The sequence below is a fragment of the Sturnus vulgaris genome, chromosome 1 (genome assembly GCF_052056855.1).
Source record: "Sturnus vulgaris isolate bStuVul1 chromosome 1, bStuVul1.hap1, whole genome shotgun sequence".
NCBI lineage: Eukaryota > Metazoa > Chordata > Aves > Passeriformes > Sturnidae > Sturnus > Sturnus vulgaris.
The window spans coordinates 24,291,933-24,501,747 of NC_142243.1; the positions used below are offsets into that span (position 1 = coordinate 24,291,933).

At 39.6% G+C, this 209,815-nt stretch overlaps 3 protein-coding genes across 8 annotated transcripts; 2 read left to right on the forward strand and 1 right to left on the reverse strand.

Moving 5' to 3' along the window:
- The first annotated feature begins 35,709 nt into the window (after window positions 1-35,709).
- PPP1R9A (protein phosphatase 1 regulatory subunit 9A) lies at window positions 35,710-160,619 on the forward strand. 5 transcript variants are annotated; one of them, XM_088161853.1, is made up of 19 exons: window positions 35,710-37,288; window positions 102,288-102,420; window positions 102,905-103,025; window positions 108,341-108,445; window positions 122,347-122,482; window positions 130,738-130,893; window positions 136,258-136,311; window positions 138,119-138,348; window positions 139,716-139,812; window positions 139,943-140,114; window positions 144,285-144,442; window positions 145,007-145,307; window positions 149,365-149,452; window positions 149,551-149,628; window positions 152,763-152,961; window positions 155,470-155,589; window positions 157,446-157,469; window positions 158,644-158,826; window positions 159,772-160,619. In XM_088161853.1, the coding sequence occupies exons 1-19, from the start codon at window positions 35,843-35,845 to the stop codon at window positions 159,982-159,984; spliced, it is 4,014 nt and encodes a 1,337-aa protein (XP_088017979.1). In that variant the 5' UTR covers window positions 35,710-35,842; the 3' UTR covers window positions 159,985-160,619. The 5 variants fall into 5 exon arrangements, with proteins under 5 accessions (XP_088017979.1, XP_088017981.1, XP_088017985.1 ...); XM_088161855.1 differs by lacking the exon at window positions 157,446-157,469; XM_088161859.1 differs by lacking the exon at window positions 130,738-130,893.
- An 8,606-nt stretch (window positions 160,620-169,225) lies between these two features.
- LOC106864407 (serum paraoxonase/arylesterase 2) lies at window positions 169,226-183,670 on the reverse strand. 2 transcript variants are annotated; one of them, XM_014878511.2, is made up of 9 exons: window positions 183,546-183,670; window positions 179,753-179,823; window positions 175,206-175,261; window positions 174,190-174,355; window positions 172,957-173,083; window positions 171,956-172,156; window positions 171,439-171,520; window positions 170,800-170,928; window positions 169,226-169,891 (listed from the first exon to the last, which is right to left on the reverse strand). In XM_014878511.2, exons 1-9 carry the CDS (start codon window positions 183,617-183,619, stop codon window positions 169,733-169,735), a joined length of 1,065 nt encoding a protein of 354 aa, XP_014733997.2. In that variant the 5' UTR covers window positions 183,620-183,670; the 3' UTR covers window positions 169,226-169,732. The 2 variants fall into 2 exon arrangements, with proteins under 2 accessions (XP_014733997.2, XP_088018009.1); XM_088161883.1 differs by lacking the exons at window positions 179,753-179,823; window positions 183,546-183,670 and adding an exon at window positions 175,785-175,885.
- A 15,820-nt stretch (window positions 183,671-199,490) lies between these two features.
- Window positions 199,491-208,466, forward strand: ASB4 (ankyrin repeat and SOCS box containing 4). The gene is made up of 5 exons (XM_014878483.2): window positions 199,491-199,704; window positions 203,046-203,345; window positions 205,451-205,941; window positions 207,555-207,668; window positions 208,278-208,466. Exons 1-5 carry the CDS (start codon window positions 199,491-199,493, stop codon window positions 208,464-208,466), a joined length of 1,308 nt encoding a protein of 435 aa, XP_014733969.1.
- The last annotated feature ends 1,349 nt before the right edge of the window (window positions 208,467-209,815 follow it).

Genomic DNA, 209,815 nt, shown 5'->3' on the forward strand with positions numbered 1-209,815 from the left:
AAATTTTGTAAGCATTTCCACTCTAGCAAGCCAAATATATTTGCAAAAAAGTGATAATAATTGTATGCTTTTGAGATTTAGAAGAAAGAAATATAATCTGTCTTACTCAAATTGTATTGACCTCATTGAACTCTTTATAAGCTGGGGAAAAAAGACAACTGTAGAAGACTTTACCCTGTCTGGCTTTAGTCTTGTTACAGCTCTAAATTTCCATTAATCTGCCTCATGAAGGGGAACTTTACATAGCAAGAGGCTTTTCAATATAAATATTCTGCCTGATATTAATATGCAAAAATACTCTGGTGTTTTAGTCAGCAAGCTCATTCTCCTGTATAAAGGACTTTTTTTCTTCTTGTTCCACAGAGACTTTCAGAATATATTTAAATTTTAATTTGACTACAAAGCTATTTAAGAGCACCCTTACCTGTGTCTAGAAGTACTCTTCTATTTCATAGCACTTTCTGATTTTGAGCAGGCCTATTTCCTCTCTGAAATTAATGTGATTTTTTTGCTCATTCCCTTATGTAAATATAGAAAGCCATACAGAGGTAGCTGTGCCATAAGAATCTCAGATAGCCAGCTCACCCTATGATGGAAATGTTTAGACTACCAAGTCCATATAAATATACTGGTAGCTTTCCTACAATAATTTTTATGCTAGCAACGTGTCTGATTTTTGTAAACATCTGTACTGTCATCAGCTTATTAATTACCATTTTCTTTCCAAGTACTGCATGCTGAAATGTTGCATGCTGTAAAACAGTCAACATCATTTTAATGTAGTAGCAGCACTGTAATAGTGTTCAGTGCTTTGCTGCCTTTGCATAGAAAGAAGACTCCGTTTATCTAAAACATTTTTGTGAGATGTCCTGCCTGAGAAGAAAAGGTTATGTGTCATGGACATGGAAAGAAGTGCTCCAAAAGCCTGCCTTGTCCCACTGCTTCCTTCCTGGCAGCACTTGTGTGTGGGTGGGTATCTCTGTCTTTTTGTTAAATGTATCCTGGGGCTGGCATTCCAAAGCACACAGCGCTGCCCCAGCCCTGCAAGTCAGACTGACTCACCTGGGAAACTCTGGCTAATGCAGTGCACTTAAGAATCCTACACTTATGTTCCTTAAATGAAGTGATATGGACAAAACAACTTGTTTAAATCAGCCATCAGTGATTTGGTATTGATTAGAAATACTCTCTCTTTAAGTATTTCTTTCTCCTGTAATTTAACTGGCTGCCTATATTGAAACTAATTAAAAGGGAACAGTAATGAGACGTTTTTGCAGAAATTGTTCTGTATTCCATATTTACTGAATTTACTTTGCAAAGGAGAAGAGCTGGCTTCTAGCACTACAGTAGTTTTTAGCTAAAACTTTTTAATTCCAGAGTATAAACCCCTCATTTTTCAGGGATGCAAAAGTGACAATTACTGTTTCCCCATTCATTCTGCAGACTTTGAAGGTTTATTTTGTTGTTCAGGCACATTAGGAGGCTGATTTCATGCAGAAGGAATAAAACCTGATCCATTTGTCTCTTTCTTTTAGAGCACAGGTTCTTCCAGCTTGATCTTTATAGGTACTGAATGCTTGCAAGTGTTTGGTGTTTCTGGAGATCAGCCCATCTAAACAAAAGAAGAAAGGGCAGTCTTTTTCTTTCCTTCCTTTTTTTTAGGCACTCTTGTGAGAAAAATATTTTTGTATTGTTGTATAGCTTTCAGTAAGGTTAGCAGCTAGTATACCAAGTCATTATGTATGACATAAACAGAACAACTGCAATTCCTGTTCCAGTTTGCAAGTCCTGAGGAGTTTTTATCACCACCTTTCATTACATTCCAAGGATTCTTATTTCTTTTGTACTTCTGTCTTTCTAATGTTTACTGCAAGCCTTTTGGCATGTTAATATAGTCATTTGTGACTACAGTACACTATTTGTTTTCATGCAGTGTTTAACTAAATGTTTTATATGCAGCACTGCTACAGGATACTATATACAACAAAAAATTCTTTAAAAAATAGGGGGTTAAGGATTTTGGTATCATGTCTACTGCACCCAACAGATGCCTATTGACACAAAGCCCATTGTTCAAAATTTCCAGAGTTTAACAGAAATAGATTTATGAACTGTGCTTTTAGCTGATTTAGCCCATGCATTTTATCTTTCATTAGAATTTTAAAGTGTAAAGAGGAACTCAAAAGATGAAATTGTATAATGTAGTAGTTATCTCTAGAATCTGGCATATATTTTGGAAAATACTATGTATTCAGAGAAAGAAGATTATAAATATCCAAATATAGGAGTGATAAAGAGGAACAAATTTACAAAAAAAAGAACTTGGAAGAAACAAGAAGTGCACTGTAAGTTAAAACAGCCCACAAGTGACTTCATTTTGCTGAAGAAGCACTTTCATAGCCAGCAGCCCTGTGTGACAGCAACTTTGGCCTTATTGTAGAGGTTGTGGTTTCATATGTCTGCATAGTTCTAGTGGCTTTTAAGACATGCTCTACTGCACCTAAGATACTGGCTCTTGTCAACATTATAGCAAGCTTTACAGCTTTATATGTACAAATTGCCCATATTTGCCCCTCTCTCTCTTTTCAGGGCACTGTCAGGTAGCAATGAGTAAAATAATATTGAGGTGTAAATTTCTTTTATGAAAAGCTTCAAGTTCAAACATATTTGCTGCTGGATGCTCACTGATGGCTCATGCTATAGTTAAAAAAAAAGGTATTGATTGTGGTTTCCTTCACAATTTTTCCTGTGGTCAAAGCTTTTAGGGAACATGTTGGTTTAAAGAATTAATATTGCTATCTGAAATTCAAACTGCTATTCTAGAAAAAAAAAAAAAACAAAAATAGCTAGACAATGGTAAGTTTGATTTTTCTTTCCTTGCTCTGTATTGGGAAAAGCTGCATCCTGTAAAATGGCACAGAGAATAAATACAGTACATATAAAGATTTATCATAGGGAGAAAAATAGTACCAGAATCATCATCTGAATCTCTTAAAATGTCTGTCTGTAGTACCCAGATTAGCGGGCTTCTTAGTCCAATATAAGTAGGACAAAATTAATATTTTCCTCATCTTTTCTGTGAGCTCTGCCATTCCTAAACTGCTAGGTTTTAAGTTGGCTTAATTTCTTCTAAATTCTCCATAGAAAAGTTAGTTTGATGTAAATTAGTTAAAAGTTCTGAACTGATTATTGTTTCTTCATTGTTCAACAGTTCTTACAAAAATTCCTTGTTTCAGCCTTTTTTGTAATCCTCAGCAAGATGAATCTCCCCCACCTGGGAAGGTGAGAGTGTGTTCAAAACCTTTTGTGAAATAAAATTATTGGAGTTAATGGCTGAAAAATGAGAGCTAAATTCTGCTAACGTGTCTTACCAAAGCTATGCACCTTTTGTGGATAATGTAACTAAGATCCTCTATACTTCAGAGATCCTCTGTGTGGAAACAGGATACTATTTATAGTTTGAATTAATTTGTTTGTTTGTTTGTTTGTTGTTTTCTTTTTTTAACAGAGCATAGGCCCTGGAATGCAGCTGCATGATGATACTCCTTGGCTGGACAGAAATAGCTCAAAAAGAATTATTAGAGAAAACAATGGGCTAGATGAGCACATTGGCGAATGCAGAGTGAGTAAATCCTAATCTCTGGCAAGAATGTTCATCTCTTCTCCCTTGACCAAATAATTTTTACAAAATTCACTGGAAAGGGCTAGCATTATCCTAGAACCAGTTTTTGTAGCGAAAGCAACTGTGTAAACAACTTACTGTCTGTATCTGTAGACTGAAAGTTACATGTTCTCGTTAGGGGTTTCTTGTGCATTGTCATAGGTGAGACTGTGTATATCTGTGAACTTAAGTCTTCTATTATGTTTGGTGCAATAAATCAGTGGTGTTTGGGAGAAATAGTTCCCATGTCAAGATAGAATCTATGAATAATTTGGGGAATGGAACACACCTAGCAAGAATTCTTGCAAATGCCAAACCTTGGATGTCAGTATCATGTTGGCCAGGTTACATAACACATAGATCCAGCTTCATTAGGGATTCTCAGCCCAAAGAAGGGGAGATCTGGGCCAACACTGAGCAAGGTGTAGTTCCTTCCAAGGGAGTAGTCAACACCCAGAGCTTAAGGCAACATCCTGGAAACAAACAAGTTAATCATACATCCTAGATGATGAATAAAGGAGGGTGTTGGATTTTTACTTAGAGTAAGCTCTTGCCAAGAGTGTGGGAGTTGCAGAAACACCTCAAAGGAGCAGAGTAAAAGTTTGTGACAGGTGTGTTACATGCATATTTAAGAAAACAGTTTGATGAAAAACAGAATATTTTCGGCCTGAAGGCATGAAATTTGAAAATGATGTTAGGAGGAAGGGCCAAGGTTCACACAGAACAAAGAACAAGTTTTCTCTCTGTTCCAGAACAAGCAAAGCTTGGAGGAACAGTGAAATACTTGTATGCTTTCTTTTAAATAAGTATCATGTATTCCCCAATGTGTTTGTGTGAGATATTGCCTAATATGGAGAAATCCAGGCTGAAAGTGGCTCTTTGAGGGTAGCAGTTAAGAAAGACTAAAAAAATAAAGAGCCTGCCACAGAGTACAATAATCATATTTACAACCAGGAGAACATGGAGGCTGGAAGGGTGGAATGCAGCTGTAGTTTCAGGATTGTTGAATGTGGTTCTGTCTCAACTAGGATCTGAAGGCGTGCCTTATCTAAACACATCAGAACTAGTCTTGAGTAGTGTGGAGTTCATACAAAGGATCTTAGCCTAGCTTTGTGTCTTGTATAGATGTGGTTTTGTGAGATGTGTATTGACTGAGAGAAGCAAACATTAATACTTTTTCCCCAGATAATAAATACCAAAGGAGACAGATGTTTTCAGTTTTCAGAAAAAATGCCACATATAAACAAGGTTGTGCTCAGGTGGCTGTTGTTGAACTGGCATATCTTCACACATGGACTGCTTATGTCTTTTGACAAGTAAGACTTGTTTTGTTTAGCTGAAACTAAGTCTGTATCACTGTGTTGTGGTGTTGTTTGGCTTTCAAATTAACTAACTAGTAGTTGCCAGATGTCTCAGTTTATGAAATATTACAGATCCTGAGGGGGAAAATGTAACAGAGAGTTGCTGAATTGCAGTGTTTCATCTGGAGAGGTAGGGTAGAGGTAGAGGTAGAGGTAGAGGTAGAGGTAGAGGTAGAGGTAGAGGTAGAGGTAGAGGTAGAGGTAGAGGTAGAGGTAGAGGTAGAGGTAGAGGTAGAGGTAGAGGTAGAGGTAGAGGTAGAGGTAGGTAGCTAGCTAAAGGCAAGTGATCAAAGAATCTAGAAATTAATCTGAGAAGGAACAGCCTAGACAGGGTCTTGCCCTTTGCAACTCTCATTGATTTCAGAAGGAATTGAGAATTTGGCACTCTGGAAAATTAGATCATTTAAAATTTGGGTGCCCAAAGTGTTGATGCATTAGTCTTTTTCTGAGTATTCATGTTTCAAGATTTTCACTTACCAGTTTTGGACAGGTTTTTAGTTTTCTCTGGGTAAGGTTTCTCTATCTGATGATAGTAAATCTTGTGAATGTTAAAATACCCAAGGTAGATGAAGAGTATAGTTATTGCAGTAGACTATAAATAGTGCTTTTATCTCATGAATGAAAGTGGGCAGTACCACTGTGAGCTGGGAATGCTGTTAAATGTAATCAGAGGGACAGCTCCCTATGAGAAGGAAGGGGCAATGTAGAAATCAGAAGTCCTGTGAGCCTCACCTTTTTCTAAAGGACTGAAAATTTGGCAAAGCTTTCTTAATTGTCAGATTTCTGCATCTAGTCCTTTCCATACATGCTGCTGGCATGTTCTGCTTCAGATCAGTAGGATTCAAAATTCTTCTTTCCAGCTTCTTCTGCAGCAGGAGAAGGAAGGTGATTTCTGACTTCTTCAAGGTTTGCTCCTCTGTTTGTCATGTGGAAATAAACTACAGCTTTGTGGCAGCTCACTGTTTTTGCCTTCATGCAAAGTGTTTGGATTATATGAACCTATATCATTATACACTGTTTTTCTGGATTTTTTTAATGCAAAAAGCTGAGTATTGTAAATTCTTACAAACACGTCAGGTTAATAAATCTGACCACAAAACATCATTAATACCTGACTGTTCTGGTTTCCCAAGTCTTGCAAAAAATGAGCCCCATAATGTTTCCTCAGGTTTTTATAAGATTTTTTTTAAGCATTCACATATTATCTCCCAATAAATCCTAGCTGTCTTTTGATTTGAAGTAGTTGGAAAGAGATGGAATTTAAGTGAAGCATTATTACAGATTTTTAAATCAAATTATGGTTGTGATCTGTCATTTCCACGGTTTTTGCATTGTTGGCAAATCTGCATTTTAAATGTAATTGAGATTCGTTGCTCTGATGTGTTTTTCTGCAGAATGAAAATCTTCATCTGTGCCATTTTCTCCTGCAAAGCAAATTCTCTGCCAAATACAGACCCTATATATAAAACTCCTTGATTTAATATTATAGATGGTATCTGCTAGCATTCTGAAAGTTTTCGTGTTTTAACCAGAATCAGACCTCTATTCCCCTCACCAGCTCTGAATTATTTTGAAGATTTGTTTCAAGTCTTTGTTTATCATGTGTATATCTTCCTATTTAATCTGATTATAATTTTTATCTTTAAATCTCTCGGTTGCTTTTCTTCAAATGTTTAAAATGCAAACTTAATCTATGTATACAATTTTACTACAGACAATTTTACAGGTTTAAAATAATTTTCCAGTTTTTAATTATGGGTCCTTTGTCAATCTCTTGCTGAGAGGAGTGAGTTGTATGCCCAGAATGATAGCAGGAGGGATCAGTGCCCAGGTTTTTTGGTTTTTTTAGCCTGACTTGTTTGCAACTTTTCTCCTTTCTATGATATATTCCTTTTCTGTATCTTCTTGTGAATACGTGTTGTCACTCTGGTTAGTTAAAAGGGGGGAACTAAGTGAAGAAAAGTCTCGAGCACTTTGTATACGCCAAGACAAAAGTGTTTATTCACCTTACTGAAGGTGATCATTCTGTTTAAGAGAAAAGATTTTTACCAGCAAACTTGTAATAGCTTTGCCAATGAAATAATGAGCTGTACATAGCCAGTGGAATATTCTAGAAGTTGAAGAAAGCAGGGATTGCAAAATAGTTTCCTTCAGTTGTTTACTAACTTTAGAAGTTAGTAAATGGAATCCTAAATAGAAGTGTACAGAGAGTAGATACTCTGAAGCAGATCAGTCAGTTCTGCAAAGCCCAGGATTTTGCTACCTATTGTAGCAACCACGTGTGTTAAAAACTACAGAGAAGTGATCCCACAGAGTATATGAAGGTAGAGCAGAGAGGTGTTCAGTCATTTGACTTGTAGGAAGTTGCACTACACTGTAAGGGTCCAGACAGAGAGTAGGACTGAAGTATTTTTACTCCAGTCAAGGTACAAAAAAGTAACTTTGTACACGGAAAATATATTTTTGCCATAGGACAGGGAAGCACTCCTGCCCTCCTTGTTTTCTCCTCTTGTTTTACTTGCCAGCCTTCCCAAACATGGGCATTTTAGGCCAGTGTCATATACAGAAGATTTTTGGTGGTTGGTTTGTTTTGGTTTGTTGGGGGTTTTTTCAGTAAGGCACAAGTAACTGAAGGTGAAACTACAAACTTAGTTAAAATACAAGATAAATTCATATTCTTATTATGAATACACAGTTTTAAAAAGGTTAAACCACTCCAAATTATCTATCTGGAGAATAAATTTGAGTATTTTCTCTGGAAAAGTAACATTCCATTTCCAGCGTGTGCTATCCATTGAATTGTAAAATTGTTGCCACCAGACCAGCTAATGATACAAGTCCTTTAGTTTAATTAGAGGTTTGTTGATTGGCTTTTATTTAAGGGAGAGAAAGGGAGGGTAGTTTGCATTTTTGGCAGGAAAGGAAAGGCAGGGAGTTATTTTGCTTTTACAGGGACCAGATATCCTATATTTTGTGAACTAAAGACGTGTGTTCTCAGCAAAGTGTCAGAACAAAGACAAAATCTCTGCATGAGAGAACTTACTGTGTAGGAGGATCTTCACGTAGCAGATCAGCTGCATTAAGATAGAAATTACAGTATTTAATTCCCCGTGAAGTTCTAATGTGAGCCTGTCGCATGGCCAGTGTAGAAAGCTGTGTGCAGAAGTTCTTGTTTGACTCAGGAATACTGAAACCCCACAGTCTTTGGGGGGAAAAATGCCCAAATGATGTATGTAGAATAATGATCTGTATGGTAGTGATATATTCTGGAAGGAGACAATGGAAATTAGTTGCAGGGGTAGGATGTGACTTTGCAGGAATGGAGTCTGGTTGGAAGTGCCAATTTAATTGAATGTAAGATTGAAATAAAGCTGTGAAAGATCGGAAAGCACAACTGGAAATATTTACTTGCTAGGATGGAGGAAACTAGAAAGGTTTGTAAGAGGGGACGCTTTTGTGAAAGGATTTGTGGCAATTGTGGGAGTACTAATTAGAAAAGGCAACAGAGGAGGTAGCAGTAGTTTAGGAACTTCAGAAGATAGGCAACCAGAACTCAGGCAAAGGTTTCCCCCACAGGAAGTCAGAGAAAGGACTTGCTTGTTTTTCAAAGACATATTATAAAGGGGGAATCAACAGGGCTTGGCAGAATACTCAGAGAGGTGGGAGAGAAGAATGACTACAAAATGATAGATGTGTTGTTCTGACAAACAGGAGGATGCTGGAGCTGTGAAAGCACAGAAGAGTGGTTTTGAATGGGGCAGCTGCTGTAAGACTATAAACACAGTCAGATATTAAGTATAGTTGAACAGAGCTGAATATTCCCATTGAAATTTCCAGACTGAAGATCCTAATATTTACGTAGGTGTGACAGCAATTTATGGCTTTTAATTGGCATTTCTGTACTTTTCCTGTTTATGCTTTTGAAAAAGGTACAAACAACCTTTGACAATCATGTAACAAAAGTTGTCTTGTACAGAACAAATACCTATTTTTTTCGTCCATGCAGGAAGTATAGCAGATAGGCTTAAGTGTGACAAGACAGGCCCTGGCTTGCAATAAGAGCTCACATGGTCAAATTACTGTTTGACTGACTTCAAATGTTGGTAGTGAGACTGTCACAGTATAGCTAAGCTTTGTCTTAAAGTTTTAAATATTGGGACAGGAACATTCATGGAACATAGCAGATTTTCTCTCTGTAAGATCTCACTGATTTACAGACTCCTGTAATTGCTAAAGAAGTGAAAACAAGGAAGTCGTTTCATTTTACTTCAACTGCCTACTTTGAGTTCAACTAGCCATTATTCATGAGAATATTTAGTATTATACACAGCACAACTCCTACAAGGAGCAGCCGAGGGAGCTGGGGGTGTTTAGCCTGGAGATGGCCTAGGGAGGAACTTACTGCTTTCTACAACTCCCTGGAAGGAGCTTTAGCCAGCTGAGGGTTGACCTCCTATCCTGAGAACAAGGGATAGGACAAGAGGAAATGGCCCCAGGTTGTACCAGAAGAGGTTTAGAATGGATATTGGGAAAAATTTCTTGACTGAAAGAGTTGCCAAGCACTGGAACAGGCTGCCCGGGAAAGTGGCTGAGTCACCATCCCTGTGGGTATTTAAAAGATGTGTAAATGTGGTGCCTGAAGACATAGTTTAGTGCTGGACATGGCAGTGCTGGGTTAAGGGTTAGACTTGATGAAGTTAAAGGTCTCTTCAAGCCTGAACAATTTTATGATTCTACAATTTTTGCCAGTGATGAAAGATTTTATATCACAATCTCCTTTTTAATGTCTGTAACTTGAACTCTGTCTTAAACATTTTAGCAAAGCTTTGACTTTGCGAGTTCATATCAAGAGAAGCAACATAAATTATATCCAAAATTAGATTCCATACAATAATCCTGAGAAGTGTGCTGCCAGCTAAGTTGTCCTTTGATTTTAAAATGCCATTAAATCTTGAATTGATATCTAGGTTCAAAAGCCTGTTTGATCTGGTTTTTTCTCCCTTCTACATCTTTTATGAGAAATTAGACTCTCTTGTAACTACTTAAATGTAAAGATAACTAAGACTATTTAATGAGTAAAATCATGCTTAGATATGAATTAAAGTGGCTGAAGCCAAACCTAAATCCTGCCTGCCTCTTTTCGCCTCCAGCACCCTTCCAAAAATAAGATCTAATGCTTGCCAATCCTGTAGTTTCATTTTTATAAACTTACAAAGCACAGCAAGGTCCAAAATTAATTCTGTCTCCTTTAAGTAGCCCTGCAGATGACTGCTATATGTGCATAAAGTAGTTTTTGCTCTGTTCCTTCTGAAATTCAAATGCAAAATAAAATATTTCCAGCCCATGACCAGGATTTTGTTATTAAATGATTGAGTTCTTCTTGGCAATCATCACAGATACTTCTTTTTTCTGAAAGGATAGTAAACACTTGTTCTCTCTCCACATGACTGAATTTCACAACAAAGGAAAAAAGTTCACTCAATCTCTTTTACTCAAAATTAGATTCAGATTGTGTAGGAGACTGTATAGCCTTGGTCAGCTTGTTGGGGGAATAAAATTTATTTTTCTCACTGGCATTTTGTAACTTAAGTTATATTGCAAAGGCAGGAATTAATTGCTTGGCTGTGTAAGTTGTTAATCAGAGACTGCTGGAGTTCAGCATTTTCTGTATCACAGCAGTCATCCATTGTTACTTCTAACAAGTCTTTTCCTCACCCTAACAGAAGTGTCAGAATACTGAATGCCATTTACAGGAGCACTTAATTACCAGAACTTGCAGTTAGTCTAGCACTACTTTCAGATTCCTCAACACAATTTTAGGTTATTGGTGCTACTTCAATTTTTTCTAAGTTGTAAAGCATTGAAGGATATTTTAGAAATGCCTAATCCAGATTTTAAGCAAGTTTAACTGAAACTGGAACAACTCAGTTGAGTGGCTTTTTGTGTTCCATAGCAGGTTTACAGACTGTGATGAGAAAAATAGTTGTTTTCTCAAAAAGCAGTGTCAGTGCACAAAGAAGTAGATGCACACTGGAGTCTCCTCTCAGCTGCTATGAAGAAAGATAGCAACTAGTAAAGCATAATACTATGACTAAATCATATGAATGATGTGTTATAAGAGATCTTGTATTACTCTCTGACATTTTGGGGGAGATGAGATTTTGTTCAGGCCATCTAAATAAACATTTTCAAAGCTAGATTTTTACTGATGAGTATGTAGATTTATATCTAGTCAAAAGGATGCCTTTTTGCATAAACTCAGCTGGCTGAATTTTATGACTCTATGCTCGCCTTCTAATAAATAAAGAGAGAGGCAGGATCACACCAGGCTGAGACAAGTCTCCTGAGGTGAGACAAATGCCTCTCTGATGGTGCTTATCTGTCTTTTCATGAGGTCTCTGACAGTTAAATGGCTAAACTTAAGTGAAATTAATGCTTTCCACAATGAAAACCTTCTTGAACAAGTATCTAAAAATGAAAGTGATAGATAATGTACACTCTTAAACTTACATCAACAGATCAATTTTTTACTGCTTGTTTTTATGATAGTATCTAGGAACACTAGGTATGCATAAGGTGCTTGAGGCTGTATAATCACAGAATAAAAAGCCAGTCCTAACTCTCAGAGTTTGCACACTATAAAACAACATGACAGAGAACACAGAAAAAGGGGTTAAAAGGGTAGTGAGAGTGCCTGGCTTAACAGTAATCACGACCCATCAACAACACAATAACTGAGAGTTTTGCAGACTTTGTAACAAGAGCTTTACCATGTGACTTGGAGGTTGATAGGATTGTAACTGTGGGAATGTTTCAGAGGAGAGCCTTTGAGGGAAAAGGATGGTGGAGACATATTTATGGGAAGTAAATACATGGTCATTGGGAACTGATGGGAAGTTTAGACCCTAGTTTAGAGCAGGGTTCCAATGTTTGGCCACCCTCACTGTCAAAAAGTGTTTTCTTACATATAAGTGGAGTTTCTTATATTTTAATATGTGTCCATTGCTTTTATCCTGTTACTGGGAACTACTGAAGAGAGGCTGGCTCCATCTTCTTTACACACTCCCATCCAATATTTGTATGCACTGACAAGATGCCCTTGAGCTTTCTGTTCTCTGATCTGTTCTCCAAGAACAGCCCCAGCTCTCCCAGCCTCTTATGACAATTGTTTCAGTCACTCGGTCACCTTCATGGCACTTAATTGGAATTGTTCCAGTTTAATGTTTATGTCACACTGAGGGGGCCAGACCTTGACTCAGTAGTCTAGGAGTGTTTTACCAGTGCTGAGTGGAGGGAGAGGAACCTGTCAACCTGCTGGCAACATTTTGTTTAATATAGCCCAGAAGGATGCTGGCCATCTTTGCCAACACCCTACAACGTTTGGCTTGACAGAAGCCAGAGAGTTGAAATAAGAATATAGTGAACTTTTGATGGTATGGTTCCCATGTCATTCATTATCCAGTTTTCTCAGTCACCAGCTGCCATGAGGTGTTGATAAGAAAAGCTGCTTTATACAGATGCTTTTTCCATCACTAGAGTGGTGTGTATGACTTTTGTATAGTATGTTTAAATGAAAATTTCGTTAGGCTCAGGAGCAACTCCTGTTGAAGCTGAGGATACGAACTGAATCTCATGATTCTGGAAAACAGCTTAATCTGCTGACATTTTCTGGATTCTGAGCTGGAAAGGAGGCATCTTGGCCAGGAAAGGAATACAGGCTGCCTCTTGTCCCGTCTCCTGCATACTGGATGAAGAGAGCAAAGATGGCATCTTCTGGGAGAACAACACAAGTTGCATAATATGGAGAGGCCAGAGTGCAGTGGGATATGGAAGGGAAGGAGTAACTAACTCTGTATCAGAAGGGAGATGGGAAAGCTCCTCAGTAAGCCCTGGGCCAGCTCTCATCCAGAATGAGGAGAAAGACACTTTACAGGAGCATAGGGACAAGGCAAGGAAACTGGGTGGAGGCTAAAATAGAAAGCCTTTCCATTTGTTCCCTTCAAATGTAGATTCGGTGTCATTTCCACACAGGATGGAGGTGGATTTGGGGTCCTCACACTGACCTGTATAGAACCATTATTAAACTTACGTAGGTGAGGTGAGAACTGATGACAAGCATGGAAATTTCTTCTGAAGTTGGATGCTACTAGTGATTATAACACTTTGATGTAAAGACTTTTTAGCAGTATAGACAATTTGTCTGATCCAAAATTTTGTTCACTAAGCTACTGTTGTTTCCTGACCTCATGAAATGGCAGCGTGTCAGAGCTACACAATTCACATGCAATTCCAAAAGATGGCAACCTTAGGCTTCCAAACTGGGGCCTCTGTTAAACAGCTCTACAGCTCCTAGCAGTTCACAGTGGTGAATGTTTGAAAATTGTGTTGTCCCAGACTGAGCTTATTTTTATCCATCTATTCTATTTTTCATATATTTCTACATTAAGACAGAATATATGTTATTCAGTTGAAAAATTGACAACTTCTCAAATGAATTTCTGTGCCTGAAGGAAGGGGAGGTTAGGAAACCTTAGATCCTCAATCTCTGTGATTTTGATTATATACAGGACTGAGGCTCTGCTATAAATCTGTGCTGAAGCTCCTGTACCACAATGATAAAGCAAATTGGCCAAAAATGAGAAAGGAGCTATATAATTTTATAATTTTGGTAAACGTGTTCTTGTTTTATGGAATTATTAAGGCTTTATTCACACAGTCCACTAGTCTTGCCCATATCACTGTACTTTTAATGGCAATCACTACCATTGTGAAACTGCATAACTCTGGATAGATAAACTCTTGAGACAAGACAAGGTAAATAGCCTTCATGCTGCATTTTTTCTTATGCCTTAAAAGATGCATCTTTTCTCTTGGTTAGTACTTATTCTCTGACTTGATCTTTGTGTCCAGTTCCTGCTTTTTTGTGGTTTTGTGTTCACCATGAATCTTACTTGTGAATAATTAATGACGGAAACTTCACGGAGAAATTCATCAAGAAATGCAGTTATTTTAGAAATTTTTGTTAAATCATGTAGTTACAACTGAAGCCCATTGACAAAACCAAAAAATTCTGATGCTGAAGCCTAAATGCTGTGGTTTTATGACAAATGCTACTTTTGCATTACAGGATCATTGCTGGATGGAAAATCAAGCATCTTGCTTATTTTCCAAAAGTCATGTTTGGAAACCATCAGCTTGGAAATATCGATCTTGGTTTGGCTTAAAGTCAGATTTTGAAATTTCATCTTTCATGAAGCAGAAATGTCTTTCTTCAAGCAGCCCTAGCAGCAGGGTCAAAATCTGAGCCCCACTCCATTTTATGCAAAGCTTTTCAATTCTGCAGTCGTTCATCCCACCCCAGTTCAGGGATAAAAAATTCTATCTCTTTTTGGTTGCGCCAGTTCCTTATGATTTGCCTTTCCTTCCTTACATTGTGCTGCTGTGAAGGATTAAGTATTGGCCTAAGCTATTACTGTCGTTCCTTCACATATGTAGCAGAACTGGGAGAGAATTTTGAAGACAATTTTGCTGCTTTTGTGCAGAAAGCTTGTGATTTAGCATTGCCCCCAGGGGTATTTTCCTCCCACAATATTTGTTGATAATTCTGTTTTAACCACTCGATATTCCAATAGTTTTGTATCACATTCATATTACTCTTCTTGGTTATATTTATTGCTTGCATAGGTAAGATTTCAGACAGGGATCTTATTTCTACAAGATTTATCCTGTGCTAAAACTCTCATTACTGAATGCCTGAGCTCCTCAATGTTCGATACATTTATCCTTGCCAACCCAGTGGAATATAAAGCTGATATTTTACGTGTTTTTAACAAAGGGAAAACAGTAGCTCATAGAGGCTAGAATTTCATCTTTCCTCTTTCAGAGGGAAGAAATGGCAGCTCCTGTGCATAATTTCCGGGTATTTGGCACCCTAATTACCTCTCTTAAACAGTTGGGGTGATGGATGTTGCATATGGGGAAGAGTGAGCAGAAAGCATCGGCATTCTCAGCAGGAAGCTGCTCTGAGCCAATTAGTAAGAGCAGGGATGTTTCAGGACCTCTGCCTCCTTCTGCAGCTTTGGCATTTAGCTCTCTGTGGGCTGGAGCACCTCCTTCCTTTGGCACACTGCCTCTCCTGCCAGTGCATGCAAGCTCTGAGCTTTGGTACATGTTCTTATCCTTCAATGTCTTTTATTTAAAAGAAAAAACCAAACCAACACACAAAACCCCACCAAACCCATGGTGGTTCCCCTCTTCCTCACATCTGCTATATGCAAATCAGTAGCTTAAGCATTGACTGAGGAGGCTTACTGTTCACTTGGGCATGTTGAAGTTGCATCTCCCAGATCCTGGGGGGATGCCCAAGTTAGCAGGCTGCCTGGGAGGTTGGAGCTAGGGGAGGGAGCTGCAAGGCTGTGTGAGTAAGGTGGGAGTCCTGGGGCCTGGAGGAGGATGACTCGTGACTTGGCTCTTCTGGCAGGGAGGGGAACAGAGTCCCATCTTCCAGACTTGTTTGTACATTTTAAACACAACTCCAAAACAAGTCCAAGGGGTCCAATCTGTATTTTTGTTACTCAGTTGACAGCCCAAACTACTCAGTGGTAAACATGTACTTTTTCATGTCTTCTGCTTCCCTCCCTCTCTGCTGTGTCTACCCTCCATTAAAGCATGTAAGGCAGCAGAAAGAGAGGAGGTGAGAGGAACCTCCTCATGTTGAAGAGGTCTTTAACCCAGGTGTCTCCTGCTTTTTTCCAGTGAGTACTGTAGCCAGCAGGATACTGTATGAAAATAAACGCTTGTAACAATTTTGTTCTCTCTGGCTGTGTTTTAAAAGAAAATATTTACCTGTTCATTTTGTGAGCTCCAGCCGTAGGCTGGGTATGTTTTGAGTACAGGTATTGGCTCCTTAGGGGCCAGTGTCACCCGGGATTTTGGAGTCTTCAGTTAGAATAGGCAAATGACACAATTCCCAAGATGTTTCATTTTTGGATTGTACCAAATTTTGGCTTGAAGCAAATTTTTAGAAAACATCCAGGTTTAAGTGAGAGGTGCCCTTTGGAGTAGGTACTTGTAGATGCCTGGTTTATGGTTTTGGAATTGCTATACTATTATATAGGTATTTAAATTCTCTGTTGAATGTGGTCTTAACTGAGTAGGGCCCCATGTTCGTGTCCTTGCTCCTTTTCCTGTCTCTTTCTCCTCTATTCTATTTCCGAATCTTTTTTAAAAAGGTATAGAATAGATACTAATCATAATTTCTGTAATACTTTACCTGTTAGTCATGTCTCTGTAAGATTGTTCGTCATCACAACTCTTTCTTTCTAACATCCATCTTGTTTTAAATCTGTATAATTTCTTTCTACACATAATTAGATTCAATTATAAGTATAGGGTTTTTTATTAAATATTGTCATTATTTAATCTACTGCTTTTCATTCATCAAGGACCAGAATTTAAAACAGTGCTCATACATCTTATTAAATTTTGTATTTAAGTCAATCCTTTCTTTCCTCCCATTTTTTTACTGTAACATCTTGCCTCTTGCAACTGTTGATGATGGAGGACCATTTTACTTCTTGCTCCATCAAATTAATTTATAGTAGAGGTGAAACGATCTCACTGTTTCAAGGGAGATGGTAGATAAACCTTCTCACAACAGAAATTTATCCATAAATTTAGATACAGCTTCTCTCAGAAAACACTGTTGGACTAATTTCAGCCTAACAGTGTACTCTTTATTTTATGCTGATCACATTGGTTTCTGTTCAGATAAAATATACTTCTTTATTTCAGTACATTTTTTCCCTAAGAAACATCATGAACTGAAAATCAACGTGGCAAAACACTCATTAATACTTTATTATTTGGCAAAAGTGAAACTAGTGGATGATTTTCTGTCTAAGGTCTGGACAAAATTTGAAAATTACTTAAGATTTTCCCCTGCAGAAACCTAATTCTCTCCATAATTATTGTCATTTCTGCTGCACACAAAGCCCCTCTCAAACTTCACTGGGGATAGTTTCCATGGGAACCAGAGAGTGAGAACTGATGAGTCTTGAAACAGTCAAGTAATAATTTCCCTTTTCACCAGTGGGCAAAGATTTACTTCCCCACTATTTAATGGAAGGTACTAGAGCTATGTTTTGAACGAGGGGGGAAACTAAAACATCTGGAAGGAGATCAAATCTGCTTTTATACCTGAAAAGTTCATTCTTACTGTATTAAAGGGGAAATCCACTATGTTCTCCTTGCAGGGTTGTATTCCTTGCATTCTGCTTGTAGACTCCTGAATGATAGAAAGGGAAACTCTCTGTTAAATCTAAGTGTTCATCGTCCAGGGAAGGTGAGGAGGGAGTAGTGGTCATGAGAAGGTGAGTTAATTATATGTGTGGCAGAGATACAGTCACATGATGAATGCAAAATTTTAGAGGCTATTGAATGATCGTGCAGAAAGCATCCCTGAGGAAGGCTTTCCAAGGGCTGGCATTGACCTGTCTCCAGAACTGAACTGTGCTGGTTTCTGCACTCTGTTGAGTGCCCTCTTACCATGCCTGATTATTAGCTACAATGAGGGTTGTTTACTGCAATTCATGGGAGGGAGAAGAATCCTTCAAGACTGATGTGAGGCAATGAATAAAGTCACTCTGAAGTCTAATGAGGTGCTCTGCTAAACTGGCCATTATTTGGTTGCTATAATCATAGTAATTGGGATTATTTTCCTGAAATACTGAGAACACTTCATTTCATTCCTGTGAGAAAAAATTATGGAAAAGATAGAGAAATGTCTGCCTTCTTTTAGATCTGTGACATTGTTATGAAAGATGACCTCCAAAAGGAGAAGAAAGCAGGTTCCACAAATCTTGCAGCCAGGTTGCAGTTCTCCAAAGTTACTGACGCACAGAAAAGACCAGAAGTGTTTCCTGACAGAGAATGAAATTTGGCCAATAAGCTGAGTTTTCATATAGTACAATTTAAACTTGATTTATAGAAGGGTAAATGTCAAGGTAGGTTTTTTAAAATCTGTTTTATCTTAAACTAATTTTTGTATTCTTTACCATCATTTGTTTTTCCAATGGTTTTGGGTTTGAGTATTTAATATATGCCTTTGTGTAATTATTTTGATCTTCATTTCACAAACATAAAGAGAGAAAAAGGAAAAGTGCACATAAATTCTTATCACAGTGTTTGGAATTTTTTTTTCTGTTTTGCAATTAGTTGAAATAATAGAACCTGAGGGTGAATATTGTTATTTTTGTATTGTGTAATATATCAGATCTAGAAGTGAATAATGATCTAATCCAACGATTATATTAAGAAATCTCATTTCTGTTTCTTACCAGTAATTACTGTGTTGTAAACACTGATGGCAGTTACTGAATTGAAAGATGAGGACTTGAATTCTAAAATATTTTTTCTTAGCTTGTGCATAAAGCTAAAATAAAACAAGATGCTTGCATTTAAAAAAAAAGCATGAAGTGATTTTTCTACATTAAATATGTATTTTGGTGGGCTTCTGAGAAAAAACCCCAGGTATATTACTGATAATATTGAAGAATACAGGAAGAGGAGGGGTTGGAAGATGAAGCACAGTTATGCTCTGTCTTTGGGTCACTTTATTTTGGCCCCCTTAGCCATGCACAAAGAGACTCTGCAAGCAAGAGCTGTGCAAAGTAGTGTTTAATTTGTCCTTGAATTCTAATATCAGATTTCCTACTGCATGTTTTATAATGTCTTCATGTTAAATTATTGCCCTGTACAGCTCTGGTGATCAAAGGTAAACACAAATAAAGACTATTTCATGTTTTTAATGCCTAGAATGCTTAGAAGAGTTTATTCACTTCTTACTGCTTATGTTTACCTAGTTCTATGCCTTCCTCAGCTTCGAGGAGAGAACATCATTCTTCATTCGTGTGACTAGGTGACCTAATTGAAGTTATTCTGGGAAAGAGACTCTCCTTTCCTCCAGTCTGTAAAACAGGTGTGTTGTGGATGAGGTGTGTAACAGGCCACTAAATGCTAGTATTGGTAGCCTGCTTAATGCTGTTCCCTACTGTTCTCTGAGCTGGATCCCCAGCTGCTGTCCACAGACAGTAGGCAAGACGATTATTAGAGGAGAAACTGAAGACTATTACTACTGATGAATCATACATTTCAATCACTTATTCTTCTAGAGAAAAAGGCATCAGGGCTGCTGCTTATTCTGAAGGTCTGGGTGCTGTGGTGAGGAAGAATGTGATGATATTCATATGGGAGCAGCAGAAATGGTGGTGGTTCCCAAATATCTGATAAGAGACAGTGGAACAAAGGACAGGGCTGACATGAGTGCCGTTTCATCACAGCATGCCCCAATCCAACAGCACCGTTTCCTGGGAGATGGAACAACACTGCGTGCCTATTAATCACGAGAGAAGCTCTCTGCTGTTCTCACAAGTCCTCCAAAACCTGTCTAACTCGAGTGGGCGAGGATCAGCCCACCCATGACAAACTACTGCAGCTTTATCCTACATACTGCATATTATCAAAAATGTTATGTCTGCTCTGAACAAAATGTCCAAGTGTGATAAATGTGGGCAATGTTCCAAGAAAGTGGGCTTGTCTTCATGAGAAAATTGTACTTAAAATCAAACTTCAAGTTAATTCATTGTGATCAGCCTAATCTACAGACCTGCATGAGACACTCATTTTTTTGGTAAATATTGCTGTCACACTCACTGAAATGAATGTTTCGTGCAGATTACTGTGCTGCTAACTAAATTGCCTTGAAATCTCATCAAATTTACTGTGACTTTCTCCTGTAGCTATGGTTATATGCTGTGGTCTTCTTTATATTGAACCCATTCAGTTCCCTCTGTTATTATAAAAATGTGGGTGCTTTAGGAAAGCTTTCAGTGAAGCAACAGGCATCTTCTCCCCTCCCAGGAGAGCCTATATTTCTAGAGATTAGAGAAGGAATTGTATAGTCCTAACTGTGGAATGCACAGCCATACTCTCCTCAAACTGCATAAGGTAGGCCTCACTGCTGGAATTAATCCAAGTTTGATATGGTACAAGCCAGAGTTCATGATATAGCTCTTCTCATTGTTGAGAGTCTTGGTAGAACAACGCTAATACACAATTCACTCTTTTGTAAAGTGTAGAATTCTAGCAGAAGGCAAAACTATCAGATCTACAATTTTTTTCTTACACATCCAAGGAAAGAATGAATGTTTTCTCAATAAGTAGGCTTTTCATTGAAGAAATACAAGCATCAAATGCTTTAGAATCACTAAAAATCTGTCCACTGTGTATTTATTCTCTGATATTATGCTTGATCATCAGTGATCTATGTTTTATTGTGTTTTAGTATTTGAACTGCATTATGAGATGAAAAGCTTGAAAGCACTTTTAAAATGTAGGTTAGGTTAGAAAAAGCACTGTTCAGAATATCACAAGAGTAATTTAAAAGAAGCTTGGTACTGTGACATTCATGTCTAACACCAGTATGCTGGGGTAAGTTTTTATCTGCAAGGATAACGGTAGTAATTTTAAATTTAAAAATGAAAGAAAAATCTGATTCCCAGGAAACGGCAGAAGCATGAAAGCAGAATTATTTTAATGACCCACCCAGTGAGAAAATTCTGCCAGCAAAGTCTGTTACTCGTTTATGTAGTCTTGTGTAAACCAACCATATTTTAATTATTTATTTAAAAGACGCAATGTATGTTTTATGTTGTCTCTTCCAATTATGTATGTTTCTGTTTTACAGAAAACTTTGAGGCTATTATTCGATAATTTGACAAGAAGTAACTTCATGACTAGTAGCAGTCCTCCAAACAAGATGTCTCTTTTTCTGCAAGTTGTTACATTTATGGAAAGTAAGCCTAAAAGTGTAAGTAAGTAAAGTTAAGTAAGAGACAAAAAGAGTGTGGTAAGTGTCAAAACAGCTTCACTGCTACTTTTACAATAGTGAGGAGCAGCTCAAGAATTACAATCCATTTATCCTTATTTTCAGCTACTGCTTGAACTGCTACATTACTTTTCATTTCATAGGCAGATATTACAGTGTGTATGATATAGCCTCTAGGATTATTTTTACTACATAACCATCATACTGTTTGTGTCTGAAACAATATCAGGTATTCCCTTTACCATACCACTTCTTGAGTTAAACTTACTGAAGTCACAAAAGAAAGGGCTGCTAGATAGGAAGATCCTAGAGCTATAATTCAGTATGTTGGAAGCATAACCTTCCCCAGGACTGATGTGTTCCTGATTTCACTGAAATTAAAGGCTGAATTCTGCTCAGTTTTTGTAGCAGAGGAGTTAGGCTCACAAGAACTTGATAAATGCCCTGATGATACATGAGTTAGGCTGTTGCAGCATGACTCAAGCAATGCTGTCTTAGGCTAAAAGAGGATCTACTCTAATAAGCAGGGTTATGCTTTTGTCCTTGGAAACATGACTGTGACTTACACAGCAATTTGACAGGGATTTACACTGTGCTCTTTTCAAGAGGCAAAATGTTCCCACAATGTATTTGGTTTGTGTGGCAGGGTTTTGGTAGCAGAGGGCTACAATTGTGACTTCAATGTGCAGCTGATAGAAGCTTCTCCTGTATCTGACAGAGACAGTGCCAGCTGGATCCAGGATGGACTCAGCACTGGCCAAGGCTGAGTCCATCACTTGTGGTGGTAGAGCCTCTAGGAAAACATAGTTAAGAAAGGGGTGAAAATTATTGGTGGAAGCAATTGCAGGCAGATAACTCAGGAGTGAGAATGTATGAGAGAAAATCCCTGCAGACGGTAAGGCCAGAGAAGAAGGAGGGGGAGGAGGTGCATCAGGCACTGGGGCAGAGATTCATTCCCCTGCAGCCCATGGTGCAGACCATGGTGAGGCAGCTGTGCCCTGCAGCCCATGCAGATCCGCAGTGGAGCAGAGATTCACCTGCAGACTGTGGAGGACCCCAAGCTAGAGCAGATGGATGGCCAAAGAAGGCTGTGACCTTTTGGGAAGCCCATGCTGGTGCAGACTCCTGGCAGGACCTGTGGCCCCAGGAAGAGAGGAGCCCACGCTGGAGCAGTTTTGCTGTCAGGGAAACCCCATGGGGGACCCACACTGGAGAAGGCTGCATCCTGTGGAAGGGGTGCACACTGGAGCTGGGAAAGGGTGTGAGGAGTCCTTTCCCAGAGGAGGAAGGAGTGTCAGAGACAATGTGTGATTAAATGATCACAACCTCTGCTCCCCATCCCACTGTGCTGAGGAGAAAGGACATAGAGAATTCAGGAGTCAAGTTGAACCCAGGAAGAAAGGAGGGGCAGGGGTCGGTGTTTTAAGATTTCTTTTTGTATTTTTTCATTATCCTACTCTGATTAGTTTGATAATAAACATATTTAAGTTGAATCTGTTTTGCCCATGACCATAACTGCTGGGTGATCTCTCCCTGCCCTTATTTCGACCCACAAGCCTTCTGTTATATTGTCTCTTCTCTGTCCAGCTGAGGAGGGGAGTGATAGAGGGGCTTTGGGGGGGCAGCTGGTGTCCAGCCAGGGTCAATCACCAGCACTCCTATGCAAACTCTCAAAAGACTGAATTTGGGGCAGTATTTTGGGACACTTCTACCACTGTTTCAGGCCTTCCTGATGTCTCAAAACAATTGCTCCAGGGAACAATGCTCTGCTTGCTTACCCTCCCTCAGCGGCCCTATGTACCTATGTACTTAACCCTTGCCTCTGTGCATGGGTAAAGAGAAGAATACTGGGAGCTCTGCTCTGCCTTGTTTGGGCAAGCAAAGCTATAGACTCTGTAGTCAAGGGGGATGGACATGGCTTTCTCCTTGTTTGCTGTATCTAAACGTGGCAATCTAATGTGGGAGGTTCTGAAACCTTTTCTATGCTGCTCTCCACTCTGTCACCATGTAGAGAAAAGACCACAGCTTGTGTGGTAGGATAAGATTATACCACAGGAAGGGCTTAGTAGTTGTCTTTCCCCAGTGTTTTTATTATGAACTGTGATTGACTCAACTAAGAAGCAGGGGAAAAGCAGAGTTTCTACATCTACCTACTGTGAAGAAGGGTATGTCTTCTGTTTTTAATTGATGGTGGAGGTTTCAGTATACTGTAGCAATCTACATGGCCACAACCCTCCAGCAGAACTCTTGATTTTGTTCTATAACCTTTTCATTCAGTAAGTTTGAAAAGAGTTTTAAAAATATGTAGAATTTTGATCTGGACTTTGTTGAATTTATTTGTACAGGCTTGGCTAAACAATGAAATAAGAACATAAAAAGAAGCATCATCACAATAGTTTCCTACTGTCTGCTGTTGGTTAAATATACATAATCAGTTTTCAAAATGCACATAGAAATAATTATGGCATAGCTCAATTTTTAAGACTTCTGCTTTCTGCTTTTTTTTAGAAAATACTACCTCACATTACTTTGTTACTTTATACACGTAATTCTGCACATATTTGAAATAACTGAATCAGTTACACCTACATAAGATATGTAAAATAAATAACTAAACAGACCAACTCCCTTCTCAAAAAGCAACACAGAACAAGTGGTTCTTCATGAGACATGAACAACTTTCTAATTAACATGAATTGCTACTATTAGAATATTTTAATATAGCCTGCAACAATTACTCTTTAAAAACAGTCTGTTTTGTGATGAGTTATGTTCAGCTCTCAGAAGGCAAAAAGTTATATTAAACATTGTCATAATCATGTCCAAGATTAGCATGCTAATTTAAAAAATTGAGTTCTCTTCTGGAGCATCTATTTTTCTTCTCCAATTTTGAGCCTTCCATGAAAAAACAGACTGTTCTGTATGCCTCCTCTTTAAAATTTCTTGTGTTACAGATGAATCAGTTAGTGAAAAATTTATGATTCATTCCTAGAAAAAAACTTTTTGAACTTCCCCACCTATGTGGCCTGAGGGTCATACCCCTACTGACTTATGTCCTAGCAAGCTTTCTCATTTCATCAGCAAGAAGTTCTTAACTTCTTTTGATATTGCATTCTTATTGGGTTATTGCTGAAATGGAAGGCATGATCAAACTCAAGATTTCTGGCATTGCAGTCTGAGTACAAGCACAGCTGGTAAGTATCACGGGTAATCACATATTCTGTGGTACAAAGTATTACAGGGAGATTTAGTCTGAGAAATACTGTGTATCTTAGTAATGGTATTAATTGCAGATGGTTGGATATTTGATTTCAAGTTTATGCTTTTCGAGCTCACTAGAAATGAAAAGGAAAAGGCAAAATGTTATACAAGGCTACATGGTCAGTGATTTCCATCAGTGCTGAATCAGATGGTTTGCATCTACCAAGACAGTTTGACAAAGAAGGAGAAAAAATAGAAGTGGGCAGGAGGCTTATTTTCTCAAAGAGAAATGTAGCAGAAGTCATTCCTTGCAATTAGATGCTTTGATAGAGCAAAACCTTCAGTGAAAGAAGGCAGAAAAAATATAAAGGTCTCACTTTGAGATTCTGAATCCTTGAACTTCCTGCTAGCATTGGTTGCTTAGACTTCAGACCACAAGGGCAGAAAGAGTGCTACGTATAAATGGGGAAAATAGTATAGGCAAAATTTCTAAAACTTATCTGTATGAACAGGCCCATAAAAATTAAGGGGGTGAGGGGAGCTGATTAGTTGCACTGAGATACTAAAGTGACTTGTCCAGCCTGTCTTTTGATCATAATAGTTTTTTCCTTTTTCTTTAGTAACTTGAGATACATGTCCTTGGAAGGATGCTTTACTTTTTCTTTTGTATTACTACCACATCCCAGTTTTACTCAGCATATTAAAAGAAAAGTCTAAGTCATAATATATAAATTTATATTTCCCTAAAATATCTTTTACTTCTTTTGCCTTGCTCCCCCAACTGTTCAATATATTTCCCAATTTTTTTTGGTTCTATTCCCAACACAGTTCTACTGACTATTTAGTGAATTCACTATTATAGCAGCACTGAATGCAAGCTTCAGCAAATCCATTAAAAAGGTAAATAAGAAGTGTTTGGGGCATTTAAGAGTAGTAGGAAATGCTCTGGAAAACAAACAGAAGGCCTGCTTAAAAATAAGTATTTTAGCCTTATGCATGTATTGTCCATATTTCTATCTTTACAGTACAGGTTCAGAATCCTAAACTTAACTTTCAAACAAGCCAGTTCTTTCTGCAGCTTGGGAGGTTTGCAGACATTTCCTTTTCTAGTGATCGGAATAGTTCAGTATAGTCAGAAGGACACTTGCCATTCTCTTTAGTGAATCACAGTGTTACTGAGTGCCTCCAAATTTTTGAATATAATGAATCCAACAAAGCTGTGGCATAATTTGATGATTTAAGTATCTTCATCCTCATTAAAAACCCCAGGATTTGATACAAAATAAATTTGTAGTAGTTAATGCAGCAGAATTTCATTCAGTGTTTTCTCTTTGCAGTGGAAAAGAATTTTTTCCACATTTTTTCTGGTAAGTTGTCTCAGTTGTCCTTTTAAACTTAAAACAGGTAATACACTAGTGTGTCCTATGTTCCGATACTTAGATGATTTTTATATTGAGAAGGCATGAGAAGTTTCTTCTTAACAAATGATCCATTCATGATAATGCCACCATCTGCCGTCCTCCAGGGAGGATGGAGAGCAATAAAAACGAAAAATAGCAAAATCTCAAACTCACTCACTAGGTGCAGACTCCCTCCAGCAATCCACAAATCTTCAGGCATCTGGCACGGACTTGGCAGCTTTGTAATGGTGGGAAGTGAAAAATGATCGTAGTTAAACTTACGCCTAGCATTCTCTTATTTTTTAGAAAGATAGTAAAATAGTAATGTGGTACCTATTTGCAGGCATGCATCTATGTATAGCTTCAGATGGCCTCCCCAAAGCACTTAAACTGCTGAGAACACCATGCATGGGCGAACTGTAGTGTTAGTGAATTCGGGATTTATTAAACTCCCACTCTCTCAGCTGTTTTGGAAAATTTGGTGCACTGTGTTCTTTTTCCTTCTCTGAACAGCACTGAGCATAACCAGTAGTAGCACCATGAGTTACTACTACCTCATACTATATTAAATATCCACTTTCTTTCTTTCATTGCAGTGAAATAATGAAAGAATTTCTTTGTCTAATGAGATCGGTCTCTTCACTGCCTGTATATGCTCTTGTAGAACAGTTGTGCAAAGCTAATTGAGTAAGTTCTCAAGTATAGGACACAAGGGAAATGTTCTCTTGTCTTCCCCCTCTCCCAGCCCAGTTACTTGCCTGTTGTTTCTGGGTTCTTAGTCAGTCCTCTGTGCAGTCTGGGAGGAGCACTGCCATGCAAGCTAATCATTCCCTTGTTGCTTTGCCTGAGCTGCTTCCTTCCTTTTTTTTTTTTTTTTTTTTTTTTAAAAAAAAAAACAACACAACTTCTTTTCCTGTTCTAATTACAGGACAAGCTGGAGTTACTGAAATATAAAGCAAAACTGTTTACCTACAGCTGGGATTATTTGGGACTTATTAGATAGTGTCTCTGCCATACAACCTACATGAACCAAAGCCAGTGATTTCATGCCTGATAGGTATCACAGTCAAGGCACTAGTAGAACTCCCAAAAATGCCTATATAGAGGCATGGGCACATGAACTTAACTTTTCTTTTGTTTCTGTCATTTTATTCTCTATCTGAAAATTCCACTACATCCAAAATAGATAAATAATAAGGGTCAAGTACTTTTGCTCTTCATGCACTCTTTATGACTTCCCTCTCACATCTGACAGGTTGTTGGCACTTTTGTACCCACCTGTATTTCTCTTCTGCCTCTCCCTTCTCACCATCTATTCCCAAATGCGATTTTTCTTTCACACTGCCTGATGTGAAACTAATGCAGAGACTGCTGGGTAGGTCTAAACTAGTTTAGACCTCTGTAATCTCACTTCCCTTTATTCACCCTTCAGTCCAGTTCTCTCCCCACCTTCTTTACAGCCATTTTTCTTAGATGACAAGATAGTGCCTGGAAGAGAGGTTGGACATTTGTATAAGGCGTATTATGTACAGCAATGCCACACAATACAGAAGAAGGAGTAACATGACCTCATTGCACAGAACTTTCCCATAAATTGAATTTCTGTAAAGTTCTTGGTCAAGCAGTTAAAATTCATCCTATTTCTTCTTGATTCTGCATCCCCTCCCGTTCACTTGTTGTAGACCCTTGATTTTGGTATGTTTGCTCCTAATTAGCTATGAGGCAGCCTGTTTGCAGTACTTGCTTTTGCTGCCCAGACACCAGCATATAAAAATATTTAGGTCCTATCCTAAATAGGGATAGTTTTATACATATAAAACCCTACAATCATCTTATTTACTAAGTGATCTTGTTATTCTGCTAAAATGTGCATGACTCAATGCCTGAATAAATGAAAACACTCGCCCTTAACAGGGGGCAGTGGAATAATCCCTTTAAACCCGAGTGCCATTCAACAGATGCACCCTGGAGCTCTTTAGTGTCTTTGTCATTTCACAGTTAAAATACAAATGACCAAATCAGACATTATTTGTTAAGTGAAAATGGATGGGCAGGTTGTATGTAAATATCCCTTGCCGCGGTAGCAAGAGTGCTGTTTGCTTCTGGTTTCAGCAGAACCTTCTCCTGCCGGTGACCAGGATCCATTAACCAAAGCCCACCGTGCAGGTCAAACACAGATTACAGCTTCTCGCGTTCTTCTAGGGCCGCTTCCCATCTGAGAGAGTGTGCATCTACTTAGTTCTTACCAGCAATATGCGTTGCATCAGAGTATTCGTAACGTAGTGCTGCTTTCCAGAATGCAGCCCTTTTCTCGAAGGACAAGAAGTGGAGCTTCCAAAAGTAGAAGCTTTCATTTTCCAGCTATCGTGTGTGAATTTAGCCGTTGACTTGACAGTGAAATAACAAGAGTTTCCCTTGTCTAAAGATGCATAACGTACTTGCAGAGCTAAGGGAACATAACGCTGCAGAACGATAGAGAAACCCAGTACTTTTTCCGCCTTTTTCCCCCGCATTTTCCCCCCACGGTGTCTGCGGGAGGCTCGGACAGCGCTGTGCCGGGGGTGGCACCGCCCCTGGCAGCCGGCAGACGGCGCCAAAGAGCCGCTGGTCAGCGCCGCGTTTGGGCTCGGGTGAAAAACCTTTGGTTTTTGTAAAACATCCCCAAAGTTCAGTGTCAGACCCGATATTCAGCACCTGGGCTCCTGGCCTTGCTTTTCTGCTACCCTCTCGGCTTGATGGTTCTGCCTGTGCAAAACTGGCTACCTTATAGCAGCTATTGCTGGGTGGTTTTGTCCTGGGCAATGGCCCAGACCTTTCCAAAGCCTTTCTCTTCTGTATCATGCAATTGCTTGTTCTGTTTCATGCAAATATTTATGTAATGCTTTTCTTCTATAATGCTATACTGATTAATGGGAGTGTTTCTTCCTTTCTTAATCATGCCATAATTAAATTTGTAGACTTTGATTCATTCATTCTTGTGTTTTGTGTTTCAACCTGATGGCAGCGCTCTCATTTTTCCTTTAAACGGTGTGATCACTCTTGATTTCTCTTTCTCTTACTCCAGTGCTTTAGTGTAAGCACAGAACTAATGTAACCTGCATTTCTACAGTGACTGCAGCACTATGTTCTTGTTTCTATGCTTTGGCAAACAACATAGCTTTTGCAAAATAGTGGAATATTTTTGGCTGGCCTATGTTCATTATCTGATGCCATACAGTACACAATAATTAAGTATTTAATGCTGTTATGCACTAAATTAAATTGACTACCAAATCTAGCTTTAAGAGAGAACTTTCACTTGATGGTGTGTTAGCAAGACAGTACCTGTAAGGTAAGGGAAAAGAGAATCAAATGAATTCTCTCAAGAGAGAATCAATGACAGGTAACCAAGGTATGGGAAACAATATGTGGGGTTACATTCTATAAGTGACAGGTAGCTGTTTTGAGATAAATAGCTAGTTTCTCTTTATTATTTATTCAAGTTACTAGATTTTTGTAAAGGAAAAAAGAGAAACAAATTATACTAATGCAATAGTAACAAGCCTATATTCATGTTACCAAGAGGGTGTGGAACACAGACTACTAAAATGTGAACTCAAATAGAGGCATAAGCATCAGCTTCAGGGTGGAGCAATTCAGACAAATTTTTCCGACTTGGCAATGGATTGCACGCTGCAAGGCAGCAGTGGTGTGCTGTATTTTGTGAACTCTGGCCTCTGTTTCTCACTCCAAGAAGTCATCTTCTGCTCTTTCCAGAATGTCAGTATAGGCTCCAAAGTGTCACTGAATTTGAACAGTGAGTTGGAAAACTGAACTTGCTGTCTTCTCTTCTTCATGGCCCAAAATGTTACCTGATTTGCCAAGATAGCAATTCCTGAACTCTGTAATCATATTTGCTTGTGTGTTACTTATTGACAGTGCCAAGTACACTCATAAGCTCTGATCATCAAGTATATTTCTCCTTTCTAGTATACTTCTGTCTCTTCTCCCAGTTTAGCTCACTAAGTGAGCTTTAAGAGTAACAATGGTATCTACTGCACAAGAAATACTCTAAGATAATGCTTTTGCACAGACTGCCAAACCCCATTATTTTCTGTATTCTAGATTCAGATTGTAAAGAAAAACTGCATTTCCAATAGAAAATTAATGTTAAAATGAGAAAATATTTCCATGAAGAGATAATTATTGAATTATGATGAGCCTCTCAACTATCTCTTCTTTCTGCTCTTCCGGTGTGAAATAGCTGAAGTAGTAAAATTTTGAAATCTGAATCTTACCCAATGATGTTGGTGAGTTTTCTATACCATGTATCTACATATGATACTTACCTGATGAATCAAGGTATGTGACAGGTACCACTCACCTTGGTGGATCTTACTTTGTCAACTAATCTGTTTTATGGGATACTTCCTAACAGTTTTCCCACCCAAATAGTTTAACATGAAATGAGTTTTGCCAGGACAGATTCTTAGTAAATGCTAGTAGGTAAAACATTTTGTCTTTTCCTTTTCCACGAGACTATGTATTTTCTGCAACCAGCTACCATTGTTCTAGTTAGGCTGGTAACTAATAGTTGTCTGTGTTGTGGTATAAAGGCAGAGTTCAATATTGAGGGCTCATGAGGTAAAGCTGTGTGAAATCCAGCTCTTTTGACCATTCTTAAGATTTCTAGCTTTTAATGAAGGCACAACTGCCATTCAAAGTAAGCAGTTGTATGCAGTGTATAATTCATGTTTTCCCCTCTTGAAATTTTGATTTTATTCTAGCCATAGCTGTGCATTTCTTGAATAATTTAAAAGCAGAATGTTTAAGAATGGATGTTAAAATCTCCTCAGAGTAACTGAGAAAAGGCCTTGCTAGTCTTAGTTTAGGCCTTCATATGCTAATATTTGCCTTTCTGATAAACTGCTAGAATATGCAGTTTTGTTATCATTACAAGATTTTCTTCAGATCTTTCAGGACAAAGTTCTTTTTTTGATGCTATTCTTGATCTTTCAAGTAGTTTGACATGTTTTATGCTGTAAAAACAGCACAATCTTCAGAAGCTGCCAAATTAGTGATTATTAATGAGCTCCCATTTTTAACTATTAATGGCTTCCTATATAAAAGAATTACACTTATAGCAATCACAGACTGCTCATGTTTGAAACTACAGGTTTCAAACTACCAATTATTATAGCTGTTTGTTGTATATTTTAGTCTCTGCTACTCTGGTTCAGGGGAATCCTGACTTGAATGTACACTATCTGCCAAAATGTAAGTATTTCATTCAGACCACATCTTTTTCTTTAAGCTGGATAATAAGAATTCATGGGAACTTTGAAAAAATAGAACTCAATTCCGTTTGTGTTGTGATACATATAAGCAAGAAAGACCTCCTCCCCACCAATGGTTTGGCAAGATAGCAGAGGATTTCTTGGCCTCAGATCAGATTAAACAAATAGTTTCCATTTCTACTTGAACAGACAGATATTATCTTGTAAGACTTGAAAGACACTGACATGAGACAAATGATAGAATGACTTATTTCCTTTGCCTGAGCCATGTGGAAAAACTTGCATCGCTGCTCTGCTGAGCAAATAAATCGTTATCACAAAAAACGAGTGGCTTAAAAGCAGAGAAGTGATTTGAAACAACCCATCAGTGACATCCAAAGTAAATATAGCAAGTAAAATATTGTAAGTAAATATAATTCACACATATAGAGTAAACAGAAAATCAACTGTTTTCAGTGTTGTGGGACTGCACCAAACTGGTTTTAAAAGATACTGGGTATAATTTAAACTCATGCCAATATAGTTAAACAACATGGGTCTTTCCCTGCCAGATGTGAGAATTCAGAATAATTTGAATGGAGCTGTTACTGCATTGCAAGTAAAATGACAGTCATACTCTATCATATGTAAATACTAAACTGAACAGATTTTAATTTCCCATTGGTTGGGAAATGGAGTAATTATATAACTCCAGTGAAGTTACTCTGATTTTATACTAACATAGTAAGGAGGCCCTTGGTCTCTTAGCTTCTCTAAAGTATGCTGTGCAGCATTTTAACATTGCTCAGGAATTAACAGAAATATCAATCATACTTTAGCAAAGCCTAAAACTACTTTTTAGTCAAATGGAGTATCACAAAAGTACTGAAAATTTGAAAGGACACACAATTCTGATTTTTATAGTTAGATGCATGGCCATGTACATAGATGTAGAGATTGTCTTAAAAAGCAACATAAATAAAATACAATTTGTTATCCTAGACATTATAATAATAATATTGTTTCACATTGGCACTGTATAAATAAGGATGTAGATTGAAAAATTTTTGTAAGTGATTATAATGTAAGTTTAAATAACTTAGATGTCAGCGACCAAAGCTGAACATTTAAATAGGGTCCCAACTGTCTCTGATAAAGCAAACAACATTTCCAGTAGTTTCTGTACATCTTGGCTGTAATGAACGTGAGGTGGTAGTGAAGGAACATGACATTACTTAAAATAATTTGGCATTAGATTCTGTTTCAAAGCTGAACATTTATGTTGTCTACTTACAGCACATTTAAGGAAAACATAATATATCATTTCTCATTGTGGAAAACTTGAGATTTAATGTGCATTGCTTCTGTCAGCATCAGTGAGTTGTCTCATTTCCTTACTTTCTACTAAAGTATAATACAGAGGTAGCTTGCACTATTCTGCCATGAAATAATACAACTGTTGTCTTGGGTACATTATTTCACATGTATATTATGGGTAAGAAGTGACCATCTTGTTTGCACAACTTCTATTAAAAAATTAATTTGAAGATATTTGTGTCTTCACTTATGCAGATAAGGTAGCGGATATTTTTCTAATTATCTTTACATAGTTAGATGTGAATTGTCTCTTTGAGATTGTCTCAATTGTTTCATCGATTTTTTTAATGTTTGCTTGTGTCCTTTTTTTTGGTTGTGTGTGGAAATTACAAAACTCTTAAGGGTACATATCTGGAATATGCTAAGGTCTTCAACCACATCATATCCTTAGCCAAAAATCACAAAGGAAATAAAATGTTTAAATTTCTGCCTTGTCTCTATTCTTCTTCAATAACACCTGAAGTTCTGTTAATATATTTTTATCTCCAAAAGTCAAGTGGCTCTTTAGGTGTTCCTACAGCTTCATGTCCACAAAATCATACCACTGACAGAGAGGCTGGGCCTCAGATTTGTTGTAATATCTGATGTTTAGAATTCCATAGGTTATGTCCTGCTTAGTTGCAATATTTTCAGCCCTTGTGCAGTGAATCACCTGTAGGACTCCTTATGGCAAACAGCTGTGAAAAAGTAATTCCTTCATCCTTCTGCTTTGGAACACGGTGTTGGAAGGGGAGCTTTCTGTGACTGCTTTGGAAGCTTAGGGGCTGCCGATATCATTACATATTTCATCTGATCTCCTTCTCTCCCTGCTGTGTTGGCGTGCTTTGGCAGGGCCCTGCTCAGCAGCCTACAGGGCATCCAGAATCCCTCGCCTCCTCCCGTGCCTCCAGGAGCCTGAGCAGGGCGCTGCCAGCGGTGGGGAAAATTCTGGCACCACCTCGCTTCTGTTCCTGGCCTATGGTGCACACATTTATTAAAATGCTGGTTTTCTATCTATCTTATAAGTTTTGTTGTTTGCCTGTCAATATTCATGTTTGTTATTTAAACTTCATTGAGGCAAACAGTTTTGTGCTGCATCCCTTTGGTACAAATTAGCTAGAGATGAACACCTGTGCACGCTTCAATGGTATATAGTAGCTAGGCTTCAGTCTCATTAAAAGTAATGAATTAAGTTTGTGGATATATATACCTCTTTTTTTTTTTTTTTTTAATTTCCATTCACCACTGTCTTGCTTCTGTATACATAATAATTAGCTTTCAGACTTTGCAGTGTACATCCCTAGGCCATTTTCTGGATATTTATGCAGTTAGTTTAATGAACTTTGCTTAGGAGTTGCTATGTGATTAAGAGTCATTACCTTCCCGGATTGCCCATTTTACAAATTACCTAGAGATTTCATATTCCGGAGTTAAGTTTTCTTATTACCTTTATAAAGCCAAAACATTTTTGTGGTGAACTCGCCCAGTTAACAAACAACAAAGGCGCTGTGGTTTTGCTCCAAGGGTGATCCTCCGTCCCTGTCAGCAGCTGCCAGAACAAGCCATGCCCACGGAGCTGTGAGCGGCTTGCCGGGGTTTGTCACCAGCTCGTTCCTCGCTCGGGCAGCTCGACTGGGTGGCTTAACAGCGAGGGAAGGAACACGCGGGCTCCTGATCTGCAGGGAGCTCCCCGTGCGCCGGTGCCACCCGCGCCCCGCGGGTTTCCTGCGGCGGGAAGGAGCGGGGGCTTTCCCGGGACCCGGGACGCTGCCCCTCCCGCGCGGGGGCGGGCACGCTGCCTCCTCCGAAACGGGCGGGTGCCGGGCGGGCCCTGTCCGCGCGGGTCAGCCTGGAAACGAGCGTTGCAGAGGGAAGAACGGATAAACCGGGCCGAGGGCAGCCTGCGGGACTCGGCGCTGGCGGCGTGGCCACGGCCGGGCCCGTCCTCCGCCTCTCGGCAGTCACCGCCCGGGGCCGGACTGCAGCGGGCTGGCCGCCTCCCCCGCCCCGCCGGCGGAGCGAACCACTGCGGTTCGCCGAGGAGGTGAGGCACCTGTCACCCGCGGGCGGCGGCGGCGGGCGGCCCCGCGGCGGGCGGTGGCGGCGGCTCGGGGCGCGTCTGGCGGCGGGGGCGCGGCGGCCGCTCGGCGGCGGAGGGGCGGGCGGCGGGCGGGAGCGCGGCCGCGGCGGGCACGGCGCCTCATCCTCCCCCGCGCCGCCGCCGCGGGTGTGCGCGCGGAGCCGTGTCCGTGCCCCCGCCGCCGCCGCTGCCTGCAATGGCGTTGAGGCGACGCGGTGGCTGCTGCTGCCTCCTGTCAGGCGGGCGGCGGCAGCGGCCGCTGTGCGCAGAGGAGGCGCGGGGGCAGCGCTGAGCCGGGCGGCCGGGGGAGTCCGTCGCGGCTGTCGGCTGGGTAAGGCAGCGTGCGCGCTCGGCGGCAGAGGCGCCGGGCTCCGCGGGGAGCAGCGCTGGCACCGGGCTTTTGTTTGGCGGGGGCGGCGGGCGCCTGCCCGGGCACTGCCCCGCCGCAAGGTGCTGCCGCCCGAGGCCCCGCGGCTCCAGCTCGCCGGGGCGGCACGGCCGCCCGAGGAGAAGCTGCCGCGGGGGCTCCGGCGCTGCCCTCTCGGGTTGAGTTTATTGCCTTCTGCGAGGGCTGCACGGCTCGCCGAGGGTCTCTGCCGTGTGGTCTTTCCGTGGCGATCGGCGGGAGCGGAGCGGGAGGTGCGCGGGGCCAGGCACGGTGGCCGCGGGCTCCCGGTACCGGCGCCGTGTGTGCCGCGGCCAGAGTGAGGCGTCCCCGCCTCGGCGGCGCGGCAGGGCGAGGGCTGGGGGAGCAGGAACGGAGGGGAAGGGAAAGGGGCTTGGCTCGGGAGACCCCCGTGGTGCCCTTGGCTGGGCCGCGGGGAGCGGGGATGAGCCCCTGGGGCAGGGGCGTGTGAGCGGGCCAGCCCCTGGCTCCGGTTCTGCATCTCCTGGTTAGTACCTCCAGGATCTTCCAGCCGATAAAACCGCTGCCCGTGACAAGGGGCAACTTTCTCTAACGGGATTTCGCGTCCTTTACCCTGTCAGCTGAAGATGTTAACTTTGGGTGCAGTTTTTTGTATTCCCTCGAGCTAATGTTTAATTTGCCTTTCTAAGCGTATTCTTTTTGATAGTATTTCTACCATTATGTTTCTCTGAGAGAGCAAGGATTGTCTTGCAGTGCTTCATATTTCATGTCACATTGCCTTTCCTTTGCATGCGTATTTGTGCCATGATACTATGCTTGTGAATGGAAAGATATGATTATTTGTTCTTTCACTATGATTTTATAGATTGTAAATTATGCAAGTCAATTTCAAAAAGTTTGAAATGGCAAGTTTTCACATGTCTGTGCAGTGCTGCTTTGTATTTTTTTTTTTTCAATTTTTTTTGTAAATATATCAGAAAATGGTAAATGGAAATTGTGAGAGACTTGAAGTACCTGACATGGTTTCAGAAAACCCTCCTTTCTATTGCAGGTTAAATCAGCCCTTGTTCTTGGGAGTCCTCAGTCGTGCTGCTTTGTCAGAATTGACCGTGTGCATTTAGACATTTGCCTCCAGATCTGTCAAGTATGGCCCTGCTGAAGGGCAATGGCCCCTGAGGAAAATCACTCCTCAGGCAGAGAATCGCTGCTGTGACAACCTACTGAGAGTGATACCACAGAAACTATGCAAGCAGGTTTCACACTCCTGAAGTAAACATGATGAAAACAGAGTCTTCAGGAGAAAGATCCACCCTCCGAAGTGCCTCTCCTCACAGAAATGCTTACAGAACTGAGTTCCAGGCACTGAAAAGCACCTTTGACAAACCGAAATCAGATGGAGACCAAAAAGCGAAAGAGGAAGGAGAGACCTCACAGAGCAGAGGAAGGAAATATGGCTCAAATGTCAATAGGATCAAGAACTTATTTATGCAGATGGGCATGGAGCCCACTGAAAGTGCTGGAGTTGCCCCTAAAACCAGGGGAAAGGGTGGCCCTCCATCACCTCAAAGGCGAATTAGGCCCAAAGAATTTGTAGAAAAAGCGGATGGCTCAATCGTAAAGTTGGAATCATCCGTCTCTGAAAGGATTAGTAGATTTGACACTCTCCATGATGGTCCTTCCTATTCCAAGTTCACTGAAACTCGGAAGATGTTTGAGCGAAATGCTCATGAAATGGGACATTCAAATCGCTATTCCCCAAAGAAAGAAAAAATCATTTCTAATGAACTTCCGGATGAGTGGTGCAGCTCAAAGTCTCACAGAGGCAGCACTGATTCACTGGACAGTCTTAGCCCAAGGACAGAGACTGTCTCTCCAACTGTGAGTCAGCTCAGCGCAGTTTTTGAAAACACTGACTCACACAATGTAATAGTAGAAAAGTCGGAAAACAACGAAGAGTACTCTGTAACTGGTCACTATCCACTAAACCTCTCATCTACTGTCACAAATATCTCCTCCCCAGCTGCAAACCTTGAGGGTTTCAGTCCTTTGAAAGAGGCCAGCACGTGGTCTCCTCCAGCCAAGCAGGCTGAGAACTCTCAGCACACTAACACGCCTCTAACATCGAGACAGAAGGTGTCCACAGGCACTTCGGCAGGTTCAAAAACAACTGAAGAAATAAAAAAGAGCACAGAGGCAAGTGCTGATTCTGTTGAGAGTTCTGCAACAGGTCAACGGGATTTGGTTGGCGTGCTTGACAGCGAAAGATCTGTGGATAGCTGTGCTCGGAGTAAGTCAAAAACAGAGACAGGAGTTTTGGTGCAGCAGAAGGAACGGTCAGAACATACAGAAGGTATTTTTGATCAGCCTGAAGCTGCTGAGTTAACAAGAAATGTAGCTTCAGGTGGTGATTTTGCCACAGATGCAATTTCCGATGCTACAGAGTCCCATTACGATGAGGAAAGTGAAAAAGATGGACAGGAAGATGTGAATAATTTTCAGAGTTCCCATGTGTACATGCACTCTGACTACAATGTGTATCGGGTACGATCCAGGTATAATTCTGACTGGGGAGAGACAGGTACAGAACAGGATGATCTAGATGACAGTGATGAAAATAACTGTTATGAACCTGATATGGAATATTCTGAAATTAATGGATTGCCAGATGAAGATGAAATCCCAGCCAACAGAAAAATACAATTTAGCCGAGCTCCAATTAAGGTAAAGTTTTATATGTTCTTTTTTTTTTTTTTTTTTTACAGTTTAGTTTGTTTTCAAATGCCGCTTTATTTGAAGGAGATTGTGACATTTGATCTTGTCTTCAAGAAGATTTCAAAGGATCTTTTGATACATGTTTTTATTGCAGTCGGTGAACATAATCTTAAATGAAGTAAGGCAGCTGAGCTCTGATGAGCTTGTGTATTTTCCTAGATTTCTTGGTGACTGACTAAACCAGCAGAATTTGAGAATGACAGCTGGGCTTGTGAAGTTCAAGAATTTTACCATGCATGTTTTGACTTCTGTGGCTGCACTGTAACCACATTGTGAAACATCAGTGTGGGTATTTGGTGACTTTTGTGCTGCTTGTTTGATTTCATTTGAAGTCACAGCTGCTTGAGATTGAAGGGGTTTTCCTCAGCTCTCAGCAGATTGTTAAAGTACCTTTACTTAAAGATTGTGCCGTGAAGTACAGTGTGATTCTGTAGTAGAGGACTGTTAATATTCCACATCTCAGTTAGTATAATATTATGTAGTAGCACTGTCACTTATTTAAAACTTTTAAAGCATTTATGTGTATATAGAGAATGTATATATAGCGAATATATCTTAATTCTACACAAGGGTGAAGTCAGTTGACTGAAATACTTAGTGAAGGGTATGCTTTTTGTGGAGCTGTTTTGTTTTAAGTACCTTGAAATTACCACTAAGTATGTCGTTTCCAATACTTTTCAGTTCAGAAAGGAATAACTAGTAAATGGCTTGTAATGTTTTGTTGTACCAGCAGCTTTTCCTTGCTGAGTCTCAGGATTAAATATAAAAGTATTTTTCTTCCAAGTTTGTTTTAGTGCATGTGTGTGATAGTTTGACCCTGGCTGGAGATGCCACATCTCTAATGGACAATTCAAAGCCGTAGCAATTGTTGCAGAAATGAAGTTGACTCTTCCTTGTGTGATTTTAGCAGTGAAAAATACTAAGTCAATGAAGAGAAGTGCCAGTGTTCAACTCAAAGTAATGTGATTTACAAAATCTGCATTCCCACTGCCTGTGGTTTAAAGTAGGGTGGGATGTATATTGTATTATGAAGTTTTCATCTGAATAAAGCAACCAGATTTTCTTATCTGTTTTATCATGGAGTGGAGGGAAAAGAACTGTCTTGCCTCATGCTTTGAAAAGAACATTTTTACAGTGAAAGAAAATATTCAAAGACAAGATAATGTATTTTTCTTACAATTTTAGTTTGTTGGTGTTTTATTCAGGCTAGCATCATGAACTAAAAGTTCTAAGTATTTTTGGTCCCTCTTGATTGTTTCCATAATTAAAGTAACTGGTTTTCTTGAATTCTCAGGGGGAGGTGAAGTGAGGAAAACTTTGATTACGAAGGAAGTTTGTCTCCTCCACTGCTTTCCTGCTCTAGCTAATAGATAAGATGTACTAATAGACAAGATGATGTTCTCTCTTCTGAAAGACCTACCAGTTGTTTATGATGGTTCCAACAGATGAGAATCAGAAAGTGACTCCACTGATTTTATTCTTGAGATGGTCAGACTTTTCTGCTGTTTCCAAAAGAGTTAATAGTGACATTTTTATTTCAGTGTATTGCTGTTGTCTCTCTGAATCACGCTGTCATGCCAAGTGCTCTAAGAGTATTTTCTCATTTATTTGTATTTTTTCTTTTCAAGTTTTTCATGCTATGTTCATTTCAGATTACAAATTGTACAGTGATAATAACAGACCATCAGGAAAATGCTCTAAAAGTAATTTTTGTAAATAATTAAAAGAGCGCATTTGTCGTGGGTTTAAGCATAAAGCACTCTCAACAAGCTTATCCAAAGTAAAAGAATCATTGCTTTAATTATTCTAGCATCTTTATTGTAGATAGGAAGAAAGAAGAAAAAAAGCTGTGCTGGGAGAGAACAGTGTCGAAGGGTTTGGGATATTTGGGAGATCCCCTGCTTTTTGTCTTGGGTGCCTCCAGTGCAATCTGTTAGTCATGTGGGGAAGCAGAAGTGAGACCATGTGGAAGGCTGGCCTTAGCAGGAGGAAGTGCAGCAAAAGTTGTGGAAAATTGAAAGCTGCTTCTGGAGCAGTGCTGCCTTCTGGCCGCAGTTCCCTCGGCAGGGTGAAGCTGTGTGAGCCAGGGCAGGGCATCAGGTCACTGCTGGCCACGCTGCCAGGGCAGGGACCCCGGAGGGGCAGCTGGAGAATCCCCTGGAGGCTCCTTGTACCAGGCTCTGGGTCTCTGGCTCCTGCTCTCCTCTGACAGCACTGCCCATGGGGCATGCTGTTGGAGGCTGGGAATGGCTCTGGCAGGAGGGTTCTGTGCAGCACAGCTATCAGTGAGCAGTGCTGGCAGCAAGGGGGACTTGTGTTCTGTCCCCTCACTCAGTGCCAGCAGATGAATTTACCCTGTGCCCATCTGTTCCGCAGGGATGTTGCTTCTGACTAAACAGACAGGAAATGTGTAAGGATTTTCTGTTCTACACAATTTTGTGTGTTAGCATGACTGGTTTCATTAATACTTAGCTGAACATCATCTCATGCATGGTGTGATTGCAAGAAAGGAAAATACAAAGCAATATAGAAGTATTGGAAACTGGTTTGTCTTAATGAAAATGATGCAATTTGTTGTTAACTATTCTGCTAGATAGTGGTGTGCAAAGTCCAACCCAAACTTTAGATGTTTGGTGTTGATTTCAGCATTGTACCTTCACTCTCCTCCTACAGGAGAATTCTGACATAATTAACAAAGTTGGCATTTGAATGTGTGAACTAGAGTCAGTGGGTAGTTATTGCCATAAAGTTGTTACTTGAAGATCTCAACAGGTTTAGGTAAACATATTTGGACTATTTTTCTATGTGATCTCTTCAGGCAGACATGTGAGAGATTTTTTTGTTGCTTTAATGGAAATACTGAGGAATATGAGAAACAATAAAGTATAGGCAGAAGGATAAATAAATAAAATTTTACCAAAATGCTAGGGTCTGAATTCTGCTTGTCTCCCAGGCAGGAAAAAGATTTAGTTATTGAGAAACTCACTATCAAGAGGAAGACTCAAGTCAATGCATGCAGGAAATTCTACTGTGTTATAGTCTGTAATTTTGCTATCACAGATTCCATGCTCCATGGGCCATTTGCTCTCCTCTAGGATTATCGAAGGTATTTGCTGATTTCATCTCAGCTGAAAGTCCCTTTAGGAGTAGGTGACTGCCTGGAGGCCACTGCAGGCTTGGAGAGTTTCTAGATATTTGGAGTGTGGCTTTGCTGACGTGAGCAGTTGTGTGTGTCTGTGGGAGCTTAAATCAGCTTGGTGCTGTTCATAAAATGAAGCTCAAAAGGGCCCAAGAGTGGGCAGTGGACAGGAGTGTATTGCTAAACAAGGGATGTGAACATTTCTGTAGCTGTTCATATGACTGTTTATGTAGTGATACAGAGGCCTTTATCAGCACTGGCCTGCTCTTGTGTTGAGGTATTGTGTTTGTGCTCAGGGATAGAAGTGAAGCTCTCCAGGGCAAGTGTATGAGGTGAAAAAGTTAAGTAAATGGGATAAGAAAAAACATACTCTGGTTTTTCCAGGGATACTTTTCTACCAAAGAAACAAAACAATGCCCCTCAACCCACCACTTACTGATTTACTGGTCTTTCATTGGTTATGCAGGGTTTCCTGATGGTTGCGTTATATACTGCTTCTCAGACAGGGTGGGCTAATTGGGCAAGATTTGCCTGTAATGCAAAATTCATTAGTTCATGGCTTTCCACACCCCAGCAAATGGAAATGTATTGATTGTCCAAATCATAAGTCACTTTTTGAGCCGTGCTTCCCCTGTCCTGGTGTCCTTCTCCCCTGAAGAGTAATGTTCACAATTTCTGTTTCCAAGCCCATAGTTTCTGCTGCCCTGATAGCTGATGGCTGCATATTCAGTTAGTGCCTGATTTCTGGCACCGGCTACACCTTAAACCATTTAAAGCAGTTAACAGCAATTTGTGTCTCCTGCTGAGCCTCCTTTTGCTCCTTCTGCTCCACTGACTCTGTCCTGCCAGCCAAGGGGTTGGGTATTATCTGGTCAGACCTTATGGCAGACAGCAGGGGACTTGTGGTACTGTGAGAGGGTTTGGCCCAAGCTGCTGCTGCAGGTTTTTAGCATTCTGTAAAGCTTCTTTAGGGTGCAGTGGTGAAGGGACATCTCTGCAGACCTCTCTGGAGTTTTGGGAGTAGGTGGGAGTGAAGGTAACATGAAAGGAAGGTATATAGCCAATGGCTCTTTCATCCTTCAGCTAATTCCATATGAAGAGAATGTAATCACTAATGCTCATGCCTCCTATTGTGCTTCCTCTCTTTTGTCATGCAGCATGACTGAATTTTATACCCCACAACACTTCAGTTTTCCAGGTCATGTCTTGTTGAAATGGTCTTCAGGAACTGGAAATTGTACTTTATCTCTCTCTCTCACCTTTGAAGAAAATTTGCAAGTGCTGTGATTATAGTTTAGCACAGAACATAAATGAAATTTGTATTTAACAGTTGCTTTGAAATTTTTTTATGAACTCCATTTTTTACAAACTTCTAAAAATAATTTCAAGTAATGAGTCTTTCTTTCAGTTATTCCTCATTTCTGAGGGGATCTGAAAGATCCTTTAGTTCCAACCCCCCGGCCACAGGCAGAGACTCCTTCCACTAGACCAGGTTGCTCAGTTCCATCCAATCTAGCCTTGAACATTTCCAGGAATGGGTTATCTGCAGCTTTTCTGGGCAACACATTCCAGCGTCTCACCACCTTCACAGTGAAGAATCTTTTTCTAATATGTAATTTAAACTTACCCTCTTTCAGTTTGAAGCTATTTCCCCTTGTCCTGTCACTACAAGCCCTTGTAACATCTCTCTCCATCTTTCTTGTAGGCTCCCATCAGCTACTGAAAGGCTGCAAATTGGTCACCCCTAAACCTTCCCTTTTCCAGGCCGAACAATCCCGAGTATCTTTGTCTTTTTTTCATAGGAAAGGTGCTCCATCACTCAAATCAGCCTAGTGACTCTGCTCTGGATTTGTTCCAACAGGTCCATGTCCCTCCTGTGCCGGGACCCCAGAGCTGGGTGCTGTGTTCCAGGTGGGATCTGTCTCACCAGAGCAGAGCAGAGGGGCAAAACCTCCCTGCCCTGCTGGCCACGCTGCTTTTGGTGCAGCCCAGGACACGTTTGGCTCTCTGGGCTGTGAGTGCACAGCTGGGTCATGTCCAGCCTCTCATCCACCAGCACCCCAAAGTCCTTGGCAGGGCTGCTCCTGATCTCTTCATTCCCCCAGCCTATATTGATACCAGAGATTGCCCCAACAAAATGTATTCAAGAATGTAAATAGTGGTGGAAAAAGAATCTGAAACAATCTGGCGCTAATTATGTTGGAAATATTTAATTTAAAAATCATTATTCTTTATATAATAGGCATCATAATGAAGTATGGTGAAAACATTTTCAAGTCTTAGTGTGAAAAAGAAGTACTTCTTTGTCTGATGCAATGCTCAGTATTGTACTTACCTGTTGTTAAAGTGTTGATGAATTATTTTGGATCATAGGAATCATAAGAGAAGGTTACCCATCCACAAGCACTGTACAGTCCAAGCTTGTCACTTCTATGTATGTTTTAAATGAATACAGAGCTGGATTTCGATGATCTCCACATTTTCCACCCCTAGTGAGCCTGTGATTCTATAAATGAAGTCATCACAGTGCATGTTAGGACACTTGTTCAAGGCCAGTATGGAAGACAGGAGTTGCAGAAAGATCCTGAGGCTTTGCTAGATTTGAAATGGTTACAGAATCTGAGAAATTAATCCACTTTTTGCATGGGTTAATTATGAAAGCTTACAGATGTAAAAAAGATACGTGATTCTTTCTGAAATCCCTGAAAGAATATTTTCTTTTCCCTTAATTTGGTTCACTACTTCAGCTCCTGTGTCCATGTAGAAGCCTAGGAGATAAGAGAACTAATGCATATCCTCAAACACTGATAGCTAGATAGCTGTGGAGCCAACCAAGGATTGTTGGTAATAACATTCTGTTAAAAAGATAAGGATGTTTCTGAAGAAGGGGCCATACTCATTTTGCTGAGTTCTCGTTTGGGCTCCTGGAGATAAGCACAACACTGTCCAGCACAAATGCAGGAATGAGGCTGAGAATTGGGCCTGAAATGTTGACCAAAGGCCACCCCAGTCATCAAGACTGGTCATCATTTGGTGGTCATAAAGACCAGTAAAGCCCTCCAGTCCATTTTCAGGAAGGTCTAGAAGATCAGACTGCCCATGATAGCTAATTGGCATAGAAAGTGAGAAACTTATTTCCAGGGTGGGTGTAATTTACTAATAAAATTTTGTAAGCTCTTGCGGACCACCTGACATCTGTTGCTCCTTTGACCATGAGTATATCTGAATCCTGGGTGCTCCCTTCCCCATAAAGGTGGGATGCCATAGTCCGTGCTTTGTTTACAACGTTAGGAGTGGATGATAGTTTTGGCCAAAGCATGAAACTAGGTATTTGGTAAGCTTAGTCTCTGACTCCTGTAATGTTGAATGTATCACTGAACTTTTATGCTTATATTCAAATTTCGTAAAATGGGCAGCAAGCTGGTAATTAATTTCATTCATCTCGATGTGTGAAGTAGTTTGGCATGCAGAGCTATTGGCTGGGTAGCTCGAAACATGTTTATTCTGCCACAAAAAAATGAACTTACACTTTTTTCCAGGTATTGTCATGTATGGGGAATTCTACTGACTTTAATAATAGAATGTGTTGTACTGCAAGGATTGTCCTGCTAGCGTGGATCATTCATAAAACATAACAGTGTAAAAAAACCAGGTTCTTTGCTCTGGTTATATGCTCTTATGAAAGGTAGAACCTTTTATGTGTATTTGTCAAGAAAAGGAATGAGAAGTAAATATTAAGGATTCAAAGACTGGAAGCACTGAGTTAACAAATACTGTGGGGATAAAGCATTTCAGAAGTTACTATTTTGATTCAGTCACTGTGGTGAACAAAAATACCTCTTTATTGCTGTGGAACTTTATGCCTTCATTGATGAGTCTCTTGCATGCAATTTCAGGTGCAAAAAGGTTTTCCTTTATTAAGTGTACATGGAATTATTGGACTGCAAAAATGGAATAAAGTTATTTCCCTGTTACAATATACTGTGGCATCTTTAACTCTTATGTAAGTTATAATTTCACTACTGATTCTGGGGATCAGCAATTTCTGGGTGCAGTGTTCACATACATAGTTCTTGAACTAAAAACAAACATTGTTTAAAAAATGAGTTTCATAAGTATTGAGGCCATTCTAGAAGGACTGTGTGTAGAAACAGAATTTGGATTAATTTGCATCATGTGGTTTAGATTGAAAGGGGTTTCCAATTAAAGGTTTTTGATTTCAAAAATGCAGACTGAGAAACTGTAGGGAAATGGTTTGAAATTAGCTGAACCAAAGAGCAAAGGAAACTCTGATTCAGAATTAGAAAAGTGCATAGGATTTTCATCCTAAGAAAAAGCAGATTACACAAGCAGAATGATTGCAGACCTAATCAGAAGAGAAGCCAGCCAAAGAGAACATCATAAGTTAGCCAAGAACTTGGAAGGAGTGGCAAAAGTGGTTGTTGAAAAAATGAAGAATGTCATGGAGTTCAAAAGTCTTAAATGTGACTAAGAAGCTGCCAGAAATCAAGCTGAGTTTGACCTCTTAAAGGAAAATAGTCAACGTAGTAAAAAGCTATTCTATCTATTAAAAATCCAACAAGAAAGGAAAGTGGATGTTATGCAGTGAGTATGAAGTTATGGTCAGAGTTATCACCCCCAGTTTATTGTGGAAATTCATATGGTGAAATGAAGAAGAAACCTACAGGTTCCTAGTGCTCAGATTTGTATGGGGCTGGGTAAAAGAAGCTGTATTTTAGAAAGTCTTATAGCAAATATTTCAAAACTAAAAGAGCTCTGTCAAAGTAGACATAGTATTTAACTGCAGAAGGGCAAATTTAATAGCTGTTTTTCAGAGTGGAAAAAAGGTGGTTCTGGCTGCCTGAAAATTAAAATTTTTTCCCCATAGCAAAGCAATAGAGAACACTTTTTAAAGAATTAAAGGCAGAGATGCAAATGGAATATTGTAAATGGATTTATCAGAGGTAGTATATGCCAGACTAAATTAGGATCTTCCTTTGATAAGATAAAAGGCCTTGTTAAAATTTTCAGTAGTTCTGTCTCAGGAAGCTGGAGCACACTAATGACACTTGCTTTTGACAGAAAGTGGGGAAGCCTTAGCATTGCATAGGATTACAGTAAAATACGGGTGACTGGGAGGACTGGAGTAGTGGAGATGAATTTATGAGCTAAGGACTTCCACGGTAAACTCGTGACTCATTTGTAGGGGATGACAGCTAAGGAGGAAGCCACTCTGACTTGCTGCTGCCGAAGGACAGCAGCAACCCATGATGTGATGCAACTGTAAGGAAGGCAAATGGCATTCGAGATAACATGAAGCAAAATATTTTGGAACCAGTAGGGAATTATGGGTGTTATTTTATAATAGCTCACCAAGGAGACTTCATCTGGACTGTGTCTGATGGATTCTGCCTGAGGCAAGTGGGTTTGCAGGAAGAGCTGTAGCAACTTGATGCTCTTATGTGTCTTTTTTCTTGGTTAATTCTATCATAAAACAGAAAAATTAAGAAATTTATCTTGCTATTTGAATGATGCACAAGGCCTGAAAAGGACCATTATTGCATTTTTGTATTCAAAAGAAAAGGCACCTGAAAACTAAGGGGCAGCATTCCACTTTTAAAATGGAATTGAATCTTTTCCAACTAAGATTAAAGGATTTTAATAGCAGGCACTCTTTCTGCGTTCCTAATAGACTACTATGTTGTCTAGTAGTGTCTGTAAATTTTTTGAAGTGTTGTAATTACCTTTAGGTCTGTTGAACTTGAAGGCCACAAATAATCTATTGAAAAGAGTACCAGATGTTCCTGTAATTAAATGGTACAAAGCAATGGATGTTATTTCGTGGTGTCTATTTTATATAGAGAGTGTTCTATTGGGAGAAGCTAATTTTACTTGAGTTACTGACGAGAGTTGGTTCAAGAGACCCATCAGATCACTCAGATAATTCCATGGGATAAAGTTAGTGGAAGGTGTGAATGCAGAATTTATCTCCAAGACCCATTTGCCTTGTGCTATTATACATAAAGCTGCACTTCTTAGTCTGTGCACATCTGTGACTTCTGATGTTCCACTCTGCAGTTTCCATCTGCCTTAATATTCAGTGAATAATCTCAAGGGCATAAGATGCTGGTTCACATTTAAAGGATATCTTCTAGTGTTCAATCTGTGCTGCCTGTAGACCTAGGGACTTCCATTTGATAAAATCACTGTATTTTGCATTAGTTATTTGAAAGCAATAAACTGTAGAGGCTTTTAAAAGTTATACTATCAAACTCCTCTTTAATTCATCTAGATCGTGGCCTTTATCATAAAGTATTAGGATTTTTTTTAATCTAGCTTGTAATCATTGCATCTTTATAAGCTTACAGTCATCTTTAAGATGGATGGTGATACATTTATGTACTGACATATTCTAGATTCCTTAAATGTGTAGACCCTGACATACCTATTAACTCTACCTTCTTAAAAGCCCAAAGATATTTTCTCATTAGTGCTGGCTTGTGTGATTGCCCAGTAGATTTCATTGTGCATGGACTGTTTAAATAGAATACTCAAAATATGTTAGTATTGTATTTTTTTGCAAGGGCAAACCAGAGAGAACTCATTAATCTGGAGGTTTAGAGCACTCATGAAAAAAGCTGGTGATTTAACAGTGTGGCAAAGTTCACTAACACAAATGAGAATGTTTCAGTATGACATTTGATAGGAAGAGACTACCAGACCATGTAGCTCTTTATTCCCCTTTTCCCAGCCATTTTCTTCTGAAGTAGTTGCTCAGTTTTATCTTTCCTAATTTAGTAGGCTGACTAAAAAATGCTTCCTTGATGTTTTGCACATTTATTTGAAGTTAATATTTAAGTTGAGAGGAGGAAAGAAATAACATTAAACAGAGGGGCTCTTTTTTTCTTCTTTTTTTTTTTTCCTCGCTTTCTTTGTATATGGCCAGTGAAAAATTCTCAAAGCTTAACAACTGTAGATCCGAAATAACTGCTGAGACTTACTGTGGTTTACTGCAAGTGCATGACACAGTCATTACCAGTAAGTCTTGACCATTAAAAAGAGGAAGTTGTGCCTAATCAACCTCATAACCATCTACAAAGAAACGACTGGCTTAATAGGGGAGGGGAGAGCAGTTACTGTCTACATTCAGTTCAGGTCAGCAATTATTGTCTACATTCACTTCAGTAAGGCTTTTGACGTAGCATATTCATAGAGAGGCTTGTTAAATACGGGCTAGATGAGCAGACAGTGAGGTGGATTGGAAACTGGCTGAACAGCGAGGTGAGAAGCCACAAACCTCATGAAGTTCAGCAGAGAGAGGTGCAAAGTCTTGCACCTGGCCCATGCACCATTCTGTTCTGGGGACCATACAGAGGGTGGATCCTCTTCAGCATTGTGGAAGAGGCTCTGTCGTGCTGGACAGCATCGAGTGGAATGTGAGTGAGCCATGTGCTCGTGTAACAAGGAAGGCTGGTTGTCTTCTGGGCTGTGTTAGGATGAGTGCTGCCCTCAGGTCAAGGGAGGTGATCCCTCCTCTATACCACTGAGCCCACATGTGGAGTTCTGGGCCCTACTCCAGGCTCCCCAGCACTGGAGACTGGACAAAGTCCAGTGAAGGGCCATTCAGATGATTACAGGTCTGCAGCATCTCTCCTGTGAGGAAAGGCTGAGAGAACTTGGGGCTGCTGGCCTGGAGAAGTGAAGGCTCAATGGTGGTCTCATTAATGTATATAAATACTTGAAAGGAGAGTGCAAAGAAAACAGAGCCAGGCTCTTTCCAGTTATGCCCAGTGACAGGGTGGGCACCAGCTGAAACACAGGAGGTTCCCTGTGAACATCAGGAAACTTTCCCTGTGAGGGTGACTGAGCACTGATGCAGGTTACCAGAGAGGCTGTGGATATTCCATCTTTGGAGATACTCAAAAGCTGTCTGGATGTGGTCCTGGGCAAGGAGTGCTATGCTTGAGCTGGAGGGTTGGACCAGATGGCTTTTGTAGATCCCTTCCAGTTTGAGCCATCATGTTGTTCTGTTGCTTCATTTAGATCAGAGAAAAAAGTATTTTTCTAGTAGTGAACTTTGGTAAAGAATCAGCTAAATTGCATCCAAGATAAATTATCTTAATTTCATTATTTGTAAGATATACCAAGTGACTTCTTGTATTTTTGTCAGGTTTTAAGACTGCATGGTTTTGCAAATACAAAGGTGGTGCAGCAACTCCAGTAGGTTTGATTGCAATAGTTAAGGTTGTTTAAATCTATATGAATGTTTTAGTAAGAGTTCATTGCATGAGGCTTGAATTCTTACTTTGTAATTACAGGTAGTTAAATTTAAGGATTGATACTAGACTTTTAATGTTTCTTATTAATGAGAAGCTAGGCCCACTACTGGTAATTGAAACAGCTAAGAAAGGGTTTAAGGATTTTTTTGGGACATACTTTGTTGTACACATAAGCAGATTGACCTAACCTTTTAAGTAACATTTAATAAGGTGAAAGATTTTGGGGAAATATTTAAACAGATATTATGATTTTAATATTTATGATGTAGAGAAAAAATTTAAAACTGCCTATACAAAAGTAAAACTGTTGAGGAGTAGTGTTCATTTGCAGCAGAGTCAAAGCCCACCAACTTTTTGCATGTAGCAGTAGCTGAAGTCTAGATGGCTGTTGCTGGGGTAAGCCTTGATTGGAATGGGAATGTGATCAGAGTGCCCAGTGGAGTCCAAATACTCAAAAGCTGTGGTTAAACTGATAAGTAATCTCACCCTGGGCTGTACACCTTAAGTGAAATCTTTGAATTACTCACTTTGTAAAATGTACCAAGTTGCTGATGTTATTTAGTGTATCTCTGCAGTAGTGAAGGAGAGAGACATTTTGCTGATCTTGTAAAGCTTAAGAACTTCCAGAAGAGAGACCAATGTGTGTGTCTTGGGATGACCAGCAGCCATTTCTGAAACACAAACATGAGAGGGGTTAGTGAGAAGGTTTTGAATACTACTTTGAAAAAAGGTAATAAAAGATAGCTTATAACATAAATTGTTTTCACTCCTTTGGCTTAAAAGTGGTTCTGTTAAAGCAAACCTCTCATGCCCATGTATGATTTACTTTATTCATTTTATTTTCCTAGTGCAAAGGGTCACTTGTGTCTCTAAGCCCTGAAGAACCACTGTAGTTAATCCATTCCATTAAGAGCTCCAAGTTTCTGAGTTTGAGAATGCTGTGCTGCTGGAAGCTGAACCCAGCAGTGAGAAGCCGGGAGCTTGGTGGGGATGGTGGGGGAGCAGTGGTGGTCTCAGTGTGGTTGTCCCCTTGCCCAGTGCCCCAGCTGGGCCATAGGGTGGGAGCACAGGCTGGGTCGGGCAGGTCAGTACCCAGCACAGTGCCCCAGCAGGATCCTGCTCCAGCTTCCATGAGCCTGTGGTACTTGGCAGTGCTGCACTTGCAGCCTTTAGGACTCAGAGAAGCCACAGGGCACGTTTTTGGCCTTTCTGTAAGAGCTAACTGCTTCCTGCTGCATCAGTAGTCCTTCAGTATAGCATGATCCAAAATACACAGTTGAACTCTTTCTTCACCATTTTGCCTCACTTGACTGCCTGATGCCACCTGAGCATTGAAGTGATTTTTTTGGTTTTAAGATGTAGTTTTTTTCTCAGTATTTTTTTTTGCCTCATCTTCCTCCTCCTCCCCCACCCCCCATTGATTCTGGACGCTTCCAGGGCCGCAGATTTGTGATGGCCTAGGACATCCCCTTCCCCTTCCATCCTCATTTTGCTTGTTTTCTAGGACTACATACTTGACATTTTGCATTGCGTTAAAACATTGAAATGAAAACAAAGAAGCTTTTTTAATCATTTAGTTTATAATTTTTCATTATTTTACAGATCATGTTCATCACTCTAGTCAAGAATTTACTGTGGTACCGTCTCCATCGAGTTTTTGTTCCAGCATTATATGTAGATTTTTGTTTATTGTATTTTATTATTCATAATGAGTAAGTAATGTGTGAAATATATAGCTTCATATCCATAGAGGCTCTATGAATGCTATTCATTTTCTGGTTCTTGTACTCTCCACAGATTGTTCTGATCTCAGGCTTTGCTTTTGATAGCTTGCTTCTTTATTGTGTGAGAGACAACAAAATCTAGATGTGCCATATGTTCTATCACAGTTTTCCTTAAAACTGTGGCTGACATCTGAGAGGAGAAAAGTGTTTTCTCTGGTCTGTGTTGTGTGGAGGATCTGCTTCATCTGACCAACTTATAGGCAAATCTACTTTTAGAGGCTTTGCCACCACTTTTTAGAGGCTACACTTGTACACTTAGAAAAATAAGAATTAAAAGAACAAACTTATTTGTGCATGCAGATGCTCGACTAATAAAATGTTGTAGTGGTAATTCACCAAAATGTTTTGGAAGAGAAATTTTTGTCTTAAAAACTCTGTAATTTATTCTTACTTTACAAACATAATGTTCCCAAGGGCGTGGGGCTTGCTGTAGCTGCAAGAATTTTTGCAGTGCAGCATAAACCTGCCAGGAGGATGTAGCAAAAGACTGTTAAAGGTAAGCATGTCGTGACTACTCTCTGGTATTAGGTATTTTTTGTTCTCTTTTAAACAAGAGTGGTACTGTAATCATGAAATACTAGATGAAATTCTTTGTCTTTTATTAGCACTGGAATTCCAAGATACAACATCGCTGGGTGACTTGATGAATAATAGTTGTCATTTAATAACTGGCTAGGATTACTTTGAAAATAAAGGTCGAAATTTTATCTTTTGTCTCACTACTTGAAAAAAACACTAGCAGTAGATGAAAAGGAAGACTATCCCTCATACCCCTTTTGGACCTCAGATTTTTTTATGTTTCTAAAGTGAAAGAAAAAGCGATTGTGCAATAAATCACGTTTGAAACATCTTACTTTGAATTAACTGCTTCTGCTTACATCCGTATTTGTATATTTGGTGTGAATATCAGTGTCACCATCAGAAATAAGGTATTTTTGGAACTCTAGACATTGTGCAGCCCTTCATCATGCTGCTGTCAGGAGCATGATTAGTAAATTAGTTTAGTCGTACTGGTAAGGGATTTCTAGGAATTACGCCACCGACTCTGATTCAGAACACTGAGCTTGCATGCAGGAATTCCTGAGCGCCCCTATCCTGCAGAATACAAACTATACTGCATGAGAATGACAGGCAATGGTGCTGGAAACCCTCATTACAACATCACTGAGTCCTGTGTCATTTTCTGCACTGTTTGGAATAAAAAATAAGTGATCAGTGTGCATTTGTAACAGGGCACCTGGATAGACGTGATGATGGCAGTGATCTAAAGATATGCACAGCTACTAATTTTTTTGATCTTATGGTGCATGCAGCGGTGTTGAGTGGGCATTAGGGGAATTGCAAAACAGAAAGTGCTTCAAGGAGTGCAAGTAAACTTAACAGAATGGCAAAATTTGGAACAAACAGAACTTCAGGGTGGTGTAATAAAGCAAGATCAGGTGACAATGTTAAAAAGCTTCTCAAATTGAGATGGCTTAGGGGAATTTTTCTTAAAACTGGAAGTGTGATTATGATTATTAGACTGTGAGGCTGAACCTTTGCATGAATTGCCAGTGGACTTGCCACCTGTGCTAGAAGTCTAGCAGTGAGACTGTAGGATATTTTTTAGCTAAGATAATAACAACAATTGTGGGTCTTTATTCTGATCTTTGACTTTGTTTTCCCAAAGCAACCAGCCCTGGGAATTGTAGTCTGTTAGGCAAGGAGCCTAAAACAGTGCACTGAACATGTAGCCTGCACTAAGTACTGGTGGGATGGTCTCTTCATCTGCTTACAAGAATTGTGTCAGAAAATGTCTGCTTAAGGTAGATCTCTAATGAAAGCATGAACTGATGCTTTGCTGGAAATAGTTTCAATATCTGTTAATATTCAAAGAGATGCAAAGCTGTTTTATTAATAAAAGGAAATTACTTAAAATTCATAATTCTCAGTACATTGCATGTATAAATGGAAAAATCCTGTAGTTTTTGCTTGACAGTTTATAACAAGTGGCATGGATTTGTGGAAAAGGCTGTAGTGCCTTCCGTTGAAAGCAGTTTTTTAGTTTAATTACTAGCTAGTGAGTCTCCTCTGTGTGATCACATCACACCTCTAAGCTGATCAATATTATGTTTAGCTATTTGCTAGCACTTAATGAGATTTCCTATTGATCCTGGAGTGCAGTGTACATCATCTCATGAAGGCCAGCAACGTCTCAGGTGTGTTGGAAATCTGCAGTAACATCTTAGTAAAAACTTTGTCTGGTCCATACAATTAATAGAAGAGCGTGGAGAAGGGGTAACCATCTTTGGAAGATGTGAACAGGAAGGGGACTTGGACCTCCATAATTTTCTAGAAGAGCATCTACCTAAGCACTACACCATGGGTTACACTGTGTTCGTCCATCATTTCAGTTGAATGTGAGACCAAAAGAAGTGTCTGTACTGGATGATTTTGCAGATCCTAGCACTAGAAAGAACACAAGGGCAAACATGACTGTGAAGCATAATATTTAGACTGTTTCCTTTAGGCACTGAGGAGTCAGCTTTGGGATCTGAGATACACTGAAAGACTCATTAAAATGAAACGATAAGGAGCTGTTAGATTTAGGAAGAGATTCTTCTATGTAAGGGGAATTAAATTTTAACTCCCATGTAGTGGATGAGCGTTGCAGGCACTTGGCCTTTTATATGGTGAATCTTTCTATCAAGATCACTACTGTCATCTTCATCTCCTGGATAGGCTTTCACAAAGAGTCAGGTCTTTCTTGGGTTTTTGATCAAATGTGACAGTCACCTGCCTTTAGAAGGCAGTTGTAGGCTTTGAGCCCTGAGTGAAAGAGGCATCTTTTTGCTGCTTTTACTTGGGCTTTAAGCTGGAAGATGTGAGAGAGGCTGTAGTACTCAATAGATTGATTCCTGACCCTAGGCAGGGCCTTGGTCAAGTTTGTGCTTACTTTGTGTAGCACCACCCCATTGCAACTTCATTTCCCTTTGATTTTGTGGGGGGTTTAAGTGATCAGCCTCAGGTTTTTTATTTAGTCTGTGCATAAATATTGTGGTTTTCTTTGACCAACTGATAAGAACATACTGAATTGGAGTCTTCAGTTACTGATAACATATATTTGTGTCTCAAACCAGAATCCTCTTCTGGATGCCTTTTTTTTGTTTTTGGTTGTCTCTCCCATTATGCCCTTTGAAAGTGCTGGCTGGGAGGTGAGAAAGGCTAACATTTAACACCACTACTCTAAAGCAATTTCAGTGTAGAGCATTCCCCCAGGGCTAGGATTGGGGGAGAGATAAATAAAACATCAATGAGTAAAGAAGCTAGAATAGTGTTAAAACCAGGCTAACCAGGATAGGCTTTCTTATTTGTGTCTTGAAGACACAGTCAGGCCCTTATCGAGGTATTCACTTCCTGGCTAGAATGTCTCTTTGTCTGCATAATGAATATAAATGAGCACAACAGATAGTAGGGAGAGAAACAGAGCAAGATGAAATAGTACTCAGTTATGCAACAGGAATTAGTGGAAGAGGGAGAAGCAGAAACATTCAAGTTTTAATGGAAAATGAAAACTGTTAAACAACTTTGGGGAGTCTTACAATACTGATGAATTGATATTACCATACTGCAGTTGAGAAGGAAAATACTACTCACTGTTTACAACATGAGTTCACATATTTACAAATAGATGAAGTACAAGTGAAATCTTGGGAAAGAGCCTGGGCCTGCAGCCCCGTGTGCTGGAGCCCTTTCCTCCTGCCTGCACTGCTGCTCTCTCCTGCACCACTGTGATTTGAGAGAGCTTCTGTGCAGTCCTCAACATCTCCAAAACACACATCCCACTTTACCGTAGCTCTTTACTGCTTGTGAAACCAGGTTTCAGAAATGATGCAAAGGAAGAAAAGAATTGTACCTCACATGTAACTGGCTGACAAGAGTGGGCTTGTTGTCAATGGTATCTTCAGCAGAACTGAAACTGAAATTAATATAGGGGAAGTAAAAGAAAGTGGCTTCCACCCATGCTTTGAGTTCCTAGTGTTTTTATGGTAGTGCTTTCTTCTCTGCAGCAGTTCAATGTGACTCGATACTTCCTTGAAAAGACTTTCATGAATGTAATTATATGCTTGGCCAATAAAATTTGGCAACAAATTACAGTTCCCAGAATCTGTTCTCCTTTCATTGCTGTAACGCTCTCAAGTTATGATCTGGGAACAAGAGATTTAAGAGACTGTCATGGGGAGTATGTGTATATACTGCTGCAGGCAACAGTATAAATTAGGTGTACCTGGATTAAAATTAAATAAGACAGGTTGGTACCAAAAGCAGTCTAGTTGTAGCTGTTTGGTGCCCAATAAAAGACTAATTTACTTTACAAAGTAGTAATGTATTTTTTCTTATTTTATGTGTTAAATAAAATAAAGTAAATTTTCCTTACTGTGCCTACCTCTCCAAATGCTAATTGCTGATGGATGGTTACAGAATTTGCTTCTAATTGTATACTACTCAGAACAAGAGATTGTGAACGTATTTGATGGTTTACCAGAATTTTATTTATGGTAGTTCAAGGATGTGGTTTAGAAAGCTTCCAATTTGAAGGCAAAATTTCTTTCATGATTAGATTGAGTATCTAGGATTCGGCATGCAACTAAATAAATTCCTACTCTCTAGATATCACTGGATGCAAGTGTAGGTTTCTGGTAAGCTGTTTTTTCAGAATACAGCATTTGAAGAATCAGAGATTTTTCTCTTAAATTTGGAGGTGATGTCTGGTTCTATTTTATGTCCTTCTGTAGAAGCAGCTATATGTTGTTTTATGTCATTTACAGATAGTGGCTTTTCTTTTTCCTGTGGTGGTTTAAAGCACGTCTACACAGCCCGTGTGGTGACTCTTCCTGTGTTAACCTGAGACTGAGGGTGCTGGGAGGCTTGATGCAGACATGTTAAGCTGAGATAATTATTCCATCTCATCATGAAGCTCTTTGGACTGCCAGTCCTTTAAGTGCCTTATGGGATAATAAGACCTAGAGGAGTTTTTTGTGCTGCTATGTTCCACAGGCTTTGATTTTTATTTTTTTTTTTTTTTTGCTTTGTTTTGCTAAATTGTGGGCAGTTACAGGACAGTAGCATCCTGCTGTTAGTGAGTTACACAAATCACCAACTCTTTCCCAGTGCAGTGAATTCTCCTTAGTCAAGCTAAAAGTTTGGGGATTGTTGTTGCCATTTTTTCCTCTGTATGGATATCTTTAGAAAGCATATTCTGTATTTTGTTCCGTGAGTAGTTTTCAGAGGCATTATATAATGTGGAGGATTTTGTCTTTGAATCTGCACAAGATATTTTTGCTATTATGTGGAATTATCTTACTGCTCTATCAAACTTTTCTGGTACTGCAAATTAAGAAATTAGTGCACAAGAAGCATATGAGAACTTTGTGTGATCTAGGACTCTGCTCTGAGTGAAAATCTTTTTCAGTTTGTATTCTTACAGAAACTCCCAGGATTTTTGCAGTAGGTGATGGTGTTTCCAGCTGAGAAGCAGCTTACAGGGTTGAGCTCTGAAAAGTATTTCAGATGTTATGAGCTGGTCTTTTGTCTCTCAGATTTTTTCAAAAGACTTCAGAAATGCTATTTGGAGCACTGAAAAAGAAAACTAACAGTTTCCCACAGTATGGAGTAACAAAAGTGAATCCAAGTGAATCCATTGCATATAATATGTCACAGTGATGTATTTAACATAAGTGAAATTAATTACCCAGTCTAGGTCTCGACACAAACTCTCCCTCATGTGTCCACTCTGTTGTGTCCTTGGGCTCTGGCTGTACATCAGGAGTTTCTGCCCCATCTGGAAAACAGCAGATGCTTAGCAGCAACTCAGCATATTTTCCAGAAAGTCTCTCTTCCACCTTCGCAGAAGAAAATTGTCATCTCCTGCCTATGCAGACTGGGAGTGACTTGCCTGTTTTGCATACAAAATAATTTTTTCTCAGTCTTCTTGCATGCATATGTGAATGCACTCAGATAAAAACCTTGCCTACAAATATACATTGGTAGTGTTTTGACTTGAGTTCAAATTTCAGTGTGGATTGGTAATATAGATGGATGTATGTTGTGCAATTTGTGTAGGAGGAAAAAGCAAACAACACCTATAAGGCACCATGTAAGGCCAGCTACTTTTATTTCTCTATGTTATGTTTTAATTTGCTCTTAATTATGGGTTTGTCTGTGGCTGAAACATTCTCGCCTTCTAGTTTTACAGATTTGCTGAATCATGACATCCAGATTAAAATTTGCAAATGTCAAGTACTGTATTTAAGTACTGTATTTAGTGATAATAATGTTTGCATATAGTAAGAATAAACATAATTTAAATAATGGAAATGATAATAATAAATATAAACAATGTATAAATAAGAAATAACAACAACAATAATAAACATAAAACAAATAAAACATTTTCTCTGCATTGTTACCTAACTGTATTTCTAGAAATTGGATTGCCTAAAAAAAAACCCTTTAACAGGCTTCTTAAGTTCAATTTTGTTGAGCTTACCTATTTTCAGTGTAGTGGGCCTAAACTGGGGAGCCTATGGAGACCTAAAGCCCATACTTTGCCATCTGAGTTGTTTTAAACACTGTCCAGGTTTCCTGTTGCTGCTGGGATCCGTGTCCCTGGTTTCCTGTTCCCGATAGCCGTGCAGCAGAAGCTGGGGAGGCAGCCTGGGTTACATGGGCACTGAAGAGCTTGATCTGCTCATGCCTGTGGTGCTCAGGGAGATGGACCATCTCCTCTGCTCCCACAGCAGCCGTTCAGGCTCTGTTAATGACATTGCAGTTTAAACATTAGAAACACTGTTCTAATATATCCTATGTCACTTGTGTAAAATAAGTACATTTTAGGTTTATCTAAATAGGTGCAGTTCATCAGGTTCTCTTCTATTTCCATGTGGTGCCTCCTAAATGTTTTGAGTTCCTTATCACCCTGATGACTTCCCCATGGTTAGCCCAGTTACCTTGGAAACTGGTTCACCCGCACATCTAATCTCTGAACTGATGAAATAATATGTACTGCTTGCAAATGAATTTGAAGAAAGGTTTCTCCTTTCTTAACTGAAGAATGTTAATCTCTTTGTTCCAGAAGTATCAGAATTTCAGGGGTTTTTTTTCCAAGTAAAATGTTGTACTTGTTTTTATTTGTAGTCCTTGAAAACCTGGCAAAGAGAATTAACCTTATCCTGTGTTTTGAAGAAGTAGGTATCTCTTGAAACCAACTGCTTGCAAGTAAAAATTTTAAAAAATGAAGAGGCACACAGCTGTTTACTAATGGGTGAGGCTAATTTATGCAGCTGTTCAGTGTAGCAGCAACATTTAACTGCTTGATGATGGTTCAAAAATGTCTCCTTGTACAGTTGTGCATAGCTGCTGCTCAGTCACAAAGAGGAGATAAAAAGAGTAGCAAAAAGATAATGCTTTTTTTCCCCCTTTAGCTTCTTCTTTAGTTTTCCACATGTAATTGCTGATATTGTATTAATCTCCACACTATTAAAGTTTCAATTTTTAACTTATATAATAAACACTAAAAGTTGTATCCAGTTTTGTGGTCACAACATAAAACCACGGATTTTTCTCATTATCTTCTGAAAATTTTTTGTAATATCATCAAGATTTTTTTTAAAGTTTTATCTGGGATGTGGAAATTAAATAATTTTATTCTGAAAAAATAGAACAGTATTTTGTTGTCAGTGTAAACTTACTTATTAATTATTTCCGGGGACCTTTCCTGAAAATTAAACTATTCATTAGAGAAAGCCACTCTGACACCAGAGTTTGTTATGGTGTCATGTTTTCTAAGCAGAACTCAATGCTTTTGTTTTCCAGCGTATTTCAGATTTTGACAGATTTTATAGCACAATCATACAGAGTGTTTCATGAATGGTTCTTTAGAAAGTAATTTTAAGCATATACTGAACAGAAAATACTGAAAATACTCTCTTTGCAATGATACTGTAAATAGTTGATCTACTGTTTCTCATTCATGCATTTTTTGTCAGTATGGTCATCTGCTTCTCTCTCTTTTTGACACATTCAGGTCAGTGAAGAATTTCCTGAGGGTGCTGAGGGCTTTCATATATTGGTAGATAAGTTTATTCCAGAGTTCAGGTTACAAATTTTCATCCTGAAAATTTATGTAGACTCAATGAGTTCTAGAATTTTTAATAGGGTTTTTTTTCCCCAAAGCTTTATCAAGTTTACAAACTGCTTAATTGGGAGGAAAAACATGAGAGAGCAGGATTTATATACTTAGCTGAAAAGAAATGCAGTTTTTCTTGTTTAATTAGTCTACTTATGGTTACATGCTAAGATTCTAATAATTAGAGACAAAATATTTGAGGACAGGATTTTGGAGGGAATTTTGTTAAAAAATCTCTCAGAAACTTAGGATCTTGATGGCAAGTGTGCATGGATTCTTTTGTGATGAATCAGTTTCTTTTTCTCCACATACCTCTGGGAGAAAATGTGTGTGGATTGTAAGATTTGTACTTTTCTGTTGCTTGGGAAAAAAACAGGATGTATGAAATCAGAAGAAAACATGCTGTACATTGAAATGACAGATTTTCAGTACTGAATTATCATAGAATCATAGAATACCAGGTTTGAAGGAACCTCAAGGATTATCTGGTCCAGCCTTTCTTGGCAAAAGCACAGTCTAGACAAGATGGCCGGGCACCCTGTTCAGCTGGATCTTCAAGGTGTCCAGTATTGGGTAATCCACCACTTCCCTGGAGAGATTATTCCAATGACTGGGTTTTTTTATTGTGAAAAATTTTCCTCTTGTGTCCAGTCAAAATCTCCTAGGAGTAACTTCTACCAATTACCCTTTGGTTTATCCATTTGACTCTTTGTAGAAAGGGAATCTCTAATCTGCATCTTCTTGGTAGCCACCCTTTAAATACTGGAACATGGTGATAAGGCGTCCACCAAGCCCTGTTTTCTCCAGGCTGAACACACCCAGCTCTCTCAGCCATTTTCATAGAACAGGATTCCTGGTCCTTTGGTCATCTTTGTGAGCCCTCTCTAAACCCTCTCCAGCCTGTTCACATCCTTTTTGAATAACAAGGATCAAACCTGAACACAGTGTTCCAGGTGTGGGCTGGGAAGTGCTGAGTGGAGTGTAAAAATGACCTTTTTAGTTACAGGTGGCTCTCAACAGAGGTAGCACTGACAATGGAAGAAAAAGCTAGAATAAAAGATGTGTGAAAACGTAAAGCAAATTCAGTATAAATCTGTTAGTTTTGTGTGCCCCAAAAAACTAAAAATTCTGCTTCTTGAGGAATAAGAGCCATTAAAACTTTCCATTGTGTGACTGTTCATTCCAGCTCTTAATACCATCAGTCCTAGAGGCAGTCTGGAATGGTCTGTGAATTGATGTTTGTAACGTTTCTTCAGCTGTATCTTCTGGTGGACAACAGATTTCTCCTGAGAAAGACCATCTTTACTTATTGATAATCTTATTCAATGCTAGTTTTAAATTGATGGAGAATTAATCTTAGAAGGGTGAATCATTTTTGGATCACTTTTTAAAGTGTACTAGTCTACTTTCATGTGATGACATAAAAGCAACTATTTACTGTGTACCAAAGACTTAATAGGTTTGCTGTCTTAACTGTGCCTAATTATTTTTCTGATTAAATTATACATTGATATATTAAATGATACTAAATGATACCTTTAGTATCATTTTCTGTGTTACACAAAAAAGTAATCTGCAGTTAGTTTTTGTGAAAATAGTGTATAGCTGAAAAGAAATGTCCAGGAGATGGAAACATTCAGTCTTGATGTAAAATATCAGAATGTTGCATTAGTTCCAGTTAAAAATGTTTTGAATCAATTTAGAATTAAATCAGCCTTTTTAGTGTCCCACGGCAGCTTTAGTTAGATGGTTCGTGTCTTTCTCTTCCATTATGGCTTAGGCTACACAGCTGGACTATATGTATAATGCTTCACTGCTGCCAAGTGATTCCTTGTTTGTTGTAGCAAGTCACGAAGTAGGAAGACCAGAGTACCACAGGAGATCTTCTGCCAGGGAACTTTAAATTGCACATTATGTTTTTTGAATTTTACATATGAATTATTATGTTTAGGTGAAGACCATTTTTTATGGCTGTATTTTGCATAATCTTCACTAGGGAAATTTTGATATTTATTCCTTTTTCCAGTGTTTAAGATGCAAACACTGTCTAATAGTTAAAAATATTGTTTGTGCACCTCTGTTACTGATTAGGGTTAAACTAAGCTTGTGCTGGACATGCTACTATGCTGTCAGGAATGGACACTGAATGTACACTGGGGAAGACAAAATGTCAAGCACCAATTTAGATCTCTTTTGGGAGAGCTTCTTGGTGGTGCATCCTTGTCTGTAGTTTTGCATGTAATTTTTAAATTTCCCTGTGCAGAGTACTTCAACAAGCCATGTATCAGTGTTCAGTGTTCTTCAGTGCTTTTAATTTAAGGAGATATTCCTCAAGTTATCTTTCTGACTCCTGCTCTATGCTTAACATGCCTGTGGATGAAAATATTTGTGTCTTCCACTGGAAAGGTTTCTCTCCTCTTACAGTGCCAGTTTCGTAAGATTCTGGAGTTTTTAAACCATTAGTTTAAGTTGAATTCTTTCTGTATTTTGGCAGGTACTTTACATTGCACTGACAACATAAAAGACTCAGCAGAGCTGGCAGAAATGACCTGGCTTTGTAGACTGAGTGTGTCAGGTTCTTGCTGATGTAACTACATTTGCAGCAATTCAAATATGAACTTTTTATTGCTATGAGTGTTTTTTTTCTTCAGATTTAGCAATGGACACAGCTCTCAAATTCAAGTGCTAGCCTGGGGAAGGTCTTCAGTTCATCTGGTTAATATTATATATCTGAGCTGAACATAACCAGTTTTTCTTACCCTGTAATTTTACTTCATTCTTCATTGAGGCGTTTCACAGTAACTTTTCCTAACAAATTACCTCATTAAATTTAGTAAATAAGACCTGTTCCACTTGGCTGCTTGCACCATTGGTTGTATTGAATAACTAATTAGATGCACAAGCCATTTAATAAAAAAATTACACACTCTGTGTTCTATAACCCAAACAATCTGACAGTTTCTGTAGCAGCTGTGAAGTGGAAGTAGCTCCAATCACCAGAAAGGCACTATATTTGCTATATGGTAGATTTTAATGGCTTTGTCAATGAAATATTTTGAAGCTGGGAGTCCATCAGCATTTTAATGTCTGCAGTATTTTACCTCTCTGCAGTTATTATTGAAAACCACACTCTGTTTTTCATTTAATAAAAATTACCGCCTCAACATTTGAATTCTTGTTATTTTGCTCATTTAAGCTTTTGTTTGCATCATTTTTCTGATGAATTAAGGAAGCAGCTGCTCTTTGATCATAGCATCTGTGCCCCTTATTTTGACTTGAAATTTCAAAATATGCAGTTTGTGAAAGGTCTAAGGAAATGGATTTCTTTTGTTTGTCTTGTTCAAAAGAAAGCAGTTTTAAGACTATTAGGAGTATTACTGATCTTCTGTCAATGTTCTTACCATTTAAGATGTATCATTGCTTTTCCCTTTCCATACATGGATGCAGAATTCTTGGGAGCTGACAAGGAGTATGACTACTAGGAGAAACGATTATTTGGTTGTCCATTAATGAACGGGCTTTGGAGTAGTTTTGCTAGCTGAGATGCCATTATAGATTGGTCTGATCACCAGTTGAGAGTGACAGAAAATATAGGCAGATTGTGATGATTACATTCCTTTGATACTGACAGAAGAAACAAAATGAAGAAGAAAAATAGCAGCCATCAATAGCAGCAGCACAGTCAAGTTTTGAGGGTAATGAAAATGAAGAGTTTGTAGGCCAACTGTTATAAACATACATGCCATTACTTGTTTTATGTTTTTTAAATTGTTCTAGACTCATATCCCACATGGATGCAGTTTGTGGTTTGGCACATTAAATTGTACCCAAAAAACAGACAGAAGCAAATTTAGTTGCTGATGCTTAAATTACACAATACACAAGTCACTAGCTTTTAGACTAAGTGTTGTAGTTCTAACTACCTGTTAACATTTAGGGGTTTAGGTTTTCAAACTCCTGGGTTTGGTTTTATTTGCCATTTATTATTGACATAAGTTTTTTGGAAAAGCTGAATGTTGTAGCCTTCGTGTCTTTTCCAAAACTCTGTACCTCGTACACAGGGATAAATAAAAATCAATTATTCAGCAATGACTGAATTCTGCTGGTCTCAAAGTCAGCAAGAGCAGGATGGTGTCAGTGACCTCTCCACGCCCTTTTTTTTTTCCCTGAAAAGGGAAGAGGAAGGTCTGAAGTGACAAATAGAGGTTTCTGTTCCTCTTATGTACTTAGGAAGAAAATAATTGACAGGTATTAGGCAACCATTCAACCGCTACTAAGGGCAGAACTGGGGAAGACCCAGGATACCCTGGAGTTTGCTGGGACCAAGATGTCCCTCTGGGAAGAAAAGGGCGAGTCTAAAAAATCCTGATTTATTCTCTGCATATGTAAACCAAATGTTGCCATTCTCGTATTCACTGTTTGTCTCAGTGGTCACTCTTATTCCTTGAAACCCTTTGCTAACTGCTCAGCATATTTTTCTTATGTAGCATCATAATTCACTGTGTGGCATTTATTAGATATTTTCATTGACAAATAGAAATTGATTTATGTTTCTTATCTTGCATCTATTAAGAGAATGGTGCTGGTGAGGAAAAGGAGCAGGAAGCGTGGCTAACCACCCACAAAAGAGAGTATTTAGTTTTATAGTGAAGATTCACATTTGCCCTCTCCATTTATAACCTTGATGCCAGTTCAAGTCAAATCAAGCCTGCTCTTGTTGACTTGCCAGAGTTTCCTGATGGAAAACATTACTCTTGGCAAATTACAGAATGGCTAGGAGTATCAGACGAAATAATTGACGCTTCACTGCAGTAATACAAATGACCTAAATACCCAGTTCTAGTGGAGCCTTTGGGTGTGTTAAAATTGTAGACCTTGTGTAGAGTACAGACTGCACACAATGTAAAAATGTCACCGTAACAAAATATCTAACAGTCTTTTAAGGAACTCTATTAGTCAAAAATACTCTCAAGTAAACGTAAAGCCATTGTAATTACTGTTTTGTTGGTGGCTAATAGCATGTCATCTGTGTAACCCCTTTGGAAGAATGTTAACTTTCATCTTTTCAGCATGCTGGCACATCCCCAGGGCTATTAAAAATCCACAGTCTGGGGATGCAGGAATTAAATGCATTTTCAAATGCTGCATTTTTCACTATATTTTTTGGATTAATTTTTCTTTCTTTTTTTTTTCTACTTCCAATATCTTATTTTTTTTTGCTTGGTTTCTAAAATTGAATAGCACCTTCTAATTGTAGGTGATTCAGGTTTGACATTTTTCCTTTGCAAAAGTACTGCCATGGCTTGGTTGAAATGTTGAGCACCCACCTCACTTGCTAATTTCCATGGGAGCTGGAAGCGTTCAACATTCATGGAAATAGCAGTCAAGATGTCTGAAGCAGAGGACTTAAAAGCTGTTGCTCTAAAAATGGAAGGCTGCTTTTGGAAGCACAGTCCTATATTTGAAGTGGGTTTTTTTGATGCGTTAATTTGCTCCCTTCTGGTTTGATTCTGAATCAGCTTCACTGAGAGAAGTGGGGTGGGTATGCGGGGTGGGTTTCAGGCATGGATGCACCAAGGAGAAGAGAATGAGGAGGATGGGAGAGGAGTGCCAGGGCCATGACTGCTTGCTCTGGTGTCCCCTGCTGTGACTGAGTGCCCTGGCAGCACGCTGTGGCTCTGGATGTGCAGGCTGATCCATTGCAGACGGGTTTTAGCAGTGGCCTTACATACAGCAAATATAAATATAAATATGTATAAATATTTATATATAAATATAAATAACTGTTTAAAATGCCATATTTTAGTATGGTGATGTGTAGAGGTGATACACATTCACATTAGAGGCCGCTTTGGTTTTACTGGCGAATTGTAGCCATCAGAGCCCCTGTGTATGTAAGGACTCTGATTCTGGTAACTGCACTTACATGGAGCAATTACAAGGATGAGCTCCTTGGGCAGATTGACTTTGTCACTGCAAAGCAATGCACCAGAGTCTGGGAACGTTGCAAGAGAATAGCATTTCTTTAAAATCCTGCCTGGTGTTGCTGTAGCATGCCTACATGAGATGATCATTTGAGGTAGTTATCAAAAGGAGGATTTCAGTAATGGAGAAGAAAGGTTAGTAAGAAGCTGATGTCCAGAATTTCCTGCTTTTCCTTACCAGATTTTCAATTATTAATTGTACAGTAGAGCTACTAGGCAAGACCACGTGTCTGCTAATTTTGCTTTGGCACTTAAATAATGTATTTAGATGTCATTTGAAATAAAGCAAATTTTAAGTGCTGAGAAGAGAAGTAACAAAAGGTGAGTAGTGAATGTAGAATTGAGAAATGTGAGGTTAGTGAGCAAGTTGAGGCCAGGGCAGTTGGTGTGACGTAGTAGCCTTTTTCCTGCTTGAAGGTGCAGTGGAGAGGAGGTAATAGGACTAGTACAGCATCATCCTTAGAGCATTTCTGAGTTGCAAACTGTAATGCTAGCCATCTGTCATTTTTGAAGTAATGGAAAAGGAATTATTTTCCACAAAGGTTTCACATGGTTATTCTTTGATTCAGTTACTTCAAGTTTTTGGGTTTTTTCATTCAAACTTTCTGTTTTATTCCTGAAATTAATGTATGCATTTTAACTTGGATTTATAACCTCTCTTGATACTTGTTTAGCCATCGTGTGGAAATTCCTATCTCTCATTACTTGTATGAAGTCATATGTATGCCACTCTAATGGGATTTTTAATTTGTGTTTCCTCCTGCTCTGCTCAGCCAACCATAATACCTTGGAGAAATATTCTGCCTTGAGGGAAGGAATAAAATTTAGGAAATAAAATTGATATCTGAGATCTGTTCTTGAAGGTCATCTTCTCTTAAATCTGCCCTCTGTTTGCTGCCATGACAGGGATGTGTATAGATGAGAAGGAGGGTGAAACTCTCTTATTGCATCCTTTCCTCACACATCCTATTTAGCAGCCTGTGCCTGAACGTTTTACAGGCCTGCTGTGCTGCATTACTGAAACTACAGGTCACAACTAACAATTATGCAAGTTAATTACTCTTTCCTCAATTGTGAAAGGCTTATATAAGGGTTTCTTTTTAAAACATGTATAGTTGCCTTGAAGAAAAACCTGCTATTATTTGCAGGAGAGCACATTGTATAATAAAGTCAAAGCAAGGCTCTACCCTGAAGCTTGCTCTCAGAGATAGTTTAGCCCAGATCTGCTAAAAATAAAGTCCTTTAGGGCAGGTTCATGCATACTTTGAACTCAGCTGCATGACAAAGAACTGCGTTTTCAAACATCTACATTTTATTTCAGGGATCTATGGTATTTGATGTTTATATATTATTAAAAAAAAAAGTTCTTTAGATATCTTCAAGCACTCATCTTCAACCAAAAATAATATTACATGTGTAGAGCATTTGGGAATATTAGATCCAGAGTAACTTGGAAAATTAAAACCATTTTAATCTGGCTTCTGTGAAGCATCTATCCTAATGCAGCACAGATAATTTAAAATACAGTTGTTTCCAGGTTCAGTTTTAAAAATGTGAAGTGGTTAAAAAACCCACTAAATTCAGTACAAAACCAGTAATTCCATTCTCTCTGGAGCCGATCTGGTGTGTAACACAGCTCCTTTTGACTTCTACTATCTGTGGGTTTTAATGTAGGTGGACAACTTGCCACAAAATAATAATCTGATAGTACTCGGCATTTTTAAAAAATGTTTTTTTCCCCCACCAGATTTGCAGCCTACACAGTGAAGTTATGTACTTGAATAATGAGAAAATGTAATTTAGGAAAGCAGGAATTTACTGAGTATAAGGTCTCAAATAGCAGAGAGGAATATATTCTCAGTATTGGGCCTTTATATAAAAGGAAAAAAATGTTAGTAATCTCCTACTCAGTTATTTCTTGAATATTTGCAAATTCAAATAATACAGGATGGACTATGTGGATTTATTTTTCAGTAAAAATCAGTACATGAAGCAATATAGAAGTAGAAGCTTTGCTGATGTACCTAGAGAAAATTTATTTTTATGACTGATAATAAATGAGATCTAAAATAGCCAGTGGTACAAAACTGATGTAGTACTATTGGCACAAGAGAAAATGTTTTCACTCCCTTCTCTCTAATAACTGCAGTGCTCAAGATATTTTTTCAATGTAAAATAAAACAAAATAAGAGGAATCCGATTTAGAAAAATCCATATATATTTAAATGTAATGTCTTAAACCAGTATTTTGAGGTTTGGGGTTTTTTTTAACAAACAGTATTATTTTTAAAATAAACTATCAAGGCTTATTTCTTTGGAATATCCAGCTGGTTCTAGTTTGGGTTTGCATGTGTTTTATCTTCAGATTCTCCCTTCTTGACTGTTTATGTAAAAAGCTTCAGTTGTTTTATTAAACTTCAGGCTGACTATTCTGTGCATAGTGTGCTGGGGATATCCTTAAGCTTGTGCAAGGTAAATAGATTTACTGTAGCCATTATAAAGTTTCTTTAGGTGTAATAGGTAAGGAGTCCATGATGATGGTTACCGAATCTGCAAGCTTCTGCAGACTCAGTGTAATTGTACTTTGTCTCATTAGCCAGGGTGCTCACAAGTGGTCTGCATGGAATAGTAAATAGTTCTTGAATTACGAGTATGTGTAAATGAAAGACAGGGTATAAAATGTTATATCGTGACTTGGTTGCTTCAAGGAGTTCGAAGCAGCTGCTCTGCTGCAGACACTTTGGGGAGTGGAGTGTCACTGCATCTTGCTACTGTTTCAGCTTTGTCTTAAAGGTAACCTGGAGTAGAGTTCATTAAATTCATGATTGCTCAAAAACCCTGAAGTTTACCTCACGTCTTGTGGGACAAAATGCTGTGAAAAGCAACTATATAGCCTCAGGTTGCATGTGCCTCTAATTATTACCTGGCATATATAGCACACCATGAGAACTGGCTGCTCTCATAGCTCCAAAGTGCAGTGGCAGCAGCATTTTTTCCAGTTGCTGAAAACCAGGGATTTGTGTTAGCAGAAAGTGGGTGCATCTCCCACTACTGCTAGTAGCATAGTCTGGCCAAGTTGGATGAATTCAACTCCCAGATACTGCCAGAAAGAGCAGAATAGAAGTAAACTTTCATAATATTCTTGAGTTTATCTTGGGACCTGACTTGAAAATATTTCATTAAAACTCCTTTTAACATATCTGTTGGGATGTCCTCAGGTTTCTTTTCAATACAGGGTGTTCTTATACAATGAGTTTATTTGAGTTTCTGGGTTTTTGGGGATATTTCATTCTGTCTTGCAAGGACACCTTGCTAATTCCTTGGAATATTTTTAAGATATTATTTTAGACAGCAGAATGCTTTCTGGTTTATATTTCAACTGCCACATATGCCTAACATCTTTGCCTGTTCTTTGGTTTACTTGAACTGCATTGGTATCAGACTCAATAAAAGTTGCACGCAAGAACTGTAAGGCCATGTTTTCTGTCTTGAACCCTCCCTGGAGCTGAGATAGAGTACAGGTTTGCAGACAGATTGGTGACAGCTCTTGGTGTTAAACAGTGCAGCTGTCATTTGCCAGAAATGATAGCAGACAAGCTACTGGCACTTGCTCTTTTATCCTCTAGAAGTGTTAAAGCAAGCAGGCCTCCAAGAGAGAACTTTCTGGAAAACATGGGAAGAGTAACTAAGAAAAGGAGAAGTATATTCAGTATGTCCAGCTCCAAAGTTACAGCTCAGCAGGGGAAAGTAACTGGAGGCGCTAAAACCAGCTCAGCTTCCTGAACTGCAGTAGATCAGGACCTTGAAACAGAATTGGCTGTTTGTCAAGCACTGTAATTTCTCCCCTTGTAAAGTCATACTTCTTTCTGAATTTTGATAACTGATCACACAATTGCATGGTTGCCGCTCTGAATGCAGAGGAAGCAGCGAGAAAAATACAGCTTTGGGAAAGAGAACAGCATCCCATTGGCAGCAACCTGCAGGTCTTCATCAAGGTTACCTGGAAGCATCACACAAGCCTCAGCCTCACTCCTCTGCAGAAGGAGCTTGGGGAGTTTGTTGCATGTTGTTGCTTTGTTGTGTGCATCTTAAATTCTCAAGAAAGAATATTTCTCTGACAGGTAAGACAGTTTTGGAAAGAAGAATTTGCTGTCAGAAGTTCCTCGTTGAGTTTGTTGAAAAAAAGAGCAAAACAAAACGAAGTTGTTCTGCTCTTTTTTTTTTTCCTTCCCAAACTGCCTTTTACTAGCTATAGAGATATTATTGTTTGTTGGATTAAAAGAAATAAGATAGCTCTCAATCAAACTTTCCATTTAAAAAAAGAAGGCATTAGCAAACAATGAAAAATATGTGTAGCTTGGTGTCACCATGGTTTTTGTGAGATAAGGAAAACAAATAGATGCTAAGTCGAATGCAAAACTAATCCCAAAGAGTGCAGCTATTCATCATTCTTCAGGTTTTACAACTGGCTTAATAAGTGACAATTCAAATAAATTAAATGAGGTCTTCAGTATTCTTTAAACATTTGAGAAACACATCCTTTTCTTTTAGAATATCTATCCCTCCAGTAATTGAAAAAGCAAAAATGGATCTGGCTGTTTATTTTTGTCCAAAGTTGCTCTTTTAAATCAAGTGAAGTCACATCTGCTCTTTCTCTGGAAAAAATTTGTATGAATTCTTTAAAATGTATATCAGACGAAAGAAAAATTCTGAATTTCTTTAGAAGTTCACAAGCCAGTTTTAGTATACAAGAGTGACTTGATATGAATCAGATGTATTTCCCTGGATCTTGCTATTTGGCTGGTTCTTAATAGCTTCTAGTAGACACTAATGATGTACTACTACCTTGATATCTTAATTGTTTGAAATGGTAGAATGCTTCAAATGCTGTGGATGGCACAGTGGGAAGCAGAAAAAGCTCTTTCACTGGCATTTTTCTAAATAACATTTGGAAATTTCCAAATAACAGTACCATTTTTTTCCACATGCTGCGCTGAAAAGTATATAATGCTCTTCTAAACCTTCTCCTGCCAAAGAAAACCTTCAGGGAGATCTTTTGTGTTGTGAATTGGTGTTGAAGCTCCTTGGCGTCCGTGGATGTGGTGAGGCTGATCAGCAGGGAATGGTGCTGGGATCAGCCAGCATGCAAGAGCTGTGGCAGAGCTATCCTGTGATCCAGGTGTGCTCAGCTGCTGGGATCAAACAGGTACAGGTAAAACATTTCCTCCAAGCACAAAGAGGATTTGTTCTCTTCCCTGATACAGTTTATTTGGAGATGGAGAAATGAACACAAACAGCCTGTAGCAGAGAAAATAGTATCAAAGGAAAGTGATATTGCAGTCCTTGAAGAGAGGTAAGAGAAGTTTGTCGCTGGAAAACTTCCAGGAATATTGGGAAATAGTAATTTCAAGAAATAATTCTTACATATATGGGGGGGGAAAAGCGCTAAATAACTCTTTGAGGTCATTTGAAAAAATACTGCATGAAACAATATAAGTTTTTCTCTTAAAGACCTTAGTTGGAACGCTAAGAATTGCATTGCAAAATTAAGTATAGGAAGCATGTGCATGCTCATGCACATAGATAGCTGTGTATTATACATAAATACCTGGAAGGCACGGTAGGATAAGTGTAGATATATGGATTTATTGAAGCATTAAGTGAAACCTAAATAAGAACAATTTGTGATGGCATCCTTTGGGCAAATATATCTGCTAGTAGAGAACTTTATGCAATTTATGCTTTAAAACAGGTGGAAAAATCTCTGTATAGATCATATAGAATTCTTTGCATTAAACTCAAGCCTGAATGTTTAGTACTGTTTGTGGAATTCAACCATAATGAATACCTGACTGTTCTGTCTTTAAGGATTTTACATGGAAATGTATGGAGAGAAAATATCTTTGGGCAAACCCAATAGGCATTAATATTTAAATAATACTTAAATAAGATGATCTTGTTTAAATTAAAATTCTCCTATATACTCAAGACAAATAATTATATTCATCACAAAGTAAGATTTTATCAGTTTTTTGGGGAAGGGTGGACAGAGAAAGATTTCTCTCTAATAATTTTTTTTTAGTACAGGAGGGGGGCTGGTGGAAAGTATCAGTACAGGAGGAAAATATGTTTTTGTATCTTTGTGTTTTGATATCTAAAACTTGCAGTTTTTCTTGCAAAAAACTTGTCTGTGATTGTCAATGAAGACAAAAATAGCTGTGTGAAACAACGTGCTTTTTCTTTTCTGATTTTGAATTCAAGCAAATTTGCCTTTAAAAGTATCAGAAGATATTAGTGGCGGTAAGAAGAATGGTGATGTTAGTTTAAGAACAATTTTCATATGAGAATAACTGTCTAAAACTAGCATATGTGTACCAAACAGGCTTTAGAAATCACTGGACATTGAAAAAAATGGTCAAACCATTTGTGAGTAAAAACCTCTCTGAAAGGCTTAGATGCTGTTAGAATTTAACCTTGATATTTATGATGTAGCTCATGGTAGGTTTTTTTTTTATTTTAAGCTCTGTCCAGGAGCTATTAATTTAGTTGTGAGAAATTGCTTGAAGCTGCAAAGCTGTGATTTTATTTATTTAATATGGTATGTCAAAGTGAAAACCCAACAGAAATTGGTTCAGCAGGTTTTCAGTTTCAGGAATGTTACAAAAGCCGCTGACATCAGGAAATCTATAAAAGCCTGGTTGCAAGTCAATACAATCCACCATTAAAAAAATTTCAGTTCAGAACTGATTCAAATGAACAAATGATAATTATTTTAAACTGGAAAATCGGTAATATATTTTTTTAATATTTCGGCTAAGTTTGTGGAGCAAATGCTAAGCTGCAGAAAATATATTCTAAGGTCAAAGTGTGAGGTGCTGCACTGCTTGCTCAGCATGAGAGGGAAACAAGTAGGAAAGAAAATTAGCTCTACATTAGTAGTCCAAGAGTGCAGGTAAACTGTTCCAGTGTGCTTTACTTATGGTTTGGAGTGTCTTGCTATGGACTTGGAAGAGTATGAACTGATTTTTCTTGTGATTGCTTTATAATCAACTTGTTCTGAATCAATTTTCCACTGATGATTTACTATACAGACAGGTGAGTCTTGTAGGAGCATATGGGTTGATCAGAATTTTTTCCCCTCCTAAAAAAATAAATAATGTTTTACTTGGACTCATTTTCCATATCTGTACCTTTCACTGTGATCAGTAAATTTCTGCTTTCTTTAGCTGTGGTTTTCAGCAGTAGTGTATGCTTTTTATCCTGCCTTCTCGCCCTGTGGAAGAAACAGGAGCATGATCAGCACACAGTGTTCATGTCAGCATAGAAATCCCTCATCTTGGTTGTAGTTCCTACCAGCAGTACAGCCCCCTGCAGTTCCATACAGAGCTTTCCTTCTGTTAGCCCCACAGCTCTCCTTGCTGTTGCTCCAGGAGGATTTTCACATGTTGGCTTTAGTGCATCCAGTGGAGAATGGCATAATACCCTCCCTGTGTTCACTGCTATACAGTGCTCATACCATACGGAAAGCAAGTGCTTGTTCAGCCATTCTCCACTTCTAGGCAGTAGAAGTGAGTTCTTTGTTCAAGGGGTTATACAGTAGTTTAAAAAAATGCATATTTCAGCGGTATTTCCTTTTTTAGGTTTTATTTGTTCAAGAAGATTTTAATCCTGCTCAAAGAGTGGGCTTGAAGCGTGGGAGGTTGCCTTGCCTGCCTTCAGGTATCAGAAATCAGGCTCGTCTGCCTGCTGGGCTGGGGCTGCCTGGCAGCCTCCTCTGGGCCATGCGTGGGTTCCCTGTGCTGCTCCTCTGGAGGTGTCACTTCTCTGCTGTGGGGTGGAGATGCTACAGCCTTTTTTCAAATAGGAAAGTCAGCTTCCTACCTGAAATAATGTGCTGTGAACACTCCTCCCCTGTAATGTCATATAAGGAGAAGAGGAAAATCTAGAATAAAAGGAAGAGCCATGAGAAATTCAGCAAGGCGGCTGAGTGGTGGAGGATTGCAGGGTCAGTGCAGATAATGCAGATGAAAGCATATAAGAGAAGACAGGAGCAGAAGGGAAGCAAAACAGTTTTCACAAGGATCTCTCTTTCTCTGGTCCCACCACACTAACATCCAGAAACCATCATGATAATCTTACGTGCAACTTTAATTGTCAAAAATGGTTGTAATTCTGGTCCATAGCTGGGGTTTTGAAAGACCACCTGAGCTGGATATTGAGTTGTTTTTAACACCATGTTTAAACAGCTAAGGAAATGGATACCTTCCAAAGGATTGATATTTTAACTAGAGGTGAGGGGAGTAACCTGTGTGTGAACTCATGGATGCCACTCAATGCTGCAGTGTTTTGTCTTTTGAATGGTGCTGATTGTATCAAGTCATATAAGTCAGTTTAACATTGTTCTTCTAAATCCTGTTTACACAAGGGTTTGGATAAATCCATCATCATCTCTGTGTTGCTGTTGTCACTAATTTTTAGGCATCAGGTGCTGTGTTGACTCATGAACCATGAGTCCAGCTGTAGCATGGTCCCTTAAGGTTTGTGCTGTGCTATAAAAAGCATTTTCCCTGTTTCTCCAAGTGTACTGTAGTGCCCAGTGTTACAGTTTCTGAAGCAGATAACAGAACTGGTAAGAGGTGTTGTGTAAGACTTCAGTAAGTATTCCAGAAATAGCAATTCTTTTAATGCAGATAGGTCTCCCCAGTGGGACCCTGCATTTCTGGAGGCACTGCTTGGGTTGCTCTTGCAGATGCTGTTCAGCTGGCTGGAAGAAGCTGCTGCTTCTCTCTCTTCACTTTGACAGGCCTTTCAGTCTATCTTTTTAGAGCTGCAGCTGCATGCTTTTAGCCACCCAGGCAGACCTGAGCCACTGAACTCACCTGAATAAAAAGAACCTTGCAAAAAGAGGAGTTAGTTATTACAGACACTTGGAGTTCGGTTTACCCGGAGCAAAGCAGAAAATTCCTGCTCTCTTAGGCTTTTGGATGATCCTTAACATCCAGAGCACAACTGCAGAAATCAGGTGGTGTTTCTGCTCTATCTGCCGGAAACACACAGGATCAGATGCTGCCAATATTAAAATCACAGTCCCTTTTCAGGAAATCTGACTCGGTATCTTTCCAGACCACCAAATGCTATTTAAAGAACAAGCAGATAGGAAAAAGAAAAGACCAAAATACTACAGAAATTAACAATGTCCTGTGTTAAAAGTAAAGCTAGCAAACTTCAAGCTGTTTTGCATTAGAGTAAAACAGTGATTCTGAAACCTGTGCTAGAATTCATTCCCTCAGGATTTGTCTGTGGATTTCTTTCCACATTTTCTATGTAGTAGATACTTCTTCAGCATCACGTTTTTCTGTTAAGTCCTCAGAAGGTAGGAGTGATATCAGCATAACTCAAGATGTTAAGGGATTCCTCTGTAGAATTTCCTTTATCTAACCAAGCTCCCTCTACCTCAGAAGATGGCTTGGTAGCTTTAACTGTTCTTTACAACCGTTCCATGAGACCTGTGGATTTGACAAAACTATTAGAGGAGTGTTTAATGTATCCATTGATGTGTTATCTATATGAGAATTTTGTTTTGTTTTGCTTTTCTGCGGTAACTCTTTTCACAAACATCAGAGCAGGAGCCGCATACAGGATGTACAGGAAGCACAAAAAAATAGTTATTTTTGTTAGAGATTGCCTTTAGTAAATTGTCACAAGAAGTTTTCCTAGTTGCTTTTGCACTGAGGTTTAACTAATCAGTAAGATTCTTAAACTTCCAAACATGACATTTCAATGCATTGTACAGCAATTACCTTGCAAAAAATGCCTTTCAAGAACAGCAGCAGAGGTTATGGCATGCTCCTTTTCTGTGTATGTTAAGGAAAAACATCAAATATGTGTGAAATAAATTTAATATTTTCAAATAAGGAAAAAAGAATCCACTCTGCTTGGGAAAATACAGGACTCATTCACACAGCCAAAGCCAGATATACAAGATCTTGAAGGTACATTGTATAGGAAGTAAACCTTCCCAAATAAGATTGATTTTCTAAATTAGGTTTTAAGTATGTTACTGTTATTTCATTGACATAATGAGAGGTGTGAGATTTGCCTGCACTGAAGTATGCATAGCTCAGAATTGTAATTAATTTAGGAATGGACTTAAGCAGCTCCCAAAACTGGTATGTTAATTAAAACATTTGAAAAATGAAGGCCATTTTAGTGACTGTTTTCAGAGTTTTGCTTCCAAGTGCTAATGTGATTGCTATAATCTAGCGACAGCTGTCACAAAGAATTAATTATTATTTGTCTTTATTCAGTATTTCTAGTGTGTAAGTTGCATGTTAGTCTAATTACTCCGGTTTATAGATTCCATTTGCCTTCCTGCCAAGTGGCATATTTTATTTTGGCAATTTTATATCAATCTTTCACATCTTTACCTGATGTCTTGGTTGTCTTATTGTCTCCATAAATACACATACAGTTCATTGTTAAAGATTTTGAGATGCCTTTGCTGGTTTGTTTCCTTCTGTTGTGCGTTATGCTTCCTTGTTCTTTTTTTATCTACCTTAAAAGCCCAATTATATCCCTTATCCTTCTCTGGCATGTGTTTCTGGTTTTGTGATTTTTTTTTAATTGACTGACAATAGAAGGAAAGAAAATGTGGGGTGTGTAGCCTTGCCTCAGCCAGCCAACCCTTCAGCAGTTTTGCAGCACTTACAGTAGTACAAATGTGGGCTGCTTCTAGACATTTAGCATGTCTGTCAGCCTGGGTAGTGGGATGTTTACTGCATGACTATGCTGGCTTTAAACAACAAAGATTTTAGAAGAAAGGTGGGTAGCAGAGCTATGGCACTTGTCAGCTGCTTGAGGTTTACTGTGTTCATGGGAGTCATCAGGATTTTATAAATTGGAACACTCTGCTGGAAAATTAGAGCCAGTAACACAGCTTTAATGGAACAAAATTAACAGCTCTTCTGAGTTAAGGTATTCCTGATTGTGGAAATCTCTTTATGGTGGCATCACTGGCTTCCTGGGGTCTAGAGAAGGGTCAGGATTACCACCTTCATACAGGCCTTTGTTGCAACAGACACCTGCAAAATCTTCTTGTTCAACCTTACACGCTGCTGCTAGGACTGAATGGCACATTTAGATCTTTGATTTAAAACCAATTGCTTCCCATTGGAATATGGGTAAGTCTGGCCAGTATTCAAGGGACTGTAGTCAAGGTCCATCTCCAGGGTGGCAGCCAGCAGCGTGGCATCCAGATGTGTTCCTCAGCAGCATCCCTGACAAGGAGCTGCTCTCCCTGGATGGATAAAATCATTAAAAGAGAAAAAGTAGAAAGAAACTGGATGTGGGAAAAAGGGATGAGGAGAGGACAGAGTGTAAGGTGAAAGAATAAGAAGATTGTGAGTTGTCTTGCTGAAATTGCTCTTCATATTTGTGGTCCTTCCTATACTGGAGTGTGAGATCAGCAGGATGCTTGCAGTCTGTGAAACGATTTCTAGTTTGGGGGATACCACTCTTTGGTTGTTTTGATATTAAGTGAAATTATCAGTGAAGTGTGGTTAATGTATAGTGTTTATAGCAAGGTTTAGTGGTTCATTAGGTGAAAGAGGTTTCCTTTTAACTTTTTTTTTTGTAAATAACAAACTATCTTTCATTACATCTCTAAGATTGAGTATCTATTACTGCACTAGAAGGGGATCAATGGACTTCCTTCTCCATGCTCAAGGGAGAAAAACATTGTGAAGTTGAGGTCTAATTTAGAATAAACACATTAAAGCCAGAAAGAAATTAAGCAAGCTTTCTGTACTGGGAAGTCTCTCACTGACTTGGAACGGAAGCTGAATTAATTCTTAGCAGGGGAGAAAATGTACTTTACAGGTGTCCTGTCTGCCTGTCTTCCCAAATTCTCTTTCATAAGGAGTATTTCTGTCTCCTTTGGCCAGCAGCCATTCTTCTTCCACAGCCTCCCTGCCCAGGAGTGCAAGCCCTGTGATCACTCCACAGTTTGTAAGGATAGGCTTCCTTCTATGTGAAAGAGCTGGTAATGCATATGGGAAATTTGCAGTAAAGTTTTGCTGTCATTCATATGTATGTTATATGAAGTGCCAAGTGCCCTTATTTTTGTTGCTCATGGCTGTAATTATTCTGGAAGTCATAACTGTCTGTTGCTTTGGATTTAATTGTAATGTGATTTATCCGTTTAAAATACCTTGACTGCTGTTTACTTCTGTACTATGAATATTAATTCTGATGTGCAGAGCTCGCTACTGTCCCTTAAGAAGAGGAAATGAGACCATGCAGGCTCTCCTTTGCATTCCATACGTTCAAAGAATTTTGAAAGAGCTTGTGATGATTTTCCCACCACAGTGTACCAGCTCAAACTACCCTCCCTTGGCCCTGCCAGGAAGGATCTTTGCAAATTTACAAGTTATCCTATAAGTCCCTTTCATGTTTTTTTTTTTTTGTTGCAAATAACAACTACATTTTTCTGATCATGGCACAAGCTATGTAAATGGGTCTAGCAAGATTATCACAGAATTGACAGTTTGTGTTACACTTGCAGTTTTGCTTTCACGTTCATTTGTGTTTGTTGGTGCTCTTATAGCTGCTTTTATTTTGTCATGGGCAGTTCAGAGGCAGATCAGGCAGATGTTTTATTTCTCCGTAAATATAATTATGGCTGTGTCCATGCACACAGTTATGCCTATATTCGTCTTAGATTAATGTGTTATTTAGATGGTAACTCCAGTTGTAAGCCTTGAGCCAAGTCTTCAGCGTGGCTGTGCAGATGTCCCTTGGTGATGCTCTGCCAAGGTGATGTACACAGGATCTATTTCATTGCCTTTAATGAAAACTATGGGAAAGATTAATTGAATAAAACCACAGATGGCATTCCATTAAACTGGATGCCACTGATTTACAGTAATGTGGTTGGGGTTTTTTTGGTTTTGTAACCTTTTGATCTCTCAAGACTGTTTCATTTAAAATGAGAGTCCCAGGCTACCCTAAATGTTGAAGTAAAATCAGAGTAGCAATACTACAGGTACAGGAATGGGAAAGAAAATTAATCCTGCAGTGAACTATCATTTTCATTAAACATCCCTGGGAAAATACAGCCTTGGGACAACATTTCTCAAGTTTGCTCTAGTATTAGTCATCATTTATTTGGGTTTGAATTTAGAATAAATTAATTTAACATCTTAAGAATGTTTAAGAAAGTTACAAATACTGGCATTTTCATGCATTATTTAAATATGCATATAGCAATACAGATGTCAAAGCATACAGGCACTTTAGCCTGCTTGAAATGAATGTATCCATTCCTTTTTAATAACAGGGTGAACATCAGAATGTATATAGAATTATATAATAAATGAATAAATGAAATTTTATTATATTTGGGTTCTCCAGTAGATTTTAATTGTGATTTTAAAATGTAATTTAAGAAGTTTGATGAATAAAACATTTATAAAGCCAAAACATAAAAGCAGCGAAGCATTTCTGTGGCTTTTTTAGCAATAACTATCTCACATATCCACAAGGAATCTACATTAATAACCCATTCTTAAAAGCACATGATGAGTAAGTGTCAACATGATGTGAGTATGCCTTTGCTTGTTTTTTTGGCAGATTACCTGTGCTTAGGTTGTATTTGTGTATTGCACAAGATATTTATGTACTTGCCTGTAGCAGAAACTTCTGTAGTATTTTTATCGTGGTACCTAATAAGTTTGTTAGACGTCGACTTCAAGATCAGAATTATCTCATCTTGAAATGGGGGAAATAGAAGATGAATAAGATCAGAATCATTCCTCTTGTATTGCTTCTGAGAATTTGTTTTTATGGTTAGTCTATTTTAATAATTAAGGGAATCATGCTAGTTTGAGAATTTTATTTTCAATTACAATTCCCAGTAAGATTTTTTATGTAAGCTTGCTTTTCCTCTTACAGGTGAGTTCCTAAAGCTCTTCTCCATGTCCTGCAGGCAGCACCAACATTCAGCAGCAGCACAGACTTGGGTGAAGGAGAGGGAGTTCAAAGAACAGCTATTAATCTGTCGAATGAATAAAATCCTTTATAAGCACCATAACATTTTGAAAGAGAGTGAGTTCCTGCATACTCAACAGATCTGGTTACCCTGTGACAATTACAGTGGACTATTGTAGAGAGTGAAAAGTCCTTTAGAGACATTGAAGCATATAATAATGCAATGTTTCAGTTCAAGGTTAGGTTTTATGGCACCTCTTTCTTCTGCATATGTTCAGCTCTTCTCTTAATTTTATAGCGCTTTCCTAGAAGTTAATTACATTTGATCTGACTTTCTATCCTGCACGTCCCTTGTTATTACAAGTCTTAAGTAGATTTTTGGTATGTCTTTGTTTCCTTTAAATGGCTCTGATGTCTGTAGAAACATTTCTCCACAAAGCTCTATCTGCCCTGTGAAACTGAGCATGGTGTGAGTGCTGGGTTGCAGTCATTCCTACTGTTAAATTGCTAGGGTTAGTTATATACTGCTATAGATACAGCCTGAAATCTCAGCCCTTTTGTGAGTACCAGCTCTGGTAATGAACAGTGGCATCTCAGGTCACCACCCTATGTTTGCAGTGATTTTTGAGAACTGAGAAGTAGGGGAAGGGGCTCAGGTGTCCGGCCCAGAAAGGGGTATTGATAGAGAAGGATACAAAGGAAGCTTTTTGAGAGTTGTCTTAAAGAAGGTGGGGTTCACATGACAACTGATGAAGTGAAAATGAATGGAGGCTGTGCTCTGTCCCATCACTGCCTTTCCTGGCAGTCTCGTGTTTAGACAGGAGAGGGACCTCACAAATCTCTTCCTGTCTCCACCTTCTGTCTCTCGTCCTTGCCCTGGTGATGGTGTAGGAGCACAGCACCATCCGTGCTGGCTGCAGTTTCAGTGCTGGTTCCAGAACTGCAGCACCATGAGAAGCTTGCAGGAAGGCTGACAGGTTTGCTTCCAGTCTTCTGTTACTGCTTCAGCAAGGACAGAATACCATCATAAGTATACAGAATTTTGGATAAAGTGTGAAACTTCACTGATAGATCTGAATCTTAGTAGCAGCACAAGGACTTCCACTGCACTGTGGTTTAGCAATATGTCTGGGACAGAAGGTCAGAAGATCCAGAGTAGCAGCTTTAATTAACTCTAATCTAGGTTATTTTTGTTTCTTGGTATCTGCCCAGGACAGTAGATACTTTCTTACAAATTAAAAGAGGTTTCATTTATTCTTCTGAAATTAAGTTCAGTCGTACAATCAACTTTGTACAGTAACTTTTTCGAAATACACACTTTTTATAGCCTGGCAGAAAAAACTAGGAACACTGCAGATTGGAGAATTGACAGATACAGTGTGAGGACCTGGGTTTTTTTAAGAATCTAATGTTTTGTGCTCTTTCTGTGTATTTTGAGGGGAGTCTTTTCTGCACAAGGGGAGGATTTTCCCCAAGAAGTAGCATTGGAAAAAGCTGTGATAATGCAAGGAGCAGAAATGCTGTGCTGACGGGAGGTGTAAAGTGTACGAGCACTTAACCAGTCTGTGCTCTGCAAAGGACTTTTCATGCTGAAATGCATGAAAACACTGGAAAATTTGGAAAGGTTGCATTTGTACTTTTGTATATGTTTTAAGCAGAAAGATCAATCTGTAAAATATTGTATCTTTACCAATATGAGCTTGAAGGGATTATTTTAAATCTGTTTTAAATAATGCTGTATAGTGTTTTATTCTGTCCTTTGTTTCAATGTCCAATTTTAATTTTATAGTCTTCCATTTCTTTTGTACTTCCCTTCACACTTTATTCCACTATCCACAGTGGATATCCTGCTCAGGCTGGATAGGGTATTGCTAAGTTTATTTTTTTTTTTTGCTTCTGAGTCATTTTTGGATTAGACCATTGAAAGACGTTAAAGTTCATGGGTTTTTTATGTGTTCCTTGGGGAGAGTGCATCAGTGATGATGCAAAATAAATGCTTAAAATTTTATGCGCAACACTTGACTCCCCCACAAGTGTCTCTCGACATCCGGCTGGGATGGCAGTAGCCAGCCACAGTAACATTTGAAAAGGCACAGTGTTTTTCTGAGCAGTGATAATGTAAAATGCAGATTAGGAGACTGTAGAAGGGTAATCAAGAATACTGCCATCAGCCACAACCTCACATATCCCTGCTCTCCCAAACAGCAAGGGGAAAAAAGGAAGGAATACCTGCGCAGAATAACAGTGATCTGATTTCTTGGCTTTTGTCCTCTCTGTATGTAAAGACAGAAAAAATGTGAGAAACTCCTTCTTTCCATTTCTTGACAAAACTTGATCTATAGCTTCAACTTGTTACATGAATCTGTGATAAGAAATAGTGCTAATTAATTTTAAGCAATGTATTACTGCCCTGTGTTTAAGAAAGGAAGGTAAAACAGACAAACCTTTACTTAGTTACTGTCACTGAGCTTTCAATCTTTAACATTCCTGCAATCTACTCATCTGTTAATGTTTGGAGAGTACCTCCTAAAGAGATTATCCACTTCTTTCTGTTTATAGCTGGATTACAAATCATTAGCAAGCTTTAAATTCCTGAGTATAAGGAAGTACAATGTGTACACGATATTTGATTCTGTTTGTGGGAAGAACTAAGTTGCTAAGCCACTTAGGTACTCAGCAGATGGAGGGAGAGTAGGTTATACTGTTCCTGATATATCATAGCCTTTCACTGAACAAATAGGGTTCACTTTGAACTAAAGATAGGCTTTTCTTTATTATGAGTCTGATTAGATTACTGTAACCTACAGAACACAATTACAAATTTTTCTAGTGCTGGTCAGTCTGCTGATTTGGGCAATATGCTGTCTGTAATGTGAAATATTCTTTGCACGAATCCCTAATGTGTTTCTTTGAAACATAAAATTCCCACCGTTTCCCATGTTTTTCATTGTCATTTTCAGTACATTTAAATAATTACACCACTCATTGAAATTATATTTTCATTCCAGCAATATCTATACAAAACTTAAAAACATATTCCAAATACTGCTTTCTTAAATAGAATTTCCAGCAAAAGAAACCATACAAAAGAAAATCTAATGGAAGATTGTCTTTTTATTGCTAGTCCCATTTCTGTAACCTTCAACTTAGAGATGGCACACTGAATTTTTATGTGGGCTTCAGGTGTTTCAGAAATAAATCATAAAATCTTCCCTAAGACAGAGTTTCCTGATACATGTTGTTTAAGAGTTGTGCTTAACTCTTATGTTTCAGGAGCTACTTGAAGGATGCTGTTCAGAAAGAGACAAGGTTCTGTGATTAGGAATCCCTCATTACCTCTCATTAAATCTACCATATCACAATAAGGGATTGTCCAAGGACTCACAGGAGGAAAAGTGGGTCAAATAATAGTTGATGACTTCCATTCTTTACACCATTAAATGTTTTTGACAGATGTGCATTTTTAGTCACTTTAGGACATACTGTTTATCAGCAAATGTGGCACAGGAACTATGCATGGAAGTTGGTGCACAGTAGTGGGAAGAGAAAGTAAAATACATGTATAGGTATGAAGTTTCTTTAAGGAGAAGTAATAACAACATTTACTTTAATGAGAAACTGTTAGAGAGAATGACACTGTTCTGTGCAGAGAATGCATCTTTTCCCTTCCTTGCAGCCATTTATGAGCTTAAACTTTCTACTTATAGAAGGACTTCCAGCATTTACAGTATAAAGTTGATTTTCCAGTTGCACCAAAATGATATTTACAGCCTGCCTCATTTACCTCACGGTTAAAGTAAGTATATACCTAAAGTTGTCTGTGCTAGCAAATCTGTAACTAGCACTAAGGGTTAAAAACAAGCAGTTTCTGGAGAACCCCCTACTGCAGAACAAAGGCCAAAATGTCTGTGTGTTTTGAGGAACAGGGCAGGGGGTCGCTCTTTGTGTCAGACTTACCACCCTGATTGCAGGGGCGGGGAAGAAGCTGAAGGGACAGGGTAGTGGAGAGGTGAGAGGGGAGATAGGAACTGGTTGAAAAAAAACTTTCAGAATGTAATTCTCCTTTACTCCGAGGAAACACTTCAGAAAAGTGTTTTAAAATTGTCAATTGGGGATTTCTCTCAATCTTGATAACCAGTGTTTTACTAAATCCATATTATTTGATGCTTCAACACACAATTTTCTTGTGCCCATGCACAGGAGCATGGAATGGTGGCACAGCAGATGAGCTTAGAAGGGATGTGTGCACATTTTATCCAGCTCTCATTTGGAGTAGGTAGAGGCAGCCCACTTTTCTCAGGTCTCAGCCCATTCCAATTTTGCATCTTCCCAAAGCCAGGGAGATTGTGCAGTCTTTCTGGATGTCCTGTTCTCACTTTTGAGCATTGTCACGTTGAATCTTTCTTACTTCTAACAGAAATTTCTTACACACTGGCTTGTGTCTGTGGCTTCTTGTCCTTTCCCTTGGGAGCCCTGACCCCTCTCTAATCCCTGCTGTAAAGCACTGAGGGTGGTGTTGAGGTGTGCCCTTGCCTGCTGTCACCCATGGCATGGTTTGGAGGTAATCCCACGCGTGGGAGGGATGGGTGCAGGGAGACACCAGGCACGCACCTTGCACACAGCTGCTGGTCTGACCTGCTGGGAGTTCACTGTGCTGCTTGGTGACATCCTGCTTTTCCATCTTGGAATCCGTATGGACGTTCTGGGAAGCTCTTCAAATGATCACATTCTAAGTAAAAAAACCCATCCAAACAAAATAAAATAACAACAACAATGGAAAACTCCAACCAAAACTCAAAAAAACTCCCAAAGAAAATCTAATGAGTATAGCATCTTTTATTTTAGGTACATTACTGATTTATTTGTTTTTAATCCAAATTTTCCTTCACTTTTAGCTGTATTTATATGTGGCTTATTTAGATACTTAGTAATACATCGTATTATTTAGTAAATATTTAGTAAACATATTATATATTAATAGTAAATATCAATATAAAATGTTAAATATTTATACATAATGCATAAATATACAAAATTGAAGTTAAAGCACAAAAATAAACATACCTATACAATTTTGAACTATTCTAGAGATTAATGTGAGAAACCTATATTATATTTACATGGATTCAGTATGTGCTTTTTTTACAAAGGTTCATTTGTTGAGGGAGATTATTTTTTTAAGTTTAACATGATAAATGTAATTAATTGTCCTTCTCCCACTTAACGAATATGCTGCTTCATAGGTTATAATGTGAGATGACTGGTGAGCACAAAATCACAGCTAAAAATTGGTCAGTGCTGTGAGCAGTTACACAGATTGCCTTAGGTTCCTCCCTCGTAAGTAAAGGTGATATGGCATTTTTAACATGCCAAATAAATCAATCAGTGCATTTAGATTAGCTAATGTCTGATGCCTAAGAAAAGGATACAGAAAGTGCAATGTTAACTTAATCCTGCAGCCTTCTTTCTTCCATTCTTCTAAACATGTGTCAAGGGAGATTTATCCAGTTTTATCTTAGATAAGCATGTTGAGGAATGGATACTAGAGCTCTGAATTTTTTTCCCACATGAAGGCTAAATAACTTATCTATCCATAATAGGCAATGCTGAGGTTATTTTTACATAATGTATGAATGTTTGTCTTGAAAAAATGTTTTTATTGAAAGTTAGTAAAGATAGGTAATGTCATACTAGAAGTATATTTTGAAGAATATTTGTGTAATAGAGATCATCTTAATGTTCAGTTTGCTGTGCAGACACATGATGCTTTTTAATTAAAGGATTGCATCACGCCCTGGTTTTTGCCTCTGCTCTAGAAGAACTTGAATAAGGAATGGAAGTTTAGAACTCAGAATATGAGGATTATTTGCTGGTCAGCATTTAAGCTTTTGCTCTCTGAATGACTTTTGGGAATTAGCTTCCATTTATGACTGTGATAATACTACTGTTTAAATAATTGAGAAATTAAGTTTGTTTCACTTGTAATATATAAATGCATATACGACATATACAGAACGTACAAGCATAGTTGCTTAAATGATGATGTAAAACCCTTTTGTGTTTCGTTGGTTTTGAGAATCAGAACCTTTTGTATTTAAGTTATTCTTTGGTTGCTTGCATTATGGAATTTAGTCATGCAGGTTTTTTTACAGCTGTGTGCAGTAAATCCACTTGCCAGGGTAAGTAAGAGCGAAATAACAAAGGGAAGGAATGTGTGATTAAAATATAAATTAAATTCTCTGGATACTGTATGCAGCTATTTAATTAAGAGATTATCTGGATAACTGAAGAACAGAAATAGCATCTGTTCTAAATTGCATCAATGAATATTAACTTGTACTAAGAGAGAAGAGTTTAAAAAAAGAAAAATAGAAGAGGCAAGAGTATGTTCTTTTGTCAAACTGTAGATGAGGAAATCACATGGTTCTTTATAAAGGGCTAACTTTGTCCTCTTATTTATTTATTAAGAGAATGAGCAGTGGTATAGCCTTGTTTAATTTATCTTTGTGTTAAAAATACAGAAAGAATTCTTAATTAGCAGTCACTGATAATTTCAGGAGTATTTCATTTGTCATGGTCCCTTTGCATGCAAGACAGCAAAAAGGAGCTTGTTGAGGTCTTTGTACCTGTCCTCTTTGTATACCAACATTTTTTCCTTCCCTGAGCATCATTGCCTTTTCTTTGCAGTTCATATATTAGCAATTGGGAAATTCATGAGCCAGCAAAGCTCAATTACACTTCAGAAGAGACATTCCTTGGAAAGAGATACAGCTATACCTTATCTGGAGACCTTTAGGGTAGTTTTGGTGCTGGTGATGAACTTTTGGAAGAACCTCAGAAATTTCCAATTCAGTATTTACTCGTGGTTCCAAAATAAGAAAAAAAAAATCTGCTAGTTTAGCAGGAATTTTCAGCCTCTGAATATTGTCCTGATACTGATGGTGTTGGAATGAATTGTGGAAGTCTCTGTGACATGTTTGGAAAGCAGCTCTGAGTGCCTTTAAACTTGCCTTGATGTTAATGGGTTTTCAGAGGATTGAGCTTGTTTCAGTGTGCCTGCATGAGCACAGCATTACAAGAGTACTTTAGATGGAAAAAAATTATAGTCTGAATATCTCTTTACATTCTCATTGCTACATCTGGACTAGTTTCTGTATTTTACTCAGCTGTTGAGAACCCCAAGGGCTGTAAATAGCAGTGATTCAGTGATGTTCTTTCAAATACCTGATTCTCATTATAATTTTTTATGGAAAAGATGAGATAGGCCTGGAATTGTGTGGGTGGAAAATCCATATGGGCTTTTTTTTTAGGATTTTAGGAACAGCGTTTTTTAAAACAATTGCTTGGGAGTATCACATCTCCCTGATCTATTGTTTCTTCTCATTCAATTTGTTTCCTTAAAAGATTTGTCTAGGTTGGTTAATGAATACTCTCATTCATTTAGTTACACTCTTTTTTTATACTTTTTGCTGGGTAAGCAAAATGAATTGAGAAGCAGCAAAAAGGCAACAAAAGGAGGTGCATCAGATCTATGAATTCTTGCCTGTTTTACCCATTCCTACTAACTTTTTGTCCATTTCCATACTAATCAGAGTGCTGGTAACATCCTCTGGAGACGATTCTGGCCCCTTTGGCTAAGCCTGGAGCTCTCAAATATCTTCCAGAGTTTGGCTTTTGAGTTCTCCCTCAGCAAAAGCTTATTGATTCCAAATTCCTGTACATTTTTAAATGTAGTATGCGCCACTGAAAATTTGCTTTTAAATTTGCTTTTTAAATTTGGACTTTGTTTCTGTTAATTCATTCTTTTGCCTTGTGCCTCCAATGGTGTCTTCTTCATAGACATCTCACCTACGCCTTGCATCTTCAGGCTGCCTACATTTCTTAGAAGGGGATTGGAGGAACAGGTGAAGAGGTGTTCACTTTTCACAGTCTTTATTGATGTTTGTGAGGTCTCATAGACCAAAATGGGGTATTATGTGATTTGGGTGTATTTGCATATAGTTTAAGCAGTAATTTAGGTTATGCTGGAGCATAGTGGTTGAGTATCATCAAACCAAGAATCTCTCAGTGTGCTTTGGTGGCTTGCAAAATCCCTTATCTTTGTAGCTGATTTTCCTTCAATTGTCTTTATTTGAAAGACCTTTTTAGACTTTGTTCACACCAAAGCTTACATCACAGAGGTGTATGACACTTTTAATTTTGTTTTTATCAAAGCTGAACCTATATCAACTATATATCATATATGTGTATAATATATAACTATATTGCATTCTTTTTGAGTGTTTCTGATACCATTTTACCTACTTCAGTACTTACAGTCATGAAGTTGCAGAGGAATGGAGGTTCTTGGCATGCATGTCCACCAGCCTGCCTGCCTGCCTGGCTAACTTTCTGTGCAGCCAGAGGGACATTGAGTCCATGGTGTTCCTTGTGAGATGATGGAATGCTTCTTTCCAAAAGGGAAAGACACTGGACATTAAATTCTGATACATCTGAAGTGTAGCAACAAGGTCAGATTTGAGATCCATTTCTTTGAAAGCAGGAAAGCCTGAGCCTCAGCAGTAAGACCCTGCTTATAACATATAACTGCTTATAACACTAATAGCGTATATTATGTATTGCAGTTACTATTCTAATAGCTGTTAGGTCATAATGATCTGGCACAAATTTGTAACTGTGTCATTTTACTGCTGAAGTTTTGTAGAACTGGTGAACATCTACTTTTGGAGTTTACTGCCTGTATCAGAATCAGGGGTGAAAAAACAAAGTTTCTTCTGTTTTCCACTTCCTGTTTTTCCTAATTTCTCAAATTTGGTGTAAAATTTGTCTGAAATGTGAATTTTGGGCACTTAAAATAACTTCCAGGAGGCATGGGCAGCTCTGGGGAGCATTGCTTTCCTCCCCCTGCTCATGATCTGCCAGCCCTTTCCCTCAGGAAGGAGTGCTGTGGGTCTTCAGGTGAGTAGAGGAGTGTCCTTTGGCTTTGTATGTTCTTGATCTGTGCCTTAGTTAAACCATTGCTGTTTCTTGCACCTTGTGTAACCAGTGAATATATGGGTAAATAGCACATAGTACCTTGGATTTCAAGTAGTGAGGAATATAATTGAAATATACCCACTTTGGAAATAATATATTTATTTATTTATTTATACAATACTATTATTTTTCTAAAACTGCCTATTTTTATTTAGTCTATACAGCTTTGACCTAGAATCCAAAGTATGATTTTTCAGCTGTGTCAGGACATGTCTGGTTCTTTCAGTCATTTTGCTGTTAGATAATGTTCAGCATTTCCATCTGCCAGACTTTGCTAGACTTATATACTATTTTTCTCCAATTTAATTTCTCTTAGAAGTACTTCTGTATCTCACAAAAAACGCACCCACTGATTTTCTTCTTTTGAAGTTGTGATTTTGGCTTTCTGATTTTAAGCTTCATGCAGCAAATTGAGCTGCTACATCCCCTCTGGCCAAAACTGACTTCTGCAGCTGTGATCTTTGCTTTTCTCTGGTACTTAGCCATGCTGCAAAAGGTTTACCCTGTACTATCTGTCTCTCTTCAGGCTCAGTCTCGGCTGGTACCCTGATAGACATACTGCATCTGTCCTCACTGTAATTTGTGTGAGGTCAGGCAGAGTTTGGATGACTTACTGAGTGTTTCACAAAATCACATCGCTGGACTGCTGGGATATCTCATCCCACCTGAATAACTAAACTGTCATCCAAAAAAAAGATGTTAAAAACACAAAGTCATGCTGTAGGGCTCTGAGCATTTAGGAGAACAATTCCAGTAATGCTCTGGAGCAGATTAAATGTTCTTTTTTCTTATAAATATAATTTGACAGCTTATTGAAGAGAAGCAAATGGGACTGAATCTGTCGAGAATGCCAATATTCCTCTTACCTTATCAGTCAAATCTGCAATCTGCCAGATTTGAGGTTTCCACTTCTTTCACCATAATTTGGTGTATGTTTTATTTTACCATATTATTAGTAATATATTAAAAAGTAATGAAGAGTATAATTTATTGTAAAACTACTGGTTGTTTTTACTACTTACTATCTTGTTGGGTTTTTCATTGCCATTATTTGAGAAGGGATTTTTCCAGTCTTCCACATTGTTTCTAGCATGTGAGAACCCTGCACAGGGACTGTCCTGGGTGCATTACATGCACCACATTGGTTTGGCAACAAAGCCCTCTCAAACAAAACTTGAGCTCTTGGTTTTGTATGGTGGGATCATTAGCATTTAATGAAGCTCACAAGATTCATGTCTGAAGCCGGGAGGGGGTGGGATATTGTCATTGCTCTGGTGGCCTGCATTAAGGTTCTTACACATTAGCAGTGAGCCTTGGAGGTGGGTAGACAGATTTACTTCATGGTAGCTGTCAGTGGAAAGCTCTTCTGGTAGGAGGAGGACAGCACTTTGAGGTACCTTCCATAAGGGAGGGTTAACGTGGATTTAATTATTTTGCATTGCACTCAGATGGATTTCATCTAGATGGTTATCATGTAGCAGTAGTCTCTTGCTGACTAATTTCTGGTTCCTTAAATAAGTCCCCAGTTAATTAAGCATTTTTGAGAGGCAAACCACAACATTTACATTGTTCTTACTGCTTGGTAGAAGGACTTTTATCCTCATCTGTTTTAGCAGAAATCAGTATAGACTGTAAGACAAAGTTTTGGTAGAACAAAGAAAAAGCTTGAGTATGAAGAACCACTCTTGTATCTAAAACACATTTTATGTACATGTCAGGGAACCCATTTTGTGCATCTGGTTTTCAAGCACCTACCCCAGAAAAAGCTCAAAATAGTCTGCTGAAATAACAAAATGCAAGTTCTTTTCTAAACAGAGACATGATGGCTTTTCCATAAATTTGCATCTTCTTAGCTAGAAGTCATAACATTAAGACACAACAATTGCTGTTTGTATTTTTATTGTGCATTTTTTATTGAGTTACATTATGACATTTATCAGAAATAAAATTAAGCTTAGGGCATGGAAGATGGAGTATGTTCACTATTTTAAAAGCTTGTATTTAAGGCACATTTTGACAGTGACCCTTTTTGGCAAGTCAGGCTTTTAGCCTAAAGGTAAGTAAAGTAGGATTAATTTAATACTGTTTTTATGAGGCCTGCCTGATCAGATAAAATAATTTTTAAAACTTGAGTTGAAACAATGTCTTGTACCTTTCAGGGTAAATATGCAATAATATGCATGATATATTCAAGTTGCTTTTAATTCAAAGAACTGTCAGACAGTTTTGAGTTAACTGTCATAAGATTACCATTTCTCTGCATCCTTTTCTGTGACAATCACCTACTGTTGATGTTCTGTATGGTACTAAAACCATTTAGACATTAGGGTTAAATTGTCATTTGCAAAGTTAAGTTAAATGTTAAAAGCTCCATATTGTCCAGAGTTGCAGTTGCAATTTAAAGCTTGACTGCCTTTTTCTCCTCCAGTATTTTCTGCACTGTTCTCCTTTTTTCGTGGTAATTCTGTTCTTCTTGCAGTTGGAGTGGTGCTCATACTTCCAGAGATTTTTAAACTCTTAAGAGGCAAGATTTTCCTTTTTCTTCAGAACAAATAAGTGGAGGGAATCCGTTTTATATTTGCACAGTCCTTCTGCCGATATGCTGTGTTATTTGGTCGTGCCCCAGGAGATTTGCCTGCATGGCCCGTGTGTGGCTCTTAGGCTCAGCTTTCACACCTGAGGGTGGATGGACTCCTGTGCCCAAGCTGCAAGAATGCCTTCGTGCAGCTGCCTTGTGTCTGGGGCTGATGTGGTTGGTCATGAGCAATGAACATGTTTGGCTAATTCTTTACCTTCTGGCATGAACTTTTATTGGTTGTACTCTTGAAAAATCTGTGAAAACATTTCATGTCATCAAGACTAAAATGGTTGATAGAATCCTTTTGTGCAAGGAATTGAAAGGTAAAACTTTATCTGATTATAGGCAATACTGTGTTTGTGGTTATTTAGTTCACCAGCACCATAGAAAAGGCTTTTTAAAATTGTAATTTCATGCTATTTTCCAATTATTTTATTTGCAAGGAAAAGGTGCTCTTTTGTTAAGATTGTTTTTAGAATCTTAGCGTGTTTAATCAGTAACAGTAAGGTTAAAATTAGAGTCTGCAAGATTGAAGTTTTACCAGCTTGCTGTTTTGATGTCCAACCGTATGTTTATTTTCCCACACCACTTATAATCTGACTCCCTCATCCAAGACAGTGGTTTTATTCACCATTGGTTTTTTTTAGGGGTAAAAAGCAGCCAGGAGTTACATGTACTTTGTACTAATTGTCTGCCCTGCAGTTTTCCAGTGAATGTTAACATTATCATTTATGTTTTTCTTGACAGTGCTAGCCTTTTTTAATAATATTAAAGAAGGATTTGCAAGGGCTTTTTTGAATTGTTTTCTGTTTTTCCTTAAGTTTGATCTACAGAGAGTTGATTAAGAGCAATAGTCATACCCAAGAAAAGAAGCCTTTCAATATTGATGGGTATTCTTGAAACTGTAATTATAAAATCCTATTTTAGAAGATGGGCTTCTAAAACACTTGAGGATGTACATTGTTTTTTTTTTTACTTAGGGATTCATAAAAATAGCTAAGGTTGTATGTAAATATATTCCAGCAAAGTTTTGTAAGATTAGTTTGTCATCTTCCTCTAGTTTCTCATTCACAGATCTTATTTTAGGCAAGAGTCACAGCCTTGCCAGTTTCTTTAGATGATGAACACTAGCTGACTGAATAATATTTAAATGTCAGTATTTTATAGAGATATTGGGTATGTTCTCTTCATTCATTATACTAGAATGGAGTACCCATTAGAATCATGCTAAGATAACTGAAAGGCTTACTGTATTGGCTTTATAGCCTGTCATACACAGATTACACCCATTTTAATCTGCTATCTGGAGTATGTCCAGCTTCTGCTAAATGGTGTCTGTTTTAAAAGAAATGTGCAGCTGTTTGTAGCCAAAATACAGTTACTGTGAGTGACAGCGATACCAGCTGTGTGCTGCACACTTCAGCTGCTGGAGTAACTGAACTCAGAGATTCCCCTGCTCTCTTCCCTGCATTGACACCACCTATAGAGAAGTTCTTCTGTAGCTTTTGTAGCTGTGTTACTGCACAGGATAAACAGCACTTCCCCTCCTCTGCTTGAGCGAATCTGGACAGAAAGCTATGCCCCATATTTTAGTTTCCTTCACAAAGGTGAAATGTTTGTCTCGAGCTTCACTTTTCTGTCTGAAGCAAGTCAAGAAGTTGCATCTGGAGAACAGAAAGCTCAGAGGGCTCAAGTGAGTTCTAAAGGTCCGGGAGTTTGCCAGCTTCCACAGCCATCTCTGCTGCAGGCATGTGGCAGGAGCAGCACTGAGCTCGCATTTAATGCCGTGTGTGTCTTTGTACCCAGTAACAGAGGTCTGAGGACATGGTGCCCTACCTGCCACTGCCCAAATGCAGCGTGCAGGGACCATTATGGACTTGCACAGAGAGATGTTTGGTCAATCCCAGAATAGTAAAGAAAGGTGTTTCTGTGGGGAAAACACAGACCAAAACTGCTTGATCTCAGAAACCGGGAGTTTTTGAGCTTTCTGTGCTTTCTGGCACAGACCCCTTGGACAACACTGCTTTTGACCTGAGACCTCAGAGACAGCTTCTAAATTTGAGTGGTGAAGTAGAAATCACGAGTGTGTAGTGAATTAGAAGTGTGTGCTTTCACAGGGTGATGGGTATTAAATTTGAGGTTTTTTATAGTATAGTAATAAGTATAGGACAAAACAAAGGATTTTAGGTACTGTCTCGTTCTTTGTTCATCCTTCTTCTTCTTCTTCTTTCTTCATGGTTTTCAGGTAGTAGTTTCTGGTTGGTCAGTCAGTGTCAGTCTAAGGGTCATGGGAATCTAGTTATTGGGTCAAAAGTATAAATAATATAGATGTTAATTCTCTATTGGACTGTTTAGCCTTAAAAGACCTTGTAGCAGTTGCCTCTATAGCCATTTTTTCTTACTTGTAACAGGTAGCTGGAAGTGCTGTCGTACTCTCTGTACTTTCTAATAAGATATAATAAACATCCAAGCCCAAACACGAGAAAAACTGTTTTAATCGAGTTTCTGTTAATTTTGGTTCTGAAGGAAAACATACAAAACTAATGACAAACCACTAATGAAGTGGTGTAAAGCCCCTACACCTCTGGCTACACAAAACTCTTTTTAAAAAAACCCCAATCCCAAAATGCCCATCATCCCAATTTTCTACAGCACTGGGTGCTACACTTTGCATTTGGTTCTCCAAAATTTCAAATGCATCACAGATTTTTGTGTAGAAAATGTCTATAATAAACTTGAATTTATGTGGTAAATTTGGACACAAAGAGTAGAACTGCAAAATCTTCAGGTGAGCAAAACTCATTGTAGTTTATCTGCTCATTCAATTTTTCCACAGTACACAGGGTAGAGTGAAAACCTGCTGTAATAGAGACTTCCTTTGGGGTTGATGAAGTTAATTTTGCTATTGTTTTCAAGGGGGTAATATCTTTGTGTCTGATGTCATAGCAAATGTTGAAATTGAAAAACGTCCAAAAGTAGTGTTGAATTGAGTCACTTTAAAAGTGTTTATCTTGAATCCCCACTTTGTGGCATTATTACTGTAGTCTCATCCCAAGCTAGCATAATTCATTAATTCCAGCTTATCCCCGTGATCCATCGTTCTCTTTGTCTATTCGTTTGGATATACTTTGTGTGCACATTTGTAACCTTGTTTCTTGCTGCATTAATACCATATTTTAAATTGCACTTAGAGCTGATGTATTAGAACCAGTTATGCTGTCAGACCTGGGAACGCCTGTTCTTGGCTTGTGTTAGAGTCTGTTACCCCATCTGCCATATTAGGAGGCATTAGGAAGGCTAAATTCCTCTGGAAATACAGACTGTCTCGTTTTTGAAGCATTGGTGTGATTAACTGTAATGTAATACACTTGGTATGAATGCTTAATGGATAAACATTATTTTGCTTACTCTAGGCAGTTTTATATCTTACTAGGATGCAATTCATTGTACTAAACAGTGCGAATGTGAAACTATCATTAGCAGAAATGCAGTCAGCCAAAATGAATTCTGCCTGCAGGTGCAATTAAAGAATTGGTAAATCTACAACATAAAGTAATTGAGTAGTGGTCTGGCACTGCGAACGTGGCATTGCACTTTACATTTGAAAGATGTTTACAAAACACAGCAAACCTTTTGCTGTATTACAGAAGCTTTTCTGTTAATCCTCTTACACTCCTCCTGTTTGTCCATTTTTATACACAAGCAATGGCATTAACAGGCTGTACGGCTGCAACACTCCCACCAAATTAATGCTACACCCCACTAATGGGTCTCCTTTGCATCACTGCATGGTGATGTTGATGTGAATGTAGCACTAGGCTACTAAAGGCTTTAGATTCCGGAGAATCATAAGCGTTTTTGTTACTGTAGAAGAGTATCTGCTTGTACTAGAAACACAATAGATACCGTCTGTAACGTGCTATCTGAAATTGTAGAAATATGCTTACCCTGTACTGAAGACTGTTTGAAGGGCTGTCTGATACTGAATGTCATACTTAGCTATTCTTTGACTCATGAGCTGTATACTTATATGATTAATAGTATATGTTTTAAAAGAGTTTATTACATCTACTGAGTTTTTTCTTAGTAGAATATAATAGAATTTCCCCCACTCATCTTAAGACTGTAAGCACTGTGTTTAGTAATCTCATCACAGTTAAAGAATTCATTAAGAACTTCCCACTAAAAAAAAAACCAAAATCCAAGCCTGTCTTGAGATTTTTGTAAGAACTTAGTTATCGAGAAAAGTGATGGTGGGACACCTTTAGAGATTCATAAGGGCTACTGCTATGGTCTGGTGTTGGAAGTACATTAGCTTTTTATCCCTTGGTCTGAGGTGAGGCTGTGAAGTTTTCTGGTTTCTGTCACTGGAGATCCTTCTCTTGCCCATGCAGCCTTTGCTGTGTCTGCGGGAGTGTTAATAAGGTGAACAATTAGTACCAAATGCCGTAGCTCCTGGGAATTAGACAAGGTGTGTGAGAGAGTCAGAAAAAACCTTTGGGGAAATTGCAGTTCTGCGCCCTTTAAAAGCACAATAGGATTTGTATTGGTGATACTGGTGATATTGGTAATATTGAGAAAAGTCAAACACCAAGGCAGACTATTTCCACTCAGCTCTTTTCTTCCACTTCTGCTTTCTTCTCTGCTTTAAGTAATGTTTATAGCACATTTAAAGGATTTTTATATATAAATATATATAAGAGAATTGTATTAATTTTTGTTCCATTTATGAAATGGTATAATTTCACAATAAAACTCAGACTGGATGAATTACCTCTTTATAGTTTACACAGCAAGTGTTCTGAATCAATGCCTGTGATTACTTTTTTGTGTCCTTGTTTTTCCTTTGAATTATTTTCTTAACATATGTAGCATCTGTAAGGGAATAAAAGGAATTACTAATGAAATTTTTGCACAGTCATTTTTAGTGAATATGCAGATTACACAATTTATCCCTGCTGAGATTTATTTTAAATAGAATATTTTATGCATAGTCAATATTTTGCTTCAAGTGTTTGCCTCTGAGAACATTTGTGTCATTTTTACTCAAGACCTCTTGACTTGTAGGCTGAGGGAGAGTGAGATTGCTGGGAGAAGAAACACTGATTTGTTGATTCATGGTGACTTTGCTACTGTATGGCAGTCTGTACTAATTGGTACCAAAAGCAGCATTTACTCTTGGCTGCCTCATGTGTCACACTTAGAGGCAGAAGAAAAATAGCACCATCGGTTAGGATGTAGATTGGAAGCAGTGCAGGGATCTGGAAGAAATACTGCAGCAGATTCAGGAAAAAATGTCTAGAGACAGAAACTGGAACTTTACTTCATGCTCTCCTATCTTTTTAAAGTTCTTTGGACAACAGAATCCGGATTTTGAGGCTCCACTGCATTTTAATTAATTTGTCAGACTCTGTTCGCTTCAGACATTCTCCTTTGCGTGCTTATTTCAATGTTCAAAGATACAATGAATTCTTGAGCATGTTAGTTTGTTACCTTGGCAATAGAGGGAACTGCCAAAAGAGTGATAAAATGCATCTGCTGTCATATTGGAAATCCATGTTTTTCTTAAATACTCTGGTTCTTTTTTTTTTTTTTTTTTTGTATAGCATGGCTATTGGAGTGCTCTTGTTGCAACTGGTTCTTTGTTCTCCTGGACAGAGAGACTCTTAAGGTGTAGGCAAATGTTTTCACTTTTCCCTGAAGCAAGAAAAGTCAGGTAAAGACATTCAGATTTGTAGGTCAGTACCACACTGCTGTAAATACTAAGGTGTTAAATTGCTGTACCCACATCTCTAATCTCTCTAGGATCTGTGAAAGTCTGGCAGGAGGAACCCTGAGCTTAATGGGAATGCAGGATTGTCTCTGTGCTCTTTTCACTGCAATTGTCAAACTACTGCAGTGAAAAACACAAAGCTTTTTTTGTTCATTGATTGTTGATTTTTGTTCTCTGTATCTAAATAGTCGATAACTGACCAAAAATAGACAGCAGCAGTTGTTAAGTTGTTGGTACATTACAGTAGTGCAAAGCAGAGTGAAAAAAAAAGGCAATATCAGGCAAAGGGATGAATTACATATGAAGTGTACCTGTGAAGTACAGAACACTATATAAGTCTCCTTGGGATTCTTATATGATCAGTAAGACTCAGGGAAGCCTCCTCACTAATCATTTGTACCTCCCGTTACACTCTTGCATCCAAGCTGTTGCATTAGAAAAACCAAGCCACTATCAGAGAAGATTTAGACCCAGGTCTGCAAAACTCATCAAAGAGAATTGAGTGAAAATTGTTTAGCCTGTACCATTAATATAAAACAGGACAGTATTGTAATTTCCCATTTGTACTAATGATTATGACAAAAATAAATGTGAGAAAGAAAAATTTTCATGGAATTGCAACTCGTCACTGTATTGAAAAAAAAAAAGGCAGGAATATTCAGATAAGTCTGTGTATCTTTGTCAACTCCAGGATTCAGTGCACCTTGCTATTTTACTCACTTACTGAAACAAACACTCAGCAGCCCTAATAAAGGTACAAGTTCCATGTGAGCTGAGGTTTTACTCTTCAGTAATAGGGCTTACTTTTACTTGCTAATTACTCTGATCTGTTTTATCTAAGAGTAACAGTAATGAAGTTTTTACGTGGGATATGCATCTCATTTACAGCTACAGTGATTTTGTCTTTTTCTGCTATGTAGACAAGTAGCAATGTAAATTGTAATAAAACTAGTACATCAGCAATAAACAAGTACACATTGAATAAATAATGTGGATATAAACAATAATTTTCACTGATTCCACTAAACTACTTAATGGAAACAAGTGTTTTAAAAAATTTGGACCGAAAGTGAGCCAAGTAGCAGGAGCATGGAAGATGATTCGTGTGTAGTACCACCTAGGCAATTTTGGTTCTGTGTTTTGGCCCAATACTGCAGTGTATAAAATTTAAGGTACTAGTTTCAGTGAAAGAAGCCTAACAGAGGAGTCTGGCTGTTTTTTTAACTACTTATACCATGAAGCAAATGCACCCTCATGTCACAGGACTAATGAGTGTGTGTGGTCAGCCCATGCATTTTAATGCTTGTGTCCCACCAAGAAATGCCACTGTGGCATATTTTGGGTTTAGGGGGACATGCTGTAGTGCACAAAGGTGTATGGATCCAAACTGAGATGTGTTGGCATTGCTGCAGGACAGTGGCACTGTGGTTTTCTACTACAAATGGTCTTCATGATGTTCCAACAGGTAGAAAACTAGGTAACTTGTTCCACTTGTCTAAAACAAGAGTACATAAAGTTTTCCAGTTTGCCTCCACAAATTGAACAGTTTATCTGTGTGTCATGGCAGCTGCTCCTGGTTTGTTATATGTCTGAAGAGGTCTCTCTGGAATGGAGAAGTCCAGGGCCCAGATAATTTAGGATTTTAGAAATACAGATCTGCTGTGCAGGTCTCTTTGCCAGAGTTTCTGGACACTTAAAACATATCTGTCTCCTACAGAGCTTTCTGAGGGAAACCCCAGGCATAGATTTGATGTCAGACATGCAGTTTCTTTCAATATTGCTGATGTCTAATTCCCATCTGTGTCTCATTCCTGCTATTGCCTCTTGGGAAGATTTGTCTCTTGGACGCTTCCTTGCTGAAGCATTAGTGACGGCTGATGCCCACACAGGCTTTAGAGGAGCATGAAGCCAGGAAAGCTGGAGGAAGCCTCCTCACTGACTCACTGCCTTTGACTGTGACAAAGCAACCACTTTGCAGAGAAAAAAACTTTTTAAAAAAATAGTCACTGATTTCAGACATTGCCAGAGCTGCTTCTTCTCCCTGACGTTATGCTGGAGAAAGATTTCAAAGCAGAAGGTAATGGTTAAATTGTGATTTCCTCATTTAGCTTCTTCAGCAGAACCAGAGAGGTTATCCTTCATTATAGATAATCTAAATCTACTCCCTTGCAGTTTGAATGTATTACCCCCGTCCTGTCACTACATGCTCTTGTAAATAGTCTCTCTCCATCTTTTTTGTAGGCTCTCTTCAGGTGTTGTAAGCCTTCTTTTTCCAGGCTGAACAACCCAAATTCTCTCAGCCTTACATCAGATACGACAAATTTTATGTTGCACAGTTTATAGTATGCAACACTAATATTGTGGTTTATGTAGCACCAAGCTGGTATTACATGGGGTGATAGACCATGTGATTCTTTAAAGTTATCTCCGTTCTGACTTGTTTAAAAAAGTAAAATAAAATTTAAAAAACCCCACACCAAAATAAACAAAAAGAAAAAAAAAAAACACAGAAAAAACTTGTCACTAGCTACTGGTTACCGTTAGCTAAATTCTGTAAATCATGTAGTTAAGAGCTATGGGAAAAAACCCAAACTTAGGCAACTTTGGCTTTTTTCAGGGATAATCAGGGATAATTTCATCCTTCTGATCTTACTCCTAAAGACGAAGTACAAAAACAAAAATGTGGAGGTTTTTTTCTGAATTAGTTTGCACCATATTTTTATAGTTAGTGACATGTCCTCTCTAGCTTCTGCCCTACCTAAGAGAACCAAATGATCTGTGTGCATGTGTATGATTTCCCTGGGGATGCCACCCAGGGTGCCTAACAATTACACCTGCCTCTTTAGCATTACAGTTTGTTACTATATTGGTACTGGATGAATCACTGATGGCCCTTTTTCTGTCACTTTAGGGAACACAGATGTTCTGTTAACAGAAGTTCTTCAGGGTTTGTTTCAACACGTCACCACTGTTGGCTTTTTGTTTTGCACAAGTGCTGTTGTAAATCCTAGAAAATGTCACAAGTGAATTCTAGGAAAACTTTTTCTTCTTTCTAAATACTTGTAGTGGTAAAATCAGAGATTAAGATGCTATCTTGGATTTTCGTGAAAAAGACCTTGCTTTGTAAGTAATGGTTTATGATGTGACTCTTGGGGATGGTCCTGTACAGGGCCCAGAGCTGGGCTCTATGATGGGTCCTTTCTAACTCAGCATATTTTGTGATTGTGACTTTAGTGGACTGGATACTTGGCCAGAGTGGCAGTAAAACCAAGTCTGTCAAATGATGGGGAATGAGAGAATTCCCATGAGTCTGAAATCCCACACAAACTCTGGGAAACACAACAGCAACAGACTTGGTGAAATATTTCTACTTGAATAAAGTTAACCGTGCTTTGGGGAAGAAGTTATAAATGTTTATCTTATTTTTAATGCAGTAAAATCTTGAGTGACCGTTCTCATGACTGTACTGAGCAAGCAGTTCATTACTCTGGTGGATAGACTGTTTCACAAAGAAAGAAAATTTCCCAATTTTCTTCAGTTTAACACTCGGAGATTCATTTAATAGAATCAGTCAACCGTGAAATATGATTGCACAAAATGAGATAAATGGCATTCAAGAATATCCTTTTTCCCCCAGTCAGGGGGAAACAACTGCCTTGTTGAAGGCAGTGGACGAAGTTATGTGACCAGTGTACAAAAGACAGTGACTTAATGCCAGGTAGGAAACATGGAGCTTTGTGCAATCAGGGATCTGCAATCTCACAGTGAATGCTTAGGTGAGGTACTAGATAAGCGTGGTGTGATGTATTTGGAGACATAATGATAACTTTTCATCACCAACAGTGTATTTAGGGTTTTTTTTAGTGAGATTATCAAAATACTCCAAAACAGTGAGCACAATCCAGGAAGCCGTCTCTTCTGTCTAATCTGATTCAAGAAAAATCATCCCAATCCCAAATTCAGTATATGGTTTGATGCTTTCAAAGGAAAGTATCCTGAAGTATATCCATTCATTTTGTAACAAATCTAAAACTGCTTCCACAATATTCTCATGTCAGTCATTGAACACAAAGAAAAGAGTAGTGCCAGTTAACAGAAATCCAGAAATAAATATACTTATTTTGTTACATAATTTCCCCCTATACCTCTCTCTCAGCTGTTCTTTGTCTCCAGCAAGCAGTATCTCCCTTTACATTGATGCAATTCATCTCCATTTACATTTCAGGCATGGGTCTCTCTCATTGTGTTAATAAATGAGATGATTCAAGCTAAATTCACAGCTGTTGTTTTTAAGCTGTTCCTTGCATGTGTGCTGCATTTCAAACCTAAAGGTTTATGGTCAAACCTTAGCTCAGTAATGTTTTTGTTGGGTCTCACTCTATTGATTGATTCTTATTTTAGTTGATGTCAGTATGAATGAGGCTGAGCTTAAACATGGAACCCTTATTGGGTAAAAACCACTGCCTTTAAAGCCAAATCACGGAGAAGGGAAGCTGCCAGGGAGGTTGTAACACTTTTTCATTGCTGTTGAGTGGATTCTTCCAGCTGATTTTGTCTATTCTTTAGTCAGGCTAGAAATGGTAGCCTTGAATTGTATTTCTCCTCATTACTTGTCTCTGTATCAGTGTCTTTTCCCAAGTCTTACACATACTAAAGCAGCATAAAAAGTTCAGCAGCACTGGACAGCATTAAGTATGTGTCTTGTTTTACTTAGGCTTTGCGTGTATTTATGAAGGCTTTCTAGGAGCAGAATTTAGTTAAAGCAGCCTTTTCTTGAATCATGACTAAAAATCAATGTGAGAAAGGTCTTTGAATTCTTACAAGACATTTATCGTCTCAGTCTTCTTGGAAGAGGAAATTAATTGTTTCACATTGATGTGAAATACAAGAGTTAAAATTCCCACTGTGTGACTACTGTGTTTTCTGTTTCAATCACTACTTTATGTAAAACTGAGAGGGCTTTTTGGTAGCATTCTGATAGCCATAACATAGTTAATAGATTTGCAATAGTATTGAAAAGTATTTTTGTATTTCGGCTTCAATACATTTACTATTTAAAAGAAATGAAGTTTTCAGGTAGGTGAAGCCTCAGGTGGCAATGACCCAGCTCCTGTCACTGCACTGGGCAGCCAGCTGGCACGCGTGCTTCATCCAGGGACATCAGGACAGAGCCACCAAGCAGGGCTGTAAAAGAGCAAGCTTCTGGAGATTTTTAGAATATTTGTGTAGCTAGGTAGTAGGGTGCAGTGTTTTATATTGTAAGAGGAACAGTGAGAAAGGAAAATGTGGCTATGCAATGATGTCTTCTATAAGTTGTCTGTAAAAGAGGAAGAGGAAATGTGGAAAGCTGTTTTCCTTTATTTGAAGTGATGAATATGATGCATCCATGGGACTGAAGCTCTGTAAAATTATTACCACTAGTAATACATATTCTTTCCTTACTGCCAAGTGCAGACAGTTAAATGAATTAGGCTGGCAAACTCTGATGTCTAAAATTTGAAAATATGAAAATATGCTTTTCCTGACTAATGTTCCTGAAGGTCTGAATAACCACTGATTAAAGGCCGTGTTGAAAGTATGATAATAAGTGGCATAACTTTTTATATAATCAGGTTAATGCAGTCACTGTTAAATTACTGCTTTAGAGATTAAATAAACTTGTAAACCTGATTATTTTTAAAAAAGTACCTATGCCTGTGTTTATTGGTGTTCTAAAAAAGTTAATACATAATATGGAACATAATCTCTATGATATCCATGGGTAATATAAATGTAGATTAATAATCTTCAGGTTGAGCTTTGGATGATTGTGAACTGGGATATTGTAAGGCCTAAAGACTAATATAGAAACATTATACAGATTATAACTTCAATGTATTTGATTCTGTTAATGTTTATTAATAGTGCATTTTAATGAGTTAAATTAAGTATTTTAATTATTTATATGCATAGAAAAATGTAGACATTAAAGATCACCTTTTGAATTCATAATAAAAAACAGTAAAAACTTACGCTCAGTTGACTTTTGCAACCGTACTTGTGCTTCCTTGAATAAAAAGCACAAATTAAAAAAACCCGAAGTTTGAATAAACAGGAGAAATTTGTCTTTTAAAAGTCTTTTCAAACTTTGCAATATCAAAGGACAAAAATACTAGCTAATTTAATAATTTGGAAGTATTTTTGAAGTGGGTGGCTGAAAGATTTTTTTATCTGTTTCCACAGGTTTTCAATACATACTCTAATGAAGACTATGACAGGAGAAATGATGAAGTTGACCCAGTGGCTGCATCAGCTGAATATGAACTTGAGAAGCGTGTGGAAAAGCTGGAGCTCTTCCCAGTTGAGCTAGAAAAAGGTACTGTGTCTGTGTGCCACTTCCACTTCCTGTGACACTGACCTACAAGTTTGAGGAAGTCTACACATGCCTACAGAGCCTATCTTGAATTTCCACGAATTTGTTGTAGTCACCTTGGATTTTTGGATTTCAGGAATTGTTCAGAGAGGAATTAAAGAAGGAGCTTAGAGACAAGCAGATTTTACCATCTTAAGAGAATTGTTTTGTGACATTCCATTAACATGACTTTACACAGTGTTTGATGTGGTATGTTCATTCTTCACTGGAGGAGTAAAAATCTTTCCTAAACTCCTCCTAAGGCTGCAGATGATACTTTTTGTGTGTAATTAAAATGGTAGTCAAGTAGATTTTTTAAAAGGAAGCAAAATAATATTAGTGTTATTGACACAGGAAGCCAAGAGGGACCAAAGCATGAATGTTTACCTACCAAATAACTGTACAGATAAATGTAAGAAGTTTCTGCTTTCTCTTGCCTTTTTCACAGATGAAGATGGACTTGGCATAAGCATTATTGGAATGGGAGTTGGAGCTGATGCAGGCCTTGAAAAACTGGGAATATTTGTCAAAACAGTAACAGAGGGTGGGACAGCAGAAAGAGATGGCAGGTAAACTAGACTTTGTATTTGGAAATTCTATCAGCAATAGTTACTGTAAATTATGATTTTTATAGGGAATAGTTATTTGCTTAATGTATGTCATGGTAATCCAAGCTGTAAAGTTTGTAGACTTCATTGGTAAGGTTCAAATCCCTGATGTTATGAGAAGACACTAAATTGGTACCATGAGTTTAAAGAAGAACAAATTTGCCAAAAATATGTTTTAGGTTTTAGTGACTGCTGATTACCCAGATGCTTTAGCATGAGTAAGGCTGCTGATTCTAAACTCTGTAACACTTTTGAAGGTAGTTTAGATTCTGAAGGTGTTGAGCTCCCACTTGTTCTATTGGCTTCAAGCCAGCTTTAGATAGGCAATACTTTAAAAAAAGACTTCTGTTCAGCATTTGATTATTTGGGCTCTCTACATTTGATGTCCTTACAAAGAGATGTTGGCAGGCTGGGTCGATGGGCTGCATGAGGTTCTGTAAGGCAAAGGGCCAGGTCCTGCAATTGGGTCACAGCAGCCCCAGGCAGTTCCACGGGCTGGGGGAGGAGCTGCTTGGAAGCTGCTCAGCAGAAAAGGACTTGGGGTGCTGGTTGGCAGGCAGCTGGATATCAGCCAGTGTGTGCCCAGGTGGCCAAAAAGCCAAATGCATCCTGGCCTGGATCAGCAATAGCATGGCCAGCAGGACCAAGGCAGTGACTGTCCCCCTGTACTTGGCACTGGTGAGGCCACACCTTGAGTGCTGTGTCCAGCTCTGAGCCTTTTACTACAAGAAAGACATTAAGGGGCTGGAGTGTGACCAGGGAAGGGGAACAAAGCCGGGGAAGAGTCTGGAGCAAAGTCTTATGAGGAGCAGCTGAGGGAGCTGGGGGTGTTTAACCTGGAGAAAAGGAGGCTGGGGAAACCTTACCACAGTCTACAGCCATCAGGAAGGAGGGTGTAACCAGGTGGAGGTCGGTCTCTTCTGGCATGTCTCAAGTGAAAAGATAAGAAGAAATGGCCTTAAGTTGTGTCAAGTGAGATTAAATATTAGAGCTTTTTTTAAGTGAAAAAGTCATTGGAATAAGTTGCCCAGAAAGGTGCTGGAGTCACTGTCTCTGGAAGTGTTAAAGAGGCACCTGGATGTGTCACTTGGGATGTGCTTTAGGAGTGATTGAGTTGCTTAGTTGGTGGCTGAATTGGCTCGTCTAGGAAGATCTTTTTCAACCTTCATTATTCTATGATTAAGGAAATAATTCATGTATCTGAATTTTTAAACTTTTACTAAATATACTCTTTCAACTTTACTAACACAGACTGTTACTTTCTATTTTTTACTTTGGATAGTCTGCTCTGGAGTTCAGTTTTCACACCTACAGCACTGGAAGTACATTAACTAATTGGAATAGGAAGCTGTACCATTAATCTTGCCCTCTAAAGAAGTGAATTGGTGTGTGTAGTCTGACGTGATGCTCACATAAAACTTGCTTGCTTCTAGAATTGCTTATTTGGTATGTTCAGGCTAAAGAATTCCTTTTCAACATAAAATATTTCCTATCATATGGGGCACAGTTATCTATATATTATACAATACCTGCCAAAACCAAGCCATTCTCATTGGGAGATAGAAAATGACTTTACTGTGTAATCATTTAATAATGAAAGAGATTCTTAAAAATTTTCCAGCTCATAGAATTTTTCATTTTATCCCAGTGCTTAACTTTGTAAATTTTCATGTCAATAAAATATTACTTCTCTGATATGTAAGCAATTAAATCAACTTCTCTGCATTCTCATTTTCTGATTTTAATCATTAATGTTGCTATATTAGTTATAAACAATATGAAAATATTATTTATAAATAAGAGTGGGAATAAACTCTTAAGACTTTGATGTCTTGTGAAAAATACATTGCAGTAACATGTTCCTTGTTGAACACCTCTAACTTTTCTGCTGGGCAAAAACTTGTTCTGCTGTGGAAACCCCACAAAAATTTAAACAAAAGACTCTAGAAGGCAGGGGGTTGCAAAGCTCAGTAACATTGCTCTGAAACTACTGAAGTATATTGTCTTCTAGATTGGGCTTGGAGGTATCTTTACAGGTCTTGGCAATAAGATATCAAGTTGAAGGCCAAGTACTAATTTAGTTCAGGCTTAAAAATTATGAGGGGAAATGAAGAAGCTGACACCTCAGGATGTCATGACTTTATCCATTACTTTAAATTTAAGTGAATGTTTTTCTGAAAGATATGCTTGACCTCAGTTAGAAGGCATTAAGCTCACGACTGGTATTCTTTGTGAAATTCTCTGGTTGAAAATCAGTCACTCACTGCTGCTCTGTCATGATCTGTAATTTCTTTTCATCTCATTATTCACATGTTTGAGTGGGCTACAGAAGTTAATGTTCCATCACAAGTCTCTTCTTTCATTTCCCTAGATGGCATCTGAAAGGAACTTGTCAGCTGAGAAAAAATAATATCATTCTTTGACCGTTCTAATATTTGTGTTGGTTTTCAACTGGCAGAATGTTCAGTCAGCTGAGAAATAGGACTCTGATTTTCTCTTTGAGACCCTGACTGATCATTCACTTGGGAAAGGGATATATAATCCTCTCAGTCAGAACCAGACAGTTCTGCATAATAAAGTGCATCAACTGTGAAGGGTCCTGTTAAACTTCATCTTTATGAAAAACCTACTTAATCATTAACACTGATAGCCAAACAAAGTCTCCTACCAGAAAAATAAAACTGTTTTAACAGGTGCAGCAGATATTCTAAATAGTCGCATAGCGGTCTTCAACCATGTTCTTCTGAAGCTACATTTTAAAACGTTACAGTATCTATAGGATAGTTGTTCTATTTTTTACTGAAAGACGTATCAAATTAGGATATGAAGTACTTGTCTCCCATGGAAGTACAAATTCTGTGCAAAGGGGTTTCACAGTGATTTAACACCACAGGCTTGATTCGTTACTGTAGACAAACAGGTAGCATTTAGTTAACATATTTAAAGGTTTTGCGTGCAAGATTTTACCAAGGAGGGTGCTTCAAGATGAATCCAAAGGCAAGCATGTTGATAAGTATTAGGAGAGGTTATTAATAGTGAGAAAAATATGAAATCAGTCATTAGACTGAATATGAAAAATATAATCTTTTCCTGGATCAATCAGTCCACAGCTGCTTCTTTCAAATTGTTGTGGTGATGAGTCATTCACTTTTTAAAGTATTTTGATAGCACTGGGACAGTTTTGAAACATTACATAGTTCTTAACTTGAACTCGAGAAATTGTGTCTGCACAAATTTTTTTTTCAGTTCATCATACAGAGCAATTGTGCAAATAATGTATTCATCTTTAATTGGTTCACTTCTGTAGTTGCTACTTTATTGTAATCTGCAGGCAGAATTTAAAGTCATGGACATTAGAAAATAATTGTAGAAAAACTACCAGTTTATGAATGATAAAAGCAATAAAATGTCTGTAATTCAGGCTTTGTCAACCTGAGCCTAATTTTTCATTTGTGTTTGAAATTAGATTTGAGAGACAGAGGAGGCCTGGAGCTCCTGTTGGAGTGGGCTCTAAAGGGAAGGCTGCCCTTTGTGTGTTGATGTGTATGCATGTTCGTATACAATTAAAATATATGTATATAGAAAGGAGAGAGTTTTGAAGAACAGTGGCCATAAAAATAAGAGATGGAAGTTAATTTAGGAGCTCTACAAACAAGAAACAAGGAGATACAAAATATGCCTAAAGGACAAATTGACTTAGATGAAATCAAGTTAGAGCTGCTTATGAAGTTGCAGGCAGCAGTTCTCTAACATGATTTTTCATCACCTGAAATACAGCATCTATGTGTCTGTATGAACACTGCTAGTCCACTGGGTGATGGTGTGCAGTGTTGTTGCTTTCATCTCAAAGGAATCTGTTATTCCACCAAGAGGGTGACAGTTTCCCATTCAGTAGGCACCAGCTTCTTAAAAGTTACTTTCCAGGAACTCCTGTGTTTGCTAAAGTTAAAAAAAAAAAGTCAAAATTAAATAAGTATTAATGTGATTGCTGCATTTATCAAATATTTCAGTGAAGATTGAAATAAAATTCTGATATTAAAATGCCTACTATGATTTTCAAAATAGGAATTTATAGGCTGCCTTTTTCAAGGGAGATCCTGCCTAGAACACGGTGACATTCTGTAGTGTGAGACTGCCAAAGAATAAATACTGTATTTCTTACTCACCACTGGAATCCAAAGAATGGAAGATTCTGCTTGAATACATGTAAAACTGCAAAGTGTTTCCTCAGACTTGACAGAGAAAGTAGTGCTCCAAGTCCAGATGCTTCAGCATTCTGCTGAAGCCTCTGTTGGTTTTGAAAAGAAATCTTATCACTAATATATCATTAATATATATAATGTTAAATACATTAATTTCGGTTATTTTCATATAATTTAAATAGGATTTTTTCTTGGCTGTTTCTTGGCTGCTTTGTTAACTGTGTTGTTTGGATCAGTAGAATCCATGTAAAATTGCTCCCTTTGCATCTCTAGTTCTGGATGAGTTTGTTTGGTTTTTATTTTGAAACTATTAGAGATCATGCATTTCTGAAGAATAGTGTAGCGGTCATCTTCCAGGGATTTGTAATCCAGATGAGTCCAGTGCCTACTTTAGGGATTTTTGTAGCACTGCTTGCTTTAGATAAAAGCAGCATGGCTTTCATTCTGTCTTAACTTTTTCTGCATTAAACAGTGCATCAGCTGTAAATAGATGTTTGGTTTCAAAAAGAGAGTCCTCTTTAAAACAGTACAAAGTTTTATGATTGTGTGCAGCAAGATCACACTTAACACTGGGAATTCATCTTTTTGGAACAAGTTAGATGAAATATCTAAAGGAGGTATGTCACAATTGGATCTGATACATAAGTACTTTTCTCCACAGATGAGCAGGTTGTTTTAGTTAAATACTACATTTTTTTTCCATTAGCATGAAATGCCAGAGCTGTATCTTATGCTGTTTTTCAAAGATTGGCTTAGGAAAGAATGATATAAGAGCTGTTAAAGTATCTCATTTAATTTAATTCATATGACAAATTCAGGAGTTTGTGTTGCTGTATTTCTATACAAGGAAAGAGACTGGATAATAAATTGATGATATTAACTGTAATGGTAACTTTGAAGATTTATGAGATGTCTGTGTGCAAGGAATGATGCACTTTTCATATTTACCTCAATCATTTTATGACTGAGCTTTTGATTAAGGTCAAACTAGAAAGATCTCTCTGTGCTAAGTTTTGCTGAAAATTCACATGAATTCATACTATTATTTATGCATTTGTGTTTTTCCCCTGAAAGGATCCAAGTGAATGACCAAATTGTGGAAGTTGATGGCATCAGTCTGGTTGGTGTTACACAAAATTTTGCTGCAACTGTTCTTAGAAACACCAAAGAGAAAGTCAGGTGAGTATTTTAGAAGGAAAAAAGAAATTTTAATTTAATACTTATGATTAGTTGTCTTCCTTCACAGGCCTTTCAGTTTGCCCAGGTAGAATTAGACAGTTTTGGCCTCTGTGTCTTCTCTCCTTTGATCCCTAGAGAGGGATCAAATACAGTATTATAGTTTTGTTTTGGCTTAGATTTTTAAAATATTACCACCAAGACAAGCTGAAATAGCAGATAGATGATGACTGTGCTCTTGATCACTAATCTGATGTTCATGGGCTTCAAGGCGTTTGTATTAGTTGGGATGATGGTGTTGGTCAGATGGGAAGTGCTGCCAGTGATCACTGCCTTGCTCCGCCCCTGGGGACACTGACCGTGTTCATGCTGCAGGGTTGGGGCAGGAGGACGTGAGCACTCCAGTCTCTGCCAGCACAGAGAGAGTATTGGGTGCAGTAGTCACAACAGCTACCAAATTGAGGAAAGTAACCAGTATTGATTGACTGAGCTCCCAGCACCATCTGTGGGTTTCTCTCTGTGCCTCTACCGTGGTTCATTGAAAGGTGTCCTTTTAAAAATCCATAAAATAGTGAACAGACTAGGAAATGTAACATGTACTGCAAATATGCTTCTGAACTTGTGTGAGAGTGCAAAGCTATAAAAATGTCATTGTTAAGAACATTGTTTCACTGGAAATGAACTGGTTTTCCAGTTAAAACCCTGTGCAGTCACATCGTTTTTCAAGAGCTTGTTAATTTCTGTAAAGATTCAACTCTACAAAAATATCTTTGGCATATTGTAAAAGCAGCAGCCATTCTGTAGTCACCTTTTGGTTCTCTTTCAAAATCTTCTCTAGGGAGCACAACTGAATTCTTTAATTAATGAGTTCAGAGCTGACTTGTTTTGAACCATGACTAAACTATGTGTGGTAATACATGCAGACCCCCTCAGATGGTGGTGTTATATGTTGGTGTGCACACTTCCACTGTAATTCCTTAGCTGATCCTGCATGACATTGAGAAAAAATGCTGGGATGTGGATTCTGCAAAGAATCTCGGGGGTGGTTGATCAGTCTTTTATTTAAGAGAGGTTATTTAGGAAAAAAAAAATCAGAAACTGTAGTGTAATTATAGTTGAGTATATTTTTGTGTAACATTTACATTTAAAGTTACACCATTACTATTTCTGCAAAGACTCACACATGCTGTGAGAGTTCCTACTGACTAAACTATGAAACTGAGTATATACTTTATTAGGTTTTCTGCAGCTGAGACCTTCAAACATAAAATCCTTATGACAGAGAATAATGTGTTCCTGTGTTTTGGTACACAGAGCAAATGTTATGTATATTCTGTGTTTGATGTTCTAGTTCAGAAGGAAAAAGGAAAAAAGAATGCTCTCACATAAAACACATGTATTGTATACATTTAGAATCAGCTTAGTTTGTGTAATTATTGCTGCATAAGTTATGGAATGGAATACTTGCTTCCATGGAAAAAAAAAAAGGAGGAAGGAAAAATATTATTTTCACACAGAGTTCCTGCAGTCTTCTCTCAGGAAATAAATTACAGTGAGACTGGTTAAAATCTAGATGTTGTAACAAAATAGGTAGCTGAAAAAAGTATTTCTTGATTGTTGTTGAGCTGACATTGTCAAGTGTACTGTGTATCCTGTGCACTGGGATCATTGGCTTCTGACAGGTCTCGTTTGCCAAAGAGAGATATTTGAGTTTCTACGTTTTTCTTTGTAAGATTAAGATATCGAGTTTTCATGGAAAAAATGACCCAGTGTGTTAGTGTCAAAACTAGACAAGAAAAAAAGCCTGAAATAATACTCAGTTAACAATATATTTTAAATACTGTATGAGGTACAATATAAAATAATACTAAAATATAAATAACGTATACATAAAGAGCATACCGTGTGGTTGACAGTTTCTTACTAGTGTGTATTTCTAATTAGAGAAAAGAAATGGGTAGAATTTGGTGCAACTTCATTAATTTTTTTTTTCATTTTAAATTTCATGGCAAAAAGTGCTGAGAAAGGCTACTTTCTGCTTTATGCAAGCCAGCCGAGAAATGCATTATTTTTTCCCTGGTTTGTGGTAGGCTGGGAGTGAGACTTGACAAGGTAGCCAAGCCTTGTGTGGCACAGGCACCTGCTTAGCTTCTGCTCCAGTCCTGGACAGTTTTGTTGCCCAATGCTCTACGTTGGTTTTAGTTGCACAAAATGAAAAATGGTTCCAGAAAGCTGTTTTTTTGGAGACAGATATTTCAAGATGCTTGATGTTTTGTCTTCTATACAGATTTGAACATTTGCTTGTAAGGAAAGTGAGAGCTGATATTGATGAATTTAGATATGAAAGGAAATGAGGTATTTTTAACTTCCTGACTGTTTTTCTTTTGATATGTGACAAAAGAGCCCTGGCTGCTGTGTGTTTTGTGGAGAGAGCAATTGGTTTCTGGCAGATGCTCTTTCCTGCCGTGTTAGAGCTAGGATGGAGAATCCTTCATCTCCACCTTCTTTGACAGACAGTGCACTTGAACTGCTCCAGAACATTAGGGACAACATGGGAGAGTCTGCTGGGGCAAAACGCCTTTCTTGCCTCCAGCTGTCAGCTCCTGCCTGTTGGCAGTGCAGGGAGCAGAGCAGGGAGCAGCAGTGCAGGGAGCAGAGCAGGGAGCAGTGCAGGGAGCAGCAGTGCAGGGAGCAGCAGTGCAGGGAGCAGTGCTCCTGCCCTTTGAGTGCCCCATTGCCATGGCAGCTGCCATTAGTGATCCCTGTCACTGCAGGAGGCAGGAGCAGGGGAGGAGGTTGCTGCTCTCTGAAGCCCTCCTGCCTTTCCTGCAGAGCATGTCCCAGCTGAGCTGCCAGTGTGTAGGCAGTGTACAAGCACACCTCGCCTGATCAAGGCAAGGCAGCTTCACCAATCCTTCCTTCACAGGAGGAGTCACGTTCACACTTGCTCGTGAATCTGCTGTTCAGTAGTGTCAGCTTGATGGGGTTTATAGAACTGCTTTAATAAGCACAGTTATCTTTGTGACCGTGGCACACAAAATCTCTGCCTTTCTTCTGCCTGGTGTCTTGTACACACAGAGATTTGTGTGCCTTTCACTGGCATTACTTCTCATTTATATTCCACAGCATTATGTATCTGTAGTCACTTTGTCCTTAATCTAGTCAAAGTGCATGCTGGTTTTTATAGCAGGGTTTATTACATGAGATCAGTTGTAAAAAAAGGACACTCCTGAATTGAATGACATTAAAGCCACTTCTTAATTCTTTGCAATAAATGCAGTCAGTACCTCTTCAGAGAACTTGCACAATACCAACACTTACTAATTCATTTTTCTCCTTTGAGCCTTCTGAACACTTTGAATGATACTGACAGTGGAAGTCGTTGACCTAGAATAGATTTTTGCAATTTTTCTACCAGAAAAAATGTATCCAGACTGTCTGTAGCTGACACAGTAAAGAATTTGTGAAAATGAGGATATGGCTTTTACCTTTTGAACTGTTCTAGGTGAGGCTGAAAGGAGGTGAAAGAAGAACAAACGTAAGCATCTACGATTATTTTATCTATTGTTTGCAGTATTGGATTATCCAGCAGAGTCATCATACCATAATGAAAAATCATGGGCTCAACCAATTTGACTTCTACAGTGATAATAAATTAAATTATTTTTTCTTAAAATGTTTTCTAGAAAGATCATCAGCAGACGTACTCTGGTAGCTTGAGAGGCAAAGGAAAGAGATGGAATTCTTTCATAATCCCAGCTGGCAATCAGCTTCTGTTTTTCAGGATGAGAATTAGTGTCCTCGTGACTCTAATCAGGCAAATACAACTACGAATGCTATTTCAATTGATGTAAATATCAAGTCTTTTTTACAATTTTACATAATTGTTTAGTTTACTAATATCTCATATTAGTGCATTTCAGAATTTGATTATATACAGGAAGGATTTGAAATATGTGTTGTTTTCAATATTGTTGAGTGTTACCCCTGCTCTAAGATTAATGGCTCAGAGGGCAGTGCCACACTAATACCACTAATTGTTGTGTGCTTCTTTTGACCCCATTTAGGATGTAATCCATCAGCTTGAAGTTTGCAAGTGGTGCCTGCAGTCACAAAAGATAGATAAGGAGACAGCTTGACAGTGGGAATCCTATCCTGTCATGGAGTTTCTCCTGTGTTATTTTGCTTGCAATCTCCCCATGGACTGTGGTGTTGAGTATCAGACCTTTTCTTTGAAGCTGCCTGGGTGATGTTAAGCCTTTGTGACCACACTTTATTCCCTTGTTCATCACAGTGAGAGGGTTCTGGGAGACCCTACAGTCTCTGCCAAAGAAAGCTCACTCGAAGAGCTGTATGCCTCCAGGGATTTTTATTTCTTTTTCTTGAACATACTCACAAGAGAAAAAATCTAGTTCTTTCATAGAGAAAACGTTATCCTTTTATCATACTTACTAGATATGAAGATTTGTGCTCACACAGGTCTGGGAAAGACAGAGCGCCAGGAAAGGAGGACGTGTTTCTTGGAAGACTTACTGCATTGATAAGGAGAAAGAGTCTTGCATGAGAGAATCATCAGAAAATCCCAGTCCTTCATATGCTCCTTGTATCTTCTAGGATTATGACTTTCCTCTGAAAGGTTTCTTTTAAGGAAGTTAACCAAATTCAGTGTTTTACTGGAGAGGCAAATTTTAAATTCTGTGTCCTCCTTCCATATCCTGTTGTATGAATGTGACTAAACATTTTCTCAACTTCCCAAACTGTTGCTAGGCACTGAGTGGATGCTCTCATGGTGCTTTCTGAGTCAGTTCTTGACTTTTGTAGGGAACCACACAGAACCTGTGCAAAACCTGTTTGGTTTATCATGACTTGTACCACCGTGAAAGTTATTAATTGTTTTAATTCTAACCTGACAATGAGTTTACCTGCTTTTGTTTATTTAAATTCTGCTGAAATGCAAATCTTTCCATCTTAAATAATTGGTTAGCCAATTTAGCTGTGTCTAATTAATCTTCTAGATCATTAAAGATATGTTCTAACATCAGCAGTGCAACTATCCAACCCTCTGGCTTTTCACTATTAACTATTCTCTGTTCTGATAAAGAATAATTTATTGCCATTTTTTGGTTTTTCTTATCTGGAAAGTTTCAATTCAAACCAGGGTTCTATCTTAACTCCCTATTAGTTCACAGCCTAATTTTTTTTATCTTGTACTAAACTGAAAATGCAATCTTTCATACAAATTTTTACTTTTATGTAGCTCTTATACAAGGAGCAATTAAAGGGTGAAAAGTAAAAATAATTGATGTTCATTAACAACAATTTGAAATGTCATTTATTCCTTCCTCAGCTAATTCCTCACCCCCTCTTGAGCTGAATTTTTTCAGAAAAATACACTGTTTCCAAAAATAGTATTTTCATACCTGCTGTTAGTTTTATTTGCCACCACAGCATCTGGAAAGGCAGGTTATACAGTCAGGGCTTTGCAAGAACTAAGACTGTAGAGGACAGATGAAGTTTGCCTCAGGACCTAGCCAGCAGCAGTATGCCCCGATGGGAATGATGTTGGTGACAGTAACACTGAGCATGTGCCTTTATTGTGACTCCTTTGTCTAGGTAATGATCTTCTCTTCTCCCAAGTGTGTGCCTGTGCAGGTTTTCTTTTGCTCCTTCCGACTTTGCCTGCCTGTGCTCTTACTCTGGGGTAAGCAGGGTCCTTGAAAATTTGCAGGTATTCTCCATAGTGCAGATCCACATTGTGGTAAAGGCAGGACTGCTAATTACTGGGTAATGAGGCAGGACCCAAACCAAAAGATACCACTCTCCATGTCTGCTTCAGAGAGCTGGGTTATGTTGTCTGTTTTCTAACTGGGGGTTGTGGTTTTGTTCTTCCTTTCCTTGTCTATCTCTTCTTCCTTGAATCCAAGTGCCAGAGCTGAGGACCTAAAAAGAGAAGGAAAGAAAAGCCCTTTGCTCTGCAATGCTGATTGCTGATCTGGGACTTCACACTGAGCTGCTTCAGAAGCCATGTGTGCTTGATGCACTTTCTGCTTCTTAGATAAACCTGAATTGTGGATCCTGCAGAAACTAAACGTGTGGTGCTGTGTGCCAAAGTAGTGTAAATTTCTCCTGTTTAATCCACTATGGCTGAAGATTCCATAATACATTTTCTTTCTGGTTTCTGCAAAGTACCTCTACAAGCACTGGTAATTGTCCTATAAGTCTACCAGGAGTATTGTGCTGAACATGAAAAATTACACAAGAGTCCTCTGACACCTTAGCATGGGTGAGATAAGACTGCATTCATCTCTGCTTAGCTGGTTTATATTCCTTGGCTGTGCCTGTGTAGGAGACAAGCTGTGCCTTGGACTGTTCTTTGTGCTGAGGCCAGCTGGCACCAGAGTGGTCAGTGCTCCTGCCCTTAAAGAGTTGTACCTTTCTGAGCAGGGTGGCCATATCCAGATTGTCCATTGGAGACATCCAAGCTGACTCCTAGCCTTTGCTAATTTCTGGACTGTGTCTGAGTATTCTTTAGTGGAATATTAGTTAACTTGTGTCAAACTGTTGCCAAGACTGTTTCAGTGATGTAATACGATTTTAATATGATGACCAGTTACTAGTATTTGGAAGCATTCCCTGGCACTGTGTAATTTGCTGGCATAAGCATAGCCCCCGTGTCCTGAGTTCTTGCTAATTTTTATGGCAATTTTTTTCTCAAAATATTTGCACATTTGGACAGGAAATTACATGTTTGAGTGTGAAATATATAAAGAAGTCTTAATTTTAAATATTTTGTCTGAATTATAAACTATTTTTTATTTTTTTATTATTGGAGCTTTTAAAAGTAAGTATAGCATGAATGAGTAAGGTTCAGTGAGGCTGGATTTCATTAGGAGCAGCTTTGCTTGCTTTGCTTTTCTTTTCTTTTCCTGGAAAAAGGAACAAGTTGACAGGTTTTGAATCAGTTCATCCTCAACTTGGTTGGATTTAAACATAAACTACTAGCCCCACAACTGAAATATCATATTATATTTTATTTAGCTATTTTTTTTACTCCTTCATCCAAGATACTATTTTGTGGAAGCTCCCACACCGTTTTGGTGCACCTTGAATAATGGGATACAACATTGTGACAGCTAGACAGAAATACCTGCTGTTCATCCTTGCAGGATAACTCAGCAAACTATAGGGATGGTGCTGTAGGAGCATTTAGCTGGACTGTGCTATGAGGATGGTCTAGCTTGCCTAGAGTCTGGATCATGCAATCATCCAGATTAAGGACATGGTCTGAACTCAGAAGCTTATATGTGACCTGTCTGTATTTTCTTTCTGGATTTCTTCCCTGTGGATGCCAGCAAGGGTAAAGGAAGACAGAAAAGCAATCTGTTTTTTTTTATAAGCATGGCCTGCTAGCACTTGCACCTTCTGAACAGAGGTGGCTGCATTCAGGTATGTTAAAGCACAGATTTACAAATGTGTTTCTTTGAAGTGGCCATTCCCATACTAACTATGTGGTGCTGTAGCAAATGCTGATTAAATTATCACTCTGTATTCAAGGAAACCTTTTAAGCAAGGATTGTGTTGGAATACTGTCAGGCTGTCTGGAAAGAGATGGAGTTGATTCTTAACATGCACTCTCAGAAGAGCAGAGCAATGTAAGGACCAGAATCTGGAGAGGTGCCAAAACATTGAATCCCTTGGCTAATTTTGAAGTACTCTTGAGTAAAGCTAATTTGTCAGTGAGGCCCTAGACTAGAATTGATTTCTGGAGGAATAATTAATCTAAGTGCATTGATATTATTGTGTGGGTTTTTTACGTGACTTCCTAATTGTCTGACTCAATATCCATTTAGTGTTGATAGCAGCATAGTTTATCAGGGGCTTCTATCCAAGATGCTCTGGAGAGTCTGCTGAGGCTTTTCTGGTGCTTGATCTGTGATTGTGCTGCTCATCCACCAGTACCACTGATACCACAGTTTGCCCAGGAGCCAACCACATCCTGGGTCAGCACGAAAAGAGGAATGGCCATCAGGGTGAGGGAGGTGATTCTGCCTCTTTTCTCTGCCACGTGGGACCCCACCTGCAGTGCTGCATCCAGCTCTGGGATCCTCAGCACAGGAAAGACATGGACTTTGTCACCGTGGGTCCAGAGGAGGCCACAGAGTTGAACAGAGGGATGGAGCACCTCTCCTGGAGACAGGTTGAGAGTGCTGAAATTGTTCTGCCTGGAGAAGCAAAGACTCTGAGGAGACTTTTTAATACCTTCCAGTAATGAAAAGGGCTTTTACAAAAGAGGTAGAGTGACTTTTTACACAGATAGTGATAGGACAAAGGGGAGTGGTTTTAAACTAAAAGAAGAGAAGTTTGTGTTAGAGATTAGAAAGCTCTTTACTCACGGGGTAATGAGGCACTGGAACAGGAGGAAGTAATACAGAAAGGAACAGAAGGGGTAGTGAGGAACTGGAACAAATTTTTCTCAGAAAATTTGTGGATGCTCATCCGTGGAAATGTTCAAGGCCAGGTTGAATGGAGGGTCCTGAGCAACCTGATTTAGTGGAAGGTGTCCCTGTATGGTCCCTTCCAACCCAAAGTGGTAAATTGAAGTCCTGCCGTCTGTCTTTAAATTCAGGGTGCTTTACTTCATCCTGGGTCTGGGGACAAGGATAGAGGCTGCAGAACTTCTGCACAACAGTTCGTCTTACTGGCAACTCGATCTCCAGGGTCCTTGGAGGCTCTTCCTAAAATCTGCTTATCTGTACTGGCTTCACATAGCCAGCATCGTGCACTAGATATTACGCAGATTGCCCTCTTAGATGTTTCTTATGTGACCTTAAATAACTTCACTCAGTCGTTGCCAATTCATTCACGGATGGTCGTCACTTCATTATATTACTTTGGGTGCTGATCTCCAAGCAGTTTTTCGCTTGTTTCGGGTCATTTATCACTTATCTCCAGGCAAACATTTTTTATTTCCCTCTACCCGTCCTCTTGGTTCCAGCTGGTGTCTTTAAAGATTGCTGTGCACATGCCTGTCTCTGATACAGAGGCAGGCTGATGGATTTACTGACAGAAGTTTGCACATGATAGGGTAACACAGGGCTACAATCCCAGGATCTTCAACAGCCTGCAGGAATGGGCTGAGAGAAACCTTAGGAGGCAAGGGCTGATGTGAGTCTGGCATCTGGAGCAGCATCCCTGTGCAACACTGTGAGCTAGAGAGCAGAAGTGCAAGCAGCATCCTGGGAAAAGGTGGCAGGAGCATCTTCAGTCAAAAGAAAAGAATGGGATGTCAGGCATCTTATTGCTGTCTCAACTACCTTCCATGAGGTAGAGTGAATAAACCCAGATTCTTCTTACTCTTGGGACAAAGGGACAAAATAACAAGCAATGAACAGAAGTTGCAGCTAGGGTAGTTCTGATCAAGGCTGTGACAAAGTTGGCCATCTTTTCAAGTCAGGGGCTTAGGTTGGACTGGTTTCCTTCCAACTGAAATTATTCAAAGAGTGTTTATGAGTTTCAGATCATTTCATATCAAGAAGTGTAATGGAAGCTCATAGGTTGTGAATTCCTTATGTGCAGTGACTTCTGCATTTGAGAGTGCTGTTTGGGAGAGGTTGATCTTGTTCATTAAAACCACACAAATGCCATCTTGTGCTTCTGTGACTAACTAAAATTTCTTTCTTAACAGGGTTCACACCCCTTTTAGCACTTCGGGTTAATTAAGTAGCTGTTAACCTAATGGAAGCAGCCAGAGTAGGTAATTGAAGACATCTTGAAATAAATTAGATAAATAGTAGCTGAAGCAGCTTCAGGCTTTAAAGCACAGAGGAAAATCAGTTTAAAAATCGTAGAATGGTTTGAGTTAGAAGGGACTTTAAAGATCATTTAGCTCCAGCCCCTCTGCTGTTGTCACGGACACCTTCTACAAGAGCAGGTTACTCAAAGCCCCATCCACACTGACCTTGAGCAGTTCCAGGTATGAGGCTTCTGACTGCAAAACTCCCTGAATGTACATTTTTATGGACCAAACTGTATTTTAGGAAAGATTAGAAGAAAATATTTTGAATACTGTTGCAGCAAACCCCACACTCTTTCTTAGAATGTGTTTGCTGTATTCTTACTTGATTTCTGTTGGATTTATGGAAACCATGCTAATGTATTTTTAACTGAGCACATAATTCCTGAAGTATTTTCAGGAGAAATCATTAACTCATTTCACTAAAAGTGTATGCTGCAGTACTTCAGTTTTGCATCACAGATTTGGTGCCTTTGCAATTTTTTTTAGTACCACTTATTTTCAAAGTGGAGATATTTTTTTTAATTTAATCAATTTTTATAATAATATATCTGGTTTCCATAATTGATAAAAAAAATCAATAAGTTATTTCAAGCACAGGTCTGCAGATCCTCTTTTAATAAAAGCTGGGCATATGCAGAAGGCTGTATATCGAGTGAGCTGTAAAATATTTAAATCATGGATTGCAGGAGATGTAGTTGTTGCCAATTTCAGTAGACTGCTTTTCTTAACCACCACTAGTGTAGTTAATTTTCAATTTCTCAAGATACATAATTCTTTTAGATATTCTAAAATCCATTATAGAGTCAAATATTAATTATATTTCTAGCTCCATCCCTGTTCATTTTAACCGCAACCACAAAGAATATTTCTCAGCTGGTAATTTAGCTAAATTGCATGTAACTCTTGGATATCAAGGGCAGTTCATGCCCTGCCTCTCTCCTTCTCCGTCCTTCTTTTTTGCAGACTTCAGAAAAAATCAGTAATTACCTGAGATTTAGTACAGTGATGTCTGTGTCACAGATTTGCTGGGCTTTATTTTGCATTTTCTGGCTTTAATAAACTAGATGAAGATTGTCGTGATGTGGTTAAAGGCTGTAAAATGCCCATTTGTCTCATATCGAAAAATATGACCCACTTCTCAAATATGTTATTGCTGACAGAATATATAGTTCTTTATTATAATATTACTAGCTCTTGAGACTAATTAATGAAGTCTGAAATGCATGTGATTGATTTTGTTGAGCCAAATTGATTTGAAATATATAATTAGCCCCTTTGTTGAAATATGTGTATTATAGTTCCATGACTGATTTTTTGGTCAGTGAATCACAGCCTTATGTCTCTTCCTCATATTTAAACACTTCAGATTATGATAATTCTTGTATTTAAAGCTATTCTGAGAATAAATATCTAATTCATGCTTAGAGTTTTAATAACTGCGCCTGCTTTATGGTTTGCTAAGTTATTTTTATTCAGCTCTCTCTTTAAAATGTAACTTTATAATTTATGGTTTATCTCAATTACCAGTTAAGTAAAATTATATACATGGTATTCTTAAGATCATGGAATGCAAAATGACAAAAAGTTTGGTTTAGTTTGTAGAAGCTGTAATTGCTGGGAATACAGTATTCAATTTTACAAATTCACAATTCTTTCTCTAGAACTGACATCACTTGTAGATTGAATGCTTCTAAAAATTATTTTCAGACATTTTGGATATGTCTCACTCTAAAGCAATAAATTTTAGGAAGATAGAACATTACTAGTATATTTCTATTTTGGAAAACATTTGCTTTAAACTTTGTCATTACTTGGAGGCTTTTATTCATATGTCATCTCACAGCTTCAGGTATCACTGAGTAACTTCATTTTTACATGTGATTCAAGCCTTGAAAATCACATCACTGTGAACTGTAAGTGACTTAGGCATGAGAAGAAAAATTCAATTAATAAGACTTCATATTTCTACATCCTACCTAATTTTGTTTGTCTATATGAAAATATTACTGCATTACAGTCTAATGTGTCAAAAACCATTTCTAATTTATCAGGAATTACCAGGCTTCGGATGCATTATATGTTGTCTATTCTAAGTTTTCAGGGTAAAAACATGATGGTATGAAGTATTTTGAGTCTTGTATTTTCCAAGGAAGGTGAATTACAAGGCAGGGGGCCAGAGGGAATTCACTATTTGCATCACTTTGGTTTCATAACTTTACACATTGAGGATCTCCCTCACGTATTTACAAATGTGGTGCTCTCTCTACTAGGTGTAAGTAATACACTCATGCATATTTTTGATTAAAATGTTTTTTTTAAATACAATTTTTTTCAATATTTACTTTTAATTTGTTTTTATATTGGAGGAGACAAACAAGTTAGCAGATACGAGTTACATCCTTCTTTCTTCCTTCAGTAATTTCAAAAGTTCATTGTTCCTCCCAGTTGAGTCTGAAAACATGACTGGTTTAGTCTTTGTAATGCTTGGCTCTAAAATCAAAATTTAGAGGAAACAGGATCTGTCTGTGAGTCAGTATGCAGAACAGATGAAGTGTAGGGGCCATGAAGAAACAATCATTTTCTTTCAGCCCAAGGTCTTTATCATTACTGAGAACTAATGTCGTATTTTGCAATGGTGGGATATGAGTGCCAGACTGTGATCTGTTTTGATCAAGATTAAAATGTTGATGTTACTGCCTTGTTTCTCTTATAGTTTCTGGTGTATTTGCTATTGATATTTTTAAGCTAAGACACTTTCTTGCAGATTATTTTCAGAGTGCCTTGTGTCATTATTTCAAATGGAGTCACTCATTCTCACCTTTCTTACCCTTTTGGAAGTAATTAATAGTTTGGGTATTTTGATGATATTGAAATAATCTCCAAATTGCAGTCCTTTCTGCAGTGTCTGACTTCATAGAATCTGAAAAATTATTTGTCATTGGAAATGGACCCAGGGTCATCCACTGTTGGGAAGTTGGCTTACACATGGATGACAAATCCCAAGGGATTTTAACAGTGATAGGCAGTGTGAATGAAAAGAAATTTTTATTGCATGGGATATAATGCACATTTCTGCCTCTCATTCAAATAATAAATTAAATTCATCATTTGAGCCAAATGTTGTGGAAACAAGTAATTTACTATATCCAGTATCTCAGTGTCACCTTACTGTGCCTTTCAGCTCTACATAATACTTCTTTCATCTGTAATTACCTAATTATCTTTCTAGCCTTCTAAGAAAATAATTCTTCAGCTTGACATCTTTAAATTGTGCTTTTGTTCAGTAGTTCATAGTCTGTTGGTACTATATAATGGATGTTTATGATTAGTTCTGGAGATAGCAGCATATCTAAATATGGTTATGCCACTGTGCTAAAAAAAAAAAGGGGGGGGTTACAATCCAAACCAATTCTGAGTTCTAGCTGCTGAAAGCAAGACGGAGAAGCATTCTTGTAAGTCTCAGCCAAGAAAGAGGCACTTCCCTTGTGTTTTGTTAAGCCAAGGAAGTGTGCACCCAGTGTTCCACAGTAGCTAACAGTGGAGAAAATGTTCCTTAGCAACAGAAGTTCATGAAGTAAAAAGACAGATTTAAATGCAGCTTAAAATTAAGGAAATAGCGTCTGTCGGATTTTAAAATGTGGAAATAGATTCTGTTTTCTAGATGGGAGGAAGACAAAAATAAAGCTCAGAAATGGAAGATAACTTCTAAGTCAGGGTGGGAAGGAGTTACTCTGCTGCATGCTATAAGCTGCCATAAGTGTGCTGTGCTCTTACTGTGCATCCATAACAGTCTGGTCTTCTGTAGCCTTCTGGTGAATACATGGCTCTAAAGGGAATGGAAGTGATTATACTTTACTGAAACATGAAGGTTTGTAATGGTGCCTTCTATTTTGCTCCTCCTGTCATGTGACCAGACCTGTCATGGTCTGATCACTGCTACTCCTGCACACAGTGCCCTTGTGACAAATCTCATCCACAGAACACATCTGAAACAATCAAAACTACACATCTCTGGAGAAAAAGGCTACCCTCCTTACTAGAAATGGCTAAAACCCTGGAACTTCAGTAAACAGTAGGAGTAATGTTTTTTCACTGATGTTTTGTATAGGTTTGTAATTGGACGAGAAAAACCGGGACAAGTGAGTGAGGTTGCGCAGCTGATTAGCCAAACTCTAGAGCAAGAGCGACGCCAGAGAGAGCTGCTGGAGCAGCATTATGCACAGTATGATGCAGATGATGATGAGGTAACACACTGTCCAGTGTTTCACTATTTGGTGGTTTTTAATGTTCTGTTTTCTCTTCTTTTTACTTGCCACTCAGAGGTCAACTTTTGGATCTTTCCATTACCCTTGCTGATGATTTTTACAGATTTTGATGGTGACTCTTGATTGAAGAACAAATTTATAGAAAAACTTTTCATCATGGATTTAAAGTACTTGTTTTGTTCCAGAAGAGCAAATACCAAGTTGGTTGATGCTTCCGTAAGCATTTCTCTTCCTTGAAAGCATATACGTTTCTGAAATAAGAGGGTAAAGTTTGTTCGGTTGTGCACTGAAATGTTAAAGTTTCAGAAAACTGGTAAAAGTTGCCCTCTAATTTTTAGAGGGGTTGAGGAAATTGTTTGGGTTTTTTTTCTAGAAGAATTTATATTCTTCTTAAGTCAAAATGTTTTCTGAAATTCTGGATGAGACTCCTCCTTCCACACACTATGCTTTTGCTTCTGTGTGAACAGATATTCCTCAGTATAGAGAATTAGACTGCCTTGTCTGAAGTGTATATTGATGCTTACAATTAGTGCCTGATGTCCCAGTATAAAAGTTTTGAAAGTAACAACTTGGTGCAGTAAAATTTCCATAATTTCTTTCCATTCTCATAAAATTCCTAGTATGCCTAAATACCAAGATACTTGGAAAGATTACTTTGAGAGTTTTTTTAGAGACTACTGCTGTTTGTGTTACTCCCTAAATTAACTGCTGGGTTTTGTAACAAACTGCTTCCATATAGCCCAAGCACACTGTCATCATTTCACATCATCTTAAGTAATATTATTTTAAATGCTAAGACTTCATGTATTAGTGTGTTTTCATCCCAGACCAGCTTTTTTGTGTGTGTGTGTGAGGGAACAGTAGAGAAGGGGAGATAGAGAATTCATGGTACTCATTTATTTCAGGTTAGTTTTACTTTTTAGAGAAAAAATACTCTTGACATAAAATCAGGATATACTAAGATTTTGAAAAATGGTGTTAAAATACCAATATGTCAGAACAATCAGAAGTGTCCCAACAGACTAAGTAAAAATCCTGTCTAGCCCCAGTAATGCTCTCACTTGCTGTAATTTCCACTCATATTATGAATAAAAATATTTCAATGTCTTAGAATTATTCCTGTCACAGGGACATATGTAAGTCATAAATAAGCTATACATACATGCATATGTAGGTATGCCTGTGGGAGACCATGAAGGATGGAAAAACCCATATCCTCTCTGTTCCCTTCTCAAACTAGAGAAACATGCAAGTCTTCTAACTTCTCTTTAGTCTAGAATTAAATTCAAGAGAAGTTTCTTGAAGGAGCTGTCTTAAAAGCTCTTCAAAAACAAAATGGAGCAGCTGGCCTTTGGGAAAAGAGATTTCTCACAACTCGTCACAGTGTGCTGTAGATGTCAGGGTTCCAAGACCTTCAGTACTATTTGTGGTGAGCATAGTCTGATCACTTTCATATAGGCAAGAGAGCTGTGTCCTAAATGCCTGATGATCAAATCTTTCTCACTGCCTACTTGCATGTGTGGCTGACCTGTGTGAGTGATTGATGCATTGCACCTTTTATCTGTGGGACACATCCACCTGCAAAAAATATCAAATGTTTGTGTTTCTTACCTTCACACACCACACAAGTGGCATTACTCAAAGATCTGGCAATAAAAAAAATGTGGTTAAATTCATATTGATCAATACTGATCCTGGTAGTACTTCAGCCTTCAGTAGGGATTGTTGCTGTGAAGGTGCTGATGGTGACACTGTCACACTGATGGCCATGCAAGTGTTTCTCAGTACAGTACTGAAAGAGGACAGGCATGAGTAGGTATGAGTAGGTATCAGGTACTTTTTGTGATGTGTCTTGTCCTTGCAATTTGATGGTTACAAACTCTTAAGTCCTGTTCACTGCATAAATTCTTCACAAAAGATACTAAATTCCTAAAGTGTTTTTTCTTGGTAGTGCCTTTGGATCATGGAGAGAAAATAAAATGGAACAAGTTTTTCCCAGATTTTTCCATAATTAGGAGAGGTAAAGGTATCTTTTCTTATTCTAGCACTACACTGAGGATGGTGACCATCTCTGTGACTATGACATGATTTTTGGCAATGGCCTTTGGAGTGCAGAAGAGAGTTTTGTGTTGAATATGAGGAAAGGAGAAAGAAAGGAAAAGAGCTCCAGGGGAGATCCAGATGATCTCATCAGTTATATCTTTTGGAAGGAGAAGGAATTGGGCCTGAAAACAAATGCAGTTCTTAAAAACTACATTGGGATCATTGAAGGTCATACCTATTTCCTACTTGATGCCATATATATATTTGGGGCATGGATGGTAAACATTTTCAGAATAAATGCTGGGGTTTAGTTACTAAGGTATGCAGTGTAGTATGTTCCGTTTCTTAATTAAGAGACTTACCAGAAATAGATTTTATTGAATACCTGCAGTAATCTTGAACATTACTATTTTTTAGTCACCTGGCTGTGCCATCCAGGTCTAGTCACATAACTTGCACCATTCCGAGACAAGTGCCACAATGTAAACTGTGATCTAATGCACATTAGCCACAGTCCAAAGACATTTTTGGTCACCACAAGCACTTCTGCTCCATTTACTGTCGAATACTTCTTTGAGCTTACCTTGCCCTGTTGGACAAGTCTGGCTGGGTTTATGTTGTTGCCAGACACCACCACGAGTCCTGCATTCTTTGGCTCTGGTAAGCTGAGCACCTTTTGGGCAAGAAAATCGCAGTTTGCAGTGGCTGAATTGAGTATCTACAAGCGTACAAAAGCCACTACTACCCTTTCAAGTCCATTTCATCAAAGGAATAGTGACTGACAGCATGGAGTTCAGGAGTATTTGGATTTCCAGTGTAAGGAGTTTGGCATTGAAGCAGCACAGAATTATAGACAAGTTGCTCAGTCTCAGTGCTGTCAAGCCAAACTGCTCATTTTCCTACACCATTTAAAATACAGTAACATGGATCTCCAGGTAGAGTGCTGCATAAGTAAACAAGAAAATGGTCTTGAGACTGCCAAATTCTGAGGCTCAGAGGCTTTACCACAAGGACAGCAATAACATTTTAAGTTTTCCAGAGCAGGAAATTAGTGATCTTGTTGGAGTCCTGGAGTCATGGCACACGGCTTGTGTTTGTTAGAGCTGGTTAAATCACAGGAAGAGAACGTGTGCCAGACATGTGCAAGTTCTGGTTTTATCTTGCTGTGTCACCAGCTGGCTGGATTTCCTCTGTTTTGGAACTTCTGACAGTCTTCATAGCCCAAGGAGTATGTAGGTATTTTAGAAGGATCCAAGTTCTTTTAAAAAGCAGTATTCTGAGACAGTTTTGATTTCTGCCAGCTAGTGGGCAGTGGACTTGAGTTAGATACTAAATTTAGAGATGCAGTGTTAGCCTACTACCTTCTCATTCCATTGCCTTGCAGGAATGTTGCCTGACAGCTATTTGTTGGGGAAGATTTACACGAATACATAGTGTTTCTAAAACATATATCATTTACTGTGTAAGTAATACTGAAAACTCATCATTTACTATATAAATGCCCTGCATCTCTGCATTTCAGAATCTGCTTTTACCATGGGCTGCATCACAGGGTTGCAGGATGCTTTCAGATGCTCCTTCATTTAAGTTTTTGAGTGGAAACGTAAAGCCCTTGTGCAGAACTGATGAACATTAAAAGAAAATGGATGTTCACAGTGGAGCCCATGCAAAGACTAGCAGGATAAGTGTGCATCAGCTCACAGTTTGTTGTTAAGCTCCCACAAGCCAAGCACTTGAGCCAGTAGTATCAGCTGTTTCTCAAGTGTTACATACAATTGCAGCACTGGCATTTCCTAGTGAGTCTGCTAATCACAGTAAAGCTGGGAGAGTGTGTTGCCTCAAGATAGCCTGCTGCAGTTTGCTCATCACCAGTTTGTCTAGCTTCCTAAAATCCCACACCCTTTTAATTTGTAGCATTCAGTCAGAAAATAAAATTCAAAGGCTTTGAAGTAGGCACTGTGTTTGTATTTCCTACTTAGTGTGCCAAGTATGACCTGAATCTGTATCCTTGACTGAAACCTTTTGAATTCCCTGTGTTAACATAGTGTTCTGTGCACATGAGTCAGATTCTGACATTTCTTGGAATTTTGATTTGAACTTGGTATTATCTTCTTCATGTTCTATAGCAAATGACAAAAGTCACATAAAGCAGATGACCTGTTCCCCAGAAGGCTGCATGGGGTGATGCAAAATGTGAAATGAATAATATATTTCAGGATTCTGTTCACTCTGTGGCCGTAGAAAAGTAGCTTAACGCAAGTGATGTTTAATCTGTTTTAATATCACTGTCAAATGAATATTTTTTTTAATTTTAAATTCTCATTCATCAGGACGTGCTGAGAGCAAAGCAATATTTAATACCATTGAAGAAAATCTTGGCACACACACACAAAAAAAAAAAAGTGGCAATGTACTTGAATGTCTAACGCCCAAAGAGTGCATTTGCTAAAAAAAAAAAAATCTTTCAGAGAGTACATTTTTTCCAACATCATTAATATGATGCACTCCTGTAAGAGCAATGATTAATACTATACCATTGTGTTTTTCTTCAGTCTTTTGAAAGAATTAAATGTAAGCCATCAAAGAAAAAAATCACACGAAGACATGGGCTTGAGTTGTTTTTATAGTTCTTCAAATAGTGTTCCCTGATTGTAGGAGAGTTTCAACCAGAACAAAAGGTGTAGCTTGAAGCAGCCTTTGTTATGGTGATTTGAGGAAGGTCTGTCTGCATTATCCTTGCTGGTGCTTCAGCTCCTTCATTTTGGTGGGGAGTGTTAGTCACATTTCAGAAATTTATTGTTAAGGCAGTTAAACAGTGCAAATAACACATTTTCCCTTTAAAAGTGGAAAATTGCAGCTCATGTTGATAATCTCATGCTATTAACGGTGATAGCATAGAGCAAAATGGAATGGCTAATACCAGAAGCCATTGTTTTGGATGGGACAAGCTTAAGCCCTAGGTGCTATTGAAATGAGAAACAGGGCTTTTATGTGGATGAATTCTGCTCACCAACACAGAATGAAGAGTCTGAGATTTTCCTGCAAGAACATGTAAGTTTTCATTGACTGTGGAGTAAAAAATATTATTGCTGTTGCCAGCTAAGGAAACAAAATGTATTGCAGGGAACCTCCCTGAGTTACAATGACAACTCTTACCTCGCAGGGCTTTGTTATTTGACGTAATACAACTTTTTTTCTGTGCCTTGCTGCTCCTTGTAAAATAGTGACTTTCACATCCCAGCTAACTGGCACAGTGTATGAACAAATGCCTTCTGGTAGTTTCATGTGGTACAAAATTCAGCAGAGATAATTTTTTTCAGGGAATGTATGTTTCATGTAGTTCATGATGTATATTTCCTCAATATAAACATTGGTTCTTTTGAACCTGTAATTTGTTTTTCATGTGACTGTAAGATGAAATCCCTTTATTTTGAAGACAAAAGCAAAAATCTCATTTATTTCTGTGTTCTGTAATGTGTTCTTGTCTTCCTGGTGTCTTGTTTACTTGAGATACACTTTGCTTTGACAGCTGCTTTTTTTCATTAATTGAAACAAAAATGACTGTGCTCATTGACGCTCATTATGTACAATTTGAAGAAAGATTTTCCTTTGTGTTCATTTTTAGCTTCCTGATGTTCCTCTTCAAACACTGGCTCCTGAGGCCAGTGGAATATTGTCTGCTCTCGAATTTTTCCCCCATAATTTACTCCTTCATGTGTGTTCATTTTTGTTTTTGCATTCAGTACTTCTTCTTAGCTTAAGTCTTTGGAGAAATCAGTTTTAACTAAATTTATATGTTTTATTCCTTGACAAAATTGGTAAATGTAATTGGGATTTTGTGTTAAAATACTCCTTTCAAATGCACATGTAGCTGAGCCATATCTGTTTGGTTTTACATAAGCGAGGCATGAGTTTACTGCTTAATGATCCTGTTTCTGCTTCCTCTTTGCATGCTTCAGAGATTTCCTTGCCACTGCTGATGGACCTGCCAGGATTTTTTTTAATGCTGAAATTACGGTTGTGTATTACATTATTTGTTTCAGCGATAATGACTGCAAAATTGAAAGTACATGGACTGTTAGTATTTTGTCCCCACAAAAGTTAATTTCTCTGAAATCTCAGTGGGATTTTAAGAGTTAGTCTTTCTGCTTCTGATTGCTCTAGTGGTGTGTGAAGGGTGTGTTACATGCTCCTGGAAAGAGCCAGGAGAGTTAGTAGCCCCATTTTCAGTTCAGACAGCTACTGCACATAGCCAGGGACAATAAAATAGAAACAGAAGTTACTACAGGTGTAGCGTAACAGAAGATTTTTTGTGTGCATGCATGAAATCTAGACATACAGATTGACAATTTCAGGGGTTTAGTTTGGCTGTAATGCTTACATGCCTGAAAAATCCAATGAGATGGACTGTGTATTCTTTGCTTCTCTTAAATAAGGAAAGAAGAAGCAAAATCAGCTGTTAGCTTTTTTTATAGAAGACTATTGAGATTCTTAGGCATATATGCTTAGTAGGTATGAAGTATATAAAATAAATGGTTACTGTTTATTTCATTGGCAAGTATGTTACTACTTATAGAGGCAGCAATAACTCACCAAAAATGTGCCTTGCTTTACAGTGACTATTTTAAAGTATGGGTATGCATGTTGGTGACTTACCTTCGTTTTAGTTCTTTCAGCATCATAAAATTTTACAAACTATTTTATGCTTTCTATGTGTTTTGGCTTTGATTTTTAAAACTTTAGTGGTTTAAAAAAAAAGAAGAATGTAGGTTTTCATGATCTTTAAAGGTTCATTTTAACCCAGACCGTTCTGTGATTCTATGTCTGTGTGTACCTGTGCATCTAGAATCAGTATCTTGCATGCACTGCTTTTTAGTTGAAAGAGATCAGTCTAAACAACAGCTGAGAAACTGAATTAAGGTGGAAAGCTGAGGTTTTAACTGTTGTTCGTACATCTGAGTTCTTACCTCTTGTTTTGAGAAGTCCTTTTGTCAAAAAATGACATTAGTAAACAATTTTAGCACTATGAGGAATATACTTCTGATAATAATATGTGTTTCATCTCGGGAACTGAAAACTCGTGAAGAAGAACTTTGAATAGTTTTATCAAAATTTTGGTGGTGTTACTGTATAAGCATGAAAAACTGCACTGATTCCCCCGCCCTTCCTTTTCCATGTATTTATTTAGTCCCAAACCTTACAAATCCAGATGTGGTCCTGAGGGAAGTGTTGGCTTTGGAATGTTGTTTGCACAGTCATCTGCACAGCCAGCAGGCTGCTTGTGATCTGTACACGCTGTACTGCAGCTTCCAGAGGGAGCCCTGCAGAAGCAAGGTGGTACCATTCACCTTAGGGATGGGGAGAGATGAGCACAGATGTGTGCAAAACACTGAGTAGGCAGCCTGGCGTTCAATATTGCAAGCTTTTTCTTTTCAATATTATTGTTTTGTTTTATTTTGTTTGTTCTTGAGATACTGATTGCAGCTTATGATTTTTTCAAAATTCTGTTTTGTCAGCAAGTTGTTTGCATCTCATGGTTTACCAGCCCAAGAAACACCCACATTTTTCTGTTCAAAACTAGTTCAAAGCAGCTTTTCAGGGTGAAAATTGAGTAAACTCTGGTTTCAGAGTCTGAACTTGTCTCTGACACTCGGTTTCTTTTTCCTACTGTTGTCTTTCTGCGTGGGTGTGACTTTTCTATCGTTAATTTGTTTATAAAGAACAAACCAATGAATTTTCAAATTCAGCATGGAATATCACTGGAGAATTACTTCATCCAGATGACTTTACTAACGACTAATCAAGATCCTGTTGGTTATATTCTGCTTGTTTTTTTCTGTTTGGAAAAGATGCCTTGTTAAATCTGAAATATATTTGGAGACTTTTTCCAATGGAAAAGAGGTCTCACTTAGAAAAGGATGAAACCATCAAAATACAGAGCCAGTGATGCTTGAGAACTGAGTTATTAGTGCTTAAGACACTGTTTTGTCTTCTCTCTTAATGTACTGAAATACTACTGTGGAGTTGTATTTTGTCTGGTAGAATTCATCAGTACTGGGGTTATAGCTAAAGACAAAGGTAACCTTTTTTGTATGCAGAATGCTGTGGTAGCACAGTGTCTTAATTGCTCTTTGAATAGTCTCTGCATAATAAGAGGATAACTGGAGTTTCTTAAATGCTATAAAATTAAGACAGGGGAATATGCTACAGATGAAGAAGATGAAGACATGGGACCTGTCCTTCCAGGAGGTGACATGGCTATTGAAGTGTTCGATCTCCCTGAAAATGATGACATGTTCTCCCCCAGTGATGTGGACACCAGCAAACTTGCTCACAAATTCAAAGAAGTAAGTTAAATATCAGAAAATATCCACTGAACCCAGTTTTTATTTATCTCAGTGCTCAGTGCTTAGGGTTTTTCTCTTGAAAACTGGAGTGGTTTTTAGCTTTTTGTATGCTTTGTACTTTGGAATTATTTAAAAATTTTGAAAGAACTGTCCTTTGGAGATATTTTTGGCATCAGCTTTCAGGTGACTACTGTATTGATGAGGACAGTTTATAAATTAACTTTTTCAATATAGAAATTACTGTGCCTCAGCACTTAGTTTGACCACATAGACAAAGTGCAAGTTAATTCATCATTAGCAGAGTGCTGGGGTTTGGGATTGTTTTTTCATTGTTTGTTTGTTTGTTTGCTTGTTTTTGGTTTGCTTTGGTTTTGTAAGATTCCAATAAAAGATGATGGGGAAAAGCAAAACAACAAATGTTAAATTTCAGTGAAGAGAGACATGTGAAACTCATCCTGTACCCACTGCACAGTAACTCATCAGTGTACAGTGTACATGTGTTTGTCCATGTGTTTAGAAAGATGCTCTATTGGGGAAGCAGCCATACTTCAAGATGGCACTTTACCAAGGTTTTATCAAAAGGTTATGGCTGGGGAGTATAGCATCTACCTGTACTGTGATGTTCACTGTGGTCATTCAATTAATGTAATTTCACATACCGAAGTGCAGAGGTACATTTCTTCTGTATTTTAGGCTGTGTGTTTGATGTGGCTTCTTTTAAGGCTTTCCTGAATTCTCATGCAAATAAAAATATGAAACAATGGATGTACTTAAACTTACAGTAATGGGCTGAGTGATGGGAGTAAAGAACTTTTTTTTTAAACACGGGAAGATTTTCAACACAGGAAGTGTTGAAAGTAGCCAGAACCTCACAGGAGATCTAAGCAACAGAACCTAGGCCCAGATAGGAGTTTTAAAATACCAGGACTCCCTTTTTATTCTTCTCCACTTATCATCTTGCCTTCACTCAAACCAGATATTTTATCTTGTATAAGTATATTGTTACTACCCTTTAGTGAGAGTCATGTGTGGAAAGTAACCAATCTTTCCCTTTTCTGCTGATAGCCCTCACAGCCGTTGGGTGCCTACTGTTATTCATTGTTAGTTCCTGAAAATTTTTTACATTATTTAAGTTATCATTTTCTCACTCCATATCTTGAGTTTCGGGCTCTTATATGAATTAGCAGAACATTTTACTTGATTTTCTAATACTTTGCATCATACATAGAAATATAGTCTCAAAGCAGTGGGAAAATGCTACCATTCTCTCTGTGCCAGCAAGTTTTCCAAGGCTGTGCAAAACACAGATGCAGTGATGGGCAGGAAACTCACCTTTGAATAAATACTTTTAAATCTGTGCTTGAATACAGTTTCCATAAACTCAGGCTATTGCCATACTCGAGCTTGTCCAAACTAATTTGAAGTTATTTCCACACCTGTCTTCTGTCATGGCCTTAAAACGCTGTTTTAGAGACCAGATGAAGGTCCTTTGGGATCCTGGAGTGTAAGTGTAGATGAGAGCCTAAGGAGAAAACATGGAATGCTCCTCCTGCCTAAGAGTGGACTCTTTCAGCAGCCCACACAGTTACTGCTGATATGAGCACACCACTTTTGTTTCACTGATTGTCTTTAAGAGTACACAGCTGCATTTTGTTGGCTGATGCTGAGTGAGTACATGTATTTTTCTTGGTATTTGCCCTGAATTCTTTCAACACTAGAGGACTTGTTCATGGTCACACTGCACAAGCCCACACAGTGTTTTCTGGAATCGCATTTAAAGAATAACTGTTCTTTCTTGTTCTTACTCCAGAGATTAATGAAAGTATTAGGCAAGTGGGTAGGACATAATCTTTAAGCATAATAGTTTGACCTAATTAGTCGAATTCAGTCTTTGCAACAAAAAATGTGTTCCCGTACTCTGAGAGCACTCTTATTTAAAATGCCTTGCTTTTGGAATGAAAGTCAGACGAGAGATGGACATTGCTGGGTATTCACCACTGTAATTCTGAAAGTCTTGTTTTCCTGGCTGTAAAGCAGGAAAGATAGGACTGATTTTTCTTAACTGCTTTGAGAGAAAGAGCTAGGAACTTTATTTTAGCTGTGATGATTGAAGAGAGACAAGATCTGTAGGGAGAAGGGACGTTTATGTAAGAATTCATTACTTCATGTTATAATGAAATATATCAAGAATGGATGATTATTATATGCAAAAAATATATAATGATATTACGTAAAAACTGTCATGATGATTATTAGGTTCTATTGCATACTTTCCTTCCCAGTGTACTCCTGATATTTTAACATTTGCTAGACTTTCATCCCATTCTACCTTTTGCAGTCTTTTCTCTAAAAGTTACCTTTTTTAACAAGTTTTATTGTTTTATAGAAAATTAATCAGCTTTTCAAGACATACTTGAATAGGAAATATGCCAAAAATTACTCAAAATGTCTTTGTTAATGTGAAGCCTTCACAATTTTATATTACCCTAAAAACAAACAAAAAAAAGTACAAAACAGTATCTCCCAAGAATTTGCTTGGCATTAAACAGGACATGGAATAAAGATTTCTGATCCCCTGTTAGTAAACTTGCTTAAAAAATTTTAGCTATAGAGTCCAGAATTTCTTGCCAAATAGTTGACCTTGCCTGTTGTTTAGTCTAACCTATAAATGTGTTAGCATTTCTCATCTATTCTACAAACATAATTAGTTCTCTTTTTTTAAAAAAGTACATATCCAGCTACCTTTTTTTTTAAGCAGAAAAGTGTCTTCTTTCTTCTGCCTCAGTGGGATCTGCTGTACCATGTTCTGATTCAATGATCTGACTGGGTACTCAGTATTCATTTTTTTAAACTTAATAACAGAGAGCACAAAAATAACTGTTAAAAACCATCTGTACCTGAGCATATTGTCATTTATGCAACAATTTGGAGTTTATTTGTATATAATAATAAGCTCTTTAAGTGCACCGTATGGATTTGTGGGGTTTTAGAAGAGATGGGAGTGGACTGTTAGGAGGTAGCCCAAGGCTTTAAGTCTTGGCTTTTCAATGTCATTATAAAGTCTGAAAAGGGGAAAATCTAGCTCATCTATTATTCCCCTGATTTTATCTCATCCCAGAACAGTGTAGCAGATCTAAGCAAAGGGTTGGGCATTTTTATAAACACCATGATGTTTTGAGATAGTTCTTTAATAATTTTTCGCTATTAACAGGAATGCAGTGGGGAGAAAAAAACAGTTCTCAATCTCTGAAAAGTGTAGATCAGAGGCTGGAATGACTGAGCTCAAAAATTGCAAGTAGCCTCTTGCAAATGCTAATTAAAATGTCTCTTTTTTCCTCTAATATTTATATAAAAAGGTGTATGTCCTTCTCAGCTTCCTGGCGTACTAGGTGCAGCAGCTTCACTGACAGCTTCTTGCCATTTCAGCAGCTGCAGGGCTCCAAGTGCCTTGTTCCCAGCTGGACTGGCACCTCTCCATCCTGGAGCAGTAGCCCTGATCCCCTGTGGCACTTCCTCAGGAGCCCCACGGTCCGTGGGTTGGTTATGTGTGTTTCTGCAAGCTGCTGTAGTCAGTGCTGCTTTCGTTTGAAATGAAATCTTACATCTGCTCTCACTGAGCACATGAAGAGTCGTAACACTTTGCAGTGCAAAGTCAAAAAGGGAGTGTAAGTAGCAGATGATTGTGGGGACTAGGAGTTCTTACAGCCTTCTCTGGAGACCGTGACTGAGAAATGGGTGTTGGAAAGAGGATTCCTAAACAGAACTGGTGAATCAGTGTCCAGCATAAATTGAGAATTCTCCACCTTAGGGGACTAGATTTATTCAGTAGGTTAATTAAGGCTGATTTGTAAACCAAACTGTATCTGAGAGTGTGCATTTCCTGCACCACGAGAAGAGGCATTCAAGACACTTCATGAAAAGGGAATCTCTAAATTAGCTTAGAATTTTTCAGGTACTTGTGCTGGTCAGCTCAGTGATAGCTCCTGTTACTTTGAAAATTATTCCTTTCTTCCGGAAGAACTTCTCCTTTGATTCATTTGCACATTTTCTTGCTAACAGCTGGTTCTTCAAGAATGCAGCCATTGCTTCACCAGAAATGTTAGTTTCTGGTTCAGTACAACAACCTCATATACTCTGTTAGCTCAGCATAAACTATTCCCAAAAGCTCATGTTTGTCTTGTAAAAGAAGTAACCTGCATGTAAAACATATTTTTCCATAACTATTCCTTCTATTCATAAATAATGGATGATGCCTTATCTCCAGTGCAGTGCTGGCTCAGGCTGTAATTCACTTTTTGCCCTTGCCCTCAGCTCCATACCCAACGTACCCAAGTCTCTGATTCAGTGTAAGGTTTTGGGGTCTGTCAGTAGTTTGTCCCTGCTGCCTACTTTAAATAGTACAGCAGCAGGGATTGGGGTGCAGGCCAGTATTGAGTACATGTGCATGGTCATTTCCATTTGGATTAGGGTTATGCTGTTGAAGCTGTGGTTCAGTTTGTTATTCAGAGTGTTCCTGGAGCCTGTGAATAGCAGACCTTTGTGATAAAACTTAAGGTGTTTCAGGACATTGCCTAATACACTCAGTAGTGACTGTTCACTCCACAGGAGCAGACTAATGTAGGTTAGTACAGAAGAAATCCCACAGCAGGTGTGCAGGTGGATGCCAGGTCCTCCACACCAACCCTTTCCCTGTGCAGATCCCCTGTTGTTGTGGCTGCTTGGTGATTTAACTACAACCTTTAGCACACTGCCTGGGCTGTTAATCTGCTTGCAATCGCTTTGTTGCTTGAATGCTGTTGTTGTTATTTACAGTTTCCCTGTGTAACGGCTCTCAATTGAGATTAGCTGGCTTGAGCAGAGTAACTGCAGCTATTGGTGAAGGATAGCATCACTTTACCTTTCTTCTTGCATGAAGTAAATGTGTGGAATCTTCCCTCAAGGTTTTCCTGACTTCTTGAGTTGTTAAATCACTTATTTCCATATTTGCTTATTTGTAATGTGCCTGCTTTAATCAGTGTAGTGGGACTGTCAGCACTGGGACGTATTTCACATTCACATCAGAGGAGAGCAAAGCCCAGCAGGAAAACATCTATTTTTTTTAAAACATAAGACATTTGGTTTTACTAAACAGATTGGATGTTCTGATTTGAAATTATGAGTGGTTAGACGGCATCCTATCTTTAATTAGGTTGCACAGACTGAGTCATTTTGCAAGCTAGACATTTTAATTTACAATCTACTGCACTGCAGCACTCTTCGGGGCCTTCTGCTATGTAATAAGGTATTCAACTTGCAGCACAGGCTTTAAAAATACCGGAGTACTCTCTGTGACTTCACTTGTTTATTTTATATTTTCAATTCTAGTTGCAAATCAAACATGCAGTTACAGAAGCTGAAATTCAGAAGCTGAAGACAAAGGTAAGAATCAATATATGGTTAATACATGATGGATTTTTTCTTTATGCAAAATCAGATCTGAAGACGTATCTTTATGTGGGTGGAGAAGTCAACATCCTTAATAAAGGCTGATTAAGAAGCACAGTGGCTCAGCTAAATCTTGTCTTAGTGTATTTTCTTTGTTCCAAGTTTCAAGTAAAAATCTTAAGTGCTGCTATTAAAAGAAAGTGCCAACTTTTATAGCTTCAATTAAACATGTTTTAGGGGGTTTCATAATGACTGAATGGCAGATTGCTAGTTTTAAAATTCTGATGCATTTTTTCAGGTTTTAAAATTATATTTGGATTGAAAATTAAAGTTGAAGTTAGTAGGCTTTTTATTTACCAGTGATGTTAAAGTATCCCTACGCTATTTTCCATTATCGACCTTTTTTAAAAACTTGATTTGTTTAAAGGTATTCAATAGAAATTATTTTTATATACAGAAGAAAAAGTGTTGTTTCATATTGTTGCTGCTCTCTTTAAAAGATAGTCTAGGAAGGAAAAATGTGATCAGTTTAAAAAAAAACTATTATCTCACAATCAGTTGCTATTTAATAAATTAAATTTGCTACAGCAATAAAAAGAATTGGGGTTTTCTTGTGCTAGGGTAACCTTTATGGAAACCTAACTGATTTTTCAGTTGTTTAGCAATACTAGGTTTTATAATGACATCCTTCTCCTTGAGTCTGATTACATTATAAGGGAAATAAAAATAAGAAAAAATTGTACATCAGAAAAATATTTTAGATTTTTATTTCTTTCCAGCAGCATTTGCTCTCGCTGTGTATTTTGCAGAGTGTTTATCAAATCTTCATAAATTACTGTTTAAAAAAAATTCAGAGTGCAACTGTTTTCTGTAAGGACAATTTTTGTTGTCCTGTCTCAGTCCAGAAAGCAAAAATTTTTTTCTTCCTCTGCTTTCCAGTTCCAATCTAGCAATTGGAACCACAGAGTTGATCCCTTGGGATTGTGCCAAGGCCCATTGACTTGATGGCATCAGTGTGTGGGTGTAAACATTCATCTGTGCAAATCCATTTGCAAAATTAGGGTTAATGTGCCTTTAGTGTTGGACCTTTTTACCTCATCTTTTCAATAGAGCTGAAGAAAATGTGACTAATTTAGGTATATTACTGGTAAAACTGCAAACAAGTTAATTTTTTTGGTGTGTATCATCCATGATGCTAGCAGAACTGCCTAGAACAAATTAAAAACTCTTGATAAATAAACATAGATGTTAAGGCATTTTTTGTTCACAGAATTCCAGGAGTTAAATCACACAAGATGCTGTATTATCCAGCACCAAACACTGAAACCTGCAGGTAGCTTCAGCTAGGAAATGAGAACCCTAGCACAAAAGAAATTCTGGAAATCAAATTCTCCCTTCTCAAAATAAGAAATGTCATCATTTTCTGAGAGTGTGTGAATGCTTTATAGTACCTGAGTCACATGCACAAAGCAAAACACATCCCATGTGATGGCTGATTAACCCTGCAGTTTGCCTGAGTACTCCACTATTGACGTTTTTAAATGTCAGCCAGTCAAATAGATTAGTATAAGCCAGAGAAGCATAGAGGCTGCACTGGAACACTGAGCAAAAACTCTGTTTGTTTTATGAGGAAGAATAATGCATGTATCAGCCTGTTTTCTTTGTCCTGGAACACTCTTCCCACTGCTAGCATATTACTGTCATAGTTACTGATTTACTGATTCTCTCTATTTGTGTTGTTTGAATTAATCCTAAACCATTTGCTGCTTTTTATGGACTGCATCTCCACTCTTTTGTTCAGCTGCAGGCTGCTGAGAATGAGAAGGTGAGGTGGGAATTGGAGAAGACCCAACTCCAGCAGAACATTGAGGAGAATAAGGAAAGGATGATGAAATTAGAGAGTTATTGGATTGAGGCACAAACCCTGTGTCACACAGTGAATGAGCACCTCAAGGAGACGCAAAGCCAGTATCAGGCTCTGGAGAAGAAATATAACAAGGCAAAGAAATTAATCAAGGATTTTCAGCAAAAGTAAGCAGCTACACCAGGCTCAGAAAATGACTTAGTGTCCAGATAGAAAACATGTATGTGATATATTTTGAAATATGAAACCCACTGTTAAACACCTGTAAGGTAAAGACTATTTTCCGCTTTTTTTATTCATGAAAAGCATGGACTCTTTATTATGGAAAAATGCTAATACTAAGCTGTAGTCATACTGTACCTAAATAAAGATTTTGTCTGTAATATTCCAGGTTGGTATATTTCAGAATTAGGAGATAGCTCGATGTAATTGCAGACAACTAAGAATAATCACAGTAAAGCGTTTGATAGGCAAAGTTTGCAGCAATTTATATGGGTATTGTATCAGCTGGATTCATTCCTGCTGTGTACTAATGTAACATCAAAAATAATATTGTTTTATTACATTTTACATTTTATTTTTCTTCTTCTTGTAGATGCCAAGAATGTTTGAGCTGAGTTGAGCTAACTGATGATTTCCTGGCCCCCTCTGTTTCATGTGGTCCCCTCTCCCTGGTGGCTAGCAAGAATAATAACATCTTATATTTCTATAAAAGCTTCCATTCCCCAAATTACTTTTTTTTTTTTTTTTGGCAGCAGCTTTTTTCATTTTCTGCTGAAATATACTTATTTAAAGAGGAAAACTCAAAGACATACAGCAATGTCAAGTGATAATTGTGACTGTGGAAATTAATATCCTGTCCCATTAAAAATGGGGTTAGATTGTCAAGCTGTCATTACTTATCTTGGAATTTCATGACTGATCCAGAGCTAGTTTGTATCCTGTGTGCTTTCTATCACAAATTTCTTTGATATTCAAAATAAAAAGTGATAGGGCAAGGCACTAGAATGAGTTTGGATAGCTTTCTATGGACATTCTGCTTTATATTAGCAAAATATCTAGTCAGTTGTTTTTAAATACCTCAGACTCCTTAACTGACCTAACAGGTTTCCTGTAGAAAATTCAATTTGTACCTACAAACTTACAGGTTGTCCTTTCTGTGAAGGAGCACAGTCATACTCTAGTAAAGCAGAGACTTTGCTCTATGTCCTGCAACAGAGAACAGCATAAACCAAGCTACGTTGGTTTTGTTGTAAACACAGATTAGAAAAAGAAACCAATTTGATTATTAGTAAGAACTGAGATTTCTTTTTTTCCAGATAAGTTGGTTTTGCCATTTTTATGTCATTGCCTAGGGTATTCATTTAGACTAGTTGCTTAGGGTTTTGTCCTGATTGCAGTTTCGCAGTTCTTACTAAGAAACTGATGAACTATTTTCTAAGGACAGATTTTTCTGATGAGTAGCAAAACATTTTATTTTGTTTGATTCTGATTGCTTTGATGACAGCAAATGCATCTTTTTTATTTCCCTAAGAGAACTTGATTTCATCAAGCGCCAGGAAGCTGAACGGAAGAAAATAGAAGATTTGGAGAAAGCACACCTTGTAGAGGTTCAAGGCTTACAAGCTCGTGTGAGTAGCATTTACTCTTCTATTTGAAGAATGAGACAATTCTGTCTGATATTCTTGAAAAATAACGTCTCTGATGGGGAGGATGTATTGGAGTGAATATTTTGGTAATACTGCATTGTATTTCTTTCAGATACAAGACTTGGAAGCAGAAGTTTTCAGGCTAATGAAGCAAAATGGAAGCCAGGTTAACAATAACAACAACATTTTTGAAAGGCAGACATCTTTTGGAGAAGTTTCTAGAGGAGATCCAGTGGAAAATCTAGATACTAAGCAAGTGACGTGCCTGGATGGCTTAAGTCAAGGTTTGTTTGAAGCAAACCATAACTCCTATGAATCATAGAATCATAGAATCATAGAATAGTTTGGGCTGGAAGTACCTTAAAGATCATTTAGTTCCAATCCCCCTGCCATGGTCAGGGACCTTTCACTAGACCAAGTTGCTCAAAGCTGCCTCCAACCTGGCCTTGAACGGTTCCATGGATGGGGCAGCCACAGCTCCTCTGGACAACCTGTTCCAGTATCTCACCACCCTCACAGTGAAGAATTCCTTCCACATATCTAACCTAAATGTCCCTTCTTTCAGTTTGAGCCATTACTCCTTCTCCTGTCACTCCTGATAGAGTCCCTCTCTGGCTTCCCTGTAGGGCCCCTAAAGATGCTGGAAGGTTGCTGTGAGATCTCTGCACACCCTTCTCTTCTCCAGGCTGAGCAGCCCCAACTTTCTCAGCCTCTCCTCAAGGGAGAGGTGCTCCAGTCCCCTTATCATCTTCATGGTCTTCCTCTGGACTTGATCCAACAGTTCCATGTCCTTTCTTAGGCAGGGAGTCCCAGAGCTAGATGCAGCACTCCGGGGGGGGTCTCACAAGAGCAAAGGGGCAGAATCACCTCCTTTGACCTGCTGGCCACCCTGTTTTGATGCAGCCCAGGATTCCTAGAAACTGTAATATTATTTATTTCTCTGTTGAAAAAAATGCAATACATTATGAAATAAATTAATTTCTGGCAAGCACAGAGGTGTTTTATTAAAATTGATATTTTAGCAGTGATTTCATGTGGGAACCCAAACAATATTGCCTTACGAATAAATCAATATGAATTACATTTTTCACAATTTATGTGTATTAAAAAGAGCTATCCTGCTGAAATGGTATTAGGTGATATGGACACCTTGTGCAACTAGTTTCCACAAATCTTCACAGATCTGTTATTTTTCTGTCAAGTGTTATTTGTAATGGAATCGCTGAAGTTCAGAAAAGCAGGATGGAAAGAAAGTCTGTATTTCTGCCATAGAGGTTCAGTAAGTGTTATAGAACAATAACACTTAATACTCAGCAGTACTGTTAACACAAATCCTTTCAGTAGTTCGTTTCAGGAGAGGAAAGTATGTTTTCTTCACTTGACTCAGAAAAATGATGCTTACATTTACTGTTATTTTACATTACAATGTTAACACACATCTATGGCTCAAGAGCTAAAATCAAGGAATTTCTACATGCAAAAAAAAATTGTAAAATTAATTCTAAAAAGTTGGAAGTTCTTAGTATAGCATTAAAAATCTGCATGTCCATGCTTCAAAATTATGTTTTCTAATCAATACATTTGCATGAAAATTTTCAAAGAGCTCCCTTTTTTCATTCCAAAACTGTTTTCCTGGAGAAATGTTACCAGTGTAAATTATTTCTGAGTGTTAGACTAGATGATGTCTGAATTTAAACACCCAAGTTTAACCACATGAATTCAAACACAAATTACTTGCTGGGAAAAATAGATAATTGGCAATGATTATTTGAAAGCAGAAGCAGCATAGTTAGACCTTAGATTCCAGGCTGCATTTGTGGTTTTAACGAGAGAAGAAAACCTCCTTTTTAAAAATAAGGATATTCTTAAATATGCTGTAGCACTTTTTGACTTCATATACCTTTTCCAGTAAATTCTGTGTCAGTTTCTGAATCTGTATCAGACTGTTATGTTGAGATACTTGCTCTGCAGAGAGCCTACATCTGTCACCCTTGATTAAACCTTTTGAGAAAAGATGGGTTGCCATCAACCCAAAGATGTTTGCAGAGGAGTTATAAAGGGCAGGGGAGTTGTCCACAATGTTTTGGAGGTGAGTAGAGTCCCTCTGGGTGCTGTGGGTTGTGCACACTGCCCTTGTGACATTCACTCAGGTCTCTTTTCTGGCTCGTGTTTGGCAAGTGTAGCACATGCTTCTTGATCCAGCCTCTGCATTAGGTTCCTGGGGTAGGACTGCATGTAGACAGCCACATCCCAGAATTTTTTTCAGAGGTTTGCAGGTCTGTCTTCCATCAAAAAATTAGGGTATGTAAAAATACAGTATTTTAATTCAAATTGTATCAAGTATGTTTTTGTTTCAATGTGATCTGAGGTGTTTATTACATTTTTGCACGGTGGAAGACTTGGGAAGAAGCAATGGATGCAGCCTGATGGTTGCAAACATTTGAACATAACAGTTCCTGACACTGCCGGTGCTCTGGCTGTGTTCAGCATCCTGCCAGACTGCACGACTCCTCAGGCTGTAACATAACCTCACACTGAGCTTAAGGGGCTGCCACTAACATCAGTGGAAGTTAAAAAAGGAAAATCAAAACTACTACTGCCCGTGTAATTCTGCCTTTGCTTTGCCAGGGAATACTAGACTACGGATTGTGTTTCCTTTATGAATATACAGTTTATTCTGAGAATCCAGAAGGGCATTGTAGCTTTCTGGTTTAGTGATCATGAGCTGTGTCTGCAGTAGACAATCAAGCTGTTTACTGGCAGGAGTCAGTGGTTTGAAATCTAGACAGCTCAGTGCTAAGGCTGACTTTGACAGACTTTGGCATCTCTGTGCAAGTGCCCATTCAAGCCACTTTGTGGCTCTACTTTCTGGGTGTCTTTGGATACCCAGGGATGCAGCAGTTCACAGAAGGAGATTTTAGATTCTGTCAGCCTGTCTAATGGAAAAACAGTTGGAGTACAGGCGAGCTCTTTCCTGCTTCACAGTGGTACTGAAATAGTTCAGATGGAAGAACGTTGGAGTTAAGTGGTTGGAGGTCTGATGAAAGAAAACCTTATTGCATTGACTCTGAGAGTGAAATAAGAACTATTATGACTTTTATGTGAGAGATTTTCCAGACACCCCAGTGGGTTGGGAGATTACTAGAGCATCATGCGAGGTTGTGGGTTTGTGCTGGGAGCTGTGAGGGCCAGCCACTCTCTGCAGAAGAGGGAGCTGGGACTGGGGGTAGCAGCACATGTGGCTGGGGCAGAGACCATCTGACAGCAGCCCAATTCCACTGCAACAAAGCAGCCAAGATGGGATGGAGGAAGTAGGAAGCTCCAGGCCCAGATGGTCTCCCAGATGCTTTAAGAAGGCCCATATGGGCACTTGTGTGAATACCTTTTGCTGTCCTGTGTTGATAGTTTGCATAATTCCAGCAGTGAAACAAAGGGATGTATGGACGTGTGCACACCTGAAAGAAAAATTACAAGCAGTTCTAGCCATGACGATGTATAGTTATCCTGTGGAGTACTTAGGGCAGAAGTATCATTGCAAGTCAGACAATGCTAATTATTCTGTAGTATCATATGAAGTAAAATTTCACTCTTACATATAGAAGAAAAACAAAATTATCTGTAAGATCAGATTTTAATTAATTAGTGTATTCTCAATGTAGTATATAGGCAAGTAAATGTATCTAATGGATTATGGTTTGGTTTTTACCGCGAGGCTTGAAAAAAGAATAGTTAAAACTGTAAGAATCTACTATTTTTTCTAGTATAAAATACAAAAACAGCTTTAAAATGTTTTTAGTCTTACTCACTGCAGTTTTGTAACATGTTAAATTTGCTGCAATACTCGGTATTCATTTGAGTAGATGGTTGATAGCTAAGTACAGCTTTGTTAGTTTTAACTGTAGAGGCAAGTTGTATATGAAGTGTTCAGTACACTTTACTCAGAAGACATTCAGGAATCAGGAGTCCTTGAAGGCAGACAAGTAAGATGATTTCATTGCTCTGTTTTTTATATTAAATACTTCCCCAGTTTTCATGTATCACACAGTGATGTTTATGCCTTGGTGGAGGAGAACTCTCTGCAGGCCAAGCAGATGCAACTCCCTCTGAAGGAGTCCTAAGTGGATCTACTTTCTGAGCTGGTACAGCTGGGTTTGTGTGGTCATCTGTGTAACAGTGAGAATACTTAGTTGAATTCTGAAATATCTGCAGTGGATTCTTTGCTATACCCTTGCTGAATCTATAGAGATAAACTCATTTATGCAAATAACTTTTTCTGGGGGTACTGTAGGAGTTATGAAGGTACAGGTACAAGAAAAACGTGTCATTTCTAACCTAAGTGATTCTGTGATTCTGTGCAAATGCATGTACTTGCAATTGTTTGTACAGTTCCTTTTCTTAGGAAAATGTAATGAAAGATCTTCTGTTAAACAGTTTCAAATCGTGTTTCCTTTCAGATTTCAACGAAGCAGTTCCAGAAACAGAGAGACTGGACTCCAAAGCACTGAGGACTCGAGCTCAGCTCTCAGTGAAGAACAAGCGGCAGAGACCTTCGCGAACGCGGCTGTACGACAGCATCAGCTCAACTGATGGGGAGGACAGCCTGGAACGGAAGGTGAGAAGGACTCTACCCTCTCTTTCAGGCTTCCTGTGGAGTGCTAGATTGCCCCTGTAAGTCATTTCATCCTCTGTCTTTATCCTTTCATTGTAGCACAGGCAGTATTTATTCCTCTGTGGCCAGTCTGCTGTGAATGTGCCTGAGTGATGTGCAAGTCCAGTCTCCTTTTGAGTCAGCACTCCTGTTTCTTGTTTCTGTTGTGTTTTAACTGGAATCCTGGTCTTTTTGATTTATGTGTGCTTTATAATGCAGAGCGGGTCTTTTCATTTATGCAGGAGGTAAAAGGGCTTGAATTGTGCATTTATTTCTCTATTTGTTAATTTGTTATCACAATTGATACAATATTTGCTCGTTGTTTTGTCCTATTCTGACTTCATCTGAAAGCCAACACCAATAAACAACACTGTGTGTGGTATCAAAGGGTAATGCCTTGAACTGCTACAGCATTTCATACAAATAGAAAGCTAAATAATGAATAAAAGAATTGCATGTTCAAAGTAAATCTTGCTCTGTTTGCTTACTAAGTGGTATAACCTGCTTTATAATCTCTTATACCAACAGCCATCACACAGTTACAGTAGTCCCATGCACATTTCAAAATCACCACTGCCCTTATGCATGAGAGCATCCTCACCAGCATCAGATTCTGGTGCTTCCTCCCTCTCCCCCGTGGCTAGCAGTGCAGCAATCTCACTTGACAACCTAACTGAAAACCAAGAAGAAGAACAGCACCACAAAGGAGGTGTCCTTTCCCCATATGCTCGGGGAGACACTCCACTTTCCTCTCCTTCAAAATCTGGGCACAGCTCTGAAGCATCTCCTTTGCATCACCCAGCTGGCAGGAATATTTTACAGGATAAAGGTATTACTGTTTCTTTTACAATAAATTGATGCATCATTTTGCTCACTTAACAGCTATCTACTTTATTACCTTTTGTTGTGCAGTAGTACCTTAGCAACTAGAAGGTCATCATCTTGCAATTTCTTTTGCTTGCCTGGAAGTAAAAAACTTCAAAATAACCTGGTATAATGGTATAAGAAAAAGACAAAAATTAAAATGGGATAGGGAACTGCTTACATCCTTTTTTTTCTGGCTTTCTTGGAACTCACTGAAAAAAACCGGGAAATTGCCTTTAGGAAAATGTTATATTGTGTTTTTTAAAAAAAGTTATTTGACCTTGGGACACCTCCATATTAGAAACATGCTTAACACAGTGTACTTACTCAAATAATGTGATTTTGGCACTGCTAGATGATTTTTTTGGAGGGTGCGGAAAGGAGTGTAAAGCAAGAACAACAGATTGCTGCTTTTAATTGCTGAGAGGAGGCAAAGTCTAGGTTTAATGAGAGGTTAGTGCCTGGAGATTTTTCATTTACAGAAAAAATAAAGTAATTTCTTGGGGAGATCGGCCTCATTGTTACTAATTTAATTCAGATCCTTGAAATGCTAGGGGGATAAAACAGGATACAATCATATATAGCTCAGGTATATGCCTCAGATACCAGTTTATTATAATAACAATAATAAACAATATGATATGTCACAGAATACTGAGCTGTCCTTTTCAGATGCATTTCGAAGTCAGAATTAACATTTGACACCCCTTCAGCATTCTTAGCAATGCACCTTCCATTCTGAAACTGTCACATAAGCTAAAATACATAATAAAAAATTGTTCATAAGTGAAGTCTGCAGGAGGAGGTCTAGATAGGTTCATAACAGACTTGGACTTTCTTGAATTAACTGAAAAGAGCAATTTATTGAAGATTTGTGTTTGTGTGCCTGAAAAGACTTGCTACTGATTTAAACCCTTTTTTTTCTTCGTCTTTATGCAGGGCTTTCACACAGGTTCATAAAAGACAGCATTATGAAACTGCTGAATTTAGGATAGGTTAATATATTGCAAGAATTTTTACATGAGTTCTGAAATTGGTAGTTGTAACTAGGTTAAATTGTTAAGGATTCTAATGTAAATTCAGTATTTGGGTTTTGCAAGTGAAAATAAGGCTTTGAACATAAGATTGTGACTTTAGAAACTCAGCTTGAATGTATGATTGGTCTTTCAGGGAAGTCCTAAATCCTGCATTTCCAACTGATGTATGAAAATACCTTGGTTAAAAATTAGTGGAAACTAACCTTGTAGTGCAAGGAATAGGGCATTGCATTCCACCCACTGTGTCACTCTTTCCAAATTAGGTTTGAAAAACAATCTCTGTCTAAATACTGCTGTCATGCTTTCCTCTTTGTGACCGTTAAGTAAACAACCAATGCTTATGGGTGTGTCCAGGTTCTGCTGAGTAATACATTAGAATTAACCAGAGCAATATAATTTCAAGTAGAAAAAAAATGTATTTAATAAGGCCTACTAAAAACTACTAGAGCAGTTGTTTGGCAACAAGTGTTGCAGCAATGCTATTTTAAATGATTGTTAATTTGGCTGTTAAACTCCTACAGCTCAGAAAATAAAAAAAAGATATTGCATTTGTTTTGTGTGTTCAGGTGGGATTTTTAGAGGTGGAAAGAGAGCACCTCTGTGGACACACACATGGCCAAGGGTTAGTCTCTCAATAGCAGAAGTGAACATTAGCAAGCTCACATTTGTCTTTTCTTGTTTTTATTATGAGATCCTGCAGTATTGTGGGAAGGGCTGAAGTGGCATGAGATCAGTTTCATTGCAAAATGATGAGCCTATAACCACAGCTTTTTTGTGTTTATATGATGACTTTAATTTCTTCAGTTCTGCCTGGTTTGTGCAGCAGCAGCATCCTTTGATAAGGCAGCGAGGTGACTGCAGTGGGCAGGGGATGAGGTCTAGAGTCTTCCACATCCATCAGCCACACATTACTGCAGCTGGAGGCTGGAGGTGATGGGTTAAACAGCTTCTGTGTGATTTATTCTGAGAAACCAGCTTTCCCTTACCTTCTCTGAAGAACTGCAAGGAGTTGGGGAAGGTGCACCCATCCAGGGTGGCCAAAGTCCCCTCCTGCCCAAGCAGGGCACCTGTGCCCCTGGTTCTTGGTCACTGCCATATGCAAGCATTGAGTACTTCCTGCATGCAAGACCCTGTAGATTCTGATCCACACTGCCACTGAAGCTGGTTTTGGGAGCTAGCCTATCCATTTTCCACTATGTCCTATAGCCAGCACAAATATTTTCCTCAGCAAGTCATCTTTATTTAAAGGGCCTTGGCTGGCTCCAGCTGTGTGGGAGGGGGATCATAGGGGTATAAGAGCTCAAACAGAAATTTGCCATTCTGAGTAGCTGCTGTGTATTCCAGCTGAGCTCTTCAGGCTGTTTTTTTCTACTACAGCAACAAAACTTCCATCTACTAAATGCTTTTAATTATTTGCCCAACACAAAACCACCGTACTTTTTAATTTCTTGACTTTCATTAAGAAGTTTCTGAAAAAAACCCACTACCCCTTGCCCTGAAGCCTCAGTTGCCTGGGAATAGTTGGTGTTAAAATAAACATTGCAAGTTTTAATTCTTGTGACAATTTTGGCAGTGGTTAAAGGAGAAGTGTGCATTAAAAGTGAAAGAGGAGCTCTAAGAGGAAATGGGAAAGAAGTGTGCACATGTAAAGTTGATGCCCAGTGTGCATTGCCAGAAGTTCTCCTCAACTTCCTTGAGGAATGGATTTCTTCTTTGCAGACTTCATCTTGCTTTTGTCATTCTTCATACTATTTTTTTTGTTTGCTTTTTTGGAATGGGATTACTTGTTATTTGTTCTTGAAATTTAATTTTTTTTAACATAAGGACTTGTGTTGGTGGAAATAGTATGGCTTTTAGAGTGTGAATGTTGCAAAAGGCTTGTTTTCCTGCTTTTCAAAGGATTTAGGAACCATTTAATTGCACATGAAATTTTTTGCTCAGCTGAAAACTCAGGCAGATATGATCTACAAAGCAATGCACAAAGTTCTGTATGCATAGTTGGCTGTCCTGTGGTAGTGCTATGGTACTTCGGTTAATTTTGAGGGGTTAATTTAAGTCAGCGACACTAGGAGAAATCCACAAATGCAGCAGTGCTTCCAGTTAAAGGTTGTGTATGTCTGAGGTCACATTGCAAAAGCCACCAAACCACAAGTGACATGAATGACTGACCTTCATTTGCTTCCTCTAGGGTATTTGGGAACACTCTGTATGTTTAAGAGTCACGGTGTCTGAATTTTTAAACTACTGTGTGTTTTCTTTTAGCTTCCATATAGATTTCACAGGATGTTTGCCAGACTCAGATTCATTGTTTTGGCTTTATAGGTACTGCAGCCTGTTTCCTCTTTAGGATTTAATAGCATTTGTAGAAGATATCAAAAATTGATAGATGCCCCAGGACAAATTTATTAACTAAGCTACTTGTAGGTTTTGGGAGAGTTGTTGTTTGTTTTTTAGTTCAGAATGGTTAGATTTTAGGTTGCATGTTCAATTTTAACAAAGATATTCGGGCTAAACTGATTAACTATTTCATAGTACGTCCATCATAAAAGGTACCCTTGGCTCCAAAATTGAAAAAAGAACTTTAGGAGTCATTTTGGAAGTAAAGCATACATACTAAATGAATTATGTAAAAAATAAACGTAAGCAAACTACTGATGAGTTTAAAAATTGATTCCCTGGAATGTTTGCCTATAAATACTTTGTGTTATTCAATTTATTACATATGCATTAAAACTCAATCAATATTAACTTTTGATTTTCTTTAATTAAAATAAGTTTTTTGTGTATTTTTGAGTTCTGAAATTATTTATTTTTATTCCTGTTCACACCATCTTCCTAAAAATGAGAATTTTCCTAATTAAATTGTGTACTCACACAATTTTATGTATGGGTATCTAATTATGAAAAGATACACAGTGTGTTCTGGATGGAAAGTACCAATTAAAATTAATAATGTACATTCTTCCATGTACAAATGTATCCTAGATGGTGCCACAAGTGCTCAGGCAGCAAGAACAACTAGCCCTACTATAGGGCATACAGAAAAACTAAAGCGAAAACTTGCAGATCTTGGGTAAGCATTTGTTATTTAAAATACATTTTCTTCTTCATTAAAAGGATTGAAAGTAAAACTTCTAAGATGTTTCCTGATGTTTTCTAATATTCTTATAGGGCTCCCTTGAGAAGGAGTTCGAGCAAGGGCAAGAAGCGGAAAGAGAAGGAAGCTGTTAGGGTGACCTGTGGCAGTAGGTATGGCTGAGATTGAGGATGTGAGAAATTGTGTGCCAGAAACACTGGAAAAACCTAATCATCCTAGCAGATGGAAAATAACAGTCCCACTGACTTCATAAATAAACGTTAAGCTTTGAGATAACCTGAGCTTACAAACCTAGATTCCTTGGCTCACAAAAGGCTAACGTATAATCTACAGATATTTGCAGGTTTATAGTGTCATAGAATCATAGAATTTCTCAAGCTGGCAGTGATTCACAAGGATCATCAAGTCCAACTCGATCACTGCTGCTATTGCATCCACTAATGAGATTTGCAGAAATAGATTTTCAGAGCAGCCCTACAAGATGCACCCAGTCAGTTATTAATATCCATGAACCAGAAACCTTGATACAATTTCACTTTTTTTTTTTTTTTTTTCTTTTAAAGCCCCCGGAGTGAGGTTGAGCAGCAGCTGTTTGCTGCAGCTTTGCCACACCCACGCTAGGAATGCTTTCAGAAGGCTTTTTTTTTTTTTCTGAAGATAAACATCTTAAGTTGAAAAATAGGAAAAATGCTGACTGCATGTCACATCAACAACTTTCAGGCAATGAATTGTGAATTCCTTTTGAGATCTGATGAGACAACATCACCAACATCAGAACTCTGAAATAAATAAATGAGTGTTCACAACAGGAGGCAATCTCTGTAAAAAGGAGTGTAGATTTTTACTGAAGGTCTGTCCTTACATACCTATGAGTCTGACAAGATCACAGCAGGATACCTGGTTCCAAGTATGAAAGACAAAGTGAGGAGGGCTAAGCAAACTTAGTATGTTCCAAAAGTCTAAGAAGGACATAACAACTCAAAAACTCTGCACATAAAACAATGCAGAAAACATTCATGATAAAACAGCTATTGGAAGAAAGCAAAGTTTGAATGCTATTCAAAAAAACATTGTGGTGGAAAATCAGTATGCAGCCATTTGTGCAATTCTGCTGACAGTCTGGTATATGCAGACCAGTGACAAGTACATTGTGTAGCTCCATAAAATCAGAAAATCAAAGGAAACCTTCCTTACTCCCTCAGGCACACTGTGCTGAAGTGCAGTGTTCTGTCTCAGCATACATTTTTATACTTGTATTCTGCAAATACCTGGCAGGATCTTCAGTGATCTTAGGCAGCAGTCATCACCTCTCTGCTGGTGTCAGAAAACCTGTCCCAGTGTGTCTGCTCGCCACTGACATGGAGTAGTGATACTCACTGCTGGTTTCCCTAGTGACAGCAAGAGGTTTCTTAAAGCCAAATCTCTGCACTTCATGTGGCTGTGAGGCAGCTAGTGCCCTTTGCAGGGTGTTAGACATTATGCAGCATTTAGGTACCAACATAGATACACAGGCTGGGGGAAATTAGTGTATACTTGTTTGTAAGAACTTGAATGGCCCTTATGCCAACACAGGATGTTGCAGATGTTTGAGAGATCTCACAGATGTCTTCCTTAGAGAGAGCAGATCTCAGTGTAGAGATCAGTTGCTTTTTAGTCCATGTGATAAATCAGTTCTTTGTGTTGTCTCTTAATATTTCTTTGGTACAGTTCAATATACCAATTACAGTTGCTAAAAGTAGAGCTTAGTACTGCTTTCAGAGTTGTAATTTGTGAGCATTTGTCATTCTTATTCAACCTCTGTTAACTGGAGTGTAACTGTTTCAACATAACTTTTTTAACAGCCATTACCACTTTTGTTACTAACTCCAAAGAATTTGCCTCAGAAGAAATGTGAGGATGTTTTCTCTACAAGTCCAAAGCTGTATAAGCTCTTTGAACGAAGGAAGATGATGAAAAGACAGCATCCTGTTATAATTATGTCCATTACAGCAACTGATTGATGTAGAATTAATCATGTTGTCAGATGAGTGCTGTGCATACATTATTTTGCCATTTCCAGAAAGTAGCACTAGGGATGTGTAAACAAAATCCCAGATTGTTTCCTGAAACTACCACTAATGCTACAGATATGAAAAAATACCCCATTTAAGTAAGGAGCATGTATTTCCTGCCTGAAGTTAGGTGGTTTGGGCAACAACATTTGTGTTAACTTTCTACGTTCAAGGAAGATTAGAGGATGAGGGGGAAGTGAGGGACTGGGTCACATACATATCTTTCTTTCTTTTAAGATACTAAATGGAGTAGGATTCTCCTTCTGCTTCCATAGGTGGGGGTCCTTTGACAGCCTCACTTTCATACATACAGAAAAGAGGCTTCACAAACTATGTGGTCAAATGATTATGTTAATAATGATTTAGGAGCTGTCCAGAAGGTAGGTGTTGAGGGAGATTCACCTATGCCCCATTTATATATGGCTGCTAAGAGCAATGGGATTTTAATGTTCTGGAACAGTAATATATATGTTGATGTAAATAATATGGTTCTATGACATATGCATAAATTCTTGGAGGCAGACACTTTGCATAATTATTTTCCATTTAAATTCTGTACTAGTAATATATTTAGGAAATAAATTGTTTATAAGTGTTACCTTTGCCTTGATTACTGCAGTCTTTGTTCCTACAAAGAGAGAATCTGATAAAGTCCCATAGGTGTTTCTTTCATTTTTCTATATTAATATTTTGAATATTTGATAAATTTAAAAGTAAGACAATAGTACTGCGCATGTATTTAGCTGTTGTAACCAAGGAACAGCTCAGCAGATGGATACAGATGCATCTGATTCAATCTGCCTCTGCTCAAAACCCAAGTCAGATCTTCTTCTGGGAACTGGGGCCCGCTTGGGTCAGTGCTGAGTCTAATGATTTAATCATGCTGAGATAGCACTGGGGCTCAGAAATGCACAAGCACAATGTGTGGTTTCTTGACAGGAGCTGGTTCTCATCTGAATGGTGGGAGTATAGGCATTTTCAGCTGGCATCTGTCTCCATTTGCTGGGTGTATGTTGTCTTAAGAAAGCTTGAGTTAGAAAAAGAATCAAAAGAACATGCTTTTTTTCTTTTTCTGACAGAGAGATTTCAGGCATGCCCCTACCAGCTGCATGCCACTCAGTTCTTTAGTCACAGCTACAGGGAATGTCACTCTTTACAATTATCTGCCTCTGTGGCATTTTATTTCCCCTTCTTTTATAATCTAATGCATATTCCTGCTCCTTTCTCTTAAACAGGACTGTCAGAGAGATGCTGCAGAAATCAGCAAACACTAAATCTTTAGCAGAGCGATCCTCCTCTCTCCCACACTGTGTACCATTCACATGGTATGGAGAGAGTGGCAAGGGATCCAATTCTTCCAGCAACCTGCCGTCGCCTACCAGCTCAACTGAACCTTCCTCTGAAAATTTAAGCCCAGCTAAAAAAGGGTCAAAGGTAGAAAATAAAAACTACCTTATTCCCACTGTGTTGAGTAGCATAATTGGCTTTGTGATTCTGGAAAAAAGAACAGGCCAATATGTGACTACTCCAATAAACAGTGCATGGTGTTCATTGTACGGTAACAGCCCATCCAAATGGAACATCTCTGTCATTGTACCATTCCCTGTTCTACCTTTTTTACTTTGTCTTAATGTACATTATTCCAGTAAACTAACTGTGGTGTGCTGTACCGTAACAAAAGCAAGTGGTGCCAGTGGAAATTAGCATTTGGATCCACTGAACAAATGCTAGATTTGTGTATTCAGTTATAGATCTTCATTCTTCAGGACTGGTAGTGGGAATACTCATGTTCAGATGAGGTGTTTGCAAGTGAAGAAATGCTGTATGCTGTCAGTCATCTGCTTTTTTCCCCCCAGTAATGAAATCTGTTTGTCATGCATGCTGGATGTTGGATTTAATTCTCTGTATGAAGATGCTTGAACTGTAAATACGAAATACTGCAATTTAATACATCTGTGTGATTCCTTTCTATGTGCATGAATGTTTCAGCATGAAAATTCCTTAAATAACCCTTATTTATAGTAATATGCTTAGCTTTTTCATGTTTGTTTTTACTTCTGGAAAGTATTTCTTTGCCTGTAACTTCCTATGACTTACAGCAGTTGATTTTTTATATTGTTCTGGTAAAAAGAAGCAGATATAGTTCTCAGCTTTGTATAGGAATATGAATTAGAAATCTAATTTTCTGTCTTCTACCACAAAATGCATGTTCATAGTTTCCACAGGCATATCTTACTTTTTTGATGCCAGAAATGGTGATGATGGTGATACATTCTGCTGTGCACTAGGCTCTGTGCTGTTCAAGGTCATAGCTGGTTCTTGTGTTACCTGGCAGGGAGAGCAAAGCAAAGCAGTTCAAATCAGATTGATAGAGAAGGCCACCAGTGAAATCTCTGAACAGAAATTATTTACTTACCTCTTCTCTTTTAGGGAAAAAAAAAATTTAGACCCATGTATTTAAACAAACATTGTTTAAAAATAGTTTTCAAGTGGGGGGAAAATGCACACCCTTGTAGATGGTACTAGGTTGAGGTTGTGAGGGCTATCCTAATTATTACCAACCTTGGCCATCTTGCAGTTTTGCTGTCATTATAAAGCTGAAGCTTGCACAAAATAGAGGTGAAAGAAAAATCAAAATACTTGAAAAATATGTTTTTCACACAACACGAGGTAGAGCTGTTGAACTCCTGGCCTAAGAATGCTGTGTGGGCTAAGGAAGCAGCTCAGGAAGCTGCTTAGATTTTCTTCACCTCTATAAAGAGCTGGGAAAAACAGAACAGGAATTCTAAACGCAGATGAGACAAAAATGGTCACAAAAGTATTCATATGTTCTCTGTAAAGTTCACAGGCTCTTAAATTAAGAGTTTATGTACTGCTATTGAAGCTTTCAAAGCACAGCATGATACCAATATTTAGTTGGATTTCCAGTAAAACTAAGAGGACTAACACTTGATATTTTTGGAAGTCTTCATATTTTCAGGAAAGACAGGTCAAGTATTTGAGGTGGGCAGATAGAAGAACAACATTTTTTAGTGTTGTTTTTATTGTTTCACTATCTAAAGTGAAGGTCAAAGATGAATTTGGTTTAATACTCATTTGGATGTTAGAATAGAGGTCTCTCTTTTGTCAGGTGTGTATTCAAGTTAAGTAGAATATCATGGTGTCATTAATCTTATATATATTTTGTTTTTTTCATTGTTCTCCCTCTAGTGTGAAATACTTGTTAATTTTTGTCTTATTCTAATGGTAATTTTGTATTCCTGAAAAATACGTACCTGCTTTTGCTATTTTTTGCTGTAAGAGGTAATGTGTCTCATTGCATTATTAAGAAAAAACAGGATTTGTTTTATGGTTATTACTTCGGTAAATAATATTCAATATCCAAAGATATTTTTTTACTTTCAGTTTCAGTTTTTTTCTAAAGGCATAGGCAAAGAGGGAGGATCCTTTCACTATTAAAAGAGATTATTTGGGACTCAAAAGTGAGTTGACAGGATATTCTCCTTGCTCTTTTAATAGGAGTTTTCACTTCTCTCTGTTCATTCTCTGTCCTATTCTTTGTGCTACTGCCTGTGCTATGCTTCTCCTAAGTGTTTGGAGGACAGTAAATGCTAGTGATTAACCTGCAGAAGCAGTAATTTAGCTCCAGGATGAGAGCCAGCATCTTAAGAGTCTGGAAGTTGCTTTTAGACACCTTTGTTATTCATCGAGGCATTAAGTTGGCAAAGGTGTCTCGTGAAGTACAGAGTGGTAAAAATACTGTGCATTCTATAAATAATGACACTATGAAACAATAGGATTCCTCATGTGTATTATGATTGGTTTGGTAAATGATTGAAATCACTCCTGAGCTATGCCAACATGGAAGGCAGAAAGCAGATTTCCCTTTTAGGTGCACCTGAAAAATAATTTGTTCATCCTTACTCCTCTTTTTCTCCACAGAATTTCACATTCAACGATGATTTCAGTCCCAGCAGCACAAGTTCAGCTGATTTGAGTGGTTTAGGAGCAGAACCTAAAACACCAGGCTTCTCACACTCCTTAGTACTGTCATCAGATGAGGTATGCTGATAAAATTGTTTAATTTGGGGAATAGTTGTTTTCTTTTTCCTATGGAATCTCGCTTGATTACTCAAATAATAAAGGAAAACTTTTAGGCAGTAGGATTGGAGAAGGAAATTAGTCTTGGTTTCTAAGTTAAGATTTTTCTTGTTCATACAATAATGACTTAAAATAATGCCCTGCGGTACTATCATAGGGAAGTGGAAGGCAGTTGGTGTCCTAAGAGATGATAGATCCTCACACGTGCCAATACATTTTTTCTAAATAGACATAGATATAAATACACTAAACTAGGCCTGAGACAGTTTTGATACACCAAGCAGACAGTACAGTTTGGTAAATGTAGTTGAGATGCAAGGCACCTTCACCTACCCCAGTTTTAACCCTGGTAGAATGACCTGTACATGCAGTAATTGTGTGTTACTGTACCTGAATGTACGTGTATTGATTATAATGTGTATGTCTTAATCCACTTTGCATTCTTTGTGCTTGCTTTGCACAGTGGATTTGAAGTCAGTTTCTCCAAACCAGAGTTTTTTCATACAATGCTAAAGTAAAAAGGCATTCCTTACTCTGTAAATTGGTGACATATTTGAGCTGAATATAATGTATTGAAAATACTCTTCTTAAGATACTAGTTTTGTAACTCAGTTGTGGATGAGGTTGTACGATTTGACAGTAGCTGACAGCACATCCTGTGGAGTCAGAAAATTTCTGCATTTGTCTTTTTACAAACACTCCATAAGAACTTCACATTTTTCATGTGAAATTTGAGACAAATTGTTTTTACTAGAGAGAGGGAACTTGAAGTTTCTATACCTTCTATACCTTTTTTTTTGTTGTTTTAATGATAGGTAGGTTTTTTTATTCCTGCCTGCATGGTTTACTTGGGTTTAAAGAGTGAGAGCTGTTCTGTGCAATTCACTTTGCCAAACTACAAGTCTACAAACCCAGACATTCTTTTGAGGTTGCTTTTATTGCAGATAATTAAGAGCAAAAATTTATAACAAAAGACGACAGAACAGAGATCTGCATATGCTGTGAATTACTGAAAATAGCAACATCATCACTTGCATTTTGTTTAGTGTTAGTACTATCTTAATAATGTGTTTCATTATTTTACCATGTTTAATTCCTCTTATATTATGTATTTGATTGTGGCAATGTCCTGTTCTGAGTGGTATTGAATTAAAAGCTTGGAAATCCTTTCATTTTGCATGTTCAGCTCCTACTTTATTACTTCTAAAATACCAAGCCTGAGCAGGTCCATAGAAGTGAACGTGTTTTCTCCATCCTCTGCCATGAACCAAATTGTGCCTCCAGATGAGGCAGCGTGTTCAGCAAGAGCTGCCCTGGAAACCTCCCCAGCCACCTTGGGCAGGGAGGAGGCTGGTGCTGCCCCTCAGCCTTCCACAGCACATTGCTGTGAGCACTCCTCCACTCTGGCTTCCCCAGGAGCCCCACCAGCATTTTAAGAAGATGAAAAAATCTAAGGGTAGGGAGGGAACCCAGTTCTTGCAGTCAGTTCTCTAATTAAGGAGCTTTTGCTCTTGGAAAATAGAGCCATCAGAGAGGTTCCCACCAGTTCTAGGGTGTCAAGATCAGGAACTCCAAAGGGGTTTCATTGATGCAGTGTCAGATTTAGCTGCCAAATCATGTGTGTGCTGAGCTTTCAACATAACCTCTTTGCTTCTGGAAATAATTATTTTAAAAGAAATCTTGTTGGTTTTAAGTAGTCATATCTGTTTGCAGATCTTGGTGCTGCCATTGCCTGAAGTTTTACATGCTGTTACATGTTTGGTATTTTGTTTCTATAATGCTTTTCTTTCCCATTTCTTTGTTGCTCCCTCACTCAGAGCCTGGATATGATTGATGATGAGGTGAGATACTAGCGTGCTGTTGTGGTGTATCGTGTCACCGTCGCGTGGCAATGTACTGTCTCTTTTGCAGAGTCACATTTCTTGTCTTGTGGTGTTGTGTGACAAACACCCTTGTTGGCACAGAACACACAGATGTCACTGGCTCCTCTTTCCATGTCCTGAGTTGGAGTTGTCCTCTCCTTTTTGCTGAGAGTTTTCAAGGCCATAGCAAACTGCAGATTTTGTGCTATGCTGGAAGCAGGAGGAGGGTCGGTGTCAAAGGAGATCTACAAGACCAGCAATCAGCTGTGCTGAGCTCATGCTGGCAATAGGAGAAGAAAAGGATTTCATCCAGCCCTGACAACTGGACAGCCAGAAGCACAGAGAGCTCCCAGCATCATCTAACCTAATGTAAAAGCTGCTCTAACAGCAGACAGCTGCTGCAGCCTGTAGCAGCTGCTTTGCCAGCTACAGCCAGGACAGAATGGCTTTTGTTTCAGGCCCTGCTGGCATACCCGTGGGTGGAATAAAGTGGCAGAGCAGAGACATGGGTCTGCTCCAGCAGTTGATGCCACACTTGCACTTTTTAGTGGGGTTTGTGCTCTCGCTCACAGCAGCACAACGTGGTGAGAGCAGGGCCAGGGCTGTGGGATCACTGTGTGTTCCGTACCACTCCTCTGTGTCATCTCATAAGTCTTCTTCCATAGACAGTATTAGTCTCACTGGCTGTTGGATATCATCACTTCGAATTCTAGAGTGGTTTTCTGAGGGTTTCATTTTCCCCTGATTTTTTTTAATAGCTTAAACAAACAATAAAAATCTGTGAATGAGCCCAGGAAGTGGAATGTGCAATTCATTGGTCCTTTAGAAACCTGCTAATTTGAAGAAAAAAAAATCTTGTGAGGGAATGGGAGCATACATGATTTGAATTGTGCCACTTGGCCATTTCAGTCCCTGCTTGGATTAAAAGGAATGCCAGTTCCTTTTCCTTCCATGATTCTATAGTTCCTTTTTCTTCTATGATTCATTCTTAGGTGTCTGGTTAGATAGAGATGTAATATAGCAGTGTGAAATCGTTATTGTATTGCAAAGATAGTGCAGATACCTGTGCTCTGATGCTAGTGGTTTGTGCAGAAAGATGTTGTTATTCATCTGTGTTACCCTTGAATAATAATGTGGAATATTTTTGTCACAGATCCTTGATGATGGACAGTCTCCAAAGCACAGTCAGTGTCAGAGTCGCGCTGTTCACGAGTGGAGTGTGCAGCAGGTTTCCCACTGGCTGATGAGCCTGAACCTTGAGCAGTATGTTTCTGAATTCAGTGCCCAGAACATTAATGGGGAGCATCTCCTTCAGCTGGATGGCAGTAAGCTCAAGGTAATTAACTGGGTTTCAAGATTAACTATAGTATTTTTCGTCACTTTACATCATCTCAAAGACAGTAAGAATTCATCCAGAAAGCAGCAAATCCGTGTGCATGGAGTTGTGATGGGCCAGAATAATAAACAGGAAGTATAAACCCACGGCAGCACATGTAAGAAATTCCCATATGCACTTGGATTCCGAAGCTTCAGAAATGCAAGGCATTTGCTTTGTGAAAATTCTTCATGTATATAATGTACCCATGTTTGCTTATGCAAATCATACAGCAGTGTGTGGAAGTGGCATTTGCATGCACGTATTTCTCATCCAGCTTTATTTTGGGAAAGGTTGATTCTGAGAAGACAGTGAATAGACATATATCAGAAGTAGTAAGGGAATAATGGATTAATGGGATATGGGAGGCATAAGCTTATACCAGTTGTAGTATGTTAGAACTAAATACAATTTTGATGTATAAAGTATGCATGGTTTCTTGTAGTAAAAATACGAGCCTACTTCAGTCAAAAATACAGGATGGAGTTGCAGGAAGCTCATTAGATATGAAAGTCCATGTTTGGTATTTCCCTTTTGAATTTTTTGGTGGCACTTCACTAAGTATAATTGTCTTAGAAAACTGCATGTGAACTTTTCAGTAAGGCATAGCAGTGAGAATTTGGAAGTCTTTTTCTATGTGGACTTAGATGGTTTCAGTAAAATAGTTTATTTGCCTTATTTGATCAATGAAATCAACACTGGTGGTGGCAATGAGGGTTCATCTTTAATATTCTAGAAGTGAAAAGCATGAAGTGTAGAACTTGCACATCAGTGATGTATCTGAGTGTGACAGATTCACTTTGTCATTACAGTCTTCTAAGGAGAATTGTTACTGGAATATTGAAAACAAAACGTGATCAATTAAACCATAAGAAATTCTTTTAAATTTTGTTTTCCACACCTCAGGCTCTCGGCATGACATCTTCCCAAGACAGAGCAATCATTAAAAGAAAGCTAAAGGAAATGAAAGCATCCTTGGAGAAGGCTCGCAAAGCTCAAGAGAAAATGGAAAAGCAAAGGGAAAAGCTTCGAAAGAAGGAACAAGAGCAGCTGCAGAGGAGAGCAAAGAAAACAGACAAGTGTTCGTCAGATGCAACAGAGGGCACTAATGAGCAGTGATAAGCAGAAGTGCTGCTGTGTTTGGCAAGTGGAGGCATGTCAAGGAAAGAGAAACTCTTACCCATTCCGATGCCCCTTCAGCTTTCTTGTGTTCATCACCCAAGATTGTGTACAGAGAGACGGGGCTGTACATAGAATGACTAGGGAAATTTATATTGTGTAGTTTTCTTTCCTGCATCCAGTTCACACTCATTGCTGTTGCCATGTGAAACAATCCCAGCCCCTCGGTTTGTTCTGTTCTTGTTGACAGCTAACAGATTTCATTTTTGTGTGGTGATGTTTCCTTCCAAACTTCTCTATTGAACTCTGTGTGTTTGGTCACTTCAGTAACCAGCATGATGCCGAGGAGCATGTCCACTGCTTCACCTCTTCTGAATAGGATGGCCAGTCAGTATGGTTGGGGAACATTTCTTCAGCTGGGTAAAAGGAGTTGTGCTCTGTCTGATAAGATTTGACTTAATTTTCAAACTGGAAATTCATCTTCTTTACAGTGTTTGGATACTCAGCTCAGTCTGCTGGAGTAAGTTTCATCTTGCATCAGTACCTTTAAGCAACACTGCTCTGAAAACTGTTCTGTGACTTCTTATACACTGGAAATAAAGACAGGAGAGTCGATATTCCCCCTGGGTAAAGGACAGGAGGTGGAAACTCTTTCTGTTAAGTGTACAGTAGTTAATCCAGGAAGGAGGCAAAGCCTTAAATGGTTATGTGGGTTTACATAGAAATCTGAGGATAACATTTATCCTTTAGATATCTGAACAAGGATAAATTTCTAACTAGAGCACAGTGTATAAATCTGTATAAATTTTATTGTGCTCCCAGTGTGTAGGCAACTTTCTTATAGCACATTCCACTTTGTTTTTCATGTGTTTCATGCAGGAAACTGGGTTTATTTTGTTTCAAGTCGGTTTTTCCCCAGGAAAAGCACCACATCTTCAAATTCATTCTCCAGTCAATAAGCATTGGGAGAATAGCTTTTGTGCTGTGCTGTTATGAAGCTGTTATTGGAAACAATTGTCAGACTTGAGTCTGCTGTAGATTTTCAGTTTTTACAGAAGGTGCACTTTAAGAAGAGGAAGATGAGTGATTCTGGTTAAAATTAAATTCAGTGCATTGCTGTTAAGGTCAATGCTGCCATGGAAGTGGTGGTTACTTAATCCAAAGCTCCCACACTTTAACTGTTTTGATTGATATATTTAAAGAATATCCAACTAAAACCTGAATTTTTGGGCTTTGGCTGTAGAATGCTTTGATGGCTTAGCAGTGGTCATACTTCAGGGATTTCTGGGGTGTGTGAGGCCATGGATGAAGCCTGCTGTGTAGTTTTGACTGTGACAGAGCAGTGTGTGGTGTTCCTGCCTCAACAGCAGTACTGAACTAAACAGTGTTGCTTCAAAAGAATGGGCAGACAACAGGCAGATCTCCACAACAAGGAGCTGCAGGCATGAGCTGACTGCTCTGCACTCAAAGCTGTTGAGAAACATCACTTCCCACTCGTGCAGCCTGCAAGGGGCAGTCTTCATCCAGCTGTGCAAACCAGAAATTGGTTAAGATGCTGATGCTAAGTTAGAATCTTGAACTTAAAAATGTAATAAAATTCCAGCCTGGAATTGAAAATTCCTCTGAAGAAAATGTGTGTTTTAGATTGGCTTGGCTTCTCTTCTGCTCTGTAACTTGTGGCATTCAGATTTGTGTCTGCAAAGTTCTCTGAAGCTCAGATTTGGAACGCTTAGGGTGCACTGTTAATAGTTACATTTCTTTTGATCCTAATAATTTCTTTGACATGTAAAATGGTCTGTAAAGGAGAGAGCCTAGTTCATTCAAAATTAATACACAACAGATCTACTTAGCATTAACTTTATTTTTGCTTCCAAATCCAGTTTCTACAAGTTTTTGATGTATATTTGATTCAGATCTAAAATTGAAATTGCCATAAAAGATACTTGCTGATATTTCTAAAGGCTTGTAATACTTTTCTTGAGATAAACCACCAGCACCAAAATACACCTGCTAACAAAAATTACACATTGCAGTAAAACCTTCTGTGTTCATTCATAGGAGAAAAAATTTACAAATGTTTAACAGCCTCATAAAACTAGCATTCTTAGAGTAAGAGAAGTTACTTGGAAGAAACTGGAAATTTAATATTTTAAATACCATGTTGATAAATGCATTAGATGATGATTTTCTTTTTAAATTATGTTTACATTGTAGTAATGTTTAAGTGGTTGTATATAATAATCTAAGGTGGCGTCTCTGTTTCACGTTCTTTTTTATTTAGAAACCAGAGCAGACTGCTTGGCATTATATACTGAGTTTTCATTCTTGCTTCTTAGAACAGTGCCTAGTTAATCTCTTTATAAATCATGTTCTTACTCTGCAGAATAACTAACTCAACTTAAGTCCTTTTAAGTATTCAGGGGATTTTTACTGCTTTGTGATAGTGTTATTTTGTTATTCTCAGACTAAAAACATGAACAAAAATCTAACTTTAAGAAAACCTACTGGCTTATATTTAAATTAAAACCATTAAAATGCATTTTGATCAACGTGTGAAAAGTAAGGAAATGGAACAATGACAAGAGTTTTGCTGTTCTTTCTGTGATAAAAGATTTATGTGGTTCCTTTTATGAAATATGGCAACTCAGTCTTGGGAAGCACAGAAATGTCACTGGATAACAGACGTGAAGCACAGTCTGAAACTTTCCTTGCTGTTCTATAGGACCTTTAAAGTTTTGTTGGGATTTTTTTTCCCTTGCATTGTGACTTACAAGAAACAGAAGATGGATGTCTCATCATTCTTAACTTAAACTTCCTGTAAACCAATGCTAAGTCAGACTAATGCGGGGCTTAATGTAACAAGAAGAAACAAATTTTTTGTGCTAAATGGCTGGACAGCCTTTCTCACGGTTTGGCTCACCTGCAGGCATAATGTCACCTACATTGTGTATTTATTTGTGGAGCTAAAGCTGTTTTCATTAGGCTGACTTGCCTGGCCACCACTGAACTGCTGTGCAGGCAGTGTGGTGTTTCCACACCTCAAGACATGTGCTTGTGTCATCTTTACACCTGGGTGACTGCAGCAGGCTGGCCCAAGTTATTTTCTTGGTTAGGGTGGTAGGCCAGTTCTGTAAATTCTAGTTCTGTATATTCTAGTACTGCTCATTGCTGCAGTATTGCAAGTTGAATACTGAATATATAGAGCCTCTAAAAAGGTGAAGAACAGAGAGTGAGGAAAAAGTGGAAGTCTGAACAACAGAAAATGAAATATACAACACTGCAGGTTACTTTAGTCCTAAAACCCCTAGTGCTTTTACTGAGATTGTGAGGAGAGCAGTGGCTCCTTGTTCTGTTCAAATCAGCCAGACATACTGACATTAATCACTTCCAGCTTGTATCTTCCCATTTCTTCATGGGTAGGTTGTTGCACCCGTGCAGCTTTCTTTTAAAACTCCCTGTTGGGTTTCAGTCTGCCCAAGGAGAGCAGGGCCAGGGCTTGAGGAAAGAGCTGCACCCCTTCACTGCAATGCACAGAGATTTGCTCACTGTCTGCATTTCACCCACTACCCTAAGCAGGTCCTGCTGGGGGTTGCTGGGAGAGGAGCCTGTTCAAGATCATGGGTTAGAATTACACAGAAGCCAGTAATAAATAGCTGAATGGCATTAGATGTTTGTATTTCAGTATATACAAATACTTTCGTATTTTTTCAACTTCTCAAAAATTTTTTTGCAATGGCATCTTTTTTGCTCTGACTGTAGTCTGCTGCAGGGATACCACAAGAATTGAGCTTTTACTAGAATTACTGAGCAGCTTTCCTCTAAATCTTGCCAGCCCTTAGCTGTCATTGACATTCAGAGGTGCTTGACACTTTTGATCAGGGTTCCTCATACTTTATTGCTTCCATCAAAGCCTCCTGTCCTCCTGAGCTGCTAAACCTTCACCTCTTGGCTCATGAACTGGTAAGAGCTGGGCAGTGTCATTTTTGAGAATGAATTGTGTTCCACTTCCAAGAGAAAGAAGGAAATGCCACCCTTGCACATAGTGTAGAATACTGTCCTACAGTAGTATGGAAGAGGATCATCATGGGTATCAGTATTCTAGCAAGGAAACATGTTTTTTTGTGTTTTTAACCCCAACTTTGATTTTTATTGGAGCACTTTTCTGCAGTTCATTTCTGAGCAGGATGACAGGTGAAATCCAAGGAGATTTGCCCACTCAGTAGAGTGGAGTGTGGGTCATCTGCAGATGGCACAGTCCCTTTAGTTAAACTCCCTGTGGATTTTACTGGGCTTTTTTTCTGTACCTATGAAACTGATTTTTCAAAGCTGTAGTATCTTAGTCATGACATTGAGCCCTCCAAACTCTCAATATAAAATGAGCTTTCTCTTACTAACCAGCTGTACCAACTGGTACTTTTGCTTTTAGCATTAAGTAACGATTTTAAAAGTGCACATCTTACAGGAAGGTTTGGTGATAGTGCCTTGGGCTGCCTGTTTCTTTGGCAAGTGTGGATTGTGTTAAGAACAAGCTGTAGGGTTTGGGAGACCTGCTGAGTTAGGCAGGTCTCTTCTTCCAAAGAGGTGAGGAGGGCTCACAGCTCACGAGATGGGATCCAACCCATGTAACCCTGGGGAAGGGTAAGCAGCTGCCTGGGGCTCCTGCTGGGTTTCCAGTGGGAACCTTGTCCACTGCCAGCAGTGGAAGTGGATTTGGGCCCTGTGCAGAAGTGTCTAAAGGAAAGGAGGATCTCAGGGCACCAGGCAGAAGGAGTAGCCAGCCCATTTGGAAGTGAAGAGTGCACAGGGAACAACTTCTGACTCTCTACTTTCCCATACACATTCACTCAACAACTGCTTTCGTATTTCCCAGTCATGTTGTAATGGTATCTCACTGGTCACTGACAAGTGTTACACATATTGCTAGAAGACCAGGCAGCTAAAAGACTAAAATGCACTGTGCTTACTGTAAAAATTGGCTTCTTACATTGTTTCTTTTTATATGGTTAAAGAGATAGTTGTGCTTCAGATTTTTTCCTTTTTCTGTTCTTTTTTTAGAGAGGTCAAATGTATATGAAATGCATGTTATCCTGAACTTTTTGTTTGTACATCTTGGTGTCTGATCACCTGCATGAAGGACACAGTAGTGCCATGTCTGAGCTTGTTCTCTTGTGCTTGGTTGATATGAACTTCTCTAGATTGTTGAGTTTTCCCCAAGATAACTTTGTTTAATATTTAGTTTTTGGGAGACATCAAAAGAAAACATCATGGTGGCCCTTTGTTTTCTTACAGTTGAAATACAAACAACAAAGCCTTGTGGTTTAAAGTTAATTTGTTAGTGTAAATAAATTTCTTGCCAATGAGTATTATTGTTGTTAGACAACGAATGCAATAAAATGAGAAATCCTGAATCTTTATTAGAATTTGTAATGAGTTCTCATTTTTCTGCCCTTTCCTTGGTCATTCCAGAAGAAATAATAAATGGTGAGGATGACTGGACAGCTGCATGGGTCAGGCTAGGGGGTCAGGGAAATATGTACCTTGCCCTACTTTTTCTTTGCTTCCTTCTGCTCAGCCAAAGATTATTTTAATCCTAGCTCCTGGCTAAATTGGCATGATTCACAAGCCCCCAGGTGGGTCTCATTTACACTCTGTAATTATGTAGAGAGAAGTAAAAAAGACATTAAGGAAAAAAAGGATCTTTTTTCTTCATATGCTGATGAAATGTAGCATTCAGTCTTTTGCTGCAGGTTGACATAAAAATAGGCTACGTTCTCACTGACATTGGTCTGTGTTTGTGTGTTTAAAAGATCTGGATTGATTTTGTTACGTAAAAACACTTTACACTCAAGTGTAGGTTAGTTATAGTGGGCATTTTATACATTTGAAGTACAGCAGTTCTTTTACTGAATGTGTTTAATATGTCTTTTTTTATTTATTTGATTTTAGTAAAGCATTAAGGCAAAATGAAGGGCACAGACTGTGCAATTTGTGTAGTCATTTCAGTGGATTTACATCTGGCAGAATCTAGGCCAAATACCATGCACTTAATCTGTCTAACCCAGTTTGTGTTTCCCAATGACTGAATCATAAATCTTACCTTTCACTAATACAGCCACCAGCTGCAAGAAGATAAAAAGAATCCTCAATTCATAAAATTATTATCTTAATTAAAATAGATATACTGAGAGGCTCCAGGTCCACAACTGGCATGTGAAATGTGTCTGCTCAGCAGCTCCCTAGGCCTGGAGCCATCTGTACATGTCTGTTTTGTTTGTGCAAGTTGTCTCAGATAGCTGCAGCTGGGTTTTGGAGATGCCCAGAGCTGCTCCAGTCTCTACAGCGTGTTAAAGATGATGGGTTATGCCCGAGGCCAGGCTTGAGCTGCATCTTCCTCCACTGCTGCTTCTGCACTGAGGCTGCCAGGAGGAAGAAGCTGTACCCTGGCTCTGGCTGTCTGTGTCCTGCCCAGCAGCACCTGAACACTGGTGGCCCTGCTCCAGTTCCCACCTCAGCGCTGCCAGGCTGGGATACCTGTGGAGGAGGTTGGCAATGCCAGCCTGCCCTCCTCACCTCAGGTCAGAATGTCACTGTCAGTAACAGCAGAGAGCTATGATATCTGTCCTCTCAAATGCTGCAGGAAAAGGTAAGGCCCCTCGCTTGCCCGTGGTTCTATCTGGAGACAGACCAATGGGAAAATCTTCAGCACAGGAGTAGTTTAGAACAATTAAAAGAAAGCCAGTGACGAGTGAAGACAGTCTTGATTTTCTGAAAGGCCAAAACCAATAAAAAAATAGAAGTTTCACAAGATCCAAAAACATGGAGATTTGTTCATTTGAAGATGTTTTAAGCAAAAAAAAAATGTGGCAGTAATATTTTGATGGGTTATTTCTGCACTGCTGAGGGAAGTGGCTGTTGCACCTCTACAACCAGAGAGTAAATTCAGGACCTGCAGGGTGACTGGCATTTCAGCTGTGTCACTGCCACTGATACATGATGTAACTCTTCAGAACATAGCACTTCAGAACAAGAAGTGGCACAATCCTAGAATAATCACTTTAGAATGCTAGTGCAAGCCAGTGATGGCTAATCACAAATGAGTGATTAGCCCAACCTCTCCTTACTGCCTTCAGACCAGCTCTTTCAGCTTGGGCTCTGGGAACAACATCTGCTCTTCAAGGCTGAAAATGGATTACAAGTTCCTGTAAGAAAGTACACCACTTAGGAGGGAAGCTGAAAGTGTCCTGCAGGGAGAGAAGTTATTAAGGAAGGAGTGGGAAAGCCAGAGTTAGGTAATGCCAAAGTACAGCAAAGGGATGAGACAAAAGCTGCCCTCATTCACGGCTGGCTCTGCTTTGTGGAAGGGCTGCACGCCATGGGCAGCAAAAAACTCAGAACTGTGATCCAAACAGATGAGTCCTTGTCACCAAAGCCTTCATGGGCAGGCAGTGAAGCCTGGGCAGTGCTCAAGTCCCCAGATCAACCGAGTATTTTGGAGAGGAGCTGTAAGCACAGTTTGTGCACAGACCTGCTAATGGAGAGCCACCCCCAGAGACAAGTCAATTAACTCTGTGATTAATTGACACCCAAGTCTGCCCCTCCAGCCATCACTGACCCCCTTAGCACCTGCTACTTGGATACAAAACATCACAAATTCCAGGGACCACTGCTGGTAACACAGGTGTGTAGAAAGCCACTGGCATTTGGAAGGGCCAACATGGCACTGGCTATTCCTCAGCCTCACACAACTTCTGGTGCCCAGGGATGTGCCTTACACCACAGTGTCTGTGCCAGCCAGCCAGAGGCAGCATGGGGACTTGGGGTGGAGCAGAGGCCTTCTGGGGGCAGGAGGGGATGTGGCAAGACCCACAACCCACTCAGCTGTGCAGAGGAAGGGATGACACCAGCCTTCCCATACAGCAACACAGCCCCAGCCACAAGCCCTGGCACTGACATTCTGCTCATTAGAGCTGTCTTTTTTGCTCAGGAAAGGAGCAGCTACTCTTCCTACCAGTGGGTGAAAGCCATTAGGCTTGTTAGAAAGGAAAGGTGCAGGAGCCAAGAGGTGTCAGTACACAAATTTACTGTTCAGGGCCACTGTTCAGCCTAACCTCAGCCTGCAGTACTATCTCTTCTCAGCCAGAACAGCAAAACATAGACAGAAGAGGACTTGCACATACTCCACATCCTATCTCAGTATTTGGACCTCTACAGAGCAGGTTATTTGGTCTGTATTAAAGGCAGAAGCACTCCTGTGTTTTCTGGGCTTTCCATGTACTCTTCAGGTTAGAGGAGCTGTGGCTGGTGCTGGAGCAGACAGCAGGAGGGAACAGCAAAGCCAGCTTAGCAACCAGCACCCAGGGACTGGCTCTTTCTCCTCCCATGCTTGCACTTCAGGAGCAGCCTGTCTTTTTTCCTCCACAGTAGTGGAAGAACTGCAGTGAGGAAAAACTACTGCATCAGCTAAAGGATGCAGAGGGACTGGTGGCCAACACAGATCACCAAATGCTGGTGGCAGCATTTGGAGGAGCTGCCAAGATGCTGAAAAGGGCCAGTACAGGCAGGTGCAGGCAGCACAGTGGCAACCCCAGCAGGAGAGATCCACAAACAGAGCCTTTATGGGAATGCCAGCAGCTCTCACCAAGCTGGAGAGCTGATCACAGGCAGGAACTCAGAAGGACAGAAAGCGCAGCAGGAGCTGCTCTGAGGTTAAGGGCATCTACACGAAATGCAAGAAGAGCTCACTCCATGAGCTCCAGCTTCAAAGGACACTGAGTTCAGTTCACTGCAAATGACTGCTAACATCATCCCAAAAACACCAGCTGAAGGAAACGCAGCGGGCTTTTGGCAGTGCAAAACGTCAGTAAGTGGTGCCAGGTAAACATGAAGGGGTGCCTGGTGCACAGCAGTGCCACAGGAATCGACTCCACACCAGCTGAAGTTAAACACAGAACATGTGTGACCATGGCTCAGGGGAGTCACTGCAAAGCCCAGAAATGCTCCCTTTGTGGTGACAGACAATAGGAATTGCTAATGCACTTCCTGCTGAAGGTGTGCAGACGATGTTTCCCACTCTTTAAGAGAAAAGAAAAAGCTTTTCTAAACTTCATTTGAAAGACTCAGTAAGAAACCTCTCCAAAGTGATGCTCTACTCTTTTCTCATTGGATTAAAAAAAAAAATATGAAACTGAAGTAACATTAGGAAATAGCTTTAAGGGGGAAAGGGAAATGAATGAGACTGAAATAACACTTATTCTCCTTCCAGTTATTTTGGAAGCATTAGGGAAAGCCAACAGGAAGCTTTGGAAGAAAAACCCCCAGTACAGATCCTGGGAAGGCCCAGGGGTCGTGACAAGAATGTACATCACACTGGTAGTCAGCAATTCTCATTTACAAAATCAGTTTTCCCATGAGGGAAAAAAACAACCAAACAACAAACCAGAAATCCAGCCAGCACATAGTTCAGTGTCCGATAGTTTAGTCATCTGCAATCTGAAACTGAACTTCAAGTTTACCCTGTGTTAACAACATAGGGTACTCCCCATCACACAGATAAACTAATTTCTCACCTTCACTTCCATTTCCTTTACTATTGTGTAGAAGTCTCATTTTGGAGAGGAAGGCTAAAATACATTTCCATTACTGCAGTTAACCTTTATTGGAACAGTCTTGTTAGCAGATCTAGCAGGAACTAAGTGAGTTCCCAAGGAATCAGATCCTTTCCACAGCAGCAGGTCCTGCCCGTGACGAGCTATAGATCACAGTAGAGAGCTCTGTGGAAGACTGTGCCAATGAGCAGTTTCCCCTCGTAGATGGATGCCACTGAGCTTCCCTGCAGCACAGAGCCATTGTCAGAGTAGACACGTGTCACCACGGGCTCCTCCGAGAGGATGTTCTGGATGCGCAGGACCTGCCAGGGCGAGAGGACACATCTGCTGAAATGGTCACAGGTGACAATGCTCCAGGGATAGGGGAACATCAGCACGTTAACTTAAACTAGTTAGGATGACCAGCTGCTGACAATTGCAACCATGATTCCTGTGAGAGAGCCCTTAGTGAAGCATGGTCCATGAACATTGATTTTTTTTAAGGTGTTGTGCAACATCTGTAAGGAAGAAAGGCAGTCATCCCCACCACTAGGTACCTGCACATTTTTTTTCAGACTAAGAATTTGTTAGTATCTTCTTATTTTCATGTTTTTCCCAGACAGAGTACACAACTGCCTAGTATCATAAATCTATTGCTATTTAACATGGTAATTTTGAGAAATATCTTACAGGGAGCTTCAGACAAGGCTGAAATCAAATGGACAGCAGCCAGCTGCACTCGTAGCCACTATCACTCCAACGCCAGTACCTCACTGATTTCATAGAAAGAATTACAGTCTAACCTACAGGTGAACTACACTTGCACAGATTAATCCTGCCTGTGGACACGTTTCTGGTCACACTTTGTACTCAGTCAATTATGTTTAGTTTGACCAAGAGATGCTGGCTCAGTAATTACTGCAGTTCATCAGAATCTGTGTGCATGTCCACAGCTGCACAGAAAGCAGCCTAAGGAGTCCAAAGTGGCTGAGCTACTGGCTGGAAATTACTTAGTTGTTGCCCAAGGATCTGAATAGATGTTTGTTAGTGAGTATATGCTGTTCAGGCTCTCATTTGAAAGCAAAAGCCAGCTTGGTCTTTGCTTTAACAAAGGCACTTTGTGGCAGGCATTTTCTATGAAATGCAGTTAACTTATACCAGCATAATTTGAACAAAATAACTTTCTGCCATAGACATAGCCAAGAGACCAGTGATGTCTCCCAAAAGGCACCTCAGATGCAGGAAGATTTTCAGGATCATAGTAGAACAGCTTCATCCCATTGGGATGACACCCTGTCCAGATGTCTCCAGTGCGAGGGTCAATAGACAAGTTATCGACCAGAGTGTCCAGCTGCAGGGTCTATCCAACACAGAGGAAAAACAAAAAGTTAAATCAGAAATCGTGGAAGTAAATTACAGCATAACCAACAGACTTGTCTCATCTGACATAACTTAGACTGATTTTTTTTTAAGAAATACTTTTCTGCCATTTCTGTTTTTCTTTTCCACTGGTATGCATCATCCCCACCCCTGTGCTGTGAGAAACCTGCTTGCTGCTCTGAGTTTCCCTCATCAGCTCATTCACACCTACACGTCTGTGGATGCTTTCAGTGCTCTGATCCACACTGCCTGAGGCAGACTTCCACTACAGCTCAACAGCACACCCAAGGATTCCTCCCTGGTTGCTGGTGGGACGGTGGAAGACCTGAAGCTCTGTAACGGGGTGTGCAGGCACCTCTGCAAACCCACAGCAGGAGCCACCCAGATCAGAACTTTACAGATGATCATGCTGAAATATCATGCATTCATCAAACCTATTTTGCCCAAAATCCACTTTTGCCTCTTTTTTTATAGAATAGCAGCACCTTACCTTCACATGGGTTAAACTCCAGTTAGCATGTTTTTCCATGACATAGATATTGTGGTCCAATATATCTGCAACATAGAGGTACCTTCAAAACAAAGAAAAGCAGCTCAATATATGTGAGTAAGCAGACACCAAAACCAGGCAGTTCCTCCTGTGCAAGCCCACACACAGACAGACACTGCAAGCTGGCCATAGGGCACTGAAGCCAACCTGCTGAAGTGCCAGTGTAGCTTCACACTGTGCCAGTTTTCCCATTACAACACTGAAATAAGCCTTGGAACCACAAAGTCACAATTACAAATTATTTTTTTTTAAATCACCTGTTCACACCACAGGACTGGTTGACTCAGTCATACAGATACAAGACTGTAGAGCACTTGTACACTTGTGTTGCACAGGGAGCATCTTCCCTTACATGAACCAGCTCAGACACCTGACCACAGAGTTACCACGTGCACAAATTAGGATCTCCAGATACTTCTGTGTGATCAAATCAAATCTAATGTAAGGACAAACTTACTTTCTATCAGGTGAAATGTTAATTCCATTGGCCGAATAAAACCCAGCTGCTACTTCTTTAACTTCTTTTGGACTGTAGTAAACAACATTTGACCAGGTTAAACCCAAGAACATTTCTAAGAACATCAAGAGGAAGTCAGTGAAGTAGTGGTCATTGGTAGCATAGAAGCTGTCTGGTCCCATGGCAACTATATCATTCACACTAAAAAAAAAGAAATAAAGATATGGAGAAATTAAACAAAATAAAAATTCAAAGAGAGGTATAAAGGAGCATTTTAGGACTGCCCAGAATATAGTCAGGACATGGTCGTCAATACCTAAAAAGAGGCTGCAATTATAGATGTACTTCAAATAGTCATCAAATTATTTAGATTCTTTTTACTTCTATTTTCTACGACCCAGGACTGTGCAGTGCTGAGACCTGAACAGGACGAGTTAGAGATCTGGCTACCTGTCTGTAAGTACATGAAAATTTTTATTACTATTATTATTATTACTATTATTATTTTCTTTTTCATTACATTCAAGTAGAAAACAGAGTAAAAGTAGGTGTTATGACAACTTTATAAATCTGGCTGTATATTTTACAATCATATTGCAGTAGGACAGACCAAAAAAATTTTGTATTTAAAAAAGAAAACCAGAAAAAGCTAAATGTATGTTTATTTTTACAGTGCAGGAAATCCAGAGAATAAAATATCTGGAGACTCATTTCTGCATGGGTTACATGAACATAGGAGAAATGGATGCCAAGCTAATTCACTGGCATCAATCACAGTGCTTAAGACTAATTTAGTGATACAACTTTTAAAAATCTAATTTAGAGAAGAGATTGGAGAAACACTGCTTTTGATTTCACAGACAAGAAGTAATCAATAAGAGAAACAGGGGTGCTGGTTAAAGAGGAAACATGTTAATAATAGCCTAAACTTAAAAATCATCCTACATTAGATTTCACCAATGCAGCCTGATCAGGGGGAAGACTGTATTTGAGTCCAATACCTTATCAGAAGGTCATGTCGAATGGTTTTCAGGTGTACAAGAGAATTGTCATCTTCTACAAACTTAAACAATTCTACTGTGCTCTTCTGGTGGGGATGGTTCACAACAAAGAGGTACACGGTGTCATCTTGGAAAAGAAATGGAAACAGCTGAATTCTCTGCAACAGTTTGTGTGGCTGAGCACCCGCAGCCTGAGGCAGCCTCGAGTACAGAGCACATGCTGAGTTTGGTGCATTTGTCTCTTGGCTCTGCAGAGGGACAAGTACCCATGTTCTGCAAGATGCCTCTGGAACTGGATCCACATCTCCAGCTCCTTTTCTCCCAGGCTGGCTCTACAGGGAATGGCTGTGTTTACTAGATTTTTGCTATTTTTTCCAAGGAAGAAAGAAATTACCACCTCGTCCTTATACCCAAGCCACTGGGTTTTACAATCCATGAAACAGCCCCAGTCAGCTGCAAGAAGGGTTTGTGGCCAAGGCAGTTTGGGCTCTTGGGTTTGTCTACCACATCCCCTGGGAGAGTGGAAGGAACATCCCTTTCCTGCATTCTATGCAAGGCTGCAGCCCATCTGCCCTGCCCTGCCCTGCTGGTAGGACCCTACATTCGCCACCACTGATTTCCCCAACACCTTCCCTTAAAGGTGACTGTATGGGGATGCAGGTCAAGCTGCAGCAATTGTTCTCTTTATATTTGCAAAATTCTAATTGCTCTGCTAAAACCCCCAGTGAAAGGACAGGGAAAAGGACACTTTATTGGTAATCAGAGCCTGACATAGGAGAACATATCTTGGAGATGAAAACTTGGCTTGGCCAAAGAGTAACAGAGTTTCTGGTAATTTACAGAGATTTGATAATTTACTGTTTTGCCACAAAAGTTTCCATGCTGGGCACTATTAGTTGGTGAAGGATGTATCTCCTCAAAACACTTGAACCCACTGTGAGACAGATGTAAACACAAAATCAATTTCCTGTGGTTTTCAACTATAACCTTTACCATGTTTTCTTTCCTTTTAATATCCAGGTCACCTTTTCTGTTTCAGACAGACTGAAATCATGTGCAAGTGTGTTTCCTTTAGCAACTGACATTTAGAAAGAACACAACAAAGGTAAAAAAACCCCCCAAACCTTTTTGTCTCCCAGTAAGAACAACCATTGGGGGTGAAGGGCAAGGCTGCAAACGGATTCCTGATTGTGCTCTCTAGGCTGATATTTGCCACCACCTCGAGCTCTTTACCTCTGTCTATATAGGTGCTGATTCCATGAGGGTTAAACGATGCCAGATCAAACCCTCGGCTGATTCTCAGCTCCACTGCTCTGGGATTGTCTTCATTCAAATCCATCAAAAATATTTCACCTGGCTTATCTGGAGCAAAGCTCTTTAATCCTGGATATTTCAAGCCCTGTTGAATCCAAACATAAGAAAATAATTGCTGGATAAAAGGTAAACAAGAGCATCACTGGGCTGAAGAAGCTGGGGCCTTGATGAGACTTGCAAGCACACGAGAGGATGTGTGTCCCTCTGCTTCAGCCTGCAGAGAGGTGAGGGAGCTGGGGGACGGCTCTGCTCCCCCTGGCCGTGTAGGGCACAAGGAGCCGTGCCCAAAGCACCACAGCCACACCTCGTGTGCCTGCAAACTGCCACACCGTGGGGACAAAGTGATCAGCATCACTGACTGCATCACACGTGGAGAAGCCATGGGAAGCAGCAGCAGCAATGCAACAGCTCACAATTCCAGGCATGGATTTTACAACATTATCATCACCTCGGTGCCCCTGGAGCACACAGATGAGAACATCAGCTTTTGTTTTATAAAATAATCGCCAGCCATCCTAATTGCAAAGAAAAGGTTGAAAACCTATCTCCTAAAGGCTAAAAAAGTCAGGAACAGCAAAATTGATACATAAAATTTGATTTTTTTTTTTTTAAGTTAGGGAATGAACACATCTTCTTAACATGGCAGAGGATTGACATTTCAACATTTCAGTGAAGTAGCATGAAAGAAAGTCAAGGTCATATGGCCAGGTAAGTCAGTGTGATAGGATACCTGTGTCAGAGCCACCAACACAACTTCTGTGTCAAGAAGCATGCTTGCTCAAGCAGAGGGGAATGACAGCTAAGCCAACACAAAACTGTTCTTTGGGAGCCAGTCAGCCTTGTAGAAAAGAGCCCTTCCTGCTGTTTTCACCTGTGACTTCTGCAGAGAAGGAAGCAGGCAAGGCCCAGCATGGGGAGGTGGCATGGGAACTTACAGAGCTGATGAAAGCCAGTCCATTGGGAAGTATATCGATATCTTCTGAACCAGTTTCTGCAAAACAGAGATAAACAGGGGTTTTCAGGTGATATTAAGTATTTCCCATTGGAAAAAACTCCATATTAAGTGCAATTCCAGCTCTCATGAATGACCCTTTCTAATATGACCATGCAAATGATGAAGTTTGGTGGAAAAGATCACACTGTGTTAAAAGTGGTAGCAGAAGACAGCACATCAGGTTAGGAAACAGTACTGGGGTATGCCTCTTTTGGGAGCCTAGGGGTGCCCTTGCAGTGGCCAGGCAATCTCCTACCCAGCTCCATGTGCCCCTAGATGCTGTGAGATGGATCACCAGGTGTGGGATGAATCACCAGCTCCTGGGAATGTGTTCTGCAGCAAGCAATTAATGTGGGCATGGAGATTTCCAGGGCAGGACCATACCCGTGACTCAGGGCTCAGGATTGCATAAGGCAGCTGTGGGAATTGTGCACACCAATTCTCCTGTTTAAGCTGGGACACTTCACAAAGATGGATTGCCAAATATTTAGTTAAAGCTCTCAAGTGACAGAGAACCTACCATATCTGTAACAGCTAAGGGCTTTCATAGTTAGACCTCACTTTCAACAACAGGTAATCACTTCCAATATTGCCAATTCCTGTAGCTCCTGTAATATTTTTCCCTGCTAAGAAAGGAAGATAAAATAAAAACCCTTTAGTAAGAACACTAGAGCAATTTTAGGCTTTCATCAAGCACTCTCCAAAGAGCTTTTAGTCCAATGCTGAAGCCCATTTGCCATCCCATGTTTCCACCACTCCCTTGAGAAGCCTCCCCTCTCATCTCCAAATCACCAGCAAAAACAGCATTCCTCAGAAGCCACTTTCCAGATGATGAGGGGAAACCACTCAGGAGCATTTGCTTAAAGAAAATTATTCAGCAGGTTTTCTTTATCAGACCCATCAACACGAGGTTTTTCCACCCAGCTTGTCCCATGCCTCCACACCTCCTCCTGCTTTGCCACAGCCACACGTCTGAGCCTGCATGGGTCACACAATCCCTTGCACCTCAACACCTCCTCCCAAGGAAGCACCTGAAAATTTGAGCAGGTGCTTTTTGCTTTTAAGCAACTACTATTGATCCAAGCACTGGTTTGGCTGGGCTGCAATTTATCCTGGGATCACTGACTGCCTCTGTGGAGAGGAACCTGAACCCCAAATTCACCCATCCAGGAAAGTTCCTCCCTCAGCGCTGGGAAGATACAGTGGCACAAATTCCTACTTCTGCCCAGGGCCAGCTCCTCCTCAGCCTCAGCAAGATCCATTCCACGACAGCAACAAGCAGAGCATCCCTGCCTTCTGAAGAGCAAAAAGTCTGAAGATGTATTTTGGGAGTAGTCAGCTGTTATCCCACCCCTGCGTTTTGTTCTGAACTTTGACTAACTCAAGCAGGAGACAACATCTGCATTCATCTGTCCAAAGACATTTAGAGCCTGTATTTTCCAATTAAAGTTTTGAATTGTTTGGGGTTTTTTTTCGTTTTGTTTTGTTTTTTTTCTCAGCTCAGTTTACTCTCTGGTTTAAGCCACAAACTCCTTTCCTTTGCCCCAATCTCTTCAAGTCTGGGTTAATTTATAAAATGGGGTTATGGCAATTCTCCACTTCCCAGGATTGCTGTGAGAATAATAGCATAAATAAATGCTGAGAGGCTCAATTGCCATGGTGACATGAGCTGGACAGGCAGCTTTTACTGGCAGCACACAGTGGTGAGTGAATAAACAGAGATATAATCATTTATCGCTACTGAATCAGTGAGGCTGCCAAGCAGAAAGATGAGCAGCCTAATTGGGAGCAGAGAACTAAAAACTGCAAGTTTCCTGTGGAAGGAGGGCTCTGAGAGCCCTGCACCCAACTGCTCCAAGAGAAACTGCCCAGCAAAGCACATTTTGGGCACTCCATGGCCAGGTCATGGAATGTGTGGAAGGCAGTGGTGTCAGGAGAGCAGTGGAATATGCTGACTCAGCACAGCCCTGCTGATCCAGCACCACCAAGGAGGGGCTGCACACACACAGCTCTGGGACTCCTGCATGCCCTGTTTTGGGAGGGCTCTGTGCTGCTGCTGCAAGTGCTCTATGAGCCAGGAGATTTAGGAACTGACTCCCTAGGTGTCACTTATATATGTTGTTTAATTGTATCACTGAGCCCAGCTTGTCGATGGGATTACCTGAAGAGGTGCCATTTAAGAAAAATTAGAAGATAGTGTGAAAAACTGCTGCCTACTTTAGAAATGTTGGCTTTTTGCTGTTCTTTATTTATCTTAGTATGATGTATTCTGCAGGTGAATCTAACGAAAAAACCTTGGATTTAATGTCCAAAAGTGTGACACTGTTTTGCCCACATCTCACGAATTGTTCCAAGATACAAGTATTTCTAGCAGCTTCTGTAGTAGCTTCTTGAACTTTAGGAATTAGAACAGGAGATATGGTTAGTTTGTTATAAGCCAGTAACATGGTGAGACACCAATAAAAGTCAGAAGCTAGTGTTTATTCTGCAAATATAGCCTTTCCTACATATTTATGAATGAGGCTTAGGACAAACTGCAATTTTTTGTTTGTTCAATGTTTGCATCTGTGTTTATATTGCACAATATTTGAAAAGCAGAATAGATTAAAGGATTAAAGTCTTTTAAAAGACACAAAAAAGATTAAACTGTGCAGAGCGAAAAGGATCCAACAGAGAAGTCTTCCATGTATTCTGTTAGCTTCACTTACTATAGATCCATCACTTATAATTCACAGACTATACCAGAGGTCTGTTCTTCTATGTACAGAACGGATAGTTTAAAATTATTTTGCTCAGATCCAGCTGATCCAGCTCTGGGACCTACATAGCATTTAAGAGTTCAGAAGGACTGATTTAAATATTAAAATAAAGATACACTGTTTTTTAAACTTTATCCTAGCATTTTAAAGGAAAAAGGCTCAGGAGGCCAAGATGTCCATGTACAAAGACATCCTTACACAAAGTCACCCACACAAACAACCTTAGTGAGTACAGCAGTGTGAGTTTGCACAATCCTTTGTTACTTCTCTTTCTGCCACACTGGACCTGCTAAACTGATTTTTGGCATTTTTATTTTACTAATGAGCAGCAAACTGCAGAGCAAAGGCAAGGCAAGGTGTTCTGTTCACACAGTTCTCTGTGTGAAGAGACAGCATTAGAGGAGCCAGCAAGAAGCAGAAATGAAGCTCTGTAAATGGATCCACTGCCTCTAAGCAGAGATAGGCTCTCAGAAATAACTTAATCCACATGTAAATGTCAGGAGCAAAAACCAAGATACTGTTCAGAAATGAAACACAATTCTATTTGTCTTTTCCAAGTTTTCTTCTTTCCTCAGCAGAATAATCATGTTGCAAAAAAAGTCTTATAAAGATTGCAATAGTGATATGCTTAAAAAATTACTCAGAAATTATATTAATCACCATCAAACAAGCATCATTCATAAGCTTGTATGACTAAATTACAACTTAATCTAGAAGACTTGGAAATACTTTTTAATGCAATTTTTCTGTACCTATTTTCAAGCACAAGAACTCTGTGTATACTCATTCATAGCAGCAATTTGGCTTTATAAAGATGTTTGAATCCTGACACAAGGAAGAAATTAGGTTTATGAAAGCAACTCACTGACTCAGCAAGCTCAAAGGCAAGGCTGTAAAAGTTCATCCAATGACTTTTTACACATGAAAAATCCAATATAATTTAAGACACTTCCAAAGTACTAAGGAGGGGGAAATCCTTAGCCATCAAGCCTGCATTGAGTTCTTTTGGGAGAAAAGGAGACACAAAAAAGCTATCCATTTCATAAACTGGTTATCCTAAACAGAGAGAAAAAAACCAAGACAGAAATGCTGCTGTGTGCTAAACACATGGCCCAAAGTACAAAGTCAACATTTCAGCCACTCTGTTAAACCTCTCTGCAAACCAGACTAAGATGACAAACATGACCCCTGGCTCTTTGGAACCGCACCGCTGCATTGCACAACCACGCCGAGCTCCCGCCCGCCACCAGCACCAGCCGGCCCCGAAATATCCCCAAAATGTGGCACCAAGGAGGGACAACCTGGCTGGCATTTAGCAGCTGCTCCTTCTCCATGTGCCTGTGGCCCTCCCCTAAAGCTCCCTCCCTTGCAGCATGTCCCATCTCCAAGATGTCACCAGCTGACAGCCTCCTGTAGGTACCTGCCTGAAGAGCCAGCACACCCTCATCTAAAAGCCAAATCATTCCCTAAGTGGCTTAGCAATGGGCAAGTGTTTGCAAGGTACTCAATTTCCAAAAAAAGGAAAAGAAACTAAATACCAACTTATACCAAACTAGTTTTTCAGCATCATTTTCTTCCTGCAGTTTCTCCCTATTTCCAAGTCCAAGTAGCAAATGAAAGTCAAATCAGCACTTTGTTTTTTGGGATCAGGCTGAGAAGCTGGCTTTAAGGAGCCATTACAAAAGGAGTTTGGACAAAAGCAAAGCACTCAGTTATTTTAAGCACGTACCGATCCCTTTAATGAGCCAGCAGTTCGGGAGGCTCACTGGGGCCACTTCCCGGGAAGCATTGAGTCTGTTCCTGCAGGAGGAAAGGACAGGGTTAAACAGCACACAGCCAGTTTTGGAACAGGTAACGTTCCTAGTTTTCAATTCTATTGTCTGCCATATTGCAGCAACAAATCAGCTGTAAAATACTGAATAAGCAAACTCCAGAACCAACAGCAGCAACTGCTCCAAATCACTGCAATGGTTACACATGACCAAGGATTAAGTGATTCTTCTGCACTGAGTAACTTCAGAAACTTCATTTTGTTCATGAGCTTCAGCAACAAGCTTTTATGACCCACTGCAGCTCAGATTATAAAATAACATAACCACACTTCCTTCAGTTTTCAGATACCTAAATATACAAGCACCCTGCAGTTAGGACCAACATTTCACAGGAGAAGAGGTGATCTTCTGCTGCAACCCACTGCCTACTTTTGGTGACCAGGCCACCAGCAGTTGCCCTTTCTTCATTTTTGTCTACTTCAAAGGTAACAATGGCACTATTGCAAGGCAGGAGTGCTCATTTCCTTACAACAAGCAGGACTTGGTAGGATGGTTTCCAGCAATTACCTTGTCCCCTCCTCTTCACTCCTGGTAACCACCCCAAGCATTACCCTTCATCAGTGCTTATTTCATTAATGAATGCACATGAAATTCCACCTCTGGCCCATACTTCACTGGACAAACAGATACAGACAGGCACACAAATTCATATTTCTCCATTTCCTCCGTTCCAAGTTGTTTGCAACTCTGCATGAACGACACATTACAACTGGGAGGCTTGACCATGCTGTTCTGCAGTGACACAAGAAAATATGTTGCATTTCTATGTATTCTAGTGTGCTAGAATATTTCTTTCTCTTTTTTTCTGCCCAGAAGGAAGCATTTAACCTAATGTAGTAACTCCTTTGCATGACTACCATATGCATGTGCTGAGGTTATTGCTGCAACCACAGGAAATTCTGAATGCAAAGATCCCATAGCAAAACTTTGCCATGTTTATGTTATAGTTTTAGGCATAAACATAAACTAAGCAGCATTATCAGTCAGTGATATGAAAAATATGTGATACAGTTGAGCACTGTATGGTATGTCAGTCCTGCATTTTTTTTAATCACTTAAACATGAATTGTAAATTGCTTCAGTGCTGTATCACTGACACAGGTTGTTAATGTAAGGCCAAAAGAAAAGAAGAAAAACAGCAAAAAGTGCAGACGACAGCAAGGGAAAGGAGCCAAGTTAAACCCTCCCAAGCCCTCTCTCCCAGCACAGGAGAACTGACAGGACCACGCTGGCTCCCAGCCCACACATGGCACAGGAGGGATATCAGCTGCCCCCTTACCCACCAGCATCCTGCCACAGCCAAACCCTCCAAGCCCTCGAGGGTGGCTCAGGGTGATCCTGTCTGAAGTTGCACTGCTGCCTGCTTAGGGCTTTTCCCTTCCCTACTTTCATCAGCTTCTCCCTGACCGGCTGCAAACCACCCTGAGCCAAAGCACAGCAGGAACTCGGCCAGCACCCAGCAAGGGATGATGATATCCCAACAACATTCCCAGGGAAACACTTCATGGGCTGGAATGAGAGTAATTCAAAGGGACACCAGTCACAAGCCTGCAGCATATATACAGGCTTTTCCAAAATGTGTCAGTTTATCTAGCTCAGACAGCCTCAGCCATGCAGCCAGATGGCCTCGATTACTAACTGGCCATACTAAGAACGGCCTGGAATATGGAGGACCTGCAATATGTGCAGGATGCAATTTCAAATAAAGCAAGAGTTTTTGCTACTTGGTGCAACCCCAGTGCATAGCACCTTTTCCGTCACAGTTTCTCTTTCCAGTTTCAGTCCTCCACCTGCTGTCCTACTTCATAGACCACAGGCCTTCCCTTTGCTTCAGAAGGAATCCATTGTATATTCAAAGACCTCTCTCTCTTTTAGATTTCCTCATCTCTAGACTAACCAATCATGAATCTTTCGGGGTTTGATTCTGGGTTGGTTTTTTTTTGTTTGTTTCTTTCTTTTTAAATTCAGAATGAACTGCAGAAAGTCTTTGTTGGATTCCTGCCCTTTGGGTAGGAGATGAATAAAAGAGACCCTTGGCAAGAGCTAACACCACCCACAGTTCCTCCTCTCAAGACTGTGTTAAATTACTTTTAGAGTACTTTGTGATCTGAAGTTGTGTGTTTCCAAACTTGGCAACTGTCTTAAGACTGCTGGTACATTGCAGTTTGCAGGAAACACAGCACACACAGGAAAAACCTGCAAAGAGCTACAGAGGCAGGGGAATCCTTTTTCTCCACGGAGATTCTCCTTTACCAGATTCCTAGCATTTCATCTATTTGTTCAGTTTGAAGGAGAGGTGGAGTCCCCTGCTCTTCACAGCACTTTGAAATGGCTCACCCCACTAAAGCCTGGGAGTATCTTCCATTTCTGCTATCCCAGTTTATGCAACTCCAGGGCAGGAGGGCCCCGTTACCACCGTGGCTGTCACCAATAACACTCATGGTGGATTTACTGCAACAGGCAAACTCATCCATGCCAGGTACCAGTGTCCAGGCAGTGAAGCTCTTGTTCTGTAATTGAACACAATTACTATCTACCCAAAGTTCAATTAGCTGGATGCCATTGCTTTGAAATCAGACATTTGGAGTCCTTGTGAACATAAGCAAAATTACAATGACTTAGTCACCTTCCAATAAAGTAACTCAGCATCACTTTTGTGACCTGAAAGCATGAGTTACACATTTGGGAGCTTTCAGGACAGAAGCTGCTCTAAGACCAGTGCCCACATTCATACCTCATGGCATGAGGTATGTGAAATGGAGCATGATGTGGCTGGTTATTCCAGCTCACAACAAGTGAGGTCACAACTTAGGATCACCAAAGCCTGTGCTGCATCAGACAAAACCACATCTACATAGGAGCTACTGTTATCCAGAGGTCAGCTTTGGTAGAACATAATCCAAGTTTCTGGCAAAGTGGTTTGGGGTTTGGTCAGTCAGGAGCTCAGGTAAATTCAGACAGTGCTTTTGGCACATCCCCAGGGCACCTTCTCCCTTTGTCCCCCTTGCTTCCAACATCATCCTGGGGAGGATTTTATATCCACTCAGTGCAAAGTGCATTTCCGCTGCATACATGGTCCCGAAGTCAGTTTATGCTGAAACCAGATGTAAAGGGCATCACAGCGCCTACATTTTGAAAAAAACGATTCCCTTGATAACGCTGACAGCAATGACGATGATGATGAAGAACCCTTTCCCTCCGGCTGACACTGCGCTGATGCAGGTGTTGGCTAAATTGTGCCCGAGACCGGGAGTTGCGGTGTCTTCCCGCTGGGAGGGCGAGACGGCTGAGTCCCGCATTGGGACCCGGCTGAGCCCCGCACTGGGACCCGGCTCAGTCCCGCACTGGGACCCGGCTGAGTCCCGCACTGGGACCCGGCTGAGTCCCGCATTGGGACCCGGCTCAGTCCCGCATTGGGACCCGGCTCAGTCCCGCATTGGGACCCGGCTGAGTCCCGCATTGGGACCCGGCTCAGTCCCGCATTGGGACCCGGCTGAGTCCCGCACTGGGACCCGGCTCAGTCCCGCACTGGGACCCGGCTGAGCCCCGCACTGAGACCCGGCTCAGCCCCGCACTGGGACCCGGCTCAGCCCCGCACTGGGACCCGGCTCAGCCCCGCGGGATCCCACCCGGGGGTCGCCTCTGTCCCACCCCGCCGGGACCCGCAGCTCCGAAGGGCCGCTCACCCACCGAAAGGCCAGCAGCCGCTCCGCCGCCAAGGCTGCCGCTATCCCGACGAGAGCCACCGCCAGCAGCTTCCCCATGGCTGCTCCCGGCTCCGCCGCTCCCGTCCCGGCCCGGCCCGTCCCGTCCCGCCCCCGGGGCCCGGCGCTGCCTCGCTCGCCCCCGCCCCGCCCGGCCGTGCCCGCGGCACCGCGCCAGGCTGGGCTCTCTGCAGGCTCCCTGCTGCTGCTCCCGTGGGGAAGGGAGGGAACAACTTCCAGCTCCGTTATAAAGAAATGTATGCGTTGTACAAAAACAAGTGTGTCAGAGTTAGGCATGATGCAGAATGTTCAGGTACTCCTTGTGCACCTCTGCCGGGATGTACACGCTGTTATGTGTACACTCGTACTAAAGTTTACCCCCCCCCCAATGATGTTTCTTCCACTGCCACTCTCCTTCCAATATCCTCTGTGCAGGAGAAGGGCTGCAGAACCCACTTCAGGGCTCCAAGGTTCCTCCATACAGCAATGTGCTTCTGCACCAACTTCAGTGCTGGCCTCTCTGTGCTTTCTGCTTTTTGGAGGAACACATCTGGCAGGTTAAAGACCTCCCTCAGCAGATCTTTCCCTCCCCTGCACAATGAATGTCCTCACCTGCACACATGCCTTTGCACTTTTCTGAACGTCTGAGCCATCACTTAAAAAGGCTTTTCTGCTCTTCTTGCCCCTACCCTTGCCTTTGAGGCCAAGCAGATGCTCCACACTTAGTAGTACTTCAAGTGTGTCAGGGAAGAGGAGGGACACTAAAATACCTTTCATCCTCGATTTTGGAATACTCCTTTTCCCTTTTCTGGTCCTTGATTACTTTTAAATTATAGATAGATGAGGTTTTTTTGGGAGGAATGCATGGGGTTGTGATTCAAGTGCAGGATTTGGTAGTTGGCCCTTGTTGAACCTTATACTATTGGCATCAGCCCGGGGATCCAGTCTGTCCAGATCCTGCTGCGGAGCTTTCCTGCCCTCCAGCAGATTAACACTCCCACACAGCTTGGTGTTGCCTCAAACTTACTGATGGTGTCCTAGATTTCTACATCCAGATAAATATATTAAACAGGACTAGACCAAATACTGAGCCCCAGCGAACACCACTCATCCACCAGCTGGATTTAACTCCATGCACCACTACTCTCTGGGTCCAGCCATCCAGATAGTTTTTTCACCCAGTAGAGACTATACCCATCCAAAACATGAGGAGTTTCTCCAGGAGAATTCTGTGTGAAATGATGTCAAAGGATTTTAAAAGTCTAGGTAGGCACATCCACAGCCTTTCCCTCATGCACTAGGCAGGTCACCCTGTCATAGGAAGAGACCAGGTTTGCCAAGCAGGATCTGCCTTTCCCAAGCCCGTGGTGGCTGGGCCTGATCCCCTGCTTGTCCTGCACATTCCATTTGATGTCGCTCTAGATGATCTGTTCCATGGCCTTCCCTGGCACTGAAGTCAGGCTGCCAGGACTGCATTGCAATACTCTGGTTGTGCCAGCCTCCCCACCCTGTTTCCATGATGGCACTGTATCATAGTTTTTCTTGCTACATAATGAATTCCTGCTCCTCCCTTTTGTTGTCCATGCTGCATGCATTGGTGCAGATACGTTTGATTTGGAGTATTGTTAGGCTAGAAGCCCTAAGTCCTGCATGACCATTTTCACACACTTCTGTGATTTCTAACACCTCCATAACACCTGCACCTCTGCTGCCACGTGGATCTCCATCCATCTCCATCCCCCTGCCACTGAGGCAGCAGAATAAAAGAGCATGCTGGCACACCATCCATCAAACATTGATGTACTGCCTCCAGGCTCATCTGTAACTAGACAGGTTTTATCCTCTTTCCCCTTCAAATCTAGTTTAAAGCTCTTCCAATGAGCCTTCCTAACTGGGCAAAGAGACCAGGCATATCCTGTCTGTCACAAACAGACCTGCTGTCATGTCGATTGACCCATGAGCAAAAAAACCAGATTCTTCTGGTTTCTTATCTTAGGTTTCATACCAAGACCACTTTCCTAGCATAGTAGTTTTCATTTATTTATTTGCACTGCAGTTTAATTTGCAAAAGCACATACTGCTTACTGTCCAGAACTCAATTTTGAGGCAGGGTGGGAGCAATTAATCTGATAAAATATCAGTGTCTGCAGGGGAGATGAAGACATCAGAACTGGTCATAAGATTGCAGAAGTGGCCATACTGTGTCAGATCAAGGCTTCAACTCAACTTCTAATAAAGGCAGTAAGCATGGGCTTAGGAAGAGCAAGGAAATGGTGGGCAAGCTGGATAAATCCCCCAAGTTTCTTTCCTAGCTCTTAATTCTTTTTAGCTCAGTATGATGAGGTTTACCTTTTTAGTAATCCCTAACAGAATTATCATTCAAGTACTTTCCTGTCTTTCTATGAAGTGAGTTGTGCTTTTACTGTACTTTTTGCTGGTCTCAAGCCACCTAGGCACCCTTTATGGTCATGGCAGGAAACAGTTACTTTGAGGTAGCCATTCATATAAAAGGTGCCTAAAATAGATCACGAAATCTTTCCTAAGAACTGGACATTTCTCTGCATTCATTGGAAAAGAGCCTACAGTGACTAATTCAAGTGCAGAAATCTGCTCTGCAGATGCCTGAAGGCAGATGGAATGAATCTCCCTTGAAGTCTCTGCTTATCAAGTCACCCTTGACTGAAGGAAGACTCTGGGCTTCTCAGCAGCCTCCCTCCTCAGCACATCCCAGCCAGCCTGGGGTCTGCCCACTGGCACTGTCACATCCACTCTGGCTTCCCCTCACCAGCACCCCTGGCTGGCCGAGTGGCTGCAGCAATGCTGGAAAACTCTTGATTGCTTTTCGGTCTGTTGCAAATCCTCCTTTGCTTTGGGGCACTCAGGAGAGACCTGGGGGTGACCTCCTGCCACATTGCATAATGACTAAAAGCAGGAATGAGTTGTGTGCACATAATCAGCTGGAGAGGGATATGCACCAAGCCTGGTCGTGGAGGAAGTGAGCAGAGCAGGGAGACAAGAAAAGTCTTATGCTAATTAAGTCATTTAGACTCCAGTCAGTGAAAGAAAAGAAACCCTCAGTAAACAAGTCCAAGGGTGGATTTATTCCATCTGGGAAAGCAGGCATGAAGTAGGACAAATAGCAATCTGTAGATGCCTAGGCTTCCTCTCTCCCTGTCTCTCCTGGCTGATGGAAATGAGACAGTTTACTGAGAAAATAAAAGGGAGCATTTAAATTACTGAAGGCAAAGAGAAATCTTTCTACTAAAATTTTTTGAAGTCTTAAATCTTTCACTTGTAAAAGATGTGCCCTTTACATGTGTTTCTCTATCTCATATCATCATCTTTTTTAACAGGTAAGATACAAAAGCTATGTACACACAGATTTGAATTTCATAACTATTTCAAAATGCATCCTTCTTGAGTCATTAATGAAACACAATATGTTTTACTAAACAAACTTTTAAAAAGCCAAACGTCTCTTTTTATCCAGATTTTACTCTGTTATAGTGATATTAATCTGAAGTAAATCCACCGATATCTGCGTTGCCAACATATTTACAATGAATTTACACTAAAGATGAAATGTCAGAATATGATTCTAGAGCACTTTTGGGGTGCCTATCTGACTAAATACAAAAGCCTACAATGCAGGTGTGATAATATTAAGTGGATCCTTCAGTTCATGGAGGGCACTGAGGGCCCCAAGCTCTGGAGGACATTGAGGGCAGATCTGATTGACAGCCCTTGAGGAGTCAGGCAGTGCTCAGTGACCCAGAGCTGCTCTACAAATACTGAATGAAATTCAGAAGAGGACATGTGGGTGTGAAGATAAGGAAGACGTTGCTATAGTTTAACTGTAGAAACAAGCAGAAGATGTCAACACAGTGTGGAAAGGTTCAAAGAGAGTCTAATGGGATCTTAAACTGAAGTCACTGGTTTTGCTGAATTCAGATCTTAAAACTGGGTTAATGTAAAGGCCACATCCATCAGATTGCTGCTGACATGCAGATGCTGAACTAGCTTCAAGTAAAAATAAAAACTGGCAGGCAAGAAAGCTGTCTCCCACAAAACTGGGCAGAAATCACAAGCAAAGCCTATGGTTTGCCAACTGAAAGGTGGGGGAAAAGGCTTCTAAAGCTGCAGATCATGGAAATGACAAGATTCTCTACAAATGCTGTGGCTTAAAACCACTTTAACCCTGTTAGCTGATCAAAGGGAAATTGCAGATGGCCTGCTCAAATATCTCAGCAATATCTTAAACCTTGCATTCTTTAGCCCTGTTAGAGTTAAAAGCCACTTCTCGGCTCCCCATTCAAAAACCAGGAGCAGAGATTCCTACAGCATCTTGGCTGTTGCCACAGAGCAAGGCAAAGTCCCTACTCACACCCTACCACTGCACATAAATACAGTGTCACCAGCCAGTTAGAAAACATGAGTTCACTACTATCACCTAATAAAGAGATTGCTACCTCAAGGCATTCAAGAAGACAGATGCATAGTATACCTTTTACAATGCAAAAGGTAAAAACATTCCTGCAGTGACACCAAGATACATTGATTTTCTCAACTGCTGAGAAAAATACCTGCCACAATGACATCAGCAGATTTTAGGGTAAGAGTGCTGAAAAGGCTTTTGCAGGAACAGTCTGGCTTTTAGCCCTGTCCTGCTTCAAAGTGAATGAAAGTCTCTACCTGGTCTTTGCAGAGCTGGTTGAAGATTCCAGCATTGCAAGCCATGAGCATCTCAGAGGCATCTGAATAAATGTGGGTATCCAAATAAGTTTCTGAGTATATTCCGGTTCTTTCATGATGTTGTGAGGTAATGAAAAGGTTCTTAGTGATGACAAAATGTCAGAATATGTCACTATCAAAAACAGCCTCAAGCAAGGCTGTGTCCTAGCCCAGCTCTTTTTTACTGCCTTTATGCAGCAGTTTTCGTTGCTGCATCTGGAAGCAGTGTCAAAGCAAGCTGCTTTAATTATTTTATAGGTGGCAGAATTGCTAAACTGGAGAGATGCCAGGCTAAATCGAAAGTCAGAGAGGTCCTCTCAGGCAATCTGCCCTTTGGTGCTGACAGGGTGCTGGGTGTGCAGGACAGTACTGGTGGTTTTCACTGCACTGCCACAGTTCAGCCCTGTCACAAGCAAAAAGAAAATAATGCTGTCTTTTTTTCAGCCAGAAGCATGCTGAGCCAGTAGTGTGCCTTGGCAGTGCAATCCTTCAGTCTTGCAGGTGACATTCTGCTATCATGGCAGCAAGCTCCTCAAACACTGTGACTGATAATTCAGCTGAGGGAGACAGCCATGTGGCTTTTGAAAGATTAAAGCCGTGTATGAAAGCAAGGAGGCTCCTGACTTCAAAGACAAGTAAAGGAGAACATGTTCCTGTCATTATCACTCCCCTGTACAGAAGGACTCTCAGGCAATACATAACAATTGCTCTGACTCTCAGCCCACTCTATGTGCACTACTTTCATGCACTTGCAAATAGAAAACCCAAGAAGTCAATGTCCTGAATGCTGAGATTTGATCCATTGTCAATTATTAACCACTGCCAAAGACTCTTGCAGTCTTAGGTACACTGGTGTGAGCATTGGTGCATATATCACATATATGTGTTGCACATAGTTGTGTTTTGGGGCAGAAAGTGAAATGCAGCATAACCATATAAAGATATACTTCATATGGAATCATAAGCTTTTAGACTTTTCTTTTAAGCATAAACTATGAACAGATAATGTGAAAAATACTGTAGGACCTATTCCAACACATACTGAAATCCTTGAGAGCTGCACCATCATAGCCTCTCCTCTGCAAGCATGTGCCAAAGAGCAAAGAAAGTGGCCTTGGTAGTGCCAGAGCCTTTGTAGCATCCACAAACAACTCCCTCCACCCCCCCTTCTTCACTCTGCTTTTGTCACATGAGTGGCCAAGAGAGAAGGCACCCATGGAATGTTATAGAGCACTGTCAGATGTAGACATCCATCTCACTCTCAACCTAACTCAGCTCAAGAGCAGGTTGTACATGAATCTCACAAGGCTCTGATGTACATTTTAGAAGGAGAAAGACCTTGTCTTTTCAACCTAATATCATCACAAGAAAAACAAAGTGGAGCTAGAGAGTACACTTGACACAGAGAAACACTATTTCTCCTCATCTCCTTGGACTACCCTGGGTTCCAGCAGCCCTCCAGCAGGTAGACAGCTTGACGATGTCACATCAAAACCACTAGAATCTGGCTGACAACCGTTTTTAGGAAAACCTGCACACATTTTTTCTATGGTTCACTTCTTATTCTAACATGAGCAGAAATTTGAAATTTAAAAGCAAGCAGCTGATTTCTATTGCATGATAAGAAAGCAGCAGTGATTATATTTTAAACCCTTAATTAGCAACTTTGAGAGAAGCTCAACATTTCTGATCAAAGTGTGAAGGCAGGCACACAGAGTGCTGACCCTGTTCCAACTTTTGACCACTTTATTTTGACTTATAAATATCAGCACCAGGAACAAGAAATAAAGCCACGTACCTTCATCTTTCAACAGTCCCACATACAGTGGTTAGAAGGCTGTAGAACACTTCTGTACCACCTGTTAAAACATTATTGTGGTCTACTACTAAGGTCTCATCTCAATATATACATTCTGTTTTTTTAAATTCTATATCCATATAAGTAGGTTTGATGGTTGGGTTTCGTTTTTTTTTCCAATTAGCAGCTTCAAAATTTGTTGAATTCATGTTTTCTTATAACGTAGTGGCACAAGTCTACAATTCAGTAAAATTGCATATAGTTGGAACTTTCAGCACTTTCCTGTAAAGCTTAGGTGGGGCTTCAACTGTTGTGTAAAGTGTCTTCATTGACACAACCAAATGCTATGCAAAGCTCAGAAGAAAATATGGACAGATGAGTCTGCTGGCCCCAGGCTGGCCTAGGGGCTTCTCTGCACAGCAGGTCAGAAGCAGCCACAGAATTTGGGCATTGCCAGAGAGAGCACAGAAAGTGAGACCTATTAACCCTGGCATCCTCAGGGCTATCAATAACACACACCACTGCCTCTTGCTTGCAGCTTCCTCAAAGTTTTGTGCTGAGTCTAGTTTTGGTCTGAGTCCTAAAATGCCTAAAGTCTCTTGTGTTTTATGGAGATGGCTCAGAGATTGGTCTCCAATTCCTGCTCCTTTCCTTCCCCTGGGAGTACACTGGACACTTTTAGGTGCAGATACCACTAAACTGCCAGCACGGTGCCATGGGCGTCTCCCAGCGTGTTGGTCACAAGCAGGCTTTGGGTGTTGGGAGGGAATGGTTTGGGCAAGGAGTTCATTGCTGGGAGCCACATCCCTCCTTCCACCCCTCACATGCCCCGGGATCACAGGCATCAATGGCCAAACTGGGCAAACCCAAACATTTAGACCTCTTCATCCTGGCGTAGTTTTCTCTCTTTGAACCACCCTGCTTTGGATATCAAACAGCAGTCACAGAACTGCACATCATCACAGAAACATTCCTCTAAGTGTTTCCTCAGAGATTCATTAGACTGCAAGAAATTTTGATATTTATGGTCAATTTTTGCACTGCTTTCTCAGAGTTTTTAAAGTGTGAACAACACATATCACTTGTAAGAAAATAAGTCAGAATTTTATCACTATAGTTTGGTGAAATTTTTCTTTTAGTGGGTCATTTTAAATAAAACCAGACTGTTCTTAGAAGGAAAAGCTGGATTTTTTTTCTAAAGGGAATTCTCTGACTTCTCTAGACTCTGCTCTAGGAATCAGGTATATCTGTATGATATTTCAGATCTTTCAGTGCACTTTCCATGGACTCAGAGGTGAGAAATTAGATGGATTAAGAGGGGGAAAAAGTAATTTTCTGAATAGCACAACAGATTTTGTACCACAATTTGATTTCAGTGTTAAGTAAGCAAAAATTTTAATTAAGAAAAACAGTAATGTTCTATTTCTGTGCAGTATTTGAAAACAGTTTCTAACATCACCATGGCACATACCTTACTTGTTAATTACCTTTCATTTATGCATATTATTACTAAACATGTTCTAAACATCAACTCACTTATTTAAATATTGATTAAATTACTTCCTTTGACAAACATCTATAGTTTATTACTAAAAGTACTCTCCTACAGAGGGTTATTTGGCTTACTTTACAACCAGATTTATAACATAGATTATATTTTGTTTACTTTACACTTAATGTTTCCAGAATATGTCTGATCTGGTTTTGATTTCCATCTTCAAGCAAGTGAAATTGCACCCTACAAGTGTTTCTACAAACTCTTGCAGGACACAATGTGACAAACTCAAGACTCAGATATTTTTGCTGGAGGTATCAATGTTTGGGCAAAGGAGGAATAATAATATTTTCTTGTCTGAGCTGAGCACTGGCGAGCTGTAAGAGTCACATAATCCTCCAAACCATCTCACTTGGCTTGTGTCTGTCTTTGAATAGTTTTATTTGCTTCCCTGTACCTACCAAGGAAACAAAAATCTTATCTTGAGAAAGGTGATGGCGAAAGTGAGTAACTAGATCCCCTCTCTACACTTATCCTTGCTTCAGAAATGTTATTGTGCCTCTCCCCATGTAAAAAACCTTCCACCAGCCTTAGGTGGAGAGGATATAGCAATGTGCAAAGGCTCTTTAGCCTGTTCTTCTCTTGGAGAAGTTATATATTTCAACCAGGAATAAAAACACCACTCTAAGTTACCATTTCTCAGAAGTACATTATTGACAAGATTTGTGCTGCAACAGTAGGTTGATATTTTTAAAGGTTTAAAGAATCTTCTTGAAATATCTTGACACTGAAGAGTTTTCTCCAAGTGCTTTTCAGTTTTAGATGCAAGTCACCAGATCTTTGACATGACTATATTGATACAAAAAGGTGTCAGACTCCTGGGGCTTTTGATATTTCGGGACTTCTTATATTAGGTTTGGGTAATCTGTTCATGACAAAGCAAGCCCACAGTGCACAGCACTGTATTTTCCTGTTTCTTACATAATGATTTAAAAGGAAGAGCCAAGTTGTGATCTTCATTTTAAACTTAGTTAAAATTATTTAATTGGGAATGTGGCTGGAAAAGGACAGACTATAAAAAGAATTAAAAATGAGCTAAATGAGGACTTGGCCCAGAGAATGCAGGAGAAAAAAAATAAAACAAAGCAAAAATAAAGCCTACATCCAATGCCTAGACAAAGCTACTGAGAAAGTTGTGATTGGTCACTATGGCAACAGATTTTTAAATGGAAATAAAATGCTTTTAATACCACAGGCACATTTTTCTATACAGATCTAGTAAATTAACTCAGACTCATTAAAGTGAACATAATATTATAATACATCTTCTATATAATGTTGGAAACAGCAGTACACAGAAAACCAAAATATAAATAGCTATAAGATCTTGATGTTTTTACCATATTACTGGATCAGTCAATCAGAGGCTCAGTAGGTAAATGGTAACATTACTTATTTTCTTTCCTCAGGGAATATTTTAATACTGGTGTAAATCAAGGCAACTGTAAGCTTAAATGAGAAATATTTGCTTTTCTTTTCTTGGCTTTTATACTAATGGTCTTGGGGTGGTAAATAAACATATTAAGCTCCATTCCATGATGCAAGAGTTTGTTCATACACCCTCCACTCCACACTGATGGGGATAATTCACTTCTCATCCCCTTTGCTCCACATCCCAAACAACAGCATCAAAACCAAGCCAGCCTTGCATCATTCATGCACATTTTGGATCTCTGTCAACAAGAGCTGGAATTCCTGCACTTGGAGCAGGATTTATCCTGTCCATACCAATAAAACCAGCATCTAAGATGATGTGCATATCCTGTTTTAGATAACACAGCTATATTGTCACTTTGCACCTTCGAACTTGATCTGTCGTGCTTGGGGAAGGTCGAGGTCAATACCCCGAATGAGCGAGATTAACAGCTCACATTGCTTAGAAATGTAACAAGCAGCCACCGAGTATGAGTGACTGATTTATCAGCTATGGTTGGGAAACACAGGCAACAGCAGAGATTGAAAGCATTAATCCAAAACACTGGCACAACCCCGTGGGTGTAGGACGATTATGGAGCCACATCAGACCTGCACTGTCCCTGCCTCTCTGCTGCCTCCAGCCGTGTTTGTGATGCGCTGCTTAATTTGTGATATCTCCTCTTCCCTCTCCACACATTCACCCTTTCAGCAGATTCTTCAATATGCCTTATTTCAACATTACTTCAAATTCAGTCCTTCAGAGCAAGAACAGTTAAATTCCCAGGCTGGCAAAGAGCTGGCTCTTTATCGTCTGTTTAAAGAATACCAATACTGCTTCTGCTGGTGTTTATATTTTCATACATCAGCATTTTGATCCAAGAAAACTGACATTATAGGGCAGTTTCAGAACTGGAGATCCTTTCACATGGCTGTCTGCCTGTATTAAAGCTCCTGTCACTTTATTCCATATATATTTAATATCAAGGAACTAATTTAATATATAGGAACCATCTCATAGACACCACCTGAGCTCTACACAAGCCTCACTTTGACAGGCAAGGTGAAAGTTGTTGGGAAGAGCCTGATGATAGTGTCTCATCTTCAGCCAGCTGCTGTCGTGGTTCAGCCCCAGCAGAGAGCCTGGCCAAGCAGCAGCAGCCTCACATCAGTGGGTGGGGAAGATGCAGCTGCCTGCAAGGCACTTTACATGGGCAATGAATTATTTTTGCTCTGAAGGAATACTTGTCTTTAAAAAACTGCTTGCCACAGGCTTTGTTTAAACTGTAGTCCATGCCTCACTGCATCAGGAGGAAAGAAGAGGTAAAAATTCACATTCATATTTCAGTTTGGTTGCAAAGTCCTACTGTTTTACATACTGTTGGATGGGTACTCAGACATCAAACTGCAAAAAATATGAGGAGAATTTTCCACTAAAGATGGATAGGCAAGACTTGTCTTCTCCAGTTCTTAGAAATACTGTCCACTTGATTTTAAATTCTGTGTACATGCTTCATGTTTACAATGCTTGTGTCCTTTGACTCAAAGAGAGCCTTCAAGCATTCTGGCTTGGTACCTAGGGTATTTCTTTTAATGGTTTTGTACAACAAGTGCATTTTGAACATACTATTTGTAGGACAATAATAATTGTCTTAGTAGTAATTTTTGAAAGACTATTCTTTAATGTAAAATATCCTAAATTTGACAGCTAACACTCCAATATCAATGGCTAATCCAACCCTGAGCTTCTGAACATGCTAATAAATACACTGACAGCAGGAACTGGAACAATATGTAGGAGTCAGGGAAATGGATCCCTGGGCTGAAGATGGAAAGAGCAGGCATAAAAGCCAAAACAAAATCAGTGGAAAGCTGGGCTAAGCTTTCACCATGAAGATAAAAACTCCATGAGAACAAAATTCTGGATTCTTGTCACCAGCTTTTGATTTTGTAACATGTATGTACCTTAAGGCTTAAGCATGTCACTTTCTCCATATGTCTAAATTACTCTTGCTTTACTGAAAACAAAGCTACAAACTCTCCTAGGCACAGAGGTTCTCAGTTCCCAGGAACTGTACTTCACTGACTTGGGAAGTTTATGTCTAAATGTCTTTCAGTATCATGAGACTGTTTCCATCCCTTGCAAATGAGAACAAAAGTGAAATAATATAACAAAAACCAAGTAGAGGATTCAAAACTAATGATAGGTTTCAGGTTAGCCAGTCACAAGGATGAATTTATAGAGATTATTTTTCTCAAAAGATGATTTACAGCTGAGCACCTGGAGAAGATAGTTTGCACTTGGCAGAGCTAAAGAGCTTTTTTCCTAGTAAGAAATAAAGCAAGAAGCATGGGGATGATTTATGTAATCTTCACACTCAGAGTCAGGATCCTGGAAAAAGAAAATCAGATAAAATATAACAAAGGCTAAAGCTGGCAGAAGGATGTGCAGCAGTAAAAAAAAAAAATCAATATTAACATTAGGAAACAAATGTGCTAAATGAATAAGAGAGCTGTGCTTAATCCAGATTGGGAAGGAGATCTGACAAGAAACAAGGGATACACTTGGCAACACAAGGGATATAGGAAGTAACATTGCCCACAGAGTGGGCAGCAGTGTGTGGCAGACTTGGTCTGATGCTGCAGATGCCGTAAGGGCCAGGGCAAAGTGAGGGTTGTCATCACTACTGCAACAGTATTTCTACAAGCATGAGCTGTTCTCAAGAGATCAAAGCTCTCTTTGTGGGATTAACTCAAGGATCTGGTTTTTGCTTCAGGCCCACAGATCTGACATTCAGTACGTTTCCCTCCTTAGTATATGAGGCTTCAGAGCAGAGCAGACTGCTTCCCAGGGAGGTGTGTTCCTGCTTTGAAGACTCCCTGTGAGCTGGCCACCAAGCTCCCTGGCCAGGTGTGCTGGGACACTGCTGTAAGGCAGGGTTGTTACAGAACAGGCTGGATGGGACTGCCAGGATGTTCACTATCACAATATGAGCAGCCCCACGGCTCTGCTTGCATCACCACCATTCTTTGGGAGCATTTTTCCTTTTGCTGGCATCCTGCCTGCCCCAGCATAGAGTTCAAGATGTTGGTTTTCACCTCCACATTCCATTCAAGCTGTTCCCAGCACTGCTGTGAGTTATGTGGCTGCCAATAGATTACTGTTCTACATCAGCTGGTGCCAGTGAAGGGGTGCTGGCTCCTCAGGAATCATGCTCTGCACAGCCTGCCAGTATGCCTTTTCTCACTCTCTGCTTAAGCCTGTCTTTGTCTTCTTACGAGCAGTCCCAAGCTCTGATTTTCATTCACACTCCTGTGCCACCCATCATCTTTCTCATAGCTCCACCCCAATGATGCTCATGCTCTCACCTCCAGGCAGCTATCCTCTGCTCAGCTCAGCTGGTGGTGCCCAGTCTAACAAAGGACATGACCCACTGACAGCAGTGGAAATACTTTCCTTGACTTCAGCGGACTTTAGAATAAGCCTGTGATAATGCTGATGGAGAGGGTCCCCCAGCTAAAGCCAGGACAACAGTCCCATCACCTGAAGTGGGAGGCAGAGTGCACCTCAAGAGGTTGTCTGCTCTTCTCTTGTTTGCTGTGTAACCTTCACACCTGCTTCTCATGACCTGCTGTGACCATTTCTGAGGGGCAGATCCAGCCTGTCCCCAGAGGTGCAGGTGTTCGTGTGCCTGGGGTTCGTCCTGTGCTGTGTGGCACTGCGTGGAGGAGTTGTTTCCCTGGAAAAAATCTGCCTTGACATTAGCTCTGTAATTTAGACAATTGATCCTAAATATGGAAACCATGTTTTTTTACTAGATACAGTATGTGAATGCACAGCACCCATGACAATGGCCTCAAGTCTAACTAATAAATATTGCAAATTCTGTAACTGCCATTTATATTAACCAAGGGATGAGCTGTTGTTTCATAGTACAATGTTCAGCATATCTGGCAGACCTGGGGATTGGATGACATCGGTGTTGACTTTCAAAATCAAACTGCCACCTTGTGGCACGGTGAGGGAGAAGTCTGCAGGAAATCGTACAGGCAACAAAAATACAGATGTATAGTAAAAACTGGTCCCTTTTGTTCCCCCATGTCTTACAGTATTTATGTATTATTCAATATGTGTTTACTTAAGGCAAGTTGATAAAAATATTCATGTCGTGCTTTAAAAAGACTATCTTTTTGTGATTATTTGTCAATTCAAAACATAGAATTCTTGTGTGTAATTGTACTGAAACCATGCATATGAGTAGATTTTTTTCAAAATTAGACCCAAACACTGTTTACAGAAAAACACTAACTACTAATGCCACATAGTTATCTACATAGGCTATATACATATCTATAATTGCTTCCTTTCTCTGTTTTAAACTTAATGATATTATGAAAATTTTCTGTAAGAGTCAGAGCAGGGCCACACAAATTGCTGAAGGTAAGCAAGTTGTAACACATAATCTGGTATGAGGTGCTGTTCCTTCCTGTGCATACTCTTGGACCATGACAAATGGAAGGTAATTTTAATCAGCTTTCTCTTTCACTGTGGGCCAAGCCAGCACAAATTACTTCACCTTGCTTGTCAACCAAGAGCAAGCACAATGGATGTGCAGTAATCTGTTACAGCAATGTGCTTGTGCATGTCAACCTTTGAGCAGCAGAGAGGCATAGAGATGTCCCAGCACAATTCTTTCAGCCAGATTGAATGTCCTTGTGTCATATAATTTCACTTATGAAAGATGATAGATAAAAAGCTAATCAGCTCCAAATCGAAAGTGTAGCTGAGGTGGACAATTGATTGCAGCCACAGATCAGTGCTTTGTGCATCCACGACTTTCCAGGAATATAGTGGTTTAAAAAATGTGTTGCAGGTTACAAGAAGCCTGTAAGATCTGGAGTTCACATCCTGTTCCTCTCCTCATACCAGAGAATCACCAACACTTTTTTAAAGCCTGAAGTCATCCACTACTGAAAGTAACAAAGTAAGCAGGAGGTGGTTCTGCAGGAGGGAATGTAAAGGTATGAAGAGCCTAATGCTGACTCTGCTCTTAAGCCTCAAAAAACAGTTGAGCTGCCTGGGACCTATAGCACCAGAGCAAGCTGTTTTCCTTCCCCTTGTGTCTATTACAACATACATTACCTCGGGGAATCAGTTTTTGTAAAGTATTTTTTATTCTAAAGTACATAGGTAGAAGGAATCACAAATATGAACTGGTACCACCTTTGCTGAGCACAGGTTGTAGGAGAGAGCTGGTGAGCAGTCCCATGGACAGGATCCTGCAGGTGCTGATGGGGCTGCCTGAGGAACCTGGCCTCTGCAAACCCTTCAAGCAGAGAGGCTGCTCTGACTTCCAGTGTCACCTGGCTCATGTTTCTCCATCAGTCCACTTGGCAGCCAAACTCACAGGAAAGAGATATATGAAGATTTCTTCATAATGGTGGTTGTGGTGGTGTCTGCTTTGCTGGGTGATTTAAATCAAGGGTAAATAGTGTCCTTCTAGCTATGGTCTCATCTAGCAGCCCAAGTGGGTGCAGGTGTGAACCACTTCTAAGTGATGCATGGCAGAAGCTCATGCTAGCTGCATGTGGGTTTTCATCTGCTAACTGCTGTCAGTGCAGGGATGGGGCTGGCAAAGACTGCAGGAAATGCAGGGAGGGGGCAGTGTTCAGTGGGTGATGGGCTTGTGAGAGAGAAGTTCTGAATTTAGATGAAGGGTGAGCAGAAGAAAGAGAAGAGCCTATGGACCCATGCAGCCTCCTGTGCTTGCAGTTGAGTTAATTCACACACTAACCCCCTGTGTTAGTGTATGAGATCCCCCCTGTACAGCCCTGCAGCCCCTTGTCCCAGCATTTCTCCTTCCAAGGAGCACTGCCTGTTGCCCCTGAACTCAGCACCAGCAAGCAGAATGCTGTCCTGGAGAAGAGTGGGTTACCTACTTCCCACATGAAGAGTGCCTTGGGGATTTTTTTAGATATTTTTTCCCGAATTGCACTACTTTAAAGGCATCTGCAGGCAGAGCATCACATCCCATTGCAGCCAATAAATCAGCCATGGCAACTCTGAAAGGATGTGTGGGTGCTTCTCCAGCTGAGAAACAACACCCAGGACTAGTGTCTTCTAATGCAAGCATATGGGCAGGACCAGAAGGTGATCAGGTGGTTAATGAAGCTTAATGTGTATGAAGCCCATGGAGATAACTCTTATTTTGTTTTAATTGCTAGTATGTCTGTCCTCGCTTTCATCAAAAGAGCGTGGTGATATCTAAGAGTGGCATTTCAATGCCTGAAATGCTCCTCATATAAATAGAACAAGCAGATCAGCATGACTGAGTGATAAAATTACCTTCTGGTCTTCTGAAACTTCAGCATGCAACTGTGCTACAGGGACCTCAAAGTGCCCCTCTTCACAGCACAAACAGATACGTTTGGAAATGGATTTGGAGGAGACCTACAAAGAGGGAGAGAACACAGAGGGGAAAATTACTCGAGCTGCAGCTGCAAAGTTGGTGAAAAAAGCTTTTCTTGAAGCCCTGAAATCCAATGATTTTGAAACACTGGAAGAGCTCTTGAGCCAAAAGAAAATAGACGTGGACACAGTGTTTGAAGTCGAAGATGAAAACCTGATTCTGGCATCCTACAAACAAGGTAAATGTGGCAGCACCCATCAGACAGGAAGTGGAGGGGTTTGAGTGATTTTCAAGGACCTGTGGCCTTTTATCTCCTCTGAAGCTGCAGCAAAAGCTGATCCACAGGCAGCAGTCTCAGTAGGCTCACATGGCCAGGGCCACTGTAGCAGGGGAGTTTATCAGCTGTGTGGGCTTGGTGAAGGGCAGCCAGAGCCCAGCCTGAGCCTCTGTGCTGCAGCTGCACAGACTGCAGAAGGAGGAGTGCTTTGTCATTTCCTCACAGAGAACTCGGGTGCAAAGCCCAGAATAGACACATGCAGGCTAAATGGGGTGTAAACGTTCCTTGCATGAACACATTCACATATACTGACTATTTAGAAAGATAAAATATCCCCTGTCTTCCATTCTCAATGGAAGTAAAGTGGGTTCTTCCTAGCTGAGGGGAACTAAGGAAATCCCGTGGACCTCGGATGTTGCTGGATGGGAGAAGGTTTATTTTTCCAAACGACAGAAAGTGATGTGCTAGTTTATCAAAACAGAAAAAATAATCTGGAAAAAAAACCATCCACAACAATCAACACAGCATCTTTTTCTGTGTAGAAAACCCAAACCATTTCCCAGAAAGACATTGAAAGAGTTTCAAAAACCTTACAACTTGAAGCAATAAATCAAGTTTTCTCTTTGCTATAATCAACATACTTCATGACCTACTTGCCAACAGACTCTTCTTGTGTATTTAGAAAGCAGTAATGATCAGTCTTTTCCAGAAGTTGATCATATGTGGAGATAAACAACTCCAGTAGCAGCAGCACAGCAAATGCACTTTCGCTTCTGTAGCAAAAAGAAGGGACTTTCTCACCTCTTCTCTTTTTCTGTGTTTATCCCTTATTTAAAGATTGGTTTCTGCTCTTTTGATTTCTTCAGGGCAAGGATGGTGCAGCTGTGATGTACTTCCCTTAGGGACAACGTATGAACTAAGCCACACTGTACTGAATTTATCTTAAAATACATCTTCTTCTGTCCTCAGCAAGCTAAAATGCAATCTGGTTGTGGTTTGAGACTACAGGATTAATGAATAGATTTTTAATCACAGATCATTTGATGGAAATCATTAACTAGTCTTTTGAAAAATTCTCTTTGTTTTACAAGAAGTAGAGAGAGGAAAAGACATCCTTATGGCCTAAATCACAGTATTGTATTCACTTTGTCTGAAAGGCAGGAAGCATTTCTATCAACCCTTGTGTAAATTTTACTTTTGTTCTGAATGGTAGATAACTGTTACATGAAAGGGGGATTTCCTCAAGGAGGAAGAGGGGAGAAAAATTCACCACCCCACCATTCTGACAGTCTGAGCTTTGCCATAGCCCTTAGTGGTGAAGTGGAAAAGAGATGTCATAGGTGACAGAGTGACTTTTCTTCCTCTCTTCCAAAGAGGCTGAGAGCTCTCAAAGGTGCTGATCTTGCTTGCACCATGACTTTTTATATTACTAAACAAACAGGTAAGCTGAATGAGGTCTCCCATGGAGCCCACATCTGCTCCCTGCTCAGTGTCTGTCCCCGTCCCTCCAAACTCAGGGATGTCAGCAGGTTTGGGCAGAGGACATGGGAGATGCTCCCTCGGGATGTCTGAGCACAACTCACCTGCAAACTGCACAGGCAACAGAAATATATTGTGGACTCAGGCAGGAAAATCGTGGCTATAAAAAGTAATAACTTGGCTTTTATGTATCACTTTCCTGCTGTTAATGTATAATTTATGGCTTATATCTGGCTACAAATGGGAGACCCAGCCCTACCTGGGATAAGCTGCATCACAGCTCGCTGGTAACAACACACACAGGGAGGGGATTTAAGAATCTTTCTCTGCTATATGCAGAGACTTTGGGATATAGCCCACCTTCTCTGTGCCTGTTTGAGAGGGTTGTTGAGGGTGTATGATGAGGGGGTTGCCCTAACAGAGTTGCCAGTGTGACCTGCACAGTCAGCAGGTTGAGTGTCCCCAGAGGAGGCTGTCACCCTGCTCGGGCACTCCGGGGCCTCAGGGCTGCTGCTCTCGCCATTTACAGTGGGGGTTTCCTGAGGACTGGGTTTGGCAGTCCCAAAAATGTGGCCCCAGAATAGATGAAATGGTCTGCAGTTTGTTGCCCCTATCTGAAAATATACTTGTAATTTATCTAGGAGGGAAGAAACATTTTAATCCATTTCTCCTTGCTACCAGCACTTTTTTTCTTTCATGCCTGTACCTCATTAATACTGTAAAAACTGTATATATATGACATTAGTGTTGAAAAACTGCATGAAACCAGAGACTAATAAAAGAAGTTTTGAATTAATTTGACCTCATTATACATCTCTAACATTTTTTCTGTGTTTTTTACATGATAACAGATTTCAACCAGGCAGTTGTCCAAGGAGAAATAGATCCATCAAACCCAGAGAATTTTATAGTCACATTCTAGCTAAGATGCAGGTACTGCATTAAAAAAAAATTAGGCTTCTCTTGCCCTTCTGCACATTATTACAATGCTTCACTTTTCTTAAATAAGTGATTATAGTAATCACTTCTGAGACTGTCTGTATCTCTGCAGTCATTAAGCATATAGTCCTAATGTGAGAACAAGTATTTATGTGTTTGCCTTACACCTGTTTGTAAATAAAAAAAATTTTTAAAAATTGTGACATTTTCTGAGAAAAATCCAAACATTTTGCAGCCAAATTTCATGCTAAAGTGTCACTGCTTCTATTTGGCTCTTCAGCCTAATTTACATCAGCATCCAATCTCCTCACTCTGTGCTCCTCAGTGCAGTAGTTGGCAGGAGGTCCCTGACACAGCTGCAGCCTTATTGCCAGGGGTCATCTATGTGTAATGCATCCCTGGAGGTCTGAATCCTGACACACAAAATCCTGCCATCTCCCACACAGAAACAGTAGGATGAGCTGTCTGTTGAGTCACTGTTCTAACTAAATGTTGTTGTCTTATTCCAACGCCACCTTTGTTCAGCTATTGGCAGGCTTGAGATCCCACTTCCCCCATATTTTTTAGCTGGTGGCATTTCAAACTCTCTAAGCATTTTTTTTGTTTTGTTTAATCTAGACCAGTCACAAAAACGTCTAATAGCTTCTTTCAGAGTACGTCTACATGGGAATTATCTCTCTAAAAGGCAGGCTATTCAGCCTGTAACAGTGCTTAATGAAAATGAAGTTACACTTGAGAGAACTTTGTGTGCACTATGCTGGTGAAATTACAGTAAATTACATTAAAAACTCCCACCCTTTCTTCCCCTTCAATTATTCTCAGGAGGTGGATAGTCCAAAGAAAAGTCTTTGCCAAGGCTGGTAACACATTCTCACTTTGTACAGGGTACTGGCTTCCCAGCTACAAATTAAAAATCTCCTGGGCAACTGGACTTCATCTAGCTGTCATGTATGGACATCTGGAGAGTCTTTCAGTCCTCCTCAATCACAAAGCTACAATCAACTGCCGGCCCAATGGAAAAGCTGCCATCCACATAGCCTGTGAAATGGCAAATGTTGAGTGTCTCAAGATCCTTTGCAACCATGGAGCTAAGCTGAACTGCTTTTCAATGAGTGGGCAGGCGCCCCTGCACTTCTGTACCACACGAACCTCCATGCCTTGTGCCCAGCAGCTGCTTTGGAGAGGTAAGGTAAAGCTCTGGAGCAGCCCTCATGGCATGGGAAAAGATGGTGGGCATGGTCTGGGCTTTCTCTTAGAAGGCAATTTCTCAAAGTAGATGTATATTTATCCCTTCCATTCACAGGTGGCTCATGTCTTCATCTCAGTCTCCTTGTTGGCATCTCTTTGATCAGAGGAAGTTTCTCCCATTCTGTTTCCTCATCTCTTTCCCTTCCCCTGGCCACAGGTCCTTACTACAAGATTGTTTCACATTTCAGTGCCTCCAGTCCACTGCTCAATCAGTCCATCAGCAGAAGAGCTCCTCTGAATCAGGGAGTTTCTATTTCTTTTGGGATTTTTTTCTGTCTTTTTCATCTAGGTTTACTATTGAGTTATTTTCACATGAAAGGGCACCCCTCATCTTCTTTCTTGTTCAAATTTCCTGGACCTGAGAAAAATTTTTTCCAACCACTTGCTTTTTGAGATCTGGCCTTGAAAAATTTGATGCAGTTTTTTGTACAGTCTTTTTATTTGCCATGGATGCAGCCAAACTAATGCCTGGAGGAAAAAAAGGGCATTATATAAGATTTTTGTTTTCCCAAAGTAAGGTACATCATGCTGCTGGTCATCTGCAACAAACGAGGCTGTGAATAGATGTCAGTCTTCCATAAATATATTTGTTACACACTGTTTCCTAAACAGAAGGGTACTGACACAGGACACAATAAAAGAAACACAGTTCAAGTCTTAGTTACAGAGAGACTCCCCTATTTATCACACTATGCCATGGCAATACAAATGATTTTGGGTTGGTTTTGTTGCATGTGCTGTTATTGAAAGCTTTTCTTGAGATGTAGAGCCCAAGTGCAAAGTCCATGTTTTGTGGGCAAGGCAATTGCAGTCATAAATGAATAACAACATTGCTTTTCTTCTGCTGGAAAGATACATATTATTTTGTTTGGTAGAAAGGAAAATAAATGCTGCCAGTTGTGTCCTGCCCAAAGCAAACAGTCCTGACAGCAGGAGTCGAATTTGCTAGCATAGAAAAGCTTAAAAGTCTTATGAAACGCAGTAGAGGATGAATGCAAGTGAAAGGATGTATTCTGCAGGCTTTCTCCACCCACCCATCAACAGCAGCATAACAGTGCTTTCAAAGCCACCCTTCCTCCCAAAGCGCTCTTTAAACTCTGATTTCCCTATGAGCTGAATGCTGAGACTCCAAATAGAATGGGAAAGGTCTGGAGCCGGCCATGTCGGGTGTGCACATTCACAGAGCAGCACCCGCCAGCAGCTGAAGCCAGGGTGTCAGGAAATGTCCCTGCCCCAAAGTTTCCAAGATGCATCTTTCACCTGCCATCTCCACACAGTGGCGTCCCTTGGGATCCATCCAGGTCATTGCACTTTATCCCCCTCTGGCTGGGGCGACAGCGCAAGCAGTGCTGATCCCGCTTTGGTTAGCACCTCCGAACTTGGATTGCCGATGCTGTCTCGGGGACATGGAGCACGACTAACATTCAGCACGGCTTAGGAGCATTAGCACTGTGTTTTTCCAGCCCAGAGGCAGGTTGTGGCTCTCCTCCTCCCGCGGTGCCGGCTCCCAGCTCGGCAGATGGTGCTGTTGCTCCAGCTGCGCTCGGAGCCGCTGCGCTCGGAGCCGCTGCGCTCCGCTAACGGGACCCTGGCCATGGGCTCTTCATGTCATCCACGGATCTGCTATAGAGTGTCCTTTCACCCGGGCTCGCCTTAACCAGGGAGTGTTTTCAGGGTACAGAGCAGACCAGAGCTGCTCTCTGGAGTAGGAGTAATGCTCTCCTTTCTCCACCAGTTCTCAATTTATAGGAAAAAGCATTTTTAAGCAGAAATTTGGGCTTGCATGCTGCTCTGAAATAGAATGTTCAGATTAGGTCTTCAATCTTGGGGCCAGCATATCACATCTGAAGCTGGATCCGAGAACCTTAAGTTTCTAAGTGTTTCCCTGGAGACTTAACTAACGCAGGATCCATGCTATTTGCATTTACATGTGTCTTTCATGCCCACCCTGACCTATTCCTTGGGAAGAAGGGCCCATACAGAGAGATGGCCAAACAAATGTTTCATTGCCTTCACTTCCCCCATCATCTTTTGTTGGCAGGAGCAAATGTGAACATAAGAACAAACAACAAGGACGAGGAGACTCCTCTGCACGTCGTTGCACGTTTGGGTGTCCCAGAGCTCGTGGCCTTTTACGTGGAACAGGGAGCACAGGTGGATGCTCTCAATGCCTACATGGAGACTCCCCTGGCCTGTGCAACCTACTGGGCCCTTCACTATAAGGATCAGATATACAGCCAGGACCACCACCTCATCTGTCGGATGCTCCTGGACTATAAAGCTGAAGTGAACGCTCGTGATGAGGATTTCAAATCACCACTCCACAAAGCTGCCTGGAACTGTGATCACGTCCTGCTACATATGCTGCTGGAGGCAGGAGCAGAAGCAAACATCATGGATGTCAATGGCTGTGCACCCCTACAGTATATCATAAAAGTGACATCTGTGCGGCCAGCTGCTCAGCCAGACATCTGCTACCAGCTGCTACTGAATCACGGAGCAGCCAGGATATACCCTCTGCAGTTCCACAAGGTTAAGGATGTCTTCGTACAGTAGGGGTATGGAGAGGCGTGGTGTCTTCAACAGGAATGGGATGGGAGATCCAAACTTCAGGATTTAGTGCTATCTGGATTTGCTGGAGTTCTGTCAGTGTGGGCCCAGAATGCCTAAAACATTGTGAGATGACCTACTGTAAGGGTGGTATCATTTAACTGAAGTGAAATTACAGTTGCCTGTACCAGAAACCAGACACAGAACTAATTTTTGCTCTTACCCAACCTGAAATGCCAAACCCTAAATGCTGGTTGAAGCCTAATTTTTCAGAGCAGGTTCATTTTCTCATTTCAGAGAACCCATACCCCTTTGTCAAGCCTGGCTTCATACAGGTTTAACTGAGTTATAGGAAAAGCATGTTTCATGGTCTCCAGCAAAGATTAGAGATGAGACCACTTGATTCAGTTTGTCACATCTGACATTTAAAAATCTATTCAAATCTATTCAAAATGAAATAAATTTCAATAAACCTTTGGATTATTCCCCCCAAAAAAGTGAGAATTAAGGAAAAGTGCTGGGCCTGGGCTCATAGCTGATGACAAAAAAAAAAAAAAGAAAAAGTATTGCAGGATCCCTCTTGAAGTTTTTAAACACCTGCAAAGCCCAAGACACCAACAGAAGTACTTAAGGGTCTTGTTATATTGGACAACTAAGTAAGCTTGCTGAAGTCAGGACTTATTCTTTCTCATCCAGTACCCTAAGCAAGCAATAAATTGCAGTTCCCTGACTGTATATGTAAAGTTTCAACAAGGCAAGCAACCAGAAGCCTTTGAATAAAATGCCAATATTTTAATTGTGCCCTGTTGAGCCCAGGATGAGCAGGCTCTGTCTATGGCAAACAATGCTTAGTCTCCTAGAGGGTATTTGAGAGCAAGGCCTGAAGTCTCCTCTTCCTGCATCCTATTGCATGAAATGGGTCTCTCTTCCAAACTATAATTTGCCCATCTCAAAAAATGTAGGATATTTATCCCAGAGAGATGTTCTGCAGTTTTCTTTGTGAAAGCTGGAGACTGCATGGGACAAAATTGGGTGAATGCAATATTACCCCTGCATATGAGTGACAACAGACTGGCTTTTCTTCCTGTTGAGCTAAAATTACTGGGCAGAACAGTTGTGTCAAGGGCCTTGTGTGGCTTGGAAGCCTGACTTCTGAACTGTCTCTTCTTCTGGTCATATTTTAAATTTTTCTTTCACAATGCATTTTTGATTCATATGATGGGATTTTTTTCTGTTGCTGAGCTACATGCGCTGAAGCAAGAATTTTTGCGCATGGCATTGCCTGGTGTTGAGTCACTCAACCCAGCTACGAACAAGGTATCTCTAGATTTGGGTGATAAATCCCACCCCATCTAGACTGCTGTGGAGATCTAAGCATTTCTGTATGGTCTTAAACTGGGGATGAGCCTGAGGTTTCTTGCTGTGCTTGCACAGAGTGCTGTGAAGGGCCCTTTTGTGTCTTTTGCATCTCCAACCTCATCCTCTCATACCTGTTTGGCTGTGCCTGTCTCAGTTTGCTGTTGTGCAGTGCTGAGCACCCAGGCTAGCCCCAGCTTCCTGGTGGTGCTCATGGTCTCCATGCATCCTGCCTGCAGGTGCTACAAGCCTGTCATTCCCACCCCAGAGCTGTGGAGGTAGTCGTCAACTCCTACGAACACATCAAATCCACATCTAAGTGGAAAGCAGCCATACCTGAGGATGTCTTGGAGGTAAGCTCTCAATGAGCTGTAACTGAGTAAAATCCAGGCTTATGATTTGCACAACCCATACTAAACCATAAGAAAGAAAGAACACTTTTGAAAGAGAAGAACATCTCAGAGGATGGGGTCTTCTCCACTTAATATCTCACATTTGACAAAAGCATATCACTCACTGAAAAAACCCATATTTTTGATATTATAATTGTAACATTATCCTTTGGAGCACCCCCTGTCTGGTGTACAGCAGGAGCCCAGCTGTCCTTGTACTCAGCCAGTGAAAAAATTCTGGCTGTGACAGAAGTTTTCTTCAGATTTTTCAATATGTATATTTATATTTTTTTTAAGTCAGCAAATATTTTTAAAGTGTCATATTACATGGGTATGACTATGTACCTCTAGGTTCTGTTGCACTGGTCAGATTTCTGTGAACAGGATGAGTTAGCTGCAAGGGAGAATTTAAATGAAAAGTAAGAGATCAAAGAGGAAAAGATGTGAAAGGCAAAACTATGTGACAAACTACATGCTTTGACATAATTATCCTTTTAACTCAAAAATCCTTACTCCAAATATTCTGGTTGCCCTAAAACACACTTGTGTTTGTTTTTTTTTTTTTTACAGCGGCACCAGGATTTCTATGACTCTTTGTTTGCTGTGTGCAGCAACTCACCACGGTCACTGATGCACTTATGCAGGTGTGCTATTCGGGCAATATTGTCAGAAAGGTGCCATCGAGAAGTCCCCTTGCTCTCCATCCCTCTGTCCATGAAGAAGTACTTGCTGCTGGAACCAGAAGGAATTATCTACTGAGCTGGCACAGAGGAGGCACTGGTGTCCCCCTTCCCAGATCCATGTGCCTCTGTGGGGTGCCAGAGATCCAGGCACTACCCTGACACAGCCTGTGTCCATTTGCTGGCCAGCCTGCAAGCTGGGCTGGCATTTACTGGCTCTCCTTGGAGCTGCTCTCTGTCCCTACACTGAGAAATCACAGCTGCAGAATGCAGTTTGCACTGGGGAGGCAGAGCTGGAAAAGCCCCTGCTCCAAACACACCCAGGACACACACTGCTTTGTTCAGCCTAGCTTAAACAATGCTGCTGCTTCCTCCAGTGCTTATACCACTGCCTGCTAGATAGCATTAGATTAAATCTGAGCAACCTTTGATATTGTTTCATTACGATTTTCTTCAGCTGTCATTTTGGGAGTAAAAGAAAGGATACTGTCAAAAAGTAAGTCACAGAAATGCTTTCCTAGAATGAAATAGGCAAACCACTTTGGATTGTGACCACAGACAGTCCTTCAGTATCTTCTGTGTTTTCCTGTGCACTGACTCTCAACTCACTGTTAGTTCACTATTCACTACCTGTCTGTATCTTATAAAGCTTTGTCATAATAATCCTTTTTAATTGCAAGAATCCTTTTCCTTTATCAACCACAGTATGTAAACAAGTTAGAAATATGCAGCCCTGAAATTTTGTATGCTGGTACTCAAGCCTGGGTAGCTTTTAGCACATACTGTCTCTGTTTCTACTCTCACTGTGACCAATGATAAATTAATATCCTGGTGTCAAGAAAGGCGGTGAAAAACACTAGTCCCTGAAACCTGCACAGCTGTACTTGTATCAATCCCTGATATCTGGTAGCTAGGTGCAGGTGAGAGGAATCCCACATTAACCAAAAGGTGTTTCCAAGATAAAGATGTTTTGGCTGAGCTGTTACAGACCTGGCAGGCCTCCTGATTTGAAATTCCTGCGCTTTTGGACCTCCTAACTGGTTTCCTTTACTGCTGACCAAGCTGTTTTCTCCAGTCCAGGAGGAAGAAATACAGAGCAGTGGCATTTCCCACAGCAAGCACAAGTGTATGATCTGACCTACAGGTAAACCCTAATTTTCTTCCCTTTTTTAGGTCAATGCAACCTATCTGGGCTGTTCCACTTTTTTTTTAGATCCTGACAATTCTGGGCTCTGTGAAAGGAGAGGTAAGCCAGGCCCACCACTGGGAGCCAGAACTCCTGACTTCTCACTGCATCTCTGACTGTAAAGCTGTCAGTCCCTGTCGTTATTGTTCTCTCTTTGCAAGACAGCCACAGCACACTAGGCTCTTCCCAGACCAGAGCAGCCAAGCTGTTCGAGTGTCTCTGTGTCTCACAAACTGGCAACA

Coding starts and splice junctions, on each gene's coding strand:
- PPP1R9A (XM_088161853.1), top strand. CDS start 35,843: ATGATGAAAACAGAGTCTTCAGGAGAAAGATCCACCCTCCGAAGTGCC. Junction 37,289..102,287: donor TTAGCCGAGCTCCAATTAAG/GTAAAGTTTTAT, acceptor CTGTTTCCACAG/GTTTTCAATACATACTCTAA. Junction 144,443..145,006: donor AGGACAGCCTGGAACGGAAG/GTGAGAAGGACT, acceptor TTATACCAACAG/CCATCACACAGTTACAGTAG.
- LOC106864407 (XM_014878511.2), bottom strand. CDS start 183,619: ATGGGGAAGCTGCTGGCGGTGGCTCTCGTCGGGATAGCGGCAGCCTTG. Junction 174,356..175,205: donor GACTGGCTTTCATCAGCTCT/GTAAGTTCCCAT, acceptor TGGATTCAACAG/GGCTTGAAATATCCAGGATT. Junction 169,892..170,799: donor AAAATCTTCCTGCATCTGAG/GTGCCTTTTGGG, acceptor TCGCCCTGGCAG/GTCCTGCGCATCCAGAACAT.
- ASB4 (XM_014878483.2), top strand. CDS start 199,491: ATGGATTTGGAGGAGACCTACAAAGAGGGAGAGAACACAGAGGGGAAA. Junction 199,705..203,045: donor TCTGGCATCCTACAAACAAG/GTAAATGTGGCA, acceptor CACTTTGTACAG/GGTACTGGCTTCCCAGCTAC. Junction 207,669..208,277: donor TACCTGAGGATGTCTTGGAG/GTAAGCTCTCAA, acceptor TTTTTTTTACAG/CGGCACCAGGATTTCTATGA.